The sequence below is a fragment of the Haliotis rubra genome, unplaced genomic scaffold, assembly GCF_003918875.1.
Source record: "Haliotis rubra isolate DU_JTF1 unplaced genomic scaffold, ASM391887v1 Scf29, whole genome shotgun sequence".
NCBI lineage: Eukaryota > Metazoa > Mollusca > Gastropoda > Lepetellida > Haliotidae > Haliotis > Haliotis rubra.
In genome coordinates, this window is record NW_025766957.1 from 3,328,134 (window position 1) to 3,571,189 (window position 243,056).

General features: G+C 38.9%; 3 protein-coding genes across 8 annotated transcripts; 2 read left to right on the forward strand and 1 right to left on the reverse strand.

The window, feature by feature from the left end:
* Positions 1 to 12,350: 12,350 nt before the first annotated feature.
* LOC124281852 (LIM domain only protein 3-like) lies at positions 12,351 to 204,910 on the reverse strand. Of its 6 annotated transcripts, XM_046717859.1 has the most exons (9): positions 204,795 to 204,910; positions 201,854 to 201,963; positions 193,582 to 193,648; positions 98,194 to 98,244; positions 87,632 to 87,688; positions 41,208 to 41,297; positions 15,952 to 16,174; positions 15,232 to 15,357; positions 12,351 to 13,871 (listed from the first exon to the last, which is right to left on the reverse strand). In XM_046717859.1, the coding sequence occupies exons 3-9, from the start codon at positions 193,637 to 193,639 to the stop codon at positions 13,670 to 13,672; spliced, it is 807 nt and encodes a 268-aa protein (XP_046573815.1). In that variant the 5' UTR covers positions 193,640 to 193,648; positions 201,854 to 201,963; positions 204,795 to 204,910; the 3' UTR covers positions 12,351 to 13,669. The 6 variants fall into 6 exon arrangements, with proteins under 6 accessions (XP_046573815.1, XP_046573814.1, XP_046573813.1 ...); XM_046717858.1 differs by lacking the exon at positions 201,854 to 201,963 and having other exon boundaries at positions 204,795 to 204,894; XM_046717857.1 differs by lacking the exon at positions 201,854 to 201,963 and having other exon boundaries at positions 204,785 to 204,889.
* A 199-nt stretch (positions 204,911 to 205,109) lies between these two features.
* On the forward strand, positions 205,110 to 227,140 carry LOC124281856 (rho guanine nucleotide exchange factor 39-like). The gene is given in 14 exon segments (XM_046717871.1): positions 205,110 to 205,139; positions 206,637 to 206,715; positions 207,172 to 207,338; positions 207,976 to 208,191; positions 209,118 to 209,236; positions 209,643 to 209,713; positions 210,870 to 211,033; positions 213,580 to 213,630; positions 213,632 to 213,778; positions 215,075 to 215,163; positions 215,789 to 215,900; positions 225,165 to 225,371; positions 225,834 to 226,075; positions 226,517 to 227,140. Coding segments are annotated over 13 exon segments (1,719 nt in total). The 5' UTR covers positions 205,110 to 205,139; positions 206,637 to 206,681; the 3' UTR covers positions 226,617 to 227,140.
* Positions 227,141 to 233,215: 6,075 nt separating this feature from the next.
* LOC124281858 lies at positions 233,216 to 238,752 on the forward strand. The gene is made up of 6 exons (XM_046717873.1): positions 233,216 to 233,699; positions 234,523 to 234,634; positions 234,814 to 234,939; positions 236,083 to 236,260; positions 237,282 to 237,453; positions 237,873 to 238,752. The coding sequence occupies exons 1-6, from the start codon at positions 233,288 to 233,290 to the stop codon at positions 238,001 to 238,003; spliced, it is 1,131 nt and encodes a 376-aa protein (XP_046573829.1). The 5' UTR covers positions 233,216 to 233,287; the 3' UTR covers positions 238,004 to 238,752.
* Positions 238,753 to 243,056: the final 4,304 nt, after the last annotated feature.

The window sequence follows — 243,056 nt, forward strand, 5'->3', positions numbered from 1 at the left end:
TGAACTAGAGTGGAATGACCCTCTTTGAAATCCTCCTTGTGAAATGTGACCTTGAGCTGCTGGTAGTTTGCTCCTCTCGAAGGAAACTTTAACTGTTATGAAATTTTAGTCATCCCTCCTCACAAAACCTGTAAACATGTTCAGCTACCTGATGTTCTAAAACAGTTGATCTTGTGATTGACTTAATTTTTTCCCCCTTTTTTAGGGGAAATTGTTAACTTCTCAATATATCACTATGGTACGTACTATAAAGTTCCAAGGTCATAACAGAAATAACATCTCGTAGGTCTGAAAACATGCCCCATGTCTTCCACATATCAAATTATACATAGCTACTTGGCGAAACTATGGGTAATGAGACATAAGATATTTCCAATATGGCTGTAATGGCGACCATGTGTAAAATCTGATCATAAACCTTATGTTGAAGAGTTAATGCCATCATTGCAGGGATCATCCATGCAAAATTCAAAGAGCTTCTTGATAAGGCTTACATGTTCAGCTTTGTTAAAACAAGGATGTCCTGGAATTGGCTGAGGAAGGTTAATATGGTGCCCTAATATCACTGAGGCAGGTTAATGTGGTCAACTCACATTGGTTGAGGCAGGTTAATGTGGTGTCCTGACATTGGCTGAGGCAGGTTAATGTGGTGTCCTGACATTGGTTGAGGCAGGTTAATGTGGTGTCCCGACATTGTTTGGGGCAGGTTAATGTGGTGTCCTGATATTGACTGAGCCAGGTTAACATGGTGTCCTGACATTGAGTGAGGCAGGATAACATGGTGTCCTGACATTGATTGAGTCAGGTTAATATGGTGTCCTGACATTCACTGAGGCAGGTGAAGATGGTGTCCTGACATTAGTTGAGACAGGTTAACATGGTGCCCTGACATTGGTTGAGGCAGGTTAACATGGTGTCCTGACATTCGTTGAGGCGGGTTAATGTGGTGTCCTGACATTGGCTGAGGCAGGTTAATGTGGTGTCCTGACATTGGTTGAGGCAGGTTAATGTGGTGTCCTGACGTTGGCTGAGCCAGGTTAATGTGGTGTCCTGACATTGGCTGAGGCAGGTTAATGTGGTGTCCTGACATTGTTTGGGACAGGTTAATGTGGTGTCCCGACATTGTTTGGGGCAGGTTAATGTGGTGTCCTGACATTGGCTGAGGCAGGTTAACATGGTGTCCTGACATCGGTTGAGGCAGGTTAATATGGTGCCCTGACATAGACTGAGACAGGTTAACATGGTGTCCTGACATTGGTTGAGGCAGGTTAATGTGTGGTTTCCTGACATTGGTTGAGGCAGGTTAATGTTGTGTGGTGACATTGGTTGAGGCAGGTTAATGTTGTGTGGTGACATTGGTTGAGGCAGGTTAATGTGGTGTCCCGACATTGTTTGGGGCAGGTTAATGTGGTGTCCTGATATTGACTGAGCCAGGTTAACATGGTGTCCTGACATTGAGTGAGGCAGGATAACATGGTGTCCTGACATTGATTGAGTCAGGTTAATATGGTGTCCTGACATTCACTGAGGCAGGTGAAGATGGTGTCCTGACATTAGTTGAGACAGGTTAACATGGTGCCCCTGACATTGGTTGAGGCAGGTTAACATGGTGTCCTGACATTCGTTGGGCGGGTTAATGTGGTGTCCTGACATTGGCTGAGGCAGGTTAATGTGGTGTCCTGACATTGGTTGAGGCAGGTTAATGTGGTGTCCTGACGTTGGCTGAGCCAGGTTAATGTGGTGTCCTGACATTGGCTGAGGCAGGTTAATGTGGTGTCCTGACATTGTTTGGGACAGGTTAATGTGGTGTCCCGACATTGTTTGGGGCAGGTTAATGTGGTGTCCTGACATTGGCTGAGGCAGGTTAACATGGTGTCCTGACATCGGTTGAGGCAGGTTAATATGGTGCCCTGACATAGACTGAGACAGGTTAACATGGTGTCCTGACATTGGTTGAGGCAGGTTAATGTGTGGTTTCCTGACATTGGTTGAGGCAGGTTAATGTGGTGTCCTGACATTGGTTGAGGCAGGTTAATGTTGTGTGGTGACATTGGTTGAGGCAGGTGAACATGGCATCCTGACATTGATAGAAGCAGGTTAACATGGCGTCCTGACATTCACACAGGCAGGTGAACATGGTGTCCTGACATTGGTTGAGGCAGGTTAATGTGTGGTTTCCTGACATTGGTTGAGGCAGGTTAATGTGGTGTCCTGACATTCGTTGAGGCAGGTTAATGTGGTGTGGTGACATTGGTTGAGGCAGGTGAACATGGTGTCATTACATTGGTTGAGGCAGGTTAATGTGGTTTCCTGAAATTGACTGTGGCAGGGTAACATGGCGTCCTGACATTCACACAGGCAGGTTAATGTGGTGTCCTGACATTTGTTGAGGCAGGTTAACATGGTGTCCTGACATTGGTTGAGGCAGGTTAACATGGTATCCTGACATTGGTTGGGGCAGGTTAATGTGGTTTCCTGACATTGACTGTGGCAGGGTAAATGGTGTCCTGACATTGGTTGGGGCAGGTTAACATGGTGTTCTGACATCGGTTGGGGCTTGTTAACATGGTGTCCTGACATTCGTTGGGGAAGGTTAACATGGTGTCCTGATATTGATTGGGGCAGGTTAACATGGGGTCCAGATATTGGCTGAGGCAGGTGAACATGGTGTCCTGACATTGGTTGAGGCAGGTTAATGTGGTGTCTAGACATTGGTTGAGGCAGGTTAACATGGCGTCCTGACATTGGTTGAGGCAGGTTAATATGGTGTCCTGACATTGGCTGAGGCAGGTTAATATGGTGTCCTGACATTGGCTGTGGCAGGTCAATGTGGTGTCCTGACATTGGTTGAGGCAGGTTAATGTGGTGTCCTGACATTGGTTGAGGCAGGTTAATGTGGTGTCTAGACATTGGTTGAGGCAGGTTAACATGGCGTCCTGACATTGGTTGAGGCAGGTTAATATGGTGTCCTGACATTGGCTGAGGCAGGTTAATATGGTGTCCTGACATTGGCTGTGGCAGGTCAATGTGGTGTCCTGACATTGGTTGAGGCAGGTTAATGTTGTGTCCTGACATTGGTTGAGGCAGGTTAATGTGGTGTCCCGACATTGTTTGGGGCAGGTTAATGTGGTGTCCTGACATTGTTTGGGGCAGGTTAATGTGGTGTCCTGACATTGGTTGAGGCAGGTTAATATGGTGTCCTGACATTCACTGAGGCAGGTGAAGATGGTGTCCTGACATTGAGTGAGGCAGGATAACATGGTGTCCTGACATTAGTTGAGGCAGGTTAATATGGTGTCCTGACATTAGTTGAGACAGGTTAACATGGTGTCCTGACACTGGTTGAGGCAGGTTAACATGGTGTCCTGACATTGGTTGAGGCAGGTTAACATGGTGTCCTGACATTGGTTGGGGCAGGTTAATGTGGTTTCCTGACATTGACTGAGGGAGGTTAATGTGGTGTCCTGACATTGACTGAGGCAGGTTAACATGGTGTCATGACATTGGTTGAGGCAGGTTAATGTGGTTTCCTGAAATTGACTGTGGCAGGGTAAAATGGTGTCCTGACATTGGCTGAGGCAGGTGAACATGGTGTCATGACATTGACTGAGGCAGGTTAACATGGTGTCCTGACATTGACTGAGGCAGGTTAACATGGTGTCCTGACATTGACTGAGGCAGGTTAATGTGGTGTCCTGACATTGACTGAGGCAGGTTAACATGGTGTCCTGACATTCACACAGGCAGGTTAATGTGGTGTCCTGACATTTGTTGAGGCAGGTTAACATGGTGTCCTGACATTGGTTGAGGCAGGTTAACATGGTGTCCTTACATTGGTTGGGGCAGGTTAATGTGGTTTGCTGACATTGATTGTGGCAGGGTAAATGGTGTCCTGGCATTGGTTGGGGCAGGTTAACATGGTGTCCTGATGTTGGTTGGGGCAGGTTAACATGGTGTCCTGATATTGATTGGGGCAGGTTAACATGGTGCCCAGATATTGGTTGGGGCAGGTTAACATGGTGTCCTGACATGTGCATGCAAACTCCTGTAAATGGGGGTAAACCTGCATGTATTGATTGTAAAGATTGTTGGACACACTGAGCTCAGTGAGGACCACATCCTAAGATGGGCCCATGGTGTGCCAATATCCCAGTATCCCAAGTCTGTCTCACAGTCCCTGAACCACATTATTTTCCCTACTGCCAAGCCCTCTCTGCAGTGCTAAAGCCCTAACTAAGGCAAGTCTAGATTTCCTCAGGTTCTGAATCTCTGGTCTCCCTGGGGCTCCTTTTCAATTTAAATGGGCTTGTTTGTTACTATCAAAATTATATATATTCAGAGACTAAGCATTAGTCTACTGTAGCCCCTGCAATGACACCAGCTATGTTTAAATCCTCCAGCAGCTATGCAGTGAAATACCTCTTTCTCAACCTCCCCAATTCACAAAGACAGAACCTAATTTTCAACCTTCCCTTTGCACAACTTCAAAAAGTCTATTTTCAACCTTCTCGAGAATTAGTCAAACACCTCATTCTTGACCCTCTCAATCCACAAGGTCAAATACATTATTCTCAACACTCTTAATACACAAAGTCAAATACCCCATTTTCAGTCCTCCCAAACCTCAAATTCCCCAATTTCAATCCTCCCAAACCTCAGACAAATTTCACATTTTCAATACTCTCAAATTCAACACACTATGTCAGGATAACATGATACCCCGATGATGAAGTTCCAATGTTCCAATGGTGGTAATTACTTGTAGTTGTGTTTCTTGGTTGCTCCTTGTGTTCAAGTGACATCAGCACGCAATCCGATGCTGAATTACTCAAAGTTGACCTGAAGCCAGCTAATGAGTAGGGCGCACTTGCAGCCCATCGTTGCTCTGAAGCCAGCTAATGAGTAGGGCGCACTTGCAGCCCACCGTTGACCTGAAGCAAGCTAATGAGTAGGGCACACTACAGCCCATCGTTGACCTGAAGCCAGCTAATGAGTAGGGCACACTTGCAGCCCATCGTTGACCTGAAGCCAGCCAATGAGTAGGGCACACTTGCAGCCCATCGTTGACCTGAAGCCAGCTAATGAGTAGGGCACACTTGCAGCCCATCGTTGACCTGAAGCCAGCCAATGAGTAGGGCACACTTGCAGCCCATCGTTGACCTGAAGCCAGCTAATAAGTAGGGCACACTGCAGCCCATCATTGACCTGAAGCCAGCTAATAAGTAGGGCACACTGCAGCCCATCATTGACCTGCAGCCAGCTAATGAGTAGGGCACACTGCAGCCCATCGTTGACCTGAAGCCAGCTAATAAGTAGGACACACTGCAGCCCATCATTGACCTGCAGCCAGCTAATGAGTAGGGCACACTGCAGCCCATCATTGACCTGCAGCCAGCTAATGAGTAGGGCACACTTGCAGCCCATCATTGACCTGAAGCCAGCTAATGAGTAGGGCACACTGCAGCCCATCGTTGACCCGAAGCCAGCTAATGAGTAGGACACACTGCAGCCCATTGTTGACCTGAAGCCAGCTAATGAGTAGGGCACACTTGCAGCCCACCGTTGACCTGAAGCCAGCTAATGAGTAGGACACACTGCAGCCCATCGTTGACCTGAAGCCAGCTAATGAGTAGGGCACACTAACCAATCAATTCAGTTATCATGGAAGAATGTATTGTATGATTATCATTACATTCCTGACTGTAATGCTAAGCATTTATTAAATATGTAATATGTTCTCTTCCAAAACATTAAGTGTTACACTGGAGATGTGTGTTGTAACTACATATTGTATATATGACAGGCATGTTCAAAGACAGAATAGACAATCAGCCTGTAATGAATGTTTAAATGAACAGAAACGAGCAGCCATTGCCAAATCATAACTACTGGCTAGTGAACAGTTATTGCCGCGTAAAAGTTATCGTCAATACATCAGTATCACACTTGCGCAGTTCCAGTCAATTACAATTCCAGTATTTTTTCCCACGGTATTTGACAACAATAAAGGACAGCAAAAGAAAATATTTCACAGTAAGTAACATGAGAGAAAAATTAAAGATAAAGTTAAGAACCCTACAAAAAACATTTCACTTAGTCGGAAGGATGTTACACGATCTATATAATAGCAAATTCGAGTTCACAAGTCATTAATTGTTTCATTCTCTATCAATCTACTGTAAAAGAAACACTCAAATAGTCACACAATCAATTATGTGAAGTTACTGTATGATATTAATATATATTGTTTCACGAATGGCATGAGAAATTCTGAAATGGCAATAACTGTTACAGTTAGTTGTGAGAAAACATGTATTTGTACTGCCATTATTCCCTTCCGCCGCATTATATAAAAGCACGATCGGCGGCAGTGAACAGGCTGGACACATCGGCAAATAGCTAATTAACTATCATTATTAATTCTGTTTCATTAATTTAACGAATGGCGGAGTAATTTTGTAAATACTGCTAAAATATGGCGATAACTGTTAGGCAGCCAGTACAGATTCGTAAGTCAAATGGTGTCACTCATACCTTTCATGTCCAACATGGCTGCCTCTGTCCCACAAACATCCACAGGAATGAGTTATAAAGTGACAGGATTTCCATCCTGACATAGATTCAGACATCTTCCAACTGAAATAAACAATTAATAGGCTGACACAAGACCGACATCAGCATGTCTTTAGACCTTTGTTGCTATCCCAGCAGGGTAATCATAATCATATCATAATTATACAATAATATTCTTTCATGGGCTAGTGGGGTAGTTTAGTGATTAAAGCGTTCGCTTGTCATGCCGAAGATCCGGGTTCGAATCCCCACATGGGTACAATGTGTGAAGTCCATTTCTGGTATTCCCCTCAACGATATTACTGGAATATTGCTAAAAGGTGGTAAAACTAAACTGAATCAATCAATCCATGAGAACTGAATTGATTTACTGAGGCCAGGGAACACTGTTGCCACAATGTACTGTACACAGTTGCATCCCCTGGTCTCACAAGAAACCTATGATTGTGGGTTTGAATCTGTTCACCCTGGTTATCTATCTTTCCATGCTTGTTCTCAAGCGTAGGGACCCGTGAAGATCCGGGTACTTCAGCAACCCATGTGCTTGCCATAAAAGCCTTGTCGTAAGAGGCTAATTAACGGAGCACCATGTCATGGTTCCCAATTGCGCAGATCGATGCTCATGCTGTTGATCACTGGATTGTCTGGTCCAGACTCGATTTACAGCCTATAGCTGGAATATTGCTGAGCACCATGTCTGCTTCCTCCAGCACCATGTCTGTTCTCAAGCGTGGGACTGCTACATTATCCTCCAGCACCATGTCTGTTCTCGCCGTGGACTCTACATTATCCTCCAGCACCATATCTCTTCTCAAGCGTAGTACTGCTACATTAGCCTCCAGCACCATGTCTGTTCTCATGCGTAGGACTGCTACATTAGCCTCCAGCACCATGTCTGTTATCGTGCATAGGACTGCTACATTAGCCTCCAGCACCATGTCAGTTCTCATGCGTAGGACTGCTACATTATCCTCCAGCACCATGTCAGTTCTCATGCATAGGACTGCTACATTATCCTCCAGCACCATATCTCTTCTCAAGCGTAGGACTGCTACATTAGCCTCCAGCACCATGTCTGTTATCGTGCGTAGGACTGCTACATTAGCCTCCAGCACCATGTCTGTTATCGTGCGTAGGACTGCTACATTAGCCTCCAGCACCATGTCTGTTATCGTGCGTAGGACTGCTACATTATCCTCCAGCACCATGTCTGTTCTCATGCGTAGGTCTGCTACATTAGCCTCCAGCACCATGTCTGTTCTCATGCGTAGGTCTGCTACATTAGCCTCCAGCACCATGTCTGTTCTCATGCGTAGGACTGCTACATTAGCCTCCAGCACCATGTCTGTTATCGTGTGTTGGACTGCTACATTAGCCTCCAGCACCATGTCTGTTATCGTGCGTAGGACTGCTACATTAGCCTCCAGCACCATGTCGGGGCGGTGGGGTAGCCTAATGGTTAAAGCGTTGGCTCGTCACGCCGAAGACCCGGGTTCGAATCCCCACATGGGCACAATGTGTGAAGCCCGTTTCTGGTGTCCCCCGCCGTGATGTTGCTGGAATATTGCTAAAAGTGGCGTAAAACCAAACTCAGTCAGTCAGTCAGTCCAGCACCATGTCTGTTATCGTGCATAGGACTGCTACATTAGCCTCCAGCACCATGTCTGTACTCCTGCGTAGGTCTGCTACATTAGCCTCCAGCACCATGTCAGTCACTTCATGACAGATCTGTCCAGCATCCTGACATCACATCTCCTGTGAAGGTCCAGGCCCCAATTTCTCAAAACAAACTTTAGGTTTTACTCAAATTTCAAACTGAGTTTGACAATTTGAAACGGCTGAATTTTTAACTCAAATGCATATTTAAAATAAAAAAGCCCAAACAACTTAAGTAATCTATCCACCAAACTCAAAATGGTCTTCTTTATTTGAGTTTAATATCGATTTCAGTTCATTCTGGGAAATGTTTTTTCCTGTGTTTTCTCAAATTTGACTAAAAACTCACTTAAGTCAAACTCAGACTTAAGTTTGTTTCGAGAAATCGGGGCCAGGTTTGGACTGGTCTTCAGCAACCCATGCTTGTTGTAAAAGGTGACTGACTAGATTGAGTGGTGGCTCTCTGACATGCTTGATGTCATAAAACTTAGTATCTCAATTTTGTATGTCAATGCCCATGATATCAATCACTGGATTGTCTGGTCCAGACTCAATTATTTACAGACTGCCATCATAGAGCTGAAGAAACAAATTGCGTGTGATGTTAAACAGATACATCTGAATGGCTAAAGTGACCTAATTAGCACCATTTCTGTGGTGGAGGCGAGGTAACTAGGATTCAATGTTGTGTTCAAGATTATTACGCTTACATAGAGACGTGTGTGCGTATAAATATTTATACGATTGTGGTTGCTGTGAATAATGTAAATGGAAGTTGAAAGCATCGGAGGAACGCAATTAATATAAACCTTATTGAATGACAATTTGAGTGAAATAAATCCATTAGGTTAAAAACATAGGCATAGATCAACATGTTTTATAATGAGATAGTGTTACAAGAGAAATAATTCACATGATTGTTGATATTCTATTTCCGATCACTGATCATGACAGGAAATGTCCACAGGTTGGTTGTTCCGGACATACCATTAATACTGATCAAAAGGAACCTTGGCTTATCTTTAACATTGCCTTATCTTCAGTCATATGGTGTGCCAATGATAGTCCTCTTTGATTCCATTCTGTAGTTGAACATGGATACCCCACAACCCAATGGTATACCGATTTTGAGCGGAACTGACCATGGTTTATCCTTTTGATTCCAAATGCCAGGCAGGGTAACAAGTAACATCTTCTGACATGACATGACAAAGGTTCAAATGGGCAATCTGTTCTCCTGGCAGACGTGACTTGACTATGAATGCTATCAACTACCCCACTGAAACAGTATACTGACTTCGAGCAGAACTGACCTTGGTTTATCCTTTTGACTCCAAATGCCAGGCAGGGTAACAAGTAACATCTTGTGACATGACAAAGGTTCAAATGGGCAGTCTCCCTTTCTCCTGGCAGACACCACTAGACTGGATGCAATCTGCTGTGATTTAGTAATGTCCTGTTCAGTGACAAGTCACGTGATCGTCTGCAAAGGGCAGATGGCAAAGTAAGGTGTACAGAACACCAAACATTCACGCACCTGATGATGGTACTGTTTAATGTATGAAAACAAATCACAAGCTGGCAATTTTATCGTTTTATTCTCTATCCATCATTTAAATTACACATCATCTCTCCAACAGAAATGATAATGAAATTATGATACATGAAGACTGAAGGTCACATGACATCACATGACTGTCACATGACCTCCAGTCAATGAACCATATATACATACATGAAGACTAGGATCAACCTTACACCCTCACTGACTAGAATGGTATCAGACAAAACAAAACAATTCAAACCACAAATACTGTTTTGGTGAAATCCTGAGCAAATAAAAATACTCTATTAAGAAATAAATATCTACAGTGATTATGCCATTTTCAGAACTATGTCTTCAAGAAAGATCATCATGAACCTGAAAACATTATTTGTTTTGTGGTGTTTGTAATAATTTTCTACATCATTATGTCCACTTTGCTTTCTGAATATTAAAGATGTGAACTAATCCATTAGGCTTTAACAAAACAAAGAATTTCTCGCTTTAGATATGATTTCGATATTAATTATTTGGGTCACTGTACATACTTTGATTAAAAACTCAACCTTTGTGGCTTGGACAGGAGAAGCACCTAGAAGTCAAAGAATTTTGTGAGTCTTTTGGAACTACATCAAGTATTTTCAGAAGAAATACATGTACAAACATGTTTTAGAAACACACAGCTGTACCGTTCTAGAAAATCTGATGACAGTTTGAATACTATGGTAGCCATGGAATGCAGAATTTGTAGTGAAATGAAACGGGATCATAGAAACCTGCAGAAACTTTCTGTTTGGCTAAAACATTTGCACAATGTCCGTGAATAACTAATGAGATAAGGACAAACAAGCATCGGCTTGTTCGGCCATCTTGACTTTGACAGCCATCTTGGATTATCGGGTGTAAGGTTTTCATGGCAAATGATACAATATGGGGGTTACAGAAACTCACATTTTGATAAATACAGTCTTTCTTACTCTCTCAAACATATCAACTGAAAAAACTGTATTGCATCATTAAATTCACTTAAAGTTTCTTTTGCAAAAATACCGCCTAAAAACATGCAGATGTTATTCTGATTATCATTATATTTATGAGTTTACTTTTTAGTGTTAAATATAAGTAAAAATAAGTATGACAATTGTTTTCATTTATGTATTTTTGACACGGGTCATTACACAAGTCTGAAATTTGCATGTTGTATGGGTCAAAAATGATCAAAGAAATTCTCAATCCAGGTTCATGGCCAGTTGGCCAAGGTGCAGGTGCTACGAAACTCTTGTTAAAAGAAATTACAAAAAATGACATGACATGTTTAAAGATTTGATCAATATATGTTATGAGATAATGATATTTACTCTGCAATATGTGACCACATACATACCTTCAATCATCCTCTAGTTAAATTCACCTTAGATATTCCCCTACCTATGTGTGTTTCTTATTTCTGCCCTTCAAAAGCAGGGTTGATAGGGTTATATGTCTCCTCTTTAGTTTTAATGTCAATGTCAAACAAAGATGACTGTTTTATGTTTAGTGAACTACTAAAATTGTGAATGTGGCTCAAAATCTATATGATACCGGCAAGGCGAGAAAAGGTATGGTACTAAGAAGAAAAAAAGGTTTCAGATAAGGTTTGAGAAATAGGAAACACACATTCTATTCTTGTTTAAGTGAATGACAGTGGGAGAGAAGAAAGACTGTTGATATTGACTGAAGAGATCATTGTTATATCATCGCACAACAAAGCACTTATAACAATAACTGGACTGCCACAAGTGGAAAGACACTTGATGCAAACAAGAAAGAATCTACTACATGAAGATCTTTTGCAATGTTTTCATATAACATTTTTGGCCTCCACATCAAGTGCCTGTCATCAGCTTTAACATCAGCGGGTTACTGGTACATGTCAACTTATATGATACAGAACACTGAAAATATCTATCTGAATCTCTATATGCTGTATAACTATATAAACATGGCAAAAGAATATTTTCCTAGACAGATGACAGAATAACTGTACTTTTAGTGAGTTTAGTTTAATGCCACTTTTAGCTATATTTCAGTGATATCACATCGGGGTACACAAGAAATGGGCTTCACACATTGTACCCATGTGGGGAATTGAACCCGGGTCTTCGCATGACGAGCAAACGCTATAACCACTAGGCTACCCCACAGCCCCAACTGTACTTTGAAATGACATCTCATTGGTTGGTATTGTTTGACTGACTCATTCACAGACATCTGAAGTGCATTTGAGCTTTTCAGCTAAATGTAGTTGAAGTTCTTAAAAGATTTTCCAGTTTTCGATAGGTTCAGTTCTGACAAACCGAAAATAATAATTAATAACCATAATTAAGCCAAATCTGGGATTAAACTCATGACCAGTGTATCCTGGTAACAAAGGGGAGCAACTCTAGCAAGCAAACCTGCCCCTTTGTGTAGATGTTGAAAGTCATTAAATCATGTACCAGTTGTCTGGTGAGAGTCTATATACACAAACACAGAGTTGTAACCTGTTGATGCAAGCCTTTAACAAACTATTTGTCGCATCCTGAAATATATGTCTAACAAACAAAAAATAGGATTGCACTTCAGAAGTGGAAACTCTCTGATACAAATGAGCAGTATTGAGAATGAAAACAGTCAGGTCACTATTTCACTTTAATATTACACAATGATGAGAAACCATAAATAAAATGAAAGTCACGCATGTTTTTTTTTATCAATTTATAAAACCTTTCAACAGTTCCATTAAAATAATTACATTATTAAAACAGAACATAATTACACCTATTGTTTGGCATCTCAAAACATTAACATCAAACTCTTCCTTTAAAAGGCAAATTAACCAAATGAAAATCTGGCGGGTGCAATACCTAGTCTTTTTATAAATACCAGTTTTTCAAGAGTGATTCAAGAACAAACAAATTAAAAGTTTGATATTTAATTAGAAACAAACCATGAAAATTTAATAAATAAAATAGTGTTTTCCTTGTGGAATCTAATGTCAACTCTAACCCCTCATTATTATATGTACATCTTTGGATTGCAATATTTACAGTTGGAGGGAAACTGTATGAGTTGACTAGAATACACAATCACAAGAAAAACGTGTCTCCATATCCAGGACCATGATCAGTTCCACAGTTATAACATTTAAATATATATTACAGCTTGCTCTGACAATGCATTAAATTAGATTTAAATTTTGTTTACACTTTCATCAATTTTTTTTTTTTAAATATATATTCATTGTCACTTGTTACATATTGAAATGTGATCATGAACCTTGAATTACCATATAAATCCTCAATGGCACCCAAGAACCAAGTGTAGTATCCATATTTGTGAGCAATGCACATCTAGAATTGCCTTTCGCTTTCAAACATGTAACACTATAAATATGCTCTGTTGTTACGTTATGGCACAGTCAATATCAATTTAGAAAGAAAAATCCATAAAATGTGATCACAAGTTGATGTAGCACAGAAAGTTGCTCTTTTGAACAGTATTCACAACTGGTTCTCTTGCAAGAGCCAAACTTACATTGGCTGCCATTTTATGAATTGTTGATCAATGGTCGTAAGTCATAACATTGCATTTTCTGTGATGATTCAAGATGTCTTCTTGTCAAATCCAGCACGTGAGCAAAGCACACCAAAATGTGAATACACAACAGTACATGTGTAATATACACCATGGGCAGATAACTCTGTATCAATCATTGAGAGTTATCTCCCTTTGTCACACCACCACACTCATAGCATGACCTGTCATACTTCAAAGTTCAGGTTGTAAGATTGAGAACAGAGAAATAACAATGATGAAGAAACTGTACATCAGTTTTGCACTGCAACAAGTTTGTCACATGCCCCAAGGGATTGATGACTATAAAGAGCTAGGGCTCGGACTGCCATATCCACTAGATACATCATCACTCAGGCTCTGGGTCTGTCTTTTCATCTGGGACAGGGCATTGTAGCCGTAGTTTGGAAGGTTGGTCATGTTGGCAAACACCATGCGTTCCTCGTAGTCGTATTCACACAGTATCTTGTTATCACACAAGTAGAACCGATCTCCCACACAGAACCTGCAACAGATTAAACATGTATTCAAGAATTGAAATCATACTGACATTTTCCTCATTCATAAAGATATTAACAGATGTGGTAATAGGTGCATTGAAATTATTCTATCAACAATATAAGTAAAAAAATAAATAGTAAAAATTCATGACATAGATAATGATGTTTTTGTAAGAACATGGTTTACAAAATATAAACCAAACTTCTTTATTCATTCAAAAAAAGAAGAGAAACTTGGCAATATTAGCACACTTTTTTAATTTGATGCAAAGAATAGATTAAATTTCTGATTTTGACAAACACAAATTTACATATCACCTAAACACATTTAAAGGTTATTTTCCCATTTTATTTCCAAAATTAGTTAATCTAATTATTATATTTTTCTTATACGAATATGTGATAAATTTCAGAAAAAGAAAATGTCCCATGTCGATTTAATATCAGTGACATTGTTTACATGCAAATCCTGCTTTGTTTCACCACAATGTCAACACTACTTAGGTAAATCTCTCTAACTTCTCCTGCCACCTCCTCCGCACATTTAACCCCAGGCCACATCTACCTGGTCGTCATTAAGCCAGGTGATAAACACATCAGGTGAGCAGACAGGTACAACAGGTAGCCTAATCTGGGATAATTATCCCCAAGATCAACCAAAACAAACTCTGGATGTGCAGTGTTGGGTGTTGACATGGTGTCTTCAGGGGAAACTTTAGATCAGGATGTCAACTCTCAAAGTCCCATAAAACTGTCACCTGAACTGTGTTTGCCCTTGTTTTAAGTTTATATAGCTTTGAGAATTTCCTAATGTGGTGTTAAAACGTAATGGATATGACTCAAGTGCTCTTTCAGGAAAGTGACAATTTAATGGGAGGATATTTTTCCAAAGGTCATGTACGCCTGTGCAGACATTCATTTAACAGCAGGACCAGGATTGATTTTTTTTCTCGTGGTGAATGATAAGGCCTAGTTGAACCCTACACATCTTTTTCTACTTTCGCCAATTTCTGGTGTCCCCTGGACCCGTGAAGATCCGGGTTAGAATAGGTCTTCAGCAACCCATGCTTGCCACAAAAGGCGACTAATGGGATCGGGTGGTCAGGCTCGCTGACTTGGTTGACACATGTCATTGGTTCCCAATTGCATAGATCGATGCTCATGCTGTTGATCACTGGATTGTCTGGTCCAGACTCGATTATTTACACACCTGCCGGCATATAGCTGGAATATTGCTGAGTGTGGCGTAAAACTGAACTCACTCACTTTGGTGTCCCCTGCCATGATATTGCTGGAATGTTGCTAAAAGCGGCGTAAACCATACTCACTCACTCGCTTAAAACTAAAACTTCTCCCTGAATTTACCTGTGATTGCACTGTTGACAAGCAAAACATTCCAGGTGATACACATTTGTCTTTGCCCTCATAACCATCTCAAATGCTGGGATCATCTTCGAACAGGCTGAGCAGTAGCCAGTTGTACCAAATAATCTGAAATTAAAATTTAACAACAGTTTAGCATGACAGAATCAATTTCAGTCCTTGGATGGAAAGGGCACTTGCTGAGCAGATATGTTACCCTGATACCATCAGTATGGCTTGAGTAAACAGATAAAGCTATAAGAAAGTAAATGTGACACAGATGTAGGTCGGCAAATATGTAATTTTCCAACAGCACAACATTTACGAGACAATATCTTGCTTTCTAGCTCTTAATGATTTCAGACAAAGATTTTTTAACAGAAACCATTGGTGCATGTGTAGCTGTGTACGGAGTACATGATTCTCTGGATGCTGATAACGGGAAGCTCGCCAGTTTCTAAAAGGTTGAAGGTATTGCCATCCAGTAGGAGAGCTGTTTAAATCTAAAAGACTAACATTTGATACAGAATTCAAAAGATGCATACTTTTCTGCTAATTCTAAAATTCAATCATTAAACAAATTTGAAGTTTTGACTGTAGTCTGTTAAAGAGCACCTGCTTCTTTCATATTACTACAGGAACAAGAAGGAATCGGGTGTTTAACTTATTTTGAGTAGTATATATCGGTTACAACAGCTGTTGTGTGCTGACTACGCATCTCACCTCAAATAGTCTCTTCTGCAGAGGAGCAGGTTGGCTTTTGTGAAGAGTGTGGACCCAACTTCCCCGAGACGGCAATCGCAGCATGAGCACTTGAGACAGTCTTCGTGCCAGTACTGCTCCAGCGCTTTCAGCAGGTAGCGGTCACTAATGTTCTTCTTACATCCCGCACACTCCTGCCTCTTCCCCATCCCAGACGTAGCTTCCTGAGAGATCTGCATCGGACCTGCAAGAGATCGGGAACTATTAACTCAGTTTCAGATCCAGAAACTACATATCTTAAGAGTGAGCAAGTGAATACTCTACATTATTTTTTCGGGTGGTCAATGGATCAGATGGCACATTTTTGTATTCTCAGCTCCCGGATTAGTGTACAAACCAAGTGGTCTGTGAGGCACTAGAAGTTTCACAGTTCTTGTTAGGGAAACAGGGACATTTTAGGCTGAAGCAGTTAGTTTTACACACTCGGTCAATGCTTCCTTGAAGTTCATCTATGTCAACCAAATCCACAGTCATGTTTAGCCTTTAGTTCACACAATATGGAATATCTTCAGAACAAATGGGCATTTCCTGCAACCACAAGGCTACCTATTAGACTGGAATAATCTAAGAAACCAAGATCAGATCTAGAAACCTTTGTCAACTGTGAAATAATAGTGAGTTGGGATTTCTAGTGTTTTATCATTATTATGGCAATATCAAGGCATTGCAGAATTGAACTGGTCAGTGGTATAAGCCAGTCTTTCAACCACTGGGCTAACCAACCCTCACTCAAAATAAGAGAAACAATGGGAACCTAGATGATCTCTGCAATCCAAAGGCATTTGATACAAGTTTTGACAGTATTCAAATTTGTTTAAACAAACATGATTTTACAGCTGTGTAAACTCTCTGTACCGGAGTTCTATATACATACTTGAATTTGCCCCTGATGGCTAAACCTCTTATATGAGCGAGGCCAGTTTTGTTGATAAAGATACAGCCAAGAACATATAAATGTTGATGATCAAACTGACGGAGCAGTTCTCTTGTTGTGATAAAAAATACATTTGCATTACACAATACTAGGTGCATGAGCCACTGTATACACATGTCAAAGTGCTTCATCTGGGCTTAAAACAACATAGTGTAGCCCCAAGTGAGGATACTTATCATGCCCTTGATGTCAAAAGCACATGTTTTTCTTTTCATGGGCTCACAATAACATCTACTACACTGTGATTGATACTGTCCTTAACCAAACAGCCATTGTTTAAAATGTTGAAAAAGTAAGCATGTGTCAGACACTTCACTGAACATGAACTGCTGAAACAAGATATTCATTATGACAAAATGGGGTGAAGCGATTATCATGAAATATTTAATATTTGGTTTATGAACATTAAAGAGAAACTAGTATCTATAGTAACAGCATTTGCTGATACCGGATCTTATTATCATCCACTGTACTGACCCTGGTTGTCAACTTCCTGTGTTAACATCCTTTCTACAGAGAAAAGCATGCCTCAGTCACTGTAGGATCAAATACCCAGTCCACACAACTCCACAGACAGAGCCTACACAAATCTTGGCACAACACTACAGGTGGCTAACAGGAGGTCCTCATTCATGTTCAACTCCAACACTCTCTTCTACCAATATTGATGAACTGTTTGTTTGTTATGAAACGATGTTGCCGTCTGCTTTGAAAATCTACACTGAAACATCCACAGTTTTGTGCAGCCAGCTATCCTGTTCTGACTATGAGTGACTGTGCAGGTATCTTGTCACAGTCCACTCTATATACCCTCCAATCAACATACTATTGGTCTGAAGTGAGCAGTCTGTTTGGCTCACCTACCTGTCTGTCGTCTGCACCGCCACCAGTTTTAATCTGGAGACAATGGCCTGCGATCATGTGTTACAAAGCTTTTCTGGCTGTGTGCGTACACCAAACACTGCCTCATTAACCGGACACTGGGCTACTCAGGGGGCTAACTGGCCTGAGCTCAAGCTAATGCACTGAAGTCTATTATCAATTACCACCCATTATACTGAAACACTTACATTTATTAGCAATTAAAAGTCATTATTGCCAAGTCCCCTCAGGCAGAGCTTGCAATCACTGGGGACCAAACATTAACTGCCAATATTTACATAATAAAATTGGCATGCTAGCAATAAAACCCTGATACAAAACAATGGTCATACTGCTTGAATGGAGGGCTCAACTATATGGGAGGATGAAACTATGACGTGCTGATGTTTTTTGAACACACATGGCTCTTGGCAAAACATTTCAATTGATTAGAGCTCTCAGACACTATAAATGCCAGATCATATGTCACTATGTTGTTCTTGAAAATTAGTTTTATCTCCATATAACACATCAGTACAAATTCTGGTATTTTGGATGTTATGTGAAGCAGTGTTTTCAGCTCCTGAATAGTTCAGCTCTAAAAACCAAAAAAAATCTTTTTAAAATTTGAATTTGAAGAAACATGTTGCAGCATTAAGTCAATATAGAATTTTATGGATAACAACTTTAGTGAGTGCGACGTTTCGATACAGATTCTTGTACCGTTGTCAGTATCAAAAACGTCACACTCACGAAATAAAGAAGTTATTATCCATAAAAATTTGTTCTATATTGTACGTCTTAACTTCTAAAATGCCACTCAAACAAGCATTAAGTCAGTTTGCATTAATATTACTGCAATATACTGTAAAATTAATCATACATAAAACATTGTCAGATGAATGAATATTTTATTATAACTGATCCAGATTAAAATGATCCATTTTCAAAAAAACATCTTTGCAATGATATAATTAAATCCTTCCTGACGGTTGCAACAGACGAGCAACTCGATTCCTTGATAAGCAAATGTCAACTACACTGTTGGCGACTTAGTTTCCAGTTAATGAGGAAAATCTAAAAGACTTGAAGATATAAACTGACACAATACTCCCTCATAGCAACGCGGTATGAAACCTATTATTTTTAATGAAAATCTACTTTCATTACATACAGATTTCATACTGTCTGCGTTTAAATTTCAACAATATGAAAAATATATATAAAACAGTTTGGAAAGAAAACAACTTTTTAGTGGATCTTGTTTGGTGTTCTACTGCTTGCACCACACCTTAACTTGCAGGCATCTTGAAAAATAATTTATATTCACTCTCAAGAAATAAGAAAATATGAATCTGTTTATATTTTTTCAAAACAATTCAGTTTGAACTGAACCTGAAATATTACCAGAAGCAGCATAAAGCCTATCACTGCTGGAAGACCACAAATAAGTTTCACCATTTGGGGAATAAAACATAAGCCTTTGGCAGGATAAGCAAATACTTTAGCCACTAGGCTACCCTACAGCCAGTTTTAATTATTGCACAAGAGACCATAAGTCTTACACATAGTGCTAATTACAAAGTCCTGACTAAGACTGGACATGTGAACCAGGCAGTGAGAATGTTCCTTGAACAATTATTCAGATGGAGCCATTTAAAGACAAACAAAAGAAAGTGTTTGAGGGAGAAAAAAAGGAAAGACAAGTGTTAGAGAAAGTAACTGGAATAAGCACCCAACTTGAAGTTTAAAGATGGATGTTTGACACGAGAAGAGAAACAGACGATAAATATTTACCCTTACAATCAGCTACTACTAAACAACACTGTATGTATCACAGACCATAGCTGAGGAAACCATGCGACAGATTTGATTGCTACTTCAAACATTACACAGCATCAAAGCAAAATAATTGTCACTCTTAAAATCTAATCTAATGTTGATGGTATATAAACAGAGCTTTTACTTGAGTAAATAAACTCTAATTATCTAGCAGTATTGGAAAGCTTTTCAAGGCAATCGTTCTCATAATGGTCGTCTTTGTTGAACACTGCATCACTTCGTGCCTCAAGACTTATCCAGGCTGACAAAGAATCATGCAAATATATTCCTGAAACATTTTACTTCAGATAACTCTTGGGTTCAAGGATTTGGAAGGACAATATTGAAAACCATGCAAGGATACAATACAAATTTGAAATAAGGGGAGGATGAAGGGGTGGGGTTTGGTGTGGCATGAGAAGTCAAAAGATGGTTGTCATGGCATCAGTGGATCGGGTGGATGAGAGTGGGGGTGGTCTACTGCTGAGTAAAGACCCAATGAACCCTGTTTATCTAACATGTTGTCAGGTGTCAGGAACGACAATAAATTTAGCACAGTAATCACCAAATAAGAAAGATCTCATTCTTTTTCAGAAGTCCTCCTTGGGGTACATATTAGCATTAAAATGTCCATTTTAAAACCTACTACATGGTGCATGGTGATTATCATCATTTAAATAACAATATATTCGGATTCAAAGCTCAGTGAGATAGTTGGGTTTTATGCTGCTTAGCTATATTCCAGCAGTATCATGGAGGGGTCACAAGCATGGGCAATCAAACCAGGTCCCTTATTCTCGAAACATTCGTAGCCCTAAGAATTCTTAACTTTGATCAAAGCCAAAGTTTTAAGAATGGGCTTAAGAAGTTCATATGGCTATGAATGTTTTGAGAATAACTAAACAGGTCAATTGTCATAATTATTAAACCTAATATATTTTATAAAGTTTTTAAACTATAATTCCCTTCATTTATATATATTTACTAAATAAAGAGATTATGAATTGACTTTGTGTTGGTGTTTGAAAAGAAATATATTTTAGTGCCAAACGTCAAAATAGTGTAAAAACTTCAACATTGATGTTGAAAGGTAAATGTTTATTGGGCACTAAAATATATTTCTTTTCAATCATAAACATTTACCTTTCAACATCAATGTTGAAGTTTTTACACTATTTTGTACCTCTGCATTTGCTTACAATAAATCTAGTTTCGATGGAAGTTTTTATGGCTTGTATATTTACATGAAAATATTCCTGACATGCACACTGGTTATTGTTATTCCACAACGCCACCCTTGTTGAAAGATTTACAACATTTGAGTGGGTATTTACATTACAATGACATGCGAGTCCAACGATCACCATTGTTTCAAGTGCATGGGTCAGTTAGTGGATATTGGTCAGTAGGATTATGATTACATCACGTCACAGGGTGGGGACTTAAGCTTAGTCTTATCACATAATCTCACAACCACAGACCGACTTTCCACAAAATTTGGACTCAGTCAAGGATAGACATCAAACATGAAATTGAAGAATGTTGTATTCGTAGTCATCAAAGGACTTGATAAATAAGCAATGTATATGTGTGCTCACTCTTAATGTATGGGTTCGAATCTCAAATCTGTTCTTTACTGGGTAAGTGTAATCTCAAATACAACATACTTTACAATACTTGTTCTTTGTTGACACTGAATATTTAAGAATGTAATACCAAAACTGATAGGAAGGAAACATAACTATTCTACAGAGTAAGATATCAAATCATGCATATTTATATAGATTCAGGCCCAATGTGACACTGAGTTCAGATCAGTGACATAAACAACAAAACTGTTTAATGTTCACTAGTCTTGTTACTAACACTTCACAAGGGTTTTCAAAACTAATGAAGATATTCCACAAAATCAGGCTGCAATAGATGTTTTCTCCCAAAATCTAGTCAGAAAGAATCTAGCTGGAGTTAACTCATATCGTCTACAGGATTTACTGAACTGCAACAGCGCTACATTTTTTGAATCCGATTAACAATCAATCAGTAATCACCTTGGCTGTCTGAATCGTCAATCAACCCGGGGTCGGAGTCGGAGTAGCTTTCCTTCTTTATACTGTGCTCCATTGTAAACTTGTATAAACTACAACTAGTCGCTGAGAAATGACCGCGTAGTGACCATGTGTTCGCCTCCCACTATCCAACTGGCTATTCTCTCAACACAACGCTCGGACTACCGTTTCCCTCACAGCTCATCAGGATAAGCGTCAACTCAAGTGGCATCCCACTATTGTGTAAACAACCCGCTCGTATGTAAGTACTACCGTAGTGCGTAGTAAAATCTTACATAATCCTCTTAGCAGGAAACATATTTGCATAATATCACAACTTAGATTACTGGTACATTTAAGCTGAAGTTTTATTTCACATTGTTCGGTAGCAGTTTATTTTTTTGCTTTCGGCAACAGCTACCGAACATACAGATGTGAATGCTTTAAAGATTGGATCCTAGTCTTTTGTCTCAAAGTAATAACTGGTGGTTCTTGGTGGTTCTGTGTATGTAAATCATACTATCACCAATATTTTATGTTGTAATGACCTTTTGATCTTCTGCATGAATATAGGAGACATGAAAAAACAGTATGTAATATCTGACATTTGAGTTTCACATGACCAGTAAGAATATTTATGATGACATGGAGATTAAAATTAACTTCACATGGCCATATTCTGTCATGGAATAGTGTAGGAATCTCATATTACAACTTGGGGAATAATAAAATGTGTCCTTAGTGAACAATATGATGGTAATATGACAGTTATATGGCAGTAATTTATACAGTTACATCACAGCAATATTACAGAAACATTTACAGCATGCTTAGAAATGTAATGTGGAGGACGTGAGCCACAGACTGATAGACAGTGAGGAATTCTTTGTTGCTTTTGGCAACATTTAAGTAATATGTGCTGAATGCCTAATTTGTGTCCCAACCTGTACCCACATGGGAATCAAACACAGGTATTCAGCAAGATGATAGAACACCATAACCACTTGGCCACATAATCATCTGTTGGGTAGGATCAAAACAAAACCAGTGCCGCATTCGAAAAGGTTGATGATCTTGGGTCAGTTTTCTTAGTAACTTAAATCACAGAATTAAAAATATCGTCACCTATCACAATTGTCTAGAATGATCTTGAACTTGAACTATAGAAAGTCTTAGTTATATTCATGTCAGCTGGGTGCCAGAAATGAACAATTTCACAAAGCAGTTGTAGTACTACCTTTGCAGTAACTCCCAAATTTTCGCAAGAACTGATAATAGTTAAAGCTTTGTAAAACAAGGCAAGGTTGGGTAGCCTAGTGGTTAAAGCGTTCGCTCATCATGCCAAAGGCCCGGGTTCCATTCCCCCCACGGGTACAATGTCTAAAGCCTATTTCTGGTGACCCAACCGCGATATATTGCTGAAAGCGACGTAAAACCCAACTCACTCACTTTATAAAACGCTATCTTTGCATATATAAATATAAGAAATACACTTGTCATCAGCCATCTTAATGAATCCTCAGTTTAGCTAGTTTTCAAATCAGTACAACCAAGGCTATCCAGAGTTTGTTTGTTTCAGAGATGATTTATTTAATAAATTACTGTAGCTCGGTCAGGCAATCTCTTGAAGGACTTGAGGCCACTGCTAACCACGGGAGATTATAGGCTCTTCAGTATCAGGGCACACTAGCACATCGAGGCACAACTCCCAGATTAGGGCTTCCCTTCAAGTGGATATATAATCTGCAACATTTGTTGATTTTCTACTGGGTTACATTCACAGCTCCAGATCCAGCAAGTTTAAACTGTGTAAAATTTCGCGCCTCAAGATAATGCATTGTGTGATTTTCCTCATAACATATTAAGTTAAATATGCTTACTGTTTATAACCAAATTTCTATTTTTGCACACATATTCTCAGTCTTCTCCCCAACTCAGAACCTATTTCTAGCACTTCTTGAACATGACCCAGCCTCAGATTCCTGCCCTCTTCAAACCCACAACTTCAAATCCTCCACCCTACTACTCATACTACGTTAGAAATGATCAATACCCCCAATATCTCTCCCAGCCATAGATCCCCACCCTGACATCCCATCCCTAGTACTAATCCTACACTGATCCATTCCCACCTGAGTCCTTCTCCCTCCCTCACCCTCCAATCTCCACCCTCTGATCCCATCCCTTCTGCTCCCTAACTCTTAGTCCCTGAATATATATAATTTTGATTGTAACAAATAAACCCATTTAAATTGGAAGCTGACTGCCTCCGTGGTGTAGTGGTTAGAGCATCCGCCCGGAGAGCAGAAGGTCGCGGGTTCGATCCCCGACCGCGTCCATACCAAAAGATGTTAGAATATGGTACTTGTTGTACCCATTAATGCTGAGTGCCAGGCAGGGACCAACAAGGACTGGTCAGCTCGGAGTCAGTATAATGTGTCTGAGTGGGGTATTCATGCTTCAGTGGGCTAGCACTATAAAACCTGGGCTAGTACAAGCAGCCGCACATACACATGCATGCACATCATCATATGAGTGAAATATTCTCAAGCACGACGTTAAACCCAAATTCACTTCACCTGAAAACGAGCTTGAGTGAGTTGGGAGATTCAGGGAAATCTAGACTTGTTTCATTGAAGGTGTAAGCATTGCAGGGAGGGTTAAGCAGTAGGGAAAATAATGTGGTTCAGGGACTGTGAGACTCCTTCCAATTCCCTCCCTCCTGGTCTTTCAATCTGATATGCTGATTTCTACACCCCTACCCTCTGGCGTCAACCCTCTGCTCCCTCACCCTCTGATATCATCCACCCCCTGCTCCCTCACCCTCCTGCGCTCTCACCCTCTGATATCCTCCACCCCCCACCTCAGTGATCCCCTCTCTGTCCAACAATGTCCTCTCATCTGAATTCCCTCCAGACTCCTTCCCTCCCGGAACTTGTTCAGTGTAGTGGAATTCCAGGTCAAGAGAAGGGGACCCCTCACTAGCAGCTGCTGGAGGAGATAAGATTGGACCTGATCTCTAATCCCCCATTTCCCAATCCCCTTGTTTATTCTAATTATGCCATTTCTCTCCCTTTGTTTGTTAGCCTCGTTACCTCATTTCCTGGGAGGTCCACCCATGCTATTGAAGTATATTCACATCGACCCAGCCTTCATGTTAAAATAATAACATCATTAATTAATTGGACTACCCTTTCAACTGAACAAATGATGTACGAAATATGATGATGTTAGTTACGTTGGATAGAAAACTACGAAGACACACAAACAGCATTAACAAAAACACAAACTCACATACAACATCTACCAGTAAAATTTCACTTCTATGTAAAACAATGTAGAGCCTATGTCAAGCAAAGAAACCTAAAATTATATAGTGTATTATTAAACATAGCAGACTTGCCTTAACACTGTAAAATAACAAAATGTGCCACTAACACAAATTTTATTTTATCAAATTAATACACTTTATCTACATATTTATTACTTTTCAAGAGCCATCTTGGAACCGAGTAGTATTTCCATGCAAACCTGTCCTAATATCTAAAATTAAATGAAATAAAAAGAGCAGTGGGAATTTTAAAATTTATTAGTTGTGAGTCATCCTAAATAAGAATTTAACAGTTTATCATAAATTTACATATCTTTTATGATACGCTATGAAGCGATGATTTATGCTTAACGGAACTTGGGCCAGCCATGCTATCTCCGTGGGTAGACAGCATGTTGCTCCAGTCCAGAAAGAGTTTCAATTCAGACAGATGGTAGGCTTCCTCTACTGAGAGCTACTTCTTGCAAGTTGTGTACTTGCACACCAGAGAGCTTCTTTATATCATTAACTTATCTATTAATCGTCTAAATGTCTAACTGGTTGTCTGGACAAATGGAACATGTCAGATAGGAAGGCATCAATTTTTAAACTGGTGACTCAATTTTGCTTTGAAGTAGTTTGGAAGCAGAGTTTGGCCAAGTCCGCAGCATCTCCCGCAGCTGGCTTGCATCATTTTGACAACACACCGACAATGACTCGCTTGTAAGCAAATTATTAACCAATTTTCTATGTAAATAGCAATGGAAACAGGCCGTGGAGAATGTCAAATAAGAGTTATTTGGTTTCAAAATGTCGTAATCTTATTGGCATCAATCATGAAGGGGAGTTCTCGAACAAACTTGGACAATTAGAGGCTAGACCTGTCTCAGCTGATAGTCGGGAGAAAACAATTTTCACTACATGGAAAAACCTCAAATCCAACAATGGCCTATTACAACATCAAACATAAGAAAGTATGTGTTTTTTTCAGATATTTCACAGCAATATCAGATTTCAGGCAATATTCTCAACTTTATAAACACATATAACTTATTTATTATTGACAAATTTCATTTGTTTTTCATTTAAGACAACAACATTTTACATTTTCCTATGACTTATTAATAAATGCTTCACTTAACATAAAAATAACCATAACTGTATTTTTTGTATGGTATTAAGGCAAATAACATTATTTGAGAATTCTCACACGATATTGCCTCCGGATCAAACGAAATTACCCCTAAACTTAAGTTTTAATTATCTAACTTTACCATGCCTACAGCAGATAATCATCATGCAAGACTAGCTGCCAATAGTGCAGGTGGGTTGCATACACTAAGTCAGTGGAGGCCTATCCGTCCTGCCACCACCAGCCCTTGTAAATCACCAGCCAATGACATCATGTTTACCCAAGGTCAACTCCCAGGTTAACCAATTATGATTGGTTGAGGCAAGGTATGGCAACCTTTGACACTAGACCACACAAGTAAGGGGCAATTAGCGCAAATTAGGCCTGGCAGAAGCGTTGGAGGCATTTTCTTGGATTTAATAAGTAGTCCGAATCTGAGATTATCTTGATTAACCAGATAAAATGCATAGTTTCAACAAACATTAACTTACTTTACACTCACCTTCCTGAGATATTAATTAGATAGAGAAGAAAGTTCAACAATCTTGAGTAACCTCCCTGTGATTTAATGGCATGACCCAGCATCCATGTTTGAGAAATGATTGATGTAATGGCTTACAGTAGACATAAACATTTCCATGAATTAAAGTTAGCTTTGTTTACTTTTGCCACATCCTTCTTAACAAATGTAATATTAAATAAATTTACCAAGAATGTACGAAATATGTACACCACAAAGATTTTTTCCTACATCATGCTATGAAGTATTGAAAAATAAAATATCATGCTAAAGATGTGACTCTTTCTTAAAATTATGTATTGTAAGGGGATAAAAGTAGACCTTTGTCTGGACAAACTAGCCTTTGAACTTGATTATCTATTCATTTATGAATAAATGACATTCACTCCCTCAAACAAACCCTGAATCATATCAATCAAGCCAGTCTCAAAACTCAAGGTACCTTCACAGGCTGTGGAAACTCTTTGCAGCTCTGGTCACCAGTCCATGTCTCCGGCTACAGTGCACGTACCTCACATCAAGGCAAGAAACCCGAAAATATCCATCAAGTTTAACACACGAAATGCATTAACACCCTCCTCAACAGACCACCACTCTGCACTGTTGTGAAGATGGTATGTGGTGATAGAATAAGCACGAAAACAAACGTCTTGCCCCGTGCTCGGCTCCTTGCAGGGTACAAAGCATCACTTGAGGCCCTCTCTCAAAGAGGCACTTTATGCTACCATAAACATTGCATCCAAATACTGTAAATGTTTAGATGGAGCCATTAGCGGTTGACACCTCACAGCCTCGATGTCATTCGAGACACATTTTCCCAATTCCTGAAAATTCAATTTTTTGCATTGGTGCGAGTGAGCTGTAGGATGTTTTTATAGCCTGTGCATGCCTCTCTCGTTACCATATTGATGAAAGCTTAATTCTCAGGCTCTGCGACTTTATACCCGGACCACAGCCGGAGAAATCACAGAGGAGGTCGACAGCACCATCTTTGTTTTCATTCTTTGAGAGTATCACAGATTTCCGCACTGATTCATGAGCATAACTAAGCTCTGATCGGAGTGCTTGCCGTGCCAATCATGTCCGCGTTTATTTCCTATACTAGATACATTGCAAAATCTGGACTGTTTCCTCGCGTCAGATGGACACACAATACGTAGTTCTTCCCACAGTGAACACACTTTGTTGTGAATAATAACAACATCTTTTCAAAAGGTTTAGTATTACACTGTTATTGAAGAAATTAAACTCTTGTTCGCTTTTGTTCTTGTTGTTTCTTAACAGGGCACACCTGTAAAGGTTATTGTTTAAAAAAACAAAAAACTATTCTAGATTAAATGGTTCTCAATTTTCACTCAACATTTATCATTGATGTTCCTGTCAATAACTTTTGGTCTCTTAATAGTTTTTACCATGTTGGTGAAACACACAAATAATATGCTTATTTTATCTTCAAAATGGACAAGTCAATATTCAAAACAATATTCAAATCTGAAACTCCCCAGCGTATTCTTTGACCACCATCAAATAAGAGCTCCATTATAAAATCAGGATATAAAACAAACATTTTATTTTGAGAGCTTTTAGCACATAGGGATTTGGAGAAGAGGTAGCATGCTACTTTGAAACAATCAACACCAAGCCTTCCAGACATGGAACACAAGATGGGACTATGAGGTGCTGAAACTACTTTCCTAACCACTAGCTGAAAATCTCATGTCTACTTCACTTGTCATATGGTAAAGACATCGAAGATTTGTTAGGATGCCTGGGACAATAAGAAATATGTTTAGCTCTTGAAGAATGTTTATTTATATAGTGGTTTAAATGGAACATGTCGCTACAACTGTTGCTAATGGTGTTAAATATTATGACAATTTGGACATATTTTAACACATTTTTTTAAAATTGACACCCAAATTCAAGGATTGCGAATTGTCTTACTGCTGTTAGTATTTGGGATGTCACGATACATAAGTTTCATGAATCGATACGTATCACGATACCCATGTCACGATTCGATATGTATCACTTCACGATATTATTGCGTGAATATAGTTACATTTTGAACATTAATATTTCATATTTTATAAATGTCCAAGAAAACATCAACATTTTTTATTCTCAGAGATTAAAAAGTTCTAATTTTCCATCTTTGTGCATGAAAAATAATCATTTATAACTCTCATAACATCAAAAAACATGATACAATTGCAAAATGTAAACAATACATCAACATTTTTAAGCCGATACTTTCAAAACTAAATATCGATACAGTTTTGAATGTATCGATAATTGTATCGTCTTAGAAAAAGTATCGATGCATCGATATATCATGGCATCCCCAGTTAATATTCTTTAATAAAAATAGTGAAAATAATCTCATGTTTGTAGTATGTAATAAATAATAAACCCATCGATATGGAGCATGTTGTATTAGTAGTCCAGAACCCAATTCAGATATTTTATAGAAATAATTAACCAGGTATCATTTTAATATCTTCAAACACACAGTAAATCCATCATGAAATATTATGGTTTCAGCCTTGAAGAGTTAAATAAGGTGCACAAAGACAATATTGTAATGTTACTTCTATTTCAAATTGTTAAATTAGAAAATGAATAGTTCAACATGTTCTCAGTTAATATTTGAACAAAGGTCACAGGGAATCCTCTATAACAGGAAAATATTTTTTTTTAATTTTCAGAACAAGAGTAAGTACTCTTGTTAACTTTTTTTATTAATGATTAAAAATCTTATCTTTAAATGTCATTTTAAATACAATACAAAAACTAACATTATTTAAACCTTTAGGAAAAGAATATGATTTTGTGGTAATAGAAACAACATAGTATTTCTACATAAAATTCAGATCAATTTATAATTGGGCTCTTGTGACAGTAATGTAAGTTTATTCTAAAACTCTCAGTCTGCTGAGAGCAGCTTGCTGATGTGCAATATGTGGCTGGCTGTCCCCTCACAAGCTTTCATACTGTCTGGTATAGCTGACTCGCATCTGATCGTGTCTTACCTGTTGATGTGGGGTCCATAGTGTCACTTCTTTCCTTTAGGTCACTTACTCCTGTATCAGATTTTAATGTTGTGTCAACTCTTCTAAACAGTGTTCAAGGAGCGATGGTCCTATGGTTGTTAAACTTTACTCAAATTACAGCAGAAAGTGCTTCTTTCAACAATTCAAAAGATGAATTTAACAAATGTCTCATTTTCCAGGGGATGTTCCATCTCCCATAACCTTCATGAGGTCATTTCACGGCTTCCTCACAATAACAGAACAAGTACTCAAAGTAGACAAGCTCCACGAGGAGAGGCTGCAAGGTATCTTCAATGGATCCCTTCCTACAATGGATCCCCAAGCTTCTTCCCTCCAGAAGACAAGACTGTCCAATCATGAATAAAAGCTTGGGCTTCAATACAACCCTAGTGTGCCCCTCCAGATGACAAGACAAACCAATCATCAATGGATCCCTTCCTTCAACGAATCCCCAAGTCTGTTCCCTCCAGATGACAAGACAAACCAAGCGTCAATGAAGCCCATCATTCAATGGATCCCCAAGCTTGTTCCCTCCAGATGACAGGACTGTCCAATCAGCAATGACAGCTCTGCCTTCAATAAAACCCTAGTCTGTTCCCTCCAGAGGACAAGACTGTCCAATTGTCAAAGAAATCCCTGACTTCAAGGATCCAGCCTGTCCCCCACAGATGACGAGACTCTAGAGCATCAATGAACCCTTACCCCAAGATGACAACAAGACACCCCATGCCGTCTCCTCAAACATCTCCATCTGTTCCCCACAAGCTACAACTCAAGTCGCGTGTTTACCCGTCTAATCACCTTTCCAATACATCAACATGCCACAGTGTCTACCCAATTACCGACCAATTAAGCAATCAGGAGACAAATTAAGTGGCCGACAGTTCTCTGTTTGCTGAAGCCAGATCCACTAATACACAGTATATCCAAAGTTTACATGTATATCACCACACAGTCCACTCAGATACCGGTCTGATAGTGTTTGGACTTGAAACGTACTGCCTAAGTTTGACTTGTGAATGTTGGTCTGCTGTGGAGCCATCTATAGGCTGCTTGGGGGGCTATCTCCAGTCCTAAACAGACATTAACCCTTTAATTGACAAGCTTGCATCTATAGATAACCAGTGAGCTAACCTCCGTCATCATACATTAGGGCAATTAGACTCCAAGGCAGAACAGATTGGAGAGGTCATTTTTTCAGGATTTAATTTTTTTTCTGCTTGCAATCACGTAACTTTTTCCAACAAGTACATGACTGTTCATGAAATTTCCTCATGTACATGAATGCATTACTAGCACTGCTAATAAAGTAGCTCAAATCCTGCGCAGATGATTAGAAAGAAGACGTCTTATTCATTAGGGTGAAGTTTTACATTAACAACAACATATTCAATGGGTCCTTGTTATCTGGAAACAGAAAGGAAGGAAATGGAACCTTTAGATTTGATATCCAGTGTTTGGCAACAGGGAAATTGATATATTAACAGCTATTAAGCAGTTGTTAATTAAATGAAAATACAAAATTATTCTTTGCAAAAATTAAAGGAAGGGGGAGTTCTTGTGACATAAGCAAGTTAATATTGTGTGTGTTTTTTCAACAATATCATTATGACTACACAATGCAACAGGGGACAATAGAAATGGCCTTTATACATTTCGGAATTGAACCAGCCCTTGATGGTATAAGCAAAGACATTAAGGCTATATCTGAGCCTGTTTGACTTGATATCCCACATGCATCCTTCAAGCTGATAGGCACTGTCATGTCTTGGATGTCATTAAGGTGTCACTTGTTTGAGTGAGTGAGTGAGTGTTTGTTTGTCGGATTCAAACCAATTATTGATGTGTCCTGGTGAGACAAGGGGCACAACTCAACAATATAGTCGTGCAATTGTAGACCACTAAAAACATAGATGGAAGTATAGTTATCAGTCTTGCATTGTAACATGTACATCACATTAACCTTGTATTGTAACACCTTCTGTCACACACACTTTGAACAGCGATGTTTGACCATACCCAACAATCACATTTCGTCAAAAAATATATGCAATATATACATAGTTTGTAATATGTTTGAGATGGTTGGAAAAGATATAAAAATAAATTCTGTTTCAAGTAGAGAACATTTACTATTTTTACACCAATTGTTCGACAAGACTTTCAACATTTTCTCACCATGAGGCTTCAGCAGTGGCAGGTTAATGAGTGAGTGAGTTTAGTTTACTCCGCACTCAGCAATATTCCAGCTATATGGTGGGGGGTCTGTAAATAATTGAGTCTGGACCAGACAGTCCAGTGATCAACAGTATGAACAATGATCTACGCAATTGGGGAGCACGGTGGGCAAGCTGGCTAAGATGCCAGGCTAGTGATCCAGCGAGGTGAGGTGTCGGGATCGAGCCCACCTGTGACCGGGTGAAAAAACCTTGGAGTCAACTTTGTGTGCAGACTCTTTCAGTGTTGTCACAACCCCTAGTGTACAGTACACAACCCTGTGCATTTAAAACAACCCACGAATCCGTTGGTATATGACCAGATGGTGGCCACATGAATACGTGCAAACACCTAGTTGCGGGTACAGCAACGTGCAGTGAACTTGGACAAAGTACTGGACTATGTGTCCCAGTCCACCCAGCTGTGAATGGGTACCCCGTTAGGATGAGAAGCCAAAATAACTCAGTGTGCCTAGTGGCTGCAAGAGTTGTATACTCCCCAGGGAGTTAGGATTGATAATACGATGTGCCATTGAGATTGACATCCAATGATCAAGAAAAAAAATATCAGCACTTGAGCATGCACTAGTTGCCTGGATATGTGCACTACATAAATAACCTATAATAAATAATAATAATAAGATGACATGTGTCAACCAAGTCAGTGAGCCTGATCACCCGATCCTGTCAGTTGCCTCTTACGACAAGCATGGGTCACCGGTACTGAAGATCATTTCTAACCAGGATCTTCATGGGTAGCAGTGGCAAGAGACTGCACAGTGCATCACAAAGTACATGCTTACTTGCCATTTAGTCACACATACAAACATCTGACTGAGATTATCTGTTTATCCTTTCAATCCATCCTAGAATCAGGCAAATGAAAATACATTTAAACTTGTAGTTCATTTTCTGAAAGCATCTTGAAAGATACAGTGTGACCTAAAGATGACTTTGAATGGGTCACGGTGTGAAGAGATTAAAACTGACTTCATACAAAGTAATTCAAAGGATGCTAGCTACTATCACAGCCTTGCTCAATTTGTAAAGTAATACTTTGTTATAGTTTATATGTAATGTCTGAACAGGTTTTACCCAACACTAAGTTCATATATCACATCTGAACTGTTTTTACCTGGACTGAAGTTTATTACGTAATGTCTGAACAGGTTTTACCCAACACTAAGTTCATATATCACGTCTGAACTGTTTTTTTCAAAGGCCTGAATTTAGACATAACATCTGAACTGTTTTTACTTCCTCTTAGTTTCTATGTAATGTCAGAACATGTTTTACCCCACCTGAGTTTATTGTCTAAACTGCTTTTAGCTGACTCTAAGCGGGTGTAAAATGACCGTTCCAACCATCCATCCATCAGCACTTTGCCATTTAATAAACATAGCCAAAGAACAATAAATGATTAATGAAATAATATTTATCATCGTACATATACATTAGATTTCAAACAATTGAACGAAAATTACAACTTTCAAATATATCACTCTCACATTCACCCTTCAGAAATCAGCCTGACTACAGGAATTCCTTGACACTCTCAGACAAATTTGATTAAAACAGTCACATCATCAACACTTGCTATGAAACATGCCACACCTATTCTCATTTCCAATATTTCAGGATCAAAGAATTAATTAATTTACAGTATATACATACTTCATTGTGATAGATCATTTATTAATGAGAACATACTTGTTTGATGATTCCAGAGCTAGCTGGTTTGATACAGGGTAAGGCTTCAACATTGATTTGTCAGAAGTAATCAAAATATGAACATGTCAAATCAACAATGGATGGGTTCTTGTTAATGGAATATTAGGAAAATCTGGCTTGCCAATTACATCAAATTAATTTAATCAAGACCTAATCAATCATGGTATTTACTTGCAATGTCAAAGATGCAATATTAATACTATTTTAATGTGCACCAAAATTTGCACTGATATGAATTCGACACTCATCCCTAAAAGTTTTTCTCATTTCGCGAAGTTCTTGTCATTTCACAAAGTTTTTGCCATTTCACAAAGTCAAACCTGAAACCTTCATAGATATACCAGACCTCATAATTACCTCGCTCACAAAGTCGGGAATATGCTCCAATGAAACTTCACTTATTACTTCGATGATTTCAAACTGACAAGTCTATTACAAGCATGAATTCACCAACAGCTACGTTGCATGATGACGTAGACAGAGTCGTTGCCAAAATGGCTTCAAGAGCTGTATAAGAAAGTCTGACTAAATAACACACTATATAATAGTTAGACACTTACCCATTTCGTCTGTATATCGGTGCAGTATAAACAATATGAGCCTTTCTTGCTAACATACACACTGCTCTCAATGTCCTATAGTGACGTGCATCAATTAACGAGAATCGTGTTTTTTGTTCCAGTCGAATCAATATCTTTCTCCATACCAGGGTGCAAAACAGTAGGGTGAAATTTTCGGGCTTAAAAGCCTTTAATGACTTGGAGTGTCAATAGACCCTAACTGGTTTTCTCTGTTCAAGAGGAGAGATATAATGCGTGTTAAGAGTAAAAGCCTGTCCCACCGTTTCTGCTTCCTCGCTGTAAGTGGCGATACAAACTTGTGTGTCCCTAAACATGGCAAGATTGTACATAGGAAATTACAGCACTACAGTGCAGGCTAATTAAAGACACGTCTCGACATAGAGGACAGTCAAGCTGAAACACAGAACCGCTTTTAATTGCTGGCTCCAGTGGACACATATCCATAGAAGGACTCTAATTCCTTCTTTCCTCTCCAAATTAAGGAATCTGACGTGACAGGATTTTGCAATTTCCAAACGAAAAAGAATGGCTTTGATCAAGGGGTTGAGACCCCTCACACTCCATTTCGACTATATCCACCATTTTTCAATTTCCTGTAAACCATAACTTCATTTTCGTCCATTTTATAAAAACAGGCAGCTGGCACTATCGAGAGAGGAGCAGCATACAAGACCACTTAACAATGATAACCTATGCAGAACAAGTATTATCCAAAGAGAGGCTCTAAACCAGCAAGCATGTCTCGATGAAATATCAGCTTCTCCACTAATTAGCTCGTAAGTGACAATGTCAAAAAATCTATACATAACAGAGACGATGCATTCATTAAAGCAACACTGTCATTTATATCAATACGGGGCTCTTGTTTGTAACAGACTTCTGCTTCTCTCTTAGCGATAATTGGAGTCTTTGTACAACGCCTAATATTTGTACCATGAAACTGGAAACAGCCAGATTCAAGGGCATGAAACCATATAATTTGGAAAGTCAATTATGGTTGTTTTTTTACTAAAACTTTGAGGATTAAAAGACAACTGCTACGATTTTGGAGTTTATGACATTATCAATTTAAGGAACCACAGGAGATAGTTAACAAAATATTTTAAATATGTTTGTTTCCAGTGATATAGGAAATGAGATGAGAAGAACAATTCTCTGCAAACAGACCCCTGCAGATATTTGAATATTTCCAATTCAGGGAAAAACTTACGAATTAGTGCTGGCCTTTCAAAATTTTCTATGAGCAGTATCGTTAAAATTTGCCAAATTATTTTCTATGCATTGATTTTCTTTGACTGTAGGTTTTATACCACCACTCTTCAATAATAAAGAAAACCAACTTCAAAGGCAAAACTGAAACTTGCTTTTCAGGAAGTCCTCTTTAACAGAAAATAATTATGAAATTAGGTAAATTTGTTCTTGTATCAGAAAAGAGAAACTCAAGGCCCTATAATGAAGCAAATTTGCTGCTTTTAAGTCTCAAATCAATAGTTCTTTCTACCATTAACAATATAAAAGGCTTTACTTCAGTGTAAACAGTTGCTTAATGATGGCCTGCCCAAACCAACTGATTTATTGCTTAGGGGAGACTCAAGTCAATCTTTTTAATTTATATTCAAATCAAACGAAATTCTATTGATACAATCATAATTGTGTGTACATAATGGAAACAGAGTATATATTGACCAGTTGTCATGTCGATACAATCTTTGCCTGTCACTAGGGTTCGATACTTCATTGATTCCATGTTTTTGTAATCTCACAAATTCCTGTGTATTGGTGTATGTAGAGACAACGCAAGTCTCCACATGTCCTCATCTTCCATCCACCTGCCTAATTTCATCTGTTTGGTATACATCTATCCACATATCAGTGTTTCTGTTCAACCAACTTTCTAACAACCAGCCTGTCTGTCTTTTCATCAATCTCCCATACCATCAACCCATCCATCCGTTCAACCATCATCTTCCCATTCATTCAACCTTTTGTCAACCTAGTCAACCATCAACCCATTCATTCAACCATCCATTCATTCATTCAACTTGTCCATCTATTCAACCTTCTGTTAGCCTATCCATTCAACCTTCTCTCAGCTTATCCACATTACAAAAGCATGTATGTGTACAGTCCTTACAACCAACACTAGCCCCATACAAAAGCATGTGTACAGTCCTTACAACCAGCACTGGCCCCATACAAAAGCATGTGTACAGTCCTTACAACCAGCACTGGCCCCATACAAAAGCATGTGTACAGTCCTTACAACCAGCACTGGCCCCATACAAAAGCATGTGTACAGTCCTTACAACCAGCACTGGCCCCATACAAAAGCATGTGTACAGTCCTTACAACCAGCGCTAGCCCCATACAAAGCATGTGTACAGTCCTTACAACCAGCACTAGCCCCATACAAAAGCATGTGTACAGTCCTTACAACCAGCACTAGCCCCATACAAAAGCATGTGTACAGTCCTTACAACCAGCACTAGCCCCATACAAAAGCATGTGTACAGTCCTTACAACCAGCACTAGCCCCATACAAAAGCATGTGTACAGTCCTTACAACCAACACTAGCCCCATACAAAAAAGCATGTGTACAGTCCTTACAACCAACACTAGCCCCATACAAAAGCATGTGTACAGTCCTTACAACCAACACTAGCCCCATACAAAAGCATGTGTACAGTCCTTACAACCAGCACTGGCCCCATACAAAAGCATGTGTACAGTCCTTACAACCAACACTAGCCCCATACAAAAGCATGTGTACAGTCCTTACAACCAACACTAGCCCCATACAAAAGCATGTGTACAGTCCTTACAACCTACACTAGCCCCATACAAAAGCATGTGTACAGTCCCTTTCAATAAGCAAATGCACAGTCCCTTACAACTGCAATAGCCCCTTACAAAAGCATGTGCATGGCTCCAAAGAACCAGCACTAGCCCCATACAAAAGAACTTACTCAGCCCCTTACAACAAGCATGTCAGCCCAAACAAAGATCAGGAAACATGTTAGATGAAGCTCACATGACTACACTGTTACGAGATAGACTTCATACTCACTTTTTCTGTGTGTGAATCTGTATACTAAAGACACACCAGCGACTTCACACTGGAGATATGTCCCCGTGTTGTTGCAGCACCCATGGAGGGGAGTACATCATGTCGCTGCTGACGGGTCCACAAAGCCGTGACAGCCCCGTCTGATTAGAGGAGGTTGTATAAAGAGTAGATCCGGGTACGATAATTTGCTACTTTGCTCCGAGTTGACACAGTGACTAACTTTGGAGAAGATTATCCTCTCATTGGACCAACTCAATCAGGGGGCTCGTTTGATTTTAATTACCTCCCTTGCATTATGTCAGTGTATAATTAGGCAAGGCTTTGTTAAATTAATGAATGCTCATTTCGTTGTGATTAGTCTGATGAGACTGTAATTAGAATGAATGAGAACTTAATAATTAATAATTGATAATTGTAATTACTCTGTGCAAGAGCAAAGCCCCATCCAACACTAAAACCAGCGGCTTCATGCATACTTGATATACATAGGTCAATAGTCATTCAACATACTTAGTGAACAATTTAAAATCTTAAAGACGGCACTATCTGTGATTAGGGCCAAAGTAATGTACGCAACAGAATTCTATGCCAATTAATTTGAGTGGATGCTGGTATTTTTAAAATGCATAGTATAGATTCCACCGCAAGATATCCTAAGTACATAGTAATTAAATAGGGATTTTGAAACATTCAGTTCCAAAGTTCATGCAGTAAACCCTTCCACTTGTAATTTGGTAGGTTTTGATGGAGGATTAATCAGGTACTAAATGTCTGCATGCTGCTTAGGGTTGTTAAGGTCACATTGTTCATGAAGTAATATCTTTCATGATGCCCAATTGTTTGCAAGGTCACATTGTTCATGAAGTAATATCTTTCATGATGCCCCATTTTTTGCGAGGTCACATTGTTCATGAAGTAATATCTTTCATGATGCCCCATTGTTTGCATGGTCACATTGTTCATGAAGTAATATCTTTCATGGTGCCCCATTGTTTGTGAGGTCACATTGTTCATGAAGTAATATCTTTCATGATGCCCCATTGTTTGCAGGTCACATTGTTCAGGTCACATTGTTCATGAAGTAAATATCTTTCATGATGCCCCATTGTTTGCATGGTCACATTGTTCATGAAGTAATATCTTTCATGATGCCCCATTGTTTGTGAGGTCACATTGTTCATGAAGTAATATCTTTCATGATGCCCCATTGTTTGTGAGGTCACATTGTTCATGAAGTAATATCTTTCATGATGCCCCATTGTTTGTGAGGTCACATTGTTCATGAAGTAATATCTTTCATGATGCCCCATTGTTTGTGAGGTCACATTGTTCATGAAGTAATATCTTTCATGATGCCCCATTGTTTGCATGGTCACATTGTTCATGAAGTAATATCTTTCATGATGCCCCATTGTTTGTGAGGCCACATTGTTCATGAAGTAATATCTTTCATGATGCCCCATTGTTTGTGAGGTCACATTATTCATGAAGAAATACTGTTCATGATGCCACATTGTTTGTGACGTCCTTTCATTCATTAGGTCACATTCATGAAGTCATACCGTTCATGATGCCCCAATTGTGAAGTCTTTTTATTCATGAGGTCACTTTACTTGAGAGGAAAATGTTCATGAGATCTCAATGATGAACATCAGCTTGGTGAGAGGTAGAGTGTATGGTATGCAGTATGCAGAGTGACCTGTTTCAAAGTGTATTATATACAGCGGTTTACTTCACAGTAAGATACATTGTATCACCTGTCACCTGAGACTGTACACATTCATGATGTTTGTGCAGCTCATGTCTGATCTAGGACAAATCTGTGAATCAAACTCACAATTAGCAGATCTTGGCATCCAAGGGAAGCAACCCATCAATGCTATATTGCATCACATTAAGTTATCAACCACACTCACCAAACCCCTGTTCAGCCAATCCATCAACTAAATGCCAATCCCAGCTTTTACAATAGATCACAAGCAATCTTCAGATAAAACATTGCAAAAAGCTAATAAAACAACCAGCCAATTCAAAATCTGTACGATAAAACTTTCCAAATCAATTGACCTTTATTCTTCAGAGAGACTTGTAGCAAGTCTATAGCTTGAATCCCTATTGTTCCATTAGCCTTGTGCTACACTGCATTAGCAGGCCCATATAACAGCATATATCACCCACTGCTTCAGCATGAGCTTCATAAAAACATCCTACATGTCCATCAACTACTTCAAACTGATTGATGAATACACAATTTCAAGCTGTAAAAGAAAACGTGAGTATGTTAGCGTGTAGCGAGTTGAATTAGTTGGGATGTCCTTTGGCTTGTTTACACACTGAACAAAAAGCTCAGCTGTATGTTAGTAGTGGAAGACCAATAAAGGAAATGTAGAAACAAAATAAATTAAACTTGAAAGTTTGCTTGATATAATTATTGAAAGAAGATGTTTAAAACTTCAAGGGTATTAGTTGATTAAGAAATGACGATAAAATGATGTATTTGCAGAGTCCCCGATGGCGTTGCCTTTCCACTGCTGATAAATAACATATACTACAAGATTAAAGCAAAAACTGCTTGCTAAATTATCGCTAAATTCTATGTGAAAAACACATGATGAGATGTTGAAAATTAAGTTGACTTGTTTACTTATCTGCAGGAGGAACAAGCTCTTGAAGTGTCATCAAACAAGGTTACTTGTCAAATTGTGAGCAAAAAACTACTCCAAAAGAAGTTTGTGTAAAGAACAAACTTCATCTTAGATGCTTGACAAGCAATTCTTCTGTCAACATATTTAATGAAGATAATACTTGTCATTTGTGATGCAGTAATGGTAGGATGAGCCAAATGGCAGTTTCAGAATACATAAAGCACAATTAAAACAACATTCGCATACCAAAATTGGCTGTGTTAAATGTATTATACACAGCCAAGCTAGTGCATACGCTACAGTTATGTTTCTGTAGAGTAAAACCTAACACAAACATTCAATTCTTATATTATGTAATGAGATTTTTATTATCCATTGAATTAATACAGCTGTTTGAACTAATTCCTCTTTCAAAATTACCACATTCAGATTGTGAAGCACACTTTCCAACCTTAGATTCCCTTCTTCACTACCCTTCAACCTCTAACCATCCACACATTGTCCTCTCTCTACCCAGATTGCCCACTAACACCCACAGACCAACCTCTCCCCACTCAAAGATTTCCTTCCCTCCTGTAGACTGTCCTTGCCCAAATTCTCACCTCTCCACCAATTGATTCACGCCAATTTCCACCCAAAGACACAATCCTCCCTCCGTCATCTCCACACCTATATATTCCCCCCTCCCTCCCCAAACCCTCAGACCACCCTCTCCACACACACAGATCATCCTTTCCTCTCCCTAAGACTGTCCTTGCCCAAATTCTCACCTCTCCACCAAATGATTCACACCCATTTCCACTCATAGACGAAACCCTCCTTCTGTCATCTCCACCCCTACATATTTCCTCCCCTCCCACAGACCAACCTCTCCCCCAACCCACAGATCATCCTTTCTTCTCCCCCAGATTGTCCTTGCCCCTCCGTCAACTCCAACACATCCTCTTCTCCCTCACAACATAACCCCCACCCCTCCCACAGACCAACTTCTCCCCCCACCCACAGATCATCCTTTCCTCTCCCCAAGATTGTCCTTGCCCCTCCGTCAACTCCAACACATCCTCCTCTCCCCCACAACATAACCACCACCACCACCCCGTTCCATCAACCTCACCCCCCATCCTCTTCCTTCTACTCTGCCTCCTTCCCACTCTCTGTTACTTCCAGGAAAATCTATCAATACAATTAACTTCTCGGAAGAGCTGCCCAAGTCACAAAACAAGTGCTTGAAAGTCACTCCCGACACAATGTGGCATAATATAACACAAACACAACACAACATAACACAAGCAGCACCTACCTGTCACTCCAGTGTTGTCTAGCCTTAGTACTTCCTCACCCGTCAGCTTGTTTTGTGGAGACAGTTTTCCGTTCATATTGCAAATGGGATCTGTAACACAGCGAAACACAACCACCATACATTACAAGCCATTTCAATTTTTAAGAATCTTGTCAGCATCATTATTTGACAAACTGGCAAGCAAGAGTGAAACCATGACTGTTTCATCTCAAGAAGGACCTGGGACCTTGCATAAACATATAGCCACTTAAAGCTGGCAAGGGTGTAGATATGCCACTGTAATCATAGCAAACCACTAAATGTACTTCAATTACATTGTAGCCATACAGCTAAATGCACCTCTATTAGCAATGTGGCCTACAGACATATAATACAGGATTGGGTTTCGCCAATCTCAAGTCATGGGCGCTCTCAGGCCTTTTAGCCAATAAATCCTGCACCCACTAGAGAGAAAGAGAGTGGTTCACTTCACTACAGTGTAACAGGCACTTGATGCCATCTATTCATGGTCAGGGCAAAGCTTTGTGATATGTGGGCCCTGAACAGGCATATGAATGATATTCAATACTGGTACCACTTTATAACATTAGAGATTGAAAGACAATAGACGCTGTGAACGAGTTCTCCTCTGTCAATATGTGATGCCCTAATACGGTCATCATCAATTAATGAATATTGGTAATTTTGTGGTCAAAATTTCGAGAAATAGTCTCACTACCCTGATAATTAGGAAAACCGACGAAGCACTATTGCAGGAAAATTGATATTTAAAGCATTCCAAATTGAGCCTGGTTATCAGAAGATGGGGTATAAAAACTGGCTCTTTTTGAAGTAACAGTGACAATGGTGCTGACTTATAGATTTCAACTTTTCAATTTGACATTTCAATCCATGTGCGAAAATCCCCAAAGTACTTGTTGATAACAGCACCTGTACGGAAACATCTCACTAAAACAATAAGGAAGTTGAAATCCTTAAGTCAGCTCTCTCTCTAAGACTGTCAGTAGTATCTTATAATCATATTTAGGTTCAGCAACAGTTGAAATTAATATTGAAAGTAGATGTTTCATTGTTAAACAAGACGAACAAAGGCACACTACATTAAAACTGGTTGAAATTAAGTCTAGCTCTAACCTAATATGCTGAAATAGATCTGAATTGAAGTTAATCATTTGATAGGTGTTTAGCTATATTGAGACTTATATCTAAGTCTCTAAAATTAACATATTTTACAGAAAAACATTTCTTACATTATTGTCTTAATGAAATAACCGAAATTGCAGGAATGTAGACATGCAAAATATTACAGATTTGCATGAGCTGTTCCAGATATATTTGTTGCAGGGTCTGATAGATCATATCCAAAACAGAATATCATATTAATTTGCTATTTTTGAGATATGTGGTGAGTGAGTGAGTGAGTGAGTGAGAGAGAGTGAGTGAGTATGGTTTTATGCTGCTTTTAGCAGTATTCCGGCAACATCATGGCGAGGACACCAGAAAAGGGCTTCACAATTGTACCCATATGGGGTATCAAACCCGGGTCTTCGGTGTGACGAGCAAACGCATTAACCACTAGGCTACCCCACCACCCTGAGATATGTGTAATGGTATGCATGTTATCATATTGTCTTGGTGCAATTCAAGATCATTGCCCCCCTCTCAATGTCTATCTGTCTGTACTAGTTTAGACTACCTTGTACAAAACATGGTTCTAGCCACTCGATTCCGGGCCAACAAGTCCTTGTTCTATCTGCATAATCCTGATTTCCAAAAAGGGTACCAACAAGTACCATCTTCCAGCATAAGGTTTGATGCTGCCAAGGGACCAAACCATTTCCCTTCCACTCACTAGGCCGACACTCTATCCACTACACCACACAAGCAGTGCACATCAATAGCCTCAAATGAAGTATCATCAAAAGTCATCGTATAACATATACATTATAATATTACTTTATATTGCTTCATATTACTTAGGAACATAACAATTGCTTGCCTAAATAATTAAAAGCACTTTCTGCAATATTTGTTCTCATTCAGTCAGTGAGGATAACAACTCAACAATGATAACATCATGGTAACCCAACAAAAAATATTACCTTTCACAAGTAGTTTCTTGCCAAGATAAAAGCTTTTGTCTTCAATGTCAAATTCCTTCAATTTGAGCAAGCACAAGCATATTCACCAGCGAAAGACAAGAACTGAACGACTTTCATTTCTCTGAGATGTTTATAGCTCTCAACCGAGGAAACATCAAACTGGAGAATTAGATTGCCAAGAAATTAAATATTAATTATATGCGGACATTATACAGTGGTTTGTCAATTAACTAAGTCTTACTGCTGGTTTCTCATTACGAGCATTAAGTGTTCTGGGAAAAGATATGCTCTTTCCATTAAACAAGGCCCCATCAACGTGTGAGGGACTGCTGAGATGCCATTAGAGGCCTCCAACTCCAGGACCCCGTAGTCAAAGAATCAGCAAATAGTGACAATAGAATTGCCAGCTAAATGTACCTCAATTACAAAACAACATTGATGCAGTTTTAGGTTTCACAACTAAAAGCCCTGATCTGATGGTCCACACAGATCCAATTAACAACTTCACTCAAGCGAATGTAGGCGCGAGACACCAGACACAGATACATGTCAGAAGATAGACTTTTAATCTTTTGATATTAACTGTTAAACTTAGTTAAGTACAGCTCACATTTAGTCTTCATAATTGCAAATTTATTGCTAAGTTTCATTATTAAATAACAAGTGAATTAATTTCACAAATCTTTGCCAATTAAGCAATCATTGTTAATTTTCTTAAAACATGTTGAGAGTTTTCATACTGCTAGTACAACTGGTGAAGGTCACTCCAGCAGAATTTTAGTTAACATTGCTCTAACCATTACCTCAGTCCTCAGGGATTTAGGGGAATTTATTGTTTCAATTTCTAATAAAAATGGTAATACTGAAAACAAACTATTGGGGTTCACGTTTCAAGCCTTCAAGAGATATAGATTGCCTTGGACTCAGATTTCAACTTAGGTATTTCAGCAAATGAAATTAGTTGTTCAACCCTGGGTTAGTACAACTGATCAAGTAACGTGGCACATTAGAAATTTAAAAAGAAACCTAAGAGAAACTCATTTTGAGGGACACTTAATTGAAATAAGACAAGATCATCAATTATCAGAATTTTTTCCTCTAGGAATCTCTACACAATGTATCTTAGGGGAACTAACCTTACTGTATGACGATACAACAAATTATACAGAAACTAATTCGCTTTAGGATTCATATCACGATAAAAAAAAAAAATGAAATTGATGACATTTCCCATGAGGTCAAAGGTTCAAAGTAGTTTGGCATCATGAGGTAATACAATGATTTTATAAGTAAATATTTTTGGCATAAATTTGTATATTTCTTTACATACATACAACCCTTTTTTTGCAAGTTTTCCAGAAAAAAAAATCACTTGAGGATGTTTACAAACTACAAATTTAGAATTAAGAGAACGAAAAAAAAAATTTCACTGTACCCAGACTCAGAGAAGACTCAACGAGCAATTAATATCACAGTTTTAGCAGACTGTCTGAGAAAAACGACAAGTATTCGATTATTAACATTTATGAAACTAAACAAGTGAACAGTAAGTCATGTGATGTGTTTTTTTACAAAGGTCACACTTTATCCAATTACTGACTAATTCTCAAGCTATGATACACATTTCATTACTCGAAGCTTTTTTCTGTTGACAAAGAGAACAAAACAACACCTTGAAATCCTAGTGACAAAAAGTTCAAATGATTCAATAAAGACTCACCCACAAGGCCATCGCAATGGAAAAATTAAGTTTTCATTTTTTACAAAACAGTCCCTTGTAATTCTCAGTGGAATGACACACGAGTGACATGTTTCATGGGAAAAGGTAATTTTCTAATTACAATGCCTCGTCTACTGACGGGGCCCTATTGGGGATAAACTATTGTTCAAGGTTGTGACACTTACACTTTTTTGTGTTGTCTTTCTGGAACAGCTATTTGTGTTCGAAGCAATAGAAGAGAATTATTGAGTTAAAGCAGAAAATCAAATAACCGGTTTTACCATCAAAACTGACAGTCAAGTAGTCTCTGTAGATTCCTTGAAAAGACAATTAACGCTCCAGTAAATGCATTTGATTGAAAAAAGAGGAAAAAATCACATTCCATGTGCAAAATAATAAGAAGCGAACACATCCTTTGACACAGTGAGATTAGGTCAGGTGACTCTACTGTCAGATCTTGTGAGTGAAACTAGAAGATCATCCTGAGATATCAATGATTATATGTCACGCTACACTGTATACGGTAAATGGGGAAGTTCAAAATATGCAAATTCTTACTTTGAAGTTGCCCGTTGGAATATCTTCCCAAACCCCTTCATGCATATTCATCCCACTAATGCATGTCACAAATCAACTTACCAACTTTGAACTTCTAAAATTTGATGTAAAATTATTCTATTTATCTTGACAAAACACCAAAATTACCATTTATAGGCACTTTTATTTGTATTGCTCGCTAAATAAACTGCCGAGTGAGCTTGGGAATAATTGAAACAAAATGGAACCGAAAGCTAATACTACTGTCACATGAAGATGCCTTTTAGCTGAAACAGTCAGACTATTGTGAAACACTTTACTGAACTCAGAGTGAGTGAAGAGGGTTTTACGCTGCTTTCAGCAATATTATGGCTGGGGACACCAGAAACTGACTGCACACATTGTACCCATGTGAGAATCGAACCTGGGTCTTGACAATCAAATGCAAAACCATGAGGCTACAGAAACCATGCCCGGAAATTCTAGAAATACTAAACAGCACTTCAGAGTTTGGTTCAGACTTATCCACGATGTCCTGATGTTGAAATTATACCTGCCAACACAACACTTTGATCTTTTACGACTAAACAATACTGATTACTTTTTGTTTAAATCTACATTAATTGTATTTCTTTTATAGCAATTTGTAAGCAAAGTGTTCAGCAAATCATGACTTTCCTACCAGAATTTTTATTTTTCTAATTTTACCTTTAGTTTGGTGCTAAATCAACAGTAAGTTACTCAATGGCTAGAAATCTCAATAACATATATTTGATATTTCTGTGTGACAAAAATTCATTCATAAGTCCAAACCTGTAACACATGTTACTCCCATTTGGTATTGTGGTGAACAGACCTCTTCTAGAGTTACTTATTACACACATCAATTGTCATTCAAACTTCCATATACACAAGTGCAAGACAAGGTGATGTAATTCAAAGGGGAACTATGCTTTGACAAACTGGCAGTCCTGGCAAATTAAGTAATTCAAACCCTTCTTTTTTCACAAATGTTCAGTTCTATATATTACCCCAGCTATTCATGATTGTAATAAACATGAATATCATGTCACTTCATGAAAGCTGTGGTAACTGGAATCGGTCAACAGGCTCTTGGACAAAGACCCTTTTAATGTCACAGCGTGAATGTGTTGAGTGAATTCGGTTTTATGCCGCTTTCAGCAATATTCATGCAATATCACGTTGGGTGATACCAGAAATGGCCTTCACACATTGTATTCATGTGGGGAATCGAACCCAGGTCTTGGGCGTGACGACTGAATGCTTTAACCACTAGGCTACCCCAACTCCCCTCTAATGTCACATTATGAAATGATTGGGAGAGATCCTACAATGGGACATAGCACTGTGATTTATGATACTGAGAGCACCTGTACACTAGGTATTATAAAGGCATTATGACATAGGATGACATGGGTGTGTCTGCTGTATAAGTGTGTGATATCCACCGGCCTGATGGTTGTGGCTAGCGAGTTAACAAAGGCTTGACAGTCGGTAATGGATTTGGCTTTGGGCGCAAGTAAAACATTGCATGTAAATACATATGTGAATGCGTGTCTGCATGTGATGTGGTAATGGGATGTGACACTTCTGATGCTACATGTGATCTGTGAAACGTGCAGAGAGGATATGTAACGTGTATACAGTTACAGGTCGGGTTTATTAATCATTGTGTCTGGTGTGCTACCATTTCATCCTGAAGCAGAAAGAAAGAGGTAGTAAGAGTGATTGAGTGAGTTTAGTTTTACGCCACACTGAGCAATATTCCAGCTATATGGCGATGGTCTGTAAATAATCGAGTCTGGACCAAACAATCCAGTGATCAACAGCATGAGCATCGATCTGCGCAATTGGGAACGGATGACATGTGTCAACCAAGTCAGAGAGCCTGACCACCCGATCCCGCTAGTCGCCTCTTACGACAAGCATGGGTTACTGAAGGTTCATTCTAACCCGGACCTTCACGGGTCTCAGGTAGTAAGAAAAAGTAATAGGGTGAATTAGATAATGAAAGAAAAAGAGAAAGATATTGGAAAAAAGAAACGAAAGGTAAAAGACATCCAAATTAGAACGAGAAAGATACAGGAAGAAAAAAATGTGTAAATTACAAAGAAAGACATCTAAATAAGAAAGTTAAAGATATAGAAATGAGAAGGATGTCTAAAATTACAAAGAGGAGTGAGTTTCATGCCGCTTTTAGCAATGTTCCAGCAATATCACGGTGGGGGACACCAGAAATGAACTTCACACACTGCACCCATGTGGGGAATTGAACCCGGTCTTTGGTGTGATAAGCAATCACTTTAACCACTACCCCACTGCCCTTACAAAGAGGAAGAAAGACATCTTAACAAGAAGCAGAAAGATATAGAAAAGGAAAGGACATCTTATTAAGATCACGATATAGAAAAGGAGAAAGATAATGGAACTATAAGATGATAACCCAATGAATTAATCATTAAAAACCAAGCACTAACATCTTAACAAACGCATATGTTATTTACAAAGTTCAACTTTTACCTAGCAGCATTTTGTCTGTCCAAGAGACATCTTCCAGAATTGTTATCGCAATGCATCAATAGCCCTCGTTTGTGCTAATTTAATCACTAATTATGCATATTGACCATGTGACAACTTAGATTACCAAAATGCAGGGAGATACACAGTAATTATCTCCCTTGGGTGTCCACATGCGGCAATATTTAGATAGCAAGGCATTGTGGGATCCATCTTGCATGGGCCGATTGTGAGGCCGGGAATATCGTAACGGTATCTGACACAACTTGACAAAAACCTGCATGCGATTGTGACAGTGACGATTCCCGATCTCCATTCCACGAACATCCAACTAGAAGCCGAAAATGGAGTTCTCTGTTGAAGCTGAGTGCTTCTAATCAGGATTTTTCATTTGATGAGGCAGAAGTTAATCAAGGCTTGAGTCTCCGTCAGCTAGTATTAGCTCAGAAACCCATCTACGGCTTGCCTGCCCCGAGTTTTTACCCATTTGGCTAAACAAGACTCGCAAGGGTTCGATGACTCTATTTCCATTAGCGTTGGCAAGTACGTCACATGTCTACTAGTCTCCTTCAGAGGCACACTATCGCCCTGACGATGACACCTTGTTTGTTTAGATATTTACTTAATATTAGCAACATGGAAACTGTCACATTTAACTGTTTTGTCTTCTCAGAATAAATGGAATACCTCATGCCATACATGCTCCATCACAAACTGAAACAAATATATTACTTCTCATTTCAGAATATGGTACGTTTTTATACAAGTCATTCTGACAATCGGATTCTATAGTTTCACTGAACCTAAACCATTCATTTACAGATGTATTTATCAGTTTTCAAATTAATGGGATTCCTGGGACTCTAAGATCTCATTTAATTTTAAGGATCTCCAAAATCTTTCACTTTCAACTTTTAACCCTAGATATACCACGAGTACCCCCAGATTTTCATCTGATACATACCTCAGACACCCCCATCCCTGTTAAATACAGGACCCCGCCGTGATGTTGCTGGAATATTGCTTAAAGCGGCGTAAAACCAAACTCAGTCAGTAAATACAGGACCCTTTTGAAAAAAAATGGATCCTCATTTAACAGAACGTGTATCTTGTGACTGAATTGACGCATCCTGCAGTTTTCCTCCAATGGAACCTCTTCTAGACATCATTAATTATCAAAGTTTGACATAACGACCACCTTGTGACTTGCCAAGCATGAAGGATACGTGTCAGTCCCACAACAATTCTACAAAATTTACAAAAGTGGCACCGAGAACAATGGGGAAACGACAATCTTATTAAGCGAGAATGCTAACGTCACTTATCCATGTCTGGCTTAATCCTGCCCTTATCCTGGCTCCTGGCTTAATACAAATTAGGCCTACAAATGACACTTTGAATTTGGTCTTCACTCCATCATGGCCTAAGCTAGCGTTAAGGGAAAATATTAAGTAGATTGCATCAAAGTCCCTTTTTTTGAGCTACAGGCAACATCCAAAGATTTCACATTTCATTATCTTTAAGCTGTTCTGGTATTGTGCAGAGAAAATACCTTAGGTTCAGTTTTTGTACCACATCATCTAATAGAGCTTCAGGATAAGGGGAGTCTTGTGTTCCAACATGATGAATCGCTGATACATTTGGGTAGTTGTGAATGACAGCATAGGAAAACTAATAATACTGGAAATATTTAACCTCAAAATTGTATCTGTTGACCTGTTTAATTCTCTTATTGATAGTGCAGTATAATTCTATTAATCAATCATCACAGAGAATTATGAGAGAGAGAGAGGAATGGGAAAGTGGGTGATGTTTCTGCCATGACAGAAGCCTGTCAGGGTGATGTAGAATCTGGAGCAGACAAACAAGTGATTGATCAGTGCATTGGAAATAAATCAGTTCAGCTGGTACATCAGGATACTGCTGTCCCTTATCATCTACGACGTCCAACCAATACTCGGTAGCCATTTTGGCCATTGCATTCCTTCCCTTTCATGCTACATATGCTATCAATACAGAGATGCCGACCCCAAAGTGTTGCAAATAGTAGTTTCAAGGATCAAAATTAGTAGTTTGGCCATAAAATTAGTAGGCAACTAAATATTTAAAATCATGATGGATTCTGAAGAAGATAATATGACACTAATCAAGAGAGAAGCTTTAATTTCACATACCTCCAACAGCAGATTATCAGCATTACATTTCGTCTCATTTTGGAAACAATGTGTTTAAATGACGAAAATATATGTTTTTGTCTATATATCCGAATTTTAATGAATTTTCTCCAATTTTTGTAGAAATTTTTATATTGACGTAGTTTTAGACTAAAATTCGTAGCGACTGTGATAAATCGTAGAGGTTGGCATCTCTGTCAATGCTATTATAGAATCTGCCAAAATAATGAAACATGAGAAAATATGGAAACATGAGAATCTTACAGGGAGGGTTATGTTTGTGTCAGGACAATTTGCAAAACAATGATGCAAAATGTGATCATCTTTTATAATGGTACAAAGTTTATATGTCCAAACATTTATCAGGTTTGAATCAATTCTGTTTTTGTTATTTCATGAAACACAAATTTCACTGAATGGATAACAACAACACTCCAGAACAGCCTGCAATTTGTGACCTGCTGATCTCTTACACACTTAATCTACACATTTGGACATGATAAAGACTGATCCAAAAACTGGAAATGGCTTAGAGTTTGTTGTTTCTCAACGCACTACTGAATAAATCATGTCATATCAATACATATCATATTGTTCCTAAAACACTGATACATATCATATCATGACATACAGTATCACTGCATCCCTTGCGATAAACATTGACATGAGCTGTACAATAATGCACAAACTCCTAGGATACACAAATATATCCGATATCAAGAATACTTAGTTTTTATGGAAAGTCATGATCTGAGCTACATTTCTACATATAATACCTGTATGTAAGTATACCAATAGCTCCACATGTAGGGGGTGATATACGATCATATTACCCAAAGCTGATGTACAGAGACATAACAGCAGGACCATTGGAACAGGTAACACTGATATTGATCTCACAGAAAATCATCAAGCATATCTGTTTCCATGGACATCGTATTGAAACACTAAAGCTTTTAAACATATATAAAGTAGACAGTGTTTAATATTATTATTTCAATAGATATCATAGGATCAAGGCAAATTTTAACATTGAGCCTTAATGAACAAGGTTAAAAAATGATACAAAAAAATTCAAAATAAAGTATCACAAAAAGAGAGAGAATAAAGCGTCCTTAACCACAAAAGAAGAAATGGAACTATTTTGCACAATGATTATGGAAACAACATAGGAAACAAGGAACATTACAATAAAGGGTATTGTTAATACAACGACCACGTTCAACGATATTATCTCACCTCTCTCACAGCTGGATCAGCAATGATTGGCTCCACATATATATTTCACCATGCAATACGAGGCGATATTCTACAAGCTCTCAACACAGTCATTATTAATAGGATTAGATTAAAGGCTGGGCTCTCGACATCATGTAATTCCCTCTTACCTGACCGCAATGAACACAAACGATTCACAACAAAGAGAATGGCATCCAACAACGTAACTCTGTCTCCAAAACCAGCAAGAACACCAGACCACTTCTGTACCGATTCCCCAACAATCTCCCCATGATTCCTATTGAGAGACGGCCAATACGACATCCAAATTTTCAATTTGTCCTTTACCAAAGCCGAGATAATGAAATTGCCATTTTCCTTGTAATGGAACATGGACCGGGGTCAATATTTGCCAAGTCGTTTGCAACTAATTAGGAGGAAATTAAAATCAGGGGAACTGTATGGAAATATAGTTTATCACAGAAGCCTACCATTTACCTCTGGCCCATTGGTAGGAACAAATTGAAACAATAAATTACCCACGTGCCCTGAGGTGGCAGCCTGAATCACAATTCAATACGATATTGCTACAAAATTGCTAATAGGGCACCATCCCTTAGAGTGATTGACTGGCTGCAAAAAGTCTAACTTTGGTTGTATCTTCTGATTGCAACAATGCTAATTTCTGGATTCACTTAATTATTTAAACAGTAATCATCCCCTTTGCTGATTGGGGTACCTCTCCAATTAAGAACTTCTTCAAGGGGGCTGTTGGAGAGCTCAATTAGTTCCACAATCTGTAGGGTAGGTCACCTAGATTGAAATCTTTAAATGAGTTTCCATGGTGATTTATCACGGATTTCATCATGACTAATGAATTTAGGGGTGTAAATTGTTTATATGCTAATTTTCTTTCTTTTTCTTTAGCATCACTCAAATTATATTTTCAAACTGACTGTTCCCATCTTTGTGAATTCTGCAAAGGTCTGTTCTGTGCTGTTATTCTATGATACAATTGAGGTGGTTGTGTCTAATGTTGTTTTGAAAAGTAAATTCTGCACAGTACTGCTGTCAGCTTGTCAAATGCATGGTATAGTGATAGCATTCGAGAGAATCTATAATTTGAACAATGAATCTGCACATTGTGTTACATCTAAGGGAAGTAACTGCACAGTCAACTGCATTACAGACCTCTAATCCACCATAACAGACAAAAAGGATCAAATATGGAAAGTTTCACAACATGATCAACATGAGAGAGAGAGAATCATCTTATGTTAAACATGCTTTGTTCACCCCTCGGCAACATACAGAAGGAGACACCAGGGTTTCATTGATCCAAGAGTCAAACCAAGGAATTCGACATGAGGACAAGAGGGACTCATCATCATCTGTCTCATGTTTCAAGGCTGGTACTAAAAAAATGAGGCACACGCAGCGATTTAACGATATTCCAGACTTATTCACTGTACATCGCTGCAACATGATAAATTATCCCGTCATGTATGCAACATAAATCAAAGATTATATCATACACCATGTGTTTCCGTCACATCAGCTTACAGTAAAAAGTAGTGTTATTTCACTTTTATTATGGCCGGAGCAAAATTGATACGATGTGAAGGTTTAAATTTGTATGGTACAATGAATACAAATTAAGGTTTCCTTGAGTGAGCTGTGATTTGAGCTGCTTTGAACAGTATTTCATTTATATCACAGCATGGCAGCCTGATGTGGGATGAAAGCCAAACATTCTCAAAACAATTTCATGTTCCCCTGTGACTGAAATTTGAAGGAGTTATCTGCCCTTGATTTGTGGAGATATTTTGCTTAAGGCAGGATGGTAAAGAGAATCGTGTTCCCAGCATGGCAATTGCATAAAGGTTAAGCAAATATTGCCTGAACATAACATGATAGTTTATAAAATCCAGATTTTTTTAACCACTGTAGAATAACAGTGCAAAGAGTGTGAGTGAATGTTGGTGCTTGTTGTGCGAGTGAGTGAGTGAGTTAGTTTAATGTTACACCACTTTTATCAATATTCCAGCAATATCACATCAGTGCTTCACACATTGTACCCATGTGGGGAATTGAACCCGGGTCTTTGGAGTGACGGGCGAACAATTTTGCCATTAGGCTACCCCACCACCCCTTTGTAGAGGCGGTGGGGTAGCCTAGTGGTTAAAGTGTTCGCTCGTCACGTCAAAGACCTGGGTTCGATTCCCAACAAGGGTACAATGTGAAGCCCATTCCATTTCTGGTGTCCCCCAAGTAAAACCACACTAACTCAAATCACCTTTCATGTCAATTATGATTGGGATATATCACATGATAGATATGTGACCAAGGACAGTCCCATGTTTACGGGATGCCACATCCTGAGATAGTGCTATGCTATTCACACAATGTAACTTGCCTTGGCTGACTACAGATGGCAGTCTGATGATTGGATGAACTTAGGAGATTATCTCCCTACAAAAGATCTTTGGTGTCTCTCCCAAATAAACTCTGCTTCCATTCTACCAACACGCTGGCCGCAAATTAAATCACATACCATGACAAAAGCCATTACAAGCATACAGCACAGCTTCCCTGCGTGTGTTATTAAACAGTGCAATCTAGCAAATTGACTCTGTTTTACAATAGGGTTAATTGATTCCGAGATCCATTTACAAAATATCATAACACAATTTGTCAGCTGATAGCTTTCATTAGAAGCTTATTGATATAATCCTGATAGCAGAGGGTGAAACTGCTGTACTAGACACTCTGCTTGAAACTCCAGAAGAAAAACACTAATTGAATTTTTTTTTTTCAAATTACTATTTTCTATTCTTTGAGGATGTGCTTTAATGAATAATTTGCGACATGTGTACCCCACTGAAAACCTACAATTATACTTGCTCATCCTGCTCAGTTTGATATTTGGTTTATTCTGGTGTTCATCTTCCGATCGTGAACAGCAACAGCAGTATCAGCACCTATCCTGACCTCAACGACAACCACGATGATATCATAAGGTTGTATTCAGAGTCTGGTATCAGCTTCAAGACATTTCAACATTTGCATTTTTGTAACCAGTCATCTTAAAAAATACCATAACACATCAATAGATTTTCAACAACATACATGTTGAGTCTTTTTTAATAAATCTGTCACTCATAAAACTATTATAACACATGAAACGTTTTCATTCAATTAAAAATGTGGGTTTTTAAAATTAAAATATATAACACATTGAGGTTTTGTTATCATACAATATAACAATATTTTCCCCATGAAATAAAAGACTTCAAAAGCTGGAGCACACAAATATTTTTATCACTATTCATAGTAAACAGTTTCAATATAATGTCAGGCCATATTGCTATTAAAGACTTAGGCTTATCCTTGGCTTCAATGTTTCATGGCATTTACTGTATTTATTACTGTGAGAAAGTACAGTATCTGTATCTGTCGTTATTTCAAAACTACTTTATTGCTTTTAAACATGAGCAAACATTATCTTGTTGTCTTTCTTCAAGTCATTATTCACTAAGGACAAAGTATAATGTACATTATTTGTTTTATAGAAAATGTGACTACCTAGTATCTCTTATCTTTGGTGTTATTTCCATTTCTTCAGCTTTTAGATAAACCAACCGTTTCAAAAGGAACTCTAGCCACTTAATGCAGTAAGTGGACAACCAGGTATAAAGAGAGTGAGTGAGTGAATGAGAGAATGACTACCGATAGAGACAATACCAATGTTTTCTGACAAATATTACCCGAAATATTATAGATGACAATCTATAAAAAAAACAAAATCTCGGATTTGAACACTTGATCAGTTGAACTGTACACACAAAACCTCACAGACACATTACAACGGGCTGCCATGTTTGAAAATAACCTGGCACATTAACATCTTTAAATGCAGCTACTTTGAAGCTACTTTACCTCATGAATATTTCACAGAGCGGATGTATTTCAACCAAAGCCTGTACCACGACTCGACTACTATGATCCGTCCTTTCATATTTCAGTTCATATTAAATTTTAATCCTTCAAAAGCACCATCCACTTGAAAGCAAATCTCTGAAAATGGAATGATTAAAGTTTAATGGTCGGCCATGTGCATTGGTTTCTGTGTGTACTGTTTTCCTTCTTCAGGTTCAATCAGCCCTAGTAGCGGGGTCACGTTTCCAGCTGTTTTAACAGATACAACATAACCTGCTTTCAAATACTCAGTGTTACTGCTTCTGAACATTTGTCTCTTTACAAATGGATGACTGCACAATTTATGATAATCATTAAACTTTAACCATAAACTTTGAAGTTAGCACTCCTGGGAACTATTGGCCCGTTTCAGCTATGATTTATATGGAAACCTTCATACCAAAATTGCTGTTAGACACTAGAGAATACTGCCGACATTTTCTACACTTTAATCATGGGTTTCTATGTTCGTCAGAATTGTACATATTTATTTTAGGATAAAATTTTATACTTCCTTTTAACACCTATCGATATGAGTCATTTCGTACATTATTAGAACATGGTGTTCGAGTGCATGAGCAAAGACTCACATTTGGGGGTAGACTGACATGGTGTGTAATGTTGACCTGCAATATCCAGTGCCAGTGAAACCAGTGTCTGATTAGCGAGTGAGTGAGTTTGGTTTCATGCCACTTGAAGCGATATTCCAGCAATATCATGGCAGGGGACACCAGAAATAGGCTTCATACATTGTACCCATGTGGGGAATCAAACCCAGGTCTTCGATGTGACTAGCAAACACTTTAACCACTTGGCTACCCCACCACCCTGATGGTGGTGGTGGTGATGATGATGATGATGATGAATTTATAAACAAAATCCCATGACCATGACAAGAATACCTCTGAAAACATACACTACACTTAGGCAGATTAAGATCATTTCAAGAAGCCATACATTTTCACTCTAAGTGACATCCCTTGTACACGTTCACAACCCTTGTTAACTTTAGTGTCAGGGTTTCAACAGTTCTAAGTTTTTCTGACATATCTTTCACTTGTGTGACACAAAACCCTTCAAGCTAACAGCTTGATGTATAATATGTATAAATATCCAGACACTGTAAACTGGATCCGACACCCTGGAAGTGCCAGTAGTCAACGTGTCATCCAAATTTCAGAGAAACAAACTTGGTATACTTGGTGACCCCTTAAACCAACTGTCAATAAACATTCACGACTTCGTGTTAACAACAGCTACAAAACATTTCTTACATAAAAGCGACACATTTTTCTATTTGTCAACACTCATTTGATACAGCAATGACCGTCAGCAATGACCGACAGATGAATGAATAACCTGCACTCTATTTCACTGCTATCCACCTTTTTAGGAGAAAATTTGCAAATATTCTTTTGAGGGAATTAAGAAGGAGAAATGTGTGTTTTGTTACAAAGAATGCACTGAAACTGTTAAAACCACTCTCTACCGTTTGTCTTTCTTAGTCCATTTCCCATGTCAATTTTTTGACTCTGTCCATTAACTTGAGACTAAACTCCAAAGCTTTGATTATTGAGGTTTCAAACTGGACTTTTTAAAGAAGGCATAAATCCCAAACTAATTTTGAAATGTGTTTGGTTCCCTGGCCTCCCTGCTTGATAATAGAGACAGAAAAGCTTTTAGCTCGATTGATATAAAGTCTCAGGGCAGACAAAGCTTTTAAAATGAAAGCATGCGAACACTTTGTCATGTTCTGAGCATTGCTGGATACTGCCTAATGCTAAGGACCAAAATGGAGCACTGCTGTATGCAAATCTTCTAAAAGCTGAGTATTTCCATGCTCTCATGTAAGCTCCATCAAACAAGATGCAGAGCAGGGCATGCCCATCTTGAGTGAGTCTCTTGATCTATGTTGAATGTTGATGCATACAAGCAGTCATCTAGTATACACTGGACCTAATCATTCAACCTGTCTCACATAGGCATGAACAGTTCAAGACACACATTGTCTCAGAACTACCTTTTTTGCTTCAGGTTTTAGTATACTATTAAAGAATGAGTATGGTTTTACATGGCATGGAACAATATTCAGCAACATCTTCTGATAACGGAAAAGGCTTAACAAATTGAAGTCCTGTGTGGAATCAAACCTAGACCTATGGTATGATGAGCGAACACTTTAACCTCTAAGCTACCCTACCTCACCTGAAGAATGAGTGACTATGATATCAGCAATTTTCCACAAACACCACGGTAGGAACAAGAAGAATTGGGCTACTCTAATTTCAGCCATGATGGCAATAGAACCTAGGTCCTGTTCCACAAAGTGATCACAGCACTTATAGGTGATCGAAGCTCCATACTTCAACATAGTCTTACCACTGTTGTTGCGTTTACAACCTCTTTGTGAAGTTAAGCCCAGACCTAACATAAGTTTAGATTAAATGAAGATATTGAACAACGGACCCATCAAGGCTAAATGTTGATCAGTACCAGTACTGGTTTAAACACAATGTGATACAGATGCCAAATTAAGTGTTTCCTATATCAGTGTGTTTATCATCACAAGTAGTTGATGTCACAGTCCTAAACCATAGTTGTTTCTGTCCCTCCCAGCCCTGTAATGCAAAAGCTATAAACGAAGCAAGTCTAGATTTTCCTCCGTCTTAAACAATATTTGTTTCTCTAAGCAAGCCCTTCCTGTAATACAAAAGTTATAAATGAAGAAAGTGTACATTTACCTCAGAATCTGAATCTATCATCTCACTTAGGATAATATTCCATTGAAATAGCCTTACGTGTGTGTTTCCATCCAAACTGCATAGTTTCAGTGACATAGTGTTAGTCTATATCGCGGTGTGTCAGTCTCAGTATGCATGGATGTAAATCGATCAAACATCAACAGCTATTCTGTCCCAGGACCTTTGTGCATAGTAAGGGAGTGTTACTCTAATGAAACAAATTAATAAATATCACCTTGGGTTAACACCAGGCTACCATCACGTAATGAAAGTGATGGCAAAAAAGGTGAAGCAAATTTGTACAAAATGTGATGCAAAATAACCATAAGACATTCATGAGAAATTCAAAAGTCCTCTTCTCTAAATACTATCATTAGGTGAATTTCACTTTTGTTCCCTGTTGGCAAACAGATCTAAATAATGCAATCGTATATAAAAGAGGCAAAAGAAATGTTGATAGTTACAAGTGACAGTGTGTTTATTTCAAAGCCCTTCTACTCTTACTTTTGTTGTACTTTTTATGTCTACACCTTATTTTCTCAATTCACAAATACAGTCTTCAAGTCTTCAACGTATTACGCACTCCACTCTAACATTAGTGCCAAGGGTGATATTCGGTAATATATTGTTAGTAAATGATCCAAATAAGCATCCCTTCTGATCTAGTCTATCTTATGATCCCAGAACCATATTATTTTCCCTTCTGTCCTGCCCTTTCTGCAATTATAAAGGCTTTAATGAAGCAAGTCTAGATTGCCTCAGGTTCAGAATCTCCCATCACACTAGGGCTCCTTTTTAACTTAAAATGAATCATTTGTTTCTATCAAAATAATATGCATTCAGAGACTAAGCATTAATCTACTTCCGATCGTGCATGTCTTAGTCCGAATGTCCAAACACAGACACCAGGCATCACAAGCAACTGATCAGTGTATAATACAACTATTAAGTCCAGGGTTTTATACCAAAATGATTTTACTCCAATTTCAGTAATCATAAATGTTCTCAAGATTTATCACATGCACAATGAAGCTTATGACCCTGACACTTACAACTTAAGGTTCTATTTCACAGGTCATGTAATTGCATAGCAACAGATTTCACAGGTCAAGCCAAGAGCAACATAACTGACTTGACAGGTCAAAGTGCAGACTTCTTTCAATGAAGAACAGCCGTAGAAGTGGAACAGTCTCCAAGGCTTTGATTACTAAGATTTCTTAATTGATTTTTCATTGAAAAGATAGAAAACATGTTATTACACTTACTTTTCCTTTCCACTACTTAAAGTATTAATATTAAAAGGGAAATTAGGTAAAGACTTAAAAGGCTCTGACATGAGGTGAGAGTTTAGAATTTAATGCATCTTCTAGCTTAGAGGAGCATTACAAGGGGGCACTGCTGTGGGTCATGAAACCTGGCCGTGTGTGTCCCATGAACCTATTAAACACCAGCCTGCTCCATAAACAAATCTAGGAATCCAATAATGTTTGGGTCAGTAGTTAACCTCATTAACATAGCATTAGACAGAGCATGGAAGGACTATAAATTTGATCAGCCGTCACCTCAGCTTACACATCAACACAAACATTCCAAAAAAGAGAAGATCTGACGGTCTGCTTAAAAACATGATGTATTATTTTAATCCCTTATAATGTCCTTTCTCTATCAAGTAGTCACACTATCCGTGCCCTTTCATCACATCCCCCACTGTCACCCTTGTATCGGTCCCGCACCTTCTGTCCCTGTAGTCCCTGCTATGATTTGCCTCATTGTTCCCTTGACATCTGATGTCACTTCCCTACTGTACACTACTATTATTCCTCTACTGTTCCCTACTTTCACTCCCAAACTGTCCCATACCACCAACCCAAACTGGTCTTATTCCCTGCCATCACTACACTCCTAACCACCCTTGCCATCACCCCCACCCTGTATCCCCTTTCTATCATAAAGACCCTGTACCCCTAGCCCGCACAATCAATAGCCCCAATTTACACCCACCCCTACCATTACTACCCCCCACTTTCTATCATTTACCCTGCTCTCTACATCTCTACCCCCCTCTCAAGTCACAAAGCCCCCTTACCCCTGCCCACAAAAACACTAGCCCCAATTTAACCCTGCTCCTGGCTATCACTTACCCCAGGAGTCCCTTTCTATCACTAACCCTGCTGCCTATTTCTATCACTAACCCCTCTCCCACTTCTATCACTAACCCCTCTCCCACTTCTATCACTAACCCCTGCTGTCCGTCTATCACTAACCCCAGGCAATACTATCACTGACCCTCTATTTATCCCATCCCCCGCCTATGACAACCCCCTCACTATTATTCCCTACCGCCCTCCCCGAGCCAGCTGTTTCCCCACACAACATGTCCCTCCCTCCACCTACCTGCACAACTACCACATCCAAGTGCCGATGTCCGCAGCCATGAGGCCAAGGTCTGTCAAGATCTCGATCCCTTATTTCGCGCAGATCAGAACCTCTATTTGTGTGGATTTCAATGTGTCGTAGTTTGCCGCTTGGACTAACTGAATCTTACGTAGCTCCGTGTAACTGCCTCTTCCTGTCTATCTCAAGCCTCTAATTCTCGCTTGCCGACAGGAACCATTTGGCTCTCTCTATGTTGATCATGCCCACCCATCCAAATGAACCTTTCTTCTTCTCTGCCTTTGTAATTACATGTACAAACCCCCTCCGCATTCTATAGATGAAATCAGTGCAATTTACTCGAGAATCGAGTTTGTGCTTTATGTGAAAACACAAGGCTTTACGCGGCGACATGTTTTAATTTATTTCATCGAGGTCCATTACCCGAGACATGGACATTTTGTTGACAGTCCATAATTTGATGGTCTCGTCTACAAGTGATTCCGCGGCAAGAATCCATAAGGCCGACGACTTTAATCTCCCTTCATTTTCAAAGTGATTCCACATTACTCCTTGTCAAACGAGGGAGTTTAATTATAATAATCAATCTAGCGAAAAGTAATGAAATTACATTAATCGTTGGCTCTCGCCATGGGCCTGAGTAATCAAGACATGAAATGCTGAAAAAAATTAGAGGAAATTAAATCTATGTGGCTATTTCCTCATTCTCCCAAATTGCACTGTGTCTGTCTTTTTATCAAGCGTGCACAGTCCTCTAAGCGTTCGCTGGGCTATTTCGGACTCTAATGAAAAATGGTGTTTCAATCTGCAAAGTGATATCGTGTAGTCCATTGCAATGGGAATCATAATACTTTACTTATTTTTGTAGGATTAGGTCACTGATGACTTCATTATAGAGGCTTATTAAAAGAAAATCTGTCTGGGAATTAATACGTTTGCCAGTCTTTACTTTATCTGTTTTCATTGATCTTCAATAAACGAAATTGAAATGACAGAACTCGCCTAACAAGAAACTCCGTTTATTGGATTTTTTAACCCCTGGCTGAAACAGAACGGGGCCAAGACAGCCTCATCATTAAAAGGGCTGATGTGAATATGTTCCTTTTATTTCAACAGTCAATAAGAAAGATGTGATTCCCATCAGCAAATGGGATAAAGGCCCTTGTTTTCATTACGAAGGTTTCGACCGGGGCCTAATCCTTGTACTGACCTGGGCGAATGGTGGAAAAGTATTGGGCGTTTGAAAATAATTATATTCCAACCTACCGTCATCCCATCAAAATTAACGACCAGTGAATAATTATTGAAACATTTTATCGTCAGCAAGCCAACAGAGTTTAAATCTACTTTATGACATGAAACTTTTCCATAAACTTGTTGTCAAGATATTCGGAAGTTAAAAACATACAAATTTTAAAGGTAATAAAAGACGTCCCTTAATTCTCAACGCTTTCATGTTTTGACACAATGCCCGAAGAAGGAACGAACAACAAGATGGATTAGGTAAAGGAGGTACTCAAGTAATTTCAGAAAAGAAAAATGGTTTAAAAACACAACATTTTCTAACAATACCCTTTGGCTTTGCCCTGACAGGACCTGTGGCTGTTTTAGCCAAACAAATCTTGTCATATTCCTCAAGTTGTGCAAGGTTAATTAAATCATTCCGATATAGAAGTAGTTAAAAAAAGTTGTTTACATTTTATCTGAAAATCGCGATCTGCATTATGTTACATGGCTGGTGCTAGCATAGATCTCATTAACATGTATGCCATGTTGAAACTGTTTTAGACTCCATCACCTCTTTTTGTTTATTCCCCTCATAGCTTCTTGTACAAACGTTGACTTAAGTTCAAGGAAACCTATTTATATAAAACTAAATATTTTTAGAAAAAACTTCATTTGAATTTAACTGCCCATCAACAAAATATGGGTGTGTCTTTTATATATTGACAGACTCATTTGAGATAATACATAAATGCTTAAATATGTATGTAATTTAATTCTTATTTTAAGCTTTATATTTAATTTCAAGAAATTTAAAACATCAATACTGCTGTAAAAATATATCATTACACAATATTTTTTTCTTCTATTTTTCTTTGCTTACTTATTTTGTTTAAAATTAAAAGAAAAATATTCCTGTAGAATTCATTTGTATTTCTCTAAAAGCTTTTGCATTTTATGTTATTTCACCAATGCATTGTACATGAAAATGAAACATTACAAAAAGACAAATATTTTAACTGTGATTAAAGTTTACAATCTCTTGTTCTAAAGCAAAAAACATGTTAAAGATATATTATGTGTTATTTTTCACACCTAAACAATTAGTTGATTAAGAAAGTGAAAATGTCCTTTTCAGAAATATACTATTTTACTATAAATCATTTGTCATCCATTATTAAAACAATTAAACCTCGCAATATATAATAATCTTCACATCCAGACTGTCAGCTCTGTCATATCATGTCATGGCAACCTGTTGTCATATAATTCACATGTCTGTCAAAATCTGCCATAACCATGTTTGCGTAATATAATCCCTCCTGAAACTCCAAATGGTCACATGGTTGAACTTTGTCACAGCTGGTCACATGACATGCCATGCACATCACATGGCACCCATCCACATCACAATCGCAGAATCATTCACAATATGCTAATGGACAAACCAATGTAAAGCGATTGTTCATCAGATATATCCCAAATCTGAAAGAATCAGTATTAATTGCATTAATATATTCTCGCTGCTGTGGAGATCAATCTGATAGTCATATTTGCGACGAAAAAAATATGGCCGTCAATTGTTTTGGATTGTCGTGCGTTCGGGATGTGGTGACAGCTGTCAAAGACACTTATTGTTATTCATTGGCTATTCATGAAATTATTGCTATTTCTCCCATGGAAAGACTATTCAGATGTGAACACTAATCTTTTCATAGTAATTGTAGCACTGGAAATGGAAATAAAATAACCTCTTCTACCATGAAAATGATGGACTATCCAGAAGCATTGCCTTCAAACGTCAAGCACTTTCTTTGGGGGAGATTATACCAAAATGAGGAATTAATATCAAGGACTACATGATCGGAAAATGATTTATTTGTTGGCCCAAACTGTGGACTTAAATGTTTCTAAAATGACACTTATATAATACTCCACTTTGATGGCTATCTCCTAGGCTAATGTTTAGTCTCTGAAAATACAAGTTTGATAGAAACAAATAACTCCATTTATATTGAAAAGGAAATCCATTGAACTCGGAGATTCAGAACCTGAGGAAATATAGACTTGCTTCATGTAGATTTTTGCATTGCAGGAAGGGTCTGGCGAAAGGGAAAATAATACGGTTCAGGGACTGTTAGACAGACTAGGATATGTTGTATCATTCCATGTTATGCCTACTGAATCTCATTCTATACTAATCAAAAGAAGTTTAGGAACACTTGAAACTTGTATATTACCACAGTGAAGAGGAAGAATCAGGGAGTCCTTCTTTCTTTTGAACTGAATAAGTCAAGTGTATAAATGCATATGGATAGTTGAGCTGTATATAGCAGAATTTGAAATCACCAACTCATACCAAACAAAGGAAAACCTAAAACATATCCAAAGACCAAGCCGGTCGAAACAATTTACAATTCATGAGAACAATTACTGATACTCTTTTAATTTCATTTTCTGCAATATTAAGTCAATATAAATTTTTCACTGTTATTTCTGTTTTCACTGTAAAAATGTTACAAATTTACACAGAGTGAACAAGGTGTTAAGAAACTTCTAGCAACAACTCCTTAGTATCATGGAAGGGAGATCAAACATTTAACTCATGTGGAGAATCTAACCTGGGCCTTCACCTTAACCAGGGAGGGAACAGTTTAACCACTTCATCATGATAAACAATCAGGAGGTGTCTCACACAAAAACAGGGTTAATCATCAAGAGTTTGTTGTGTACAAGGCTGCCCATTCATGCAAGTAGTGAGTGAGTATGGTTTTCACCACTTTCAGCAATATTCGAGCAATATCACGGCGGGGGACACCAGAAAATGGGCTTCACACATTGTGCCCATGTGAGGAATCGAACCCGGGACTTCGGCATGACGAGCGAACGCCTTTACCACTAGGCTACCCCACGGCCCCATTCATGCAAGTATTCTCAACCTCAAGCCAATAGTAAAATAAAGAAATCCATGAACTGCAGGACATTTGCAGCCATTTTTATATCCATACAGTCTGTCCATACAGTAAATAAGTCAGTAAGGAAGTAACACCAATGAAATCTTTGTTCATGAACGAATATTCATGAATAATTCATCAATCTTGTTCATTTTCTGAGGATCTAGGTGGCAACAGAATATGAAATATGGATTACCAGATTTAAGTTTAAATGAGAAAGTTCATAAAGAAAGAACAAGATTAGATATGTTTGTAGTTGAGAATTTAAATTTAAGAAAATGGTTAACAAATACTTCAAATGAGATTCAAAATGAACAAGATTCCTGTGCACTATAGTAATAATGTAAACCAGGGAGATATTAAATATTGTTACAAGTCCGTCATATTACTGTGTAGTTCTGTGGACTTCTCAAGGAATAATAATCAGCACGCTGATAAGTTGCTATTGGATACGAGTGGATATCAGCGTCATATCCCTGAAACAATTCCCAGCTAACTGGATGCACTCTCGAGTTTCTGTGAATTATTAGAGCAAATTTCCTCCCAAATTGTGATGGTGGCATCATTGCTAGCTTATAGCAGATAGAAGCATCAACGGTATTTGCTTTAATTCTGCTCCTGTCAGCATTTATTTGCTGAGAAAAGAAACGAGACTAGGGCATTACTTTCTTGCGAAAATTCTTGTTAACTTGAAGGATATTTGCCAGATTAAGTTCATACATAACATTTGCTTTTGGAATAGGAACGTCAACGCAAAGAGATACTAAGTGCTGATTTATTGTTTTCGAATAAGGCTCGACCATTGAACTGATGACACCAATTATGTGGGAAATTGCCAGTTCTAATCCGGCCTGCTTATTCTTCCAATTAGGTGCAACTTGTTGGCATGCCCAGTAAACTAAATCCTCAATTATCCCCAGTCAAATTAATGACCTCCCATCGCCATTGTCTCTATGATTTTTGACGGATGTACATAAATTTCTCAGCAAACAAATGAAAGTTGGGATGATTAATTCAATGTTTTGTTTACGGCCAAAAATGGACCCTGAGTACACATGGACTGTGTGCTTTCTGAGATTGCAGCTAGCCCAGGGAACATGCAGTGGTAAACGAACATTTACGATTCGTCTCATTTAGCATTCGGATTTACATAAGAAGGGAGGAAAGCTAAAATCAATTAGAATGATGAAAATGATCAAAAAGCTCTTCTGATACAATTAGTCTCCCAATCAGTGGCCAGTCTTACTGGGCTGGTAAAGACCCGATCAGCTGATAATGATCATCACAAAATTACGTGCAAAAGCTCCCACAAAAATCTCGGCAAATCATCAAAGGGAGGCAATTACGAGGCATTATTTTTCAGCAATTTGGGGATCCTTAGAGAGCCAATCACTGGGTCTAATAACGGCTGTGACGCGATCAGACCTGTCCCTCGTTTGTCTTACTAAACTAAAATGGAGGAAATATGGACCTGGCAATGCTACTGTGGACAGATCAAGATACTGCCAGGCCATTAAAGCATAGGTCACTCTGTAGAGTTTCTTTGAACTTTTCCGCTAAGGATGGTTCATTAAAGTTCTAATTTGAATGGACTCAACTGAGTGGGTGTGTGGATGTGTGGGCCGACAATCAAGTCAGCATGGACGAGAGTGGGTGAGTGAGTGCATTGGGTTTAATGCCTGTATGAACAGTAGTTCAGTTCTACCACAGCATGTCAGCCTGCTGTGGGAGAAAAGCCTGAAGTGCTGCAGGTCTGTACCACTCCGATGAAACCTATGAACATGGGTATGGTGCTCACAAACCTTGATCATTGGTTTGTGGCAAAGGGAGGCAACTCAATCTCACCCGAGTGTCATTTAAAATAAAATATGTCAAGACTAGTTGATGAAAGTTAAAATATCCTTGAAAGTCCTGGATATCAACTTTTATCAACTTGCCTTGATATGTTTGAGGTTTGAAGACTTGCAGCCGAGATTCCATGTATTATCCAACATATTTCTGCCAACTCTTATCAGTTTGTAAACAGTAATACCCAGTGTCTTGAGTGTAAAAGTACAGCTGACCAGCTTCAGTGGAAGAATGAGTGAGTGAGTATGGTTTTACACCACCTTTAGCAATGTTCCAGCAATATCATGGCAAGGGCCACCAGAAATGGGCTTCACACATTTTACCCATGTGGGGAATCGAACCCGGGTCTTCAGAGTGACAAGGCTACCCCACTGCCCCTTCAGTGGAAGAGAGACCAGTGATGAGAACAGTGATATAAAGATTGTCCACAAAACATTATGTTTTCTTTATTATTGTGATATTCCTACGGAAATATCCCCTGATCTCACCCAACTGATATCTCCTGGGAGCCAATTTTGGATGACATTTTTTTCACCTTTAATGATCTTTTTTAAGGCAGATATAATGAATGACCTCTTTCTTGAGTCAATAAAGTAAAAGAATATGCAAACACACAGAGTAAAAATTACAGTTCAAAATGAAATGAAACAAAAACAAAACTAATTTCAAAAATAACATCAATACAATCAATGGCTAGAGCTTCCCTTCCTCAACCACTGTTACAACAAATTTGCACTTACAATCAGAATCAACAATAATATCCAATTTATTTCCTGTTCCTGTGGCTTATTATTTGTGTTTAGTAATTCCAAAATGACTGGCAAATTATAGGAAAGTGCCCTATGTTCCCGTCACCTGTAGCTTATTATATTAATTCAGGGAAGTGCTTCAAATTGCCGACAAATCATGTCCATTTTCGACCCGAGGACGGGAATATAAGAATATGATGACAATGTCTGTTCCTGTCTTGTTGTTGGTGACAACCACAGTACGGCAACTGATCGCGGAGAGGTTGCAATAAATACTCAGCAATAACACACAAATATATTGGTTGTTGGCAGTAACATGGTAATCACTCTTGGACAGCAACATGTAACCTTACAAATTTTGTAAAATATTAATCCTTTAATCTAACTTTGCGATGTGAGTGCATGTGTTTAGTTTTACGCCACTTTTAGCAATATTCCAGCAATATCATGGCAGGGGACACCAGAAATGGGCTTTACATATTGTACCCATGTACCCAGTGACATACTATTACAGTGAGTGAGTGAGGTTTTACACTGCTTTTGGCAATAGATTGAGTGAGTGAGTGAGTGGAGTAAATGCTGTTTGAAAAACATTTCAGTTACAATCAAATCAGTTTGATCTGATAGGAAAATATGCATGCAGATGTTTACCACTGAAACCTATCAGAATGGGTTTTGTTCTAACAAATCTAGCAATAGACAGTCAATTTGCAAGGCAAATTTGTACAGGAACCCCTGGTCATAGTCTTCTAAAGTAGGTAATACTGACTTGAAGAGCAATATACAAATGTGCCACCCATGTCCTATGTCAGATTAGACATGTTGATGACAGACTGCACAATCCTGATAACAGTCAGGATTAACCTCGGATCCAAACCCTGAAATTCAAAATTGAGCAGATCAAAGGGAGGTTACTCAGAGTGAGGTGGCATGTCTAGGATGACAAGGTGTCCAGTGCTTCCCAAAAGACATTTCATAGATAATCAGTCTCACATATTCATAAACTGACAACATTGCTTATTGGTTTTTTTAACAGCTGCAAGGTAAATAAATATATATGTTTTTGTGTTTCATTAATTTGTTATTTAGGCAAAGCATATTGTGCAAAAGAGCATGGCATGGCTGAGGTGATGAATGATCAGATTAATATAGGAGTGTTAGTTACTGTCGATCAGACTTTAGTCTATTATTCTCTGATAGGCGTGACTAGATATCCAATACCTACTACTCTGAGAGAGGAAATGGCAGGATGTACCAGGGTGAGTGAGTGAAGCGAGTGAGCGACTGGGTGAATGAGTGAGTTAATATTTATGCTGCTTTGGACACTGTTCCTGAAACATCAAAACATGTTCATGTTTGTGGGAGTAAAATCCAAACTGAAGTTTTTGAAATATTAACAGACATTGGTTAAATTATCATGTATGACTGTAAGAATACTTCCTCTATTACATCTTTTTCTATAGTTTCCATTTTGTTTGCTCTCACCAATTTTTTTTTTCAATTTTTTAAGCAGCATCCCCCTTCACTGTCAGTTACCTAATTAGTAGTTGCATGGGAAGCAGTATAAAAACTGATCTGCTGTGCAAGGTGCAGGTGAAAATATGTCACTTCTCATACACAGCCTTGGTACTTCTTGTAAACATGACACAGTCTCTACTTCAAACTTTACACAGATATGAATCTCTCGAATATACTTTCCAGCAGACACTTATCACCGAATAATGAAGGGATGATATACTTTCCAATACATAAGGTGGGTGTTAGTCTGAACTAAATGAAACAAAACCTGAAACTTTCTTATACTGTATCTGATGATTCCGAGTTAGAATAGGTTCCTTGCAACTGAAGCTGGTTGAGAGAAGTGAGCGTACTGATACAGACAGACTTGAGGATTGATTAATATTGTGTTATCACATCCAACAGCATTGATCACTAAATGTCTCTCTGTCAATCACTGGATTGTCTGGTGCAGACTTGAACCCAAAGGAGTGAGTGAGTTTTATGCCACTTTTAGCAGTATTCCACAATATCATGGCAGGGGACACCAGAAATGATCTTCACACAATGTGCCCATGTGGGGAATCGAACCCGGGTCTTCAGCAGGACGAGTGAACCACCATCCTGAACCCCAAGGAGGTTGTCATATTGCTTGAGTGCAGTGTTAAACCACAAAGAAATAATAGTGTTTGAACAGGTGCTTGATTACTCAAAAGTACACATAAAGAATATTTCACATATGAACATCTTCAGAAGATTAAGAATTTCCTTCAGACTTTCAACTTGAGACTGTAAACAACAGTACTGACAACATAACTCTTGTATTACACTCAAATTAATCGGCTATGACTCCAGTCTGTATATGTACGTTTCCATGACAACAAGAGAAACAGGAACGGCTACAGCAGTGTCATGTCCAGGCCTGAACACTTGAGAATTTGCAAAATTGTCAAAACCTTAAGAATAAGCGATAAATGTGAGAAGCGACATTTGAGACGGAACTGACAAAATGTTATCGATCCTCTCCCTATGATTTACATCTGGGTCCTCTTATTTAGACTTTAGAGAGATTGTCTCTCCATATCAGCGAGTGTAACTTGAACTATGGATTAAGAGAATATGTTTCAAATCTTAGCTCATGGTATAAATACATAATTGTCCTAATATCATGTTGGAGCAATCTTTGGCAGTAAAACATCTTCAGCTGACAGAGAGCTTGTCAAATATGTATGTTAACGTCAAGTCTGCATGCTGTCACGTCCATTATAATGAAACTCAATGCCACTCCATGGCACATGCTACATTTTTACACACTCTTTTATAATATTTTGCATAAATAATACAGAGATTCACAGATTCTCATTTTCCCATCTTGATGTACACGTTCTTTCTGACGGATTGGTGGTTAGATTACATTTTAATCATGGCTGTCAAAGGCCATGCCCCTTCTTGTCTTAAAAACTTTGGCATGATGTGAAGACTCGAAGACTGAATCAATACAGTTTTAAATGTAATTACTGAAACATTTGCATTGTTATTATCATTGCTAATTATCTTATTTATGAATATTTCTGATGTAAATGGATTGTAATCTGCATATTATTGAAATCGTCTTCATTCGGGTCATTTTCACCACAAAAAGTCATTATCACAATCACGAACATAACTGATAATTAATATTCTTAATAACTGTGTATTCTGACCATTATTCATCATCATCATCATGAGCAGAATTCCAAACTACAGCTGTAGTTACCATCATAATAGAACTATCATCATCACCCCGGGGATTATGTTTTCATTACTGGGATATCATCATCATGATCACCATCATCATCATCATTGCAAAATCGGCAGTATCATTAACACACTGTCATCATCATCATCAACAACATAGCAACTATAGGCAGTATGTTTACATCTTCATCATCATGATTATTACAAGCCATATTATTAACACATTGTTGTCATTGTCCAAATTGTTATCATCATCATCATCATCAACATCATCAGCATTTTCATTACCATCACCAATCGTACATAAATATTTACCATTTGTTATACATATCAATTGTCATGATGGACGAAAAAATAATAATCATCAGTGCCTATTATCAGTATCTGTCATGCTGATAAGTTACAAATTACATATTCTTAACATATATATATCACTAATGCAATCACCACTATCACCATCACCATCATCATCATCATCATCACTGACATTTGTTAATCCCACCATTCCCTGTGACCATCCACCTCGCTGCTGTGAAGCCCTGAGGATCCACCGCCAAAAGCTCCACACACAGACCAGATTGCCTCCCACGGCAGATGCTGCTCTAATTGAACATGGGTAAACTACAAACTTTTTAATGAGTCGAATCCTGGGAAGCTATGAGATGTTTCCTCCGTTATCTGTACAGTTGACACAGTCCAGGTGACCCTATCCTACCCCAAAACACTAACAACCTTTGTCCTCAGACTTGAAAAATTAACAGCTCAAATATTTCAACCCCACCCCTCTGCTTAATTGGCGTAAGCAAGGTCCATTAATCCAAATGAACTGACCTACAAAGGAATCTGTTGGAAATTATAGGCTGGCTGGACAAACGGATGAGTGTGGCCCACAGATAATGGCCTCGCTGTCGTGTGTGAAAAAGCACAGCACAGGCAATTTGCTACAAATACAGCAAAAGAGAGCTCATTTTCAAATAATAGACCCCTTCTGTGACATGGAACTAGCAAGTGTGTTCAATTATTGTGAAAGTCAGCCGTTGAGATGAGACAATTCCAACCAATAATGGATATTATGCCAAGACCGCTGTCTGTTTTTGTTAGCTTAACAATGGGTTATAGTGCGCATATGGGATTTTTATGCAAGATATGGCAACACAAGGTCCAATGGCTTATGTGCCCATCAGAATGTATCGAGGAACATTTACGTCTGCTAAGGAATTATGCCGAAAAAATAAAAGACCCGCGTCAATTGTGAACAACGGGCTATTTGGGGCCGAGTGCAAAGCAGGAGATCTTTCCTGAAAAAGCGAAATCCCATCCTTCAAAATTGGTTTTCAATATTGAATAAACCAGCGGATCAGAGAAAATTGGGTTTTCATGATTGTGTCACGGTGCCGTAATGGGTTTTGACTTTACCAAATCCTTTCTGAACAAATGCTCCAAGTCAATTTGGGGGGAGTATGACTAGGCATTCTAATGGCAGATCAGGCCTCGCGTTTGAAGACTTTTCCCTGGGAACCGAGCATTTGGAGACCCAGCACAAGTAGCGCCCTCTCGATGGAGTAGTTGCTTTTCATCTTAAACCCCCTCCATGTCCACAAGATCGAGTTTTTTCCTTTCGCAATGACAGACCACTTCATAAGGCTATGGCATAGCAAACACGATGGAGAAAATTAAAAGACACTAGTAAAAACTCAAAAGGAGATTTTAGGTCTAATTGTGTTTGTCCATTATTTCAAATTTAACTTTACGAGACAATATTCCTGCGTAGAATGAGAAGTCTGCAATAGACAGACTAGTAACAAGGCAGCAAACGCCTTAAGAGTGAATGCTTAATCTGTACCATGGAATTTAAAGAATGGTAGAAGAAACATTCCTGCAACACTTCTGAAGATTGTGATTTATTTGGAAGTTGAGAAGAAACTGCTCTTTGAATATAGATTTTTTTTTCCTTCTAAGATTACAAGTAAATTCATGTACTAATTCAATTATTCAAGTACAAATTTTTTTTATTAAGAATTTTTATTGAGAACTGATTTTTTAAGGTCATCTTAGCATGAGATATCAAGAATGATTTCTTAACTGTCTCCAGAATTGGTACTTGTTAAATCATCCAGACTCATAACACTGTAAGCCACATAACACTTTCTGAAATAGTTTGAAATATTATTTGAAATTGATATGAGACGATATTAGATCACATGAAGCCACAGAAGGTCATAGAAAACCATGAGGCCAAATTAGATCACAAGACCCCATTAGACCATGAGGTCATAGAAAACCATATGATCAAAGTAGATCATATGAGACCAAAAGACATTTGAAGATCATTTGAGACCATAGTGAGTGAGCGAGTTGGGTTTTACGCTGCTTTTAGCAATATTCAAGCAATATCATGGTGGGGACACCAGAAATGGGCTTCACACATTGTACCCATGTGGGGAATTGAACTTGGGCCTTCAGCGTGACAGGTGAACCCTTTAACCACTGGGCTACCCCACTACCCTAAGACACCATCGAAAACTATACATCTATATAGAGAAGCAGTGAAATACTATGTAGCCAGACATTGAAATATTACTTCCTGTTTGAAGATTATTACAAATGACTTTCTCACCCCTCTCCATCCATTAATGATAGATACAGTTTCCGTTGATCCGATCCCATCATAAATATAACAAGTGTTTGATGACCCTGGGCAGATCCGTTCATCAGTACGAGGCTTGTTCAGGAACCAGAGCACTGATGACCAATCACAGTTCAACGACTTACAGGTTAGACCATGACAGTTAATTGCTATCACCATTAAAAGTATTTATAAGTGCCCACACTGAAGTCTTCATGTTCTCAGTCCTTCCAGTACACTGCTGCTTCACTATGGAACTCTCTCCTTCTCATATGAGGCTCCTCACAACTTAGTCACGTTTTAACAATAAAGACACATGTCTTTGAATTTTACAACTGAATATTCATTCTAATATTCCTATTGTTATTCTGTATACATATTCTGTGATATCTTTTTGAAGCATATCATCATATCCCAAATGCATAGATCGATACTCATGCGGTTGATCACTGGATTGTCTAGTCCAGACTAGATTATTTATTTACAGACAGCCACCATATAGCTGGAATAGTGCTGAATCCGGCATAAAACTAAACTCACTCACTCACTCAGTAGTAGATTGCTGGTCATGATGTCAATCAACAGATTGTCTGGTGCAGATTCTATTATTTACAGACTTCTTGATGATTGCAGGGATAAACAACCAAAACAATGGAAAACATATATTTTTACAGTTTGTAACATTAATCTTATATCTCCACCAATAGAATGAACTGTTACAAAGTGGTGTTTTAGGTTACTTTCAACATAAAGTTTTAAAAAATCACAAACTACACAAAACCATGCTTTCAATAAACTGAATTATATCTGCCATGCACTGCACTCACTTCATCAATATTGAGACAAAAACGGAATTCAAGAGACTTACCCTTTAACCCAAACACAAATCCAAAGTAAAATTTATCAGCTGAGCTGAAACTATTTTTCAAGTAGGTCTTCACCCCATAGCATCTCACTCTCTACAGAGTGGCAAACTGATTTAATTTGAAGGTAATATTAAATTAAAGGCCACAGAGTTCTAAATATGCAATATTGAATAAGATTAACAACCATTATGGAAAATGATGGCAACTTCATGCACATTATTCGTTATTACAGACACAGAGACAGTTAGTTATTCATTACATGAAGAAGGGAGACAGGTAATTTATCATTGAGAAATCTACTCGGTCGTAAACTGACTGCGTAAAGTTGTCTCAATCTGCCACATAAACCCTACGATTTCAAACAGTTTCACCACTTTGGTCTTCTTTATATACATAATTCTGCAGAAAATTGTGCACTGGTACTATAAACAAAGATAAAACATGAATATCCAAAATATTTTTTGATGACTTAACTATTATGTAATTCTGAGATGAGTATTGCTGTCTGGAAGTTCAGTGCTTGAACTCAATATCCGCCACGATGTGCTTCACCATATGGCCACAATTCAAAATGTATAGATCTCATGTCAGGCCAAAAAACAAGTTATGTTTAACGTAACAAAGTGCCATTTGGCAGCTGTAGTGTCGACACAGGCATGATCGACAGGATATCAACACTTGTACACTGTCAAACACTATTGTGACGAACCTGTGGTTGGTGCGAAGTAAAATGTTGGTTACTTCATATTCCTTCGTTATTTATTAATTTTTCAGCTGAGTTGAACCTTGGATAACTCAAATTATATAAGAAGGTGTTGTCAATGTCAACACAACAACTATGTCATTCCATTTACAAGATGATACTGAATAAGTGAAATTCGCGTCCGCGAAGGAAAATCTTGGTTACTTCATATTCCTTCTTTATTTATTAATTTTTCAGCTGAGTCGAACCTTGGATAACTCAAATTATATAAGAAGGTGTTGTCAATGTCAAAACAACAACTGTGTCATCCCATTTACAAGCATGCAATTGAATGAGTGAAATTCTGGTCTTGCGTTACAAACATACTTGGAATGAGTGAGTGAGTGAGTGTGGTTTTACGCCGCTTTTAGCAATATTCCAGCAATATCACAGCGGGGGACACCAGAAATGGGCTTCACACAATGTACCCATGTGGGGAATCGAACCCGAGTCTTCGGCGTGACGAGCGGACGCTTTAACCACTGGGCTACCACACCGCCCTCATACGTGGAATGAGTGAGCGAGTATGGTTTTACGCCACTTCAGCACTATTCCAGCAATATCAAATTGCAGTGGACAGCAGCACCTACTTGGACATAAAGAACAGCGAGGTAACTGCTACACTGGAAAATACCTACAATTAGTCATCAATTTACATGACATGTTTTAGATAGCAATGATAAGATGTATAACTATCATTATTACTTTGATAAACAATATGAAATATTAACAACAAACAAAATGAACTAGCAGATGTAATATACCAAACACAATTTGCACAGCTTTGACTTTATCAAATAATATTGTGTAAAATTAATTTTTCGCACATACATCACAGAGGGAACGTAAATCCAATAAAATAATAGTGATTGTATATTGGACATTCCTGTCATTGTTGATGTGCCATACATCCTCTATGTGTTATTACCATAAACCTGTTTCATATCTATTGCAGAGTGAATGAACCTATCACAACAAATATCAACCATTAACAATACATATCATACTTCATATCAACCAATCCTACCAATATCAATTAAGTTACGTAAAACAAGGCTGACATTCAAAACGGTATGATAACATGCTTCTTTTTCACTTTTAAAGCAATTAGCAAACATTCATAGACAACAGAATACCTATCAAGAATTAAAAAACAAGGAAGTGTACCATGGTATTTTTATTAATAACAACACATCCCATTTTAATTTGGAAATGATATTGAAACATCTTGAAATCATTCATATCTAGATGTGGTCACATGTATTTCTATTCCCGTGATTGTGCTGCTCTTTTTATTAATACATGCCAAATAAAATTCCAAATGCAATACCGCCATAGAAATTGGGACAATGATAAATCTTGTAGTATGTAATATCAAACATTAATATATGCAGTATAGTATATCATGATTAAACCTTCCAGACTAAAATTGGTTTATTTTGTTCTTCCTATCATTTTGGATCTTATTACATCCCCAGGATAGTGGGAACAGTTATTACATTCACCACAGTATTTGGATGTTTATGAAATATATTTCTATTCAGTGGCATAGCAAGTGAATTCAAATTGTGTTTTGTTTTATTTTAATATCAAACATGTCAAACGTATCAAATAATATTTTAACATGACCTCATCACCAATCTTGATAACAAAAAAATAGTTATGAAACTGTGTTGTACATTACTCTGTTTCAATACACAACAAGCGAACATGTGAGTGCAGTTTTTAAGCAATTTTTAGCAATATGCCAGCAAAATCACAGCAGGGACACCAGAAATAGGCTACACATATTGCACCTCGGAAATCGTATAACTGTATATTTATGCATATAAGGAGAGTTTTCCGTACCTAGAATTAGAGGGGTTTGAAGGTGGCGGTCGCCTTATACACAGGTTGTCAATCTTGCCTTTGTTTTTGACTGGCGATATAAACTGGTGTCCGATAGCGATGACAAAATTAACGTGGAAAATCAAACCCAGGACTTCTGTGAGACAAGCTCAAGCTTTAACCACCAGGCCACCCCACCGACCCAGGTGTAAATGCTTACATCAGGTAAAACAGTCCTCTCAGGGTCATAAAACGTTTTACCTAACATGCGATGTAAGGTGTGACACTTGTCCTGCCATGTCATGAAGATATTGGACTTGTCTTAACATGTCATGCAGGGTGTGGTACATGTCCTGCCATGTCACATAAGGTGTGACACTTGTCCTGCCATATCATGAAGATATTGGACTTGTCTTAACATGTCATGCAGGGTGTGATACATGTCCTGCCATGTCATGTAGGGTGTGACATGTCCTGCCATGTCATGAAGGTATTAGGCTTGTCTTGACATGTCATGCAAGGTGTGACATGTCCTGCCATGTCCTGCAGAGTATGATACATGTCCTGCCATGTCCTGCAGGGTGTGATATGTCCTGCCATGTCCTGCAGGGTATGATATGTCCTGCCATGTCCTGCAGGGTGTGATATGTCCTGCCATGTCATGCAGGGTGTGACATGTCCTGCCATATCATGAAGATGTTGGACTTGTCTTAACATGTCATGCAAGGTGTGACATGTCCTGCCATGTCATGCAGGGTGTGACATGTCCTGCCGTGTCATGAAGATATTGGACTTGTCTTACCATGTCATGCAGGGTGTGACATGTCCTGCCATGTCATGCAGGGTATGATATGTCATGCCATGTCATGCAGAGTGTGACACATCCTGCCATGTCATGCAGGGTGTGACACTTGTCCTGTCATTCATGAAGGTATTAGGCTTGTCTTAACATGTCATGCAGGGTGTGACACTTGTCCTGCCATGTCATGCAGGTTGTGACATGTCCTGCCATGTCATGAAGATATTGGACTTGTCTTAACATGTCATGCATGGTGTGGCACATGTCCTACCATGTCATGAAGCCATTAGACCTGCCATGTCCTACAATATCATGCAGTTTTGTGACACAAGTCATGCAAATTGTGAAAATTGCAGAATCTAAATCACCAAGCAGGGTATGCCCCTTGTCCAAATATTGGATGCATGGTGCCATAGCAATTGGGGTCATTGTTCTTGACCTAACATGAGACACATGGTCTAACCTGCTATGCAGGAGTGTAATACCTGTCCTTACATGTCATGTCTGGGTGGAATAACTGTCCTTACATGTCTTGTCTGGGTGGAATACCTGTCCTCAAATGTCATGTCTTGTCATGTCCGGGTGGAATACCTGTCCTTACATGCCATGTCTGGGTGGAATACCTGTCCTTACATGTCATGTCTGGGTGGAAAACGAGTCCTTTCATGTCATGTGTGGGTGGAAACCAGTCCTTACATGTAATGTCTGGGTGGAAAACCAGTCCTTACATGTCATGTGTGGATGGAATACCAGTCCTTACATGTGATGTCATATCTGGGTGTAATACCTGTCCTTACATGTCATGTCATGTCTGGGCAGAATACCTGTCCTTACATGTCATGTCTGGGTGGAATACCTGTCCTTACATGTCATGTCATGTCTGGGCAGAATACCTGTCCTTACATGTCATGTCTGGGTGGAATACCTGTCTTTATATGGCATGTCTGGGTGGAATACCTGTCTTTATATGGCATGTCATGTCATGTCTGGGTGGAATACCTGTCTTTATATGGCATGTCTGGGTGGAATACCTGTCTTTATATGTCATGTCTGGGTGGAATAACTGTCCTTACATGTCTTGTCTGGGTGGAATACCTGTCCTCAAATGTCATGTCTTGTCATGTCCGGGTGGAATACCTGTCCTTACATGCCATGTCTGGGTGGAATACCTGTCCTTACATGTCATGTCTGGGTGGAAAACGAGTCCTTTCATGTCATGTGTGGATGGAAACCAGTCCTTACATGTAATGTCTGGGTGGAAAACCAGTCCTTACATGTCATGTGTGGATGGAATACCAGTCCTTACATGTGATGTCATATCTGGGTGTAATACCTGTCCTTACATGTCATGTCATGTCTGGGCAGAATACCTGTCCTTACATGTCATGTCTGGGTGGAATACCTGTCCTTACATGTCATGTCATGTCTGGGCAGAATACCTGTCCTTACATGTCATGTCTGGGTGGAATACCTGTCTTTATATGGCATGTCATGTCATGTCAGGGTGGAACACCTGTCTTTATATGGCATGTCTGGGTGGAATACCTGTCTTTATATGTCATGTCATGTCATGTCTGGGTGGAACACCTGTCTTTATATGGCATGTCTGGGTGCAATACCTGTCTTCATATGTCATGTCATATCTGGGTGGAACACCTGTCCTTACATGTCATGTCTTGGTGGAATACCTGTCTTTACATGTCATGCCTGGGTGGAATACCTGTCTTTATATGGCATGTCATGTCTGGGTGGAATACCTGTCTTTATATGGCATGTCTGGGTGGAATACCTGTCTTTATATGGCATGTCATGTCTGGGTGGAATACCTGTCTTTACATGGCATGTCATGTCTGGGTGGAATACCTGTCTTTATATGGCATGTCTGGGTGGAATACCTGTCTTTATATGGCATGTCATGTCATGTCTGGGTGGAATACCTGTCTTTATATGGCATGTCTGGGTGGAATACCTGTCTTTATATGTCATGTCTGGGTGGAATACCTGTCTTTACATGGCATGTCATGCAGGGGTGCAACATGTGTACTTCATAAACATCACATTTAGGGTGTTTGTCATCACAACATTTACTAATACACCAATGTCTGTTAACAACCTGATTTACTTCCCATACCTACAATGTATTTCTTGAACACCCAGGAAGTACAACATTACAAAATAACAAGGTTTAACTGACTCCTTCCACAAAGGACACAACAGACCCCATCCTAGGAATTATTCCAACTATATTCTACAGTCATTCTTAACAGGCTAATCAAGTCCCTGTGCACTGCGTAAAATACTTTAAGTACAATAGAATTTAAACAGGTCAGGCCATGGTCCCACGGGCTGTTTATAAGCAGGGACTGGTTATTGTCAATTGTCAAGACCTTGATAAAATCAGAGGTATTAAGAAACATTTATTCTGATAGCAATCAAGTCACTGTTTCAATTCACTTAAGAGCCAAGGAATTATAATATTCATAAGAGTTGCCAGGCTCTCCCTCTTTATGCTCTATTTTTAATGGTATCATCATATTATCAGTAGTTTTCCCTTTCAAAACATGCAAATGGCAGTTTAATTTTTAATCAAAACTATTATTTCTAAACTTGAAACTGTTTTGTTAAGTGAAATCAAGACTTTGAAAATAAGCTAAATTTGCTCCTTTATCGCAAGATGACAAATTTGCTTTTAAGTAAGCCATTATGGCACATTAGACAGTAGGCAAGTAGCTGGCAGCGATCATCTTTAACCATATACAGTCCTCCTTTAAGAGCTACTTTACTCTACTCATTAGCATTACTATTTGAACAGTAGTACTAACACAGTATCACCACAAATAGTTCAATATATTCTCGTACTCACATCACGACTAAACATAAATATGAAATGTGCAAGCAACAAATGGATAATGTCTGAAAACCTTGTCCATCTCATGGTCATAAGGGAAATATATAATAATAAAAAAATAACACTTTGCTCCAAGATATTTTGAAACAAACTGAAAGAATATTCTGAATTTGAGATCAACATAATCCATTAAAAAAAATGTATTTCCTATGGTTGTGATATTTAGAAACATATTTGGTTACAAAGATTGATGAAAAGAATTTCCTCGTATACAACAGCGATGAAATATAATTTCCTGCGTTTTGCAATATACAGCAATAAAGTTATTTTCATAGTTCTTTAATGGCACATAACATTCTCAGTACGGAATGAAAACAGGTGAAGTGAAATGGTGTTTTATTTCACATCAGAATTATATCGCATTCATATAGTGATGTGCGTGTGTCTGAGGCTGCTTGTGCTAGTCCTAACCCCGGTTTTGTAGCGTGAGCTCACTGAGATACCTAGTCACAGTTTTAACATGAATACTCACAGAGTATCTTGACTGAAAGCCGACTACTCCTTAAGGCAAGGAAACAACAAGTACCACCTTGTAGCATCTGTTGGTATGATGTGACTTGAGATCAAACCACCTACCTTTTGCTCTCTGGGTGGACATCCAATCCACAAGATCACACAATTGGTCCAGTATCGGAACAAATATGAAGATCACAGTGAGAAACTGAATGAAACACAATTTGTCTCACACTTGTTTACAATGTGAAAATACTTTTGAGAGACATTATCAGGTATCTGATACCACTAGTCAAAACAGCCAGAAACACTATCAACAAGAAACAGAATTTGCTACAGCAACAAAACTCATCAACAGCAACACAGAGAAATCTACAGCAACGTGAGCACATCAACAGCAATACGAGTTCAATAAGAATTAAGAAAAGACACGAAACAGCCTACCGTTACTGTCTGGTTCTCCACCAAGCACTTCCTCTGGATTTAACATTGTGTTAACTGTGAAGTAACAGTTTTCAGCTCTGTGTATATGACAAGCCCAGATTACACGAGCTGTACAGGCTAACCACTATCAGTGCCTGCTAACAACTTTATGAGGGGAGCCCAGCTCATATTTTATGAAATACGAGAAATGAAAGTAATATAAATGATTGATCAAAGCTTAATTGTTGTAATCTCAGCATATGGGTGTCTACACATCCCAACATGCAATTACAGGCATAGTAGGAAAAAATGAAACCTTGGAGGAGCTCATTATGCATAGCAGGGGGGACAGGTTGGAGAATGGGACTGACCCGAGGTCATATGACACCTGCAATTATCCAATGATAGATTAAGCTTGGGGTGAAGTCACATGGTTGAGGGGAGGATACAAAAACTCATTAAAAACACACTTGGAAGTGACAGGTTCTCTTGTTTCAGCAACTACAAGCTTGAATTTTCCATTACCTCAAGTCAGGGTGATGGAATACGACATAGTCACGCGGATTGTACGCACAGGTCTAAACCTGCGGTTATTATGGCAGAAATCACTGAAGTTGACCAGTTAATAACATCGCAGATTAAGCCCTGCAAAGGCAATTACTAGACTTCAGAGAGAGAAGAGTGATACACGCAGGCTCTGTTAGCTCCAAGTCGGCTTGCAGGCAGTGTCGTAAATTCTACTGTATGAGAGTGATTGGGTGTAAAATAGTAATCTACCATTCCTTAAAGACCGTATTACTTACTGTCCGAAATTACCTTGTTGATTAAATCCAAGTGATATTAATATCAGCCACATTGTAAGCTGATATGTCGTGTCGACTTAATAGTTATTTCATTTAATAAGGTATTGGGCAGGCCGGCAAGCTAATTTGCTATGATACACGGCATAAGCTTATTACGTAGTGCTACCAGCGGACATGTAGGGATTCGGGAATCCTCACAGAAGCTAATACACTGGATTAAGAATCAATTTCGCAATGTGGGAAGCAGAAGAATGTCAAATCTGTCTATAAAAAAATAGAATCAATGTTATTACATTTTCCTAAACTGAGAGTCTTCATAAAGACCATGAATTTGCTTTTCTGAGAAAAAATACACTGATTATTCGAAAACTGAATTATCTTATGAAATACTGGGAATATTATTACTCCTAAAATAAAGACGTCTTTGATGAACTCAATTTGATAAAAACTTGATACAGATAGCTTCAAATGCGCAATTTTCACATTTTAACCAAAATGTTTTTGAATGACTGATATTAACTTTGTAATGTTAATAAAAATTAAATAAAGAGATGATTGTTTAGAAGAGATATCCTGAGAGTGAGTGAGTAGGATAGTGAGCATTAAACAAAATCACAGCAATGTCAGTTATGTACTTCACACACTGTGCTCAATTAAGGAATCGAACCCAGCCCTTCAGCATGTACAGTGAAAGGCTTAACCACTAGGCTATCACACCATTCCAGTAAGACATTCAGTTAATGGGATAACAATGCAAGAATAACAAGAGAAAGCCTCACACTTGCACTTGTACAACAGTCAAAGGGACAGAACTCCTCCAGTCTTAGTCGTCTGCTTGTTGCTTTAATCAATAAGTAATTCTGAATTCTTTCATCCATCGTCACTATGAAATGAACCAAACGAGGGTGTGAATATACATACAACAAGGTAAATGAATATGTTCACAGTTCAGATAAAATGGTTGCAGTTTGGATCCCTTCTCCATAGAGGCATCTAGTAAAACTTGACAAAATCATCTTCAGTTCATTTGAAGTTGTAGCTTTGTCACCTCCATTCTTCATGTTTGGAGCATTGATTCAAAGAATCCCCAAACTACATGCTGGCCTGGCATGATATCAAATACATTTCCAAACAATTTTAAACTGTACCCACTCACTGTCTCACACACCAACTCACTCGCTGTCTCACACACCAAATCACTCACTAACTCATGCACCAACTCACTCACACACTCGCTAACTCATGCATCAACTGACACACACACTAACTCACACCAACTCACTAACTCATGAACCAACTCACTAACCAACTCACACTCACTCACTAACTCATACACCAACTGACTGACACACTCACTCACACACCCACTCACTAACTCATGCACCAACTCACTCACACACTCACTCATGCACCAACTCACTCACATACCAACTCACAATTCATTCACCCACTGAATCATATCACAGTTCACAATTTTCAAGTAAGTTATTATACTTTACAGTTATTGAAATTCATGATGTGAACTTGCAAACCTGTCTTCAACGTTTTCAGCTTATAATCCCGAGACCATATACGGAATCGCCCAGTACCTTAGAACAAATTGAATCTGTTCAGCAACCACATAATATCTCTGTCTCCAAATCTTTCTTGAGAGAATATGATACTTATGGGGACTTTTAACAAGAGGATTCAAATAAGAAATGAAATATGATAAGTCCTCTTATTACACCATGTTCAGAAGAGCTGCATGTTTTTCTGGTAGAAGAATTACCAGCAGCAACCTTGGAGCATAATTTTTTCAGGAAGATATCAAAGATAATAATTTTGCCAATTTTGCCAATTTCCTGCTATCAAATTACAAAAACTGCTTTCCGGGAATATGACAAGTCATACACAAGAAAAATCTCGAAAAAACTCATAAATTACAAATCTTGCCCATAAGATATTTGTTCCTGTTTTCCTGTTCCACAAATTACATATCATATGTTATGTGGAGAGCTCCAATTATGTTTCTGAGTCTTTTTTTCCATCGCCATGGTAACTGAGTCATCTTAATCTTTAGCCAAAGGGAACTTGTAATTACAAGATACATAAATCATGGCTTGTGTGGAATAAAAACAATTGTGCCCATTGTACATCCTGACATCCACATGGTATCTCACCATCACTGGCGCTGAGGGTATAACGTGTATTCTTGGATCATGACATTATATCATGTGTTTTTCTGGGTATTAATTACCCTTGGAGCAAACACATGATTATCACAATTTTTCATGTTTAAACTCGGATTATGATATATAGTTTGGAAGGTTAAAGTTGAATAAGAACTTTTAAGTTTCAAATGTGAAATTTCAAATTCTTCAAGGACTGAATAACAAGACATTTATTGACACTTATTAAAGTTAGTGATATCGTCTAAAGTAGTAGGCAGTATTTCAGCTGTATCATGGAGGCACATAAGTCACAGTGAGAGACTGAGTGAGTTTAACCCACAGTATTCCAGTTATATCATGGCATGTCAGCTTGAGTGAGTGAGTGAGTTGGGTTTTACACCGCTTTTAGCAATATTCCAGCTATATCAAGCCAAGGGACACCAGAAATGGGTTTCTCACATTGTACCCATGTAGGGTACCCACTAGGCCACCCCACCCTCTGTCAGCTTGATTGGGAGGAACGATTGTGCTGACAAGTCTCCAGGCCACATCTGGGCCAACCCATATTTGAATCAATCACCTAGGTGTGCCTCAAGCTTCACTCATTGTACCAATGATGGGAATCAAACTAGGCTCCAGCCACTAGGTTTGGGGTTCAATAATTAAACTTTAAAGTGGATCACCCTCTCCTCATTGAAAGTTGTTACCCATGAAGTAATGGGTTAGATAGAACTGGTCTTCAGTAACCCATGTCGTAAGAGGAGACTAACGGGATCGGGTGGTCAGACTCGCTGACTTGGTTCACACATGTCATCGTATCCCAATTGCTTATATAGGTGCTCATGCTGTCGATCACTGGATTCTCTGGTTCAGATTTGATTATCTACTGACCGCCATCATATAGCTGGTATATTGTTGAGTGTGGTGTTATGCAACAACAAAATTGAAAGTTGCAATTGGAACACAATTCAACCCAAACAGAAGTTCAAATGTGACCTCCCACCCTCTAACTAACAATGCTGCATCCAACTCAAGCCTTAATTAAGTATGTCTAAAAACTGAAAACTACAACAAGACATTTCTCCTACTCTAGAATCCCTAGCACGAGCCAGGAATGGGTCACAATGACCTACAATACAATCCTAGAAGTTGCGAAATTACTGAAATAGCAAACAATGTCCTTATCTTACACAATAACTTTCACATCCACTGTTAGCATGACAGAAGAACACATACAGACCTACTTAACCCTTTTGAGAGCACGAAATGCACTGAACACTCATCTATACAAAGTCAACCATATCTTTGATTCTTTATAACCCTTTGACAACACTGTTCCATTGTTTCATTCCTCTAGTGATGTCATGAGCTTAACAACACCTGCAGATAAGTGTATCTAATCCTTCGCAAAGTTCACACTAAACTCCTTACACTGTACACAGTGCTGGGTAAGAGGGCAGTGTCAAAAGTTTTCTAATAAATAAACTTAAACTGTATAAAATTAAACATAGCCATAAAATATGTTTGAGATTTTTATTACGACTGTTTTCTTGATTTTTAAATTTTGCCAAGACAAAAATGCCAAGCCCTGTGCAGTTCTGCTCTGGATTGGTCTGAAAAGTGACCACCTGCTTTTGACACTGTCCCTACATGCTAAAGTGTTCATGTGCTGCATCATCTGTCAGGCTGGGTGTAATTCACTTTTCTTGTACAAGGACTCAAGGTAATCACATAGCTTAAAACAGATGAAACATTAGCATTATACATGCCAAGGAAAAAACAATTGCACACAGGGTATGCAACATCAGCAGATTTTTAAAAAACCCATAAAAATGAATATTTAATATTTTTGCATGAAAGCACCATGTCTTAAAATGTGAAACAGTCATCAATCACAAATAAAATTTATATAAGTAAAGCAAATGTATAACTAACATGAAACTAAGACATTTGGATCACGATTTTGCAGTTAGTTCTGAGCCAGAAATTCACCTGCAGAGTAAACCGGATGCAACTATATGTCTGATATAGACTTGACTATTTAAAGTTTGCTTAAATATTGCTAAGAAATGATAAAAACAAACAATCTCATTTTGCAAAATTGTGGAGAAACAGACCAACGATTACATGACCCACATCACTGAAATCACCTGAATTTTGTAGAAAGTATGGAGAAAGTATAGACCAACCATTACATGGCCGATATCATTGAAATCACCTGAATCTGTGAATTCAACTAAAGGAATCAACCCAAGAATGTCTCTCCTCTTCAGCAGCCCATGTTGTCTTAACAGGTGACTAAGGGTATGGGTTGTCAGGTTCGCTGACTTGGTTCACGAATGTAACTGTACCAACTGCACAGATCAATGCTCATGACATGAAACATTTGATCATCTGATATAGACTTGATTATTTACAGACTGCTGTTAAAAGCGTGAATATTGTTGAGTGCAGCGTTTAACAAAGAAACCCAAAACAAGATTTCTTCATTAGGAACTGTGTTTCAAACTCATACTAAAATCATGCTCTTTAATGTTGTAGAAAGTTGAGATGTAGTGTGAGGAGGAATAGTCAGCTTGGTTTACAGCTGGAATGTCAGCTAATGAGTGTTTAAGTTCAAAGTGAGACAGAAAAATAATGTTTCCAACTTTCATGAATGGGCAATATAGATATGACAAAGTGGAACACATTTTTTTCCTGTGTCACTTTCAACTTAAGCAGTCATTAAACTGACATGGCAACTGACACATGAAGGATGAAGGAAACGTAAAACACAAACAAGGGACACAACTCTATATGGTTATTGTCTATTCTTAGTTTAAGTAATTACCCTTAGTCTGTCGTACAGACCCTGAAACAAATATATCCAAAGAAAGCCCATACAAGCCTAGAATTAGCCTTGCTCCAAGGCTGAACTGAAGGCTGAGTCCATGGATGGATAGTAATTCTATCCTTAAAGAGGCAAGTCTAGATAAGCGACAGTTCTGAGGATGCCAGTTTGTTGGAGGGATGTTTGTATTTTTCAGAAATTATCATTTGAACAATCAATTATTACCTAATAGACTTGTGCAAGCCTAGTCTAGAATATGTGGCAAGTCTAGATTATCAAGTTTCAGGAAGTTTCTGGGCTTCTTTGCAATAAATTTGATGATTATACCATAGGAACTATTTTTTCTGTAAAATATGTTCATTTTAGACACAAGATGTTAGTCTAAATTATGCTCTGCAACGTCTTCACAGTCCCATTCTTAGTTAGAGATTGAAAAACTATCAAGCTATATACAATCTGGAAAAATGATAACAAACACCACTGAAACAAAATAGCCAGCACCAGCACATTAAATCAAAACTGAAAAATCTACAAACAGCAATCAACGACATAAGATAAAATAACATATGTAAATCAAACTAACCCGCCATCAGAACGTTTGTCTCTTCTGATTCAATAGGGTCTGCAAAGTCACGATCAACTGAAACAATATAAACACCTGAATGTTAGTTGTTAAATTTCAAGATATTCTCATATAACTTAATGCTGTAAGCTGTATAAGACCAATAAAGTTTTCAAGGGAGGCTTGCAGGAATTCAGCTCATGTGTTGACCTCTGGCTAGCTGCACGGTATTTACGGACACCCTACATGCTGATGACTTGGTGGTTCCTCCGCAGTACCAGATACACTGCTGTTACCATAATGAAAAATATCTGTTTTGAAATTCCAATAACAGCTGTCCAATTTGTGAAATCCTAAAAAGTTGTAGTTGCAGGCAGTTTTGAATAATTATCATGTTGAGAAATATAAATGGGCCTTTGTTTTTCCAGCCTAAATTATTTATTGTTTGGATGAAAAAATACAAAAGCCATTAAGATTTTCCGATTTTGATTTCAGAAAGGGTGTTTTTATTCAACATGAAATAAGATAATATGAATTTGTTGGTGAGATCATATGATAGAGGGCATGTAACAGTTTGTTCTCAGTCTGTGGTTTCGTGTGTGATAATGGCCAGTCACACTCGTGTAGCTGTAACCAGCTTACAATCAAGTCTCTGTTTTAGGTAGTAATTTAATTTCTTTAACTCCGGAGGCTTTGAAAGGTTTTGTAATATAATTGTGGGAACTGTTTTCAGGGCAATTGATAACGTGAACCAACTCATTCATTGTATAGAGGAGAAAACGTATGTACAAATATCAGGATGTTCTACCATCTAAATTTGGTGGTCTTATTTGTTTCGTTGTTATTTAAATTACATTATTCCAGTTACAAGAAGGTGGTCAGTAAATAGTCGAGTCTGGACCAGACAATCCAGTGACTTACGATATGAGCATCAATAAACACAAGCTACAATGACTGTGAGGCTCACCACCTCATTCTGTCAGTTTGGAATTGATTGTTGTCTAATGCCGCACTCATCAATATTTCAGATATATGCAGCGGTCTGTAAATAATCGGGTCAGGGCCAGACAATCCAGTGATCAACAACATGAGCATTGATCTAAACAAATGGGATGCAATGACATGTGTCAACCAAGTCAGCGAGTCTGACCACCCGATCCCGTTAGTCACCTCTTACTGCAAGCATGGGTTGCTGAAGATCAATTCTAACCCGGATCTTCACTTAGTAGCCCCTTAAGAAGCAAACCCACTCTTGAAGACCAATTCTGAGATCTTCCTGGGAAGCTGAACCTGGCTCTTCACAGACACAACTGCTGCTACTGATGAGAGCGATGTTGCACATTTCTACACTACTTGTGAATGTCCTCCAAACATCTCTTGCTAAATTGATCTCACAGTATCCCTTATAAATGAGAATAGCTCAATATATTTAATGAATAAAACACCAAATACCAAACTTCCATTACACTGAAAAACATTGAAAATAAATAATCCATCAGGCACTTATCTCAAAGCTATAATTGTTTCTAAAAGATGTTCAAGGAGATAATCAATTAGAAAAATATAAGATACATGAATAAACATGGATGAAAAACTTTTACATCTTTGGAAAACAACGACCCCTGAGGTTAATTTACATAACCAACTTAAATTCATTTTTCTTCATAGTCCCCAATATCCAAATATTTCTGAATGTTTGAAATTCATTCTGTTTAAAACCTAAACCAACTGAACGCAAACTAGCCATCACGAAGATCAAGGGAAATAACTCAGTGAGGATTAAGCGATTCGTCATCCTCCCAAGCTCGTAACTGTCACATAACTGATACAGTGCCCTTTTTGTTCCCGAGACGTTTCTCATTAGACAAGATTTAATGTGAGAAAATCGGTTCAATCACACACAAGGTGTTTTCTCTCACTATAAATCTGTGTTGTGTTTACTCTCAGCAAACTGTACATTTCAGTGTTGTCTTGTGCTTCTCACGAGAACTTGTGACGGTTAGTTGATCGCAGAATTTGCAATTAATACATGATAGCAACGATCAGGCTATTCACTGATAGAGAATTGATTTATCACTGAGTGAGTGAGGAGTGAGTTGGTGCATGAGTGAGTGTGTGAGTGAGTTAGTGCATGAGTTAGTGAGTGAGTGTGTGAGTGAGTGAGTGATGCCACTTTAAACAATATTTCACTTATATTAAGAATATAGGAGATACATACATAGTGATGCAGGTTTTGGATGTTCAACACTTTGGTGCCGATAAATCAACTAACTTAACTGAGGCAACCAAGAATTTCTTTGTAACAGTGGATGGGGAAGATTGCAAAGAGGAAATTTTTCTGGTTCTTTCTTCTGGTTATTAGGAGTACACATGGAAGCAGTGGGTCTGCTGGAAATAACAAATTGAGTGAATGAGTGAGTATGGTTTTATGCTGCTTTTAGCAATATTCCAGCAATATCACAGCGAGGGACACCAGAAATGGGTTTCACACATTGTACCCAGGGGAATCCAAACCGGGACTTCGACGTGACAAGGTTGAGGGATTCAAACCCTTGTCTTCTTGAACAAATGAACCACTAAGCTACCCTCTGCCTATCATTGCAATACACAACATGAATCTTTAACATTTTATTAGAATAGAACCAAGACTTCTTGAAAGAAACATTTCTTATTGACATTAACACTTTAGTTTAATGAAGTGACATTGTCAGTTTACAGAATCAAAATTTAATTTTATCATCACCATGTAATGTAAATATCAATCAATCATAATTATGATATTTACTCAAGTCAAAATAATTGAACACCTGACTAAGCGTTATCTGTTTATGTTGAATTACATAATACACACGCAATAATTTATTGGCCATGTTTAACCCCTTTGGAGGACCAGGATTTTTCAGTTCCAGCTGTGCAAAGAGAAACTGAACATAGATTTGTTTATGCTTAATAATTAAATGATAACTTTTAATTTCCCAAAGCAACGTAAACATTTAGTGGGATTTCCGTTCAACTAACACTCACAAGGTCAAGGTCTGGGGTTCCCTACTGCTTGCATATCTTGATAAGACGCACAACAAAAACATATTTCATGGATGAAATAGAAATGTATTTATTTTTTTCTCCAAAATAAAACAGTTCCCTGCAGGCAACAATCATGAAGTAATTTGAGGTGTGAAAATTACTAATGAAGGAAATTTAGAAAAATAAAACAAAAATAGTTCACTTGGATGAATATAAAATGCCCTAAGCATTATAATTATCAAGTAAATATATCACAAATTTACGCATAAAAATCATTTCTGGACTGTGAGTGAGTAAGTAAGTAAACCAACATTTAGATCACTGGGACACCTGAAACAGGCTTCACATATTGTATTAATGTAGAGACTGAAACATAGACCTTCAGAATGGCAAGCAAACACCTAACCAGTAAACTACCCAACTAGCCCTTATCTTTAGTACATGTATACACTTATTAGTAAGATAAATCCTGGGACTGTAGGTTGTAAATTGTACAGGCAATGATGAAAACAATTAAAAATGATTCTAAACAGTGCCGAGGCCCAGTTTTCTAGTCCCTCAGTTTTGTGCCTGTTCCGATAACCATGGGTTTGAATACCAAATTAGCTGATGAAACTTGGTGTTTGATAGAAAAGATTAACCAAAACTCTTTTGAAAGCATATTAAACTACACCACTCTAACATACCTTTGACCCTGCTATTGGAAGATGAAAACATACATATAACTATACAATTGGCAGATCACTTGAACAAAGAGTGAGTGAGTGAGTGAGTTTAGTTTTATGCCGCACTCAGCAATATTCCAGCTATATGGCGGCGGTCTGTAAATAATCAAGTCTGGACCAGACAATCCAGTGATCAACAGCATGAGCATCAATCTGTGCAATTGGGAACAGATGACATGTGTTAACTTCAACAAAGAGCCAGCACCAAACCAATATATACTATACACAACAGTGAGTGAGTGAGTTCAGTTTTACGCCGCATTTAGCAATATTCCAATATCATGGTAGGGGACACCAGAAATGGGCTTCACACATCGTACCCATGTGGGGAATCCAACCCTGGTCTTCAGGGTGATGAGCGAACCCGTTAACACTTAGGCTACCCCACCACCCCAGTACACACAAGAAATTAGAGAATACCTAATTCATTGATATTACTAGCATTATTCTGATACACAAAACCATATAAACCATATTTCAAATATCATTTGGCATAAATGGGTGAGCGTGTCGATGTTTAAAGATAGTCATAATACCGATAATGTTGTGAATCTCTTCAAACTATTAAGATGAATTATCCCCATCAGGAAAACAGATGATTGGCTAATGATTAGTCCTTGTCCTTCGTCTTATCGCCAAGAACAGAATTAAATTTTATGCTGCAGAATAATTTAAAGAACCTTCTCCTTTCAACTGGTATGGTAAAAACAAGAGTTTGGTGCAATAATATTGATTTCAGTCTTAATCATAATTGACTGCAGTTCAAATTCATGATCATAACTTCTCCCCGAAACATCAGAAATCAAACATCCCCAAATCTGCAGCATCTTGATTACAGACGGGATGAATACTGTCCGCGATGTGACCTCACCAAGCACAAACCAGCTTCCAAACTGAAACCGCCTTTGAAAACTAAACAGGGTCTCATGAAAAAACAATATCTTCACCCTCTCTTCAGCTTAATGAAAAAATAGCAGCTTATACAAAGACAAGCAATACTTCTCGCGTCTGCTTCTTGGGGGAACAAGGGTTGGCAGAGACCTTCTATTTCCTGGCAAACCAAGCATAAAAGATTTGTAGCAAGTTTGGAAAACTATTAGAGGGTTGCAGGTAGGCAACCGGGGCTGATTCCCTCCCCCACTGCCCCTGCTTTCTCCTGCTTGCTCCCAACAGATTTATTAAGATTGGCCAAAATGCTCGGTCAAGCACCCCATGATTATCCATTGTCCGAAAGCATGGTGAAATTATCTGCGATCAAATTCTTCACTTGAGTTGACGAGCTCTAATGAACGCTATGGACAAGCCGTGGAGTCTCTGCTAGTATTAGCCTCAGGATTACTTCATTTCCTGCAAAACGCTCCTGCTTAGAAGTGGCAATCATCTTCACACGATTTAGTGTTTGTTGCTATTAGCAAAACCGCCTCTACACGACTCAAACGGCTGGATATAATTCATGTCATTATGCACAGATTCAGAAATAATGTATGAGTTCTATCATGACCTTCAAAGCTTTGAAGGAAGGAAAATCTTCTTGGAAAATGGCTTTGAGAAATTCAGTGTTTAGTTTCTTTTGAATGAAATATTGAAATATTAACAACATTGTTATACAGATCAGGGTCTCATCTCTATTCTCTTTGAACAAAAAAAGAAAAGAAGCAATGAACATTTTTTTAGTAGTTCTTTTTAGGTAGAACTGTAGAGAACAAATTTCTATATTCTTTGTGATGAAAGAGTTCAATGGATTTTTTGTGTATATTTCTGTACAACTTCATTATCATCACACTGGATGATCTTTTTCACAGTAAGTGTTCAGCTTCACCAGCTTTGAACTTGGTGACATTGTGTAAAGGAAACAGTAAAAGTGATTGTGATCATATACACAAAATATGCAGGTTGATAAAATGTGGGTACAGACTGAACTATCAATGCACTGGACTGAATGAGTATGGTTTTACACCTTTTAGGAATATTCAAGCAATATCATGGCAGGGGACACTAGACTGACTGACTGAGTTTGGTTTTACGCCGCTTTAAGCAATATTCCAGCAACATCACGGCGGGGGACACCAGAAATGGGCTTCACACATTGTACCCAAGTGGGGATTCGAACCTGGGTCTTCGGCGTGACGAGCCAACGCTTTAACCACTTGGCTACCCCACGGCCCCCAGGGGACACTAGAAATGGGCTTCACACATTGTACCCATGTGGGAAATGGAACCCAGGCCTTCAGCATGAAGAGCCATTGCTTTACCCACTAGGCTACCCTACTGCCCCCAATGCACTGGAACTCTCCACAGGCCAATAGTACCTATACGAAACAAAACTCTTTCCACAGCCACAATTAATTTCAGTCCATGGCATGATTCACTGTACATGACGCCTCTTTTAGGGGTCACAGTGATCTAAATGTTGGTTTATTACTAAAACAGGGGGAGGTGGGGTATACTAGTGGTTCAAGTGTTCACTTGAGTGAGTGAGTGAGTGAGTTGGGTTTAACATAGCTAATATAAGAGCTACATCCATCAGTGCATGCCTGATATATTCCACTTAGGTGAGATCCCTAACGCATTTTCAGACTTTGTCATCATGTTCATTAAAAGCAAAGAAATTTGCATGTTTGGAAAAGATCATATTATTGAGTGAGTGTTGTTTACAGCTGTTTCTCAGCTACATCACAGTGTGTCAGTCTGATTTATGGAAAATCTGGAAGTGTTCCATGTTGCACATTGGTGTTTATAATTCTTTGAATATTACCTCTTTTAGATGTTTGCCATAATTCCTTTATTTGGGTGGCAATCACAAAAAAATTATCTTCAAAACCTATCTTCAACAGAGGTCCAGTGTAAACTACACAACTAGTTCTCAAAATAATAGTACCACCAATCACCAATGAGAATTGTTCCATGTTACATAATGAAACAAATACTTACCCTATCCAAATTATTGTCTCTTATGAAAAAATACTGAAGCCAGAAGTAGGTCAATAAAAAAACCCTACAAGTTGGATATTGAACTTGACAAAACTAGTGATACTAGTGTTGACTGAAAGTAAGATATGTACGAAACAGCAGTTACAACATTTTCAGTGACCAAACGGTGGGCACTACACTGAGGATGTCCAAGTCAAATTGCCCATTACAAAAGAAGTCTTATCATGATTAAGAATTTAAAATCGAACATATTTCTCACTGCTATTAACACTTTCATGCTAACACCTATCTCAATGATGGAAGCAGTGAGAACTTCCTTCACTGAGAAGTCCAACATTAATAACCATAAACACAAATAGTCTTGTCATAATTGCAAAATTCAAATCCTAAATATTCCTCACTTAACACCAACATGACAACACCTATCCCAGTGACTAAAATAGTGAGCATTTAAATGAGCACTCCCTAGCTTCATCACTCATAATGTAAAGATGATGACTGACTGACTGAGTTTGGTTGTACGCCGCTTTTAGCAATATTCCAGCAACATCACGGCAGGGGACACCAGAAATGGGCTTCACATGTAAAGATGATGCACCTGGTGAAATATTTAATTGTTTTCAATATGTTATTTTGTTACCATATCTAAGTATCACGATAACTCAACTCAGTTTAGTACATTTATACCTTTTATCAGTAGATTGGTGTACTTTCCTAAGGGTGAAACGGTATACTGCAGTATTGTTAGAACCCTGGTATTTTGCCTTCGGTTCGCTATGTAATCCAAAAATTCGGTATTTTCAGTTTTTGTTCCATCATTTTATTAATCTTTTAAAACCTTTTCTACAATGTCTAGAAATCGAATGATTTTGTCAAAATCTATGCATTTCTTTGCTAGATGGTCGGTATTTTGCCAGAAATAAGTTCTCCTATATCGAACTGAAGGTCTTGTCTCGCAATACATACCATGGTAAGGGTGTACCATTTCACCCCTATACATTCCCTACATTCTCAGCTCCCTGAGAGGTATATATCTCAAACTGCCATTTGAGGCAATAAGGTTTTGCAGTAATGTTCCCATCTAATACCAACTGGTACATATATCAGCAAATGAGCAGATACAAATTGTGAACAATGGTTTCAGTCAAAACTAACAGTAGTTCGAGAACTGGAAACTTTGCAAGTGACAAGTGCATGAAATAATTTTTAGAAGCTTGATGAACATTATTTTTAAAAATGTATCAAATAAAACTCAAATCAATGTTATCTGGCCAGGAGAAATAGCCTATTGCCAATCATAGATGCATCCAAAGAAATAAAGATGGGTTATTTATATTACCATAAAACACATACTTTTACTATATAGTGAATGAGTGAGTTTAATGCTGTCTGGAGGGGGAATTCAAATTATATTGTGAAATTTAGTTATGACACCAGCAGTGCTAGATGTGGCCATCAATCTGTTAGACCAAAAGTAGGGACTAACTGTTTTCCTATCAAATGTAGAATTTTTTGCCAGTATTTTTGTGAAAGTCGATCATCAACGGTGTCTTCTCCTGATCAGTTGTTCCATTTCCTGCATGAGTGAGTGAGTGAGTAAGTGAGTGAATTTAGTTTTACGCCGTACTCAGCAATATTCCAGCTGTATGGCTCCAGTCTGTAAATAATCAAGCCTGGACCAGACAATCCAGTGATCAACAGCATGAGCATCAATCTATGCAATTGGGTTACGATGACATGTGTCAACCAAGCAGGGAGCCTGACCACCCGATCCCGTTAGTGGCCTCTTACAATAACCATGGGCTACTGAAGATCAATTCTTACCCAGATCTTCGCAGGTCACTTCCTGCATGACTGGAAGCATATCCTGCTTTACAGGTATCAATGATAGTAAATTCCAGTGATAAGATGTGAAAATTCCATGCAATTATACAGCATGGGATATTATTACACATCATATTTAACAAGAGATGTGTTATGTTAGTGAAAGTATGGTTTTACATCACTATAACAATATTTCAGCAATATCATCGCTAGTGATGGGATTCACACAATGTAGCCAGCTGAGGAATTGAAAATGGGTCTATGCATGATAAGCAAGCACTTTAACCACTGGGCTACCCCTTGTCTTATGTGTTGCATTAAGTAAATTCTGCTGAATGTCTACCACTAAACTGACTTAACCAGTAGTTAACAAGGTGGTTGACAGAAAATGCAGGTTATGAACTTAATGTGCTGACCGAAAGGATCTTAATCGGGGTGAGTTTTGTGTCTGGAACCTGTGACCCCAGCGTCATGTCAATCCAAACGGGTGTATCAGACACCTCTCCCATACTTTAACATGCTCTGATCTGAGTGCTTCAATACAACCTGCTCTGCTTATCACAAATAGAAATGTGTATTTTCAGATATTGATGTGAGCATAGGCAGGGAAAGAGTGACACTTCCCACCTTACACACGTGCAAGAGGCTTAAGCAGCCAGATTCTATAATTGCATACATAGATTAAGTTCAGTTGACAGTGAAAAGAATATCAGCTGAAAATCTAAAAATCTGAATCTGAGCGTGATGACAGCCAAAATCATTTATGGTTGTGATGTAATAGGTTTTGTATTCAGAGGAATTATATCATTTATTCATAACTTGTCAATCCCTGCTTTTTTTCTAATTCCTAATCTCCTTTTTATGGGTGAAGTAAAATTGACTGACTGACTGAGTTTGGTTTTACGCCGCTTTTAGCAATATTCCAGCAACATCACAGCGGGGGACACCAGAAATGGGCTTCACACATTGTGCCCATGTGGGGATTCGAACCCAGGTCTTCGGCGTGACGAGCCAACGCTTTAACCATTAGGCTACCCCACCGCCCCGAAGTAAGATTGAACTGGCTTAAACATGGCTACCTTGTTCCGACACACTATATACAAATATTAGCTGGCGGTTCCCAGCTTTATCTCCTTAATACCAAACACCAAGCAGGGTAACTACAGGTACTATCTCTTAGCATCTTATGGTATGATGCAGTGGGGATCAAACCTCCAGCCTTCTGTTCTCTGGGGAAATGAAACAGTATCTATTTTTAAAGAGGACATCATAAGAATTATATTGCCATCATAACATTGTCATAATTCTTATCTTTTACTAATTCTACAACTCAGCTCTATAATGATTTTACTTTTACTTGCCATTCTCTGAATGCTATTGTTGAATGCTGACAAACTTTTTTCATGTAGCAAGTAGGAGCAGTAAGTTCAAGTATAAACAGAAAACTTAAGATATATGTATTTTCTTCTCTAAAATATTCCCACAATGTCAGTCATTTTGCTCTGCGAATGTTACATAAAATTAAGACACTGGTATCTCATACCTTGATTTATTCTAAAATTCTGACAGCCATTTGCACGTGTCTATTTGTCAAACACTGAGTGCTTTGTTATGAGTGAGTGAGTTTAGTTTTATGCCGCTTTTAGAAATATTCCAGCAATATTATGGCAGGGGACTCAGTGTGATGAAGTTAAAAGTAGCATCAGCTTCCACCATTGAAGAACACTATTATTGAAGATAATATTTACATTCCCATGTTCGAAATTCAGCATCAAAGTCAAGGGATGTCTGATATGGATCCAGCGTTTTAAGTCATACAGTCAGTATGTTCCTAGATTCAAAGACTACAGCAGAAAATATTTGGGCCAAGAGCCCCTCACTGCTTAACTTTTGACAGATGTATTTTAGAATATGTAAGATATTTATGAAATATTACCATTATAGTTGAATGTGTTATATGTTAAAAGGACAAGCGTCTTATTCAAACTATTTAAATTCCTATCCCTAGTCAGATAATGTTTTATAACATGAGCTTCTCTACCTGTACACTAAACATCGTTGACTAGGAAACAGACGTACCTGCTTTGACAAGATCTGCATCAAAGGTGAGTGAAGCCGTGTCTTCGATATCTGCAGAAGGAACAATAATCCGTCAGTCACATCACCAATGTAGGATAAATTGCCTGATTTCACGACGTAAGAATCTACCAAAAGTCATGAAAAGTCACCGAAATGCAAAACACTGAAATCTTCCTCTTTAGCTTAGAGCCGATCATGAATAATCTCTTCATAACACGTTTAGTCTTCAAGACAAAAGCAGTAATTGTGCATCTTAGTACAACTATTCTAGGAGTCTAATGGATGAGTCCAGAAGTTGTCGGTCCATTCTGTATTCTGTGAACAAAGCAGTGCATGATGGGAAGAAAGTGCTAATGTGTCTCTCGGCCTTGCTGGAACACCAACACCCAGAAACAGCAATCATGTTGTCGAGTCATAAAACTGGCATAGAGGGATCAATTAACGCACTAATACTGCCCAACTCTTCCCTGCCATTTGCTTTCTGATCTCCCAACAGAAAAAAAATTGAAAGATTTAATGGCCGATCTTTTCATTCATGTTTAAGAAAGTCAAATCGTTGAAGTAGGCCTTGAAAGGGCCTGTCATTAACACTGGCACACAGAGAGGAAAACTAGCGAAGCGAGGAAGATCTCTATCATTGCCCTTCTTGAACAGTCAATCACCAATTCAAACGGCAGTGCACACTCTTACGAGTTTGTGACTTCTGCATTTAAACCATTAGATTCTTCAGCCGATAAAGATGTCTCGGCGATTCACGCGTTGACAATATAGTGATATTGACGGGATCATTCTCCCCCGTGGTCGCTGGACGGCAGGCAATTATAATTGTTTAAATGTATTCGTGACGATCACCTTCAGCCAAACTAGACAATAGCATTTACATTATTTTTCTAATTAGGTTGTAGCCACCTCGTTAATCACGTGGAAATGAGAATGCTGACAATGATTGGAGGGAAGAAAAGCAGATTATTTTGTGAATTACTTTTAAATTTTGTGTTGACAGAAGTGTAAAGGTTGCATCAATATTGTAGCATTTTCAACAATGTTATTGAACAATTTTCTGAAAAGACTCAAGAATGGTTGATGAATGCATCTAGAAATCAATATTTTCACTTAATGATAAATTATATTTTATTCAAATTCTAATCAAGCCATTATCTTATGTCGCTTATGTATCGACGCACAAAGATGATGATATATAGTTCAGGCATACTGATGGTCAACTATTAAATCAGAGAAACAACAATACAAAAACATCAAAATACAAAATTAGGATTTTCTGAATGAATATAGATTGAATTTGTTCCCTTTTACTCAAACAAATTTGATTTTGAGTTGAGCTGAGTTATTTACAAATAATCCCTTCATATGTATATGCCTTGATTCCATTAACAGCTAAACTCGGGAACAAAGCAGGTTCATTCTTGAATGAGAACAACATACTGTTCAGTCTCCAGAAACTCTGTAACGCCATAGTAGATGTTATGTCATAAAAATCACAAAATTTTACTTCAAACTGACTGACCATGTTTTATTCTATGGTCCTGAGACATTTCTTCATTTGAAACAATGTTTGGAAAAAAGCATATAATAGTTTTACTTTTAAGAACTGTCAATCTCTGAATGCTATTGCTGAATTCTGACAAACGTTTCAAACAAATAAAAGAAAAAACAATATATAATAATACCACCAAACATTGCGAGTTTCATAAACATATTTCTGCAACAGAATACTATAATTTAAGAAATTAGCAAAACACTTCAACTAAAAGCAAACTATAGGAAACAAAAAATAAAATAAAATATACATTATTCCTTTTTGAATAAGACAAAATTATTAAATAAAGAAACAAAAAACAATGGGTATTTATGGTTAAAGAAAGAAGTCACTTCAAACTTACCATCAAAAATATAATCCATTGTGTTGAATGTCAGTATGTAAAAGTAACTGTTACTTTGTCCACACAAGCCTACAACCTGCAAGAACCACACACTGAACAAGGAAGTCAACTGTGTTCCAATGAAATTCAGAGAAAACACAACCGAGCAAAGTGTGATTTATGTCATTCACACATCAACTAATCCTCCTCATCATCAGTTTTTCTCTCCCCACGATTGGCTGTAATAAAACCTGTCCCGATGGCCAACAAACCTGCCACCCTGCCAACCCTGGGTAGAATTGGGTAATTATAACAAATTAGAAAACTAAGTGAAGAGTACGCTGCAACTGTTGCCTCCAACTACTTGGGAATTATAGAGGTTAGAAACCGGCAGGGTATATCACCTGATGTTATCACCTCTTTAGCTGCCGTGGTTGCCCTGAGGGGTCATTGGTTGCAATATGGTGGCAGTGCAAGGAGTGCTCTGCCCTTGGGTCAAGTGATCAAAGATCAAGCTCACAACCAGATTCTTGACCTTAGGCGACTCATCCAAAAAGGTGTCAAAATTAGATCTTGTTGAACCCAAAGATTAACACACAATGTTGGATGACATGCACATAAGGTACATATTTCTAACTCATGAAAGCAAAGTATATTTGACTGTTTATTTACGTTATTTTCAAGAATTTAATTCCTTCTTGTGCTTTGAGAAAACATAGTTGAATATACAGATTAACATGTAAAACTCAAGCCATCAGCTTGTATTGACTCCATATGTTATGTACATTGGTTTCTCCTGTTTGTTGTCCTTGAGTGAATATGGTTTTACGCTGATTTTAGCAATATTCCAGCAATATCAAGGCAGGGAAAACCAGAATTGGGCTTCACACATTGTACCCATGTGGGGAATCAAACCCAGGTCTTCAGCGTGATGAGCTTTAACCACTAGGCTACCCCACCATGAAACGTACAACAGAAAAATACCAGTAACCCGTACAGTACTCTTTGCAACTGCACGATATGGCATAATCAATTAGTATGGCCATTATTATACACTTTAAAAGTTTATCAAGATGAAGAGTACTCATTGTTTCTGCTTCACATGATCACATCTAGGAAACCTAAATTTCCGTGAACAAATATTACTACAATATGTACATCACTAAAAAACATTTTGATAAATTCAAACTTGAGCAATTAAACATTTTCAAACCAATATTTAAAGTGTTCACAGGTTGAAGCGAAAGAGGTCAAACCATATCTACTGATAAAACATGTACGATTTTTTTATATTTTTTTCTAACAATTTAGCTGAAACACTGACTATACTGAGACACTAGAATGCTATTTCAGTTTAACAGTTCAAATAACGAAACGTTTTCAATGAAATGTTGTTTCAAACTACACTAACAACGTGTCTGCTTATATTCTATCAAATTTCCTTAGTAACAATGATTTACAAGTGAAACAATTTCGGGGGGAGTCAAATCACAAGATAATTGGTTGCTCCATCTGCCGAAGCAATGGTCCATATGACACACCCGTTTAGACACAATGACACTAATAAGAAGATGCTATCCGCATCGTCTGCAACAATATTTGTGTTGGATACATCTCCCCCGAGACGAGGAGAAGAGAACAGGCATTAGTTTCACTGCAGAAAGAAGTACAACCGTTTATCCTCGGGCATGGAGCATAAGCTTGTAGCCTGGGGCCCTGCTCACATTCTTGACAATCACAGTAATGATGTCTTAAGATTTATGACAGGATTTATCTGATTTTATCACCACGGCCTGGAAGCTCTGTGACACTCTGCTCAATGCAATGATTGACTCACTTAAAATTTGAAATTTTCACTGAAGTATGAAGTCAAATCAAGAATGATCATGCTCAAAGCACTCTCTCATACACTTTCTCTTTCAATTAAAAAACGTAGATTAGGAATATGATTAATCCTTTCTTCTTTGTGGTTGATATGTCCTAAGAAACAAAGAAACTGTGTTAGTTATATATACACTACACAACAGAAGTGAAGGAACACACAGTTTCTTTCATATTATTATTGCAGTCTGTCACTGCATGATAGATTAACAACAGTAAAATGAAACAATCAGGTGTTATGAATCTGATTCTTTCATATTATTATAGTCAGTCAAACCATGATGGATTAACAACAATAACATGAAACAATCAGGTGTTATGAATCTGATTCTTTCATATTATTATAGTCAATCAAACCATGATAGATTAACAACAATAACATGAAACAATCAGGTGTTATGAATCTGATTCTTTCATATTATTATAGTCAATCAAACCATGATGGATTAACAACAATAACATGAAACAATCAGGTGTTATGAATCTGATTCTTTCATATTATTATAGTCAATCAAACCATGATAGATTAACAACAATAACATGATTCTTTCATATTATTATAGTCAATCAAACCATGATAGATTAACAACAATAACATGAAACAATCAGGTGTTATGAATCTGATTCTTTCATATTATTATAGTCAATCAAACCATGATAGATTAATAACAATAACATGAAACAATCAGGTGTTATGAATCTGATTCTTTCATATTATTATAATCAATCAAACCATGATATATTAACAACAATAACATGAAACAATCAGGTGTTATGAATCTGATTCTTTCATATTATTATAGTCAATCAAACCATGATAGATTAACAACAATAACATGAAACAATCAGGTGTCATGAATCCAATTCTTTTATATTATTATAGTCAATCAAACCATGATAGATTAACAACAATAACATGAAACAATCAGGTGTTATGAATCCAATTCTTTTATATTATTATAGTCAATCAAACCATGACAGATTAACAACAGTAATATGATGAGGAGCCTAAATTTGATGATGATACCAAACCCACAAGACTTTCCTGACTTATGGGCAAGAAATACCAAACTTTCTTGTAGTGATGTCGCTATACAGTGAAGAAACCAATTCCCATTTTCATCAACAAGTAGCCGTTTAATTATTTAAAGATGCATCTGTTTAAGTTTTGTGAGTGAGCAGACGTACCTGTTGTAATTAATTTGCATGTGAAACTGAAACATTGTTTCACCATAATGAAGGAAAATCAACCTCAAGATTCACAAATAATGAGATTTGAATTAGTTGACATGTAAATGATGCTTTTATGACCAGGTTCAAAAGTACTTTTACTTTCAGTCAGTCAGTCGCATTGAGCTCCCTCTTATGAGTGAGTGAGTGCAGTATTATGTCACTTTTAGCAATATTCCAGCAATATTACGGCAGGGGACAGCAGAAATGGGCTTCACACATTGTACCCATGTTGGGAATCAAACCCGGGTCTTCGACATGATGAGAAAAAGGCTGTAACCATAAGGCTACACCATCACCCCCTCCCTCTTATGGATGGGAAAAGACTGGTGAAATAGATTTTATTGTATAAGATAATTTCACTCGTCTTTGTGTGTGGTTTCTTGAATATTATGCCATTCTTTAGTGCTTGCCTGTATAAATACGACCCGTGAAAATCCGGGTTAGAATAGGTCTCCAGTAACCCATGCTTGCAACAAAAGGCGACTATGCTTTTCTTTAGAGGCGACTAACGGGATCGGGTGGACAGGCTCGGTGACTTGGTTGACACGTCATTGGTTCCCAATAGCGCAGATTGATGCTCATGCTGTTGATCACTGGATTGTCTGGTCCAGACTTGATTATTTACAGACCGCCGCCATATAGCTGGAATATTGCTGAGTGCGGCGTAAAACTGAACTCACTCACTCACTGAATATATACAATGTTATAGTTTAACATGGATACCTAAACCATTACAGAGACACTAGCCCCTGTTTTATTCCCATCATGCCAAATGCCAGGCAGGGTTGTATCTTTTAATTCCTGTCACTACAGTGAAACCAGGGATGGAAAACCCCACTTCCTACTCTCTGGGCGCTTTTTCAACTCCACCTTCCTTATTTACAGTTGTACTTTTTGTTTGTTGTTTAATGCTGCACTTAGCAATATCCCAGCTATACGATAGTGGTCTGTAAATAATCACATTAGTTATTGATATTGTGAGCACTGATCTGCACAGCTGGGATACGATGACAGGCATTTACCAATTCAGCAAGTCTGATCACTTGATCATTTTACGGCTTTTGTGACAAGAGTGGGTTGCTGAAGATCAGATCAAACCAAAATCTTCAATTCAAGCCCTTCTATTCTGATTTCTGCACATCCCAGAACCTCAAGCAAGCTCTTATATCATTATGTCTGCATGTTCTAGAAGCTTAGTCAAGCCCTTATATCCTCATGTCTGCATGTTCCAGAACCTCAGTCGTGCCCTTATATCCTCATGTCTGCATGTTCCAGAACCTCAGTCGTGCCCTTATATCCTCATGTCTGCATGTTCCAGAACCTCAGTCGTGCCCTTATATCCTCATGTCTGCATGTTCCAGAATCTCAGTCGTGTCGTTATATTGTCATGTCTGCATGTTCCAGAACCTCAGTCGTGCCCTCACATCCTCATGTCTGCATGTTCTTAGAACCTCAGTCAAGCCTAATATCCTCATGTCTGCATGTTCCAGAACCTCAGTCGTGCCCCTATATCCTCATGTCTGCATGTTCCAGAATCTCAGTAGTGTCGTTATATTTTCATGTCTGCATATTCCAGAACCTCAGTTGAGCCCTTATATCTTCATGTCTGCATGTTCCAGAATCTCAGTTCAGCCTTATATCCTCATGTCTGCATGTTCCAGAACCTCAGTCGTGCCCTTATATCCTCATGTCTGCATGTTCTTAGAACCTCAGTCAAGCCTAATATTCTCATGTCTGCATGTTCCAGAACCTCAGTCGTGCCCTTATATCCTCATGTCTGCATGTTCCAGAACCTCTGTCATGCCCTTATATCCTCATGTCTGCATGTTCCAGAACCTCAGTCAAGTCCTTATATCATCATGTCTGCATGTTCCAGAACCACAGTTGAGCCCTTATATCATCATGTCTGCATGTGCCAGAACCTCTGTCATGCCCTTATATCATCATGTCTGCATGTTCCAGAACCTCTGTCATGCCCTTATATCATCATGTCTGCATGTTCCAGAACCTCTGTCATGCCCTTATATCATCATGTCTGCATGTTCCAGAACCTCAGTCATGCCCTTATATCATCATGTCTGCATGTGCCAGAACCTCAGTTGAGCCCTTATATCATCATGTCTGCATGTTCCAGAACCTCAGTTGAGCCCTTATATCATCATGTCTGCATGTTCCAGAACCTCAGTTCAGCCCTTATATCCTCATGTCTGCATGTTCCAGAACCTCAGTTAAGCCCTTATATCCTCATGTCTGCATGTTCCAGAACCTCAGTTGAGCCCTTATATCATCATGTCTGCATGTTCCACAAACATAAAGCAGTCCAACAAACATATGACACTGTAAAAAAACATATGACAGCTTCATACAAGCATACAACACACACAAAGAAAATTCAAACCAACATACATACAATACCATAAACACACGACACTGTACCACAAACACACAACCCAGTCCCACAAACATACCACATAATCCAATATAAATACATCACAAAGACATGCCCGACATACCACACAGCCCAATAAACATACAGACCACAAATATATGACAACCCACAGACATCTGACACAAACCAAGCATCAAGACCCCTATGCTTGTGTGTCCAGGGATATTACAGCTATATGTACTGGGAAACTGAAAATGCATTCCAGACTGTCAGACCCAGTTCCTTGTCTAGCCATTAGATATTATGTATGGAGTAAAATATACCACTAATGGTTGTGTGAAAGTCTAGCATCTGCAGCCAAGCCATGGAGACAGTTAGCCCTTCACTTGCTCCGCCATCAAGTGACCACTCAGTAGGAACAAGCTGCAACCACTCACGACACCATAATTCAATTAGCTTCTTCTGAGGACACCTATAATCACTTGGGCTCTAACTGGCTGCTGATTGGGGTCTTGGGTAGCAGGAAGCTAGTTTCTTCCTGTAATGTATTGATGTCATTTTATCAATTAATGAATGCTATGAATGGAGCTCTGAGAGCATAGTTGACATGACAATGTTAGATATCAAGGAAAAACAGCAAGCTCATGTGTTTCATGGTCACATCACAAACACACAGGAATAAAGAACCAAGGGAAAGAGTGAGTGAGTGAGTGAGAGTGTGAGAGCCAGCTGTGGCATGGCAAGTGAGTGAGCGAGCGAGTTGTGTTGATTACCATTCCTAACTGTAATTTGTCATGTGAGTAGTGGCATGGCGTGGTGTAGATTAACAGCATATATTTTACAGAAAAATAAAAGTTTTAGAAATAAAGTAAAATACAACAAAAAGGAGCCCAGAGACTTTCTTCAAACTGTGGTAATCTAGACTTGCCACACATTCTAGACTTGCATGGGATGTTTTGGGTATATTTGTTTCAGGGTCTGTATGACAGACTAGGTGTGGCGTGGCATGGCGTGGGGAGTGAATGATCTAGTAAGTGAATGAGTGGATACGTGAGGGAGTTTACTGTTTACTGCCAATCTGTGTAATAACATTTGCTAAATCCCAACATATGAGTTTGATGAAGAAATCCAAAGTGAAAGAGATGGAAGGCATCATCCATCAGGTGAATCCACAAGCATGGGTCACCTTCTGAGATCCCAAGATCAGTTTGCCTTACTAACACCACTGGGCCCCAGTCCTAAGAATTCTAAAGTAAAGACTTTAAGATGACCATCATTTTGTTCACATCAGGTAACAAAGAAAAGTGGATCAACTCTAGTCAAAGCAATTCTTCCAAGTCCTTGACTAACACCTGCATGTCCACAATCAAGCATGTTTCATTTCAAAACAGCTTAACCTAAATACCTATATAGGTAATGAACTGTAGAAGGCTTAGTGAGATGTATGATTCCTTCGCAACCCTCGGGCTGTAAACTACAGGCTGATAGTGGTCCTTCTACTGTAAGTAAACAGGTAAATCTGTGCAATCTGTTAATGCATGCTGTAAATTCTTTTATTACGGAGATATAATAGGATAAATGTTCATGACAATAAACTAGTCTGCCATGCTGCTGTGGTTTACAGATCAACCAGTAGTCAGTACGAGAAGCCCAACAGAAGTTCTAATGGAAATGTTTATAATTACACTCTGTATAGTTCCCAACTCTGATTCAAATCTAAAACTTGTAGCAGAAAATAGCTATATTTTAATAAATATTTTCATTACAGAAATTAGATGTTAGTCTATGGGACCAGCAGACCCAGACACTGACTGGAACACAACCATTGATCAAATCAATATATCCTGACATTGATAAGGGAGGCAACTCAATCAAACTGACCTCAACTGAAAGATAACAATCACTGGTTTACAAACAACCAATTGTCAGTTCAAGCAATATTCAAATGGAAATGTTTAAACTTTCACTCTGTATACTTTTACACTCTGATTCAGATCTACAATTTGTAAAAGAAAACAGCTGTTATTTCTAAATATTAAGAAATCAAAACCAGAATAGGGTCTGTGGCAATTGCAAACATGTGTATAAGATAACAAACTATCTGCCAGAGGATACTGCTTGTTATTACCCAGGTAATAAACATCCTTTATGAGTTGACATTAACTTCCATCTACACCAACTGACCCACACCATCATCTCAAACAAACAATATTCAGATCTACAGATTTATTTAATTCATAAACTAACATTAATTAAAAAAGCTCAAATGAATGTATAAGCCAAAAAGAAAAAAAGAAAGTTTTTGGAAAGTTTATCTTTATAGAAGGAACATGTTGCTTAGATTTATGCCATTCTAAAGAACTCTTATAAATGTAACTTCTTTGAGTGGCATTTTAGAAGTTGGGAAGTACAATATAGAACAAACTCTATGGATAACAACTTCTTTTATTCGTGAGTGCGACGTTTCGATACAGATTCTTGTACCGTTGTCAAGCAGGAATGGAACATGAAGAAGGGGGGGATGTATATATATATATATACTGAATGTAACAATGTAACAAAGAAAACTGCCTAGCCAATTATGTTAATTATGTTGTTTTCTTTGTTACATTGTTACATTCAGTATATATATACATCCCCCCTTCTTCATGTTCCATTCCTGCTTGACAACGGTACGAGAATCTGTATCGAAACGTCGCACTCACGAATAAAAGAAGTTGTTATCCATAGAGTTTGTTCTATATTGTTCTTATAAATGTATGCATTACATATCTCTGTTTGTCAAATACCATTGTATAATACATGATTGTTACATGCCAAATTTAAGATAATTCCACCAAGTTTGTATTCTGTCCTATGAGAGTGTTTTATATGATATAAAAAATAATCAATTCTAAATCTACTTGAAGGGTAATTTATTACTTACTTAATGAAAATCTGATGTCATGTTAATTATTAGAAATGAGCAAGTCAGAAAGGTCTATAGCACACACCTGGTACAAAATAAGATAAATACATAAAAACAATATCTGTCTGCTTGTATCTTTGTAATTAGCAAGAATCCATTCAACAATGTCTTCACATTAATTTTCGACTCGGTATGCACAGGCGTAGAGCGTGTAAAAATATCCACTGGTCAACTTCCGGTTTGGTTGTATTACCGATATTGTAAACACACTCTAAATAAATGCTGTATGAAAATTATTTACGTTGTGACAACTGTTCATAGCTGAGTACATACTTCCATTTGCCTCTGCTTTTCAATAATTGATGTCCTATTTTGGTGGCAATTGCATCAGAGATGGGTTTTTTAACTTGTGAGAAGGGGATGTGCAGGAAGGACAGTGGACGGTGGTGGCGAGATGTGTTTATACAAGAGTTTGTTTACAAACGTTAAGCTATTTATTTAACTAATCCCGGTCCCTTCCATTCATAAATGAATTGAGATCAGTTAAATTTGACATAAAACCATATACAGTCAAATCCCGATGAGTCGAATCGCTGGGGACCAAGTAAAAGATTCGGCTTATCGATGTATTCGAGACATAGGTATGTCTATGAGGGTAGAAAAAAAAGATAATTCATTATTGAACAATTCATTTATTCAGCACATCATATCTAAATATAGCACAATACATTAGGTGACATAGATAATGGATAATAATGGATTGATTGAGTTAACTCAATGTCATGTGCTAATTCTTCCGTTTCCGTAAAATCACTAATCTGCCTTTTGAACTCACCCGACAATAGCGGAAAGGTGCGAGCCACGCTGGTTTGTTAATTGGATTAGTTACATGTAGTTGGATCACCAATTAACTTCTCATTGACTGCATTCGGCTTATGTATACAAGATTACTATTGTTTGAATCTCAAGGGACCAAATTTCCATTTCGAGTCATCGTGTGTATTTATGAGACGAATTCGTGTAACCGGAAATCAAATGATGACAAAAATAGCACGGAATGGTCGGGACCGACAGGTACTTCGTGTTATGCATAATATTCGAGACACCGGCATTCGACTCATCGGGATTTGACTGTATTTGTTTTGATTTTTGCTTTCTTTAGAGTGGGGGCGGTGGGGTAGCCTAGTGGTTAAAGCGTTGGCTCGTCACACCGAAGGCCCGGGTTCGATTCCCCACATGGGCACAATGTGTTAAGCCCATTTCTGGTGTCCCCCGCCGTGATATTGCTGGAATATTGCTAAAAGCGGCGTAAAACTAAACTCAGTCAGTCAGTCAGTCTTTAGAGTGTGTTTACACTTCCGGTACAACCAAACCGGAAGTTATCCAGTGGATATTTTTACAAGCTCTGAGCATGCGCACAGCGAGTCGAAAATTAATGTGAAACCAACGAATGTGTAAGTGCAAAGATGATCATAAGACCTGTACTTTACCATCGGCAGATGATCAATTACCTATCTCGCCCATCAAGCTTTCAACTGAACTGTTCTGTCCTCACTGTATTTTGAGCATGACTCTGAGCATAGGAAAAGTGTAATACACACTGACTATCATTATAATCATTGTCATTTTCATTGCAGCATAATAATCTTTTGTGAACAGGGGCCTAAATCTTTGATAGTCCAACAAGGATGTCAGTAGGAACCAAATAAGTTGACAATCATTTAACAGTTAATTGATCAATTTAAAAATAATTGCATACAGTTTATACTCTGACCTGTGAGAGTATTTTATACAATACAAAAATTATCAATTTAGTTCATGTAGTTAATGTTGAACTTAAAGAATAATTTCCAAGGAGACCTAAGTAAGTCTAAAGCCATTTCTTTACCCTCTTCTGACAAGGAGGAGGTTGTGGTATAACTTCTGGCAGGAATCCCTGAGGGGTGGGGAGGGGCTAGTGTTGGGATGCTGAGGCACCGATTCTTCTCTCCTGTAACCCAGCACTCCACAAAGCACCTCACCATGTGAAGATCTGAGTCAAGTGGCTGTATGTCCCCAGGTCAAGTGTGGTACATAACACAAGGGTGGGTATTTAACTCTTTCATAACATACATTGTCAGTTTAGTATGGGACACAACAAATATAAATCTTTCTGCAAAGTATGATTTTAGTTTTGTTTTGGTTTAAATATTTTAAATACAGAATGTCAGTGCAAATGTGAGTGAGTGAGTGAGTGAGTGAGTGAGTGAGTGAGTGAGTGAGTGAGTGAGTGAGTGAGTGAGTGAGTGAGTGAGTATGGTTTTACGAGGCTTTTAGCAATATTCCAGCAATATCACGGTGGGGTACACCAGTAAAATGGGCTTCACACAGTGTACCCATGTGGTGAATCAAACCCGGATCTTCAGTGTGATGAGCGAACGCTTTAACCACTGAGCTACCCCACGTCCTTCAGTGCAAGAGAATACCCAGTCTTGACTATCATCAGAAACAAATTCTGTTTGGTGTGTAGGAAAAAATAATTGTGAAAATTATATGAATGGATTACTGAAAATCAGTGATGACACCAGGTGATCATGAAGAGGGTAAACATGTCCTGCCATACAAAATAGTTCATATACATTATCAATATTTTTTGTCCTGGACAAACATAACAGATGCTCCAAGCTCCATGTGAAAGAAATACGAAAGCTTAATGTGCATTGTTAAATACAGCTTGAGAAAAGCAATACAAACACATCAATCTATATGATTAATATTCAAATTTTAAAAAGTTACAAGGAATTTAATGCAAGAAATATAATTTTTCACCCCAAATCTGAAAGACATTATTAATTAATTGTGGTTTGTTATCCTAATTCTTGCCAAATCTATATCCAATTTGATTCAAATCAGAAATTGATAGCATTAAAAATGGTTATAACACATTTTAAGTCCATTTTAATGCAAAACAACTCATTTTGGGAATTTTAAGATTTGCATAAAATTCAGATGAGAAGGCAAAAAATACACATATTTTTTTTCATGAGACGAGTGCTACCATTGCTGACCTAGAAATGATTTACCCAGAAGCCAAAGTTCCAAGAAAAGGTATTGTTGAGCCTGAAGGAATCCTCTGATTAGTGATGTTCGAGACTGTAGACAGATCTTCAGGGAAAGATTCTGCAATTTCCTTACAATAGCCATCACCACACTGACTCACATTCTCTGGGAGAAACATATCACTACATACAGCCATGACACCTTCATCTTTGAAATAACTGCTCATGAAATAGGAACGTTTTAATGTTTTCCTATTTCATGCTTTGTTTTTGTATTTTGTTAGCAATGTATATTACAAATCTAACATGAGATTTGTTTAAAACAATTTAACCTGAGTTTAATGTTGTACATATGAACTGAGTCATGTCCAGTGAACTGATATTTCCTCAGGGGCGGTGGGGTAGCCTAGTAGTTAAAGCATTCACTCGTCATGCCAAAGGCCCGGTATCGATTCCTCACATGGGTACACTGTGTGAAACCCATTTCTGGTGTCCCTTGCTGTGATATTGCTGAAATATTGCTAAAAGCGGCGTAAAACCATACTCACTTAATCAGTCTGTGATATTTCCACACAAATACATGATGAATTCAGTAAATAAATCAATTCAAATTTGGTATAAACTCTTTGTTCTCAGGTAGAAAGTTCTGACACACTAAGAACAGTCTCCCCACAAAGTGGTGTGATGATGTGATGATGCTACATTCTTCTTTTCAGCTTTAACAAGGGAACAACTTTTGTTTAGCTATTATGTTGTAATGCCTTTTGAGGTACCTTGGCACTGATTGATCTCAGCATTACCTCATGATCTATGCAGTGATACAATTGTGTATATCCCTTCAATACACCTTCATAGTGCTGCCCTCCATGGATGAAACCTAGCTTGATGATCATGACAATCCAGCGATACAATAGTTATATCCTTTCAATACACCTCCACTCCACTATCCTGATTGGTCTAAACATGACCTCATGATCATAACAATTCACGCAGTGATTCAGCAGTATATATCCTTCCAATACACCACCATCACACAACCCTGTATAAACCTAAAATGACTACATTATAATACCATGCAGTGTAGCCTGCAGAAAAAGAAATGTATAGTTATTGGTTTACATTTTAAAAAATGTAAACAGAAAAAATTAATGTCTAACACTTCAAAGACTATAAAGTTGTCTCCATGAAGTGACACAAGAGTTTGGAACCATTTGATCACACCAATGCAGTGATCATGGTTATATGATACAGTATCGCCTTATGCTAAACCTACTTGAGATGATACTGCTTCTTCATCATTGGTGGGTCTCGTCATGCCATGGTATATTAGAGTGAGTGAGTTGGGTTTACGCTGCTTGTAGCAATATTCTAGCAATATCATGGCAGGGGACACCAGAAATGGGCTTCACACATTGTACCCATGTGAGGAATTGAACCCAGGCCCTCGGCATGACGAACAAACACATTAACCACTGGGCTACCCCACTGCCTGTGGTATATTAGAAATACAGTGAGAGGCTACTGAAGCCTTCTGATTGGTCTAATCATGACCTGAGGACAATGCATGAAGTGGTCACCACAAGGCTTCAGGGCAGTGCACTCAGCTTGACCACGCAAGGCCATGTCCTCATTATAGCAGGGGTGTTATCCTGTCAGCTGTCATAATGGTGATGCTATCTCCTCACTTGCCATTCGTAAACAATTTAGATTGTCAGATGACCTGTCATCTGTGGACTTACAATGTATCTTACCTAATGGATGTTGCCTGTGCAATACCACAATATCCAGAGCTGTCTATCTCATAGACTAATGCTTAGTCCCTGAACATATACAATTTTAAGTTTAACAAATATACCCATTTAAATTGAAAAGGAGCCCCAGTGAGTTGGGAGATTTCCTGAACCTGGTAGACTAACGTCTAATCTCTGAAATGAGCATATTTTACAAACAAAAAAAAACTGTTCATAAAAAACTGTTCATAAAACAGAATGAAAAGGAGCGCAGAGATTTTCTTCATTTTCAGAAACTGTGGAAATCTGGACTTGCCACATATTCTAGACTTGCATGGGCTTTCTTTAATATATTTGTTTCAGGGTATGACAGACTATGAACCTGGGGAAATCTGGACTTTAGCATTGCAGGGAGAGCTAGGCAGTAGGGAAAATAATGTGGTTCTGGGACTGTGATAGTCTGTCATACAGACCCTGAAGCAAATATATCGAAGAAAGCCCAAGTCTAGAAAATGTGTCAAGTCTACATTTCCACAGCTTTAGGAAATGAAGAAAGTTTCAGGGCTGCTTTTCATTATATTTCATATTTTTTACTATGAGCTTTTTTTCTGTAAAATATGTTCATTTCAGAGACTAGTTGTTTGTCTAGGACTGTGAGACAGACTATCTATCTTACTTCCAGACTGTCCTGTGCTTTAAAGTAGACTTCAGACATGTTAGACCATTTACTGTGGTAAGGAAGAAGGCAAGAAGTTATTTCAATCGTGTGATAACATCAAGAAATATTTAGACTATAAGAAAACATTCGTCTCTTTGAGTGGGTATCATTTTACACAGGTTTAGGAATATAACAGCAATATCATGATGGGGACATCATGACTGAGTTTAAAACATTGGGCAAATGTTGGAAACTGAAGACTGATCTTGGAGATGAGACTGTGCTGTAATTTCTATTCCACTGACTATACTTCAGAGAACCATGTGCTTAAAGTGATTTACATTGATGTCAGTCAAGTGCCTTGTCATATTGTCAGTGAACTGACTTATGTTGTCAGTAAAGTGACTTATGTTGTCAGTAAAGTGACTTGTCATGTTGTCAGTAGAGTGGCTTATGTTGTCAGTAAAGTGACTTGTCATGTTGTCAGTAGAGTGGCTTATGTTGTCAGTAAAGTGACTTATGCTGTCAGTAAAGTGACTTGTCATGTCAGTAGAGTGGCTTGCCATGTTGTCAGTGAAGTGACTTGCCATGTCACTTCAGTGGGTGGTGATGTCAGTAAAGTGACTTGCCATGTTGTCAGTAAAGTGACTTGTCATGTTGTCAGTAGAGTGGCTTGCCATGTGGTCAGTAAAGTGACTTGCCATGACACTAAAGTGGCTTGTGATGTCAGTAAAGTGACTTGCCATGTCACTAAAGCAGCTTATGATGTTGCCAGTAAAGTGACTTAACATGTCACTAAAGTGGCTTGTGATGTTGTCAGTAAAATGACTTGTCATGTCACTAAAGTGGTTTGTGATGTCATTTAAGTGACTTGCCATGTTGTCAGTAAAGTGACTTGCCATGTCAGTAAGTGACAGCAAGTGACTTGCCATGTCACTAAAGTGGCTTGTGATGTTGTCAGTAAAGTGACTTGCCATGTCACTAAAGTGGCTTGTGATGTTGTCAATAAAGTGGCTTGTGATGTTGTCAATAAAGTGACTTGTGATGTTATCAGTAAAGTGACTTGCCATGTTGTCAATAAAGTGACTTGCCATGTTATCAGTAAAGTGACTTGCCATGTTATCAGTAAAGTGACTTGCCATGTTGTCAGTAAAGTGACTTGCCATGTTATCAGTAAAGTGACTTGCCATGTTGTCAATAGAATGACTTGCCATGTTATCAGTAAAGTGACTTGCCAGGTTGTCAGTAAAGTGACTTGCCATGTCACTAAAGTGGCTTGTGATGTCATTTAAGTGACTTGCCATGTTATCAGTAAAGTGACTGGCCATGTTGTCAGTAAAGTGACTTGCCATGTTATCAGTAAAGTGACTTGCCAGGTTGTCAATAGAGTGACTTGCCATGTTGTCAGTAAAGTAACTTGCCAGTAAAGTGACTTGTGATGTTGTCAGTCAAGTGACTTGCCATGTTATTAGTAAAATGACTCGCCAGGTTGTCAATAAAGTGACTTGCCATGTTGTCAGTAAAGTGATTTGCCATGTCAGTAAAGTGACTTGTGATGTTATCAGTAAAGTGACTTGCCATGTTGTCAGTAAAGTGACTTGTGATGTTGTCAGTCAAGTGACTTGCCATGTTATTAGTAAAGTGACTCGCCAGGTTGTCAATAAAGTGACTTGCCATGTTGTCAGTAAAGTGACTTGCCATGTCAGTAAAGTGACTTGTGATGTTATCAGTAAAGTGACTGGCCATGTGGTCAGTAAAGTGACTTGTAGCGTTGTCAGTAAAATCACTTGCAATGAATTGTGATTTAGTTACACTTCTTTCAATTAAATATTTTCTACATCAAACAGAAACAGCAACGGAAAAGTTTTCATGAGATAATCAGTCCAGTATGGCTCGAAATTTTGGATAAATACTTATTAAAACCTGTTCCATTCTGTTTCACTTCTGGCATTCATCAATGACCTAAATCACTCACTCACTTACACCACTTGGCTACACATATTGTCCAGTGTCACAAATTTCTCCGTTACAGAATGGAGACACAATCAGTGTTGTGGACATCTAATCTCCCCTGTGAGTATCAGTGCTTGTATAAAGTGTTATGGTTGTTCTCACTTGAGTCATCAAGAAGCTTTTGAGGGAATAAATCAACATTATGTAACATGAGCAAGGATTTATCATCACTTGTGGAAATAATCTTTTTCCTGTTTTGTTAGTTAACTCTTTGATGATATTATCAGATTAAAATGAGAATTTCATGAGTTACATAGATGTGCATGCATTATAAGTAGGCTAGATATTTAAAAATAATAAAATACTTAAATGTTTACACAGCAATTCCATGTTGTTGTCAATTTCTTAACCTTCATTGTTTTGGAAAATCAGGATAAGTATTTGATGGTGATTTGATGCCTTGATGTGGCATAATACAGTCAATGAAATACTTATTTATCAACCAACATTACCACATTTACAAAAAGTCCTATTTCAGTTCCATAAAATATTTTTAAAACAACATTATAGGATTTAATACCAACTTTATACTTCTTCCTGTGTCAACATGCAAACAACAAATCCCGCATCAATTAAATAAACTACTGAAATTAATATACTACTGCACTAATTAATGTTATGCCTTTTTTTAATGCAAAAAGATAATAACATGATTTGTGGTGTTTTCCTTAATCACAGTTTAACTGTTGACAGGTGCATGAGCATTGTCTTGCTGAAGTGTAAAGTTACGTCTGTGTCCTTGAATGAACAGGTGCACATGAGGCCCAATGATCTCATCCCTGTATCACAGACCTGTCAGATTGACAATGACAAGTTGTATCCGATCATGTGATGAGATGGCCCCCCATACCATAACGCTCTCGCCACCAAACTGTCAATGTTGCACAATGCACAAGTCAGCATTACGTTAACCTCGCTGTCTGTACACCCTTGCGCAGAGAAACTGATTTTCTGCAAATCATTACGACATACATGCAGTTTAGGTTGAAATGAATGTGTTATCCACAACATTCAGAGGCTAGAGAATAATCAACCATTCTTCAGTTTTCAATATCAGGTGTCAAAAAGCTTGCAAAAAATGAGTAAGTTCATTGTGCATGTGTCAGGCGGGATATGTGACGCAATTTCACGCAAAGAGTTTTGCTACATGGTTTTTTTAGGGTTATTTTTATAACTTTTCAAATAACTTTTATTTTATGCAGTTCTTCTTTTATTTTATTCCATTAGGCCAGACCTATTTTATTTCTTGTTTCACTTTTGCCCTATATACATTATTTAAAAGGAATATTACTTTGACTGGTTATTTTTTTAATTTAGGTTTTCTGAGGACAAAAATCTGCAAAACAATAAATAAAATTGGTCTGGCCTTAGTATGCAAGAGACAGGTGACAACCACATACTACTTAACACGTGATAGCAGTAAAGGCAGATGCTGTGTCAGGTTGCATCAACAATATTGCAGGCATTCATAGCTGGAATAATTATCATAGTTTTCTATAGAAACAAACCAAGTATAAAAGCGATGACAAAGATCACTAAAAGTTCAGGCCATTACCACAAAAAACAATAACAACAGACAGGAAAAGTTTCGTATATCACAAATTAACAAATGTCAGTATAAAAAGCTGAGAAGTATCTTCAACCTAAGAAGTTATTTAACATCTACAACACATGATTTAATGTCACGGGGAAAATTCCATTCCAAATTACAGCTGAAAATTCCATTGGTATCATTTATAATTTCCATGAGTCTAGATCATGTTTACTGAAACGTTCATCTGTTTCAATTCTGATTGAGCTGATGATTCCATTTGTACATGTTATGATATCCATGGTCTCTCTTTCAGTGAGTGAGAGAGTCAAAATTCTACATCTTGTCTGCAATATTACAATCATATAGCGATGAGAACAAGATATTCAGTTTGAAATAGTTAGGTATATCACGGTTTTGGAATAAACCAACATGATGAAAATCAAGACAGAACGATTGTCAATAGATTCATTCTTACCAAATAGAACCAGGCTATAAACCAATAACAACCAAAGTTTGACTTACAGTGCTTTTGCTTCCTACATGGTTTCCCGGCAGGATTTATGCCATACCTTTGGTAGTCTGTCTCACAGTCCCTGAACCACATTATTTTCCCTACTGCCAAGCCCTCTCTGCAGTGCTAAAGCCCTAAATAAAGCAAGTCTAGATTTCCTCAGGTTCTGAACCTCTGGTCTCTCTAGGGCTCCTTTTCAATTTAAATGGGCTTGTTTGTTACTATCAAAATTATATATATTCAGAGACTAAGCATTAGTCTATGTATCCCTTTGGTTATCAGTGACTGAAGGTTATGCTAGCCAATATTATAAAGATTCAAACCAATCGTCTCTCTTTGAGAACCAGGGACCTTATTCTCGAAACGTTCGTAGCACTAAGAATTCTTAACTTTGATCGTAGCCAATGTGTGAAGAATGGGCTTAAGAAGTTCGTAGGGCTACGAACGTTTCGAGAATAGCTAGCCAGATCATTATGTACTTCAACGCGTATGTTCACCCCATTCATTCTCACCCCGTTCCAATACAAGGACTGTATGTTCTCATACCAGTATGAGGGTTCCGTAATAACTGTGGGATTATTTTTAGAACAATTTTTAATTTAACAGTATACATAATCTAATAACTGAGGGATCATTTTTAGAACATTTTTCATTTAATACTATATCTTAGGGACTAATTATAAGTGTGTATATAGAGTTAAGACTTAAGCTATTCTATTCCTACATGACAACATCTACACAACAACAAACACTAGATTCCTTTCCCTGTGCTATCACTAGCCCTGCATATCCGTCTCTGCTACCTACATCAATGAAGCTGTGAAGGTTCTGGATTAGAATATAGGTCCACAGCCACCTGTGCTTGATGCAAGGTGTGACAAAATGGAATAGTTGGTCAGACTGCATGTCAATATATCCCAACTGCATGTCAATATATCCCAACTGCATGTCAATATATGTGACAAACAATTTACATTGGTGTCAAAAAGCTTGAAGAAGGAGTTAAACAACCAAAAAAACAAAGAACAACAAACCTTAATTCCTGAACTTCAAAATGCAATCCAGGACTAAGAATGCAATGAGTGAGTGAGTTTGGTTTTACGCCGCTTTTAGCAATATTCCAGCAATATCACGGCTGGGGACACCAGAAATGGGCTTCACACATTTTGCCCATGTGGGGAATCGAACCCGGGTCTTCGGCGTGACGAGGGAACGCATTAACCACTGGGCTACCCCACCGCCCCAAGAATGCAATGATGTGACACCAGATATACATAGATATAGATACACACATGTCGAAAAAATTAAAGGAGTCAAAGAAACAAAAACAACCAACAAACCTTAATTCCTGAACTTCCAAATGCAATCCAGGACTAAGAATGCAATGATGTGACACCAGTAGACATAGATATAGATACATAGATGTCTAAAAACTCAAAGGAGTCAAAGAAAGAAAGAAACAAAAACAACAAACAAACCTTAATTCCTGAACTTCCAAATCCAAGATTAAAGGTGCAATGACGTGAGACCAGTAGACGATGAATCCATCACACTACCCAGTTACGATACACGACACTTTACATGCCAAGTCTCTTGCATGGGCTCACAACACTACCTTTGAAACATTCACATGTTCAATAAATCCCAACACCTCAAACAGAAACCACAAAAGGTCAGCAGAGATAGGGTCAATCAATCGTGGCAGTATCCATGAAAGTGAAGTGTTGTGCTGGCACCGGGAGCTTCTTCTCTTGAAGCCAAATCCCTCCAAGACCGCACTGTACCATACACCACTGCCTCCACTGTAGGATGCTGGGGTCCCTCCTCCTTTGACCTGGGACTTTCTGTCCCCCCGCTGTAGCAGTTGGAGACTCTCTTTTCTTAATTACCAGGACAGCTATAGCTGGGGTGGATGTAATTATTGTGGGAGGTGTCTGAAGGTGTTTGGATGTGTCTCGGAGGGCTACAACACCTATAGGCTTACGATGGAGTGTGGCAGGCTGGACTGGTGATGCTCTTACAAACACATGCGACTGCTTCTTGATACTCCATCAGTTTATGGGGCTCTGTACCACTGCCCCTACACACAAAACCCTCAATATTGATTTCTTTTCAAGTACTAACCAACTTCTCCGTGGCTTTCAAGACTCCTTAGACAATATTGTGTCAACTACACAATGGGAACTCAACACAGCACACATACGCTTTAATTGCCTACAAATCTCTGAGAAAAATTATGACTGATTTTTCTTCCAAAGCAGAATGGGTATTCCTGCTTATGATAAATGTGCTAAAAGGGTGGCTCAATTGGACAAAATGGATGATGGCTATGGATAGTATTTAGATTAAGATAAGCTCTCATGTATCATGTTTGACACTATGCAGCCCTACCCAAACAGCATCCCATTCCATAAAGCGATTGTAGATCCCATTCCCAAACTCACACTTAATGGTTGTAGTTTTAAGATTGTTTTGTGGACCTGCAATCAGATCTTGAGTGTCTTGAGCATTTACCACCCATGTTTTCTCAGGAATGACAGTGTTTCATTGCAAACAGCTTTGATAAGAAATGATGGATGATGTAAAACTGATCCTATATAAACAGTCTCTGTAAGATGTTGATAAAAGAAAACAATAATGTCTTCGGAATCTTATTAAACAAATGAATAGGTCCACCTGGAATTTATGAAGTCTTTATTAACAAGTACCTGTATCCAGCCTTACCAGGCCCCCCATTATAAACACATGCAAAGCCAAGTGAAATACTAGGGTGAGTGAGTAAGGTTTTATGCCACATTCATACAGTGAGAGGCTACTGAAGCCTTCTGATTGGTCTAATCATGACCTGAGGACAATGCATGGAGTGGTCACCACAAGGCTTCAGGGCAGTGCACTCAGCTTGACCACGCAAGGCCATGTCCTCATTATAGCAGGTGTGTTATCCTGTCAGCTGTCATAATGGTGATGCTATCTCCTCACTTGCCATTCGTAAACAATTTAGATTGTCAGATGACCTGTCATCTGTGGACTTACAATGTATCTTACCTAATGGATGTTGCCTGTGCAATACCACAATATCCAGAGCTGTCTATCTCATAGACTAATGCTTAGTCCCTGAACATATACAATTTTAAGTTTAACAAATATACCCATTTAAATTGAAAAGGAGCCCCAGTGAGTTGGGAGATTTCCTGAACCTGGTAGACTAACGTCTAATCTCTGAAATGAGCATATTTTTCCTGTCATCTGTGGATTTACAATGTATCTTATCGAATGGTTGGTTGGTTGGGTTGTATAATGCTGCACTCAGCAATATTCCAGCAATATGGTGGTGGTCTGTAAATAATCGAGTCTGGACCAGACAAACCAGTGATCAACAGCTAGAGCATCAGTCTACAGAACTGGTTTAATAAGATTTGACAAATTCTTGAGTGTTGTTGCCATGATCAAACCACTTTTGAGCAAGAGTCTCAATACGCTCCTTGAAACTGTTGTAGGAATCACTGATATGACTAGACCATTTATCTTCAGTGAAAATCTACAACTTTTTGGTTGACGGCAGATTACTTCTTCAATTAATTCCTTCAAAAATATTTGTTCACACTTCTGGAGAACCAGTGACAATTGTTTCACATTTATAACTTCTAGTAACACCCACGTTGCAACATTTACAATCTCCATGGGAACAATAGCAGAAAAGGTGTGATAAATTAAGTTAAAACTTAAGGATGGTTTGGAGCTCCAAATGGATTTATATATGGAGATACAAATATATCTTTTTTACATTTACGTATAACTGAATATATTTTTCAATTAAGGTAACTTAATTTCTGTAACTAATCATTAGTCCACCTTCCATCCAGCCCTTCCTGTACTACCATAGCTCTAAATGAAGCAAGTCATGATGAACCACAGGTCTATATATCACTGGGCTCCTTTTCAATTTGAGTTAAATTGCTTGTTTCTACCCACATATACATACCACTGTACAGAAGTAAAAAAACACTTGTTTCTGTCATAATAGTATAGTAAAGCAGTCATGAGAGGTTATTTATATCAATACAGTAATATGAAAGAGTTAGCAATATTCCAGCAATAACATGGTGGGGGACACCAGAAAATGGGCACATTGTACGCATGTGAAGAATTGAACCCAGGTCTTCTACATAATGAGCAAATGCTTTAACCACTAGGCTACACCACCGCCCCATAATATGAAAGACTGACTGACTGACTGAGTTTGGTTTTACGCCGCTTTTAGCAATATTCCAGCAATATCATGGCGGGGGACACCAGAAATGGGCTAATATGAAAGAATGGGGTACACTACTTACAAGAAGTTTAAGAACACCTGATTCTTTCAAATTACTATAGAAAATCTGGAAAACCTTCTTCACAGAAATCCCAACTGGGAGACAACATGGGAGCACAAGGGACCAGCACTCCAAAGGGAGACATGTGGTTCGGGGAACATTATTGCATAACTATAATATCACAGAAACAATCTAATCAAAAAAGTCTTCGCAGCACTCTTAACTCCAACCCAAATACAGACCAGACACCCAACATAGACCACCACATGGTGAATCCCAACAATTGTTTCTAATTAGTCGGCTCACACATTTTTCTAATTTCTTACACCCTTGACATCAATATTTGCTTAAGTCCTTCCAAACAGGTGAAAATGTAAGATCAACAAGACGTCCATTCCTTCTGCGCCCCAAGCAGAAGACATTTATAATGACCCTCATTAGTAGGGTCTCTTTGTGGCCTTGTGGGAAAGCCTTATGTGTATCAGTGCCCCACCTCTTTCCCTTCCCTCCCTCATTACGGCACACAGCTTCATTAGGCAGCATTTAGATACAGCTGAAACGGACAAATAATGGCTAGAATTAGACCACCCTTCACGACAGATCCAACTTTTTTGGTCTCCGATTTAAGGTCCTTCCTTCCTATGGACGGAATGCCACAATCAGGGTGAATCCAGGAGAAATTATCAAATTGCAAACCTCTATAGCACCCAAATGAAACTAGCTCAAGATTGATTACATTAGAAGCTGAGCATCAGGGCTTGTACTAAAGACGTGCTCATTACTGAGATTTTTACATCATGTTCCACACTGAAGGAAGTCGTAGCTAATGGGGAACTTGATAACAAATCTGAAGAGGTAATCCCTGCCTGGTCAATAGCACCTTTGCCTTTAATAGACGGAATAATCACCCTATTACTGCTGTGCCCTTGCCTGTCAACCCTAGTTACTGACTAGCAGACTTGCGATTTTATTTGTAAACGCATTTCATTCCAACAGATACCTTTCAAACTTGGGGATGCAGATGTGGAAGAATTACATCTTAATCAGGTTGCGGGTTGCGGTGGATTTATCTTCATTTGTAGCCCTTCGAGACGAGGCGATATATGTAATGGGAATTGTTGTATCTCTGCCACGGCTTGTAACAGGTTCAACAATTCAGAGCATGTACGTCCATCATGGCACTGACTTCTCAAAGATGCATGACTATACTTTGTTTCCTGATTTTCCAGCTTCCATCAGTGCGCTTCTGTCTTGAAGGCAAGCCATGTTACGATTTCTTTACAGATTTTGTTATCGCCACTGCTGATGAAATTGAACTGCTGATATGAGGCTAAAGAGTTGTCTTAATTGTGGATGCAATTTTAGCCCTTTCTTCTGTAGGACTAATGATCTTTGTGGTTTAATGAAGTATCTAAATAAATATTTAAAGAGAGAGTTGGTGGGAAGGTGGTTGAGTGGTTGAGTGAGTGAGTGGAGCCTGTCGTATCTGTCAAACAGACCCACATTAAGTTAAAGTTAAATATCAAATATGGTGACAGGAGTGACTGAGTGAATTTAGTTTTACGCCGCCTTTAGCAATATTCCAGCAATATCATCATGGGGACACCAGAAATGGGCTTCACACATTGTACCCATGTGGGGAACTGAACTCGGGTTTTCAGTGTGACAAGCAAACACTTTAACGACTAGGCTACCCCACTGCCCTTGGTGACAGGAGATAAATGACAACATCATTTACATTTAATCCTCCCAGGTTGTGGTGTACCTCTGTGTTACACATATTCAGCTCCTAGTGTCTAAAAGAGGTTTCACAAATAGTTTCTTGTGTCATTATCATTCCACTACCAAACACCCATCCCAACTACCAAACACCTCTACCTCATATCATTACCAGTGTATTGACAATAACAACAAGTAGCTGTGGGGTAGCCTAGTGGTTAAAGAGTTCGCTTGTCATACCGAAGACCTAGGTTCGATTCCCCACATGGGTACAATGTGCAAAGAACATTTCTGGTGTCCCCCGCTGCAATAATGCTGGAATATTGTTAAAAGCGGTGTATTGAAAGATATGTTTCATATCATGACCATCGTATAGAGATATGTATCCTTTCATGACCCTCCATACCACTGCACCCTTAAAACATCTTCAGACCAAAAACTTATTAAACTTTGTTACCATGTGGCCTTTCAGACCAGGGTAATCTCTGTGATAATAGATCAAACTAAGCCAGTCCTTAACTTACACTTTTGCAAAAAAATGAAATAATATGAGGTAACCTAGCAACAAAATCTGGGGATTGAATATCACACATACAAATATTACACTTTTCCTGCATTGACAAGTTAAACATTTACAATTTCAAATATTGAAGCCATTTTCAATTCAGATGATTTTGATCCTTTTCACAGCAGACCTAACATCTTGAAAAAAAATCTATTTGAGTTCAATTACACAGATATTTCAAGGACTTACACATGAAATGAAAGCTCCGCAGAGGTTCTAAGGGCCATGAACAAATGTTGTCATGATGAAGATGAGAAACAGTCGGTAAATAGCCCTGTAATTATCCACAAGTTTGCCTAATTATACCGTTTGTCATTTCTGGTTTTGAGAGCTCCCTCTAGTGGTGAGAGAAGATACTTTTCCTGTTTGATTGCCTGGTTTTGCTCAAATTGCTTGCTTTTGTTCTTGTCCATTTAACTTATCGCACTTGACTGCAACTGGTTAATTGGTTGAGATTCGCTGATGGAAACTGGCGGAAAAATGTCAATTTGGATGTTGGATTTGTCCTCGTATTAATATCCTTCTGGAGAGAGAAGCAATTACTATCAAAAGCAAAAAGCAGGGCTGTGTGTAATTCCGAGATTTCCGCCCAATCAAGGAAGCAAGCTGATGCTCACAGTAGATTTGTCTTAAATCATAAGACCAATCTCTGAATAGATTTTGAAGAAACGCTGAATCTTGAAGAGCTGCTCATCACAGAGACAAGGTCTTATTGTTATAAACCCTTCACGCAGACAAATAGACAATGCACTCCAGCTCACCATGTCAGTAGGGGACAATTTTCACGTGGGTCGGACATTGTTTATGTGAGTGAGTGAGTGAGTGAGTGAGTGAGTGAGTGAGTGAGTGAGTGAGTGAGTGAGTGAGTGAGTGAGTGAGTGAGTGAGTGAGTGAGTGAGTGAGTGAGTGAGTGAGTGAGTGAGTGAGTGAGTGAGTATGGGTTTACGCCACTATCAGCAATATTCAAACAATACCATGGCAGGGGACACCAGAAATGGGCTTTACACATTGTACCCATGTGGGGAATTGAACCCAGGTCTTCAGCGTGATGGGTAGATGCTTTAACCATTAGGCTACCCCACTGCCCTGTTTACGTCAATGAGAGATGGTTACTACTACAGTTGTGAGAGTATCCCAACACAAAATGTACACCTGAATTCAAATTGTATTTTCTAGAATGGATACTATGTAACAGTGTTCTGTTTCGGCACATGAACTTAGAGGTCCTGAAAACTGCATTACAGAGACACAGTGATAGACTAAGGCTTAGTCTTTGAATATATACCATTTTGATAGTACCAAACAAACCCACTTAAATTCCAAAGGAGCCCCAGGGAGACAGACTTGCTTCATTTAGGACTTTAGCATTGCAGAGAGTGCAAGGCAGTAGGGAAAATAATGTGGTTCAGGGTCTGTGAGACAGACTATCACAGTGACGGTGGAAGAGAATCGTTGAAAGTCATGGCTTTTTATCCTTCCTATTTTATGATGATTTACGATGATGATCTTTTACAAGAAACCCAGTCCAACTGTAATGATTTTCAGTATGATCTTTTACAAGAAACCCAGTCCAACTGTAATGATTTTCAGTATGATCTTTTACAAGAAACCCAGTCTAAGTGTAATGATTTTCGGTATGATCTTTCACAAGAAACCCAGTCTAACTGTAATGATTTTCAGTATGATCTTTAACAAGAAACCCAGTCTAACTGTAATGATTTTCAGTATGATCTTTTACAAGAAACCCAGTCCAACTGTAATGATTTTCAGTATGATCTTTTACAAGAAACCCAGTCCAACTGTAATGATTTTCGGTATGATCTTCCACAAGAAACCCAGTCCAACTGTAATGATTTTCGGTATGATCTTTAACAAGAAACCCAGTCCAACTGTAATGATTTTCGGTATGATCTTTCACAAGAAACCCAGTCTAACTGTAATGATTTTCAGTATGATCTTTTACAAGAAACCCAGTCTAAGTGTAATGATTTTCAGTATGATCTTTCACAAGAAACCCAGTCCAACTGTAATGATTTTCAGTATGATCTTTCACAAGAAACCCAGTCCAACTGTAATGATTTTCAGTATGATCTTTTACAAGAAACCCAGTCTAAGTGTAATGATTTTCAGTGTGATCTTTTACAAGAAACCCAGTCTCAGTGTAATGATTTTCAGTATGATCTTTCACAAGAAAACAAGTCAAACTGTAATGATTTACGATATGGTCTTTAACAAGAAACCTAGTTGAACCGTATGATCCTTTACTTGAAGTACAGTTAATCTGTGTTAAAGATTAATGTTCATGTATTTTATGTGCCAAAAGTATTTACAAAGAATAATACAGATTTTAAACCATATCTTTCTTTTCCATGTTTTATTCCTTTAGTGAATAATGCATGTACAAAATCATTTATTTCTTGTCTATTCTATGCATAAAATCTTGTAATTCCTTTATAGAATGACGTGTGTTAATTTGATGTTTTTAGTCCAGAGAATGTTAGATGAAAATTGTACACAAACCGAGAGATTTTATTAATATATTTACGACTTCGTCTCTAAAAAGGCATTTCATTACCAGCCTACTTTAACTATTAAAGAGAAATCTTGCTCACAGTCACATGATGATAAGGTTTTATACTGTTTTATTGATGGTCTAGCAGTTTTTAGCAAAGGTACGTTGAATATATCTAAAAGTGTTAACAGGTGCCATTTTTATGTTTTCACAATTTTATTTCAGCACTTCACATTTTTCAAATCCATAAAACAGCAGTCCCGTCAATAAATCTAAATATAAACAATCTAAAGTATTTTCATGATTGTGGGTTTCAACTGAAAAAGAGAAAACAAATACAAGTGTGACTAAATCCCCTCCTGAGTGAGGACTGACTGACTGACTGAGTTTGGTTTTACGCCGCTTTTAGCAATATTCCAGCAACATCATGGCGGGGGACACCAGAAATGGGCTTCACACATTGTACCCATGTGGGGATTCGAACCCGGGTCTTCGGCGTGACGAGCCAATACTTTAACCACTAGGCTACCCCACCGCCCCCCTGAGTGAGGAACACTAAAGACAAGTCTACAAAGTACAAGATGTAAATGTACTATATTCGGGTGCTGTATTCTGGAATGGATTACCTGAAAATGTCAGAAAATCGGAAAATATCAACAGTTTCCGATCTTGTCTCAAAACCATCCTTTTCAAACGAGCATTCGACTAAGCGCACATGAGCAGGACTCAGAATATGTAGCGCTATACAAATGTCTAATTTGATTTTTTTATTTTGATTTGATTATATTCCTAATTACATATTAAATTAGTTATTTTCTGGAGTTAACCTTTTGGCCTTTGATAGCACAGGAGATATTACATGCAAAATGCCTGAAACACTCGGTCAAAAGAACTTCAAGAACAACTGATGATGTTGTCAGGGTGATTCCACTATATATCTGGGTAATAATTCTCTTTCTATTTGTACCTATAATATCTGTGAAAATAATCCAGCTCCAGACAGACGGCCATGTTCCTCTTTCCTGTTGCTATCATTACAACAAACGTGTGCCAAAATACGCAGCGGGGAAACCCCACAACTTTGCTTATCCCCAGACGCCTAGGAATCTAATATCATAACTATTGTCGAAAATATTTATTTGTGCAGAACATCGAGACAATAAACACCCACACACACACCAGAAGAGGCTCGGATCCAACAATAAAGCTATGAAATTTGATCATAAAATGATAGGCTTTTTTTACCGTAAAGCTAATCAGTAGGTTTTCCTCAGACTGAGAGGATGTTATTAGCTTTTATTCTGAAATTCACATGATGATATCTATTTCAATATAAATACCAGAAATATCACAGGAAAAAGTACACCAAATCCTCTTGAGAGTTTTGTTTAGATAAGCGACATTAATAAACGAAAACATTTTCATTCTCGTGTTCAGATATGGTTTGAATGTAGTTGCCATTAGCTTTAAAATCAGTGAGTATATTTAAACTTTTATTCATTGACATTAAACTAAAGCTTTCAAGCTTTTTCTTAAAGATCAAACTAAAAGATTACCTGCTTATTGATACAATATATTTTATGAACAAGAAGATATTCCAAGTGTATTTTAAACTAAAGTCAGTTAGGTCGTCTGTCCTTAAAGACTTCAGAGCATATTTTTTATAAAAGACAATCACTTCCATTCCATTCTCAGCTTTAGCAGCCTACTAGTATATTTATCTCCTTCTCACATGAATTTGAAAAACATGACAGAATATTTGAACTTAGTTTTTATATAACTTTATTTTGAGTACTTTATGTTGGTCTGTAGTTTTGCAACATCTCAGATATTTTCAGCAGGTAAGAAATCAGAAATCTACACCAGAAACTGAAACCTTACTATAGAAACACCAAAAGTGTTGAAGTTTTCAACTTGTCAGAAATATAAGAAAAATAGGTCTTTAACCAACAGTGAAATATAACACTGAACATGTCGAAGTATTTCTTTACGTGACTGAGCAACAGTCTATCAACATGGGAGACTCTGGATCCTAACAGCATGACAATGTTTGCGATGCCAAAGAGCCATGCCAACCAGCCTTGCCACCAACATGGAACAACAAGCTACATGGGTAGGAAAACACCAGCAACCATAACTGACAAACACCAGCTTGAGGTGACCTTTCTCCAAGCGCTGTGGCCATTGTGAAATATTCAAGGAATAGGCTACTGTCAGTTGTTAAGAAAACAGTATTGTTTGCATGTGTAAGATTCCTTGGACTTTCAACAAACCAAGGGTGGTGCAGAGATTAGGGGTACAACAGTTCTGACAAAAATATTATACTCTTCATGATTCAATGAAGGAATGAGTGAGTGAGTTAGGTTTTCGCTGCTTTCAGCAATATTCCAGCAATATCACGGCGGGGGACACCAGAAATGGGCTTCATACATTGTACCCAATTCAATGAATGAATGAATGAGTATGGCTTTATATCACTTTTAGCAATATTCCAGCAAAATCATGGCGGGGGACACCAGAAATGGGCTTCACACATTGTACCCAAGTGAAAGACAATGCACTACAGCTCACCATGTCAGTAGGGGACAATTTTCACATGGGTCGGAGATTGTTCATTCATTCATTCATTCATTCATTCATTCATTCATTCATTCATTCATTCATTCATTCATTCATTCATTCATTCATTCATTCATTCATTCATTCATTCATGAGTGAGCATGTGTTTACGCCACTTCCAGCAATATTCAAACAATACCTGGCAGGGGACACCAGAAATGGGCTTCACACATTGTACCCAAGTGGAGAATCAAACCCAGGTCTTTGGCGTGACAAGCCAATGCTTTAACCACCAGGCTACCCAACCACCCCTCTTCTTGATTCAGATTGAGTGACATGGGTTTAATGTTTAAACATCTAGTGAACATCAACACATCTTGAAACATGTTAACACCCCTTTAAAAGTCATTCATGACCTCACCGTTACCTAGAGGTAACATATGATAGCCATGATCCCACCATGAGCATGTGTGCATATTGAAATCCATCTTGTTTTGTTTACAGTGTATTAATACACATGATTTGCTGATCTGGTCAGTGAGTGAGTGAGTATGGTTTTACACCACTTTCAGCAATATTCCAGCAATATTGTCCATTGTAACAAATAATTATAGCAAAGGGCAGCTTCATTACATCAAAATTGTGAGTGTGATTAGTTTTATGCCACTTTTAGCAATATTCCAGCAATATCATGGCTGGGAACACCAGAAATGGGCTCCACACATTGTACCCATGTGGGGAATCTTCGGCGTGACAAGCAAACACTTAAACAGAAGGCTACCCCACCACCCCACATCAGAATTGTAAATGGCATAAATGTTATGTTGTATAGTACAGAGAGTTCATGATGAGAGTACCAGGTAATATACCCTCTAATATACCTACTAATAGTTTCATGAAACATGATGAACTTATTATGATCTTAATTATATTATAATGTGGAGGCCACACAAAACATACAGCAGTTCTTACTTTAGGGCAGGTGTAATATGTGATGCACTGCACTCAGTGAAATCATCCATACTGCACCCAAATAGTCATTGACACACTGACACACATAAGGGCAGTTATACGAATTCCACTGCCATCGAGGAAACTGGTGATCGAGAAAATGGTGAAGCAAATGTCAACTGAATTCATTAATAGTGAAAAAAGGGCTGGGAGCATTTTATATGGTCAGTCGGGTTATTGGAAACACAAGATTTTTGTCTTAGGCTTGACTGACTGTAGTATCACTGACAAGTCACATGATCATGCTTTCAGGGCACATTTCGGAAATGTATAGTCTATCCGCGATTTTACTGATTTCGTCAAAAATGCAATTTAGGTGTTGTAAATTTGTTAAAGTGTCATTATTCTGAAACTCTTCATTAAATGGGTTGATTTTAAAAAAAATAATGTTTTACTGATTTCGTCAAAAATGCAATTTAGGTGTTGTAAATTTGTTAAAGTGTCATTGTTCTGAAACTCTTCATTAAATGGGTTAATTCTAAAATAAAAAAACCCCTGTAAATTAAAGTAAAGATTTTATAGCAATAACCGTGCCCACAAGGCGATGTACATAAAATTCAATCATGCTATTACTATGTTATGCATGCTGTAGACAAAGCAGCACTAGTAATATTGACCCTTGAACAGGGTGACATTTAAAAAAAATTACTACATCTGTTACAAGAGCACAAAATGACTGAAGTTAATTGTTTGAGATATATCCACAATTTTTGCCCAGATCAATATTTAATTAATTCATTGACAGCCTGCAAGCTGTTCAGAACAAATGGATTACAGGAATTTGAATTAAAGAACTGACCATGGCTCAGTTAAGGTAATGAAACCTAATGTCACCAGATGTCTTAATACTAGTATCTTTGTTGCAACAGATAAACCACGTTTGTCATACAGACCTTGAAACAAATATACCCAAGAAAACCCATGCATGTCTTGAATATGTGGAAAGTCCAGATTACCACAATTTCAGGAAATCTCTGGGCTTCTTTTCGTTATATTTCATGATTGTACTATAGGATCTGTTCTGCTCTGTATAATATGTTCGTTTCATGTTCATTAGTCCAAATTACCTTCTGCAACAAAGTCTTCACAATTATAGGCACTGTCCCATTCTTAGTTATTAACTGAAAAACATTTCTTTTCATGCTATATACAATCTGGAAAAAATTATAAGTCACTAACACACCTGAAACAAATATATACAAGAAAGCTCAGGCAAGTTTTGAATATGTGGCAAGTCTAGATTACCAAGGTTCCAGGTTTGGAAAATGAAGAAAGTCTCGGGGCTCCTTTTCCTTATATTATATCATAAGTTAGGAAACGTTTTTTTGTCTGTAAAATATGTTCATTTCTGAGACTAGATATTAGTCCAAGGTTGCAACTGCTGCACAATATAATTATACATAATGCTTGAGTTTTGATTTTGATTTTAACCATTAATCATTATAAGCAAATATACTGACATCAGCTCAGACCTGACATATGTGTAATAATTACTTTCATAGCTCCACACCCTCCTCTAATTGCATTACTTTTACCACTTCTATCAGGGTTTCCATAAATGTTACAGCACATACAGTTCTTTCATCATAATTGGTTTGGTTCGGTGGTTGTTTAACGCCACAGTCAGCAACATTCCAGCGACATGGCGGCAGTCTGCAAATAATCAAGTCTGGACCAAATAATCAAATCTGGACCAGACAATGCAGTGATCTACATAATTAGGACATGATGATGTGTTAAACAAGTCAGTGAGCCTGACCACCCAATCCAGTCTTTCACTATAAAGTAACCAATAATGATTCTTTTTCTAATTGTCCCAGAATTTGTAAGATTTTGATTTCTAAGAACTATTTGTGCTTGCTTTACTGTCTGTGTCATTATTGTTATGAGTTTGTTGAGTTCTGGATAAATTAACATAATTAACATCTTGAAAATACAAAGATGCTCTGGGTGCAAGTCGGTATTAAATATCAAGTTGCATTTTGCATTTTCAGGTTGCTAAAGTGCAAATTAAAATGCTTAAACAAGACAGATATTAAACTACAACAATTATTTCTTCTTAAACATTAAAACAAAAATTCCCTCACATCTAAAAAGTAATGTCACTTTTGCTAGATATCAAGTATACTGTTTCATGTTATTTCTGGGTAGCTAAAGAATAGGTTCTGACATCACCCTATGTAATGTAATGTAATGTAATGTAATGTAATGTAATGTAATGTAATGTAATGTAATGTAATGTAATGTAATGTAATGTAATGTAATGTAATGTAATGTAATGTAATGTAATGTAATGTAATGTAATGTAATGTATCACAGAAGAATGAAAACTCAAAATTGTAGCTTCAATATTTTGTCTGTGTTATCACAGTTTGTTAGTGATAAGTTATCATGGACATCACATATGAACCAGAGTGTTTGCAATAATGCTTAATATTTGAAACTAAAATGACTGTTAAAAACAGGTAAGTATCCACTTAAAAGATATCAAAACTAAAAATACATAAAATATTAAAATCACTGTTACCTTAAATATTAAGCCAACATATAAAAAAACAGAAAATTAAATAATTACCTCTATTGGAATAATGTCTACGGCGTGACGAGGAACGCTTTTCAACTACTAGGCTACCCCAACGCCCATCAATAGGAATGTACTCCACGATTTTAAAAAGAGAACCTAAAGTGAATTTATGGTGTGTTTTTTAATGAAAGATCAAGGGAGTACCCAGAAAAAAACAGCTGAAACATTTAATGATGAAATCACTTGACTCGTGGGGGGCCTGTCAACCAAATATCTGCACTAAACCTTTATAGATGTAAGATCTGAAGGCATTCTTTACAACTCTATCCTCTTTAAGTATTGCTGTTCAAACGTTGTTTATGCACTGCACAGTTGAGTATGTTTGAATTCAGTAGCAATATACAATACTGGACAGAATGCTTTGCCATGATTCAGTAAGTGAATGAGTGAGTTCTGTTTTATGCCGCATTTTGCAACATTCAAGCAACATCACGGTGGACGACACCAGAAATGGGCTGCACACATTGTACCCATGTGGGGAATCGAACCCGGGTCCTCAGCATGACGAGTGAACACTTTAACCACTAAGCTACCCCACCTCCCTTGCTAGGATTGAAGACCACAAAGGTGTTGTATATTCTTCAGACCACGACAACTGTGAACTAACACTGATAGAATGAATGAGTGTTGCTGAATAACAGTACAGACAGCTATTTGACAATGGCCTCCGTGATGACAGTCTAATCTGGACATGAAGACACAATCAGCCAGAATGATTTTCATAACAGTTGCCTTAAAATAACAGCGAGATGAAAACATGGTTACAAGGGACCTGCAAGTAGAGACAGGAATAACAGAATAACATGAAGCAACATGCACAGTGTACTGGGAGTTTCTCTGCCGAAAATAGCAAGAAGAGAGAAGCACAGTATACTGGGGACCTACTCTACCCTGAATACAAGAAGAGACAAGCATGGTGTTCTCGGGACCAACTCTACCCTGAATAACAAGAAGAGACAAGCATGGTGTACTGGGGAGCTATTCTGCCCAGAGTAACAAGAAGAGACAAGCATGGTGTACTGGGGACCTACTCTACCCTGAATAACAAGAAGAGACAAGCATGGTGTACTGGGGACCTACTCTACCCTGAATAACAAGAAGAGACAAGCATGGTGTACTGGGGACCTACTCTACCCTGAATAACAAGAAGAGACAAGCATGGTGTACTGGGAACTTCTCTGCCCAACATAGCAAGAAGAGAGAAGCACAGTGCACTGGGGACCTACTCTACCCAGAATAACAAGAAGAGACAAGCATGGTGTACTGGGGAGCTATTCTGCCCAGAGTAACAAGAAGAGACAAGCATGGTGTACTGGGGACCTACTCTACCCTGAATAACAAGAAGAGACAAGCATGGTGTACTGGGCACCTACTCTGCCCAGAATATACAGTAGAGACAAGCATGGTGTACTGGGCACCTACCCTTCCCAGAATATACAGTAGAGACAAGCAAGGTGTACTGGGGACCTACTTTACCCAGAATATACAGTAGAGACAAGCAAGGTGTACTGGGCACCTACTCTGCCCAGAATATACAGTAGAGACAAGCCAGGTGTACTGGGGACCTACCCTTCCCAGAATATACAGTAGAGACAGGCAAGGTGTACTGGGGACCTACTTTACCCAGAATATACAGTAGAGACAAGCAAGGTGTACTGGGCACCTACTCTGCCCAGAATATACAGTAGAGACAAGCAAGGTGTACTGGGGACCTACTTTACCCAGAATATACAGTAGAGACAAGCAAGGTGTACTGGGGACCTACTCTACCCAGAATATACAGTAGAGACAAGCAAGGTGTACTGGGCACCTACTCTACCCAGAATATACAGTAGAGACAAGCAAGGTGTACTGGGGACCTACTTTACCCAGAATATACAGTAGAGACAAGCAAGGTGTACTGGGGACCTACTCTACCCAGAATATACAGTAGAGACAAGCAAGGTGTACTGGGGACCTACTCTACCCAGAATATACAGTAGAGACAAGCAAGGTGTACTGGGGACCTACTCTACCCAGAATATACAGTAGAGACACCTACTCTGCAGAGGTGTGTACTGGGCACCTACCCTTCCCAGAATATACAGTAGAGACAAGCAAGGTGTACTGGGCACCTACTCTGCCCAAAATATACAGTAGAGACAAGCAAGGTGTACTGGGGACCTACCCTTCCCAGAATATACAGTAGAGACAAGCAAGGTGTACTGGGGACCTACTTTACCCAGAATATACAGTAGAGACAAGCAAGGTGTACTGGGCACCTACTCTGCCCAGAATATACAGTAGAGACAAGCAAGGTGTACTGGGCACCTACCCTTCCCAGAATATACAGTAGAGACAAGCAAGGTGTACTGCGGACCTACCCTGCCCAGAATATACAGTAGACAAGCAAGGTGTACTGGGCACCTACTCTGCCCAGAATATACAGTAAAGACAAGCAAGGTGTACTGGGCACCTACTCTGCCCAGAATATACAGTAGAGACAAGCAAGGTGTACTGGGCACCTACTCTGCCCAGAATATACAGTAGAGACAAGCAAGGTGTACTGGGCACCTACTCTGCCCAGAATATACAGTAGAGACAAGCATGGTTGAGTTTGGGCCTATTCCATTAGTTAACTTTCCGAACTGCCATCTTGACCACGGATCAGAGGGAAACCTTGCAAGTTCAAGCCCTATCACTTTATGGTCACCACATTTCCTTGTTGATTAAGGACACAGATTAGGCACTCTATGATACCTTGAGTTTCATTATAAAGACACCTGTTTTCAAATGAACTGCCTCGGAACTAAAACTTCAAGGTCACAGAGCTTCCTTTGCAGCAGGGAATTATCTTTGTAAAACAAGCGGTTTCCTCTGAATGATATCTGGAAAATAATAAACGAGCTATGAAGAAGCTATCACATGTCTGGACTGAATTAATGGTGTAAGCCCTGAGTCTTTGGTCATGATCTTAAAGCATTCTATCATGAAGGACATAAAATGGATCATTACTAGTTATTGTATGTACTATTCTACTGACATCTTAAGAGAAAAATGATGGTCAAACATGAAGACTAACATCTACAGAAGTCTGTAAGAATAAATTAAATGTACATACATCAGCAAAGCAATCCATTCTAATCTGATGAGGTCCTATTGTAACTTATCTGTGATGTCACTGTAACTGAAGACATATGGATGACATCATGAATACACTGTGATGGGGACCTATTGTAAAGGTCTGTATTGAGAATAAATTAAATGTACAAAGTGATGGGACATCAGCAAATATGTAAGATGGGCAGGTGCTGGTGACATACTGTTACTGGGGTAATTTGGGTAAGGTGATGGGGGGGACCTACTGTAACTGGGGCACCTACTGTAACTGGGGCAAGGTGGTGGAGACTTACTGTAACTGAGGCCAGGTGATGGGGACCTACTGTAACTGGGGCCAGGTGATGGGATCTACTGTAACTGGGGCAAGGTGATGGGGACCTACTGTAACTGGGGCAAGGTGCTGGCGACATACTGTAACTGGGGCAAGGTGCTGCTATAAGGTACTGTGGGTCTATTTTTAACTTGATCAAACTGATTGGGACCTACTGTATAATACAGAATGATATATGAATGGGAAAAGCAATATTGAACTGTGTCCTTTTTAAAGCCTTAGTGTAAACCAGGTGTTCATTTACTCAAAAGCTGTTCCTTTAATGTTGTAACGATTTGGGACAGATGGTGATAATATCATAGGGCACAGAACAAAATCTCTCAATAGCATTAGTATTTGAAACCTTTACAGGAACATTATCTGGATTCTTTAAAGAAGGCAATATGTTGCCATGTAAGCAAACGGCGTCAGCAGCTGTGGGGTGACATCACAGTATATGTCATCATTCTGTTCCAAAGACGCAAGGCAACCTGTAGGCTTATCTATAGTCCGTTCGGCTCAAAAGTGGACCGATGAATTGCAATGTAACTCGAAAACTACTAAACATATAATACTCAATGAAACGCTGATCATAATAATAACATCAGACCAGCTCTTTGATTTTTTTGCAGAAATTATGTCCTAAAAATAAAACAGTTGTTTAACAAACTGTCATTAAAATTTTGGCACAGTTCACTCTTTGTTATGGGGGAGGAGTGCCAAGAGAGGAACAGCCAGATGTACGCGGAGCATGTGCACAAGAGAGTGAGTGTTACTTGGGTTTAAGCCCACCTTGAGCATGATTTCAGTAATACCAAGGCATGACAGCATCACATGGCATGACAAGGACATATGATAGAGTGCCGGTCTCAGATGTTCACCACCTTGGTGAAAGTGATGAGCATGAGCGTGGTGCTGAAAAACTCAGAAACAAAGCCAGGGTACACCAGGATTCAAACTGGTCTCTCAGTCATTGGATACAATTCGGCACAGTGAAAGGACGAGTTGCCCAGTTGTCTTAGGCCCAACGATACAACATAGCACAGCAAATAATGGCATATAAGAGGATGTATTACACAGTTGTCTCGGGCCCAACAATACAACATAGCACAGCAAATAATTAAGAAATACAGTTCGCTCTACCACCATGTATAGGGTAATAAAGCACGCTTTCGCCCTGAACTATTATAGTTAAAGCACGAGGACGCTTGCTCTGTTCTATTGATGTGTCTGCCCCCTTACGTTAAGACGAACGTTACCAGAAAAAACAAATGATAAACAGTTTGATGGCGGTTTACATTTAGATTAAATATCTTCTCTAAATTATTTTAATTACATCTGTGATTAATGTAAACCATATGGGGCAATATGAACGTCGCATTTCTACTACCAACGTAAGTTTAGATCAGTACATCCAGATGAAGCTGAGTAGTCGTGCGACATTCCACGATTGCATTGTGGGAATGTAAACATTGCGAACGTTACCATGTCACTGAAAACTTGTGAGTCGAATTGAGTCATTTTAACCGTCGGAAAACATAAACGTAATGTTTCCACCAGTGATGTTAGCTGCGTGAAGCAACTGCAAACCAAGAAAAGGGATGCAACGATTAGTTTACTGTAGGAGGCTGTACGAGGCGATGACAACTGACATGCATCGTGACGTCGCTTACATTGTGACGTAATGCAAAAGTGTTTGATTACGAGGGGGCAGACTAGAATGGCGCAGTGATGCCAAAACATTGTGACGTAATGCAAAAGTGTACATTACCGTCTGATAAACTACTGTAGGTGCCTTTGATCTTTCACCGAAGCATCTTAGATAAGAGGATGTATTGCACAATTGTCTTAGGCCCAGCGATACATCGTGAATTGTTGTGCCTTAGACAACTGTGCCACTGAGTCCCTGAGATAGATGAGAGGCTGCCCTCTACACTACACTACACTATACGACACAAAAATGCTTTTTACCAGTAAAATATAAACATAATATAATACTCTATATTTTATAAACTAAATACTGTTGTTTCATTTGGTGAGAATATCCCTTTGTTTGCATTCATGTCCTCAATAATGAGGCTGCCTTAAACATATTAAATATGGTCTTCCTGTCTGACTAACAAAGACCTTCCTCTTCTGCTTTAAGGTTTCAGTTAGACAAAGTTCGGATGAATGATAAATAAATAAATGCAAATGTGTACATGCTTGTAGATGATGCAGTTAAAAAAAGAAATGTCCCAATGAAAGGGATGAACAAGGCAAATACTCGATTTTATGAGTTTCAGATAATAATTTATACATTTGTCAGTTGAGTGAGTGAGTGAGGTTTACGCTGCACTCAGCAATATTCCAGCTATGTGGTGGCAGTCTGTAAATAATCGAGTCTGGACCAGACAACCATGATAGTGATCAACAGCATGAGCATTGATCTACGCAACTGGGATACGATGACATGTGTCAACCAAGTCAGCGAGCCTGACCACCCGATCCCGTTAGTCGCCTCTTACGACAAGCATGGGTTATTGAAGATCAATATTCTAACCCGGACCTTCAAGGGTCTATATTAACATGAACCTGCTAAAGGTAGTAATTATAAATGGAAGTGAATAAACAGGAACAGGATGAACAAGTCATGAAACACAACAAACTGTCAACACACCTGCAAAAGATTAACAACATCAATAACAAGTAAAGTATTGTGAACAGTCTCAATGCTAAAAATTCTTGTAAAGAAAATATAGTATGACCAGAAATTATTGAGAATTTTAGGAATATGTTTAATTGAATTTCTAGTATAAACAGCCTTGACCAGCTATCAAGCGCTTGGTTACATTCAAGAGAGACAACTCCGTTAATCCTTTTTCATTAGTTTGTGAAGAGTTATCCTCTTTGTTTACTAGCTAGCAGACGACATTTTCAGTGAACCTCAGTATGGATGATTTAGAGAAGAGGAAGTTGATTTTAGAGTATTATAACAAGGACATCAGATCAGCTAAAGTGATTTCAAGTAGAACAGGCATCCCTTTGTCCACTGTTTATCCTGTTTTGAAAAATATTGCAAACGGATATGGCATTGAGCACCAGGGAGGCGCAGGTAGGCCCAGAAAATTGACTGTCGGTGAATACAAACGAAGGAGTTTAGAAAACGTAAGGCTGGATATGATTGATACAGGAACTGTGGCTGTCTGTAAGGAGACAATTAGAACTGAGCTGCATTCAATGGGTTGGCAGAAAAGTCGAGGAATTCCATCACCGATCATGAAACCTGAACAAAAGGAGAGAAGGTTGAACTGGTGCTTACAGCATAGAAATTTTAACTGGGACAATGTGATTTTCTCAGATGAAAGTTCTCTGTGGCTGTTTCCTAATACACTGAAATTCTGGACCAAACAAACTGAAAAACCTTTGTATCAGCGCCCAAAGTACAGTCCGAAATTTAACATGTGGGGTGTCATATCTGTGTTAGGGGCAACGCCCCTCTGTGTATTTGAAGGGAATATGAACAGTGAGCGGTACACAGATATTCTCGAGGGACATTTACTTCCATCTGCTCACATGTTCTATGGAAATTTGTTGATTTTCAAGCAGGACAACGACCCAAAACATCGTTCAAAGCATTCACAGGCCTGGTTTCGGACCCAAAATATGACATTATTAGATTGGCCAAGCTATAGCCCTGACCTAAATCCAATAGAAAATGTTTGGGGACTTATGAAGGAAAGGGTCAATAAGAAAAATCTGACAAATATTGCTGAAATGACATGAAATGGTCCGATATTGGGACAGCATGGACCACGACTTTCTAACATACAGTAGTATGCCCCCTGCATTGCTGCCCATGGTGACTTGACAAAATACTAACTGTTCACCTGTCTTTGAATCTGTAGTTATGTTCTGCTAATATTCACATTTAATACGTGAGTAATGAGTGAAAAAAAATAAAAAATTACAATCTTTAAATTCTCAATAATTTCTGGTTGTACTGTATATTTGAAAACAGACATTTATTTGAAACATCAGCCAATAAACTCCTATAGACGTTGTCTGCGTCAGATCTGCACCAACACTCACTAAAACCTGGTAACAGTCACAGTGTTGTGAACATCATGTATAATAAAGACATTTAAAAAAATGACTTGTTAAATGATCAAACAAACCACCTGCAAACTCATCTAGCCTCTATGTGCAGCATATCAACACCACCAATACCAAGTACAGCTTTGTAAATAGGCTCAATGTAATAAGCACCATATAAAACAGAGTCACTTAAAATAAAGACTATAAAATAATACAGTCTATCCCCAAAGTAACACAAGCATGTCAAATAATAAAACCAACCTGTAAACTAATAACAAAAGTGTAAAATAATAGAACAAACCTTTCAAAATCAGAAGTAGCTACACATGAAAATACCCAGTAGCCAAGCATTGCATTCATGCCATAATCATTACATAGAAAAAAAATTCCCCCAAAAAATCCCCCAATATAAATCTGTAAAACGATAAAACAAACCTGCCAACAAACTCACTCATGTTAAAGGCTGTGTCTCCAGGTTGATCCCAAAGAACAATAGGCAGTATCTCTGGTCTGTGTGTCAGTCAGAGTGTATATCCCTCCTACTGGCATTCAATCTTGCTCTAACATTCTTAATCCCAGCTAAAACATGTGTCGCTCTGCCTCAGCCAGATCAGGCCCAGTAGGTAGGGCAATAAAACAGCTGACCTTCTCCTACTTTGTAACAACAAATCTTCCACCTTCAACCACTTCCTGACCAGGGCTACCATGTGTATTATATTAAGTGAGCTGGCTTCATTATATGTCCAGGTTTGTTATAATAGCGTAATGAGATTCCTACAACTCTCATACAATTTCCTGGTGAACGGTTACCATGTCTAATGTAATAAGCTCTCCCTTTATCATTGCCAGGAGACTTCAAAACAGATGAAGCTTTTGCTACCTGGCCTAAATTATGAGCCTCAATGTTATAAAGCACTAATATATGAAACTATTGCTTAAATGATTTCAATAAATTTGAATTTTTTTTTGATGATAACTTAATTTAAAAATGTGCTAAAAATCAATTTAATTTTCTATTTTTTTTAATAATAAATTTGAAAAAAATAAAATAATTGGTTCTGGAAACTGATTTTGTCATCAATTTTGTCACATGCAATTAAAGTGAACTTTTAAAATATTTAATTATAAATTAATTTCAAAACATGATTCAAATCAATTTATTTTTTTTATCCTGGTTTAAATGAAAATGATTTTGTGAAGATAAATATTTGGTTCTGTGGCATGGTATTGACATCATATATTATGTATTGCGCAGTTTTAGGACATCATCAATATCCCATAGTAAGTGTTTCATACCATATCTAATTTTTGTAGTTGCTTTCTTTAAATTATGCATTCTTATGAAATGTATCAATACTTAAACCAATCATATATTTCTCAACAGTGTAGTACAATGTATGTGACTATGTCATGCTAATAAGACAAGTCCCAGAGCATAATTTACAATAAAAATATTTAAGTGTAAGGAATGCCAACAATTTCAGAAATATTCCAGCATAGGCAAAAATGCATCAGAACAGACATATACCACTCAAAAGAAGTCAAGGAACAACCACAATGTGTGTTGCAAAATCTTCCTGCCATGACAGATGAAATATAGTCATATGAAAATAATGGGTGTTCTTTAACTTCCTTTAAGTAGACATGCTTGTCGTAAGAGGCGATTTACGGGATCGGGTGGTCAGACTCGCTGACTTGGTTGACACATGTCATCGGTTCCCAGTTGCGTAGATCGATGCTCATGATGGATTGTCTGGTCCAGACTCGATTATTTACAGACCGCCGCTATATAGCTGGAATATTGCTGAGTGCGGCATAAAACTAAACTCACTCACTCACTCACTCACTCACTTGTTCAATGTAAGTAAAATTATCTTAAAGGAGATATCAACCCACTGTTTTAGTATGTCTCAAATTTCACCCGATCCTTTAAGTCACCTCTTACGACAAGGATGGGTTACTGAAAACCAATTTAGTACCAGTCCACTGAGTGAGTTTACTTTTTACGCCGCTTTTAGCAATATTCCAACAATATTGTGGTGGGGGATACCAGAAATGGGCTTCACACATGTGGGAAATCGAACCAGAGTCATCAGCCTGAGGAGTGAATGCTCTAACCACTAGGCTACAATACTGCCCCAAGTCCAGTAAAATACCATACTCCAGTTTAACACAAAAAACACACTCAGAAACATCATACTGACCCCTAGCTGGCCATCTTTTACATCAATTGGTATAGGGCAATCTGGTTATCAAACCGTCTGCTCTCCATAGCAGACACTCCATCAACTACACCAAGACAAAATGACATTCACAGAATTCAATGCTGCATCAAAAGTCTTCTAGGTGTCACTTTTATTCAAGATGTCAAATTAAAACAACTTCAAAATTGCCCTGTGGTAAACTTAAAAACCATGACATTTCTATCACATCTGTGTATAATATTGTAGAAGGTTGGTTGTGTAATTTTCTCAGTTCATATGAAAATGTGACATAATAGTGAGTGAGTGAGTGATTGAGTGAGTGAGTTGGGTTTTATGTCGCTTATAGCAATATTCCAGCAATATCACGGCGGGGGACACCAGAAATGGGCTCACACATTATATCCATGTGGGGAATCGAACCCGAGTGACCGCTTTAACCACTTGGCTACCTCATCCATCCCTGACATAAGTATAGTCTTATGAAAAATATTCAGGAGTTCTTTATCTTCTTAGGAGTAGTATGCGTCAGCAGAATATCATTAACACTATTGAGGCCAGCTGATATGTAAAATTGACCCATGAAGATCCGGGTTAGAACTGGTGTTACGCAACCTATGCTTGTCTGAAGTTTTGACAAACATGATCAGGTGGTCAGGCTCGATGACTTGGCACTCATGTAATTGTATCCCAATTGCTTAGATTAATGTCAATGACTGGATTGCCTGGTCCAGACTCAATTATTTACAGAACACCATCATATTGCTGAACATTTTCTGCGTGAGGCATTAAACAACAAATATATAAAATCAGCCCAATTATTTTACATGACTCATATCTTCTACTACCATTGTTAGCCTTTTTCTAAACATGCTACGACTCATCTTTAGGTGTGGAGAATATTACATGACTTTCTATCTGAATGAGACATGTGAGAATCAGTTTTGTGTGGCATGTAAAGATAAAATATGCGATCAAAAGGAGAGTAGTATACTTCAATTAGGCATCCATTCCTCAACTTTTATAGCAGAGAACAAAATAAATGAATTATTAGGTGTGTTTTCAACATCTGCAAGAAACGAGACAGTTTGAAAACCAACTTATGAGTCTGTTAAAACTTATAAAGAGAACCCCCAAAACATTTCCAAATATTATTTCTTTTTAACCTTTTGGATCGGTATTGCACAATATAATGTCCAAAATGAGAATAACATCAGACATTTGTAGTGTAAGGAGCAAAGTTTTTGTCTGTAAGCAAAGCATTTGCCCAGGAATTAAACCAAACGAAATGATTTCTTAAGTTGGTTCACAGATATTTTCCCTGAAATTTCAATGCCCTTTCCAATATATACATACACTTAGACATCGTTAATGGTAAGTTTTATGCTTAATTAGGATGATGTGTATGCTTCTTTATTGAAACATCAACCAACTTTATACTTAATTAGTATGTTTTTTAACAATATAACATGAGCTATATTTGGGATTACACTTTCTCAATAAAGTACTGTTGTCAGGTTGAGCCCCATCCAGGATTCAAACCCACACCGTCAGAGTGAGGCAGCTAATTGCCAGCTCACAAAGTCAGCTATCTAACCCACTCAGCTACTGTGGCTTTCACAAACATGGAAGTGTGACATGGACTGATAGTCTAAACCATGGACTTTGTGTATCCCTCTGACAAGTGTAAATTGGCAAAGAGCTTCCACGGTGGAAAGCTAGGCTTGAATACACAATACCATTCAGAAACTGATTTAACGCTTTAACCGCTAGGTTACCCCACCGCCAAGTTTACATTGTAATTACTCAATACAAATTCATTTTGAATTGTGAATTTCTGATGTTACAATCCTGGAAATCAAAATTAACAAATGAACTTTTGATACATTCCCTTTCACTCACATTTTGCATCAACACAAACTAGGAAGATTATGATAATGCTCATGGTTAAAACTTCCTTGTTTGGGAAAAGAACATTATTTCGGCCATTTGAAGGTTGCAACTCAGTTTCCTGGAACATTTCATTAAATTATCCAACCTTGCTTTCCTTTGGACTGCTGATTAATTTTATCCATGGTACTTTAAAAAATATTAAGCAGAAGCTAAGCCTTTATCCATTAAAGAAAATACAATAGTTAGTCTGTTCATCATCAAAGTAGTAGAAGAAATTCAAAATGAGTTGTGTGAATCTGCAACATTGACGGTCAACATGTTACAATTATTGATGGTTTACTTCTTATAAAACATGACTGCTCTGAATGAAATAAATATATTTTAAAAATAATAATGAAAACAATAGTAATAATAACAATGATAATAAATAACATAATACATAGTAATAACTGCAGGGAGTAGTAACAGCAGCAGCAGCAGCAGCAGCAGAAGCAGTAGTAGTAGTAGTAGTAGTAGTGTTTAAATGTTTCTTGCATTTCCTATTTGTGTCCCATAATTTGTGAAGAAGCAGCATATTTACATTTTTTCTTGCATGGTTGCATTTTCAGCAGTAATAATAACAATGATAATGATTAAAATAATACATAGTAATAATTGTAGGGAGTAATAGCAGTAGCAGCAGCTGCAGTAGTAGTAGTAGTAGTAGTAGTAGTAGTAGTAGTAGTAGTAGTAGTAGTAGTAGTAGTAGTAGTAGTAGTAGTAGTAGTAGTAGTAGTAGTAGTAGCAGCAGCAGCAGTAGTGTATGAATATGTTTCTTGTATTTCCTATTCGTGACCTGTAATTTGTGAAGAAGCAGCATATTTACATTTTTACTTGCATCTTTGTTTTTTCACAAATAGAATCTGTAATACAAGTAAAGAGGATTGGTCTGTCCTGATTATCATCAATGTGATCCTGACAAGACAAGAAGGGTTTTATTCTGATAAATAACACACGCTGGCATTAAAATGATCCCCTTTGTATTCTCGCAGAACTTTTCAACATTTTTCCGAATTGTGACGAAACACAGAACACAATTGAAACACACTGAGCATGTAATTGAAATTAATCAGATGAAATTCAATAAAAAAACAAACTACTTCAAGAACAGCTACGGTATCACACAGCCCGGTTTTGCAAGGCAATTGCAGAAATATCTTAATGAGCGTGGAAAGAGCCCATTGCAATGATAACAGTGCAGTCGAGTCCAACAGCTCTCCATCAGGCGACAATTATGGTGTAAACTAACACTACGACACAGCTACAACAACAGATGAAGGTGATAAACTCATGTACATGTTTGTACTACACTGTTGATGAAGTCACACCGCTTGTATACTTACACTAATGTGAAAGCTAACAACATCCATCGAGTGTAGCCATTATGCTGGGTAGAATGGAGCCACTTCCTCGTCCAGCTGAAGGTCACGCCGCACTTACTTATATTGACATATATAGAAATAACTTTGTGCCTATTAAACAATAAATGTGTCTACTTGGCTTTAATAGAAACTGTCGAGTAGTATTTCCAGATACGAGTACTGATGAAGTTTTTAATTTGGAGTCTGACTATATTTGGACATATTCTTACATTTTGTCATGTGCTTGTAAATTACACGTATGAGTGAGTGAGTATGGTTTTAAACTGCTTTTAGCAAAGTTCCAGCATTTTCATTGTAGAGGACACCGGAAATGGGCTTTACATATTGTACCCGTGTGGAGAATTGAACCCAAGGCCTTTGGCGTCACGAGCAAATGCTTTAACCACTAGGCTACACCAACGACCCCACCGATACCTATGATGGTCATGTATGTAAACATATGTTATATATACAAACAGGGGAAGAAATGACAATGTCATGTGTTAAGATATCTTCATCACTGATTAAATATAGACATTTCTTTGCGGAATGAATAAAATAATTTGTGGGGTCCACAAAAGCTCTGTCCACTGAAGAATAATTATTTTACAGTGAGAACCTGAAAGAGGGAAAACAACCAACCAAAATTCCATCTTAAATCCTTTTGAATTTCATATTCACGTTTGTTAAAAACAGCAACCAAAAGAATCCACAGATCCCAACACCCTCTGCACTCCCCTTAAACAACAAACACCTCTAAAAGTCCAATTCTAAACTGGATAAAAACTACTATGTCTTTTTCCTCAGAAAAACATGTCTACCCCTATACATTTTTCATACATTTTAGTTAACATTTTAAATGCGTTTTAAAATGACAAAAGAAAATAGCCAGTACAGATTCTCCTTAATGCATATATGTCAACATACCCAGTAAGAAATGCCTGACAACAATATCTTTGGGAATGGAGAAAATTCACAGTATGGACAGTTATCAAGACTAACATCTAGTCTCTGAAATGAACATATTTTACAGACAAAAAAATGGTTTCTGTATTACGTGAGTGAGTGAGTGAGTGAGTGAGTGAGTGAGTGAGTGAGTGAGTGAGTGAGTGAGTGAGTGAGTGAGTGAGTGAGTGAGTGAGTTTAGTTGTTACGTAGCTTTTAGCAATATTCCAGCAACATCATGGCGGTAGACACCAGAAATGGACTTCACACATTGTACCCATGTGGGGAATCGAACCCAGGTCTTCAGTGTGACAACTGAACGCTTTAACCACTTGACTACGCAGAGTTCTAATGAACACTAAAGTACTTTACCAGTATGTTTATGGTTGAGTGTAGTTTGAGAAGCAGATGGATAGGATTTTTTCCTAAATATCTGATTATATAAAAAAAATACAATTAAATATATGCCACCATGAAGATGTGGGTAGAGCCCAGAAATCCATGTTTCTTATGAGAGACAGGTAATGGGATGTGCTGATGTGGTTGATGCATGTAATTCTATCTGAATCGCATAGATCTATGCTCATGGTGTTAATCACTGGAGGGTCTCATTGAGGCTCAGTTATTTTCAGATCATCGCAAAATAGCTGGAATATTGCTGAATGAAGCTTTCAACAAAAAACAAACAAATTAAAAATATATGCTCTGGGGTTAGGAGGAGAAACGAGTAAAATTATTAAACCATTTTTTACGATGTCCATCATTACCGTTGTAAATAAACACAGAACAAGTGACTCAAACCCCTCTGTAGATTTCTGGCTCATGACTAAAATATCGGAGACATTACTTTTTTGGCACATTTTGCAAATATTTTACTTTCACCTCTTAACAGTTTCCGACAAAATTGAAAAGAGATGCACAGCTACGTTAAAAGGACTACATTTCTGAAAGATCTCTTCAATTTCTTTTAAGTTAAGCAGATTCTTCTACTTATCTACGCCTAAGAAAACCTTCCACCTAATGGTCTCAACGTTCTGCTCGGAAGAGCAGCGGAATTACACAACCCAAAATAACCTACACAGTAATAAAACTGCATATCCTACTTAATGCTTTTTGACATCACAATCTTGGCAATAATGTGAGCTAATTTACAAACTTTTTCCATTGTCTTGTAAGCGTCCCAGAGGGTTCATTACATGTTGTTTCTCTGCTCGGACCGCTCCTGAAGTACCAGGGTTGGTGATTACCCAAAAAACATTAACATAACTAAATGGATAAACAACTGCATCGAGTACCTTGTCCACCGCTCCGTTCCTCACCATCAACGATGATGGATAAGCATGTTTAATTTACGTCTCTACTTTGGGCGGTCGACAGAGAAAAAAGCAGTGAAGAGACAAACTAGGAAAATCAGACCAGAGATTCCATACATCACCAACAGTGAGTGGTGTTGAGGGCTGGTTGAACCAATGTATTTTCCAGCTATAACAGCAATGATGAACATGACAACTATGATTAAAAAACATGACCATGACAATGCTGCAACCTATGCTTGTTGTTCGAAGTGACAACGGATGGATGGCCAAATTTGGTGACTTAGTTGATGGCATGTCACTGTGATGATAGATCATTATTGTATTCATAGTCGCAGGACTTCTTGGCCCAGACTTGATAACTCTCTAACCACTGTCAAACAGCTGAATATGGAAACATTTTCATACTGCTTATACCATTATTATACTTATTTACAGATTAAAATAACTAAACACAGTAAGAGGGTTTGCATGGTCCTGGCACAGACAGGCAGGATAATTCATCAGCTCAAGTACCCTTGCTCTCTTCATATGCATCCCTGACAGAAAACGGGACTTCACCAAGGGAGTGTAGTCTGTCATACATACCCTGAAACAAACACATCCAAGAAAGCCCATGCAAGTCTAGAGTATGTGGCAAGTCCAGATTTCCATAGTTTCAGAACATGAAGAAAGTCTCAGGGCTCCTTTTCATTTTATTTTATTATTATGAACTGTTTTATCTGTAAAATATGTCCGTTTCAGAGACTGGTTGTTAGTCTACAAGTCAAGTCAAACTCACTAAGAACCTTTAGGAGAAATTGTAGACTCCAGAACTGTGCAGCCTTCCACATTACCCAGATAGTCAGAACGGCAGTGTTACTGGCTGCAAACCTGAGTTCTCTCCCAATGTCAGTCAAGGGACATGGAGGTACGAAACCTGAGGCACCAAGAACACCTGGGGTGTGACATTTCATAAACAAAGTCTGCATATTTGTCATGTTTTTCCTGAATCTTGTCTATCACATTTCAGTGTGCGAAATAGCCACTGGCTCGCTAGCCTGTGGCTAGTAAAAATCCAGTTGGGCCAGTAAATGTCCACGGTCACTGGACAAACTGGCTAGTGAATTTTCATGGGGTCATTTTGTAAATATATCACTCTCTCCAACTTGTTAAGTTATAATACACTTTTAAATCATGCAAGATTATGGCCAGATAAAAAATGTTCATCACATTAGCAGCTTAATGATGAAACCGGTATAATGCCGACAATATCTTATTCTCATCTATTTTTGCAGTCTGTTGCTTAGTTTCCACATTCAAATTTCGGGCTAGTGAATTATTTTGTGAACTAGTAACTTTCAGGCATATCTAGTCCGACTGGCTAGCAAAATTTGGAAACTATTTCGGGCACTGCATTTGCATCAAAAGGGACAGAAATTCAATGTCATAAATATTTTCATAAGTTTTATCAAAAAGGACAAGGTAAGGTTTGTTGGCTTTGTTGTACATCTGAGGCTGGAGGGCAGGACATGCTTACCCTTTCACCAACACCTGGTGTCATCACAGATTTTCAGTGATCAATTTATGTCATTTTTACAACTATTTTTCTCTTTACACCAACAATTTCTTATCCTAATGGGTCTATTTTTAGGTAAACAATGAGATTTTATTGATCAGTTTGTAATCCTAAACAAATTGCATATTTTACATCAAAGCAAAACATTTGTCACTAAATAATCATCAGATAAAGTCGTAACTGTCTGGATCGTTCAGGTCTTCACCAACTCTGTTTGAAGCATTTCAATAACATTTAGAAGTGATAAACATTAACGAGAAATTCATGGATGTCAACTTCTGTAATATGAGGAATGCAACGTTTCAGAGTATATTATTACTTATTAATCAGGTGGGAGTGGTTGGGTAGCCTAGTGGTCAAGGTGTCAGCTTGTCACACTGAAGACCTGGGTTCGATTCCCCACATGAGTACAATGTGTAAAGCCCATTTCGGGTGTCCCTCACGGTGATATTGCTGTTATATTGCCAAAAGCAGCATAAAACTAAACTCATTCACTATGATAAAAGGGGGTATCAAAACCAGGTAGAACAAGAGATGACAAGTACAATATACACAGATTCACTCACTCACTCTTCATCAGGTGAATGAAAGCAAGGAGACAGGTGTATTATTCGAACCTAGATACCTCCAAAAATCTTTAACTTTCAACATTTGGTGCATGCCTTGAACCCTTGACATTCATGCTTAATTCCAAACAGTCACTAAAGTAATCTGAGCCACCCACCTGTACAGTCCTCCATGGTTTCACTGAAAGACATCATAGATTCCACCAAATCTTGTCCCTCTCCCCAAATGTATTGTATGTACACACTTGCTAAATATCCCACCGCATCTAACCACTGCTACACTGAGCTGCCTTTTCAAAGCCATTCATTAAATATTCAACACCATGCCTCACTCATTCCTAAACAGCTTGCAACAATCTGATTTATTCTACTCATGACCAAAACCAACAGTTTATTGAAAACTACATATTTGAAACAATTCATATTATGGAATTTCATATAATTCATCAAATTATTTGACGGATTAAAGCACTGTTTATCTTCTCTGTTAAGCTGCCTGAGAACAACTTATTGTGATGGTGGTTGGTTTAGTGAACTAGTCTAAATGCTGGAGACAGAACCCAGTCTGAATCATTAACATTCATAGGGATGAAACCGCACCAACATGCCCCACATACTAATGGATGCACAGTAATCAGATCATGCCCCAATCATAGCTATTTACCATAAAGTTTTCATGCCTGATATAAAGATGTTTAAGCATATCTTTGTTGGTATCCATTTATAATGTGAACACAACCATTTAGCTGAACATAGACAGTAGTTTAAATAATTTACACTGGTATTTTGTGTTAGAAGATGACCTTCTATTTGGGAAAAATTGATTTTGATATTAATATAGTCCAAAGAGGAGATTCTGTCCATATTCTTTATTGATAATTAGAACTAAATGGTATTACTAGTTTATTTGTGCACTGCACAATGCATTTCAAACAATACGTATACAAAACATATTTCAAAATACAACACAATATATTTTTTTCTGTCAATATATTGGGTAAAAATATAGAAATAGCAAGTTTGCCATCTATATTTGTAACATTAACTCTACACGGAAATTCATTCACAAATGACGTTTCCCTTTCTAATTGATTGACAGAAGAGTGGAAACAGAGAAGTGAATTTCCTCTCATGCGGTTATCAGGACCTGTGAAGGTCCGGGTTAGAATATTGATCTTCAGTGACCCATGCTTGTCGTCAGAGGCGACTAACGGGATCGGGTGGTCAGGCTTGCTGACTTGGTTGATACATGTCATCGATTCCCAAATGTGCAGATCGATGCTCATGCTGTTGACCACTGGACTGCCTGGTCCAGACTTGATTATTTACAGATCGCCGCCATATAGCTGGAATATTGCTGAGTGCGGCGTAAAACTAAACTCACTCACTCACTCGCTGTTATCAGGGGTGGGTGGGGGTTGAACCTGGTTTCAAACAGACCAATGATTACAATCAGGGTGAACCTGGTTTCAAACAGACCAAGGATCACGATCAGGGTGAACCTGGTTTCAAATAGACCAAGGATCACGATCATGGTGAACTTGGTTTCAAACAGACCAAGGATCACGATCAGGGTGAACATGGTTCCAAATAGACCAAGGATCACAATCGGGATGCACCTGGTTTCAAATAGACCAAGGATCACAATCAAAGTGAACCTGGTTTCAAACAGACCAAGGATCACAATCAGGGTGTACCTGGTTTCAAACAGGCCAAGGATCACAATCAGGGTGTACCTGGTTTCAAACAGACCAAGGATCACAATCAGGGTGTACCTGGTTTCAAACAGGCCAAGTATCACAATCAGGGTGTACCTTGTTTCAAATAGACCAAGGATTACGATCAGGGTGAACTTGGTTTCAAACAGACCAAGGATCACGATCAGGGTGAACATGGTTCCAAATAGACCAAGGATCACAATCGGGATGCACCTGGTTTCAAATAGACCAAGGATCACAATCAGGGTGTACCTGGTTTCAAACAGGCCAAGGATCACAATCAGGGTGTACCTGATTTCAAACAGACCAAGGATCACAATCAGGGTGAACCTGTTTTCATATGGGCTAAAGTTCAAATCGGGAAGAACTTAGTTTGAAATCCATATAGAAATCAGGATACATCTAGTTTTCTACAGACCAAGGATTATACTCAGGGTAGACCTGGTTTCAAGCAAGAATCAAAATTAGGATGAATAAGCAAACGCTTTAAACACTAGGCTACCCCATCGCTCCCTCAGGATCAGTGGATTGAGGAAAACACCCATCTATGCAAACCCACGTGTCTCCAGTAACCCAAGTGTCTCCAGTAACCCAGGTGTCTCCATTAACCCCTGTGTTGAAAGTAACCCAGGTGTCTCCAATAACCCAAGTGTCTCCCATAACCGAGGTGTCTTCAGTAACCCAAGTGTCTCCAGTAACTGAAGTGGGTCCAGTAACCAAAGCGTCTCCAGTAACCCAAGCGTCTCCAGTAACCCAAGTGTCTCCAGGAACCCAAGTGTCTCCAATAACCCAAGTGTCTCCGGTAACCCAAGTGTCTCCAGGAACCCAAGTGTCTCCAATAACCCAAGTGTCTCCAATAACCCAAGTGTCTCTGGTAACCCAAGTGTCTCCAGTAACCCAAGTGTCTCCAGGAACCCAAGTGTCTCCAGTAACCCAAATGTCTACAGTAACCCATGTGTCTCCAGTAACCCAAGTGTCTCCAGTAACCCAAGTATCTCCAGTAACCCAAGTGTCCCCAGTAACCCAAGTGTCTCCAGTAACCCAATTGTCTCCAGTAACCCAAGTGTCTGCAGTAACCCAAGTGTCTGCAGTAATCAAACATCTCTAGTAGCCCTAGTGTTCAAAATAATGGAGGTGTCTCTAGTAACCCAAGTGTCTTCAATAACCCAAGTGTCTCCAATAACCCAAGTGTTTCCAGTAACCGAAGCTTCTCCAGTAACCGAAGCGTCTCCAGTAACCCTAGTGTTGAAAGTAATCCAAGTGTCTCCAGTAATTGTGGTGTCTCCAGTAACCAAACGTCTCTAGTAGCCCTAGTGTTGAAAATAATCGAGGTGTCTCCAGTAACCGGAGCGTCTCCAGTAACCCTAGTGTTGAAAGTAATTGAGGTGTCTCCAGTAACCGAAGCGTCTCCAGTAACCCTAGTGTTGAAAGTAATCCAAGCTTCTCCAGTAATTGAGGTGTCTCCAGTAACCAAAGTGTCCCCAGTAACCAAACATCTCTAGTAGCCCTAGTGTTGAAAATAATCTGAAGCCTCCAGCCTCCAGCAACTGATGTGTCTCCAGTAACTGAAGTATGTAAAGTAACCCAGGTGTCTGCAGTAACCCAAGTGTCTCCAGTAACCCAGATGTCTCCAGTAACCCAGATGTCTCCAGTAACCCAGGTGTCTCCAGTAACTCAGATGTCTCCAGTAACCCAGGTGTCTCCAGTAACCCAGGTGTCTCCAGTAACCCAGATGTCTCCAGTAACCCAAGTGTCTCCAGTAACCCAGATGTCTCCAGTAACCCAAGTATCTCCAGTAACCCAAGTGTCCCCAGTAACCCAGGTGTCTCCAGTAACTCCAGATGTCTCCAGTAACCCAGATGTCTCCAGTAACCCAGGTGTCTCCAGTAACCCAGGTGTCTCCAGTAACCCAGATGTCTCCAGTAACCCAAGTATCTCCAGTAACCCAAGTGTCTCCAGTAACCCAAGTATCTCCAGTAACCCAAGTGTCCCCAGTAACCCAGGTGTCTCCAGTAACCCAAGTATCTCCAGTAACCCAAGTGTCCCCAGTAACCCAGGTGTCTCCAGTAACCCAAGTATCTCCAGTAACCCAAGTGTCCCCAGTAACCCAGGTGTCTCCAGTAACCCAAGTGTCCCCAGTAACCCAAGTATCTCCAGTAACCCAAGTATCTCCAGTAACCCAAGTGTCCCCAGTAACCCAGGTGTCTCCAGTAACCCAAGTATCTCCAGTAACCCAAGTATCTCCAGTAACCCAAGTGTCCCCAGTAACCCAGGTGTCTCCAGTAACCCAGATGTCTCCAGTAACCCAGGTGTCTCCAGTAACCCAGATGTCTCCAGTAACCCAGATGTCTCCAGTAACCCAGATGTCTCCAGTAACCCAGGTGTCTCCAGTAACCCAGATGTCTCCAGTAACCCAGGTGTCTCCAGTAACCCAGATGTCTCCAGTAACCCAGGTGTCTGCAGTAACCCAAGTGTCTGCAGTAACCCAAGTGTCTCCAGTAACCCAGATGTCTCCAGTAACCCAGGTGTCTCCAGTAACCCAGGCGTCTGCAGTAACCCAGGTGTCTGCAGTAACCCAAGTGTCTCCAGTAACCCAGATGTCTCCAGTAACCCAGGTGTCTCCAGTTACTCTTGTGTTGAAAGTAACCTAGTAACCCGAGTGTTGCTAGTAACCCCAGTAAACCTAGAAACAGGTACATTACCAAATTGATCTTTGTGACATTCTATGCAAAATATAAATGAAAAAGAAAAAACAAAAATAGGAAACTGGAGGACATGGTCATAAATTATATGCCAATAGCTAAACATTCAGCATCTATAAATGTGATTGAAAAAAAATTTGACCATCAGTATTTTGGATGAAGGTACAAGGTAGGCGTTCATGGTTTACTGGAAATGTGAAATTTTAAAGTTGTGGAAAGCTTTGAAATATTGGCAGACAAGTTTCATGTATCTTTTATTACACTTGAACATGCTTGACAATCAAATACACAACTATGGCTACTGTGAGTGAAAACTGGTGAATTTTCTAATTTCAAATGAAACCTATGACCATACATATATTAGCTGTTGGTTGATGAGCTATTGCCAGTATAGTTTCACCAAGTGAATTATATCGAAATGGAACATTTATTATTATGAAAGAAAATCATAAATATTGTATACTTACATACCAGATAATACAAAAATTAACACTTTGCGACAATTTTAAATTTACAGAATACTGTGGCATCAGAACTATGTTTTAACCCTGGCTTTTCTTTGCAACTAGCCTAATGTGTTTAACTTTGGCTCTGAGACAGCTGACAAACATGTTACCAGCTCAACATGAAATGAGTCTCAAGAAACAAAAAGCATGTGTATACTTAAAATAAATAAGTTAATACATAAATACTCTTTGATATATTGTTTTACACCCTTCTTAATTTTCCCCCATTATCTTCAGATTTTGTTGTAATACACTGAAATAATATTGTGGTTAAGCCACTTTCCCCTTCTTCTCCACTAAATCATAGAGAATGTGTAAACGCCTCAATGTGCTTCTCTTATTATGAGGATAGCCAGTAATTGTTTTTAGTCAGCTGTCATGGCGGTGGGGTAGCCTAGTGGTTAAAGCGTTTGCTCACCATGCCAAAGCCCCAGTTCGATTCTCCATGTGGGTACAATGTGTGAAGCCCATTTCTGGTGTCCCCTGCCCTGATATTGCTGGAATATTGCTAAAAGAGCGAAAAACCCAACTCACTCATACACAAGGAAGAAATGATTAAATGCAAAATGAATTAAAAAGATAAGCTAACTAAGCAAAAACATTACTTGTTTTGTAGTTCTGATAACAATGGTTGTATTACATTACAAAGTCATTTTCATGTGACCTAACTACCGTTATGTTGCATTTACATAATCAACACTTATAAGAGTGACGAATAACACCTTGCAAAAACTACCTGTTCCCATGGCAACAAAAGTCACATAAGCATTATAAATAAAATAAGCATATACGAACCTTCTCCACCGGAAACTTGAAGAAGACTAACAGCACATTGAAGGCTGCGCTCACAAAAGCAAACAAAATCTGCTGTCTATAATAATCACAAACATCTTCTTTGAATTCCGTGGAGAGTTGTGCGTAATGCTAACAACACCAGTTCCTTAACACTTCCGCCAATTATATCTTCCCCCCACGCCATATTCTAGCCCGTTACCGATGTCTCGTCACACACCTAGCTAGCTTCAGTTTCACAAATATTGAAATAACAATAAAAACTTGGCAATCACCTAATAATGTGAGCCTCTCTGATTTATGAATGATGACCGGAACCTAATGAAGCAATTTCGTCTACAAATAAAATAATTTCCTCACAGTCTGCCACGGCTTCCTTCTTAAGCAAACATTTAGTTTACCCACTGTCTCTTGTTCAGATATGACCATGATCTATTTCCCTGATCCCTGCACAGAAATGACATGCAAAACCAACACAAATTTGACTGCTGTATCCTTATTGAATGTGTCAGCCTCATCCACTCTTAAATAAGCATCAAATAAGACGATACTATCTCTGTCTGCTTCCCAGATCAAAACCTACCCTTGACGCCACTATCCTGCAAAGTCCATGGCGGCAAACACATTTTAATTTGATTCTATCTGCCCTTGGAAGTCAAAAATAAACTTGATGATGCATGATGTCTCCCTTAGATACATTATATTTTCAATATTTCATTGATTGGTATCAGGAAGTTTGGAGTTTGTATTTCACTTTGGAGGGACTAGCTGTGACAGTTATGTGGCTGGGAGATAATGCGTGTATCCCTGACATCATCACTGGGGTGAATATCAACTACGCATGCACTCATGTGCAGGTTCCCACTTTTAGAAAAACATCAGACTTTGTGATATATGTCAATTTTCTTACTTCCAGAACATGTACAAATATTTATGAGTTTATCATGTGATTTAAAGAACATGACACTGTGGGGGCACCTACAATGTCAAGAAGTCTCCTTAAATGAATATAAATTACATTGTTATTTGATTTTAAACATTTGACAGAAAACCCTTGCCAGTCATGAAAGTCTAGCTTTCATATTTATTACTTTGATTATTCCCAGGGGGTGGAGGGAGGGTAAATAGTTTAGATTAGGCCAGACCACTTTAACTTTTTGATCTTCGGTTGACTCTTAAGTAAATAGAACAAAACACATTCTTAATGTCCTTGTTTTCATTTTCAGTCTTCAAATTAACTTTAATTTGACAGTGACAACAAAGCTGCTCTCTAAAAATGTTCCTTATATATATTATTTAAAACAATTTGTAAAGCAAAATATCAAATTATGCTATTTAAAATATTATATTTTAGATCCATGTTCTAAAAAAGCATTGATACCTAAATGAACACATAAATTCATTAATGATGAAAAAGCCTCAAAATGCAACATTAATTTGACAGATATCTTGACAACAAAATTTATTACAAAAATATACTTTGTAGATAAAGCTGATCTCTGATACACCAAAATACTTCACATATTATCAAAGCGATTCAGTCTAAAATTTATTTGTTATAAAATAACAACTTACCATAACTTTTCCAAATCAGGGTATAAATAACATAAATTTCTTAAAAACTAACATAACAAGCCAAGAAATGTGTGCAAGGCTCACTAATACACTCAGCAGCGATTCCCAACTTCAGCTGAACAACAATTAATGAAAACAAATACAAGATCAGCATCAAACTTTGTAATGCACCTTTCCTATGAACAAAGATGCCATTACCCAAATCTGAAAACAATACAGTAAATGTTTGTAGACTTACTGGGTGAACAAACGAGATGTGTGACTTTTTGAGTTCAAATTTTTAAATTGGGTTAATTCCATTCAGAGTATCAAATATCATATTGAAATTCACCTTGCCTTTAGACAATGAAGGTGGTCCCCAAATTTGAACACAATCCAACTAACAATTATTAAACTATTGTTTGAACAAAAATGTCTTCAGATGGACGGATGGATGGACAGATGGACAAAATTCCTTGGTATTACTTATATATATACCTCCGACCTAAAAAACAACACACCAAACTCTGGAAGGTGACAACACACAATAACATGGCAGATGATTGAGGCTTGTTTATTTCCTGACATTCATATTGCCAGAAACAAAATACCAGCAGAAAAATATTACCGTCATTAATTCCAAACAATTTTCTATTGTTCCAAATTACTCAAAGCTAGGAAAAATCAACAGACATTTGATGATATTTTCATGATTGCTTGCTAAAAGTCTTAACCTTTTTAATTATTTATTTAAAAATAGTTGGTTTACAAAATGATGGGCCTAATATTAAATGAATATATTTTTAACTTGCAGATTAGTACTCCTGCTAATGAATGAAAAACAAAAAGGCAGCTCACACCATCATGGAAATACAACTTCAAAATGATACAAGAAGACAACACAATCTTGTTAGAACAAGAATTTCATATGCATTACTCGCAATTTCAGGCCAATTTTGCAATCGGTAGAGCAGGACAGGCTTACCTTTTTCACAAACACCTGAAGTCATCACCGATTTTCATTGATTCATTCATATAATTTTGACCGCTGTTTTTCCCTTTACACCAGATGGAAGATTTTTTCTGTGGATAGTTAAGACTAGGAATTCTTTGCATTGATGTTCTATAGCTATGCTAAACATCTGGATCATTATATTTCATCTGATTGTAAAACAGTGTTGGACACAGAGCAGAGTATCAAGGACTTTTTTATTTATTTTAGTTCATTTTTGGGGCTTGTCAGTTACATAAACCAACTAAAAAACAGGCGTTAGAATCTGGAAAATTATACTCACTATGGTGAAATACTATCTAAACAAAATTATTATCATAATGATGACAATATATGAAAAAATGAAAAAGGCATTGCCTTCATGTAAATACATGTATGATACAAAGACTTAAATAATATGCCTTATGATCGGCAAAGCTTTATGATACAAATTTTATTCCTAATGTATTATACTGAAACATGTCTAATAATCTCTGGCCCAGGTTCAGTTCTCAACAGTGTGAAGTCCATTTCAGGTGTCCCCTGCCATGATGTTGCTGGAATATTGCTAAAAGTGGCGTAACTCACTCACCCAACTCACTCAGTCACTCTAATAATCTCTATGTACCTTGTCAAGAAGGTATAACTAAGAAGGAAAGTGTAAAGTGAGGCAGGTAGATGATAACTTCTTTGAGTGGCATTTTAGAAGTTGGGAAGTACAATATTGAATGAACTTTATGGATAACAACCTTTATGGATAACAACTTGGCACTCACGAAATTAAAGAAGTTCTCATCCATAAAGTTTGTACTGGTAATAATACCGGTACAAGATGTTTACCACTTCGACTACATGACTGCCTGACTGAGTTTAGTTTTACGCCGCTTTTAGCAATATTCCAGCAACATCACAGCGGGGGACACCAGAAATGGGCTTCACACATCGTACCCATGTGGGGAATCGAACCCGGGTCTTCGGCGTGACGAGCGAACGCTTTAACCATTAGGCTACCCCACCACCCCACAACTACATGACAAACCAATCCTGGAAGCTAGAGAATGTGTGTTTACGTATGAAGTTGTGTTGCCTCAACCCTCCATCAAAACAAGATACAGTCAAACACAATTGTGTCACCCTTTGACGTGTCAAACCTACAGTTGTGCCAAAGTTAAAGCTTGGTCCCTGTAAAAACCTTCTTTTCATCAAAATATTTAACAGCAACATTGAACCTTGGATAACACAAAGCATTTCTATAGGTCCCTTCAACTTCGACACAACCGATACTGATACTTGACTGTGAGTGAGTGAGTTTAGTTTTACGACGCACTCAGCAATATTCCAGCTATATGACGGCGGTCTGTAAATAATCCAGTCTGGACCAGACAGTCCAGTGATCAACAGCATGAGCATCAATCTGCGTAACTGGGAACCGATGACAAGTCAGCGAGCCTGACCACCTGCTCCCATTAGTCGCCTCTTACGACAAGCAAGGGTTACTGAAGGTTCATTCTAACCCGGACCTTCACAGGTATACTTGGCTGTAAGACAAAGTCATGTGGCCAAGATTGAGAGAGTAACAATAAGTATAAATGTAAAGACCTTCCATATTGTCCACTTTAGACCAACTGAAAGTAGTTCCAGCAGAAAGGCTAATTTCGTAAGAGTGAAATATCAATTTTATATTTGCATAAAAATAATGTATTTCATCTCCAAATAACACACAAAAAGTCATATTTGGAAAAAGAATTGTATTTGTAATACTTGTAATTCTGGCTATCTGAAGTGTGACATATACTTCCAGATTTATACAGAGAGTGAGTGAGTGAGTATGGTTTTACGCCGCTTATAGCAATATTCAAGCAATATCACGGCGGGGTAAACCAGAAATGGGTTTCACACATTGCACCCATGTGGGGAATCGAACCCGAGTCTTCGGCATGACGAGCAAACGCTTTAACCACTAGGCTACCCCAACGGCCCCAGATTTATACAGATTTTTGCTGAAGACTTGTACTTCTGAGAATGTCTTTGACTTCAAGATAAGGCAGTTGTTTTTCTTCGCAGTGTTATAGCTAAGGGGTGAAATAATTCCCCACTTCTGGTGAGAGATGCTAAACTGACATCATCACATACATAAAATATTTCCACTCTGCGAACACATCACTACGAGTGACAAATCAAACAATGCGCCAGAGTGTTTTTTTGAGTTTTGAGTGAGCGAATATGGTGCTTCACCCCTTTAAACAAGTCTAGTAATAATTCTAGTAATAGCCCAATGCAGGAAATAGCCTTCACACATGGTACACCGTGTGAGGAAATGAATTCTTCATTGTGACTCACAAATTAATTAACCACCACTCTACACCACCACCACATAAGAATTTAGAGATGAATTTAGAGATGAATTTATGAAAATCTATAAATATTCTCTTGCATTTAGTGTTATGTTGATGCAATATACAAATATTAATGCAAAATACCATGCATATATTATTATGAGAATGAACACAAACAAAACAATTCACTATTGTTTCTCCAATCATAAAACCACCTTGTCATTCAGTGATATAAGCATGCAACATCACAAGTAAATATGAAAATCACTTGTGAGACAAGATGAGCTCATTAAACTGACCTATTAAGTAACAGCTAGTTAAGTTCCAATCCATCTCTAAAAGCAAAGATCAGTAACATCATCGGAAATTAACATAGAAAATTTACATATGTGTAATATTTGATAATGCATACAGTGTTTTAACCATTTTCATTATTTAGTTTTGAAGATTCATTCACCTGTATTACAGGCAGTGGCAAATCTATAACAGCTGGCGGGTTGAGATTTCTGCAATTTGAGTTCAATTTCTGAAAAAGATGAGAATCTCTCCGGTCCATTTTATTAAATTTTATAAGGATAATTTAACATCTATCTGTTTGTCTGTAAAATATTTTCTTTTCAGAGAATAAGATGTTTGTCAGCACATTTTCTTCAAACAATATTTTTCAATTTAAAAACACTCATGACAAATATTAAATCTCACCGAAAAAAAATATATCACATAATAGTCAGAACTCATGGAAAAACAGTCAGCCTGTTACATCAAGCAGTCCAGTAAAAGCTGAGAATGCAAAAATGTTTGCTGACAATCCCACTAAACCTGTCCAAACACGAGACAAAACCAAACCCAACACGAAATACTACTTTACTAAACTGTTATGACAGCCATTTTACAGCACAAGATCTTCAAACCCTATTTCAGGAAAATTGAGCAATGAAAAATGTGTTTCCCATTTCACTGACTTCAAATCAGGTCTTTGCACTAAGTACCTTAGAGCTGTATTGTGTATTTGCATGTGAAAAGAGAACAAATGTAGCTGTATTACGAGAACTGCTTGTCATTTATTTCATAAAACACAAACAAACCTGTTAAGTTTGGCATCTTAAAATAGGGTATGTCCGGTAATCGGAAGCCCATGTTGTTTTTACCGATTAAACAATTCTTGTAGGGTTTTATCAAAACATAAAATCAGAGCAACTTTTTAAGTATCAAAATACAGGAGGCATGAAACTATAAATCATATCCCAATTTGCAAAAATCCATAGTATACTAAAGTTACAAAGTTAGTGAACTTATTCAAACAAAAATATTTTTCGACCAAAAGGAAATGGGCTGGTGGGTGTAAATCTGCTTGTGAAAGAATTCCTGGCAATATTAAGCAGTAAATTGCATCAAAGTGACACAAGTATGGCATGCTGGATTAACATCGCAAGCTCCATTTACCACCTGATGACACAGATAAACTGGAAGCAGTCATGTGGAAGATATTCTCTGCTGAAACAACATTTAACTTTCGCTTGATTGGTGAGTTAAACTGGGGCTATTTACATGCGTAAAGGACCATTACCTTGGTGAAAAATGGCAGCACGGATTGGAATGCTTTGGTGGAGCAACAACATTAATATTGGCCCACGATGTTCAACACTGCTTGCTTTGGAGGAGATTTATGTCATTAATTATCATCAGTGAAAGTAGTTGTGTGATTTATCAAACTTGCTGTTTCTTGGGATGTAAAACTGATACGGAAGGTTAATATTAGTGGTTATTATTTGCACATTTTCAGTAATGTATTAATTGTGTTATGAGAATACATTTAGAGGTCGCGGAGTTGTGACGGGATCAAGACAAGAGAGTTTATGTGTGGTTCTTGTCTGAGTGTAACCATTCATGCAGCATTTCAGATTTGTTATGGATTTTTTAAACACAAAAGAAACATAGATTTTTTAAAGAAAAATATAATATTGAAATTTGAAAACAAAAATGTCACATCTTGCAAGGAGGATTTAAGCTAAATTTTAGATAAAAAACAACTTGTAATATTATTAATTTTTCAAGCATGAGTGAGAGAGCATTTAATGTCGTCAGTAGACCATAGCTGTTTATGTCAAAAACAAATATTGAAATACAGATACTGATTATTGACTGACCTGTAATTGTTTCTCTGGCTGACATTCCAGCTACTTCCTCTACCTCTTGGATTATCATATGAACAAGTACTTGCGATTACGTGGAAGAGAGATTGTTGTTTTATGCCCCTTGCAGACACAAGAATTGAGTGAGCTAGTTTAGTTTTACGCTGATTTTAGCAATATTCCAGCAACATCACAGTAGGGGACACCAGAAATGGGGCTTCACACATTGTACACATGGGGGGTGTTGAACCTGGGTCTTCCTCGTGAGGAAACACTTCAACCACTAGGGAAACCCACCACCCAAACTATCTAAGAGGTATCAATGTCATGTGGAATAGTGAGTGAGTGAGTGAGTGAGTGAGTGAGTGAGTGAGAGTGAGTGAGTGAGTGGAATGAGTGAGTGAGTGAGTGAGTGAGTGAGTGAGTGAGTGAGTGAGTGAGTGAGTGAGTGAGTGAGTGAGTGAGTGAGTGAGTGAGTGAGTGAGTGAGTGAGTGAGTGAGTGAGTGAGTGAGTATGGTTTTAAGCTGCTTTTAGCAATGTTCCAGCAATGTCACGCCCGGGGACACCAAAAATGGGCTTCACACATTGTTCCCATGTGGGGAACTGAACCCAGGTCTTCAGCCTGATGAACAAACACTTTAACCACTAGGTAAGGCTATCCCACTGCCCCAAAATAGTTATTGGATGCATTGCATCTAGTGTTTTTCAAGGAATTTTCAATTTTCAAGCTAAACTCCGATCTACAATTTGACATTTTCTCCAGTGTTGAAAATTACAGCATCACAAGTGGAAGCCAAGTTGAAACAGAGAAAGTTCAATCCTGTAACTGCAACAAAGTGGGTAGGTTGAAGACAATACGTTGACACGACAACAATTACAAGTCAGGGTGATGTCCTTGGCGAACGCATACCAGTGGACATAATTAGATTGTCCAGCTCCACAGTTGATTAAACATACCATTAATGGCTTTAATTAGCTAATTAAGTCTCAAGGCAGTCTATGACCACTGTAGGTCAGTATCTGAGAGCATCCCCTGCCAATTACCATCAACACTGAGCCAAGAGAGGAGAGACAGACCCCTCAACAATCTCAAGCACATTCTGACAAACCCCAAATTAATTAAACCACTCACTAAATATCTCATTCATACAAAATTATACCAAACAATCTAGTAACAAAAACAATAATATACTACTTCCACTTTTTACCATTTTAAAAATTGTTATAAGTAGGTATATATGTTCTTTTAACTTTTCAAATGTGTTCTCTTTTTTCATCAACTTTACTTTTTAACCTTTTATATGTTTATCATTATTCACTAAATAAATATGTTTTTAAACATGCGTTGGGTGTAAAACCAAAAAAACAATAACAATAACCATTTATTACACAACATCTATATTAAATTCCAAATCTCTATTACTCTTTCCCTATTTCATATTTTTTTACCGTTTTAATACGGCTTCCCATTCAAATTTCCCTTAATACTCAGTTGTTTTGGAGTTGTGTTTTTTTCGTTTTGTGGTTTTTTTTTGGGTAGTAACACTTAATTTTGTGGGCCTTTAGTTTTGCGTGCGACGTTAAATAAAGCAAATAACAACAACAACCCTCAACAATCTGCTTCATGTCAGTAACCTGCAGGACAAAAGTCATTCCAAATGTCCATGCTTCCCATTGTCTTTTTCAAACATACAGGTATACCTGATAAATATAATGGCGATAATTTGTGGATGTCAACTTCTTTATTTGTGGACGTTTTTAAGTATATTCTTACTCCTTCATCAGGTATACTCTGTGGGTGTGGTGAAATGCTACTTACAGTGAGTGAATTTTAAGCTACTTACAGTGAGTGAATTTTAAGCCGCTTTTAGCAATATTCCAGCAATATCACAGCAGGGGATACCAGAAATGGGCTTCACACATTGTACCCATGTGAGGAATAGAACCTGGGCCTTCAGTGTGAGGAGCAGACGCTTTAACCATTAGGCTACACCACCGCCCAAAACACTACTTATAACAACAGCCCCATCTGACTGGGGCTCCTTTTCAGTTTAAATGGGTTTATTTGTTACTATCAAAATTATATACATTCAGAGACTAAGCGTCAGTCTACAACAGGCCATATATAGTTCTATTGTAGATTGACTGAGTGTGGTGAAACACAACTCATAACAACAGGCCATATATACAACAGTACATCAGCTTGATATGAGAGAACAGAGATGTTGCAGGTTTTAGATATTCTAAGTGAAACCCACCTTTATTGTTCTGAAACAAATTAAAACATGATCATGGTGGATACTGGGCTCAAACCTATGACTATAGGTTTTGGGCACATGTAAGGGAACACAACTCTACACAACAATATGATGTGCCTGGAAGCCCAGCTTACCCTTGTCCTCTGTAGAAAATAAGAACCAAGTACTCGAAGAAGAAAGAGGAAGGGAAGAGGTAAAGTGGCACATCGGACATGGAGGGAAAAGGATGGATGAAAGGAGAGAGAGAAGGAAAGAAGTAAAGAGGCAAAAGGGACATGGAAGGAGCAGGATAAGGGGAAGGTCAGAAGGAAAAGAGAGAGAAGAAGCAAAGAAATAAAGAATGGAATAGGAAATGGAAAGAGCAGGATGAAGGGTAAAATGGGTGGGGTGGGTTGATGGAGGAAGAGGATGGAAGGATGGGGGGCAGAGCTAGAGAGAAGGGGGGGGGCAGGTAGGAATGTGAGCAAGAGTGGAAGGGAAGATGGATCATGCAGTGACACAAGTTTTCAAATTTCAAGTTATATTTTTCCAAGACTTCCCAAAGTTTCTTAAGTTCACCTTCAAAACATATCTTGCAGAGGTGACAGGGATATTCCGATACCTCAAGACCTCCCATATACTCTTTCCGCTGGAGTCATTGGTTTCAACAAGTTCTAAAATTTATTATGTTAACAATGACAGAAGTGACATATTTCTAACCACAAGACTTCCCCCATTATGTTAACTGTCACCAGAATCAATGGCAAGTGCCACACAAGCCTTCTTAACATGACAAGCCACTTGTTAAAGACGCATAGAGCCAACTAGCTCCTAAACTGCCTTTTCTTAATGATGTCTTCACTGAATATAATAGTATAAGCACCAATTATTTTCTAGCTTGGCCAAAAAGTCATGTCATAATTGCCGTTCATCCTATCCTTGCCAAGGGGAATAAGAATCTTTTGAAGTCAAGATTTCATCCGAAATATCTCTCGCCTCTCCCAGTTTACCTCTCAAACCTCTGATTCTAATCTTAAAAATTTTACAGATCGGCTGACAACCATGGCTAATTTGCCACTTTGGCCAGAAGCTTTGCAGAAATTCCTCGAAACTTTTCACACTAATTAGACCCCTGTCTAAATAAAAGGCTTTCTATCAATTTCCCAATAGTGCGGCTAACAAGGCGTCCATGTATAGCTTCCTCTTTAATTACAGCCAATTTTCTCATGCTTCTAGTTAGCTCAACATATGGTGCGCTGCTCTCGTCAAGTAAATCACCCGAGTGGCGGAATCGCAGGCAAAAATGGCTATTTAGTAGCCTGTTAATGCACGAGAAGTTTCCTTGTTATCCGCTTAGTTTTTATACAAATCTTTGCGTATGTTGAGAAACGATGCGCCTCTGTGAATGGGATTGAAATGAGAACAAGCTTGTTAGTGAAGCTGACATGGGTACTTACATGCCAATCTCCACTACGAGGATATGAAAATTCACACCAATTATCGTAATTAGGAACATGTTAATTTGTACTCAAAAGGCCTCATTGTCTTTGACGGTATCATTATAGGCTTGAGAGACATGGATCAAAGCGACATCAGTAGAATTGATGAAACTGATTACTGATAGTTATCACCATTAAACTGGGAATGTTTTCTTAATAATCCATGTACAAAAGAAAAAGTTTAACTTGTTTCGCACATGGGACTCGAGCTATGGATGAGCACGACTCTAAAAGCCATTTCACCGAGTGACCTTGTTAACAAAGTTCCCAGAATAAATACATTGTTGCGTGTGTTTCTGTTCCAATCGTGATTTCATTCATTTATGAATAGACAGCAAATGAAATAATCAAGCAAATAAATTGAATCATGTTTCTTTAATTGCTTTTGTTAAAATGTATAATTTGTCTGATTTTCCAAAAAGTGCTGCCATACGAGATTGTGTTTAATGAGCAAAAAACAGGTCCAATCAGAATGGCATCCAACACAGTAAGCTGCTGACGGTGAATATGAATACACAATGCCATTTACAAAGGATTGCACTTTCTTAGTAAAGTACTTGTACTTTTGTTGGGAGAGTGGGAGAGTGGGAGAGTGGAGAGAGAGTGAGAGAGAGAGTGAGAGTGAGAGTGAGAGTGAGAGTGAGAGAGAGAGAGGTAGAGTAGCTTAATGGGTTGAGTGGCTGAATAAGAGTGAGAGAGGCATAATAAGAGTGGGCAAATGAGAGAGAGGCAGGTAGAGTAGCTTAATGGGTTGAGTGGCTGAATAAGAGAGAGAGGCACAATAAGAGCAGGTGAATGAGAGATAGAGAGAGGTAGAATAGCTTAATAGGCTGAGTAAGAGTGAGAGAGAGCACAGTGAGAGTAGGTGAATGAGAAAGAGAAGTGCAGTGGCTTAAAGGTCACATGCAACGTAAACACAACTTTTCAGATTTTGATACCTTATGGCATGGGCTTACAGTAACAAATGATCAAAAATGCAAATTCAGCTTATAAAGTTGAAAAATAATGCGATGAAAACGCCCCCACGAAATCAGAGTTCAAACGATTCACTAAATTCACCCCAGCTGTGGTGAAAAGTGGTTTCAACAGCTGTGCTGTGCTAGGTGAGGTGAGATGAAACTGGGTTTTATGTCGTGCTTGAGAATATTTCGCTCATATGACGACGTGCATGCGTGTGTATGTGTATGTGCGGCTGCTCGTACTAGCCCAGACTTAAGCTGGTTTTATAGTGCTAGCCCAATGAGATACCATGCCACAGTGAAGCAGGAATACCCCACTCAGACACATTATACTGACTCCGAGCCGACCAGTCCTTGTTGTACCCATTAATGCCGAACGCCAGGCAGGGACCAACAAGTACCATATTTTAACGTCTTTTGGTATGACGCGGTCGGGGATCGAACCCGCGACCTTCCGCTCTCCGGGCGGACGCTCTAACCACTACACCACGGAGGCGGTCCTGTGCTGTGCTAAGCTGCACTGCGCTGCACTGACCTTTAATGGTTGAGTGATTGAATGGTTGAGTGGTAGTGATTGAATGGTTGAGAGAGTGAATGGTTGAGTGAGTGAATGGTTGAGTGGTTGAGCAAACAAGACTCCTACTCTGCCAGCACTATTCCTGCTCTATGACAGTTTCATAACAAGCACGAAAAAACCTGTCTGCCATAAAAAGGCAACTGTTAAATATGTATAGTACAATACTTGGAATCTGTTAATAAGTGATAACGAGAAAAACTCCCTGATAGATATGGCACGAGAACATGCTTATTCAATGTTACTATACCATGGCAGCAGTGTATGAAACTCCTAAAAAAAACCCAGGAAGCCCACAGGGCTGCTAGCTGAAAAAATACATGTTGCTGGTCCTGTTAACATGTAACCAACCCTGTGTTAAAAATAGGAAACTGAGATAAGGTGTTCAAATAATGTAATTAATGAATAAATAAATATTCGAAGATGTGTGATTGTTACATACTATTAGAAAAGAACAACATTGTTCATTGGCTGAAAGCATTCTCTAGACCAATCACATTTAGTGTTAGATAAATGGGTAGGCTGATCTGTGGAAGTTATGGTTTGATTCATCATGAACTATACAGATGTCGGCTAGCTACCACAATTGTAAATTATTTTCGAAATATTTTCCATAGTCAATGATATGGTCAAATATATACCCTTGGAAAATGTATTGGCCCACAGTGCTGGCTATAATTTAGTTGTAAACCCGCCATGTAACTAGCAAGCAGCGGGACGCCGGGCAGACGCTATTTCATACACTGATGGCAGGTTAACCACAATAAAATTAAAAAACCTATGATAAATTAATTAAAGCATTATGTAAGAATCAGGCTTCCTTATTGTCTTTTTAAGTAGGGTATATTTTAAGATATACACATCATGCCTGTAACAAGGTCTGTGGAAAGAATTAACAGGTAACACGAACTGATGTTCCATCCAAAGAACACATAAAAATGTGATATATTCATACACGAGAAACAAATAGTGAAATTACCCTGTGTCATTCACCATTAGCAGCAAAAGAAACAGTGAATGTGAAATAATCCCACTGTCACAACAATACCCTTACACGTACGGACTGTTGAACTTCAATCAGCATCAAATACAATCAGCGGAGAATCAACACTGGCACTAATCAGTGGCACATCAAGATTGTCATGGTTTGTCATTGCAGCCTTCACATATGTTGCTACAACCAATCACCGGGCCAGTCATGATTACTAAAATTACTTCGGATTCATCAAGTGTTATCTCACCTGCATGTGTATTTCAATCAGTGTCAATACCATTGCTCAGTAACTGTAAAATCCTCTCTCTGAGATGGCTGGAAGATGATGTCACTGGTATGTATAGAGTGAGTGGGTTTAGTTTTACGCCCCTTTTAGCAATGTTACAACAATATCATGGCGGGGGACATCAGAAATTTGCATCACACATTGTACCCATGTGGGCAATCAAACCCGGGCCTTTGGCGTGACGAGAGCAAACGTTTCAACCACTACACTATATAATGAATTTCTGTGCAGATTTTAAGTTAAACAATACAAGTAATCATGGAAATTGTGGATATTGTTTCTACTAAATATGCAGCAACATGGAAAAAATATTGTAATATGTATTTGCAAAGCATATTGCATTAAACTAATAATACAGTGCAGTCATATTATTTAGAGTTCTTGAAATAAAATATGTGGTGTATTAGTATGTTTTGCATACTGCTGATTGGTGAGGGAATCCCAAATGGTGGCTTCAAGGAATGTTTGAGTTGAGATTTACGCCACTTATAGCAATTGCCAGCAACATAACAGTGAAGAACACCAGAATATGGCTTGATACATACTTCCCATGTGGGGGAATTGAATCAATGAGCACAGACTATAACCATAATGTGTCTCCTCCAAAATGGTTGACAAAGTTTAGTGAATCACAAATTTCACCAGTCCCTTTGAGTTGATTACAAGTTGTTACAGTACTTACTACTGGGCCAGTGGAGATCCATGTTTGTTGTAAAGACACTGGGATTGGGTGGTCAGGCTAGCTGACTTGTTTGATGCATGTCATCATTTCCCAGTTGTGTAGATCAATGATCATGAAGTCATTTACTAGTTGGGACTAGATTTTGTCAAATCACTCATTGTCTCCTCAAGCTCGGCTGTAGTGATTTAAACGCAGACAGATATAATCGACATATATCGGAAACGCCCTGGTGTTCATGTGGTCATTATAATGAAGACATTATTCTCTGCCTTTTTACATGTCGGAACTATCAAAATTTAAGGACAACTGTGTATTTTTATATTCAAGGATACGATGTTAAAACTACTTTACACGGTAACAGTGCATTGAATAACTCAACTAATAGTGACATTCTTAACTCATTACACCAGTTCATTGCTAAAAGTAACCGCTTCCAGTGATTATCACCTCAACATATATATTCAATGTAAGACAATTTCTATATAACTTGATTTTCTGCGGCAGCAGGCATAACCAACACCATAACGAACATATTTATTGTTCAATCATTTATCTGTTATTGTGTCTCAGTATTTTTCTTTTGTTGTCAAATTATTTCATTTATGCATCCAGCTATTGGAACAATGTACTGGAGCGGTGTTTATATAAGCCACTAGGCTTGTTTGCCTATCCAGGTTTCTGCTTTGGTGAAATAAAAATATGTTTAAACCATTTCAGGCCGGTATGGTACACTCTTAGTATTTACAGACCACTGTTAAACAGCAGGAATAATGCTATTGTTAACAACAAACAAACTTGCTATCTTATAAATAACAAATACCCTGCACTTTAAACAGGCTAAGTATTACTTTTGTTTCAGACCCACATTCTAAATTCAGGTACAACAGTTTCTTTCAATTCTTATTTCATCCCACCCAAAGTGATTTTCAAAAAAGAAACTAGAAAATGTGGCATTGTAGGTTACCTCTCAAAAGTTCCTTACGGTCAGCCTAGTATCTGCCACATATGGAGAAGCGATGATTTGTCACAACTAAAACGGCCCAAACAACAAATTGGATATGCTTTTCGTTGGAATCATATAGTTACATGAGGACACGTGAGTAAGTAGTTTACTATCACTGAGAAACTATACTAAATCATAAAAACATTTTCCATTTGCACATTCATCCTTTATCTGTACTGGTTGTTAACTTCCACAAGCAGACATTGAAGCCTTATGGATAGCTGGCTACACCAGGTAAAGACATGTTTTCATACTACTCGCTATTGCTACCTGATAAGATTCCAGTTAGAATTGGTCTTCAGCAACCCATGCATGTCATAAGAGGTGACTAATGGAATCGGGTGGTCATGCTCGCTGACTTGGTTGACATGTCATCGTATTCGAATTGTGTAGATTGACGCTCATGATGTTGATCACTGGATTGTCTGGTCAAGACTTGATTATTTACAGAATATTGCTGGAATATTGCTGAGTAAACTGCTCTGATTTCACAGAATACAAATCAAGAGAAACAAGAAAAAAAGTTTGGACATGTGACAGATAAATTAACTGGTGGCCATAGTGTAATGCTAAGTTAGAACCCACAATCAGTTTTCGAACCCAGGTCTTTGGCATGACGAGTGGACACTTTAACCACTAGGCTACCCCACTGCCCCTCTGCATAGGTAATTGAGACACCTTAGATGTCAAACCTTGCGTCAGTGTTTCAGTTTTATCAAAGCAGGTCAGCTTGAAGAGGGAGTTAAGCCCAAAGAGATGTAGGCTCATCCAGTAAGTATTATGATGCCACGCCGATGATGAGAATCTGTGCAAATCTGGGATTCAAAACCAACAGTATAGCATCCTGGAGCACCTAAGGGAAATAACCATGTCACTTAGATCACTGTGCCAATCATGCCTCTCAGTGAATCAACATCGCATTGTGTAATCTAGACTAGACAAACCATTGGCTTCCTCTAGATACAGAACATGAAGAGAAACAGCAGGAAACATAGACTAGAAATTGAGTGCATAATGTCCGATTTCATAATGATAATTATGTGAGTTATTACATAATGACCTCCCATGGGGAAACATGGATATATTTCTAGCACTTTTACATTTCTGACAATAGATATATCTTGAAGACATGTCAGAACAACAGCGATGCCTTTCAGTGTGGAGAACGCATGAGTAAATAAGTGAGTTCTGTTTTACGATGAATTGAAAAGTATTCCAGTTATGTCACAGCCTGTTTAGCATAATGGGGAAGAAAAGCTCAAAGTGACAGAGGAATTTTCGGAATTTTCAACATAATTCCTCTTCACTGTCAGACATACACAACCAGTTGTCAAGACTATAGTGCCACCACTTAGCATCCAGCTCTTCTCCTTGCTAAGTCACGAAAATGGGATGAAGGGTGGGAGTACATCTGATGTAATAGAGGTACAAATGTAGTATTCTCAGAGTAATTACCGGTGATTTCTGTTGTTCCTTACCAAAACTTAACATCATATATTCTAGAGGAATAATCGTTCATTTGCTTTGGTGTACTTCTAGTGTAGATGACAGAAGTAGAACATTCTTGTTTCATTTCATCCCCTGTAAAAGGGGTTCACACAAGTCGGTCTGTGGATACTGTATTCTAGGATTGTGATACCTGATGCCAAATCTCTTATTTCATTGCAGAGCAGGATGGGAATATCAGTGATGTCTTTCAGGCTCTTCTGTAGCTTCTAGCTGGTAATGATTTGCCATCCTGATACTGTTACCGTATTGATGGGATTCTCTGAAAATATCCTGTATGAGATCAACATGTTCTATATAAATCTTCTCATTCTGGGTGGTCCACTGATATTGCTAATGCAGGAATCATCAAGTCCAAGACCTCATAGTCCTCTAAGTATTCGCTGTTAGAGTGTTCCCGTCTTTGGCGCGCGTCAGAAGTTAAAATCTAGGGAGAGGAGTTCAGACACTCTGGTTGTCATGATCATGGCAAAACAAAAGGCTTTTCTCTATTCCGTCTCCTGGGAACATGAACTGAATCCATCTGGCAGTTGATGAAGTCTGCCAAGTAAAAGAATCATGAAGACTCCGACAATAAGGAGATGGATTTATTTTCTTCTTGCTATGACAATGGTGTTGTCTGTGGCTTTGAAGACAGGGGAGTGACATAGAAGAGGTCCAAAGACCTTGAACCATGAGGATGTACATGTAGCTCCCCATCCAATACCGGATACGTCTGTGAACAGGTAATGGTCAACTACTGGATTACTGGGGGAATGCCATTCACAACATGGCCAATGTGGTTCCTGAATCTGAATTAAATCTGTTACCTGGATAAGGGAGTCCAAGTGTTGTGATCATCTGGGGTCCAAAGTGTAGTCGGAACCTGCCCCAAGTGTATACTATGTTTTGTGTTGGGATGGTCTCTGACTTCATTGGGAGTATCAAGAAATACAAACGTTAGTAGGATCAGGAATTTACTTGATCCAGTGGCCAAAAATTGTCTAGGTTGCTGTTCAGATGGACTAGTTGCAGATCGACCAAATTAATAATCAGAGCAGTGAGTCAGGTGCATGGCCAAGGAGCTATTGACATCCCCAATGGAAGACTGAAATTTGTACCTTCTGCTGGTAATGTGACAAAATACACATTCAGCAGATTTAAAAAATGAGGAGTCAATCTGCCATTCTGAGGCTACAACAACCTTTCTACTGATTGAGTCTGTAGGTTCAGGTCCTAACAAAGACTTGTTGAAGATGTACAGGTATATAATCATCCTCATAACTTGGAAGTTTTTCTTGAGAACAAAGCATACTGGGAAAATAAATACTTTGCTGATATCTGGCTCTTGCAGTTCCTTCTAATCTTTTCAGTAGATTCCCAGTAGATGCTTGATTGGCATTTTAGAAGATGATATTTGATGAACATAGAGATTTTTTCTGGGTTACATCTTCTTTTTATTCTCGAGTACAACGTTTCAGGGCTTGTTCTGGCCCCATCAGTTTTACTCTATGTTCATATTCCCAGTAGTTTAGGATTATGGTGGAAGTAAGGCTTGTGCCTCTTGATATGATGCTGGGGATGCAATGGTCAGATGCGATTTGCTTCAGAGATGTCCCCCCACTGGACACTGGACTTGTGCATTAGAATCTACAACTGAACCGACATCCTGGTCAAGCATCTGCTCTGCTCTGTACAGTCTGACTGGCATGATGACTCGTGACAAGTCAGAGAATTTGTTGATGGAGCTAGAGTATGGTGTTCCCCAAGGGTCTGTCCTAGGTCCACTGTTGTTCACCATATACACATCCCCACTCGGTGACTTAGTGAGATCTTTTGGATTGGGTCTGCACTTATACACGGACGACACCCAGATATATCTAGCCTTCAGACCTTTAGAAAACTCATCAATGACATCAGCATTTCCCTCGTTTGGAGCATTGTGTAGATAGCATCAGAAAATGGATGTCAGGTAATTTTCTCAAACTTAACAATGACAAACCTGAGTTACCAGTTTTCACAACCTCACGTGTGCAATCAAGACTCTCTCTGCCAGTATTCAGCATAGGAAGTTGCTGCATCAAGCCCAGTTCACAGGCTCGTAACTTAGGCGTCATCTTTGACTCGTAAATGTCAATGGAACAAAAATCAACAGCGTCTGCAGGAGAACAAACTACTATCTATGTCAGATCAGCATGATTCACAGATATCTGAACCAAATGACAACTGCATCATTGGTCCAAGCATACATCACATCATGACTGGACTATTGCAATGCCCTTCTGATAGGATTCCTGGATTCTCTTAAGAAACTGCAGAGAGTCCACACTACAGCAGCAAGAGTCATCACGCGCACTGGAAGAAGGGAACACATTACTCCTGTACTGCATCAGCTCCACTGGCTACCTGTGAGATACAGGATTGGTTTCAAAATACTAGTGATGCTATTCAAATGTCTACATAGACTCGCTCCAGCATATCTCGCAGACCTCATTAAACTCTACCAGCCAACACGACATCTGCGGTCACAAGATGAACTGCTTCTCTGTGTCCCCTCCAACAAAACCAGAACATTTGGAGAAAGATGTTTCTACACATCCGGACATACTCTGTGGAACAGTCTTCCATTCAGCCTGAGATCACATCATGAACTGTCAGCGTTTGAAGCAACTCTAAAGACCTACTTCTTCGGAAAGGCATACAATGTTCCTCAATAGGGACCTTTAACAAGTTTTTAAACTGCCAGTTCCTAGCTGAGTATAGCTCTTTTGAGTGGTTCGTCCAGATCCTAGCACTCTACAAATATTATTATAGATAGATAGATAGAAAAATCCTTCCCTGAAGGAATATGTTTCTTTCGTGAGGGCTTCACTAGCAGCACTGTCACAGACAGATTCTCTTGAGGGTTTGGATGGGAGGGAAGAACTAAGAGGCAGATTATCATGGACATCTTGCCTCACATCATCAATGTCTGGCTGAGATACATGTAAATAATGGGCTGAGGCATCACCCATATAGATGTTCTCATTGAATCTAGAAAGTCCCTTTGCATGTGGACAATCTAGTTCTGCAGATTACAGATTGGCCAATCAGATCCATCCTAATGGAACATGTCAGCTTTACTTTCTTCATATGAACCTGGTAAGGGTGGCATGGAATTGCAGATTCTTGCTACGAACCAGTTATATAAACTTCAGTGTCGATGGAATGTTTGTAACAAATGCCATTTCTTCACGTCTAACTAAAGATAAGTTAATCCTGGTGATGTGGTAATGGACAAGTTATGATATTATAAATGCATATGATAAATTAACTGATGCATGATCAATAATCTTGGAATGTCTGGGTGCTCTGGAGGATGGAGCTAGGTCCAGAGACCACATATAATCTGACATCTATAAAGGATCAATTATTCTTGCTACGGATGTAGTACAGCATAAATTGATAGAGCTATTCTAACTATGCCAAGGAAGAATACATGCATCCAAATCTTGCAACAGAGATCAGTCAGACCCTAAATAGCTTCTTTTAATTTGTGTCTGTAGGGTCAAGATAAGTCTTGGGTCAACAAAGTTTGACACATGGTAACTCTATCTTAACGATTATGTGAGTCTTTGTAGAAGGGTGACCATGACTTGGTATCACAAGGTTCCAAGAAGTATGTGACTCCAAACTGTCTGCATTGGTTCCTGGACGGTTGGCTTGTTGCTGGTTGTCCTCTGTATCAACATTGCCCATGACAGAAATGGTTCCTTTGAGAAGCCTTTGGATCTATGCATTTGTGTGCAGAAGACCCTTTTCAGATTCTTTGCAATGAACTGTGATGGTTTAGAAATGGATGCTGGCTTGGATCTTGCTGTGTCTGTGTTGGTGACTGTTGAATTTGCTATGATCAGACGGCTCATCTGATCTGTCCATGGCTGTCTTGATGATTTGTCTTAAGACGGTTCTGGCTTCACTGGTTTACTGACTGTGGTTCTTGAAGAGGTAAAGTTAGCTGGCCTTTACCTTGGTGGTCAGTCGGTGACATTGTTAGCTCCCTATATTGGAAGTTTTCAATACTGTGATATTTTACAATTGTACAAGTAAAATAATCTAAAATCATGGGCTATTCCCCAGAAAATCCCCAGGACCCAGGCAATTCTGTAGAAAATCCCTGGGATTACTTGGAAATTGCCTGTGAAACTGCCTGTAGGGATTTACTTGGTGAAAGGAGAACCTGGTGAGACAATAGAGTGAGTGACTGACTGACTGACTGAGTTTGGTTTTACGCCGCTTTTAGCAATGTTCCAGCAACATCACGGCGGGGGCACCAGAAATGGGCTTAACACATTGTACCCATGTGGGGATTCGAACCCAGGTCTTCGGCGTGACGAGCCAATGCTTTGACCACTAGGCTACCACACCGCCCCGACAATAGAGTGACGTCACTGGAGATTTATAAGCGAGTATCAAGCATATGTTCTACAAAAAGGGATTGCTTATGTGTTCAATAAGTTGAAAACTATTGGTTTGGTTTGGTTTGGATTCCTTGTTGTTTAATGCTGCACTCAGGAATATTCCAGCTATATGGCGTCAATCTGTAAATAATCAAGTCTGGACCAGACAATCCAGTGAGATCAACAACATGAGCATCAATCTACGTAACTGGGATGCCATAACATGTGTCAACCACGTCAGCGAGTCTGACCACACAATCCCGTTAGTCGCCTCTTACGATAAGCATGAGTTGCCGAAGACCAATTCTGTTCTTGATCTTTACGGGTCTTGTATCATCTGATAACTAAATTTAAGTTATCTTTGGTGACTAAATGAGCTAAGTGCTGGAGAATGAGACTCAGTTGAAAAGATGGAATTAATCAAGCAAAATGTGCACAAGACACCCACATGTGTTGAATTGCCATCTGTTTTAAGTACCTGGGAGTATTGTTTTGGTGCAGATATACATCAAGAGCCCAAACTTGCTTAAATGTGCAGCTTTAAGAATGGAGGACTAGCATTAAGCAATCTTCCTTCATAAATAGCAGGACAAGTTGTCTTTCAATTCCACACCACACTTAAAATAAAAATGAAACCTATTTTTTTAAATTTCTTGGCAATTATTTTCTTTTTAATAGTTTTTTTCCTGTATTCGCAATTCTATTGATTGTACTGTGATCTTTGTCAACTGTTCTACCGGTTGTTTGTGTTGTTTGTGTTGACAGTAAAGAGGACTTTTGTTTTATTTCTGATGATTAGTTTTGTGTGAAAGCAGCTGAAATACAGAATTGATGAAATACGAGAGGTAGAGGATTTGTAATGATTATAAGCTTCCAATGTACACAAGGGACACAACCCTGCACCGCAAATTGTGGAACCGTAAGCTACTGGGCCCACTAGTCTGTCTCAGAGTCCCTGAACAAAACTATTTTCCCTACTGCCTAGCCCTCTTTGTAAAGCCATAAAAGAAGCAAGTCTAGATTTCCCTAGGTTCTGAATCTCTGGTATGTCTAGGGGCTCTTTTTCAATTTAAAAGGGTTTGTTTGTTACTATCAAAATTATATATATTCGGAGACTCTTTTACATGCACACATCTACTCATGTAAGTATATTTACTTATGGAGTAAATTAACTTACAGGAGTAAAAGTATAGTTACTTTCTGTCCATATGGATATTTAACCAATAGGAGTATATCTGATTTGCATACCACCCAGACATCTGGTTTTGAAGAAGTTTGGTCATTTAATCTTCAGACACAAAATGAGTAGGCTGTTGATTTTAAAATGCACAGGAGATCTGCAGTATTCGTTAACTACAGGAGGCCTCGGCCTAACAAAGGACAAGTATGATTGGAAAAAGACCCGTTCAAGAACCTGGTGGACAGACATTGTGCAAGGTAAGTTTGATGATGACCAGTAGGTAGAGAATTTTTGAATGAATAAAGAAACGTTTGCTGAACTGGGACCCTCATTAGCAAGGACTTGTAGCAGCAACCTGAATCAGTTCAATATGGAAACGTGTAAACCCACTTGTAACAATTTGAAAAATAGCTTACAATGTGTCGCGAAAATTGGAACATACCCTATTTGTCAAGACTGATCGCATGCTACAAATTAAGGCACCTTTATCATTGTATCTTTACAGTGGTACTTGTAGTTTATGGCTATCATTATCCCAGTAACATCTTCAACGCAATGGTGTAGTGGATACGGCATCTGTCTTGCACATCAAAGACCCGGGTTTGACACCCGGGCTGGAACATCTGTTTGGTACCGCTATCCATGAACAAGGTACCTCCGTCCACGATGTCCCAGTCCACCCAGGTGTAAAATGAATACCCATGAGGCTGACAATGTGAGCCATTAGTTCTCACGCAGCGAGGCTGTATGGTCCCCAAGGAGTTGAAAAAGTATCGGAAGGTACAATGGTGTCCAATGACAGGGATGGTAATGTACGTAGCACCTTGTGCATGCACAAAGCATGGACATGACATAATAAGCGACTATTACGTACTGATTTGCAATATTTTATGCATGAAACGTGATAGATATGAACCATTACCTCTTACAGCACAGGATGAATTGTTTTCAAACAAGCAGACTGTACAATCCACAGGGCTGTTACAAACTACATGTAGAAGAAATTACTAATCGCTCTATTTACAGGAAAGGAAAAGACAATTTGAACAATTGAGATAAAATGTAAATTCCTTAAATGAACTCCTGAAACTGATACTGCTGTCAAACTGACTTAATTCTAGGGTTACGCCATGTTCCCGGCGGCCACGGCAGCCCTGTTTTGACGAAACATCGTGAAACGGGGACAAAATGGGATGGACGTGAGACAACGTAGGGAGACGGACAGTCCGTGATTGCCGTGCCAGATTTTTCAACTGTTCAAACATTTGCCACGGCAGTCACGGTACTAATGAGAAACCTAGTAGGCCATTGTAAAACGGAGGGAATGGAACAAAACGTGACAGCACGTAATAGGCCGTAACAAAACTTGCAGACTGTCCATAGTGGGGCGGGAGGCATTTGTATTCCTGGGCATTTCACGGTCCTTTCAAGTTTTGTCACATTCAGCCACGTTTGGTTGGCGCTTTGTTACGGTTGTTTCACCCTTGCTGCCCATTTTGTCCTGGTTCTCACGGAAAGCTAGGTTGGATGGTAGCTGATACGTCCCGTTTCATCATGAGGCATGCAGGCGTGTGACGGTTTACAGGGCAGGCGAGATACGGCACGTTGCGTTCTCTGGCATTCCATCTCTGCATCTGATGCTGGCCTTCTTGCTGACGCAAGGACTCAATGTATACCCCCAGCAAACATACAAACACAAAATCTTCTTCATCTTGGGGTTTCATGCTGCTCTTGTCTCTGGGGATACAATGGCTGCTATTTCTTGGGAGGCCTTAATTTTATATCGTGGGCACAAATGTGGTCTGAAGCTAACCGGCGTCAAGTTTCATCCGTAGAAAGTCTTGACAGAATGTGCAAAACAAGTCAAAACATTGAGAAACGTGAGGAAACCCATCAGAACACGACAGGCCGGGAGGAAACATAATAGCATCCGTAGTGGAGTGCGGGCCTAGGCGTAGTGTGCCTTTGAGCTTCCGGGACTCAGCAGCCCGTTTATCCCAGCGGCCCATCATGGATACCGTGATAGACCATGAGAAAACTTACCAGGTCCAAAGAAAATTTGACTTTGGAGGTAAAAGATGGCCAACATCCCACGGTGCACTACATTTCGGGGAAACGTGGCTGCCGTGGCTGCTGGGAAAACATTGTGTAACCCTAGCATCAATGAAGTAACATCCATGTCCTTAGCTGCGACGTACACCAGACCCGCCACAGCGACGACAAAATCCCACAGGTTTTGACCGAGCCACGTGACCGTTTTCGACAAGAATCCTTTCAACCAGGAAACGATGCTGCCCAAGATGCCAGGCAGTGCTTCGGCGGCTTTGCCGGCCAGTTTAGCCAGGGCCTCGCCGAGAGATTTCAAATGTTTCTGACGTCATCGCCTGATGATGATGGGCTTGTTGGTGTTGGTGGTGTACCACCACCGCCAGTCATTGATACAACCAGGGTTGATATGATGAAGCTCAAAGCCGTCAGAACGCTGGCGATGGTGATTCCTTGTTCACGGAACAGAATTCGGATCCTGTCGGCCAACGTGGTGTCCTTGTTCAAGACTCGGTCAATGGTTTCACGCACACGCGGCTGATTTGTGATCAGAGGGCTTCCAGTCGGGTCCGTCTCTCGTCTTCCAGGTCGCGCAATCTTTTCTTGATGTTTTTCATGGCTTCGTCGTCTTCCACGATCCTGAGTTTTCTTTTCTCGCGCGCGATGTGCTCGTCGATTTACCCATGTTGTTCTCCGCGCACGTTTTTCAAGGCTTCGTCTAGACCCCAAAGTTCCCTAAAAGGAAATTCAAAACCGGGAAAGGGTTCGTTCAAGTACGTGACCAATATTTATTCGATTTTGTCTGACGCTTCTTTTGCAGATCTCGGACGACCTTCGGCGTGGCCATAATCTTGCAGGTTTAGTTCGTCGAGGATCACTTGACTACCGCCACGGCGACTGGCTGAGCGTCGACAGGGCGAGTGATTTTCTCGTGTGTTTGTTCATGAGATCGACCTTCGGATGAGCTTTCAATCGCAGCGTCCCTTCGTTGTCGATTTTGAACTTCGGATAGTCGCGACTCAATGGTTCGACGGAATTTTTATCTTGCTTTAAAGCATCGTAATATTCCACGGCCTGCTTTAAAAGTTCGTTGCCCACAGTGTCGCCCATGAAAGAGGTGTCCATGGCTGCTGCATCATTGTTGTTCAGCTGGTGTACGTCGAAATCGTCCATGGGAATATTGTCAGCCATTTTTTTTTATTAAACTTATAATATACATAGTTTCAATATAAACAATGTTGCAATACGGACGAAAGCTAGATCCTTTCCGAAGATCGAGAGAACCCCTGGGTGTCAAAGCCATGCGTCAGTCGGTGACCATCACCAACAATCCGAGCACGATCGATCAAAACCAAATGCTGCTGGTTCGATTCCCCAATCTGGGCTCGAACGATGTCATCGTCCCCGGCATGACTCGACTGGCTTTTCACATCACGTTGGAATGGACATGGAATACCATCAATCGAAGCATAAGGAAAAGAAACACTTCTGCGAAAGGTGCCTGCACAGCTTCACGCGAGCCGACCTGCTGGAATCCCACAGGGAGGATTGCCAAGGCGTGGGAGAGACAGCCATCCGAATAGACATGCCCGACGAAAAGTAAAATTCTTCAACCACAAACATTAAATGCCCGTGCACTACGTCATCTATGCCGACTTCGAAGCCTTCATCAAAACCGTCGTCCCCGGAAAAGTTTCATGCATAAAACCCAAGAACACAAAGCCTGCGGGTTCGGTTACGTGGTCGTTCGATCCGACGGGGAAACGAACGCTCCCGTGGTCTACCAAGATCCCGACACCACCGAACAATTTCTCACGTGTTTGCAAAACGAAGGGAAAATCGTCCCCATGCGCATGACCCAAGACAACTGGCGAACTCATAAGAAAGCTAAGAATTGCCATGTGTGCGGCGAACCCCTGAACGGAGATGTCGTGAGAGATCACTGCCACGTCACCGGCAAGTACAGAGGTGCCGCTCAAAATGCGTGCAACTTGAAACTCAAAATAGATCCCAAAACCATCAATATCCCCGTCGTATTTCACAGTCTTCGCGGTTACGATTCTCACCTGATCATGCAGGCCATCGCGAAGGTCGATGGCAACATAACGTGCATCCCCAACAACATGGAAAAATACTTCTCGTTCCCGTTAGACGGGCTGAGATTTATCGATAGCGTTCAGTTCCTGCTGTCGTCTCTAGACAGTCTGGTGATGCCAACGACCCGGACGACTTCGACATCACCAATCAATACACTGACGCTGAGACTCGACACCTGCTGCCGAGGAAGGGTGTCTACCCCTACGAGTACATGGACGATTGGAGGAGACGCGATTACCTCCCATCGACCAATTTTACAGCAAGTTGACCAACTCGGCCATCACCCCGGACGATGACGCGCACGTGATTAACGTGTTGGACAGACTGGGCTGCAAGAATTTGGGCGATTACCACGACCTGTACTTCAAAACGGATGTGCTGCTGCTGGCCGACGTGTTTGAGATATTCAGAAAAATGTGCTCGAAACAGTACGGCCTGGACCCCACGTGGTATTTCTCTTCCCCCGGTCTCTCTTGGGACGCCTTGTTGAAAATGACCAGAGTTAAATTGGAATTGTTAACGGATTACGACATGCACCTATTCGTGGAAAAAGGCTTGCGAGGCGGGATTTTCATGGCCTCCAAACGATACGCCAAAGCCAACAACAAGTATGTTCCAGGTCACAACCCCGGCAAACCGACCAAACACATACTCGATCTCGACGCTAACAACCTGTACGGCTGGGCCATGAGTCAGTATCTCCCTACCGGGGGATTCGAATGGCGTCTCCTCACCCGAGATAATTGACGTGAATAGCATTGTGCCAGATTCGAACAAAGGCTATGTGCTCGAAGTGGACTTGGACAATCCCGCAGAACTACACGAATCACACAACAGCTATTCGCTAGCTCCCGAACGATTGACTGTGAACCTGGACTGGATGTCCGAACATCAACGAAACTTGCTGGGAAACAACAAGCTGGCTAACATCGAAAAACTTGTGCCAAACTTGATGAACAAGTCAAAATACTTCGTTCACTATCGCAATCTGCAGCTGTACTTGTCGCTGGGAATGAAACTCACGAAAAACACAGGGCGCTCCAGTTCGATCAAAGTCCATGGATGGAACCTTACATTCGGTTGAACATGAAGCTGCGAAAACAAGCCACGAGCGACTTGGAAAAAAACAAGCTCATGAACAACTCGGTGTTCGGCAAGACGATGGAGAATTTTGGGAAAACGCATTAACGTAAAATTAGTAAGAACCAGTGAGGAAGAAAAACTCAGGAAACTTATAGCCAGCCCAGCGTTCAACCGAAGCAAGATATTTGACGTCTTGGCAGCACTGCACATGAACAAAAGCCACATCAGATTCAACCGGCCCGTTTACGTGGGGATGAGCATCCTCGACTTATCCAAACACTTGATGTACGATTTCTACTACAACGAGCTGAAAAAGCAGTACGGCGACAGGTGCGAAGTGCTGTACACGGTCACAGATTCCCTGCTGATGGAAATTCACACCGAGGACGTGTACGTGGACATGAAGAAACACATGCACCTGTACGACACCAGCGACTACCCTAAAGATCACCCTATGCGCGCCAAGTCAACAAAAAGTGCTGGGCAAGATGAAGGGCGAATCTGGGGCACACCGATCGCCGATTACGTCGGCTGGAGACCCAAGATGTATTCCATCAAGAAAGCCGACGACGATGAAATCCGAAAGGCGAAAGGCATGAAAAAACACGTGGTGAAAAAACACATCAAGCACGCCACATTCAAGGAAGCCCTGTTAAAGAATAAAATGTTCAAACACCAAATGAACATGCTGAGAAGCGATGGACACAGGATATACAGACTGAGAATCAACAAGACCTTGCTGTCTCCCATGGACACGAAACGATGGATCGCCATCGATTGAGTCATCACTTACGCGTACGGACACACACACACACACGCGCTTATCGAATAATTGAACGCTTACGCACACATGCGTACATATATCATGGAGAAAATATATTACAGCCCGCGTGGGTACTGGAAGGTGCGGACACCATCCCGAAACTCGAGTCTCAGAAGAGAAAGCCAAAGCCTCGCTTAAAAAACAAATCATCTGGCAAGTCTACCTGCTGGCGCCTCGATACATCCCGAGAAGAAAATTCAACATTTTGACGCCGAATCGCGTCCACCAAGCCGACCTCCTGTTTTTCCCTCACGACAGGGTGAGGCACAAAACCTACAAGTATGCCCTGACAGTCGTCAACGTCGCCAGTCGCTACAAGCCAGTCCGAACCGTTGACAACCAAAGATTCGAATGAAGTCGCCAAAGCCTTTTGAACGCATATACAAACCGCAGTCATTTGACCTGGCCTGCCATATTGCGTCCTGATCCTGGACGCGAGTTCATGGGAGCCATGTCACAGCTGCTGGCCAAGCACTGACGTCCAGGTGAGACGAGGTTTAGTGGGAGCTCACCGTAGCCAAGCCATCGTTGAGAGATTCAATCGCACCATAACCGAACACCTGTTCTCGCACCAATACTCGCAGGATTTAATCGATCCTGGAAACTGATCTACACTACCAGGGGACCTTAGATCGACACTATCATCATCCAGATCATTGGTACATATCCCCTCGACAGTCTCAGTTTGTTTGGAGCCTGGCCAACCGCGTTCAACCAGCCAACTGTCTCCCCACAGTTCATTGAACCGGACGGAACTGGCTATAACAGCGTCGCCGAGGGACGTTCATCATGAATAAACACTTCAGGTTTCGTCACCTTATCGCCGATCCAGATCGCCACATCATTCTAGATCACCACAACGATCTAGATCACCTTCACGATCCAGATCACCATCACAAGCCCAATCTAGATCACCGTGCCGATCAAGATCACCGAATCGATCCAGATCACAGTCATGATTCAGAGCACAACTACGATCCACATCACCTGATCAATCCAGATCACCTAACTGATTCAGATCACCAAACGAGTCCAGATCACAACTTCCGAAACAGATCACCGGACAAGATCCAGATCACCGAACCGATCCAGATCACAACATCGAAATAGATCATTGGACCGATCCAGATCACCTAATCGATCCAGATCACCAAATGGATCCAGATCACAACTTCGAATCAGATCACCGGACCGATCCAGATGACCGAATGGATCCAGATCACAACCTCGAATCAGATCACCGACCGATCTAGGTCACCTAACCGATCCAGATCGCAACATCAAAGTAGATCACCGAACCGATCCACATCACAACATCAAAGTAGATCACCTAACCGATCCAGATCACCAAATCAAGCCAGATCGCAACTGCAAAGCAGATCACCTGTTCGATCCAGATCACCTTATAGATCCAGTTTCCAGTTAGTGCATCGAATAGACCATTGACCAATCGGGATCACAGTACAGATCCACATCTCATGGCCGATCCTATTCAGATGGTCAAACCAGAGCTCCAATCAGAACCAGATCACCAACTAGAACTACAGCGACCACGGACTAGTTCTTCATATCATACCGGATCACCTAGCCATACCAGGGAATCCAGATCACCGGCTTACCAACCTACTTCGGTACTTACCATCGAGATCTCGATACAGTTCCTCTGACCGACTTTCGGGTGATCATTGCTCTGATACCACTAATAGGCCTACAGTCTCTTACGATGTTCCGTCTACATGCTCTGAGAATCCTTCGACTCACTCTAGGATCATCGCTGAGTCATGGGAACCTGATAACAATTCCTCTCCTACATCGACTCGGATCTAAATATGATGATCAGGGCCATAACCTCAGCCTGGAACCAAATACAGCCGTCTACTCCAGCCCATCCGGCTTTGGTAGCTCCTGGCTCTTCATCTGGTCAACCTCCTGAGATTGATCCAGTCCAAATAGCCATGCCTACATCTCCCCCTCACTCTGAGTTATCTACCTCTGGGGGTAGCTTTGCAGCAGTTGAGACACCTCAGGTACTCCTTTGGATTGTTGAGAAGCTCCAACTTCCCTTCAATGCCCAATTCCTGCTTCCACCGCCTCACTTCAGGATGGTGTCGATCAACCTTTTACGCACCATCCTGAAGAAGGGAGACTTCCTTATCAGCCTAGATCTTCAGGATGCTTGTCTTCACATTCCGATACATCCAGAACACCGGAAGTACCTTCACTTCGTGTTCAACGGGAATCACTACCAATGGAAAGTCCTACCATTTGGAATTTCCACGGCCCCTGTGGCTTTTTACCCGAATTACCAAGCCGTACCTTCAGGCCGACAACCCCAAGGAACTAATTTGCCTTCCAGAACCAATTCTTCCAGTCCTTCATTGGTGGCTTGACGAACGGAATGTTTTCGCTGGAGTCTCTATGATGCCCTTTGCACCGACTCATCATCTATTCGTCGATGCATCCCTCATTGGTTGGGGAGCTCACTTCCTCGATTACCAAGTGGCCGGGCTGTAGTCATCCGATGAACGGGTACTTCAAATAAACGAGCTGGAATTCAATGCGGTAATTCAAGCCATCTCACATTGGGCAACAGAGCTTCAATCAACCAGTCTGTTGATCCAATCAGACAATTCGAATGTGGTTTGGTATATAAATCATCTAGGCTCGACAGGCTCGGCGAGTCTGCTTCAATGGGCGATCAGATTCTTCCATCTCATCGACTCACTCAACATCGTAGCCAGAGCCAGACACATTCCCAGGGTAAAAAATGTGATCGCCGATGCCTTGTCCCGATCCAACCGACCGTCCCCGACAGAGTGGAAGTTACTGCCCCAGATCTTTCAGTCGATGATCTACCCGTTATCATGGCCTCAAATAGATCTGTTCGCCACAAGGTTCAACAACCAACATCCAAAGTTCGTATCACCAATCCCAGACTCCTTGGCGTGGGACCTCGACACATTGGCAATATCATGGGAGGGTCTCAATGCCTACGCGTTCCCCCCTCCAGCTCTGCTACCAAAAGTAATACAGAAATTATTGGCCACCAGCAACATACTACTGCTTTTGGTTGCACCCTTCTGGCCAGCAAGAAGTTGGTTCGTCAACCTAAGAAGCCTGGCAGAGCCAAACCCAGTACCGCTTCCCAACCAGGACGACCTACTTCTTCACCCTCACTCCGAACTGCGCCACGGGTCACCTCAGACCCTCAATCTACACGTTTGGCGCATCTTCAGAGGTCTCTCATAGCTAAGGGCTACTCTCGCCGAGTAGCCAAAGCTATCACTTCAGCGCATTGTACTTCCTTGTACGACAACAAGTGGAAGAAGTTTGAAGACTATTGCAAGCTTAGGGGAATTGCATCTCCCGCTTCCACCTCTGTTCAGGTCGTTGCTGAGTTTCTCCAGCATCTCCGCACTACTAAGAAACTCAAGGGTACTACGTTAGCTACCTACTTAGCCGCCATCTACTCAGTTTTGGCTACCACCATGGGCACGAAGATTTCCACTGTTCCCGAGTTGCAGAGTCTATTACGCTCCTATAGACTCTCTGACCTGTCCAGGAAGTTCAGACCTTCGGCCTGGGATCTGTCCGTCGTCCTTCATCATATGATTTCTACAGATTATGAACCTTTAGACTGACTGACTGACTGACTGACTGACTGACTGACTGACTGACTGAGTTTGGTTTTACGCCGCTTTTAGCAATATTCCAGCAACATCACGGCGGGGGACACCAGAAATGGGCTTCACACATTGTACCCATGTGGGGATTCGAACCCGGGTCTATGGCGTGACGAGCCAACGCTTTAACCACTAGGCTACCCCACCGCCCCATGAACCTTTAGAAGACAAGGACTTCGAACAAGTGACATTCAAGACATTCTTCCTGGTAGCTTTGGCTACCGCTGCTCGTATATCTGAACTGCATGCACTTGATGTCAATCAGGTGTGGTTCGAGTGGAGGAAGCATGGCAAGGCTTTCCTGGGTCTCCGCTGGGACTTTATTGCGAAAAACCAACTGCCAGGGCAACTGGACCGGATGTTTACCATTCCCCTGTTGTCCACCATTCTTGGGCCTGATGATAATGAAGATTTGAGACTCTGCCCTGTTAGGGCTCTACACGTTTACCTTGCTGCCTCCAAGGACCGTCGACGGCTACGGAAGCGCCTCTTCATACCCTTGTCGAACTGAGGTTTCCCGGACCACATTGGCCTTCTGGATGCGTGCCACGATCCTGCGAGCCTACACCTTTGCAGGGTTGCCTCCTCCAGCCGCTTCCAATCCTCATGAGACTCGTGCACTAGCCTCGACGATGGCCCTCCATAGCAACTGCTCCTTGACCGCTATCATGGAAGGTTGCTTCTGGCGTTCTGATAGTCTTCTCTTCACATTACCTGCGAGACCTGTCTGTCACGGATGTCCAGGGACTACACCAGTTCGGACCTCTTGTACTGGCTCAGCAGCTTACATCGGCCCAACAAAGCAGATGAGGGACAGTTCCGCATTCGCGTTACTACTTCCTTGTATATACTGAATAAAAGTTGAACTGGATCTCAACCTTTTGTTCTCATTATATAGGTTTAAGAACTACTTCACTTGGCCTCCATACCAAGGCATCGGAATACGGCCACCTAGCGTGGCCCTACGGAGCTGAGGCACAATCAGTGTGAGGATGCAGAGGTGTTCGACTTTCACGCCACTAGACCTCTACTCCACAGAGCAATTACGTCAGTGAAGTGTGACACTCCCGAATTCCAGTGGATTTCATTGCGTTCTGCCTCAAAAGTTGCCGGGCACATCCTTTGACTAAGCTTAGGCAAAGGAGTGAGGGTCAATTTGATGCTGCCTGGAACTTAACGTTAAACCTTGGAGATGCCGAGTTGTGTTTCTCTTTCACCCGCCTCGGTCGGTGTCTGGGGGTCCTTCTTGAAGCAGGGGCTGGCCTGATTCTAGTCGCAAGACTTTAATTACGGGGGTACCTTGTAAATCGTGGCGAGGCGAGGCTTACTTGCCGAATTGCGTCCCTTGTCTTGTACAAGGTTGCGGCCCAACACCACATCGCTCGGGAGCACCAATCTCCCTGGGAGTCGTTGTGCTTAGTAAGCCAAGCGGTTCCGGAGAACCCACTTCAAGCATAGGAGTTGGGTGCATGCATAACAGGCCTCCCTTGTACATCGCTATCTAAGTGCAAGTCGTGAGATAGGATAAGTTTAATAATTTTGAAATTTTAATATAAATTGTATATTTATATACTTTATATCCTATCTCACGCGATGGATGCCTGCCCGGCCTCCCCACTACTCAGATTACATATTGGCTCCAAGATGAGAATTATCATTCAAGGTAGTCACGTGGGTAATTAGTGGAGCATGCTGCAAGCTTTATTAGGAACTAGGAAGCTAATTAAGGAGAGCAGCATGGAGTTCATGGGCAAATGGACAAGGAGGCCTATGGAAAAAAGTTTACAGTCGTTCCACTAAAAGTCGAAGCAAGAGAGAGAGGTGCAAGTTGTGAGATAGGATTAAAATATATATTAAAATTTCCAAACTTCAGTTTAACATGGATATTCAAGATGGACATAGTATATCACCTCCATGCCAAACAGTCCTTGTTTTATCTCCATGATGCAAGCCTCGGACAGGATAACAATTAGTACATCTTTTAACATCTTTTATCCCATCAACCTTTCCTTCCCTCCGCAGATGTTCTATTGACATCATCACAGAAACGCCTAATAGTGAGGTGAGGTGAAATAGGGTTTAACATTGTACTTAATAATATTTCGCTCATATGATGATGTGAATGTGTGTGTATGTGTGGCTGCTTGTACAAGCCCAGACTTAAGCTGGTTTTATAGTTCTAGCTCACTGAGATACCATGCCGCAGTTAAGTATGAATACCCCACTCAGACACATTACACTGACTCCGAGCCGACAAGTCCTTGGAGAAATGCCATAAGTGGTACAGGTCACAGAGATTTACCCACTTGCACAGGTGTCAGTTTTTAAACCAAGATGCATAACTGTTGAATTTCAAATTAGTCCCCTATCAGAAGATCCAGGTACACCAAGGGTATGTTACTCTGCATAGCAAAACACACGAGCAAAAATTGAAAGAAGAAGAGAGCTCTCTGCAGTAGGTCACAGTTGAGTCAAACTACAAATTTAAGACATTCCTGCACCAAAACAGTAAAAATACGGTATAATGTACTGTTTTCTATTTGATAAAAATTCAAGCCAAACTTTAACTGGACTGTTAACTCTGTCTTCAAAATATATCCACTTTGGCAACAATCAATTTATGACTGACCAGTATTATTCCCAATGAGTGCCTCAGTGGAGGCCGCGATAGCTGAGTGGGTTAGACACCTGACTTTGTGTCCTGGCGATTAGGTGCCTGACCCTGAGGGTGTGGGTTCGAATCCTGGATGGGACTCAACCCAAGAAAAATACTAGAATCTGTACTTTACTGAGAATGTGTAAACCCAAATATAACGTGTTACATTTGACCACCTTCTAAATGGCATTGTGTATTCACAGTGTGCACTTCAGATCACACTACAAAGCGATTTTACAAGTGCTTCGAGAAATCACATTTGTTGGATGCCCTTTTACATTTGTACATATTGCCAGTCTAAAGGTTTCAATTTGGAAATGCTGGTGTTGTTTGCCGACTTTGAATGACAACTTCCTGTGTGTCACTCAAAATTGCCTGAAACACTGAAACTAATGCTTTCCAAAACATCAAATACAAAAGTTCTATCGGAAATTTCCATGCTATTCTTTGTCACAGCTTTGTGACAGATATGTAACATCACTGGATGACTGAAGTGTTTCCATAGCAACAGTTTGCAGTTGCCAATGTTTAATGAATATGATATATTTGTTTTTGTCCTGTCAAAAACAATGGTGTATCTATAAAGTGTGAACAGATGAAAAGTGTATTGATATGCTTGAAAATTTCAAAAGATTTCCCACCTTCAAATCCCATTGAACACCATATTTCAGCTATATTGTTCACACTGAATTTCAGTGACAAACTTTAAGGCCTTTGCAATGTCTTTTAAAAGTGTCCATCCTTAAAATTTAATGGCATTCAAATTTAATTTTCAACACCCCTGAGTGAGTGTCCATCCTTAAAATATTCCAAATGGCATGGGTCAAATTTAATTTTCGTGACGAACAACACCCACCCCTGAGGATTGGTCTGAAACATTTAAAGCCTTTTAAGGGACCTTTATATTCTCAAGGAATAATTACGTCAAAATCTGAATTTTATTTCTTTTCAAGAAAACAAATCTGTAATATATTCTGGTCATGGAACCTTCTTTCGTTAACAGATTCTTAATATGATATAGAGTGAGTGAGTGAGTGAGTGAGTGAGTGAGTGAGTGAGTGAGAGTGAGTGAGTGAGTGAGTGAGTGGGTGGGTGGGTTGGGTGTGAGTGAGTGAGTGGGTGGGTGGGTTTGTGAGTGAGTGAGTGAGTGAGTGAGTGAGTGAGAGTTTAATTTTATGCCAATTTTAGCAATATTCCAGCAACATCATGGCAGGGTCTTTGGCATGACGAGCCAGCAAACGCTTTAACCACTACTCCAACACCTCTAACATGGTATAGATATATTACATGTTCAAGTAACAATATGGCTGACACGACGTGAAGTTACAAAGACTACACAGATAAATTAGGGACTGTATGAACATAATTGCTGGTTTGAAGAGTTTTACACAGTATCACACAGTTTTTAGTTTGGTTTGGTTGTTATTTAACACTGTGTTCAGCAATAATCCAGGTATATGGCGGCGGTCACAGTTGTTAGGGTGTGTCAGCTTGATGTGGATGGAAAGCCTGATGTAATGCAGCCATGAGTCATCCAGTTTACCATGGGTGTGAAACAAGCACACTGGTATGGTGCTCACAAACTTAGAGCCATACTCAGGGAGCATCTGGTCTTCCAACTGACAAGACCCATGAAGATCCGGGTTAGAATTGATCTTCAGTAACCCATGCATGTCGTAAGAGGCGACTAACGGATCGGGTGGTCAAGCTCACTGACTTGGTTGACACATGTCATCGTATCCCAATTGCATCGATTGATGCTGTTGCTGTTGATTACTGGATTGTCTGGTCCAGATTTGATTATTTACAGACTGCCACCATATAGCTGGAATATTGCTGAGTGAAAACTGAACTAAACTCACTCACTCCAACTGACAATCAAAGGTTTTCTGAATACCTAAGGGACACAACTCTTCCTAGTGAACTGTGGCACTTCAGGTTCCACTACACTAAATCAGAATCACATGCTGGTGTCCCCACCGGTGATGATATTGCTGGAATATTGCTAAAAGCAGCGTGAAAACTGAAGTCAGTCAGGTTCCACTACACTAAGACAGAGACTTGTGAACTGAAGAGACTGTGATTGGATGAAATAGTGTAAGATGTTTATGCTTTTTAAAAGTACATCCATCCAGTAATCAAAGCTGACCACAATTTTAAATATTTAGTGCTGTCATTTTTATCACCATGACTTATGCTTATTGTGTGTACAGATATTTTCCAGTAGGTGACATTTGGTGCAAAACTGGGGTTGATGTGTTCTGCTTCCTGTGCTCGGACAATGAGCCGGACAATTTGACCAGAAATTGTTTTATTGTAATTTAAAGGCCTGACTGTACCCATATGTACATGAAATGGCTGTTGATAGCCTGGATAATTTAAAAAAATATAAGGTTACTATGGAAGCCTATGGGAAAACATTTGGTGTTGTGTAACCTTCAGACAACTGTGGCACCCTTGACAATATTCCATGACATTTGGTGGACATGGACTGTTAGTGGAGGTTACTTAAAAATAATGAATCACTTACTCTTGATGCCATTGATGGAGGATACTCTACATTCAGCAGTGAAAGAGGACTTTGTCATCTTTTGTACCTGAAATAGTGAATAAATATAGCATGAACATTCAGGAAGAACATGGATACAAGGAGAATCTTGTCCCCATATCTATTTGTAATCAAACTTTTGGAGTTTATAAACAGTGATAACTAATGTTGCGTAGTGTAACTGAAAACAAAACTAACCAAATATGAAGTTTCAAATGTACTAATCTGGGAACTAAATGTGATTCTCGTAGTTAGACTGATTAAATAATTCAGGTAATAAATGGGGAACTGAAAGTGAATCTCTTTTAACAAATTTAAATGCAAATGGGGCAAGAAATATAATATGACACCTTAAATACTACCGGTATTATCTACAGTATCCAGCTCTATTTCAGCTTAAAGTCTATTATCTATTATTGCAGCTAGCTATATGGAACTTCCATTTCAATGAATTATCAAATTCTTTTGATCAGTCTATCTACATCCTACTTGGACGAGCTAACAAAATGAATCGTGATGAGCTGTCACCTTACTCAAGTGAGACCTAAACTCAGGTCCATCCTAATCGATGGATTTCCACGTGGTCAACATCACGTGGTCTGACCATGAAAGTCATGCTCCTCAGTTTTCCATGGAGCATTGCTGCATTTACGTGTTCTGTTCAAAGTGTTTGTGTGCAGACCAACTAGTTTCTTCAATGTAAAAATACAGTGGAGCTGCTTCAGCGGCAGTCTCAGTCATCAGTGATGTCATCTGATTGTGATGTAATAGGTCTGCAAAGCACTTCGGCACAATTTCATTGTTGTTGTATCTACTCACCCAAGCGATATCTCCTGTGGAAGCCAGTTTGGGATGATAGAACCCAAATAGATTTTATACAAAATTTTAATCCCAATATAACACGTCACATGTAACCCCTTTCAGCCATAGGAGCTTTGCCAATTAACACTTGTCAGAGGGGTAAACAAAATATGTTATCTGGACTACCAGACTATCTGACTTGGCTGAGAGGGTTAGATCACTGACTTTGTGTGCTGGCGATAAGGTATGTGCCTATGAGAGTGTGGAACTCAAACCAAAAGGTACTAGAATCTGTTTTTAAAAGAGAAAGTGCAGTCCCAATTATAACATAAGTCAAATGGTTAGTTATTTGTTTCTACAAGAATCATGAAATTTTTAGAGTAAAATTAATATTTTATACTTATCCTGACTCATGCATCAGGCATCAAGCATTCAATATTCTTAGTCTGTGTCATTTGGCCTCCATGTTTAGATGGAAGGGTGAGTGAGTGAGTGAGTTTAGTTTTACATCGCTTTTAGCAATATTCCAGCAATATCACGGCGGGGGACACCATAAATGCGCTTCACACATTGTACCCATGTGGGGAATCGAACTGGGGTTTTGGGTGTAACCACTAGGCTACACCACCACTCCGGAAGGAAGGGAATATTTCTGTGAAGTATAATTACTGCACTGACAGTACATCATTGATTATGAAGCTTATCTTACCTCCACTCTATGATGTTACATACTAGACTCATTCCCAACATCCATCTTTATAACACTGACTTAGGGAGTGAGATGTGTTGACTGAATTTGCACACAAATGTCAATGCTTGTTTCAAGCACATAATTTGATTAAATGTTAAATTTTAACATGTGTCATTATAGCTTGAATCAAAAGAACTGAATGATTGTGAATGGGCCCAGAGTATTTATCATAATAATTAAACTCTAATGTATCTAACTCGAGGGATAACCACACAGCAAATGTTATCAGTGATAAATTAACAATGATATACACAGAGAGGATGAATGAGCCAAAATGAAAATTTCAATATGGCTTCCAGTGAAACCATGTTTAAAATCTGATTAAAATTCTGACCCGTCTTGATATTGCTGGAATATTGCTAAAAGCGTGAAAACCAAACTCACTCACTCACTCACTCTCTGACAATCATTTTGAAACACTGTGGAATCATGCAAAATTTTAATGAAGACGATATCTGCTTGTATTATACTTAGAAAATTAAATCTAATGAATTCCCTTATTTGTTGGTGTCTCTTGCTTTTGTAAAAACTTCACATACAATCTTATTCACCTTAGCAGGTTTGTTGTTTAATGCACATGTATTCCAGCACATCAGATGTTCTCTTGTACTTAACACATCACAATACCAGCATAAAGTAACAGGGATCTTTTCTGTAAACATTTTATTTCAATACAGGAAAGATAGGACTACAAACCCAGGATGTATTGAGGTGTACATTGATAATATTCAAGAAAATAGCACGAGACAAAGCAACATTATACAAAAATAACACTGAGGGACTGTTGCAAAGTTGGTTGGTTGGTTGGTTAATGCTTAACGCCACACTCAGCAGTATTCCAGCTGTATGGCAGCGATCTGTAAATAATCAAGTATGGACCAGAAAATCTAACAAATCCAAGTATGATCAACAGCATGAGCATCGATCTACGAATTGGGATACAACGACATGTGTCAGCAAGCCTGACCATCCAATGCCGTTAAATGCTTCATATGACAAGCATGGGTTACGGGAGACCAATTCTAACCCGGATCTTCAAGAGTACTGTTGCAAAGTAAGTTGAATGTCCATGTTGATGTGACCTTGAAGTATGAATGAGTCAGTATGGTTTCATGCTGCATTTATCAACTTTAGCACTATTCAAACAACATTACAATAGGGACACAAGAAATGGGCCTTACATGTATCCATGAGAGAAATTGAACCCAGGTCATAAGTGTGATAAGCGATTGCTTTAATCACTTGGCTACCCCAATGTCCACTTGATGTGCAAACAAAGCCTGAAGTGAAACACATCATAAACAGAAAAAGATCATAACCATCGTTAATCCAGGATTCAAACCCACAATAACTGGATTCTGGCAAGCTAAAGGAGGTAACTCTGCACATAAGCAGGGTTTATAGTAAGCAGGGTTTATAGTGACAAAGTATTGTTTCCTATACACAAACGTACATACTGAGTGGGTGCAAATAATTTTTATAGTGGGTCTTTGGGACATAAAAAATGTCAACTTTAATCAAACCTCGACTCTATGTTGCATATAACTGATGTTTCTCTTCAGGTAAATATTCCCTCAAAGTCTAAAGTGTCAATGGTCTATTCTGTAAGCATACACTCATCTATAATGGGTAACAGGCTACTGAACATGTGCAATATGTATTGTTACCACATGTTTCCTGCATGGGACTCCCAATGTACATGCCTTGAAAATCGAAACTGTATTGCTGCCAGTCCCTTTGAATCAGAAGTAGAAAGAACAGTTAAACCATTCAGTTTTAAAAATAGATACAGGTGTGTTCACTCCAAATTATCATTTTTCAGAACCCACAGTACCCAGAGGTACAAATTTAAACATTTACATCCATACTTCCTTTATTTACCCTCAGAAATTATTTTGTTTACATATTTTTTCCCCAAAACAAAAATAGATCTACAACAAGTTGTTTCATTCAAGTGACATTTTTAGAATATTGGAAGTTAAGTGAGACAGAAACTAAATGAAATAAATGGTTTTGGACACAAATTTTAAAGGTCACATGCAACGTAAAACACAACTTTGCAGATTCTGATACCTTTCGGTATGGACTTATCGAAACAAAGCGTCAAAAATGCAAATTCAATTTATAAAGTTGAAAAATAACGCGATGAAAAAAAACGCGCGAAATCGGAGTTCAAACGTTTCACTAATTTTCCCCAGACTTTTCTGGGGAATACGGGTTTCAACAGCTGGGCTGCGCTCATAGCACGTGCGCAGTGAAATAGGTTCGCGCAACTTGGAAGCGGGCTGTCTGGTGAATACTCGGTGAAGGCTTTGGTGTGAGCTATTTTCATAATGTTTTGACAGTAAATAAACTGTTTATATAATTTCATTTGTCTATTTCACCACACATTCTTCTTACCCAGTCACTTTCTCAGTTCGATACTTAAAAGCAATGTCATTATTTAGGGTTGACACAATTTCTAACTGTGATATAGATATGTCGCTGTCACAGACAAAACTCAATGTCTTGTTTTATTGACACCTGTGTGTCTGCCTGCCTGTCTGCTAATGACAATATTCAATACACTACTGCGATCACTGACCACATGCAATTTGAACTTAACACCAATCAGGCTATACACCATAAACAAAACGCATTGATTTATGGCCCGAGTTCGGTCTCTGTCACATTATGTAATTACACAGACAGGCAGGTGTGATACTTGAACACATGACATGTTATGATGTCTGTTGATTGCAAAATGTTATACACAAAAAATGAGCATGTATTTACAAAACCCAACATCTCTATATATACACACACAATGAGCCGTGAAGGCAGCATCTGCTAATGAACCAGCCGTTACACTTGAGTGCACACCCACCCGCTCTGACTGGGTTCGGTATCCGGCTGCTTCGTTTCGAGGGAGGGTAAACCCAAGTACAAAATATTGCACTTTTGATTTGTGATTATACGCTTATAATTTTGTTTATTTGTTTTTTCATAATCAGCAATGCATATTATATGTCATGAAGAAGTGATAATTGTGTTTTAATTATGTTTGATTTTTTGGTTGCATGTGACCTTTAAAAAATTTTTCATTACTGAAATTATTGCTTCATTCAACATGTCAAATTTAGGGTTTGCAGACCATTATGCCATGATTGTTAGAGGCGACTAGAGGAATCGGGTGGTCAGGCTCGCTGACTTGGTTGACACATGTCCTCGGTTCCCAACTGCGCAGATCGATGCTCATGCTGTTGATCACTGGATTGTTTGGTCCAGACTTGATTATTTACAGACCGCAGCCATATAGCTGGAATATTGCTGAGTGTGGCGTAAAACTAAACTCACTCATTATGCCAATGTCTCCAACAGGAGAATGTGAAGGAACTATCAAAATATTTCTGAAAATTGTTGCAGTGCAACCAAAACCACTGAATTGATTTCAAACCTTTTCTGTTTACAGTGTGGCTGCTGTCAAGGAGACCAAATAGCTCCATATCTGTTTGTTATAATATGATGGATAGAATTGTTAGTGATAGAATTGCTGTAAGATGAATCATTTAACATTTAAATGTAACTGATGTTAGTGAAAAAGAACATGTTACTATAATTCTAATATGCAGATGACAAAAATTTCTCTCCATATAGATCTAAGAAGGACTCTCGGAATTAATAAATATCATATAAAGGAGTTTGCAAAGGTATCTGGCCTAAACATCAACTGCGACAAAACAATTGCAGTATGAACTGGATCAAAAAACAAATTCCATCTACTTTTTTAACACATGTTATATTTGGGATTACACTTTCTCAGTAAAGTACAAATTCTAGTACTTTGTTGGGTTGAGTTGGTAAGGCGGTATATGTAAGCTTGACAAATCTCAATAATAATGTGAATGAACATTAGTGGTGTGACGATTCATCCATACGCATCGGTCCATGGGCCAATACAGTGGATCCATACTAAGTTTTACATTGTCGTATATCCCGATACGATACTTCAGATGAGCCACGATATATCGATGTTAACTTTGAATATTGCCGAATCGCGATATCTGTCAAGAAAAAAGACTTAATTTTGTTTGATGATTAAAATATATGCTTACTTATTTTCCCTTCATAAGTAAACGTTTTCTCAGAAATTCTTGCGTCAAGAACTGTCAGGCATAGTGCTCGCAATGTTATTAACATTCACAAAGTCTGTGTATAAACTTAATTATCTGGTTTTCAAATAAGCATTAGGAAACGCTGGCGGAATTTGCCGAAATACTTTAAAATGGTTTTGGTTTGACCTTAAGGTGTTTTATAGTTGGTATTAGAATTAAAGATTTTAGTATCGTGATACGTATCATATCTCATTCTTATATCGGGATTCTTATGGTATCCCAGCTTCAGTGCACAATACTTTGGCAATATATCGTCGTCACACAAATTTTAGTATCGTGATGTATCATATCGCAGGTTGTATGCCAATACCAGCACTAATGAACATAACAAACCTTTTTTATAAGACAGGAAAAAAGAAATTTATTTTCTACTGTTTGCAAGGAAGAAGTGTATTTTTCATTTTCAATCAAAAGAATTGAGTTCACATTTTCACTGGTTTAAATGTATCATTTTTGTATATATTTTCTATGACCCAAGAATAGCACTTTGACAAACAATCTCTTAAATTCCTATTAAACAACAATAGATCTACCCTTCAAATATCATTGTACAAGCTCATCTCTGTAAGTTACCACTCAAAGATACCTCAGATTACACTCACACATCACAGTCATTATGTAAGGTTAATCTTCCTATAAACATTGGTTTTCATTTTTAAAATTTTAGTTTAGTTTTACAATGTTAAATGAATGAGATAATATATTGCAATTTCCATGGCTGATGGTAGTCTTGTTACCCGATCATGCGATGATATGAATAGTTGCTCACTGTATCTAAAACTGTACTAAGTGGACTGTCTGTTCCAGAAGCGATTATTTACAGACTATGTCAAATGCTGAGCGAGCGTAAATCACTGAAACCCAACATTATAAGAAGGTCCATTTGACATGTAAAAATATTAGGAAAAAAAAGGTTTCCAAACTTGGATGATTTATGATTTATTTCATGGTATATTATTTTATGTTTAAGAACCGAAATGATGTAAAGTTAAGTATTCCGATTCTTATTCTGTGGACAATAACACCTGGTACATACTAAATGGTAAAACAGGGCTAAAATGTATGTTGCCGGTCAGTTATAGACTTCTTATTGTACACAAAAGACACAAAAAGACAACTGAAAATTTTAAAATATTTTATTAAACAACATGAAACACATAAAATCACCAAACGTGTGGTTACACATGTCCAGCATAAACATAGAGCAGTTTAGTCGTTCCCTTCTGGAAACGACAGAATTCCACTCTGGAACTTACAGAATTGCAAATATAATGAAACATCAAACATACTGTCATTAGCGTGTAAATTGCTTTGTAATCAAAGGTACACATGTATATCAATAATATCAAAAATAGGTATAATAGGTTGCATGAATATTGTAGACGCAAGAAAGACTTTCCAGTAACTCGCAGCCACAGGGTTTTATTCTTTTGATGGGAAACAATGATATGTTAGGTGTTGATGTAGAGTATACGTTCGACGTTGATCGTTAGCCATTGTATGAAAGGATAAGTAGAGGAGTGGATAAGCGGATGAGTGGATGAGCGGATGAGGTTTGGAAATCTAGAATAAACAGAAACAATTTGTAACAATATTTGACTATAGAATATAATGCATTCACAAAATATCATCTAAATTCATGTTTAACAATGTTGAAAACGTTGGAACATTATTTGAACACTTTCAGAAATATTGCATGTAACAATAGCAATATGAGTCCATGAACTTCAAAGGAAAACTATTAAACATTATATTTGCACAAGAAATAAAGATGCAAGACTCACATTTGTGTTCCTGTGTTTTACGTTGAAATTTAAGTCAGAGGAGACCTCTTGACAGTATGGCAGCTGCTAACACACTGAAGCATGGGGTCCCAGTAGCACATGTGCTTTTTAGGGTCACATGACAGGAAAGTGGTACTATGGGATATGAAACAAATTAAGAAATCTGCAAAAGTTTATGTGGAAAGTAGGTCTTGAACCCTAGATGGCTGGATTACTACCAAGGGAGGTAATAACTGATACTGGTGAGGTGAGGTGAGGTGAGGTGAGGCGAGGCGAGGCGAGGCGGAGGCGAGGCGAGGCGAGTGGAATTGTGTTTATCGTCGTGCTTGAGAATATTTCGCTCATATGACGACGTGCATGCATGTGTATGTGTATGTGCGGCTGCTTGTACTAGCCCAGACTGAAGCTGGTTTTAAAGTGCTAGCCCAATGAGATACCATGCCGCAGTGAAGCATGAACACCCCACTCAGACACATTATACTGACTCCGAGGCGACCAGTCCTTGTTGCACCCATTAATGCTGAGCGCCAGGCAGGGACCAACAAGTACCATATTTAAACGTCTTTTGGTATGACGTGGTCGGGGATCGAACCTGCGACCTTTGGTTCTCCGGGCGGACGCTCTAACCACCACACCACGGAGGTGAGCACATGAAGTTAAAATCAGTTTAGACATGAAACTAAAACATTTTCACACGAATTAATCGCAAATAACCTTGTAGATGAGCTTTATGAACTTTACTAAGTATAGTCATTCAAACTTACCTCAGGTTCATTTTAGGTCTTTCAGCGTTGAAAATCAATGGTTTGTCTTGCAATCAGTGTAACCAAGGTCAAGCAGACGACAGGAAGCACATGGTCAGCTTGGTGTAAAGCTGTATGCATGGTAGATATTAGTTTCGTATTCTTTGGTAACGTACATTTCGGTAACGTATCTTTCAAACTATGCATTCATATGAAGCAGTATGCTTATTTCAAGTAGGACCAATGAGCAACTCACTTCAGTTTATTGTCTTATATTCATAAACATCAATTTGTATAGTAAACCATTCTCTTGTAAGACCTCTAGAAACAAAAGGAGGTAACGTACATTTCATCCTTAAAATTATGTGTTGATTAATGCATTTAGACATCTTTTTAACAGCACCGAAAAGTTCTATTATTTCTTTAATGAGTATTTAATTCCTTTAAAAAAACACATTATTCTCCAATCTAAATCAAACAAACATTTTCATATCTTCAATAGTAGTCTCCCCTGGTGAGATGAAGTCTCAGTAACGTATATTTCCATGAAACTTTGGACATTCTTAGAGTGATTCATTCCTCGTCCAGAAAAAATTGTGTTGAAGAGTAGGGAAATATATTCACCCCAAATCATGAAGCATTAAGTTACTCTGTCATTTCCTATGCCCATGTAAACTATATTGTGGTTGTGTTTGAAACATGATGACATTAAAAAATTGTATTGCCTTTTGGACAGTAATGTACATGTCATTTCTGCCTATATTAGGCATTATTTGAGTGAGAAGTATTTGCTTTAAAAAGGTGTAACCCAGCCAAATAATTGTACTTGTGGCACACTTCAATATGCATGAATAATTATTGTGATCACACCTTTAAATATTTCTGAATAATTCTTGGATATGCTTTGGACGGGTTCAGGCTAAAACGTCACCACAGCAAAACGGCACCTGGCAAAAACGGCACCATTTGGACATAACTGAACCTCAACTTGGCGAAAACGGCTACAAATCTTATGGTGAAAATGGCACCAACTAAAATCTTATGGGGAAAACCAGTTTGTTATAAGATAATCGAATTGCAGATGGTAAATACATTCTACTATTATGTCGGAACTATCAAAATTTAAGAACAAGGATGGATTTTTATATTCAAGGATACGATGTGAAAACTAGTTTATATGGTAACGGCGCATTGAATAACTCAACTATTAGTGACATTCTGAACTCATTACAACAGTTCATTTCTAAAAGTAACCGCTTCCAGTAATATCATCAAATCTACGTATATATTCAATGTAAGGCAAGTTTTAAATCACTTGATTTTCTGCGGCTGCTCATTTTGTTGCTGGGCATAACCAACACCATATCGAACATATTTATTATTCAATCATGTATCTGTTATTTTGTCACAGTATTTTTCTTTTGTTGTCAAATTATTTCAATTGTATCCAGCTATTGGAACAATGTACTGGAGTTGCCTCTATATAAGCCACTAGGCTTGTTCGCCTATCCAGGTTTCTTTGACGAAATAAAAATGTGTTTAAACCAAATATATCTACTGTGCCGATAGTGATTGGAAATGGGCATCCCATAGCTGATAATCGGATTGCAGAATGTTTAGATAGTAAATACATCTACAGTGCAGACAGTGATTGGAAAGGGCATCCCAATTTAGCGTGAAAACATCGCAACCTTTGATGTTTTAAGTACATTTACTCAACTGAAATCGCCCAGTGTCAAACTCAGTGTCAAAATGAAATTGTATTTAAATCGCACAAATGTACCCATTGTTTACCGTCGCTGAAATACCTTAGTTGTGCGTGCGACATTAAATAAAGCAAGTACACAACCCATTGTTTGTTAGTTTTTTTCTTTTATGGGGATTTTTTTCTTTTTTGGGTATACATAACATAATATCTTTTCTGAATATACATAACATAAATTATGCAAGCTTAATGATGTTTCATTTATCATATTTTACCATTTTTATTAGACATTTCCTGAAATTGTGTCACTTCTGTTACGAAATTTGTATTATCATGTTGAAAAGAAGAAATCCAAAGATAATATTTATTTAATGTACATATATATTAAAATATCTAGTTTTACCATATAACATGGCCAATGAGTTTTGAAATTGTATATTTATTGCTTATGAAAAAGACAAAAAAATTCAAAAGCCACATCTGTGACATCAGCCACTGGAGTTGTGACACATGAACATTGAGTAAAATACGGTGGTGTAAAGTAAATATAAAAATATATTTTCCCTAATTATGTTACTGTAAAGTGTAGAAGATACTGGGATAAGTTAGTTACCATAATCTTTTTTGTTTGACTTTGACTTTTTTTTGTCGGATACAAACATCTGACATAAATATGCACGGATTTTGAGAATGACTCGTATGTTGACATATCTTGCTAATGTTATAATGAAATGAAATAAAACATAAGTCAACGTCATACTTTGTTTTATATATTGTGCCGTTTTAGCCCAGAAATCAGTAGCCGTTTTCGCCAATATGCTGCCGTTTTCACCAAACAAATTTGGTGCCGTTCTGCTGTGGTGCCGTTTTAGCTATAACCCCTTTGGACCTCCTTATTGGGTTTCAGTGAAAACTATCCTAACCAAAACACATTTCACCCAAATGATAGAAGAGGCACCTGACACTGTCATGCAATCACCACAGCCTGAGCTAATTGGTGCTGAGCTGCACCCACTAAAAATAAAACCCACAAAAAAATCACACACAACAAGACATGCAAACATGCACATTCATATACAGAACTTCATTCGAACCAACAAAAAATTTCTCAAATTCGGAAAATAAGCAACTTGCACAGCGCCCAAGAGTTGCCTCCCTTGTCTATTTTCAAACCTATTCTTGTTTAGGCTGCTTTGACGCTTTGGAGGTGAAATAAATCAGTGAATTGTGGCAAAAGATGTACTGACTCCTACATACTTGGCATTGGAGATGTTCACTTTGTTTTTTCTCACATATCACTTTAACTGAACTGATAAATGCACATGAAGATGATGAACAAGCACCTGCCGTTCGAACATGCTTTACTCTCAAAACAGCTACTAAAGCAAAAGACCTACACAAAATTTACAACAAATAACCCACAAAGAATTTATATTGATAACGCTTATATAACATGCATTGTAAATGCATGTAAACCATTTACATGCTACATATATTTGTCAGGTAGGGCGTGATATAGCATCAATGTTTGTGATGGTTTAGAGGATACGACAAATAGGTCATCCGACAGAGGGCGTTCCATGGTTCACAAAATTTGAAAAGGTAGGTGACAAGTTTTCTGTCAAACCACAATAAATGCATGAATTATATCTTCACGGATCGATATAGTGTGATTAGGATTATCTGTTTAAACGAGTGATCAGAAGCATGATTTTGTAGACATTTTTAATTCCTAGGCAGCTGGCAGTTTTGAAAACCATCTTGGTTTCCCGAGTGGTTTGACTTCGACATTGACAACCAGCTGATCAAGTTGATGACACGTACTGTGTCTTGCCTGATAACCTGATTTGACAAAAGGACAACAGTTCATTTTGCTTACATTATGTAACATGTTGAAGTATTTTGCATAATACTTTTGGTAATCTACTGAAGCCATTGGAGCATGCACTTTTATTTCTTAATATGTTTTTTCATGTCATGCATAGTTCATATGAATAAACTCCTATTCCACCCAATATGCTAGCAGGGATTTACAGGGAGTCCAGCATTTGAGGGTCCCTGGGACTCATACTCTTAATTTTCAGGGGTCCTGGACAACAAAATTGGGGTCCCAGACACTTAAATATTATTATCAATACTGCTATTATATTGTGTATCATGATCATCACATTGTTACAGTATAACTTACTGTCACTTGATTGGAATTTTTACAAGTATTTTGACTTTTTCTGAGTCCCTGTGGATGCGCTAATAAAATTTGTTGCGTCCATTGTCAATTTTTATGCGTATAGGACGCAGGAATTCACGTCCTGTAAATCCCTGTGCTAGACTGGAATAACACTTAGTGGCCACCAACCAGTACTTTGTCAGTGTTTACTGAACCTAGTTTGTTTTACTCTGCCAAGATAATCTTGTGTTTTGTGCCAGAAGGATTATCATGATTATTCTCTTAACTGCATGGTCCACATGATCAAAGCACCACTATTTAGTTATTCGAATCACACCTGTTTCAACTCTGGTAAAGAATAACAAAGTTATCAGTTTTGTATCTGCTAGCAGAACCATAACAACATAGTAAAACAAAATGACACCTGATTATGTCAATAACACCAATTTCCTGTGGATTTTGCAAAAAATAGTTACAATAGCTTACTATATTTTCCGGGAGATATTCTATATGAAGTGAAGTAGGTGACACCCTTCATCTTTTTATGCCACTTTGCATGTATATGGCATATTTAAAAAATTAACTTCAGTCATATTTTCTAGATAACAATTGACCCATCTTATCAAATATTTACAAGGCACACATAAACATGAAATAATAAATGTAGCTGTCAATAGCTACGTTGTGATTACTGTCCACCAGCCAGTAGACATGGTAGAAGGTGGATTTTTCATATTTCTGATGTTTGAGCATATTGACAGAAGTACAAGGAGGAATAAGAACATATCAGGGGATTTGTTTTTGTTATCATACTAGTTTTCTCTTTTCAGGGTGCATGGTATTTGAAATACATGTTTTTGTGTTTCATCATTAACATGATTAAACTGTTTTACACTTTGTGAAATGTAACAACATATGTTTCCATATTGAAGCAGGCACAGGACACAGACAGGTGGAGCTGGGGGAGAACTATAGAAATGCAGAGAAACAAGTGGATGAAACATGTTGAAGGTGATATTGCTTAACTTCCATACAGTGGTTGTTTAGTGATTCATTTGCCTGGGGAAGTTGAGTTCCTTTGTTGTGCCAAGATCTGCTGAACATGTGTCCAAATCATCTGCTGTGACTCCAGTGTGATTATGGGGTTGTTTGTCCCTTGCTCTCAGGATTTGCAGAAGCAAAAAGCATCAATGGCCATGATGACCTGAATCACTTGCTTATTCATTGAGCATCATCATATACAGTACATGGATTTTAGTTCAAAGTATGAATCACTTGTTTGGGGCAAGATTATTAACAGGCAACATTGATGTGAGCTGGAGTATTGCTGACTTGTAATTTGTATTGTAGTTTCTTCATTGTTGTTTTCTTTCAGTTGTTAAATATAAACATTTCTTCTGTATCTTCCATGTATGTTTAGTTCCGAACCATCTTATTTAAACGCTTGGCATAATCTCCATGTTGTAGAAAATCCATCTGAAAGTGATGCAGAATGTGGGATTTTGTTTTCAACAAGTCCTGAAGAGAAGATGACCCAAGAGAAAGTTCGGAGGGACAAACGCAGAAGGAAGATAGAGAGGGAGCTATTTGAAACAGAGAAGACATATCTTGGGCATTTAGAACTTATACAGAAGGTGAACATTAGCATGATTAGGGTTCAATATTGATCAAACCTCTATATTGTCTGTTATGAATTACTGTGTGCCCACCAGTATATTACATACCTGGTGAATGCATCATACACTTCTTTCACTCATTACCAGATTCAGGCAGTTGGGTAGCCTAGTGGCAGGTCACACCGAAGACCCAGTTGGGTACAATGTGTGAAGCCCATTTCTTGTGTCCCTCATCATGATATTGCTAAAAGCGATGTAAAACTAAACCCACTCACTCATAACCAGATTCACCAGTGAATCCACAGTTGTTAAGTTCTGTAATTCTACTTTGACAAGTAAACCCTTACATGATATAAAAACAGAGATGGCAACCCCAATGTTGATAGGACTAGCAAGTAAATATTCTTAACAGGGTCTTAACATGTTTTTAAAGATTTTCGAACTGATTTTTTTCAGCTGGTTATCTAGTTTGTAATGTCTTTCATTTATGTCAGATATCACCACAACACCACATAGCAACCCTTTATAATCATGATTGATGGGGGATCAATTTGTGTACAAGCCTTTGATGTGTTATGAAGAAGAGAATTAATTATAATTGTTTATGAATACATTTATGATAAATGGAGACTGAGATATTGTTTTTATCTTTCAGTACTTTGACTTTCCTCTCAAGTTTGCCTGTATCATCTCGGATGATGCTCATGCTCGCATCTTCAGCAACAGTGAACAGATCTATGGTGTCAACCAGCGTCTGTTTGAGCTCATGGAGCAGACCACTGTCGGCCAGGCCTTTCACCACCTGGGTCCGTTCCTGAAACTGTACTCCACATATGCCAACAACCACGAACAGGCAATCAGCACACTGCAGGTATGTCATATGTGACTTTTACCTTATTTTCAAGGTGTTAGAAGCTATAGAACCACGAAGATCTGCCTAGAATTGGTCTTCAGCAGCCTGTGTTTGTCGTAAGAAGCGACTAACAGGGTTGGGATGTGAGACTCACTGACTTGGATGACACATATCATCGTATCCCAATTGCATTGATTGATGCTCACGCTGTTGATCACTGGATTGGCTGGTCCAGACTCGATTATTTACAGACTGCTGTCATATAGCTGAAATATTGCCGAGTGAGCCGTTAAACAACAAACAATCAAAGCACAAAATTTTCCCAATAGGTGACCTGATGTTATATATATTTGATATAAAGTGTTAAGCTAAGCATTAAGATCTTATTACATTTGATACTATTTGTCAGATAGTCCCGTTAATTATTGTAAAGATTTTTATGTTTATTTTAACTCTAGCAAGTTCAAAAGGCAAATTAATATTCCTGAAATAATTGCTATTGCAAGAAGCAGGTGCAAGCGTGTCTGTCTTCTAAGATGCTGCAGAAATGTAGCCCTATGACCACGTGATGACAGAAATCTGTGATTGTGGGTTCAAATCCCAGTTTGCCCTAACTATGTTTCTAGGTTTGTTAGGACCATACCTGTTGTCATGGTTTTAATGAAGTGATAAACATCTAAGATCTCCATACTCTGGGCCTTTTTCCCCACATTCTGCTGACAGTACACAGCAGCTTGCAACCAAACCAGGTTCAGAGTACAACAGTTTCAAATCAAACTCACTATCCATTTCAAGATGAAGTCAATATAAACATGATAAATGAACTGATTATTAAAATCCTTTTCTATTTTGATGTATTCAACATGTTAAAAGTTATTTTAAAACCTTGTAATCATGGTAATTAGAATCCCACTCATACTAACACACAAAGTTTTATCTCAAAGGAGTGGACACAGAAGAAGCCTGAATTTGCAGATTACATTAAGCGACAAGAGTTTAGGCCAGAGCTGAAAGGTCTCAAGTTGAATGCTTTGTTGATAACCCCAGTCCAGAGAATACCCAGGTGAGTTGCTGATTCGGCAGTATGCAATTATAAGTCATGGACTCTAGAAAAATAGCTTTTGCATTTCACTGATTTAGTTAAACTTGGGTAATCTTGACTGTTGTGGTAGTACTGCAATAATGGTAGAACTAGAAGTGTTTGTATTACCGCCTTATATGTAGTAGCTGTGTTCAGAATAATGCATGAAAGTCAAGATATTCTTGTATTACCTGATCACCGCTAATGTTAGAAGTTAATAGAACTATTAGGTGGTTCCTTGAATCAAATACTTTAACAAATTCAGTGACTGGAATTTCCCTCAATGCCATGGTAACCATGGCATAGTTAAGTCTCCATCAAGCGTGGAAATATAATTGTAGATGTATTGTACAGTGTCCTGGAGTATTGACAGTTGCTATGGTTACAGGTACAAGATGCTCCTGGAGGACCTGTTACAGCATACACCGGAAGATCACCATGATCACCATCACCTGGCAGGTAAAGATGGAAGGATGTTCCTACAGCTGGTGTGTCTAGCCCCATGGGGGATTTTCAAGTTAGAATGGGTACCCACTGACCTGTGTTCGTTGAAAGAGGCAGGCTTCATGTATTTGGTGGTCAGCCTTAGTGACTTGACTGAGAGCGTTGTCAAACCCTAATGGCAGATCAATGCTCACAATATCACTCACAGGATTGTTTGGTTCAGAATTGGTTGTTCATGTTTACAGACTGCTATCATATACATTGTAGCTAGAATATTGCGTATTGTGGCATTACAACCAAACAAGGGTAGTAGGGCAGCCTGGTAGTTTAAATATAGGCTTGTCACACTGAAGACCTGGGTACACTGAAGGGTACAATGTGTTTGCTGGATAGTGGAGGCTGGTCAAGCTCTGTGACTTTGAGAGAATTCCTGATTGATCATCAGGGTTTTGCTGGTTTGCTTGGTACAGAAACTTGACTGATTGTCTTAATATATTTTGAATACATTTAGAGAAGTTGTGCTTGGTTGTGTTTGTGATCATGTGCCTGAACTTTAATTGTTGTTTAATTGTATGATTTTCTAAATTAAAGAGTACATGTATGTTTGCTATGAAGGTAAATACTCTATCCAGAGGCCCAGGTAAGCTGCATATCCGGGTAAAATACGCTTAGAAAATTTCCAATTACGCATTGAAAAATAATTGTTACGTACCAATTACGCATTTTAAATGTTAGATACGCAAAATATTTAAAACAAATGCGTACGGAATATATTTATAAAAATCGCTTGCGTAATGAAAAAGACATGGATTGCTATCAAGTTGTACTGTTAGTATAGGACTAGTATTGTACTGTCAGTATAGGATGAGGGATTTTTTATGAAATCATTTCCATTATATTTAAGTTGGTTTTGATTAGGTATGACATAAGGCAGAACATACCTGCTTAGTAAACTTACTCAATGACATAATACTTAAGTGAGTAAAATGACTGAAATACGCACATATTTGAAAGCAGTGGGTAACGGAGAAAATGAAATACCTACTCAACATTCATAATACCCACTCCCAAAAAATACAGTGGAACAATACCCACATGAGCTAAATCTTATCTGGAGCTCTGCTCTATCAACACAATTCAGCAATGTATCATAATGTGCATTGTTTTTTAGAGGCCACAAGACAAATAGCTGAAATTGCATCTCACATCAATGAACACATCCGGCAGCATGAGAACTTCCAGAAGATGCTGACTATACAGAACAGTTTCGACAGCTCGGCTCCCAGGATACTTGCTCCTGGCAGGATCTTCATCAAAGAAGGGCCCCTCAACAAGGTACCATATCTCCCAATACCTGATTTGCACCCCCCTTAAACAATCTAAGGAATTAAATCAATGTTCAACCATTCCGTGTCAAATTTGTTCAGGCCTAAAAATAAAAAATGTTGTGGTTCCAATTACCAGACCGACCCTTGAATTCTGGTGCCGACCCTATGTTTCTTTAAGCGATATGAATAAAATAATCTTTCAGATACCATTGTTTTTTCTCGGCATCAACGGACATCGGTCATACTGATAGAGAAAGTCGACATGATGGCTGCAAGCTTGATTGAATAAACAATTACACATTGATAAATGTGTTATTCGTTCGTACTTTACTTTAAAAAATGTGAAAAAAACATCCTACCTACAGTCCGTTTGAGTCAGAAACGGACCGATGAATTGCAAATTTTATCATTGTACAAAAGTGCCACATAAATATAAATAGTACACATGTTTATCATTTACTAATACCCAACAGCTTTCTTATATTTGAAAATTTTCCGGACTCCACCCAAAAAGTTGTTTAAGAAACTATCATCATTGAAAACGCAAAACTTGTTATCTGTCGCGACGGGGTGAAACCGCTGAAAAGGAACAGCCACTATCTCCTCGTGCACAGGATACACATGCCTGGTGAAAAATGAAGTTGAATGCTGACGTGAAACAGTTGATGATTAAAGTGTACAATTTTTTCCGTGCTGAAGCCGAAAGGGGCAAACCATTTTATGCCATTAATAAATTCCGTGAGCGGGCAGCAAAAGCTTTAGGAGTATCAGCAAGGGTACTGACAAATGTTCTGGAACACAAACATTGTGAGGGTGATGCAAAGCAGGTAGGGGTCGTGTCAAAATCACACAAATTAAAACATTTGAACCTTATAAGGCAGTCTATCAACAAGCTCTATTCTGAAAACAAATACATGTCGCTGAAATTTTTTAAAAAGCATTTGAAGCAAGAACACAACCTCAGAATATCAAAGTACACACTCTGGCAACTCTTACACTCTTTCGGGTATCGTTATAAGAAAATTTCGGGGGAGAATAGGTCAGTACTCTGTGAACGCCCTGATATCGTTCGCTTGAGAAATAGTCTTCTCAGGGTTATAAAGAAGAAGCGCGAGGAAGGGTTCGAGCCAGTGTACTTGGACGAGGCCTGGGTCAATGCCCCGCACACTGCCAGCAGTCAGTGGGTACCCGATGGGGGTGATAAGGGGTCACGTAGAAAGCTGCCTCTAGGGAAGGTGAGAGACTAATCATTCTCCATGCTGGTTGCTCCAGCAAAGGCTGCGACTTGGTATTCAGGGCAAAGTCCACAGATAACAGAGACTACCATTCCGAGATGAATGGTGCGGTTTTCCTCGATTGGGTTAAAAACAAGTTGGTACCAGCTCTACCAGAGAAGTCTTTTATCGTAATGGACAATGCCCCATACCACAGCGTGCAGGACCCTGACAGTAAAGCCCCGACATCGAACAGTCGAAAAGGTGATATGATATCATGGCTTGACAAATTTCAGATCGCACTGCCTTCAAAGGCAACGAAGCCTCAGCTATATGAGATCATAAAAACCCACAAAGGTGAACCTTTCTACAAAGTTGACAGTTACATAAAAAGTAAGGGTCACAATGTTCTGCGACTTCCACCCTATCACTGTGACCTTAACCCCATTGAAATGATATGGGGTATTGTCAAAGGAGATGTTGCCAGATCAAACACAACTTTTAGATTACGTGACGTAGAGGTTTTGGTTAAGGAATCCCTTAACAAAATCACGACTGAAACTTGGCAAAACTGTGTCAACAAGGTAGCTAACATCATTGAACAAGGTTACTGGTCTCGGGATGGCTTACAACAGGCAACTGTGGCACCACTTGTCATCCCTTTAAGTCGTGACTATGACACTACGACGGACGAGGAACCGACAGGTCTCCCGGAATAGTTTTTGAGATATCCCCCGCCATGACCGGCTGTTCCGTTTCTGTGGTTTCACTCCGCCGCGACAGATAACAAGTTTTGCGTTTTCAATGATGACAGTTTCTTAAACAACTTTTTGGGTGGAGTCCGGAAAATTTTCAAATATAAGAAAGCTGTTGGGTATTAGTAAATGATAAACATGTGTACTATATATATTTATGTGGCAATTTTGTACAATGATAAAATTTGCAATTTAAACGGACTGTACCTAGCCTAAACTTTAAAGAGGTGTAATCGGGAACCACAAATCTTTTTTTATTTGGCCTCACTCTGTGACTTTTGATGTAAACAAGGAAATCCATATCTTAAATGTGGTTATATTTTGGTACTGTGGTCAGCCTTGTGCACTCATATCGGTGCCAAGGACACCCAACAATATTGCTAAGAGTCCTTAGGACTCTGATGTTTAGCCCCTTGTACATCTCTCCTGATGCGTACAGTTTCTTACACTGTGTACAGTTTGAATCTAATCAATCTGTGCATTCTGTTTTGATAAAATCTCATTGTGAAACTGGTATTTCTTTCTTCTACTTTTCCCGCAAATGTCTGTTTTGTGTCATTTCCCTTTAACACCTGTTATATTAGGTGGCCAGAAAGGGAGGCAGGTCCCATGAGCGTATGTTCTTCCTGTTCTCGGGACATCCTGCTGTATGGCAAGCCCAAGCTTCTGGATGGTGGTAGTCGCACCTACAACTGCTGCTGTGTCCTGCCTCTCAAACATTGTCAGATCCACCCAGTTTTCATCCCTAACACAGCTCACAAAGATGGAGGGGGAATGTTTCAGGTGAGATTATTGGCACAATAAGTGTATTACTGGGCAGGTGAGACAGTCAGGACAACACATATGCCAGGGTGGGATCAGTGCCTCCTGGTGTTGTGAATATATGATGACATAAAAGCCTGAACTTCTGCCAATATTTGAGATGCTTGTGGTAGCAGACTTCGGCAAGTTGCAGCCCTGACCACAGCAATCACTGAGTATCGCGGTGGTGTGTGGTCTTGTGCATAGATTCCAGGTCACAAATCAGTGGAAGTTTAGCAACGTTGGTCATGGTGAGTCCTTGGATGGGTCACCTCTTGAGTGTTTCTAGGGCTTCTGTCCCACAATGGACCCGTTGGTAGAATAGGTCTTCAGCAAACCATGCTTGCCACGAGAGGCGACTATGCTTGTCGTAAGAGGAGACTAACGGGATCGGGTGGTCAGACTCGCTGAGAATTGCGCAGATTGATGTTCATGCTGTTGATCACTGGATTGTCTGGTCCAGACTCGATTATTTACAGACTGCCGCCATATAGCTGGAATATTGCTAAGTGCGGCGTAAAACTAAACTCACTCACTCACTCTGTCCCCCAACGAAGTTCATGTGACACATGTGGTCTGACCTTAGTGAGTTTGTTCCACATTGCCTCTGTTCACCCAGCAGTAAGTGGGATATATGGTGGGACTGTTAGCCTTCCAGTGCCTCACAGGCAGCTTGGATTGACCAGGGTAATAATGTGCATTATGATGCTTAGAGCATGTCATTGAGAGATGGGGAGGCCATTTTCCTGTCACTTTGTGGGACATTATACCCTAGTACCATTCATGCAACACATGCTTGTCGCAAGCGGTGATTAACAGGATTAGGGGGTCATGCTTGTTAGTTTGGTTGATGCATGTCATTGTATCCCATTTGCATGGATTGATGCTCATGATGTCAGTCACTGAATCATCTATCCAGACTGGATTATTTACAGACTACCTCTATGTAGCTCGAATATTTCTGAGAATGGCATTAAATAGCAAGCAAAAACATTGACTTCCTCTCCCAGATTCAGCATTTCACTGTACAGGGTTCTTTGGCACTCAGAAAACCTATGATTGATGGTTTGAAATCCAGTTCGCTCAAATTGTTTCTAGGTTTGTAAGCACCATACCCATGCTAATGAGTTTCTACAAAGTGGGAAACATCTGAGACCTCTCACTTAGCTGACATGCCATGATATGACTGGAATACTGTTGAGAGTGGCACTGAACCCAAGTCACTCACTCACCCTAACATATCTATTGCATGTTTATCAGTCCATATATGTTTCCTAGGTGACCTGTAAGGATGAGAGTCTACTGCTGTACTCTGAAGACCAACACAACGCTAAAGCATGGAGTGATGCTCTTGAGAAGGCAGTCATGTGAGTTGTAATGTTAGATTACCAAAAATTGAAATAGAGCAGAAGAATGACATTATGGTAAACATTGGAGTGGTTCATACATATAAAATTGCTGATTGTGATCATACCACAGAGGTTTTAGATTAATGTCTGCCAATTGTTCAGTTTTGATTTCACTGTGGACACATTTATTAGAAGGCAAACTTTGAAATAGACATGTAAGGGAACATACAATTTGACTTTATCCAGTAGTTGATCTCATGCAGATGTGAATTTGAAAAAAAAATGAAACCCCAGAGAACATGATTTAGATTCATGGATTGATTTTGATTTTAAGATGTCTGTGTCATGAACAGGGTATACATGGTAAATACTTTTGTGGATCCAGAGTCTGAAGGTCAAGGAGTGCATGGTTATATTTATATGTGACTTGTTGCACATTCACAATTATCCAGAGGAACCACAATATGGTAACTATAAATGCCAGCTTCAATTAAAAGGCAGTGACGTTACCTCAAAAATGCAAAGAATATGATGACTGAACAGGCCACATTCTGACTTTTGTTGGCTTTTTTGGTAGGTAGGTCTTGAGGCGACATGGACCTCCTATGTCTTATGAATTGGGCTGTGTGTGTTTCTAAACCAGGAAGCTGTGTACTGACCGGCAGACTCTACGGAAACCCAGCAGTCACAAGATGCCACTGAGGGGACGGTCTATCAGAAAACATCTACAGAAAGAAAAGAAATCTGATCCACTGGTGAAAAAGCTTTTCATTCATCAAGATTCTGGGATAAAAGTATGGGATCTTTACAACCTTTTCAAGCTTTGAGTGGCACTAACAAAGCTTTGTTCTTTATTTTTGTCTTCAGCGAAGAGCTGATTGGCTGCAGTTATGTGTATTGTCTTGAGCTAAAGCTGATTGGCTGCAGATATGTATACTGGCCACATAAAGAAACTGTGCACACAGAAAATACAAAGATAGGCAGACAGCGTCTTTATGCATAAATAAAGGTGTTAACATAGCAAGTATTGGAGACAATCAAACGCTCATGCAGGTGCCAAGCGACGTGACGTCATTGATGGTGGCCTATGGACTTGCAATTTGTTACTGCACGTGCAGCCTGTGCAGCTGCACACAACATGTCACTGTCACTGTCGAAAGCTTGATCTTTGGTCATTTAAACGTTCACAAACTCACATGAAAAGTCACATGCACATCATGCCAAGATAAACATCTGCTCAACGTCTATGAAGCCACTGGAATGGTTCGAGCAGGCATGAGCTAAGAACAGGTGGCAGCACATTTCCAATGCCATCGTAACACGATATCTGCATTGGTCAGGCGTTAGGGAAACAGTAATAACGTCGCCGACCACCCACGTTCTGGACGTCCCCGAGTAACGACGCCAAGACAGGACAGATGGATTTGGGTGACTCATATCAGACACAGGTTCCAGACGGCAGTGACCACGTCCCAAACCATTCCCCAGGCCTTCATTTGGAAAATTTGGTAGCCTCTATGCGTCGTCGATGCACTGCTGTGCTTCACGCGCATGATGGTCATACCCGTTATTGACTTAGTGACTTTGACGTGTGACCCCCAACTCAATTTTGAACTTCTAACGTCATCGTTACGGATATTGTTCATGTTCTTTTGACATGCTGTTGAGGGTCGATACTTCAGCTTATAAAGTGTCTACATCATGTCGTCTTTTCTGTGTTGTATTCCAATTCTGAAGGAATTTTCTGTGTGTACAGTTTCTTTATGTGGCTAGTATATTTTCTCATTGGCTGAATGCTGATTGGCTGTAAATATGTATTTTGTCACTGGCTGCAGATATATATTTTATCTTTGGCTGAATGCTCACTGGCTGCAGGTATGTTATGGGCTAAGAGTTGATTGGCTGGGACAGTTTTCTCTATGGCCATGAGCGGATAATCTGCAGATGTGTAGGTTTGTGTTAGAGTGATGGGGTGGGCCAGTTGGTGTGTATAGTGGTGTGTTGGGAGATGTGCGTGTGTTGAGGGGTCAGGGTTATTGGGTGTACTGATCCCTGGTTAAATTATCCCCCCAGCCAGCCATGTATGCTTTCTGTGAGTCTCTTGGTGAAGGAAATAACCCATGCTTTGTCAAGTTCACAAGGATTGCAAAGTAATGGATACTGTAAGGGCAGACAACTCTAAGATGTGACTAGGCAAAGTCTCTTGATATTAAGATCCAGTGAACTAAAACAAATATAGAAACACTGCAGGAAAGTCTAGTCACAGTTCCTGGATAATTCCAAAACTAGTGTTGATTTTGCTGTTCTGTTTTGTTAGATGACTTTGTACTTAATATATTTTAGTCAGCATTAGGGGCGGTGGGGTAGCCTAGTGGTTAAAGCCTACACTCATCATGCAATAGACCCGGGTTTGATTCCCCACCTGGGTACAATGTGTGAAGCCTACTTCTGGTGTCCCCTGCCGTGATATTGCTGCAATATTGCTAAAAGCGGCGTAAAACCATACTCACTCAGTCAGCATTAACTATGTTAATGCAAGTGTGGATTAGATATTCACTGTGCCTCTCAACCCTTATATTCAAGATTTGAATTTATCCAAAGTATATGTATTGGGTGTTTTTTAATTTATTTTATTTGGCTGTGAGTTATTAAAACCACATTAATTATTATTTTCATTTTATTTGTATTTACATTTTACATTCATTCAACTCTTTCTATAGCTTCATGCTTTTCCATACTCAAACCTCTGCACTGCATATTCTAGTAGTTTTGCACATTACAGAGACTGTATAATTTGACGAAAGAAAAAATATTTCCTTTCATTGTTATTTATGATATTTATAGAAATACAGTCGAGCACCGTTGTGTCAAACTCTGACAACTCGATATCTTGGTTATCTTGATATAACATCTCGGTCCTGGCAAAATCCTTCATAATTTATATTTTTCCTTATCCTGACTCATGCTCTTTTGCTTGTCCCCTTCCTCTTGCGAACATAGTGGAACACTTGTATCTCCTTAATTGAAGCTCCCTTCAATGTAAAATCACTAATTGGTACTCACCCAAGAGTTGCCTCCCCTGCCTCAAGCGCGGGAACAGGTGTCGCCACCCTCTGGCCTCATGCTTCACTCTCTCCTTCTTCGCCCAGTGAGCAGGATGTGAGAGCGCCTGTGTCTCCTTACACACTATATCCTTTGGTTTTCTTAGTTAGTTACCTCTTATAGTTTACTATAAAGGTATAGCTAGTATCCTTCATTAATTTGCATTGATAATTAATCGTATTTCTACTGTTTATTCACGTGAGTTCGTGTGATTGTTCAGCTAGTATTACGTTGATGAAAAACTGTACTATTTGTAGATTACGCTTTTCGCGCTGCGGATCCGCATGTAGTATGCCCTAGTTGTACTACGCCTTGTGCGTTTGATTCACGTTGCAGTTACTGCATTAATTTAACCAATTCTGCCTTTAATAAATACCATCTTTAAGTCTTGAGACGTGTTGCAGATAGGTCACGCGCAAACTAGGTGTAGACATGGCCGATACATCGGATTTCCCATCCAGTCAGCTGCTGTCGAGCGATCCCCTCCCGTCTGGTGTTCTGCTTGAGACCCCATCGGAAGAGGGACGTGGGATGCAGTCCGTCACATCTAAGAAGCGACCGGCCTCCCCAGACATCCCGTCATCGCAGATAAAGTCCAAGAGGGCCTCAACGTCTTCTCAACACAGACTTCGTACCCCCCAGGGCAGCGTCATCCTCCAAAGGGAAATCTACGAAGTCATCGAGAACTTTCTCAGCAGAGATCGTTCCAGCAGCAGAATTGGGCCTCTACGATGATCAACCAATCATCATACCCGACATACGCCACAAGAAGCGACCAGTGACAGCGACAGTGACTTCAGCAGAGATCACCATGCAGCCTGATGCCTCTACACTGATGTCAGACGAGATCGCGGAGGGCCCCACCGCTATCAGCGCAGAGAGGGCACCATCTACTACGCCGCAGATCATCCCAGACGATCTAATGAAGCAGATCATGATCATGATGGAAGGCCACTACAGACTGGAGAAGCAGCCATCCCAGGGTCCGAGCCTCCAACGTAGACAGCACCCCAGAGGCACCCCCAGTCAACGTAGCAGCCACGACGATGCCGCCTTCGCGAAGGAAGTCACAGACCACCTCCACGAAGGACCCAGATGTACAGCCTTCGCGAAGGCGGGAAAGATCATCACCCTCTTCGGCGTCATACTCAGATACGGAATCTGATCATCAGACCTCACGGAAGCCTTCGCGAAGGTCATATCACCGTTCCCCAGGACCGGACGCAGAGGAAGCTTCGCGAAGGCGTTCGCGAAGGACACCTGAACCCAGATCGTCATCATCATCTAAAAGGACATCGAGGGACTACACAAGAGCTTCGCGAAGCTACCAACGGTCCCCTCATAGGTCGCCAAGAAGATCAACCTATCGATGTAGATCACCAAGACGATCGCCTCGCTGATCACCACGCCGATCTCCACGTACATCACCACGTACATCACCTCACAGGTCTGCACATAAGCCTACAACTAGATCTCCACAAGCGTCAAACGATATAGAGATAGAGCCACACAGTCCTACATCAGAAGAGCAACAACCTCTCATTTATGATGATGGAATGGAAGATGATGGAAGAATTATTTTCTCAGATGCAGAGATAAGATATTGGATGGTCAGTAATCTAGATCTCTCATCACCTTCCAAGAGTGGCAATTCGGCGCAGACTTATCTGATGAAAGAAGACGATGCAGATGCTATTACACTACCCCCAATCGACCCGATTGCGGCGGTACCACAGAACCTAGATACAGCATTCAACAAAGCCACGAAGGTTCAAACACCACATCTGCCAAACTTTCACGCCAAGAAGTTCTCCACGCATAATATGGACCCCTTCTTCAAGGCGCAAGACATCGATGAGAACTACAAGCTGATCTCCGATGCCAAGAACAAGTACTACAAGATTGATGATCGAAAATTGGTTCAGATAGAAACCATGACGAGGCGTATGTTCTTTGGTCTAAATAGATCTAGAACAATAAATGAGACACTTATCACCAGATTTCGTAAATACGACCTCTGAAGATGATAGAATGATTTACTCGGCCCTACTGATGCAAAAGAAGGACCAGCAGTTCTTAACAGATCATCTCACGTCTGTCTCAGCAGCACTGACCTTAGCTCGTCGTCAAGGCCTCCTCGCTTCCTGCAACTGGGGTGAGAACTTTACAGCTCCACTATATACAGCCCGTGGTCTTCCCCATCCATCTTTGACGGAGGAATAGACAAAGTCTCCAAGGAAGTCACCAAGGATTCCAGAGAAGTCCTGATGATTAAATCGATGGACACGCTAGCCAGTGTCATTCGACAGACTTCACAAAGATACTCAGGAGATCTAAATTCACGGGCCTACAAAGAGCAAGAGACAGGAAGATAGCCAGTTCCAGGGGAAGAGATTCTTTTCACGCCCCATATGGCAACTATAGAGGAGGGTCAGGAAGAGGCAGGACACCCAGAGGTTCCCGCAACTATAAACGCTGAAAGACAGGTTCGGAACGACTGGAGTCTTCCACCCCCAGCCGTTCCAGTACAACCGTCACAAGTGGGTGGACGTCTCCAACTACACTGGGAAAACTGGGGAATACTTCAAGACACCTATGTCTCCAACATTCTTCAACGCGGATTTCGTATCCCACTACAGGCCAAGCCTCCACTAACAGTCAACCCTCCCAAGTTCGAGGTACAGGCACAGCAACTACTAAAGTTAAGAGAGGCTGTTACATTACTCCTAACCAAGCAGGCCATAGAAGTAATAGATCAAGGAAACATCGAACCAGGTTTCTACTCCCCAGTTTTCCTAGTACCCAAGAAAAACTCCAAGGAGAAATACAGACTCATTTACAACATGAGCTTCTTCAACAAGACTTATCTACGCAGACCACCGAAGTTCCACATGATACATCTACCGCAGTTACGGCACATGATTCGTCCCATGGACTACATGGGCAGTATAGATCTACAAGATGCCTATCTGCACATCCCTATACATCCCGAATCCAGGAAATACCTACGGTTTACTCTAGACGGGTTACATTACCAGTGGAAAGTACTCCCATTCGGAATAACATCAGCCCCATGGTTATTCACGAGGATAACGAAACCGATTGTCACCTATCTACATCGTCAAGGGCTACGCAGTGCGTTCTTCCTCGACGACGGGATACAAGTAGATCAAGATCCACAGCATCTCAAACTACAGTTAAACTACATCATAAAGCTACTAACACAGCTGGGATGGTTAGTAAACTTACACAAGTCGGACCTAGTACCATCGCAAGATCTGCAATTCCTAGGCATTCGATTTATCACCAATCTCAACCGTATAGTCGTACCAGAAGACCGTTGGCTCAAGATCCAACAGATCATTCCACCAGCCCTACTCTCTCCGCTACCACTTCGACAATGGCAGAGCTTACTAGGTCTTCTAACATCAGCCCAAGACTTGACAGTCATAGGCAGATTACAGTTACGTCCCCTTACAGGTCTTCATCAACACACATCTCGACGACCTACAACCATTCAGTCTACCGAACATCTCAGACCTCATCTACTATGGTGGACCAAGAAATCGAATGTCTCATGAAGGGATCTGTTTAGCAGAGCAGGAATTCAAAACCCATCTATATGTAGACGCTGTCACTCCAAGGTTGGGGAGCTCATCTCACCAACCAGACGGCATCAGGGTTATGGAATCAGCTAGAAAGCAAGCTCCACATAAACTCATTAGAGATGAAAGCTGTAATCAACGCCATAAGACATTGGAGCAACATTCTACAGAATGCGCACCTGATGATACATACCGACAACTCGACAGTGGCGCTCTATGTGAACAGGCAAGGCTCAACGAGATCGCCAACCTTTTGACTTTAACCTTTCAACTGTTCGAATTAATCCAAGATCTAAATCTACATGTCAAAGCATGCCACATTCCCGAGCCAGGAATATACTAGCAGACGACTCTCTCGCCACATCTACCGTCACCGACAGAATGGATGCTCAATACAGAGATATTTGCACAGATAATCAAGCAAATAGGAGCACCGCTAGTAGATCTATTCGCCACAAGATTCAACAATCAACTACCGACATTCGTGTCACCAGTTCCAGACCCACAAGCATGGGCAACGGACACTCTAAGCATATCATGGGAAGGCCTCAATGCGTCGCTGCGTTTTCGCCCCCAGCAATAATACCTCAAGTATTACAGAAAATCAGCCAAACACAGAGCCTACAACTCATTTTGGTCGCTACGTCCTACTGGCCGGCCAGAACGTGGTTTCCCCTCTAATACAAGAAATCGGTCAACCGCACTAGAGCTACCCAAGCGCTCAAAGCTGTTAATACATCCACACACCAAACAGGTGCACAGAAACCCAGAAGTATTCAAACTTCACGTGATGGACTGTATTAAAATGTGTTTAAACAAGAGAGGATATTCTACCAGGGCGGCAAAAGCGGTCACGCTTTGCTTTACGATACTCAACGCGTGGAAATACGGCGACAAAGTGGCACAGTTTCAAAATTATGCAGCAAACAAGGGTTTTACAGCAAGAGATGCTACGCGATCCTCAAGTGGCAGACTATTTGTGTTACTTACGGCAAAACAAACATTTAAAAGGCTTCGACATTGTCAACATATCTTGCCGCTTTTAGTTCTGTGATTTCTATGAGAACGGGTGTTAAATTGACAAAAACACCAGAGTTACTGGCCTTACTTACTACGGCTTTCCGATTGAGGACCAAAAGCGGAAGTTCCACGCTTCCAGCTTGGGATCTGAATGTAGTGCTACAACACCTCACAAGTGAGGATTATGAACCATTGAATCGACAACCTTTGAATTTCTCTCACAGAAAACAATTTTCCTGTTATCGCTAGCCACGGCAGCCAGAATATCTGAAATTCACGCCTAGATTATGAGAGGATACAGTTTGATGACAATCAAAACACAGCGCACCTGGGATTAAGATGGGATTTCATCGCCAAAAATCAACTACCAGGCCAACCAGACAGGTTATTTCACGCCCCTGCGCTTATCCTCGATTCTCGGATCTCAAGATACATTGGACTTATCTCTATGCCCAGTACGAGCTCTCAAAAATCTATTTACGCCGTTTCCAAAACAAGGCGAAGATCGCTCAGAAGATTGTTCATCCCAAGATCGCCTACTAATCAGACAGAAGTCTCTCGTACCACCATATCTATATGGATAAGAACTGTCATTCTCCGCTACCTACAAGGCAGCAGGACTGGACCCTCCAACAGCATCAAATCCACATGAAATCAGGGCATTGGCCTCCACCCTCGCCCTTCACGGTAACTGTTCATTGAATACAATTATGGAAGGATGCTTCTGGAAATCTAACATGGTGTTTGCTAATCACTATCTGAGAGATATCACCACCGAGGACGTCTCTGGCATTCACCATTTCGGTCCTTTGGTCCTCGCTCAGCAACTGACAGTCCCTCGTAGGCGTTAATATTCACCCCCACGAGATTATTATGTATATTATACATACATTATTTAGCTTATAACTCCACGGAGTTCTAGGGCTATGTATATATTTAGCTTAGGTTATTCAACCTTAAGCTCATACTGAGTTTTATGTTCAGTTGTACAGCTTCTCTATCAGAGTAGCTTGTTATATCTATAATTTGGTATATCAGTCTATTAGTAATGTAATACCCCAGTTATGGTATATATAACCTATGGCTTATTATAAAGGAAATATCCTAAGTCAATGCCTTTATGAAGTTCCCGCAGGGGTTATTACAGTATAAGTTACTTAAATCACTAATTATTAATCCAAAGTATTCTGTTTATGCCCACCACCACTCCGGTGGATTCTACAAGCAAAAGAGCATGAGTCAGGATAAGGAAAAATATGTAATTTTTTGAGTAAAATTGATATTTTATACTTATCCTGACTCATGAGGTTAGCCCTCCCATCCTCCCCACATAACACTTTGGATTTCCCTGTAAATTCAAGTGTTGGGCTCGCAAAATCAGGAGAGAGTGAAGCATGAGGCCAGAGGGTGGCGACACCTGTTCCCGCGCTTGCGGCAGGGGAGGCAACTCTTGGGTGAGTACCAATTAGTGATTTTACATTGAAGGGAGCTTCTATTAAGGAGATACAAGTGTTCCACTATGTTCGCAAGAGGAAGGGGACAAGCAAAAGAGCATGAGTCAGGATAAGTATAAAATATCAATTTTACTCAAAAAATTACATAATTATTCAAGCTCTTTTAACTCTATATGAATGTCTCTATATTTCAGATATCTCGGTATAATTTCATGGTCCCAAGAAGCAAAATTACCCTTTGAACTTGATATTTGCAAAGAAACATAATATTCACCTACCTTTCATGGGCAAGGATCCCTCTGAACTGAGGTTGTTTCCACATGTTTACACACGGTGCAGCATGAATCAAAGAGATGCGGTAGTGTAAACTAATTGGGGCTAATTGAGTTGAAGGTGTCACTTGTTTGTTATTTAATCAGGATTAATTAAGAAGGAATCAATAAGGAAATACTCACTGTTACGAGTAAACACTACTGATAACCGATTATAGTTTTGAATCAAAATATACTGAGAAGCATTTTGTTTTCTTTCTTAGGGATGATATGCCCTGGTCGGATGTCTCGAAGTTCGGAGACAACGGTGCTCGAATGTATAGTTGTTAATAATAATGAAAACAAACTGCTTTTATTAAAATTGTTCATTCTCAATCATAATCTGCAAATATAATGTAAATCTGAATATTAAATATGCATCACATGAACATTTCATTAAGATTTGTATATGGTGTATGTATTATAATGTCGTGATTACAGGAAATGTTTGGCATGCTGTTGACTCTGTAGCATTATTCAAAGTCAGTTTTTATTTTGTTTAATCACTGAAAATATATCAAATATAGAGAGCTGCAAAGAAATTTGAGGCTCTGGTTGAGGAAACGGACTGTTCACCACTGAGAGAGAAACTGGCGCCAGTGAAGGACCGTATCCAGTCGTGGTATGATGAGGATGTTGGTACATGTCTATCACCATGGTCACCAAGAAAACAACAGGAGAACATGGAAAATGAGGACATTCACAACATTTCAGATGATGTCTTCTCCAACAGAGTAAGTGGAAATTACTTAAATGTGTGTGTGTCTGTGTGTGTGTGATTTTAAAAGGGGGTGTCCACCCATTTTGTTCTGGGGAAGTAGGGGGGTCATCAATTTTGTACACATGCACTAAAGGGGTCGTCACTGATTTTGTATATGACATGCAGGGGGGGGTCGCTCTGAATGTCTGTTTTGTACAAATGTCAGCCGCGCAGGACACCCCTGTCTGAAGAGTGTGTACACCAAATCCACATGCATGGTTGCCCAGTTGTTTTAAGCACCACAACAGACTCTGAAGAATTGTCCCTCTTTTGTGCAAGGAGCTGCTGGTCTTTGTCTTTGTTAGGATTTTTAGTTAAGACTTTTTTGTCCTGGAGGTTATCACCTACAATCTACATTTAAAGCTGACAGTACTTGGTATAACTGAAATCACTGTTAAGCCAAACTAACTCAGTCAGTCCTGTCTTTGTTTAACAGGCTTTCAGTATGCCATGTTTCCCAGAAGACTCTCTGTCTAACTTTGAGGACCCCGTTCCAAGTGTCAGGTCCGATTCTCAGCTCTCTGATGGTGAGAGATGTCGACCAATGTCAGATCCTGGCATGACATTACCTGCAGTCTTTGACAGATACGCCGCGTCACAACCCTCCCCTCACCAATCCTCCCCTCGCAGGGGATTAAACAGTCGTTTGAGGTCTTACATTCAGAAGCCACTACAGAGGTGAGGACAGACATTGAACTGAGTTAATATAATCATCTTTGATCTGATTTCATAAAGGAATCAATTTAATAAACAGAATTAAATGTTAAAGATGTTGCTGATAAAGATGATAATATGTAATGGTGCTAGTGACAACAGTTAGGGATATGGTTGGCTAACGTTTTGACTGATCTGACAGCTCATATCGAAGAATGGATTTATTTTGGGTACAGTGTGGGAAGTCTCTCTTTGTGTTCTTGTTCTTGACATAGGTGACAGTTTTACTAAATGTGTCATAAAATCAAACTTGCTCAGTCTGAGGCCAGAGAGGGGAGTCCATGACAAGAAGTTATAACAATGAGTCATGATTTAGTTTAGTAAAGATGAATGTAAGCTGTTCTTGCCCATAATTTGCCAGATTGAAATGACTGATCTCAAGATTCTTTGATGATTTGGTTACAGACTTCTGCGAGTACGACACAATTTACGGGGAGCCTGCAGTCCCTTCAGGACCTCGTCAGAGCCCTCTACAGGCTGCAGCAGTCGACTGTACTCTAAATGACCTGACCAATTCTACATCGTTGATTATGGTCGGGATAGATTGTCAGTACATTATGTGTGATAACACAAGAAATTTGCTCATACAGTTTTGGTGAAAAATGAACTTTATATGATGACAACATTTTCTAAACTTTGTGGGTGATATTAGTGCATCTTATAGTTATAGACTTCACACTTGTGAAAGAAAAAAAACAAAAGGAAGAGATCCCTTTTTTATTCAACAGTGCATTAACAAGAGTGTTATTTTAGGACAAACATTTATGAATTAACTGAATTCTGCTGAATGTAGAACAGTATGGAGTATATGTATTCAGTATATACACACAGTATATATCACACAGTATATATCACACATTTACAGGACCTACAGTGATTATCTCCCTTCACCTCAGTATATTGTTGTCTGTGGTTCAAACAGAGACTTTTTACCAAATGTTTTGCTCAATACTTAAGTATTTCATTCATATTGTACAGAGTGAGTGAGTTAAGTTTTACGCCATACTCAGCAATATTCCAGTTATATGGTGGCAGTCCATAAATAATGGAGTCTGGACCAGACAATCCAGTGATCAACAGCATGAGCATCGATATATGCAACTGGGATACGATGACATGTGTCAATCAAGTCAGTGAGCCTGACCATACAATCACGTTAATCGCCTCTTACGACAAGCATGGGTTACTTAAGATCAATTCTAACCCTGATCTTGATGGGTACATATTGTAAAGAGAATGTATAGTTTAATGAATGTTGATGTTCTGGCTGTTCCATGGTGCTGTCCCACAAAGCAGTAACCCCAACTGTCATTAGTCAGGCATAGTTGGGGGTAGTGCTGTGGGACTGGCACCAGGGTTTCAGTAAGCCTACAAAAGGAGTTGCTTCTTCAACTTGCTTCTTGTTCTTCTACACCTTGTGATATGTTTGTGTTTTACCATGAACTGGTACTGATTATGTTTTTGTATTATAAGATCATCTGTATCCTGAGCCTTAAGGTTTGATGTGTGGTTTTGTCTGTCAAATGTTACATTATTTTTTAGCATTAAAGTTTAATGATAATAATAACAATAACAGCATTTGAGTAAGTGCAGCCAACTTGTAACTTTGGACATATTCTTATAAGACGAAAATGATAGTGTAACTGTTAAAATATCTTTTCAATGCTTATCACCATGAAGCCTTCTTTTATCATCAGTTAATTATCATTACAGATGTTTTACATAGTCTATGCCAATGCTAGGTATCCTGATAAAGAACAGTGGTTATGATTTCTATAGATGTGTTTATATGTAAATCTGTTACAAAGTGGCATGATTTCAAATGGCTGTGTATGTGCTCATAAGGATAGAACCACACCTGACCAGGCCCTATTGCTTTGCTAACAGACTATTGTATATAGAAACTGTCTACCTGTGATTTTTTATTGTAATGGAAAGTATAAACAGACATTCTTAGTATATAGATCATTCCTACCCCATTCCTTGCTTTCCATGATGTGCATTGACATTATATTTATACCTGTATTTATACTTTTGTATTTCACCAACAACTTACTCCTAAAGGTACTCACTCTAAATTTGTATATTCATATTATAGTGTAAATATTCAGAGAAGCTTATACAGGTTATGTAATACTTTAAAAGTGGTATCTAATGGCTCTACCTCTCTATCCTCTTTCCATGACTTTACACATTCGTTGATGGTACAACACTGTTGCTTTTGGCTTATAAACATGGCTGAAAAGGATTCCTAATCTTTATGGCTAATCACCTGGTGCAGAATAAATTAACACAATCAATGCATTCCTTCCTAATATATGTTACAAAAGGTATTCAGCAGGTCTTTATGAAAAAGGAAGTTATATCATTCCAGTTGCTGATACATTTGTTTTATTTGCAATTTTGCTGTTTTTGATATTGAATTCAACTTTAAGAGTGGACAACATGAAATGTTATCCCAACTCATCCAGATTTGGGAGATTTTATTGTGGGTTTTAAGAGAAAATTGAAAGGCTCTGGGATAATGAAACAATATGTTCTCATTAGATGAAGGTCAACACATGACAAATTACTTCATTGGTCACCCATATTGCCCTCCTTGGGAGCCCATAGTGAAGACAGTTTATCATATAATGGAATCTGTTAAAAATGCATTTAATGACTTTCAGTAAACTCTTTACATTGAAGTAGTATTTACTTCCACCAAAAGATTTGATAGTACTTCCCTAATGTGTGTGTGTCAGCACTATAATAGGGTGATTCTTTCAGGCTTTCATTTCCACACCAAGTTCAGTGCACAATGAATAGCAGTGTGAACATGTCCTTACCTTTAATTACTTTAAGTAAACTGTGTAATGATGAGGTTATGACCTACCTTCATGTGCTTTCATATCATATACATCATTAGCATGTATTAGGAATATATAATGTGTATTATGCTCACCAAGGCTTGCATAATGCTATTTTTATTCCTTGTGTATGATATTTACTATATGAAACACTATTGGCTACGTTGCTCCAACTTGCTATGCAATAGCTTATCTTCAGCCAAAGGCTTGCTGACAAGGATCTGCTGGTCTTGGGTTTGAATTCAAGGTTCTCCTGGTTACGAACCTTGGCCTCCACCTGTCCTGGTAGGCCTTAAACAGTGCATGTGTACAGTTTTTGTCACTTTAACTTTCTTACCATATCAAGCTGGCTGAAAGCACTCAAGGAATTCCAAAGTTACAGCAATGACTGAAAAATTCCCATAAGCTCCATTACACTGCCTTTATTTTACTATGGAAGTGAATCACATGAGATAAAGGTGTACAATGTAGACATTCTAGTACAGTACAACCAGAAATTATTGAGAATTTAAGATTGTAATTTTGTTTTATTTTTTTCACTCATTACTCACGTATTAAATGTGAATATTAGCAGAACATAGCTCCAGATTCAAAGACAGGTGAACAGTTAGTATTTTGTCAAGTCACCATGGGCAGCAATGCAGGCTTCAATGCGGCGGGGCATTATCGGACCACCTCTTCTTTCATTTCAGCAATATGTGTCAGATGTTTCTTATTGACCCTTTCCTTCATAAGCCCCCAAACATTTTCTATTGGATTTAGGTCAGGGCTATAGCTTGGCCAATCTAATAATGTCATACTTTGGGTCCGAAACCAGGCCTGTGAATGCTTTGAACGATGTTTTGGGTCGTTGTCCTGCTGGAAAATAATAAAAAAATCCATAGAACACATGAGCAGATGGAAGTAAATGCCCCTCGAGAATATCTGTGTACCGCTCACTGTTCATATTCCCTTCAAATACACAGAGGGGCATTCCCCTATTACAGATATGCCACCCCACACGTTAAATTTCGGACTGTACTTTGGGCGCTGATACAAAGGTTTTTCAGTTTGTTTGGTCGAGAATTTCAGTGTATTAGGAAACAGCCACACAGAACTTTCATCTGAGAAAATCACATTGGCCCAGTTAAAATTTCTATGCTGTAAGCACCAGTTCAACCTTCGCTCCTTTTGTTCAGGTTTCATGATCTGTGATGGAATTCCACGACTTTTCTGCCAACCCATTGCATGCAGCTCAGTTCTAATTGTCTCCTTACAGACAGCCACAGTTCCTCTATCAATCATATCTAGCCTTACGTTTTCTAAACTCCTTCGTTTGTTTTTAGAAACAAGAATACCAAGCCGCCTCCTGTCCCCGACAGTCAATTTTTTGGGCCTACCTGCGCCTCCCTGGTGCTCAGTGCCATATCCATTTGCAATATTTTTCAAAACAAGATAAACAGTTGACAAAGGGATGCCTGTTCTACTTGAAATCACTTTAGCTGATCTGATGTCCTTGTTATAATACTCTAAAATCAACTTCCTCTTCTCTAAATCATCCATACTGAGGTTCACTGAAAATGACGTCTGCTAGCAAGTAAACAAAGGGGGATAACTCTTCACAAACTAATGAAAAAGGATTAACGGAGTTGTCTCTCTTGAATGAAACCAAGCACTTGATAGCTGGTCAAGGTTGTTTATACTAGAAATCCAATTAAACATATTCCTAAAATTCTCAATAATTTCTGGTCATACTATAAGTGTTTAACACTGAAGTAGGGAGCTTACTGCTTGGAATAGTGCACAGTTTCCATGTTCACAATTGTACATACTGTATGAAAGAGCTGCTTGGTCAATTAAACCATCTCTTAAAAGTTTTGTTTGTTGTTTGTTTGCAATATTCCAGCTGTATGGCGGTGGTCTGTAAATATCAGCTTTGTCCCTGCTAAGAAATGGACATAGATGTTCTGTGACCTGAAACACTGCTGTTCAGAGTTGTTGCATCCCTTGCTTGGAGCAGGATCTGTTCATTATGGGTTTAAATATTGGACCAGACTTGATTTTGATCCTTGACCTGTGAGGATCATACTAGTGCTTATAGGTTTTATACGAGAAGCACATATCACTGCCAAGTCGTATGGACTGCCCCCCAACTTTAAACTGACTGCTTAAGACAGAACTGAAAATAGCCATTATAAATTTTACTCACACACTCATACTAAGAAGGTAACTGCAGATATGAGGTCTCCGATATGAGTTTCACAGGGGGCCATGTTTGCATCTGTCATTTTGTTATTATTGTGCAGCAAAAATTATTTGTCATCCTCGATAATCTCCAGGGTATGTGTTCAGATAAATCTCCACAAGTACCCTGGATGCATCTATCGCCTGGCCCGATAATTTTATTACCTCCCTTTGGTGGCCCTGCATGCTCACAGTAGCAAATCAGCTAAGCTGCCGTTACAACCAAGCTTGCCAGTGTGAACAAAGATAGCGGTTGCAGCCACGAAGGTTAAATAATTTAAGAAGTGAAAGTGAGTTGTGATTATTTGTCTGAACTTTGAGAACCCAAATAAGTCAACTACAGTACAGGGTCAGTTCTAAAAATTGCAATTGAATGTCACATTTGAAATTTATTTTACAGCAAATTTACCATTTCATATGATACTTTAATGTTTCCCTTTACTCAGTAACGTTTGTGTGTGAAAATTACAACTGAATATTGATGAATCATTTATATTTTTGTGACCAAATGGGTTTACAATTAGGCTGAAACTAAGAAAGTTGATAATTCGTTACACTGGAGTGACATTGGAACATCCTGCGCAGCAATGAGTCTTACACATTAATACATTAATATATTCTGGTATTTCAAATGTAGAAACAGTCAGAAAACGTCTCCACTTTAGTTCAGTCCAAAGATGTATTATGCTATTGTCTTCCCTTATAAATTATACTTTGAATCTTTGTTCTTAGCAGAAAAATGGACTAGCCTAACTTAAAGTTCACATGCAACGTAAAACACAACTTTGCAGATTCTGTTACCTTTTCGGTATGGACTTACCGAAACAAATCATCAAAAATGCAAATTCAGCTTATAAAGATTCACTAATTTTCCCCCAGCGCTTGGGGGAATTGAAGTGGTTTCAACAGCTGGGCTGCGCTCATAGCACATGCGCAGTGAAATAGGTTCGCGCAGCTTGGAAGCGGGTTGTCCAGTTAATACTCGTTGAAGGCTTTGGTGTGAGCTAATTTTCTAATGTTTTGTTGATATTTCACAGGCGTGAGCTTTTTATATGTTATTACAGTAGATTACCGATTTAACTGTTTATATAATTTCATTTGTCTATTTCACCACACGTTCTTCTTACCCAGTCACTTTCTCGGGTTCGATACTTAAAAGCAATGTCATTATTTAACGTTGACAGAATTTCTAACTGTAATATAGATATGTCGTTGTCACAGACAAAACTCAATTGACACCTATGTATCTGCCTGCCTGTCTGCTAATGACAATATTCAATACACAACTGCGATCACTGACCACATGCAATTTGAACTTAACACCTATCAGGCTATACACCATGAATAAAACGCATTGATTTATGGCCCCAGTTGGTCTCATTATGTAATTACACAGACAGGCAGGTGTGATACTTGTACACATGACATGTTATGATGTCTGTTGATTGCAAAATGTTATACACAAAAAATGAGCATGTATTTACAAAACCCAACATCTCTATATATACACACACAATGAGCCGTGAGGGCATCTGCAAATGAACCAGCCGTTACACTTGAGTGCACACCAGCCCGCTCTGACTGGGTTCAGTATCCAGGCTGCTTCGTTTCTTGGGAAGTAAACCGAAGTACAAAATTTTGCACTTTTGATTTGTGATTGTACGTTTATAATTTTGTTTTTATGTTTTTTCATAACCAGCAATGTATATTATATGTCATGAATAAGTGATAATTGTGTTTTAATTATGTTTGATTTTTTGGTTGCATGTGATAAAGGTCACATGCAACCAAAAAATATGTGATGTGGACATTGGGAAGAACTAAGAGAAAACCATTGGACCAAGTGTCCTTTAGACCTTTTTCTAATTTTCTGTACAAACTACCTCATGACACATATAGAGCTGCTAATTGGTGTTTTAATTCTTTTCTTTTTGTTAAAAAAATGTCCGTAGTTGCCCGAGTACATGCGAATTTCCCGCTCTTTAACTTATGAAAACCAAAAATCTCACGAGAATATACGAGATCCAACATGTCTGCCTCCATGCAACATGTGTTTTTGTGACAACTGTTGACAGGATTCTATCTCGTTGGTGTATTAGGAACCATGTTCACGAAAAATATATGCACGTCATGCTTGAAGAGACTGGTTACTTGGTCTATTTACGATGCATCCAAGACGTTTGCATCGGCGCCAGCGAACCTTTCGACAAGGTTACAGTTTAGACGCTTCGTACGAACTTCACATTCAAGATTCAGTGGACATTCTAACACACCCGACTTACAGTTACCGGTCAGGTATTTGTACATACATACGTCGATAGGCCGCTGGGCTGATATTCCAGATGGACTGGTGTTTGATGTCGGGTACGGTGACTCTATGCCGGACAAGCAGTGGACCCGTGCCACGCCCACTGTTCTGGGGCTGCACTCGTCGCCGGGTTCACATAAAGATCTGGCCCCATTACTGGAACCGTTCGTCAAACTCGGATGTAGAGTCATAGCCCCAAACTTTCCAGGTATAGAAATGCAAAACCCATAATAAGAATACGTTTACCACTGACATTTTGTATTTTGTATACTTTTTTAGTTTTTAATTTGTTTGTTACTTATTTTGTCATCGTTGCAAAAATGCAGTCATTTGTGATTTGAAGCAATGACTTAACAGAGAAACTTATAGCCAACCTCATTATCTTGATATCTGAATGTCACTTGAAAGTAAAATTTCAAGGTCAAAATTTGTTTTATTTACTTCTTGCTTATCTATTTTATTCATCATATCTTGTGTTGTGAAGATTTATGATTAAATAATATGATAATTCCTTTATCACATGGGTAAGGTGTGGTGAAATGGGGTTTAACGTTGTACTTAAGAATATTTCGGTCATATGGCGATGTGCATGCATGTGTATGTGTGGCTGCTTGTACCAGCCCAGTCTTAAGCTGATTTTATATAGTGTTAGTTCGCTTAGATACCATGCCGCAGTTAAGCATTATACTGGCTCCAAGCCGACCAGTCCTTGTTTTATTCATTAATGCTGAGTGCCAGGCAGGGAACAACAAGTACCATATTTTAACATGTGTGGGTAAAATGTGGCTGGGCATCAAACCCGTGACCTTCCGCTCTCCGGGCGGATGCTCTAACCATGACACCAGGGAGGCGGTCCATATCACATGGGACAAAAGCCATTGAAATCCTTGAATCCTTTTGTCTGTCTTATTTTCTGTTAAATTCTTAGAAGACTCGTAACTTTAAGATGGAACAGTGTCAATTTCACAAATGGTTTTAACCCTGTAATTGAGCACCTGGCTTACATATGTTTGTATAAATATTTTTCCCAGGTTTTGATTACACAGAAGGTATAATTGCTCCTTACAATGATGTCTTCACTCACTCCACTGATGAAAAGGCTGAATTCATCAGAGACTTTCTTAACAACCTGGGTGTTGAAAGGTGAGTTGTATCTTGAGTAGTTGGTATCTACGTCCATTACGTCTACATCCCACGCTATTCATTAAAGGCAAAGGATGGTAGGGTTCCTGTCTGGTTAAAGTGTTTGCTTGTCATGCTGAAAATATTTTACATTTGGATGAAATGCATTTTGTTCACTGTCACTGATTGGTATGTTTCAGTGTGGACCTGGTGATTGGTCATGGTTCAGCATGCAACCCACTCTTACGACTTGCTACCACAAAGGAGACAGCCCACTTGTTTAAGGCAGCGGTGCTTATCTCCCCCTGGCCTCATCGACAATTTCAGTGGGTTTTTCTGCTGTGTTTTCTTAGATTGTGTGATAAGGTTGATGATACATTTCCCTGTTTCTCTCAAAGTGATGCAGGTCTTAGATATGTTGTTTTCTATTCTATTACACTCATTTCATAAGGCATGTATACTGGTCTTATCATGCATAAGACATTTTATATATATATTTAATAACAATACATTTTGCATATACTGTCTGTTTGTCTCCAAATGAGAACAATGAAATTGCAAAATAACCCCAAATCATCCAGTAAATGGAAATATGGTACATGGCAATGAATATGTTGTACTCGACAATATCTGATGTTTCTTAGTTTTATACACATCACTGGAAAAAGTAAAGAAACTATCATGTTGTTATGTGTACAAGTTGACATCTTTAACAGAGGGTGGTACAGGGGTAGAAGGAACAGAGCAAACACTCACATGCTACAGTACAGTGCAGGGGAATGCAACATTGTTGGTATTTCTTGTGATAAACTTTACCTTTTATGAAATATTTATTGCTTTTGGGAAGACACAGACACAGGTGTATAACTGAGAAACCTTATGTCAGTGCAATTGGTACATTGAAGTCATAGACACATTGTCTTTTGTGTTCATTACCATGTAATTCAAATTAATACAGATATATACATAATCTCAAGCTGTATGAAGAGCACATTTAGAAATCATATATTCTTCCATTAAACCACCCCTTACTAGGTCATGTCTGCAGTTAATAATAACAATGGTGGATATTTGTAAAGCACCAGTGTCCTCCCACTCATGCATGCTCATGGCGTTAACACGTTCTTTCTATAAATAATGTTAAACCAACTTATTTTGGTATAATAAAGATCGTATGTTTGATTGAATATTTTGCTTGTAGTTTTCTCTTAGCTATAACTTTTCCTGTTTACTTTGATAGATTTACCTCAAAGCTAATTAATATAGCCATTACAATTTCAATAAGTTGAGAATTAAGTGCTCAGAAGTGAGAGAGTTAAGATCTGATCACAGCTAGGATCTGACAAAAACAGGATTGTAACCTCTTGAAATGATTTTTGTATATTCTGGCCAAGTTCTCACTTGGCTTTGTGACATCTTGCCATTTAGTAGAAGATTAGATCTACATAATCACATTTACTCCTGTACAGGGGAATAAATCCATACAGCTTACACCAACGAATATCATCACTTTGGGATAGGCCAGCTCTACGCTTCATGTGTCGACTACTGGCCAGACGAGCTGCCAAGTCACTAGGTCTGCAGGGACACAGCATAAATGATGTTATAAGAACATCACAAACTGTCGCAAACATTGGCTTCGATGAGGTATGATATGTAGACAGTGCTGGTAATCCTACATGAAGTTATTGAATTGGTCTTCAGCAACCCATACTTGCAAAAGGCTAACCGGATCAGGTGGTCGGGATTGCAGACTTCATTGACACATGATATTTAGATGCTTACTTCCTGTTCAAAACGTCTGAGTAATGTTTACACTTTCTTCTGTTTTTAACATGCAAGTTATTTTTGTACAGCTATTGTGATCAATGTACAACTATTATTTTTAAACGTTTGCACAATCGTAAAAAGACTGTGGCTGTAACGACTTGTTACTAGAATAGTTATCTGTCAACTCTTTCAGCTGCTTCCTTTGCTTTTTCATGGTACCCGTGAAGATCCTGGTTAGAATGGGTCTTCAGTAACCCATGCTTGTCGTAAGAGGCGACTAACGGGATTGGTTGGTCAGGCTCGCTGACTTGGTTGATACATGTCATTGTATCCCAGTTGCGTAGATCGATCACTGGATTGTCTGCTCCACACTCGATAATTTACAAACCACCTTCATATAGCTGGAATATTGCTGAGTGTGGCGTTAAACAACCAACAAAACTTCCATGTAATCGGGTGTGTATGGGTTCAACTGTGTCAGTCGGGAATCACACTGGAGTGAATGGTTGCCTGGACAGTTGTACCATGTACAGTAGGTGGACTATTGGAGCCTTTCATTATGAATGTACGCGACCAATCGTCAACTAATATTCTTCTGACTTGTCTTAAATTGTGATACAGGAATCATTTTGAAGCGGAAAATCTTTTGTGAATTAATTTTTGTGTGAATGTTAGGTTTAAAGATTCAATGATAACCAAACTTGTTATTTTTTATATTCAGATGTATACCGAAACATGTAAAAAATATTGCAATACCCCTTTCACTTGAAAAGCTCATTGCAGTGTACCTGTATAACAGTAATACCGTGTATGTAACAGATTCACATTTGCTTCTGAATGTGTGACAAGGTGTAATGATGACATGAGTCCTAACAATGTCTTGCATTCACCCAATCAGATTGCTGGACTGCTGATTGCTGCGGACATGTTGATGCTTCCATGTGCTGTGTTCTACTCTGCTGGTGACAAGTTTATAGAAGAACACATTTACCGAGAATTCATCCAACTGATGGGAATCGGTGATGATCGAGAGATGTTGGTTGGGGAGGATGGCAAGATCTGTGCTGGAGGTGAGATATTTAAGTCAAAATGATACATATTATATATTTGTGTTATATGAGGACTGAAACTCGAAATTAACAAGCAGGAATATGGAGCCCACCTACCACAGATCTTGATTAGGGCAAATCTGAGGTTTGAACAAACATACCGGTGAAGAATCAAGATCTGTGTTAGAATTGGTCTTTAACAACACAATCTTTTGATTAACGGGATCGGGTAGTCAGGCTTACTTAATTGGTTGACATTTCAAATAAATGGAAAACTACTGCAAACAAAACAATAAGCAACAAAACATTAAACAATAGCAAACAAAACAAACATTGAGTTGATCCTGGTCTGAGTAAGGACACAGAGTAAAAACAATTCTAATCAAACATAATGTTAAATACCAGTAATCAAAATAATGATGACCTGTGTTCTGTTTCAGCTACTGTGGAGGGCTTCCCTAAGACTCTGAGATTTGAGAGTGGAGGTCAGGACCTCCATACGAGGTACCCTGGACTCATCAACGCCATGTCCTGGAGCCTGCTGCAACATGTACGTCCTGAGGCAAGATGATACCATGTGTTCACAGCAAACAGTGACTTGATTTTGGGAGAATATGTGAGGTGGTATAGAGTCCAACTGTTAGTTCAATATTCTTGCTTTTGTCAGTTTGTGGTTAAATTCCAGTAATTGAGTGTGGACAAGACAATCCAGTGATCAACATCATGAGCATGAATCTACGAAGGAGGGACATGATGAAGTGTCAACCAAGTCAGCGAGCCTGACCACCTGTCACCTCTAGCAACGATAAGTATTTTTGCAGTGAGGGACCGTTCATAATTTATGTCTGGCGGGGTGGTGATGATTTTAAGGTGGGTGTGTGTGTGTGTGTGGGGGGGGGGAGGGGGGAGAAACATGCTTCTCAATAAAAATTATCATCACCCCTAGTAGCCATAAATGTGGTCCCTTAGCAAACTGTATTGTCATGGCAGCCTGTAAATATTCAAGTTTGGACCAGACAGTGCATTGCCAGACACATTATCAATGTCCTTTGCCGCTAGTTTATAATGGCATAATAAGAAGCTTGCAGTGACTTCTGTTGTACTCACCATGCTTGTAGAAATGTAAAGATACATAACTTGTATTGCATGGATAATTACAATACTCAAGTTACAGAGTCTGACCATTCTGTCACTCCAAGGCTTGGGAGTGAGTGAGTTTAGTTTTACGCCACACTCAGCAATATTCCAGCTATATGAAGGCGGTCTGTAAATAATTGAGTCTGAACCAGACAATCCAGTGATCAACAGCACGAGCATCGATCTACGTAATTGGGATACGATCAAGTCAATCAATCAAGTGTCAATCAAGTCAGCCTGATCAACCAATTCCGTTAGTCACCTCTTACAACAAGCATGGGTTGCTGAAGATCAATTCTAACCCGGATCTTCACGAGTCCTAGGTTTTGAACTCCCCCTTGTTGACAAATGAACTGACAATAAAAACAGTGAAATATTAAATAGTTTATTCTTTCTTTCACTCTCAACCCACAGTACACATCAATAGTGAAATAGCATACCATTTGGTACACACACAATATTTTTCTAATGTCATAAGGAAAGTAGCATGTCTATTGAATAGCTGTAAAACTACAAACCATACCAGCTATTGCACATCTGCGTGCATTGTTTTCTGTCATTTCATACATGTTCACAGGTCGGTTTTTATCTGTGATAGTTATTTACAAATGTCATACTTAATGTATAAATTAAAAAATATGTGGTTATTTTTTTTCACCTGTTGAAGTTACATAAATGACAAGTTTTTACTATCACATTCTGTGGAGTGTTCATACCCGTGACCACCAGACAAAAATGGTAAATATTATAACTTGTATGTTTCCTGTGTGTTGCAAAACAAATATGCGACTTAACTTGAATTTCCAAAATTCATTGCAATAATATACAAATGTTGTAGTTTCACAACTAATTAAATCCCACTACTGCATGGTCCCCTCAGAACAAAACACAATGAAAATAAACCCGTCGACACTTTTTAGTGCCATGAAAATGTGTATTCTAAATGTAATGCTAAACAAACCAAGAACTCTTGAACACTTTTTTGGAAAGCAGTCATTCCATGTACAATGGAAGAATCCATGTCCATTCAACAGGGGACAGCTTTAAACTTCGTGCCATCACACATATCAAAGCTGCTCAAAGTCATCAAAGAATCGTACAGGATAATGATATTTTCAGATATGGTAGTCCCACAGAAATACTTCTCTGGAAGTAAATGAAATACCAATCTCCAAAACCAAACAAAGCAGCAGTGGAACAAAACTGACTGGCCCAAGAGCAAACCTTTCACCCCTGCTGGTAATATTAACTGTGCGGATTATGCAAATAAGCAGGTTCAATTGTCAACTATTGTTTCTTAGGATGTTTAGCAGTAACATCGCAGACAGCCACACCATACACAACATAACCCAGTCTTTAGCAATGACACACACAAACAAGGTAACTGTATAAAATGCTACGACAAAACACAAAATGATACATTTGACAACAGCACAAATAATAGTTTGGGACTTCAGTGAACTCTCTTGTGTACTGAGGTATTTGGAATGTTTCATAAGATTTAAAACTGGTATACAATTCTGACAAGACTTGCAGAAACTGTTATATTGCCCCATGTTTCAGCAAAATAACAAAAAAAAATGGAGAATTGAAATTAACTTGCATTTGCCTGAATCCTATAAATTTGAAAATCTTTTGGATGAAAAAAATAATTTAGGCAAATATCAATTAATCTATAAAACAATTTCTTCTATCTTTCCAGTGATCATTCTTTCACATAGTATTTGTAGCAAGATCTGCCTTTAATTACCCGGGTAGACTTTTTTTTACACATAAGCTACACCTTACTAGAAACAAACATTGAAGACAATAAACTATATGTTACCTGCAATCATGATATCATTCAATACACATGGCCGCAACTGATTTTGATGACAAGCTCACCATCAGTCATAACAATTTCATTTCTACAAGTCTTGGAATAAGTACACTATATGATTTATACGACTCCATGTTTGATAGGAACAGTTTTATGATACACAAAAATCATTCTAATGTCAATTGTGTATGTAACAATATCTGACATGATTATCCCTATGAAACATTGAGGAGTATATATTTCATCAATTCAGAATAAAGGGGGAAAAAGGCACTGTCATCTGCAATATCTATTCTTTTGTATGTGATATCCCATTCAAATGGATGTTTGAAACATTATGTAATTGTTATTCTCGCTTCTTCGTCAAAATACAAAGAAATGATGCCCATCTCATGTTAACCATATACCAGCAGGTATATACAACTGGTCATATCTTCTACCTTGCTTGAATATGTAAATCTATATCAGAGTAAGAACATATGTGGTCTAAATGTTTTCTCTCCATCAAACAAACAGAACAGTAGCTTAACACAAACACATATAGCTACACAAATATACATAAATGTGCAACTATAATAAGGTGCTAAGAATTTACCTGTTTTGTAACCATAGCAACACCCCCAAGACATTTTATAATACATTAGCCCATTGTTATTGCTTCCTTGTTTCAGACATTAGCTGTCACAGAGTTCCACACAGGATGAAAGTTGTGAGAACATAATTCTACAATGTTCAGAACTCCCAATCCACACATCAACTGTATCAAATCTTAGAAGCAACCACTATAATGGAAAAATTTATGGATGCCAATTTCTGTAGTAAATCCAGGTGTAAATAGGTCTGGTAGGTAAGAAACACTGAGAAGGATTTAATCACTGACAGGTAATAGGGAAAAGGGGGTACATAGCACTAATTGACGATAGTGCCAGCTATCGTGGTGGTCGCGATGCATCAGGGTTAGGGCTTTTAGCCCGCCGAGAATTTTGTATACAGAAATTATGCCTACCTTACCTATATCCTGTGCAAGCCACGTCCATCCAAAGCCATAACTAAATAGTAATTGCCTAACATATGATACCCAGTTCGATGTCAGCAATCAGGAAGTCTTCACCGGAATCTGTTCTTGTTAATTAAAAAAACCATTTAGTCTAATCCAATACAAGCCGACCCCTTAATTAATGAACTTAGACTCTCCCAGTGTGTTAACACAGTCTGAAATTTGACCGATTAGCATAGAACCACTCAAGCATGATTTGACGGATCGGCACTGCTGGCTGTTCAAAATTCAACAGATTAGGCCGTAATCATTGTGGCACACATAATTAACTTAAGTCCCAAATGCTGGGCAATATCTTCCATTGCCACTTTTCATGGCTATTTGTATCTGACGTCCTGATGGAGGAGTTGAGAGAGTGAGTTGGGTTTTATGCCGCTTTTATCAATATTGTGGGGAATCGAACCTGGGCCTTCAGCGAACGCTTTAACTGCTGGGCTACCCCACCGCCTCCTCATGAAGGAGGACGAATATACTCCAAAACATTGTGTTCCTCATGATACGGAAGTTGACAGTGACAAAATGTCCCCCTTTTATCAACAACAGGGTAATTGTGATATGACTTAAACATACGTAGACATGTAGGGGCAGCGTACAGGAATTAACATATTGCCGCCAGCAAATCATACAGTCTCATTATAACAAGTTAAAGAATCTAAGTGTTGACTGCATCAAGCCATATTGAAATCACAACAAATTCTTTATGGGTTTGTAGCACTTTGTCGATACAGATTAGGTTCAAATCAATGGTGTAATAACACGTTACTATAAATACATATTGCAGTGTTGGCTCTGTTATGAAGCCTCTGTCACCGTAATGTACATTTGTGTAATACTGAAATATGGTATCGAGTATGTTGTCATAGTGAATTGGGGCTTGATAAGGAATATATAACATATTTATTAAATGAGTGGTTCAGTTACTCCATTAAGCAATGAACTTGGTTGTGTTATAGTATTTAACAGAAGAATAGTGGTTTGAAACTGAGGATATACATAAATCAATTCCTCTTACAAAATACATGCATGATTCCAGCTGACGGATACAGTGAATAATGATACTGTCAGATATATTCCCACATTTGAACTTGGACAAATTACATTGAAACATAACATATTTATACTCATAGTGACATTATGTTACTATGTTTATGACATTTTACTTTTTTCTGGTTTGTAGGATGAAAAAACAAACACTGCTATTTCTTCTTTTTCAGATTCTACCTTTTGCATTTCAGCTGCATGTCAACAATAGTTTAGCTTAATATTTTGGACTGATGAAACAGAATATGTTTTATAAAATCATGTAGAAGCCAAGATAATTTTTGACATTTTAGACAATACATATACTTTATTACCTTACACAGGAGACTGGTTAGATCAAATATAAGCCATAAAAAGAATGCTCACATTTTCATGTATTTGTTTAAAGAAGGAAGACAGGTGCCTTTTACTAAATCAGTATTTCTAAAATAAAGCACCAATGTTTAGTTGGACTAGACATGAGGTATTTCATCATTGAAGTAAGAAGGGGACTCTGTTAATGTTTGTTAACGCCACTCAACAATATTCCAGCTATATCGTGGCCGACTGTAAAGAACAGTCTGGGCCTAG

Coding starts and splice junctions, on each gene's coding strand:
- LOC124281852 (XM_046717859.1), bottom strand. CDS start 193,639: ATGACAAAGTCCTCTTTCACTGCTGAATGTAGAGTATCCTCCATCAAT. Junction 16,175..41,207: donor AGACAACACTGGAGTGACAG/GTAGGTGCTGCT, acceptor GATCTCTTGCAG/GTCCGATGCAGATCTCTCAG. Junction 15,358..15,951: donor TGCAGAAGAGACTATTTGAG/GTGAGATGCGTA, acceptor TTTTAATTTCAG/ATTATTTGGTACAACTGGCT.
- LOC124281858 (XM_046717873.1), top strand. CDS start 233,288: ATGTTCACGAAAAATATATGCACGTCATGCTTGAAGAGACTGGTTACT. Junction 234,635..234,813: donor AACAACCTGGGTGTTGAAAG/GTGAGTTGTATC, acceptor GGTATGTTTCAG/TGTGGACCTGGTGATTGGTC. Junction 237,454..237,872: donor TGGCAAGATCTGTGCTGGAG/GTGAGATATTTA, acceptor GTTCTGTTTCAG/CTACTGTGGAGGGCTTCCCT.